Source organism: Lygodium microphyllum, chromosome 1 (genome assembly GCF_053477565.2).
Source record: "Lygodium microphyllum isolate KBCC chromosome 1, Lygodium_microphyllum_v1.1.10, whole genome shotgun sequence".
Classification (NCBI taxonomy): Eukaryota; Viridiplantae; Streptophyta; class Polypodiopsida; order Schizaeales; family Lygodiaceae; genus Lygodium; species Lygodium microphyllum.
The window spans coordinates 190937578-191205403 of NC_141135.1; the positions used below are offsets into that span (position 1 = coordinate 190937578).

The 267826-nt window shown below is 42.8% G+C and overlaps 1 protein-coding gene and 1 pseudogene across 6 annotated transcripts; both read left to right on the forward strand.

Moving 5' to 3' along the window:
- Positions 1-34079: 34079 nt before the first annotated feature.
- LOC148042102 (Glycosyl hydrolase family 47 protein) lies at positions 34080-204768 on the forward strand. Of its 6 annotated transcripts, none has more exons than XR_015691954.1 (19): positions 34080-34261; positions 97907-98026; positions 98097-98189; positions 114284-114370; positions 114467-114557; positions 114729-114784; positions 126457-126529; positions 126746-126855; positions 126957-127007; positions 127488-127576; positions 136847-136928; positions 150611-150724; positions 150833-150912; positions 151075-151210; positions 151323-151393; positions 151477-151732; positions 169410-169786; positions 203319-203529; positions 203779-204768. XR_015691954.1 is itself a non-coding variant. In XM_087685546.1 (18 exons), the coding sequence occupies exons 1-17, from the start codon at positions 34148-34150 to the stop codon at positions 169743-169745; spliced, it is 1959 nt and encodes a 652-aa protein (XP_087541672.1). In that variant the 5' UTR covers positions 34080-34147; the 3' UTR covers positions 169746-169786; positions 203319-203534. The 6 variants fall into 6 exon arrangements, 3 of the variants coding, with proteins under 3 accessions (XP_087541672.1, XP_087541681.1, XP_087541686.1); XR_015691953.1 differs by lacking the exon at positions 203779-204768 and adding an exon at positions 193881-194044 and having other exon boundaries at positions 203319-203534; XR_015691955.1 differs by lacking the exon at positions 203779-204768 and adding an exon at positions 201424-203103 and having other exon boundaries at positions 203319-203534.
- On the forward strand, positions 191751-193353 carry LOC148042103 (uncharacterized; annotated as a pseudogene).
- Positions 204769-267826: the final 63058 nt, after the last annotated feature.

Sequence of the window (267826 nt, forward strand, 5' to 3'; positions counted from 1 at the left end):
CACTTTTCCCAATAATTCACTAAAAATTTCACAAGCATTTACCACTCTAAGAGAATTAAAAGGGATAATTAAATATCTAGTACGTGTCACTAGCGTGGTCCCCTTGATTGCAGTCCTTATTTCCTTGCTTACGTGTTTCAGTGGCTTTTCTTCCTCCAGTGGTGGCTTGTTCCCTTCGTTGATAGCCAGCTGGCAGTTGTTCTTATTCTCCTTACAAGATTTGGAGGTGTGGGGGCCTTATGGGGTGAAAAAGAAAGGATATGGTGGTGGGTAAAAGGTGTGGGGGAGATGGGAAATCTATGGTTATGAAGGGAAAAGGGGAAGAGAAAGGGATGGTGGGGGAGTGGGTTGTAGGTGAGAAGGAAGGCATGGTTGGGGGGATAGTATGAAGACTTGGAGGCAGTACTTCTAGGGATGGGAGGGGGGTGATTCATGAGGGAACATGACGTTTGAAGCGCCATGGTGGCCCATGAAGTGAGCAACGACATTCGTCTTGATGGAAGTGGATTGGTGGGCGAGGTTGGTGGAAGGCCACTAGTGGATTGGGGGCGGCTTCACACAGCTCGAAGCGGGCAGCTGGTCGAGAGCCACAATGGGGGTGCCTTCACACAGCTACGATAGAAGAGCATGAGCCACTTGGTGGGTCGGCAACTTTGGTAGAGCTTGGGTGGCTGCGAGGAGGCCGGGTGGCTACGAGGATGGGATCTAACCTTAGCCCCAATTTTCTCAAAGCTAACACAATGTTTACATATAATAATAAATTAAGAACAATCTAGTTGCCCTCTAGAGACAATGAAAGAAAAAACAAGAAAGAGTCCAAGCACCCCCTTATTCCTGCACATAATTTCCTTTTCACTCTTCTAGTTGTACTCGAACGGTGGTCATGCATGGGCGTGTTTTAACCCTATCATCTTCTCTCTTAGTGTGCTTGTGGACACTTCTTATTCTATGTGTTACAATGCTTTTCACTCTTCCTTTGTACACTGCTCCTGAAAAAATGTTTTTCTCGCTCTTAAATCCATGCCCCCATTCACATGCTCAAATGGGTACTTCGCTTCCTCTTCCTCCTAAAGTCTCGTGACATCGCATTCCTAATTCACATGCAAGGTGGCACACTTGAAATGTTCTTGTATCTCCCAACTTCAATGTAAAGAGAAGCAAAGTTTGCTATCATACTTTTCCTTCTTCCCTCTCCTTTCTTGCAGTACGTGCCCCATATACATATGTGTATGCATGTGTGCGTGTGCGTGTGCGCATGTGCGTAATCCAATTCAATTCACTATCCATGAAATCCTTGCATTTACAACAATTAATGAAAATAAAAAATGAAGCATTCACACATGTTTCAGAGTTGGCAAGTATGCTCTTCTCCTATTCCGCAATGTGAGACATGTAAGTGACAACCACATGGTTGACATTGCTCTATCCCAACAATGGAACCAAAAATGTGTTGTGCTCTCTAGCCTAACATCGAGATCATAGACATGCCCTTATTATTTCAAGGGTTTAGCCACACTTAGTCACGACTATCTCTCACGTAGCCTACTCATACATACACACAAAAGCAAACTTACCAATATCTACCATGTTGTCATAGTTTGGATTGGCAAGTCATGCTCCATGATCCATGTATACACTTACTTGCTTGCCTCCTTACTTCCATTCTTGCCACATACAAGAGGGGTTGCCAATGATCAGATTGAAGAGAAGAAGAGAAGGGAAAGCTTCATGTACTATTCCTCATTCTCTCAACTTCACTCACCCTCACTTGCACTCACACTCAAGATAGAATGGAGGAAAAAAGAAGGGATATAGATGCTTCTCAATTATGCCCATCATCCTCGTACTCACTCTCTCCTTCACCTTCACTCTTGATTGGATGAAAAGATAAGCAAAAGCAAGAACACCACAAGTTTCCACACTCATGAATAGCTTCTTCCTTTATCTTTCATCCTTTTTATAAAATTGTTCTAGGGTTTTTGCACTTTTTAGGCATCCAATCCACACTCATGGCCCTTCCATTGGCCTTATGCTGCATGCACTTGGGAATTTAAAAGTGAGTCACTCAATTTCAACAAAATAGTTACGATTTCCATGAGAGTTACCTAGCCATTAATTTTACATTAGCAATTTTCTTTGGAAAATAATTACATGTTAAAAAATTGAATGCTTATTACCTTTATTGTGCTTGTTCATTGAGAGGATTAACACTACACCACCATAGTTGAGATTACAGCACTTTGCATACTGTAGTATCTATATTGAAGTGTCTTCTAGAAATTCCACCATGCACTCCAATAAGTACATCATGCATCTCATGCTCACACATGCATCTTTGCAATAGCCCATCCTGTCCTAGCCTATAGAGTTGGTCAACCATTAAATTTGATAGGGTTGAATCTTGAGGATAAGGCACTTAGCTTAGCATTTTCTATAGGTCTTTTAGGCAATCCATGCTCTAGGATTTGGACTATGTCATCTACCCAAATACAACGTTAAATCGATACTAAACAAGTCATATTCACTCGACATGCTGAAAAGGTACGCATCAGGTAAGTCATCTATGATGCCCTATTCAGCAACTTCTCCTATGGGTATATAAGACATATGGTCTAGCATGTAATGTTGCTTACCCTTGCATACAACCACAGAGAAGTCAAATTCTAGAAGTAGAAGTAACCATCTAGCTATGCATCCTATAGCACAAGGTTTATTCACCGAATAAAGCAAAGCTTGATGGTCAACCAAGAAGGTAAAGGGCATAAACAGATAATGGTAGAACTTCTTTACATCAAACACCATAGCTAGGCCTTCCCTTTTCATTGTGGAGTAATTCATCTTTGTATCCGTGAGTTATCTGCTAGCAAAGCTCACAGGGAAAAATGGATTATGGATAGATATCTTACCAAAAAAGATTGTAGACTCAAAAGTCAATGAAACTTGTTCACCAGGTTGCCACAAAATAGCTCCCATGGCAAACTTTGATGCATCAATGTAAACGTGGAATGTTATATTCTCATATGGGGCTTGTGAGAGCCTTCTTTAGTTCCTGACTCGGTCCACTCAAATACAATCAGTAATTTGAAATGGTTCTAGCAATTAATGCATAGTTTAGAACGAATCATGCATATATAGTACCATGTGTGTCCTAGGAAGCATGAACTCCCTTATGGTTCATGGGTCGTGGTAAATCAACAATGACTCTAACTTTGGAGAAGTCTGTGGAAATGCCTTTCTTAAACACTATATGCCCTAGGATACATTCGTGTTTTGCTTAGAATTGGCACTTTAAGGGATTCAAAGAGAGATTATACAATCTACACCACTCAAAGAATACGTGAAGTTTATCTAGTTGTTTCCTTCAACTGGAGTGGACACATTGATCATCAACAAACACCTCCAATTCTCGCCTAAGCATGTCTTTGAAGATGGCACATATAAGGTATTGAAAGGTAGTTGTTGGTGCATTCATCAGCCCAAATGGCATGACTATGTAGGCAAATACACCCCATTCGATCGCAAATAACTATCTTATGTCTATCGTCAAGATGCCCCTACACTTGATTATAGGCTAAGAAGCCATCCAAAAAACTATAGGCTTATTTTCCCACTACCCTTTCAAGCATGTGCTTTGTGTAGAGTAGTGGATCGTTATCTTCCTTAGTCACAACATTGAACTTTTTATAATTCACACACATAATCGAATCTTTCAAGTCTTCTTCAGGAAAATCACTATAGGTGACACCTAGTCCATATGCTCAATTTTATAGATGAGCCTTCAATAGCTTATCTATCTCCTCCTTAACAATGTGTGCATCCTTTGGATTCATCAGGTATGGTCATTCCTTAACTAGGGTCACATGGGGAGTCATAGGGATGTTATGAGTCACAACCCTTGAATCTACTCCTTTTGGTTCATCTAAGGACCAAGCGAACACATCCATGTACTCTCGCAGGAGAGTGATGAGATTAGCCTTCTCCTTCTTCTCAGTCAAGTCATCCACTATGAACACAAGTCAAGGCTTTTCCCCTTCCCCTACTAAGTTAACTTCCTTGACCTTAGCAAGTCCTCCTATTGGTTCACTTGCATGTCCTTGTCTTTGAGCTCCCAGCAAGATGACTATGGTGTTACCCTTTTTGAACTTCATGAAGCACTTCAATAGATCCTGGGACTCCCCTTGCTCTTTAGCTTTTGACCCCTTTGACTACCTCCTCTTTTCCTCCTTCAACCGTCTACACCTTAGGTGGACTGGCAAGTCCCCTTTGGTGTGTTTGGTCTTAGGTAGTTGGGGTATTTCCGGATTGCTTTTGGAGATCACTTCTAACTCAGAGTTAAACTCACAACATTTTCTAGAAGGAGATTCCCCTGGTGGTCACATTCTGAGACCAATTCAATTCTAAAGAGTGATGCGGTACTAGGTTGAACAAATCTAGCTTGCTCATAGTCTATTACACCTAGGTGGTCCATAGTCGCATTGCATCCTAAAGACATTGGCTTTTCGTGGCTTGGAGTCTACTCATATATGTTCAATCACTTGGCCATCTATATCATCCTCTATTGTCTCGACCTCTTCCTCACTTTCCTCATTTGTAGAGTAACAATCTTTGTACTCTTCGTCCAAATCATCATATTCAAGCTACTTGTCATTTCCTAGGCTTCCACTCTCAGCCTTCTTCTTGTTCGTGATTAGTGCCCAATTGTACAATAGGTTCAAGTCATACACTTTGGTCCACCGCCACTTTGACTCCTCCATGAGGTCCTTGAGGAGTTTGAGATTGGCTGGGTTACCAACTAGATTTCTTGTCAAATGTTTAAGAATCCCCTGGAGTTTGAATTTGTTAGATGGAATATGGGAAGGGATAGGTATTGGTCGATTGCTAGACCTCCTACCCATCATGCAGAGAGTGGTATCGATGGTGTGGTCCTACTCTTTGGTAGCTGAGATGGTGTGGCTTTGTGGGACTCATTGGTTGTCCTTGCAGCATGCTTATAATCCTCCTCATCATTTGAGAATGCCAAATTGATGGTGGCTAGCACATGCATCCAATCCTACTCATCCTTAGGGCAAGAGATATACTTTGTTTATAACCTGTAGGAATTCCTAACTTTTGAGTCTCATTTCAAGATGGCAAACATGGCATCTAATTCAACCAATATGGTCTTCCAAGTGTCCATCTTGACCCTCATAGCTTCCAATCTATTGCCTATGAATATTAGACCATTATCCCAATCTTCTATCACTCATGTGTTTCATATCCAAGGTCAACCTAGTAGGATATCGTAGTTCACTCTCTTTATGACTATGAAGTTCACTAAGAATTAAACTCATGCTATCTTCAAGGGCCAATCTTTCAATACTCCAAATGGTCTAGCCTTCATTCTATTAGCCAGTATGACATTAAACCTTGTAATCTCCACAAGTAGGTTACCCCAAGCTTGGAAGAAAGTAAAACCGCATGCATTTTTGTGCCTTCCCAAAAAATATTCACGTGCAAGGACTTTGGCATTGAGTTTAGGGTTAAGCTCGGTAATTGCATTGTTGTGTCGTGGTCAAGAAAGCCGATCAATCCAAGCTCATTAGGTCCTTCTATCTCCATTGCTTCAACACTTGCCATAGCATTGGGTTCTACCTAAGTGCAACTCTTCTAGAGAGGTAGTCACAAGGGTTGATATCAATGCCGTGAGCAGATAACCAACCTCTTACTTTTCATCATGCTCTATGCTCTTTTGCTAGTGACTTTGGTCAATTTGCCTACTTTTGGTATTGAGGCTTTTTCTATATGGTGCTACATGGGGTATGGATGCATCTCTCAATCTTATCTGCATAAGCAAGACTAGTGTACTCACACTAGAGAGCTCTTCAATCTCGTCTTTGATGATGGGTTTAGCAGCCTTTAGGTACTCTTGGGTTTCTCTCACCCACTCCTTGACCTTATCTACTACTTCCAACTGGTGCCTCGGGTTAGGATACACCCCAATCTTGGCACTCCCCTTTTTTATTGTCTTAGGAGCAGATGTTTTTACTTTTGCATCTGTGACTTACTTCCCCTTGGGTAATGTGCTGGTACTAAGTGTAACCTTCGCCTCAATCTCTTTCTTCTTCTCGTATGGCTCTCCTTCCTTATTAAAGCTACATCGAGCTAGGTCCATGTAATAAAACATGGGCCTATTTAGTTTGTGCTCATGTTGTGACATTCAATGGAATCAATGTGGCCTCACCATCAAGTGTCTCAATTCCAAACAACCCCAATGGTATGAATGTCACGATTGCCAAACTAGTGGAGGTTTTTTGCCTAGGGCATTTGGTGTACAGTTTTGTGATCCCGCACTTTGGACATCTCAAGTTAACCTTGTCTCAATTGGACTTCTCGCTTTTTCAAAGCAAGGAGATGAGATATGCCCTGGGTGACACCACAAGTCCAACAGGCAAGGGTTCGTGGTTCTGTCCTCCTAGATCTCTACCTCTTCCCATGCCTAAAACCATCATTGGCACTGATTTGAAATCCATCAAGTTAGGATTACCCTCTTTGTCATATGAGATGTAAGGGTTTACGTACACTTCTTCCTCATTTGGCTCCTCTATGTAATGTGTGGAGTGTCGCTTTTAGTGGATGGGTCACAATGGGTCCAGGTGGTGTGGGTATCCCTATAGGATTGACATGCATCCTAGGGACAGTTGGCTTTGAGTCAATGGGTGCTGGAAGAGCTAATGGAGCTCCCCTTCCAAAATTCGATAGCCTATTCCCTAGATACTACAATTGATTGTATGGTTGCATGCGTGGAAATCATCTCGGCAATCTGCAATGCATTTCATCGTGGCCAAACCACTACGATTAGCACATGGTCACGATCTAGAATTCAGGCACTCGGTTGGAATGAAATTTCCTCCGCAACACATGCATTGCACATGAGGTCATGTGGGCCTTCTCATCATCTCTGGAAGCTTAGCCAACTCTAGCTTCATGTCCGCTAACTCCTAGCTCATGTCAACATTGTTTCCCTTGTTTTATGTGCTCTCGCTCGATCTTTCGCTAATGGTCATAGCTCTCTCTAAGGATCTAGAGGCAGTGCTATCTCAACTTGTGGTTCTTGAGCTTCTCTCCTTCAGCAAGTCATCTACACATATGGCTTATTTAATGACCCTAGCTAGCATGTCCCTCTACAGGTTTGAGTTGTTCACCAAGGCCTTGTAAAGCTCTTCGCTTCGAATTTCGTTAAAGAATACAATGGAGGCTGCTCATTCATTAGGTGGTTCTGCCATTGGGATTCTCTTAAAGAGGTTCTCCATGCGTGTGGCGTAGTCTTAGATATCCTCCTTGTCCCTTTGGCTAACATTCTTCAACTTGACAATGAGGTTATCAGAATATCTCACCTCAGATAATCTCTTGATGAATAGATCCTTGGGTCATTAAAATTATCATGTTCATCATTATCTAGGCTAGCATACCACATTTGTCCTTTGTCTCCTAAGCAAAGTCCAAAAGCTTGTGCACATTGATCAAGTTCCATGAGGCTCTTCGCCTTACATACTTGCTCAAATTGCTCTACAAAGCTACGCGAGTCATTGTCAAGCTTATACTTGTTGAGTTGCTTAGTAACCACATGTATCTTGGTTTGGCTCTTAGAGTTTGGGATGATTCCTAGCCTTGATAGAGCAACATAGTTGCTAGGGCTGCTCCGCTCTGCTCTGCAATTGTATTATTTAAGAGTCAGTTTGTAAGAAGCTCATTCAACATAAGATCTACCTCTAGCACTGCCTCCCTCTCAGTATTTGGTCCTACCCTAGTTTGTTTGGCCAAGATGCATTGGATCTCATGCATTTCTATGTCTTGTCTTAGCTTCCAAGCTTGCTGCTCTTAGTTGTAGGCGGCTATGCTTTGCAACACTTTTCTTGCCAATTTTCTATCTTCCTTGAGATTGGCTACAATCTCCTTGACCAATCTACCATGATGCACCATTTTGTTTTGCACGTCATACTGGTTTACAAGCTGCTGGGCATCGGTTGGGAATTTCCCCAAGTCGAGCTCATTGTCTCCAAGGTTGGTGCTAGTTCCTAACATGTCGGAAATTTCTTGAGCAACTAGGGTATTGATCAAGTTCATCAGATCAGGTAAAGCTATGTCCCTAATCATGACAGTCTTTGTTGCTCCCTAAGTGGCTTGATGACTCAAGCCTCTCGCTCTTCAATGATTGGTTTTCTTGGTCACTCATCTAGCATCTAGGGATCTCCTCCTACTGGTGGGTTCATTGCCTTATGTTATCTTGTGTGAGTTCTTTGTTATTCAAAACAATCCTCAATGTTACATGCACTTACCCGCTTAAGTGGTGCTTATCGATGTGCATTGTGCAAAATTAGGATTTTGGCTTTTCTAGTGTACTCCAAGTGTTTAAGTAATGCAGTGTGCGAGTTCAATGGAAGCAATGCAAATCACACTCTTTTCAATTAGTTTTAGTTAATTACAACTTCTTCGTACGGGTGACGTCCACTTTTGATGGTCCCATTTGGTCTCTACTACGTTCTAAATGTGTGGTCTGAGAGATAGCAAGTTTGGTTAGCTAATTTGGATCTCTAATAGGATAAGCAACTAATGGTCAGTGACCACAGTCATTTTTGGACCATCCAATTGTGATTCTTGAGTATGTCGGCTCTATGAGCCATTCTATGCATCTGGAGGCACGTCTGGAGGCCTATAGGGGTGTTAGCTAGCTTGGACTTAGGATCTACCAGCCCTGGGTTTGATGTGCCAAAAATGTTATTCTATACACTTATCCAAGTTGGAGTGTCCTAGTTACAAACTCAGATATCCGAGTTTGAGTCACATGCCCATCCGAGCATGATGCCTCAGTCATCTGAGGCCGAATGCGTGGCCATCTAAGACCAAACAAGTTTCAAGGTACAAGTCCAAGTCTCAGACTCGAATGATTTTGTTTTTGTGCAAATGGACTATGACTCGAACTATCCGAGTTAGTCAAGGTCATCTGAGTATGTAGACATTATTCGAGTGAAATGACAGGGATCTAGAACAATGAAAATTTAATTAAATATTTCAAGTACCTCCTCTAATATTGCAACCAAGGTCTTGATTGTTATCAACAAGCATCAAATGACACCTAGAGCATACCTATAGGGCTCAGGGATGCAAGAGCACAAATCGGTGAGCAAATATTTGCTCCTACCCTGCAGCTCTCTCTGTCTCTAAAACTCTCTCTCTCTCTCTCTCTCTCTCTCTCTCTCTCTCTCTCTCTCTCTCTCTCTCTCTCTCTCTCTCTCTCTCTCTCTCTCTCTCTCTCTCTCTCTCTCTCTCTCTCAAAACTGAATACACACAAATGAGCTCTCTCCCCCCTTCTCAGCCTCTTAAACCCCTTCTCTCTTTCATGTTTACTTCCCCCCTTCTCTCTCTACTCCCGTAATGCATTTAAGCCTTTTTTCTCCCCATTTTACCATGTTTCAATAGTAGTAACCCTAATATTTGTTTCCCTTATTTTCCTTGTTTCTTCCTATCTTAATGCATCCAAACCACAAAGCAAACACCTACACTACTCCAACCTACTCACCTAAATCTTAAAAAACCAAAAACCTTACTTGCAAAAGAGATCCAATGCCCTCTGACTCCCTCGCTTCCTACATATCTCAAGCACTCGTTTGGCGATTTGGGGTAAACCCTATTTCAATGCTCAATTCAAAGCACACAAGCACTCAAAGCTTGAATCTGTTGGTCCTGGCAATGGAACCAAAATATGGGAGCTCATGCTCGCCCGCCAAGACCTATGGATTGCTTATTGTTTCAAGCATTTTAAGCCAAGTGCAATGGCTATCTCTCACATAGCCATGCACACTCTAACACCTACGAGTGTAGTGAGCTTACCTTCATGCCCAATAGAGTTGCCTCCTCCCATGAGCTCTGCCCGATAGCTCCATGATCCAAGGTACAAGCTCAAGCAAGATCAATCCTCAAGCTCCAAGCTCCATTGCCACACACAAGAGACAAGAGAAGAGGAGAGAAGGGTAGAAGAGGACAGGAGAAGATAAAGAGCTTCTCTACCATGATCCCTCACCCTCACACTCCCTCTCTCAAGCACAAGCACAAGTAAGAACCAAAAGAAGAAAAAGAATAAAAGAGCTAGTTTTATCCATACACAAGAATTATCTTATTCATTTACTTTTTACCTTTTATACATGCCCTACCTCTACCTTGGGCACCCATCCCTTTTTTACATGACTGGCCATTTTAGCCTAGGTCCTCTTTCCCTATTCCCTTCCTGTTTGCATGGTTCCTTCAACCTTGCTCGTCTACATTTACAAGTTACACAGGAGGGAACTTGGAACTCTTTTACAAAAAAATTAGCGTGGGCTTTTATATTTAAAATGTGTCTTTTTCTTTTTACACTCGCCCTAGACTTTTAAAGTTGTCCTTGTGCTTTTGGTCTTTTTCCTCCTATTTTTCTATTGGACCGCTTTTTTTGGCTTTGCCTTGTGTCTTTTGATTTTCTTTTCTTTCTTTTTTGATTTCTTTGCACCGGGGTTAATAGGCCTTGTACTTTGATGTACTCGAGTTTCATTATAATAGCTCAATCCACTCCACAACAGACTACAAACCCTTTGAGTTAGCCACGGGCAAAGAAATCATCACACCCCTCGCCTTAGTCTTAGGAGCTGCCAAAGCTGAAGATCAAGATGTAGAAGAATTCTTGAAGAAATGGAGAGACTGCAAAATGAAGCAACTAGCAAAGTTTGAAAAATAGCAAAATCACCATGACTGAATAGGCCAACAAGAAACGTAAGGCAATTCTCTTTACCAAAGGTGACATAGTCCTCGTTAACTTCAAGCATATGTCTCTCCCAAAGAATATGAGCCCCAAATTCAATCACCGTTACTATGGACTCTACCACATCACTCAAGTCCCGAATGAAGTGACATACAAGCTCAACCTGCCAGAAAGCATTTGCATCCATAATGCATTCCATGCCCACCTTCTGCGCAAGTCTATCTCAACAACAACCAATGGGGGCGACATGTTCCACTGCTTCACTCCAATGGCCCCTTCAAAGTAGAAGCATTCCTTCGATACCAGGAACACAAAGGGTACCCAGAGTATCTCACCAAGTGGAAAGCATATCCTCTCAAAGACCCCACTTAGATTTTGGAAGTAGACGCTCATGAACATGGCAATGAGGCCTTCTCCACCTGGCTCAAGGAGAATTCCAACAATTCTTCCCGTGCACCTTGAGTCCTTACTTGACTTATCATAGGTCTAGTAACACCTCCACTCCTCAAATGTAATTGAGTCAATGGCAAATCAGCATGGTAGTAAGAATAAATCAAGTAAAAAGCAGTCTAGATAGGTAGACATTGACTAGCTTGATAGGAAAAGTTGTGTTAAGACCCCCAAGCTATAGTGCAGCAGACACTAACTAGTCATCTGATAGTGAAGATTGTGTTAAAATACCTCTAATGTATCAAGTCCTAGACCAACAAACCACTAGCTAGATTATTGGACAAGCTATGCTATGACCTCAGAATGAGTCAACTTAGATTGTTGAGGATAGCAATCCAATAAGCAGAGGTGAGTGTAAGGGCTTTGTAGCTATATCGTGGCATTGCTACTGGAAACACCTATATAGGGAGTAGTAGTGAATTTGAGCACTACTTGGTTTCCACTCTACGTGTGATTCCCTATACCCAATGGTGAACCCTCACATGTGCGGCATCACGAGGGTGTAGTCCTAGGATGTGCCTATGTTATACAGTTTCTTTCATTGAATAATACAAAAGTGTACCTTGCTCTCACATATCCTATTACCTTTCTATGCCATTTTGAGTGAGTGAATGAGTACAAGTGCATCACAACAGGGGAGGGGGGCGGGCGGGTGAGCAAGGTGGGGGGGAGGAGGGGGGGGTTTATGGACAAGTGATCAATGACAGAGCACATATACATTATATATGGTAGCTTTTGTTGTTAAAACAAAGCATTGAACTCGCATGTTTTAAGCTTTAGATATGCTCATTAGGATTCTATCACATCAAATAATTGAAATTTCAAGCTTGTTGTGACTATGAAAATGCTTTATATCCACAATTAATATGTGGTGTTTAACTATGATCATCAATTTTAAATTTTCTATTTGATTGAAAAAATGATGATGGATTTTTCAATTTTGAGAAGAGTTTATGCATTGATTTTACTTAGCTTTCTACACACCACCTTGAAGGTTTGGCTACATTTCATAAGAGCTTTCAAGAGTAACAGCATGCTTGCTTTCAAATCATCAACCACCTACTTCTAAAAATACATTTTTCCAAAAATCCTATTATTCATCCAATTGCAACTCCTTTGAGTATAGTATTCCAACTTCTTGAGGACTCTTCATTAAGTTGAGCCTCTTTTCCAAATAATACTTAGTTTTACACAATAAATCACTGATGTACACTCCATGACTGAAGCTTATTTAGTCACTTTATACTTTGCCTATTGGTCACGGGTGCTCCTCAAGTGTTTCATATGACTATTGGGATGCAAATGAAGGTTGAAAAATGCTTTGGATAGTTTTGGAATGTATTTTGAGCCTTGTTTGAGCTTTGTATTGGTTGGCACTTACTTGACATTGGTCTACACTAGCATGCTTTGTGAAAGAGGTTATACCTATGGTCTATGTATGACCCATTGGTACATGCTTGATGCTTACACATGCTAGTAATATTGTTTGGACTTGAATGCTATTGGAGCTTCGTTTGAGCTTGACTTTGGGTATTCTAGAGCTTATTTTGGTCTTGCTTTGGCTTGTCGTCAGATATTGATTGGGATTATCTTCATGACATTGGATGCTATCATTGGATGCTTGACTGCTTATATGCTCTAGATGTCTTACTAATGTATTATCTTGGATACTTCATCAGTGATGCTCTTACATGCTTTGTTTGAGCTTATTTGCTTGACACTTATGGCTTTTGTGCCAATGGGAGCATCTTTGTGCGCTTATCATACGTTGAGCAGTGTGGGTTATGCATATTGAACTTTTGGATACTTGAGATTGGGATCTCCTTATGAATTATGTATGATTGATATACCTTGGTCCATATAGATGTATTTGGGCTGATTTGGCTTTGTATTCACTCAGCAGACACCAACTTATGTAAGGTCTTAGCAGCAGTATGTACATTTTTCCATGTTTATTGGGGGTGTACTAACTTTACTAACGGACTTTGTTTGACATGCTTGGGTGTTGGCTCATGTCAGTTTGACTGTTATGTGCTTGTTGATGTTGGTTTTGCATTGACAGTCAGTGGTGGTTGACTTGGAATATTGTTTTTTCCTACAGTCAACTCTCATTATACACTGATGTAAATTATTACAAGCATATATCTCCAGACTGTGATGTATTTTTCATGCTAAATCATGTACTTTTGATAGTACTTGGTGGGCACCATCATTAAATACTTGTTTCTCGTCATTTTGCCTTGTTTTTTTGTGATTTTTTGGTCATTTTTGTAGTTTACAGCAAGCAGTTTTGAACTATCTACACTGTTTCAGCTCTTGCAGCACAAAAAACATTTTCGATAGTAGATACAAAAATCTTTCACTCAAAATTTTCAAGGGATTTTGAAACCAAAGTACATGCATTTGCTATTTTCAAATTAACGATTTTGTAAAAGCTAAGGTTTTTAAACCTTCTTGTTTAGATAGGGAAGAGGAGGAGAAGGGTTGAAGGAATGGACCAAAGCCCGGACAAAAAAGGGGAGGATCGCCCAAAGGGGATTAGGGCAAATTGTTGAATTGCCTTTTGAGATGCCACTTTATTGGTCCTCCATTATCATTCAAAAATGTCAAATATTTGGGTGCCATTACTTTATTGGCTCCTATACACTAGGTGGTCTCGATTAACATATCATTGCAAATATATATTGTTTTAGATCACTGAGATAGCATATATATTTTTTTACATGATCAAAATTTTGTGTCCATATCAAAATTTACATCTTTTTTATTTTAATACTTAATCTTGTAGCTTTGTTTTTCATTATCAAATCCATATCGATTGTGAGATTTAGTGAGCTCATATTTGAGTTGCTTTGACATGCTAAATGAAACACATTTTTATGAATGAAGTAGCTCGTATTTGGCAATCTATTTAAGGTTTTATTATTATGCATTCTTTTAGTTCTACTTCTACCATACAACAAAGAAGGAATGAGAGCTATTCTATGAAAGTGTCAATGAATATAACTAAAGTTTATTGTTCTACCATTGCATTTATGATATACGTTTGGTTTAGCATTTGTAGTGCATAAGATTAATGTTCAAGGTTGTAAAATTAAAAGCAGTATTAGAAAGAGATATCTCTATATCATCAATTTTTCCTATGAGCTTTTGGTCATTTGGGTTCTTAAGTGATATTGTCCTAAGTTTTCAATAAGTTCTTCCTCATATAACATGTTTTATTGCTATTCAATTATCCACTTAGAGTTAATTTGTATGTTTTGATCTTCTTGCTTGCATAGAGCTTGGAATGTGAAGATGATCTTGTTTGGGTTGACGAGGCCAACTTTATGCATGCTTTTGTATTCTAATTTTCTACGCAAACTAACATAGATGAGCATTGCATCATTATTTGTTAGTGGCAAAGCTCCTTGTATTTGCATCATGTACTAGATTATATTTACAAGTGTTCCATAAAGCACACTAGATGCTTTATGTATATATTCTCTTATCATTATATAATAATTGATAATGTGTGTGTGGTATAACATAACTCATGTATTAACTTTAAAAATAAAGATATATATTGTTACAAACATATATGATTATGCATATATATTAAATCATATATAATTATAATTCATAAGTATAAGTATAATTATAAAGTAGAACAATGATTCACAATTAAATTTATCAATGCAAGTTGCATAAAGGAAGAAAATGACCCATTTTTAAAAGAAAAGTAAGCACTAGTTATTAATATAACTATAAATTAAAATATTATAAATATATGTTAAAAATCTAACACATAATATTAACTACATAAATATACATTAAATATTTAACTATATAATATTTCACTATAGTCTCAATTTCATTCTTAATGTAAAAAGTAAAAGTAGGATTTGCCATGATAGTGTTCTTAGCCATTCCTTATATTATATCTAACTATTTAATAAAAATTTAAGATATAATGCTATAATATTAGCTATATTAACATTATATATGATATATGCAATGTTACCAACAAAGTTATGACAAATGAGGGAAAATCGATTAGAAAATATAACACCATTAAATAGGTGACAGTAGAGAGAGCACGTACTTGACTTGAGAGGGCAAGAATAGGTGGTCCAAGTTGAGGCAAGTGGGTAGACGTATAGAGTTCCACATTCCTATCTCGACACATCGCACACACACAAGCAGTCCCTGTTCACGCTTCTCTTTGAACTCTCTTTGTTCAAAAGGCATGACGATAAAATAGAAAATAGAAAAAAGACATAACTAATTGGAGTATACATCCAAATGGATTACATTGTGCAATAGTCAACTAATTATTATTTTAGTTTTTTTTTGTTAGATCAAATTTATTTTATAGATTCATCTATTACATATATTAAGCAAATCTTATGTTTTCAGATTTTTCTTAGCGCGCCTTCATCTTTCGTTTCACTTTTGCCTTGGCCTTGTCTTGTGCTTTAGATTTTTCAGATTTTCCACCTTGTTTGTTTGAGGGTTAACAAAGGGAGAAAGAGGGAAAGAATGGAGAGAAGGGAAACAAAACGGGAGGGGGAGAGGAGAGTGAGTGAGAGAAATAATGAGGGAGAGAGGGGGCGAGGGAGAAACAAAGAGAGGAAAAAAAGAAAGGGAAAGAGAGAGAGAAATGGGGTGGGAAGATAAATAAAGAGGAAGGAGAGATAAAAATAGAGAGGGAGACAGAGGAAAGGGAGAAATAGAGAGGGAGGAGAGAAAAAAATAGAGAGGAGGGAGGAGATAGAAAAGAAGGGAAAGGTAAAGATGAGGAGAGTGAAAAGAAGAGAGAGAAAGGGAGAGACAAATAAAGACATGGTGAGAAAGAGAAGAAAAAAGAGAGATGGAAAGATATAGAATTAGAGAGATGGAGAAAAAAATAAAAATAGAGAGCGAGAGAGAAGGAGATAGAAATAAGGAAACTGTGGGAGCTTTCACTCAATCGCCAAGACCCACGGACCGCTTATTGTTCAAGCGTTCCAAGCCGAGCACTAATGGCTACCTCTCACATAGCCGATGCGCCATCCATATCTACGGGTGTAGTGAGCTTACCTCCATGCCGATCAAGTTACCTCCTCTCCCGCGCACTCTGATAGCTCCACGATTCAAGTGCAAGCTTCAAGCAAGCTCCATCCTCAAGCTCCACGCTCCAAGCTCCATTGCCGTGAGCAAGACAAGACAAGTAAAGAGAAGAGAAGAAGAGAGGAGAAGATGGAGAGCTTCTCCTCTCCGGTCCCTCACCCTCACACACTCACTCCCTCACACTCCCTCTCTCAAGCACAAGTTCAAGCAAGCAAGAACAAGAAGAAGAAGAAGAAGAGGAGAGCCACTTTTGGCCACACACAAGAATGAGCTTCTCATTCACTTTTCAACTTTATATACAAAACCCTAAATCCCTTTTGGGCAATCATCCCCTTATCCCCTTTTTTACATGGCCGAAAGTGGCCTAGGCCCTTTTTCCCATTGTCCTTCTATCTTCCTAGCTTCCTTTCCACCGCCCGTCTACATTTACAAATTGCACGGGTGAGAGCCCGGCGCTCCTTTGAATTAAACCATGATGCGCTTGCGCTCTTTTACTAAAGTATTGACTTGCGCTTTTCCTTGCACGCCTTTCTCCCTTATTTAGGACTTTTCTCCTTGTGCGTCTTTGTCTTCTGTTTCTCTTTGCCTTAGCCTTTGTCTTCTGCTTTAGCTTTTCCGGATTTTCCACCTTCGTTCATTTGAGGGTTAACATTACCCCCCTCCTAGACAAGTGCCAGTCCCATGGCACTGACTGTCGTAGGTAGCAGGCTTTAGCATGCACCGAAGACGTGGGTGGCAAGCACAGGTTGTTGGGGACACGTTGGTGGCCTAGGTGGCTGGTGGTAGGGCTATGGAGTTCATGGTAGGGTTGTTCTTTGTTGGGGATTGCATTGATGGCCAACATAAGTGTTGGTTTGTTGGGGATTCTGTACATGATAATTCTTGGTAGGCTTGCAGGGTGATAAGGATAGGAATTCATAGTTGAGTGTCGATGAAGAGCGAACGACACCTTCGTTGGAGTCTTCAATACCTGCAATTGAAAACCTCTCATAGGTGGTCTCTCCCTAGGGGTAGTGCTAGTCTTCTCTATCGTGCACAAGACATAGTTTAATTAGTTTGGGAGATAGGTTGAATTCTAAGCAAGCTGAGAGTATTGTCCAGCACTTGAGGACCCAAACTGTGTACATACTTTGGTGTAGTTATTATATGAGTGCTCGTGCATACTTAGGTATTACATAGGTAGAAGACCGCGGGCTGGTTCCTCATAACGATGTGTGGATGAAGCAAAGCTGTCCATGTTGAGAAGAAGTACATGTGAAGGTGTCTGCGAAATCCTTTGCAATGTGACTGCACAACGTAACATCATTGAACATAGGGACACTGCACGATCGGTAGCTGGTAGCTATTGAACCTGCGTGATGAGGACAGTGTACTTCTCAATGTGGCCATTCGTGCGGTGCTTACCACAATTGATTGCAATGGTATTAAGGCAGAGTGCAAGAGGGAATCGTGTGAATGGGTCAGGGTGACATGTCTAATCATAGGCGAGACAAGCTTCTTAGGTATGTCATGCCTTGGTGTGCCCTGAACAATTGTGGGTGATGCTAAGGGGCTAGGGGACTAGGAATGGAGCCAGCCGACCAAGGTCACTGGACGCACCTAATTTGAGGACCCCTACGTATTGTGCTGTGATCGTGGGTGCTTGTTATCTTTTCGTTCTCTTTCTTTCTTTCTTTCTTTCTTTCTTTCTTTCTTTCTTTTCTTTTCTTTTTTCCTTTTCTATTTTCTTTTTTTGTTTCTTTTTCTTATGCTTTTTTTTTTTACTTGCCTGAGTACAACCATTGCAATATGTTGAGGCTATCAACCTTTCAATGGGTTGGGAAATGTCAAGCTTCGAAGGCTCAGGAAATGGATATTACAGTGATGATTGCGCCCTAGCCTCGTTGTTAGAGAAGCAGTTGTTGAGATGGGGAGATACACTTGAGATATTGCAAACCTCTTTGTGACATGCGATGTCGGTACAATTGAGGTAACAAATGTCATGAGCCAACTGTAGAGCTTGACCCAAAAAGAGAGCGTAGCCCATGACTATGCTTTGGATCATGCGATGTGGACACTCGTAAGGGTGATTCTTCACGTTCGGCAGAGTGGTTTTGTCGCGGTGCTTTGTGAGGTTGGTGGTCTTGCGGTGACTTGGGCATTGAACACGTTCACACGAAAACCTATATCATCCTGCATCCACTTGTCACTTCATTGGAGTATATACAAGTCGCATGCGTCAAGTACAACGAACAAATGCAATCATGTCAAGATATTACTTTTTCAAAATCCTATGATGTTGATTGTGATGCCTATTCCAGTGCTTGTTAAAGACTTGGCATATATTAGCAATAGGTGAGGAAAGTGTGTACAAGTGGGGAGCTTGTCCCTTTAACCCTCATAAGACAAAAACTTATGGCAAGATGGCCTTTGTTAAGTTGCTTGCATATCATAGAAGCTACTCTATTTGCACAAGGCGGGGTGAGTCCGAGTGGTCAGGCGACTGAGGCTCTGCTGGTGAGGGGCTCCTATGAGGTTGCACAGGGAAGATGTCGGCCGGGACCTGAATGGTGTAGTCTCTGGCCGCCACCGTTTCCAAAATGCTTTTGAACAATGCATCGAATTCTTCCTTGTCTCAAGCTGCCCGTTCTGCCTTCGAGCACCTGGTGCCCGAGCATCTGTTGGGGACTCACGCAACCAGTGTTGCCACACCTTGTGTGCTTCTTTGAGCTTCTATTCCCCTGGCCTCACCTCGGCCTATGTCTGAGGTGGTGTCGCTTGGGACCTCGTTTCTTTGCATAGCTTTTCAGGCTATGCATGTAGCGCACCGGCGGAGGAGCTTGTGCTACATGTTCCCTTCGACAGGCAAAGAGCGACTTTGCAAGCCAGCTGCCCTGGGTGCTCCATGTCTTCCACGTAGGGGGACCTGCAAAATGTGAACCAAGGATTAGGCCTTGATACACGATAAAACCATTCGCATGGAAGGGATTATACAATGGTTTATCAAGCGCATATAACGAGGAGGGGAGAGGTGAGTCGTGAAATGGTTGTAGTAGAGGGATGGCCCCTGTGATGATGTTCTATTGGCCTCCAGCCATTAGCAGATCTTGGCTTATGCTAATTTGCATGGACAGGTTGTCAAGGAGCGGGGCAGGGCTCATCCTCGAAAGGATAGACCATAAGGGAAAAGGTGCATAGGAAGGGATGGTACCCTGTCCCCACCCTCAGAGATGTTGGTTAGAGCTTCCTATGGTGGTGATGAGGGTTGCATCCCCTCCACCTGGAGGTGGGAATGGTCACACAACTTTTAAATGTGTGGTGAGAGAAAGACCTGAGGAGCATAGCCTGTTGAACCCAACTCTTCTCCCTGCGCTTAACTATCATTGCTTGTGTGTGTTGACATTGTCTATACAAGGTCACAAAATTCATTGTTTATTTATATACATATTTACGAATCCATGTCACTTCATGAGGATAAAAGCCAATTGTAGAACTCTGGATTGTACTAGAGTGTGGCACATGCATCTAGCACTCATGGCAGCTTACTCAATATCGATAGATATTTTGCAACATCGAGTATCATGGAACCTTGTCCGAGTCTACTGGCAACATGTAACTCCTCCTCAGTAAGAACCTTATTAAACAGAGAGTTCTCTTGGCTAGTTTTAGCTAAGTCCATACCCCGAATGGCAGTCAGCACCACTCGAAGGGAAGTTGCAATTGTCATAGAATTGTTCATGTGCTGTACCATAAACAAATGCTCATTTCTGTCATCACCCTGTCTACTAGAAGATGCATAATTCCCTTGTTGCAATTTTCCATTCATGATGTCATTCTGCTTTTTATAGCAGTCTTTAGCCATATGACCCATTTTACCACAGTAACAGCATTCAACATTACTGTTTGCATTTTGACCTCTTTGCCATCCACCACGACCTCTTTGGCTCCCCCTGCCTCTAGAGTTACCACGTCCTCCTCCATAGGACTGGTTTTCTTGATCAAGAAAGCTTAGTTGCAACATCAAGATCAAGAACTATATGTGTTCTATCCCCAATAGGATCAATGACCCAACAATTGAAGAAGAAATGTTGATTGTGTCCCACCAAGAGAAAGGGCATATTCCTAGAAGAGTTAGAGGAAATAGATTATAAGAAATATGTCAAAGAATGTTAATAGCATTAACATCTAGGGAGGCTACTCAAAGGAAACAAAGCACTATGAAAACTTTCAAGCTTCAACATAGCTGGGGGCTCAGGCCTAGACGAGCAAGTTTGGCCAACACTAGGATTTCTTATGCTCTTGGAGTTTCCATGTTTCTCCTGAGGCTTCGTTATTGCGTCATGGTTCTCCTTGGATGTGATTGGTATAAATTTGTCACCATGTTGTGACAGCGTTGTATCCACTCTTGATTGGTCAATGAGAGTTCTATTGTCGGTGGATTGAGTGTTGCAAGCAACCGTTGATGGTAACGACTGCTTTGATTTTTCAGAGCACATGGATGTGTCTGAGGTTTCACCACTATTAGGAGAGGCATCAATGGGGTCATTGGTGGATGAACTCGATGCTTTATTCCTCAGCTCTCCAGCGCTCTTGATGTCAATGTTCTTGGGATCCACAACCACCTGTGACTGATGTTGTCTTCGTTGTTTTCTCCTCTTTTTCTTGGTAAGTGAAGGTGCATCTCTCAACGACTCAAGGCCCTGGACTAGGTCAACCATTGATGTGCTTGGTTGGGCCTCAACATTTTCTTTCTCTAGTGTGTCCTTATGGAACATAGCCACAGCCTGCTGAATAGCCTTGCTAGGTTGTGAGGGTACAATTGCCTCTCTTTTTGGAGATTTTGGCTCTTCAGCCAATTCCCTTGTGTTTAACTCCTCCAGCCTAGGCTTTAGGCACTTTGGAAGTGCTGGAGTTGTCAAGGAAGTTGGTTGCGACACCTCCTCCACATGTAAACTACTCAGGACACGTTCCGCAAGGGGCATTGTCACGGCCAAGGGCTGTGACTGCTATGATCCCTGATTGGAAGTAGTAGCAGCTAGTCTAATGGGCTGACTTCTCTTGGTGGATTGTGGTGTCAGGTCCCTAGGGCGATCGAAAGTGGTCGTGTCTTTTGTTGCCCTTTGAGCATTCATTTGCGTAGATGGAGTATGAGTTGATCTAGTCACATTAGGTTGCACAGGCATATCCTTGGGCCGAGAGCTATGACTAGTGTCATGTCCCACCTCTTGGACATTTGGAAGCTTAGATAGAGATAGAGATTCGGAGTGAGAAGCTGCCCTTAACGACTGCTATTGTACTTCCTATGTCCGTTTGGAAAAAGAGGGTGTAGGAGATCTAGGACTCTTAGGTGGACTTGGCACTGGCTGAATGATTTGCTCAAGGCTATTAGACGATTGTGCCATTTGCTTTGTTGAGCAATCAGCCTTCTCACGAGCAGCGCTGTGCCTCTAGTGCTCTTTATCTTCTTGGGAAGTCAAAAGCTTCTTGAGCAGTAGTGGTCTTTGTGCATGCTCAATAGTTACATATGACATCTGCTTATTAAGCATGTTAGGCTGAAGCTCTTTCTTTGGAACACTCATGTTTAGTTTCTTGCCTCGAGACTTGGAGTTTCTCTTAGATTTCCTCCTGTGCTTCATTGCTTTTGATGCAATCTAGTCTTCAGCTGATAGAGGTGGTTTAGCAAGTGGTTTTGGTACCCAAATCCATCGATTACCTACATAATACCCTTGAGCACATAGCAACACTTTGGATATCCATCTCGGCGTTGTATTGACCCTCCATCGATGCCTTTTTCTATAAGGCTTGGGCTTCTTTTGGGGTCTTCTAAGATATTTGTAAGTCCAAAGCCCGGGTCCAAAGCCCATCCTTGGCTTTGTCTCTTGACCTTCTTATTTCAGGAATGGCTTCACTCACTGGTTCTCATTGTTTGACATGTGCTTGTATCAACTCTTCCAACAAGTCCTTGCTCTCATTAGCAGGCTTGACTGTTATCTCAGCACCCTCTTTGCCTTTCCCTCGAGGTTCGATGAGGTCACCCTTACTAAAGGTTGTGACTATCCTCACACGCGGTAGTGTCAGGTGTATCCTCTGTGCTACCTAGTCAACCTCACACTTGGTTACCCTTTTGAAGGGTTTTCCAAGGAGGGTTTCCTTCCCCTAATTAGCACTATTTGGAAGAACATGAAATAGGATAGGCAAGCTTTTAGTTTCAATTGTCGCAAGGATTTTGCACTTCCCTATGAGTGCTTGTGGGTGTCCCCCGTAAGGGCTAAGAGTTGCATTAGTCGGTGTGAGCTCTGGTTGGCCTAGTAGGGTCCATGATTCATAGGTCAAGATATTAAGATCTGCTCCTTCATCAAGCAGAGCATCGATAGTATGCTCTCTTTTTGCGGTGAGTTTGACTCTAAGATAACCAAGTGGTACTATGTCTTCATCTTTCGGGTCTTGACTTGTAAATTTAAGCCTTCTGACAAATGCCCTTGAGTCCCCAATTACACAACTAGATGTGGATTCTCCACCGATGTCTTGTGTCGTATATGCAGTGCTACTCAAGGTACATCTCTCGTCAAAAGTATCATGTCTAGTCATCTTTGCATTTGTAACTTGCTGATGTTGCATTTTGCTCTGACTAGACACGGTCTGAACATAATGTCTTTGTGTTCTCATGGTGTGGCCTTTTTGCCCTTGATGGCTAGTTTGGCCCATTGATGTTCTAGGGTCTTTGTTTCTCTCTATTCGGGTATGGGCTTTTGGTTGCTCTTTTACAAGTGAGGATCCACGCTCGTGTAGAGCCATTACTACACTAGGGTCTAATTTGGAGGTCCTATCATGGCGCGCATTTTCTCTCTAACCTACTTGGGGGAGGTGCGGAGGGGGCAAAGCCCTCTGTGGGGGTCCAAGGAGGGCAGTCCCCCCCCCCCCGCAGGGCCGTTAAGGTAAACACCATGCGCAATTTGGAGGACCGTTTTGAGCCAAATTTTGAACTTCTTGCTCTAAGTTTTAGCCTAATGATGGGTCTATGATGCGCCTTTAGCTCTACGTCGCCTTTGGGGTCAATTTCGGGGTTTAGATGCGTCAAAATTTGTGTTCTGGACACCTGTCCGATTTTGAAAGTTTTCTATTCGATTATCAGAATCGAACGTTCGATTTTGGGTTGGTCCGATCGGCCCAGTGGTTCGATTTTGGTCACATTCAATTTCTAGAATCTGATGTCCGATTCTGGCAGGCGTCCGATTCCTTGTGTCGGATTTCCAAGGTCCGAGTGTCCGATCCGACAGACAAAGGTGGTCCGATTCTGGGACTGGTCCAATTCTAGGACTGGTCCGATTCTGAGACTGGTTCGATTTTGGGAATTGGATCGGAAGGGTGGTCGGATTTTCGGAGTCGGACGGTCCGATTCCAGAGATAGGGCAATCCTATTATGGGACTCGGACGAACTGGTCCGACTGCGTGGCCGACGGCCTGCGAGTTGCATGCGACGCCTCTAGGCTGACGTCTACTTCACTGAATTGTGTCGTGCCGGCTAATTAGATGCAAAGCCACAGAGGGAAATGCCTGGCGTACCTAAAAATGGTGTGGCGCTCGAATCGATCAGCACGTTGACGATCTCCCCGTAGCTCTCTCTCTCTTCTCTCTCTCCCTGGCTCTCTAGCACACTCTCTTCTCAGAGGGAAGGATGTCAAACGTGGCCTTTCCTGGTTCCCTGGGCCTATTATTGCCCCATCCCGTTTTGTTGTGACCTCAGAGGTTAGTCCCTCATACTCTTCCAGCCAGAAATCTGAATCTGTGCCCCTATTTTGCTGTTTCAGCCTGTTATGCAGCAACAGAAAACCCTACTGTTTTCCTTCTTTTTTTCTATCCTAACCTTAACCTAATGCAACAAGAATCAAAACCAGAGAGGGAGTGGATGGTCCTACTCTAATATTCAACAACAAATCAAAAACCTACTTGCTAAGGAGATAGAATACCTCTTCAAACTCCCTTGCTTCCTACCTATCTATCTCAAGCACTGGTTCGGGGAAAACCCTACTTCAATGCTCAATTCGAAGTGCGCAAGCGCTCAAGGCTTGAATCCGCTGGTCCCGGCAACGGAACCAAAATGTGGGAGCTTTCGCTCAACCGCCAAGACCCACGGACCGCTTATTGTTCAAGCGTTCCAAGCCGAGCACTAATGGCTACCTCTCACATAGCCGACGCACCATCCATATCTACGGGTGTAGTGAGCTTACCTCCATGCCGATCGAGTTACCTCCTCTCTTGCGCACTCCGGTAGCTCCACAATCCAAGTGCAAGCTTCAAGCAAGCTCCATCCTCAAGCTCCACACTCTAAGCTCCAGTGCCGCGAGCAAGACAAGAGAAGAGAAGAGAAGAGAATAAGAGAGGAGAAGATGGAGAGCTTCTCCTCTCCGGTCCCTCACCCTCACACACTCACTCCCTCACACTCCCTCTCTCAAGCACAAGTTCAAGCAAGAAACAAGAAGAAGAAGAAGAAGAAGAAGAAGAGGAGAGCCACTTTTGGCCACACACAAGAATGAGCTTCTCATTCACTTTTCAACTTTATATACAAAACCCTAAATTCCTTTTGGGCGGTCATCCCCTTATCCCCGTTTTTACATGGCCGGCCGTGGCCTAGGCCCTTTTTCCCATTGTCCTTCTATCTTCCTAGCTTCCTTTCCACCACCTGTCTACATTTACAAATTGCTCGGGTGAGAGCCCGACGCTCCTTGAATTAAACCATGATGTGCTTGTGCTCTTTTACTAAAGTATTGACTTGTGCTTTTCCTTGCACGCCTTTCTCCCTTATTTAGGACTTTTCTCCTTGTGCGTCTTTGTCTTCTGTTTCTCTTTGCCTTGGCCTTTGTCTTCTGCTTTAGCTTTTCCGAATTTTCCACCTTTGTTTGTTTGAGGGTTAACATAAACAATGAGAGAATGAGAGAGAGGGGAAAGAGAAAAAACTAGAGAGAGAGGGGGGAGAAAAAACAAAGACAGGGAGAGAGATATTGCTTTCCGTTTCTTTATTTTTTAAGTTTCTTATTTTCTCTCTTTACTTTTATTTGTAGAGAGATGCGTTGAGTGAAAGGGGAAAGAGAAGGAGAGAGAGAAATAGAGAGACGAAGGGGGGAGGAAGAGAGAAATAAAAAAGGGAGGAGAGGGGCTTCATAAAAAATAGAAAGACGCAAAGTGGAAGAGAGAGAGGGATAGAGAGAGAGAAATAGAGAGATGGAGGGAGGGAGAGAAACAAAGAGAGATGGAGGGAGGGAAATAAAGAAAGGGAAAGAGAGAGGGAAATAGAGGTGGTGAGAGAAATAGAGAGGAATGAGAGATAGAAATAGAGAGGGGTTGAGAGAAGGAAGGGAGAGAAAGGAAGCTTCATAAAAATTAGAGAGAGAGAAATAGAGAAATGGAGGAAGAAAGAGAGAGAGAGGGTGACGAAGAGAAACAATGAGGGAGAGAGAGGGGTGAGAGATAAACAAAGAGAAAAAGAGAGGGAAATGAAGGGGGAGAGAAAGGAAGAGAGAGAATGAAGGGAGAGATAGACAAAGAGAGAGAAAGAAAAGTGTTGAGATTCAAGCTCGTAGTCTTTGGTCTGTGGTCTACCTTAGTTGAATAAGGTTAAGTCATACTGACTTAACCATGATTAGATTATAGTTGACTTTACTATGTGGAAGATGATGGATTAAACAAGGAGCATGTCTACTACCCTTCTGTCATGTGCCTTTGTTCATCTCTCATTCTGATTTTGTACATGGTATCAGAGCCATAAGTCCACTGTGTCCAACTGTTGCATAAGGCTTTCCATACAAATCTAATTGAGGTTTTTGAAGATCTGCAAAACTACTATCCATAAGGCACTGATAATGTAACTTGTGCATCTACCGACTCTAAAAACTCCAGAGGACACCATCAACTACCCATTGCACATGAAGAATTTGAGCATAGGACTTTGGACTACAGACTATTTGTGGGTTGTCGAAGGGGATTCGACATCTGGTCCATCCCTAACATGCAGAGAGGATTGATTATGCAAGACTATAGTGCTCTTGGATTGATTGTGGCTCAAGAAATGGAGGCTTGCGGAGCTACAAGACGATGACGACGATGACAGGGAGCAATGCAGGCAGGCCGTGGCAAGGCCACAAAGGAGGCCAGACTGGCAACCATAGCTATGTTTCCTACTACTGGTCGATGAAGGAATGAAGCATCTAGAATCATTTGGATTTGCTGCAAGCTTGGAAATTGAGTAATAATCTTCTATAGACAATCAGACATTGACTGAAAGGCCGACTTTCATCTCAAGAACAATTTCAAATATACCAGCAATCTCACGTGTCCTCACAAAAAGGAACACCTTCACCTTGACTACATTTACAATTTTTTCCTGATGAGAACTAGATAATGCTTCGTCCTTCATTCCTTATCTTCTAGATGGGACCTATCGTCATGGAGAATTGAGCCAAAGCAAAGCGACAACAGCAACCATAAGGTTGAACCAACAAGCCACAATTTTGAGCCACAACTGTTAACAAATCTTCAGACAGGAAATTGCGACATTTGTTGTTGGGTAAATCAACAATAGCCATTCTAGTATGGGAGTGTTGGAGCTATGTGGGGCTTTTTGCATCCCTTCTCATGGAAGCTCTGGGTGGCACTTGCACTTTCCTTTGTCGCCACTCGTCTGGTACTGTACATCCTTGAGCACAAGAACCCTATTTTCTCGAATCATGCTCGTAGCACAAAACTGGGAAGAAGGTTACATGAGCACTGGTGAGCTACACAGAGGGAGAGGGATAGAGGCTCAGGAGACTCCTGTGTATATAAAGAAGCTGGTTTTTTTAATTAGAGAGATTTATCACTAGTAGCCATGATGCGGACGGCACAGAATAGGACGCAAGCAGGAGGGTGATAGGTTGTTTGCTATGCAACATGTGAAGAAAGGGTTGCTTACATAAGGCAAAGCAGATGATGTATGGTATATAGACTTAGGGGCATCTAACCACATGACTCCTCATGGAGAGTGGTTTGACATATTGATACAAGGTGTTCATGGATATGTTTGCACAAGGGATGATACGCAGCATGACATTATGCATGCAGGAACTGTTCTCTTGATGATGCATGGTGATAAAAAAAAGAGTCTCTTCAATGCGTTATATGTACCCTCCATAACCAAAAAACTTGCTTTCTGTGGGACAAATGATTGAACAAAATCTACAAGTTAGATTCAATAGAGATGGATGATACATTGAAGAGTATGGTCAAGGATGCAAACTCATTGCTAAAGGAGAAAGAAATGGCAGGATGTTTACATTAGATACAAAAATTCTAGCATTGAATGTTGCTATGTACTCACATGACAATGCTGCAATAAGGGACATTGAGATATGGCATAAAAGGATTGGTCATGTAAATGTTCAAAAGCTGAAGAATATGCAGCAAAAGCAAGTTTTACTTGGACTCCCTAAGTTCAAGCATGTGGAATTGGGACATGTATGCCAGTCGTGTCAATTTGGGAAGCAATTAAGGCTTCCATTTATGAGGCATGTAAGCACTACTACTCGACCATTACAGCTTGTACATTCTAATGTATGGGGACCTTCACGGAATGCATCTCTTGGGGGATGACGTTACTATGTATCATTCATAGATGACTATAGCAGGTACACATGGTTGTATGTGCTGAAGCACAACAGGGAATCTCATGGATGTTTTTCAGGACTTCAAGAGACATGTGGAGAAAGAATTGGCTTGATACATCTTATGCTTGAGATCTGATAGTGGTGGAGAATATGTCTCTAAAGACTTTGATAACTTCTTGGTAGTCTATGGGATAAAAAGGCAATTGACAAACAGGCACATACCACAACAAAATGGTGTGGCAAAAAGGAAAAATAGGGTGATCATGGAATCGGCTAGAGCGGCTAGAGCCATGTTGAATAAGAAGAGCCTACCAAATGCATATTGAATAGAGACCGTAATGACTACTGTGTATGTCATGAATTGTACACCAACAGCAGGGATACATGAGGTGACTCCACATGAGAGGCTTTATGGGATAAAGCCAGACATTAGCCATCTTAAGGTTATTGGATGCTTGGCATATGTATATGTTCCAGATGAAAAGAGGAAGAAGCTTGATCCAAAGGTAGAAAAGGCCATCTTTATTGGGTATGCACAAGATAGGAAAGTGTACAAATGCTACAATCCTTCTATTCACTTGTGGTTATGATTCACCTAGCACTAACAGCTTGGATAGTGAGTTTGGTATTCCATCAGTTGTGGCTCCTGGTGTGAGACACAGATATGTACCACCTCATGAGAGAGGAGAGTCTCATACTGCACCTCAGTTGAGGAGATCAGAAAGAGTCAGAAAGCCTATGGATAGGCTTACATATAGTGGCTACACATTAAGGCACTATGCATATATGGCAAAAGTCACTAGCTTCAAGGAACCCACAAAGTTTTCTGAATCTATTTTGGATGATCATTGGTGTAAGGCAATGGATGAGGAATATTCAACATTGACTGAAAATGACACTTGGGATTTGGTTAGTTTCCCTAAAGGCAAAATGGCTATTGGTTGCAAATGGGCATACAAAGTGAAGTGCAAATCAGATGGCACATTGGAAAGATACAAGGTAAGACTTGTGGCAAAAGGGTATGCACAACAATATGGACTTGATTATGAGGAAACATTTAGCCCCCTTACTAAAATGGCAACCGTGAGGACAGTGATTGCTTTGGCAACATCTAGAGGATGGAGCATGTATCAAATGGATGTAAAGAATGCTTTTCTCAATGGTGATTTGGTTGAGGAAGCATACATGAATCAAGCTCGAGGGCTATGTACATCCAGATTTTCCTACACATGTGTGTAGATTAAAGAAAGAATTATATGGGCTGAAGCCATCTAGAGCTTGGAATGCTAAGATAATTGCATGCTTACAGAAACTTGGTTTCACTATGGGCAAGGCTGATCATAACCTATTCACAAAGAAGACAAGGGCTGGTTATGTGATATTAGTCATCTATGTGGATGACTTGATCATTACATGTGATGATGTCATGAGGAGAATTGGAGAGATCAAGGAAATGTTACATGCTAAATTTCAGGTCAAAGATGTGGGTGAACTAAAATATTTCCTTGGGATTGAGGTTGTCTCTACACCTCATGGTACTTGGTTGTTGTAGAAGCAATATGCACAAGACATGTTAACCAAGTATGATATGTTGGATTGCAAGTCTTTGAGCACTCCATTGGAACAAAATATTAAGCTACTTGTAGATGTTGGACATGAGATTGAGAATGTCACTATGTATAGACAAATGGTGGGTAGCCCGATTTATCTTACCATTACTAGACTGGATCTTAGCTATTCAGTTGGATTGATTAGCCAATTCATGCAGAAGCCTATGAAGCCTCACTCGGATGCAGTGAGGAGAATCTTGAGATGTGTGAAGGCTACATCAGATTATGGTCTATTCTATGAGCATGGTAAACCTTTGGAGCTTACAGGATATACAGATGTTGACTGGGCAGGAAGTGCCTATGACAGGAGATCTACTAGTGGGTATGCTTTTTCCCTTGGTAGTAGTATGGTCAACTGGAGCAGTAAGAAGCAACCTACAGTTGCACTCTCTAGTACTGAGGCAGAGTATAGAGGTGTTGCACTAGCTAAATGCGAGGCAGCATAGCTCATGAAGCTTCTTGATTATTTGGGCATCTAGAAAGTCAAGCCTATCACACTCTATTGTGACAACATGAGTAGTGTGCTCCTAGCCAGTAATCATGTCTATCATGCTAGGACTAAGCACATTGAGGTACACTATCATGCTAGGACTAAGCACATTGAGGTACACTATCACTTTATCAGAGAAAAAGCGATTGCAAGTGACATTGATTTGGTCCATGTGAGGACAGAAGACCAAGTTGCAGATATCTTTATCAAGTCATTGGGTAAAGATAAGTTTGTGCAATTCAGAGAGCTACTTGGAGTGAAGTACCCCACTTGAGCTTGAGGGGGAGTGTTCAGATTCAAGCTCGTAGTTGGTCAGTGTTCTACCTTAGTTGAATAAGGTTAAGTCATACTAACTTAACCATGATTAGATCTAGGTTACTTGGTTTTGTATGAGTGTGTTATATACAGTTGACTTTATTGTGCGGAAGGTGATGGATTGAACAGGGAGCATGTCTGCTACCCTTCTATCTTGTGCCTTTGTCCATCTCTCATTCTAGTTTCGTACAAAAAGGAAGGGAGAGGGAGGAAGAGACAAATGGAGAGATGGAAGAAAAGAGAAAAATAGAGAGACTGGGGGGGGGGGGAGAGAGAGTTATAGAGAGATGGAGGAAAAAAAGAAAAATAACAAGAGACAAAGGAAGGGAGAGGGAAAGAGAGCTGGGGGGAAAAAGCGAGATAAAGAGAGGGAGGGAGTCCTTGCTTCCCATCTTTTTGTTTTTTAAGTTTTTTGTTTTCTCTATTTACTTTTGTTTGTGGAGAGATGAATGGGAAAGAAATAGAGAGGGAAGGGGACACAAATAAAGAGATGGAGAGAAATATAAGAATAGAGAGAGAAAAAAAAGTAGAGACTAAAATGGGGAAAAAGAAACAATGAGGAAAATAAAAGCATATTGTCTACTGTAGCATAGACAAAATAGACAACAATGATGGTCGTGACATCTAAGATTGTGAGGCATATCTCAATCAGTGTATCTCACGTCCTTGCACTTAGTGCAAGCTGGCAATTCGATGAAAGCGTCACTTATCTATAGACTATGTGTGATGCTTGGGCAAGTTTCAATAAGAGATAATTAACTAGGCAATCCCTAACATTGAGCTACTGATAAGAAAAGTGTGTACCAATTATGCTTTACATTTAAATTGTAATTGAAAATCACACGTAATAACATTAGATGTGACCTAGAAATATCTACAAAGAGGTGCGTCCTAAGGAATCCACCTATTGCGTCTTGTAAGAAGAGTTTGTGGGTATACAATGGATGGAGTGCCTGAGTCGATAAACCTATTGGAGGGCACACCACTAACGACATCCTTGCTACCAAAAGAGATGGTGGGCCTTTTGGGCCTCCCTTCAATTTTGGAGCCCAAGAGATGGAGGCAATGATTGATGCATTACTACCCATGGATGTCGAGTCATCTAATCCACTAAGAGAGGAGGCATCCATATCATTATACGATGGGTGCTTGATATCTCGATTAAAGATGTTATTGCACTCCTAAATGTATATGCAAAGTACAAATGGAGTGAGTGTGACCAAGTTGTTTAAATACATACTGTGCTCCTTTGTCTTTGAATCCATAATAAAAATGGTTTTTATGCTTTTCAAATGTACTTGGGTTTTTTTTTTAGGCTGCTAAAATATCACATATTGTCACCTAAAAACACAATGTTTGAGTCTTGTGATGATGCACGACTGGTGTTACAAAAGCTTGGCATGGACTACAACAATATCCATGCATAAGTCAACAATCGTGTATTGTTTTGAGGAGATTACGAGACTACGGAGACATGTCCAAAGTGTGGTGCTCATAGGTATTGACATGACTTGCAAGGACAAACCGTCCCTTAGAAGATTATCAGACACTTTCCACTTATACGGTGTATACGTCACATGTTTCATACATCAAGCATGGCAAGCTTGACAACATGGCATGCACAAAATAGATCTAGAGATAGAGTCCAATGAATATTAGTAGATTCACATGCATGGAGCCACATTGACTCCACCTTTCCAAGCTTTACATGAGAGTCAAGGAATCTTTGGCTCAGTTTTGCTATGGATTCGAGGAGTGCTCAAGTAAGTGGGCTTTTGTTCTCGTTGTTAATATCTAACATGGCTTGTTCATGTTTGTGTTTACTAGATAGGGATATTGTGATAGGTTTGGTTACCTGAGGTTATCATGCATATCAACTGTGTGGACCAGACTCTCGAAGGTCATGGACCATGAGGAAGATGGGATATTAAGGATATGCCACTTTCTTGTCAGAGGGCCATGAATTAATAGTTCTCAATTTTCTATGAGTTGCCATATTGGATCCACTTACAAATTAACCAGTTTTTGGCTCTTACATATATTTTCAGGAACGTAGACAGCTTATTATGGGACCATATCATAGAAAAGAGAGACACTGTAGGGGCAAGATGGATTTGAAGGAAGTAGGCATGATGGAGACACTTTGGCCCATAGTCAAGATTCCACTCATCATTTCACTACTTTTTAGGCTGTTCACCTTGAGTAGCAAATCAACAACATATTGCTATGACTCGTCTTTTTCTTTGCAAAGTAGAATAACATATTATGTGTGGCCTTCCAAAAGTAATTTTTAGGATTTCATTTCATTTTGGAAGGTGTCATGCTTCTCATGTGTCATTGTAATGGGCACTGTGCTCTTTAGTACCTAGATTCTTTCTAAGAACCTTCGCACTAGCTCTTCCTAAGCCAATTCTTGCATCATTGGCACATTTCTCTACCTATTTCACCTTTCTTTTTTATATATCATGCACATGGATTTGCTATGCTAGATATAAAGGCAATTGCTTAGTATTTGGCACTGCCTTTTTCAACTTCTACAAAGTGTTTAAGAAGAACTTTTGCCAAATCTATTTGTTGGCAATCCAAAAACTTTAGCGGTGCCATGCCTTTACAATTGCCGGCGGATTTGTGGAATAGTTCTTCTCTTAAGAAATGCTCAGGGCACAACTATCTAAATGATAACATTGGCCTATACCAATAGCAACCATTGACACCAAATGACTTCATTATCAGAAAACATGCAACAACAAGACTTAATAGCAATAGTAATTAACATTTCACATAAAAAACAAAATGTTTCCAAATGCTATTGCCATATAATATTCGAATTTGAATACAATATAATATCATTAAAAAAGCTTATATTAGATGTGTAACGCAATTCCTAAGCAACTCATGATATTTAATGTCTATAGGAAATACAAGCAACAAAACCCTACAATTTTATATCATTACACAAATTTATTTATTCAATTACACCATGAGTTGTTGGGATTCCTATAGTATTCCAAAACATATAATATTAAAAAGATTAGAAAAAACATAACAAGAAAATAGAAGCAATCTCTTGAATAATCATCATAGGAAAAAAATTTTGCAATAAAAAGAAATCAATATACAACCACCCAACATTTACGATTTGACCTCATTGATTTTCTTTAACAAGAAATTCAACAAAAAATACACACAATATTATTAGGTAATTTCAACTCGAAGACATTATGTAAAGACTCCATAGGCAATCATCTAAAAACATCGCTTCTATAGTACAAATTGTAGCTAAACCTCATACACACAAATATGAAGCATGACAATTTTATTTGTGGCATATCCACTACCCAACATACATCGCCATATACAACCTTTAAACAAAAACATTGAGAGGACCAACACCATAAGTGGCCCTTGTTCAGCATCACTTTGGAATTTGCACAAAATCGAGGATATAGACATTCATATTTTTTGAGATAATATAAGGGTATTGAATATTTATCTAATGTTCACAAAAAATGTAAAAACTTTTAACTCAAAATTTCAAAAGAATTGAAGAAAAGGTTCATACATTTGAAAGATTTGAACCTTATTTTTCCAATTGTAAAAGCGTTTTTGAAAATTTTACAATTCATTTTATTTTTTTGGTGAAGAAGTTTGAATTAATGCGCCTTTATTTTATTTTATTTTGAAATATCGAATCTCGGTTTTTCGTCTGCGAGTTTCCCTTTTCGTTGAGTTCAAGGGGAGGAAATTTTACGCCTGCCTCTCTCTCTCTCTCTCTCTCTCTCTGTCTGTCTGTGCGTGCGTGTGTGTCATGCCGTCGCCGCCAGCTTCTCCCGTTGTTGTTGTTCTTCTTTTCATCACCACCTTGACTGCTGCATCGGCCGCCAGCGTCACTCGCGACGAGGCCGCACAGCTGCGTGATGAGGTAGCTCCAGTAAATAGTTAACATTCTTCTCTGTCTTCTTACTGCAGAAATTAAGTAATCGAGAGTGAGCAACTCGACTGCTTTTCCTCGAGCTAAATGTCAGAAATCAGTGTCTCGGATCATTCCGTGTTCTAATTAATGCTTGGATGGCCAAAATGCTTGCATGCGGGATTGAATTTCCCCTTTGAGCGTGAGTATGTAGTACAGATCCCACTACTGCACCAGTGCTCACAGAAAATCGAGGTCTAAATTAGAATGAAATGCCAAAGGCTCAAAAAACCCTTCAGCATTTGAAGAAAAAGGTATAAAACCTTGGATCTTTGCAAAAATCTTAGCTATAAGAACGGCAAATACATGTAAGCTGATTCCAAGATTGAATTCCCTCATTTCAGTTTGAATTTGTAGTACAGATCCTGCTCCTGCACTCCAAACCTCTACCGACCAGTGTTCACAAAGAGCCGAGATTTGTTCTAAAATGAATTGCCATCTTCTGAAAAAGGCCTTCAATTGCCAAAGGAGAAGGTTATGAACCTTAGGTTTTATGAAATTTTTAGTTCTAGGCCCAAATAACATTAATAGGATAGTTAGCAAGTAGTACCTTAGATGTATTTAGTGAAGGTTATGAACCTTAGATTTTATGAATTTTTTAGTTCTAGACCCAAATAACATTAATAGAATAGTCAGCAAATAGTACCTTGGATGCATACTAAATACATATGAGATTGGCTATACACCATAATTGTCTATCATTGGAGAAGAGAAAGTGCTATCTCTCCCTTGAGCATCGGGCAATGCTCTAGGCCCTTGCTTTGTTGAATCTAACTAAGCCTGGTTGGCTCTAATTGAAAAGCTTTGAGGTAAAGCTACAACAATTAAGGATGTTTGCCAAGTCACCCTTTTCCATCCATTTAGCATCCATTGGTGAATCATCAAGTATCTCTTGGAAACTTTACCTTTGATCTTTCTCTCTTTACGTGCTAATATCTACTTGGGTACTAATATCTCATCTGGCTTCTCAGTCTTTGGTTGAATTTTAGCAAATATATCCTTTGGCGGATCACCATGAAAAGGCCTCAACAAACAAACATGAAGGCACTATGTATCTAGTAGTATGGAGGTGATTTTAGTCTATATGCAATGTCATTGATATTCTCCAATACTTAAAAGGATCCATAAGCTTTGGATACCATCTTTCTCTACCTTTAATATTTTTCAGCCTTGTCTTTTCGAAATGCAACAACACATAATCGCCCTTTGTAAATTGTGAAGCACCTCTATGGCGACAATTGCCCTCTTTTGCTTTTCTTGCAATCTCTGAAGTACATACTTAGCCTCCTCATAAGCTCCATTCATGTTCCCAACATAGCAATCAACCTCATAGTATAGTGATATTTTCTTTAGTGTACAAAATAGGAGACACTTTCTTGCCACTCTCCACAACTTCAAATGAGGCCTTATCAATGGAACTATAAAGTGTATTATTATATGCAATGTCAACCAAAGGTAAGTATTGCTCCTACTATATCTTATGCTCTGATACATAGCATCTCAATAGATGTAAAAGTATAGAGTTTGCTTGTTTAAGCTACCAATCTATTTGCGGATGGAAGGACCAAGAAAGTTTTAGTGTGGTACCCATATTCTCAAATATTTCATTGCAAAACAAACAGGTTATTGGCGGATCTCAGTCAACTAATGATCGACTTTGGCAAATGCCATGATACTTAAACATGTGTTGCATAAATAATTATGCCATATGATTAGGTTAATCTTGTTCCTCATTGGAGTGAAATGGGCCTTCTTACTAAATCCGCAAATAGTAGACCATATCCCATCAATCCTTGTAGGTTTTCTTGGAAGATGAAAGATAAAGTTCATAGCAATGCTTTACCAAGGTCTATCATGTCTAGGCAAGGGTTGCAATAAGCCTGGTACCTTTTGTCTATCATACTTAACCTTCTAACACACAATGCATATACAGATAAATTGCTCTACATCGTGTCTCAAAGCTGGCTAATAGAAAATGTGCTCCACTGCCTTAACTATGATATCAATATCTCTATGCCTTGCATAAGGAGAGTGACTCTCAATCATCACCTTTGACCTCAATTGCTTTGTGATACATAGTAGCCCATGCATAATCAAAAGCCATCTTTTAATATGTAATGCTCACGTCTTTGGCCATTGCTAAGTTGATCATAAATATTTACAAAATCAGAATCAATAGTATATTGATCCTTCATGGCATCCTATGTAGTATGATAAATTAGACTAATAGCTGAAATTTGAGGCTTATAAGACTATGCGTTAGCCACTACATTCTTTTTGCTATATATATGCACAATTCAAAAATGAAACATAGAGAAGAGGTTAGTCCATCTCATATGCTTCTTAGACAACTTAGTGTGAGTCAAAAAATAGTGCAATGTTTGATGATTGTCTGTATGGTGAAATCAATCCTTAGGAGAGAGTGTTTCCTTGTTGAAAGTGCATAAGCTACAGTCAACAGTTCTTTTTCATACACCTGCAAATTCTTATTTGTACCATGGAGAATATGATTCTCGTAGGCACTACATGGCCATCCTGCATTAAAACAATCCCAGTGCTATTTCCATATGCATTATACTGAACAAAGAATGACTTCTTGAGATCCAACAAGCATTGGATCTGAAGTAATCTTTTCTTGTAACTTATACAAACCTGAAATTTCAAATCTATCTACTTAAATGGTACACCTTTTTTTACAAAGCATACAATGGAGATGCTATTTTAGTAAAGTTACACATGTACTTTCTATAACAGGAACATAGATCTATGAAATTGTGAATCTTGTACATATTTCTTAAATGTGGCCATCGATGTATTGCATCAACTTTTGTAGAATCCATGCGTACCCCATCAACAAATACTATATGGCCCAAACAGTGGATCTCATGTGAAACTAACTGATGCTTATGTAACTCATTGAACATTATAGCCAAGTGCTTTCTATGCTTTGTCTCATTCTTTTGAAAAGATAATCGTGCCATTAAAGAATGTTTTCACAAAAGCTCTATGTGGTCTGAAGATACGATTCATCATTTGATTAAATGTGGCAGAAGCTTTCTTGAGCCAAATGGCATGGCAAGAAACTCATATAACCCAAAAGATGTTGTGAAAGATGTCTTCGATACATCCTTTGGTCTAATGTGTATTTGATGATATCCACTTTTTGAATCAATGTAATTGAATATGACCGTCCCCTATAATCTATCGATAATATCATCTATCTGTGGATTAGAAATGGATTCTTGGTTGTGATTTTCTCAAAAGCACGATAGTCAATGCACATATGCCGTGAGCCATTCTTCTTGTGTACCAAAAGTACAGGTGAGCAAACAGGGGATGAGTTGGGTTGAATTAGTTTTTTTTCTAATGGCTCAGTAACGTGGCTCATTATTTTTTGTTGCTAGGCTGCACCAACTCTATATGGTGGCTTATTAGGAGGGCTACTATCAGAGATCAAATCTATGACATGATCCTCTAGCCTTTTGGGGGTAGCTACCTAGAAGTGATTGAGAAAAGCAATCGGCATACATTTTTAGAAATGACATGTGATCCTTGTCCAAGTTAAATGCATTTTAACAATTTTAATTATCATCTTTATCTATGACAAAAACTAGGTACGCTAGGCTTTTGACTTATCATTAAGTGCCTCGAGCCCACCAATTCAAAGGATTTCATGGTATCATGGCAATGGAACCATGAAACTAGCCTTCCTTCCATGGGATGGAGCTTGGAGGGTTGGTAATAACTTGATTATAACTTAATTACAACAAGCAATAATTAATGAAATGTTGAAACACAAATATTTACTAATCAATCTTTGACATTGAACACCCCCTTGGCCCCTGAATTGACATCCCTTTTGGTATTTCTTTATCTTCAATTGCATTCGAATACAATGGAATGCCTTCAATCCCCTTCGCAATCCAAAAGCCCTTTGCTATCAACAATGACCAGCAAGTCATCAAATCAATTTGCTCCTTGATTTGCTCGTGCAATTGGTCTTTATGCATTCCTTGGGAAATGAAATTTGCCCCAAATTCGAAGGTTGGCTGGTCTCTCATTTGAGTCTTGCTGAGAATTAATTCTCAGCCGCCTTGAAATGTCAAGTCTTGAGGCTTCAATCTTTTGACACACTTCTCGAGGTTGTTGCCAAACCCTAATTTTTGTTGTAAATTAAGGTTTACAGTAGAGAAAAATACAATTTCTTAGCCTCTAGGGATTAGAATGTCGAGATCTTTGGAGCAAGACTAGAAAATGGCTGGAGAATATGAGAGAATGTTCAGACTTCCATTGTGAGAAAATGGAAAAAATTAGCTGTTGCCCTTCTTGACAGCCATAAAAGCTGTCTCCATTAATGGAACACACCAAATATGATGCTTGTTTGGTTGAAACAACTCTTAAACTGCTGTCACCTATTGTTGTAGTCTCTTTGGGGCATGTCACTAGCTCCCTAAGGTATAGTAGTAGGGGAACACCGTTCCACCCCTTGGGGACGTGGAAACATGTTCAACACTAAAAAAATGTCAAAGGAATGGGGGAATGCTGTGGGGGAACACCTATGAAGGGGAAACATGGGGGAATGTGGATGCGGTCGTTCCCCAAAGGGAAATATTGAAAAAGTGACGGGTGTTCTTGGGATTGCCGAAAGTGAGCCACGAGGTGTCCGGATTGTGGCGAGTGGCGTGCAAATTTTCGGATTGAGGGCATCGTGTGTTGCAACTTGCGTGCAATCATTTTGGCCTCTAGATAAGAGAAAACTGTCCAACGGACTGTAGTCTCATCTCTCTCTCTCTCTCTTCTCCCTTCCCCCCATACAAAATAATAGGTATGCTTTGATACCATGTAAAAATTAACAGGTATGCTCTGATACCATGCCAAAATAGGCGACAGTGCAGAGAGAGAGTAGGTTTTGTGGGGAGTAACACAGTGTGTACAATAAACACTGAGAGTAAAGAGAAACTTAGAAACACAAGAAGAACATGGTGATGACGCTCTATATCATGCTATGAGAAGAAAAGTTGATACAACGGAGCTGAAGCTCAAAAGATAATTGCACTGTTTTGTTTGAATCAGGTGGTAGCACTTGTGGAAATTTACACAGTGAAGGTAGTGAAACATAGTTCTCCGGATAGTGGCCTATCAAAGTAATTACTGGAAGGTGAAAGATAGCTGTTGAGGGAGCGAACCGTAGTCCTCTAATACCGTTAGAGATACGAAAGATGATCACCAACACTTGAGGGAGCGAAGTGCAATCCTCTGATGCCTGGGAGTGACCTAGGCAACAAAACACAAATCCCATATTTTCGGAGTTGTCACATGTAGGGAGAGTAGTCTGGATGCTGACGCCAGGTGGAATGATGACTCCAAATGATGGAGGATGAGCTAGGTACAAAAACGTAGGTCCCAGCAGCCTTCGTGATAGATGAGTAACGCCAGGTGATGGAGGAGAAGCCATGGTGCAAAAATGCAAGTCGCAATAGCCCTTGTGATAGATGGATGATGCCAGGCGATGGAGAAGGAGCCAAGCTGCAAAAAGTAGGTCCCAATAGCCCCTATGATAGATGAGTTATGAAATCACTGACACTCGGTGATGTAGATTGTTGCCAGAGGCTAGGGTGTTGATGCCAAGTTGGAGATGATGACGCCAGGCAAGGAGGTCTCCACATTGAAAAACGCAGGTGAAGGTGGAGCATGATGGAAAAGGGTGCTAGTGCCAGGTAGATGATAGTGATGCTAGGTGGAAGATACTCCAAATGCAAAGCTTGATGCTAAAACAAGATGCTTGAAGAAGAAGAGAAAGGGTGAAGGCAGCCACGAGCCACGAGCCATGAGCCACAAGCCATGAATTGCAATGTCCTGAAGGGGTGTGAGGATAGTGGAAGGGACTGGTGAGGAGGGAAGTGATGGTGAAGAATGACTGAAGAGAGATTGGTTAGAATGAATGAAGTGACTACCTATTTATAGGCATAAACTTTGTAGGGTGGCATACCATTGTTTGGGCGGCTACCAAAAAAGTGGCCAAAATATGGACACCTGTCCTTTTTAGGTTTGTCAGTGCGAAACCCTAAATGATGTGTGTGAATGTAAGAAGTGGGTTTCTAAAAAAACCCCCCCCCCCCCCCCCCCCCCCCCCCCCTTCCCCCCAATTCAAAATAGGTTGTAGCATTGAGCATAAATTTGAAACTCTTTTCTCTCTCTCTCTTTGTTTGGCTACAACTTGTAATATAGCCGGTTCTCTCTCTTTCTAGACTCTCACACTGCCACAGTCCACACACAGACAAGGAGTACTGATTGATCGAGCTGTTCAGCTTAGCCAATCCAGACGTCCTAGGCCTCGACACAGACATCGACGACATCTTCATAGTCGGATACAGGGGATTATTGCTCGGCCCTCCATACCCACATGAGATTGTACCATTTGGAGCTCATTGTTACTAGATAGAGCTCTATGTTTTACACATAGCCATAGTTAATTTCCTTTCTTATTTTGCTTTGTGCTACATATTTTACCCAGACAGTTGTACCATCATACATATGATTGTAACTCATGGTCTCATAGGTCATTTTGGCCTTTTGTAGACGTTAATATATCATTTCATTTCATTTCATTTCACACAGTATCTCTCTCTAAAACATCTTTCACTGCTTAACTAATCTCTCTCTCTCTCTCTCTCTCTCTCTCTATCTTAGCTTTGTTTTTACAACACACTCACACACACACACACACACACACACACACTCTCTCTCTCTCTCTCTCTCTCTCTCAAAACAAGTCTTGAGTCTCAGATTTTACTACTTACAGCTATACACCTTTTCTTTTACTAATTACATCGCTCTCTCTCTCTCTCTCTCTCTCTCTCTCTCTCTCTCTCTCAAAACAAGCTTAGAGTCTTAGATTTTATTGCTATAAGCCTTTTCTTTTACTAATTACAGCTCTCTCTCTCTCTCTCTCTCTCTCTCAAAACAAGCTTAGAGTCTCAGATTTTACTGCTTACAGCTATAAGCCTTTTCTTTTACTAATTACAACTCTCTCTCTCTCTCTCTCTCTCTCTCTCTCTCTCTCTCAAACTGCTCTATTTTCATAGCAGTCTCTTTCTCTCTCTCCCAAAATAGGCCGAGTCTCATGGAGGGTCAACTAATGCTTTTGATTCTTGAATTTGTAGAAGTCATGGTTTCCTTGGGATCAAAGCGTTTGAGCAATAAGCGATCTTAGCCTAGTTGATGGGACGAGGTTAAGAAAGTGGACCATTATGCATCAAAGGGAGGTACAAAGAAATGGAAATGCAAAAGGTGTGAGCAATCGAAAATAGGAGGATCCAATCGTGTGAAGCAACACTTATGCCATGTTGACATTGGAGTCCAAATTAATTTCTGCCCAGATACCACACCTGAAATGTGAAGGCAGCTCTTGGCAAAGTACCCAAGTGAAGAAGATAAAGCATAAGCAAGGAAAAGACAAGCATTTGATGCCTCTTCTTTTAGTGGACAAGCTGATGATATAGTCATGGGTGATGGAGTCATGCTCGGGGGACTTGGAACTTTTGTATCCTCGCAATCCATCATGGAAAATGCAGCAAGCAACAAACCTTGGGAATAGCTTGGGATCCTCGTAGAAAGGACAGGGTGGATGCAACTGTGGCGAGGTTTTTCTACCATGATCATGTTGCATTCAATGTTATAAGATCTCCCTACTTCCTTGAGATGGTCCAAGAGATTGCAAAGTATGGTCCAACCTATAAGCCTCCCATCATATGAGACTGCGTACCACTTTGTTGCACAAGGAAAAGGATACAGTTGAATGTGCTTTGGCAAATTGTGCAAGAAAGTTGGGTGAAGAATGGCGTCTCTTTAATAGCGGATGGGTGGAGTGATACTTGAAAATGGTCCATCCATGGGATGGTTGCTTATTCTTGAGGAAAGATGCAATTCATTTCCTCACATGATGCCTCAAGTACAGGAAAAAGTGCAAATCAGCTTGTGGAGGAATGGGCGGAAGGTGTTGAAAAAGTTGGGGCTGAAAATGTAATCTAGTTTATGGGTGGAGTGATACTCGAAAATGGTCTCTCCATGGGATGGTTGCTTATTCCTGAGGAAAGATGCAATTCATTTCCTCACATGATGCCTCAAGTATAGAAAAAAGTGCAGATCAGCTTGTGGAGGAATGGGCGGAAGGTGTTGAAACTGTAGCAGCTATAGCAACCTCTCTTTGTCTTTCTCAGCTTGCACAAGGTTGGAATGATCCTTTGTCTCTTTGCTCCAGCCTAAAACGTTGTTCCCACTTGCATGGGCAAGTTTTGCCAAGTGGTAGCCTCCTAATCCCATTTTCTAGCATTATTAAATTAATTTCAGCTTTAACATTTTGAAAATTAATTTAATAATTATTTTAGTGTCTAGAAAATTAGTTTGACTAGCCAACAATTAAATTGGCTATATCAATTAATCTCTCAAGTGTTCCCGAGTCTTCTTTAATCCCCAGATTGGTAGTAAGCACCATTAAAAGGATTTCATGGTATCATGGTATCATGGCAGTGGAACTATGAAACCAACCTTCCTTCCGTGGAGCAAGTAATAATTAATGAAATACTGAAACACAAATATTTACCAATCAATCTTTGACATTGGACACCCTATTGGCCCCAAAATCGGCGTTCCTTTCGGTATTTTTTTAATTTTTGCAATTGAATGTGAATACAATGGGATTCCTTAAATCCCCTTCACAATCCAAAAGCCCTTTGCTGTCAACAATGACTAGCAAGTCTTCAAATTGATTTGCCCCTCGATTTGCTTGTGCAATTGGCCTTTATGCACTCCTTGGGAAATGAAATTTGCCCCAAATTTGAAGATTGGCTGGTCCCTCACTTGAGTCTTGCTGAGAATTAATTCTCACCCCTGAAAAGTCAAGTCTTGAGGCCTCAATCTTTTGGCACTTTTCCTGAGGTTGTTGTCAAACCCCAATTTACAACAATATAGGATTTACAGTAGAGAAAAATACGATTTCTTAGCCTCTAGGGATTAGAATGCTGAGATCTTCGAAGCAAGGTTGGGAAATGGCGAGAGAATGTTGAATGGAGAGAAAATTTAGACTTCTATCATGAGAAAGTGGAAGAAATCAGCTATTGCCCTATCTTGACAGCCATGAAAGCTGTCTCCATTGATGGAACACACAGAATATGATTTTTGTTTGGCTGAAACAACTCTCAAATTGATGTTACCAATTGTTATAGTCTCTTCGGGGCAAGTCACCAGCTCTCGGAGGGCCTTTTGTTGGTTGAAAATGGCGTCTCAACTGTTGTAGCAGCTATGGCAAGGTTTTTTTTGTCTCTCTCAACTTGCCTCAAAAACGTTGTTTTTACTTGCATGGGCAAGTTTTGCCAAGTGGCAGCCTTCTAATTTCTTTTTCTACCATTATTTGCATTATTAAATTAATTTTCAGCTTTAAAATTTTGTAAGTTAACTTGATAATTATTTTAGTGCCTCGAAAATTAGTGTGACTAGCCAACAATTAAATTGGCTACACCAATTAATCTCTCGAGTGTTCTTAAATCTCCTTTAACCCCTGGATTGGCATTAAGTACCATTAAATGCCAAATCCCTAGTGTCACCCAACTGACACTTATAGCTAATAAAATGGCATGCTAGATATTGGGACATGAGTTTTGGTAGTCTCATGACTCTTTAGAGGTGCCAGATGGTTGATGATGTGCTTATTTTGGATGCTTCATCTCCCTATGTTTGTGAGGGTTACATTCTCGATAAAATGTCTTGGTTTGCCTTTAAGAAGGATGGTGCAGTGTGTGCTGTCTAGAAATTACAGTCTATACATAGTAAAGTATGTGGTGCTATGTAGACTTGTGCCTTTGGGATCCATCTTTATTTTGCTACATTTATCAATGACTACTCTAGTATACTTGGATGTAGGCTTTGTTGGAGCTCAGTTGTAGAGGTGCAGAAGTTTGAGGAGTGAGTGTGAGAGTGTGATGACTGGTGTGAGAGAGAAAGAGTGAAAGTACGATTGGATATGAGTGTACCAACCATATGTTGGTACATAAAGAATAAAATGTATTTATACTTAGGGCACGTAAGGGTGCATTCACATGTACAGCTAAATAATGTGCGTATGCTTTACATGGAGGTCAAATGGGCCTTTATCCCAACAACCTCCCACTTAAAGGTCCGAAGTGAACCTCTAACCAACTCCCTCTAGTCGTATGCAATGCTCATGCTGAGCTTTGCTCAGACTTCTAGTGAGAACATCTACAAGGTTGTCCTATGTTTTGACCTTGGTCAATGTGATTAGACCATCTTTTAGACTCTTTCTGATAAAGTGATATTGCACATCTATATGCTTTGTGCATGAATGATACATGTCATTCTTAGCCAAATACACAGCACTGTGGCTATCACATCCCAAAACTGCAGTAACCATAGACATGCCGAGATCCTCTGCAAGGCTGCTCAACCATATAGCTTCCTTAGAAGCTTCAGTAGCTGATATGTATTCAACTTTTGTAGTACTGAGTGTGACGATGTGCTGCAACCTGGAACACCAAGAAATAGCCCCATTAGCAATTGTAAAGACATATCCGTTGGTAGACCTATAAGTGTCCGAGTTACCTACCATGTCTGCATCACAATAACCTTGTAAACTAAGTGCATCCTGCCCATAGCAAATACACTTTCTTTGTCTACCCTTGAGGTATCGAAGAATACACTTGACAGCCTTCCAATGTGTTTTGCCAGGATTTCACATAAACCTACTAACAACTCCCACTGCATGAGCAATGTCTGGATGAGTAGCAACCATAGCATACATAAGAGAGCCACAAGCTGATGCATAAGGGACTCCCTTCAAAGCATTTTCTTCCACATCATCTTTTGGGCTGTTGGCTTTACTAAGCTTAAGATAGGGAGATAAGGATACCCCAAAAGGCTTAGCTTCAGCCATATTAAATTTGTCCAGTACCTTTTCAATGTACTTTTCTTGAGATAAACACAACAATTTCTGCATTCTATCTCTAAGAATCCTCATGCCCAAAATATGCTTTGCATTCTCCAAATATTTCATCGAAAAGGCTGATTTTAGCTGATTTTTGAGAGCATCCAAGCGAGTCTTTCTTTTCCCAGCTAGCAACATATCATCCACATACAAAACAAGTATGATGGGGCTGCCATCTCTATCCTTTTTCATGTACAAACAATGATCTGCATGGCTGTGTGTAAACCCATGAGATAGCATAAAAGTGTCAAACTTTTTGTACCACTGCCGTGGTGCTTGCTTCAGCCCATACAAGCTGCATTTTAGTTTACACACCATTTGTTCTTTTCCAAGAACTACAAAGCCCTCGGGCTGTTTCATGTAAATTTCCTCATCAATGTCACCATGCAAGAAAGTTGTTTTTACATCCATTTGGTATAGCTCTAAGTTCAATACAACAGTAAGAGCAAAAAGCACACGTAGAGTGGTCATCTTCACAACAGGTGAGAAGACCTCCTGGAAGTCAATCCCTTCCTTCTGTACATACCCTTTGGCAACCAGTCTTGCCTTTTACTTGGGTTTTCCATCAACTGTCTTTACTTTGTACACCCATTTGTTTGGAAGAGGCTTCCTTCCTTTGGGCAATGATACAAGATCCCAAGTATCATTTGCATATAAAGATTTAATCTCTTCCTGCGCATAGCTAGCTGCCACTTACTGCTGAATTCGCATGACTTGGCCTCTTTGTATGTAAGAGGCTCACCCTCATCTATAAGCATCACATAATGCAAGGAGGGGTCAAACCTATGTGGTTGCCTTCTTACGCGTATAGACTTGCGTACCCAATGATTAACATTTTCAGCAATTGGGTCTACACATGGAGGTATATTATTTTCAGCATTTATTGGCTGTTGCAAGCCATTTTCAGCATGCTGTTCATGCTGTACAGCACCTTTATTTTCATTACCAGCACCTGCATTTTTATAATCAGCAAGTCTATCTTGCTGTCCATGACCTCCTTGTGCTCCTATTTGCTGTCCATCATCATGTGGCTCAAAAATAACTGGCTGATTATCATTTTCAGCTTGTGGTACAGCACCATGAGGCTTATTTTTTGAAGTAATAGGTGGCTGCAAACTCCGAAATTTGACATTTTTCATATCTTCATTAGAGTCTAAAGTACCTTTCAGCAAATTTGCCTCATTGAACATAACATTACAGCTGTGAATAATTTTCTTGGACGAAGGTAATCACACTCTGTAGCCAAATTCACCCTCATCACCATAGCCCATGAAAATGCCTTTGGTGGATTTTGGGTCAAGTTTGTTCTCAACTCATCTCTAACATGCACAAAAGCATCACAGTCAAATGTGCGTAAATGGTCATATGAGGCTGATTTGCCAGACCAAACCTCCTCATGGATGCCATTATTTAAGGACCTGTTTGGAGAGCGGTTGCAAATGTAAACCGTAGTATTGAGTGCCTCTCTCCAAAATTCATGAGGGAGATTAGCAGTGAACAGCATGCACCGCACTCTTTCATATAAAGTCCTATTATATCTTTTAGCCACTCCATTTGAAAAAGGGTTGTAAGGGGTTGTAAGCTCCCTCTTAATTCCATGCAAGTCACAAAAGGACTTGAATTCAGTAGATGTGAACTCACCTCCATTATTAGTTCTCAAGCATTCTAGCTTTCTACTTGTCTGAGTGGTCACAAATGCATGAAAAGTTTTAAAAATAGCAAACACTTCACTTTTCTTTTTCAACAGGTATATCCAAATCTTTTTGGAACAATCATCAATAAAGGAGAGAAAATATACAACACCACCCAACGATTTCACGGGCATACTACATACATCAGAATGCACTAAGTCCAAGACATTGGACTTATGAGAGACACCAGAGTAAAATGAATTTTTTATTTGCTTTCCAAACTGACACTCATTACAAAAGTCAAGTTTAGAGCCTTTTCCATCAACCCTCTTTAGAGAGGTAAGGACATCAAGTTCTTTTTGGCTCATATGGCCTAATCTCTTATGCCATAACTCCAAGTGACTGCAAATTTCAGCAATTGCAAGAAACTTGCCATTCAAGGCTTTACAGTGCAAACAATACAAAGTGCCCTTTTTGGTTCCTTTTGCAATCAGCATGGAACTCTTTTTCACTTTCCACAAGCCACCACCAAACAATGTAGTGTAGCTATGCAAGTCAAGCTGACCAATAGATAGTAAACTCTTTTTAATGCCAGACACATATTTGACATCTTTCAACACAATCTCTTGTCCATTGTCTAAAGACAAGTATATAGTGCCAATCCCATCAATGCTTCAAGCATGGTTATTTTCAAGATACACCTTTCCATAATTGCCTGCATTGAACATATCAAAACACTCGAAGCAAGGAGTTACTTGGAAAGAGGCAACCGAGTCTACAATCCAAGTCTGAGTGACACCATCATCAATTGACAAAAGTGCATCAATCACATCAGCCTTGGTAATTTGCATATCGTGCATGTGACATACAAGGGCATCATAATCAACTGCACATAATACATTAGTGTGTGTATTTGAAAGCTTTTCTATGACCACACTAGAGGCCACATTGGTCTTTTCCTTGCCTTTGGCTGCCTTAGATGCATCTGTCTTATCCTCTTTCTTCTTTTTATCTCGTGCATCTTCTTTCTCTCTTGTTCCTTCTTGTAATACTTGCAATCAGGTTTCTTGTGGCCCTTTCGACCATAGTGATAGCAAGTAATGTCACTCTTCTCCTTTCTTTGCTCTTGCTCTTGTTTCTCTGTCCTGCATTTGCATTTTTCTTTTCAGCCGTGCCTCTTACATTATAAGCTGAGTTGCTGCCTTCTCCACTAGACATACGTCTAAATTTTCATTAAAGATTGAACCCCTCACCCCATCATATGAGAGATTGCGGTTATTGCTGAGAGAAACCACCAAGGTCTCCCAAGAATTAGGTAGTGTCATGATAAAAAAGATCACCCTCAACTTATCATCAAAGTCCAAATTTGCATCCTTGAGCTGATTTAAAATGCCTGTAAATGCAGTCAAGTGCTCAGCTGCAAGCTTTGACTCATCCAGTCGCATATTCACCAACTTGTGCATTGAATGCACCGGATTAATAGGTGTGGTGATCTCATAGGTAGTTTTCAGCTTCTCCCATATTGCATAACCTATATCTAAACCCTTAATGTCTATCAAGATGTCATCACTGACACCCATCTTAATGTAAGCCACAACCTTTTTGTTTAATCTGCATCAGACATTTGTGCGGGTCTATCTTCCTGCAAAGTATCCTCACAATCCTTTAGGAACAATATGCCCTGTATACGGTCTTTCCAAAGGTCAAAGCCATGACCATCAAACCGTTTGATTTCCATCAAACTCTTGATGTTTGAACCGGAAGAAGTTGCGGCCATTTTATCACGAATACAAGAGTAAATGCCCCTGAAATGCAAAAGCACAAGCTGAATCAACAAAACACTGTTGTTCTTCCTCAATCAGAAATAAATCTCTGCTGTTTGTACATGAACCAACCACCACACGGGCAAAAAATGCAGAAATTTACCAAATTCTGCACAAACCACCAAAATTTCAGGTCCAAAAGTGCATAAATGTCAGCAATCTGACTGAGCTGAGTAAAATTTCATCAATACATTAAAACCCCAATTTTTTAGGATCCAATGTTAAGAAATTTTACTCAAAAGAGCAAAATCCTGAAAAATTTGGTAAAATTCCCAATTTAATTGAGGTCGCCATACGCAAAATCTGTAAATTTTGACCTGAATGTCACTGCCAATCATGGACAAGATCAAATCCGAGAAAAGCCCCAAATTTGCGGGCTTGAATTTGCACAAATGTGAGATCTGTGCCTCTAGTGCGTGACCCTCGGTTAGAGGGAGGAATTTCAAAAAGGATTTTGAAGAAAATAATGGTTTTTGATAAAAAGGAAAAACGGGATGATGAGTCAGTTGACCCGTCTGTCAGGCGCGTTTGACGGCCGTGTGAGCTTTGCATTGCGTTAGGTTGAAACTTGTCGACGCCTGTCACCCGTCACGACCAGTCTGCCTGCTGACTTCGACGGTTTGACACCCGATCTGCCTAGGACAATTGCCACATTTCGGACTTGGTCACGTGTCGTCGTGCAGTCGCACTTTGGTCAGTCGTATTGCTTGGTAGCTTTGCTTGTCACCAAGTTGTTACTTGTCTCACGTTGCAGTCAAATGTCTGCAAGAAATGTCTGCTTGCTCTTCAACAGCCCGCCAGACTGTTACACCTGCAATAGGCGTTACCCCAGCTGTCGCCGTCTTGTCGAGCTTGCAATTGGCAACTACTTGTGGCTTGCGTAAACCATTGTGGCTCTGATGCTAGTTGTTGGAGCTCACTTGTGGATGTGCAGAAGTTCGAGTGAGCGTGAGAGTGTGACGACTGGTGAGAGAGAGGAAGAGTGAAAGTACGACTGGATATGAGTGTACCAACCATATGTTGGCACACAAAGAATAAAATGTATTTATACTTGGGGCATGTAAGGGTGCATTCACATGTACAGCTAAATAATGTGCATATACTTTACACGGGGGTCAAACGGGCCTTTATCCCAATAGGCTTGAAGGCCAAATCGCATGTATTTCAAACACTTGGCTGTAGAATGGGAAATTGAAACTGTTTTGAAGGTGTAGACTCTTTGTAGAGAGAGATGGGGAGTACATGTCTAAAGCCTTTGAGGCTTATTTATTGGACTATGGCATCACGCATCAATCTATAGTGAGGATGACTCCCCAACAAAATGGAGTAGCGGAACGCAAGGATCGCACTCTTATGGAAATGACTAGATGCATGTTGAAGAGCAAAGGGCTATCTCCTGATAGATTTTGGTTTGAACGCCCTGTGTGTGTAAATCATGTTTTAAATCGTCCTCCTACAAAAGCATTGGAGACAATTACACCATATGAGGCATGGTATGGCAAGAAGCCTAGTGTGGATTACTTTTGCCACTCATGTTTTTTGTTGTGTTGCATATGCATATGTATCCAAAGAGCTTCATGCAAAGCTTGATGACAAGGTTGTAAAATGCATTTTTGTTGGGTGTAGCATGGATAGCAAAGTGTATAGGTTGCATAACCCTTCCACACACAAGATTTTTGTGAGTAGAGATGTTACATTCTGTGAAAAGTTAGCATATATGTATGCTGAATTTGAAATATCAGCCACATTAAACTGTTTGGATGTATTTGAGGGTCTTCTTCCGTATGCCATTGGTTTGAGGGCTGATTATGATGCAGAAAATCAGCCATTATAGCATGCTGAACCTGCCCCACCCCCCCAAATCAGCCTCTAGCTGATCCCATTTCTCCCAGGGCAATGAATGATGCAACTATGCAAGAAAGGGCTGCTATAGATACAGCCAAAATAGTCCCTAGATGGCTATTGGAGACTCTTAAAGAGAGTGATATTGATGCTTCTTTATCTTAGCGCACACGCTTAGGTGCTAGAAATGCAAGAGGGACACATTTTGTTGATATGTCATCTTATTGATGATGAGGAAGCATATGCTTTTGGTAGTCCTTTTTTGGATGAGGACAAGTCTTCATGTTTTGAGAATGCATGATAGGATGTGCATTGGGTACAAGCCATGAGTGATGAGATGTGCTCTATTGAGTAGAATAATACTTGGAGTCTTGTTGACTTACCTCTTGGCAAAATGACCATTGGTACACGTTGGGTTTATAAGCTGAAAAGGAAATTTGATGGGCCTATTGATTGATACAAGGCAAGGTTGGTAGTGAAGGGATATGCCAAGAAAAAGAGCATTGACTATGAGGAAACATTTGCTTCTATGTCTAAGATGACCGCCATTAGATGTGTGATTACTATGGCTGCACATTTCAATTGGGATGTAGTAATGTAAATTAATTGGATATAAAGAGCACATGGTACGCAAGCCAAATAAAGCCTTCTATGAATTAAAATAGGCATGCAAGCCAAATAAAGCCTTCTATGAATTAAAATAGGCATGCAAGCTGAATAAAGCCTAGTAGGGCTTAAACCAGGCTCCACATGCTTGGTACTAGATGCATTTTGGACCGCATAGGGGTTTCAAAACGGGCCAATTGAACCACCCTCTACGTCAAGAAGAAAGGAGGGGATTTGATAATCATCTTCTTTATGTAGATGATTTGTTGCTCATTAGACCAAATGAGAGAAAAATTGCGGATTTCATGGTTGAATTGTAATCTACTTTTGATATTTCAGATATGGGGTTGCTTCACTACTTTTTGGGGATTCACTTCACCCAAAATCAGCATGGTATTGCTATGTTTTAGTCACAGTACGTTTAGAAGTTGCTAGTTAGGTTTAATATAGAAGATTGTAAACCTATGTGCACACCTATGGAAATAGGGGTGAAAATTTCAATTTATGATGGTGGTGATCTATCAGATGTTGCTATTTACAGCTAGGCTGTTAGTTGCCTCATCTATTTGTGCAACACTTTGACCTTCAATGCATGATGGCGATGATCTATCAGATGTTGCTATTTATAGCAAGGTTGTTAGTTGCCTCATCTACTTGTGCAACACTTGACTTGAGATATAGTATGTAATATCATAGGTGAGTAGATACATGCATAGTCCAAGGACACTATATTGGCAAGTTGTTAAGTGCATAGTTTCGATATTTACAAGAAACACAATCATATGGTTTGCTATTTTCCAAAGGGATAGACTTGCAAATGTGTGCTTATAGTGATTCAAATTGGGTTGGTGATCACGATACAAGGTAGTCTACTAATGGACATTGTGTGAAGAAATGCTCTAAACACAAAAAGCACAAGATCAATTGTACGACAAATCACACATTGATAAACTTGGAACACAGTTAGGGTTAGGGTTAAGATAACTCAGAGACAGTGAACACAATGACTAATAAAGTGAATGAATAATGAATATACAGTGCTTATGCAGCAAACACACTATGCAGTGAATATTGAATCTCAAACTCTCATATCTTTGAGATCAAGGCAGATATTATGAGTTGTAGAGTGTGCTGTACTCCAAATGGATCCCGAATTGTAGCCAAAGGCAGCCTCTGTGTGTCGAACACCAACAAACGTAGACAAGGAAGGTTGGATTTGATGGAGACGGTAGTGTAGGAGAGAGAAAGACTAAAAACGCAGGTACTCGAGGAGAAAGTTTGAATGACAGCTGTTAGGTGTAAACGCAGTAGATAGAGGTCAGAGAATGTTAGGGCGCCAACCAAAAACTAAAAACGCAGCATTTAGAGGATAGAGAAGATCAGGGCAATAGTTTAAGGTTGATGGGGTGATAGTACCGGATGCTGATGTTAGCATCAAATGTAGCAGCAAACTGTAGGTAATAGCTCCTAGGAACCTGGCGAAGGCTGCAGATAGGTGATGAAGGCTAGAATTAGGCACTAGATGGTTGGGGGAAGCACTGCGATGTCCTTCGCGAACGGGGTGTGGGTAGTAGAGATACAACTTTTGAAACTTGCAAAAACGAGATTAAGGGAGAGTGGTGAGTTGCATGCCTATTTATAGAAAGTTTAGAGTACCCAAATTGGGGTTTTGCATGTGGGACACAGTAACTCTTTAGGATCGCATTTCTTTTTAAAATAAGAGGTTTTCTTCATCAATTAAGCGTGTTTTGGGACTGTTGAAGTCAGGCTAATGTATTTTCAGCTCGACATTCACTCTCAGGCAAAAAAATGAGCCATGAGAATAAGCCCTCAAGATATATTTTCTTTCCCAAGGCATCCCATCCCAAAGGAGCCAAGGCATCAGGCAAAGGATGTATGTGGGCTGCCTAGTGACCTACCAAGACTACAGAGTTGATGATTATCTTATCAAGAGAACCCTGCACCTCAGAGAGGCCAAGGCATCGGACAAAGGGTGCTCCTTGGCTGCCAGGGGCGTACTAAGTCGTGCAAAGGTGGATGGAAATCAACAATGGACTTTTTGTTTTTTGTTTTTTTGAAAAGGACTGTTGGTGTAATTTGAATAAAAGATTTAGCAGTGATGGTTTTAAATCAGTTTTCGTCCCATTGAGCCACTGTGCTCCGAAGTACGGGAAAATAAGGATGGATAGCCCCACTACCTTCATACAATAAGCAAAACAATCCCACACAGTACTAGGATAAGTGCTTAGGGAGTCCAAAGAGGATGTGTGTGCGTACCAATCTTATGGAGAATATATGGAGAGAAAGGCAAGACGGGTAAGCAAGCAAGACAAGCAAAGGGAAAAAGTGCCTTTGGAGATCGCCATGTGCAATGCCATGAGTATGGTGGATCCAGAGTCAACCACTCCAAGGGTGCTTGAAAAGGGAGAAATGCGCACGGATATATGTTTACATGAACAGAATGCCAATGCGTGGGGCAATGGAAAGGAAGATGCAAGTATTCATGTTCATGTAGAATGTGATGCAATGGTGTCACTTGGGCCCTCGTAGGGAAATTGTTTACTTGCCCAAGTGCCCTTTTATAATCATGTCATCTTGATAGTGCGGATGTGTCTATAAGAGATAATACATAATAAATAAATGCCTGAAAGTGAAAAGCTATAAACATCATCATTGTCACTATCAAGAGAAGGAAATTGCCCCCTCTCAAACTAAAAGGAGAAGTAAGAGCGAAGCATCCTTGCCTTGTCAATTGGAAGAAGTAGAGAAGGGTGTCCGTGGTAGAAGATATTGTAGAATCGGCTAGTTAACTGCCTTGGTCAAAATATTTGTAAAATTGTCACTTGACAACACAAACTCTAGGTGAATGGTATTTAGCTCAACCTGCTGTCTTGTGAAGTGGTAATGAACCGCCATATGCTGTGTTCGAGGGGTGATGATAGGTTGCCCGCAAGGGCAATGGTACTTTGCTTGTCACAGTAGACAACTGTAGGCGAGAGTGCTGCTAGTAAGTTTCTCAGATAGGTGGCCTCCATTGTACCATCCAAGAGAGCCCGATACTCTGCCTCGGCCTAGGAAGTTGCCACTTTCTCTTACGGTTGGCCCAAGAGATGGGTGCCGTGCCCAAGGTATAGAGGTAGTCTCCATGGGAATGTCGGGCGTCTGGATGTCCTGCCCAGTTAGAATCAATGTGCCCTTGCAAGCATAAACTATGACCATAAGTTAGTCCATAATTATAGGTACACAGTAAATATCTTCATACACAAAGATAAGCAATCCAATGAGACATTCTAGGCGCATTAAAATACTGACTAAGAAGTAAACTAACCGAGAATGCAAGATATGGCCTAGTATGAATCAACTAGAGTAATTTCCCTACTACAGAACGATAGGTATGAGCATCAAAAGGCTTACCCGAGATATCCATGTGCAGATGGACAGTGGGATCTAGAGGCATGGCCACTGGCCGTGTTTGATTAGTGCAGTACTGGTCCATCAGTTATCGGATGTACTTCTGCCGTGATAGAAAGATATTTCCTCGGATCTAACAATCTCCATCTCCAAGAAATAGACAACAATTCTAAGTTTGTCATCTCGAATGTAGAGCAAAGCTTCTGCGAGAGCCACAGAATCGGAGCCAATGAGTAATATGTCATCAACATACAATAGGATATAGTTGACCCCCACGCTAGTGGTGCACATGTATAGGTATATATTTGGATCATAAGGGGTAGAATGATATCGAGAAGCCCGTAAGACTCATCCATCTTGTGGTACCAAGACCTCAGCGCTTGCTTTAGCCCATAAAGAGCTTTTCGTGAGTGAAATACCTTCTCAGTTTGGTTAGCGGAAGAAAAGTTGGGAGGCTACTCCATATAGACTTCCTTCTCCAAATAACCATTTAGAAAGGCACTTTTGACGTCCATTTGATAGATTGGCCAACTGTGGTGAGCAGCGATCGTAACCAATAGATGAAATGATGCTAACCAAGGTAGATGCGAAGGTTTCTTCATAGTCAATGTTGTGATTTTGCCTGAAACCTTGCACTATAAGGCAAGCCTTGTATTTGTCTAAAGTACAATCAATCTTTAGCTTGGTCTTAAAAATCCACTTTGTCCCGATAAATGGGTTGTGACGAGGATGATCCCCCAAATGTCCAAATGCCATTGTGATCAATGCTATTCAGTTCCTTCTCCATGGGCTCACGCCACAAAGGGTTTGGAGAGCCTCATGCCAAGTGTCTAGCTAAGAATGTGCAATGTAATCAACTATAAACAATGATGTATATGAAGCTTGAGAGGTGAGCCGAGCAGACCTTCTAGGGCCCTCCGGAGTGAAATCCGGTTGAAGGATCCCCAAATTCCTCATGGTCTATTGGTACCAAACAACAAGGTAATAGGTCTCATGAAGGAGGCCTGTGGGCTGAAGTATCTGTAGGAAGGTCAAGAGTGGGTAGTAGATCCGACTCAGTAGGCATGATCTTAAATGATGTGTGCAAAGGTGAGGACAAAGAGTCTAGTGCAGAGGATTGCACTATGTTCCTCTCATCAAAGATAACATCCCTCCTAATGATCACCTTGTTTGTTCGAGGATCAAACAAATGATAGACTTTCGCTTCGGAAGAATAGCCTACAAAAATCAAGAGATCAGCTTGAGCGGTGAGCTTTTCTATCTTGTCATCAAGAGTGTGTGTATAAGTACGACTACTAAAAACTTTGAAGTGAGAAATAATAGGCCGAGAGACAAATAATGCCTTTTATGGAGGTTTTTTAGGAACCCCCACAATGGTGTATCAGTTGAGGATGTACACTGTTGTGTTAACAGCCTTGATCCAAAGGTGGTTAGAGAGCTCTGTTGTGAACAACATAGAGCGTCCCATATTTAGGACAGTTCGGTTTCTACACTCTACAACTTCATTTTGTGCAGGGGAGTTGATAGAGGTGAGTTGGTGTGCAATGGCCTACTTCTGCAGAAACTCAAAAAAGTTGTGGGAGGTAAACTCACCACCAGAATCACTCCTCATAGTATCCACACGATGACCGGTTTGGTTATGAACCAGTAGCACCTGAGCATTGAAATAAGTAAAAGCATTGGACTTGTGCTTGAGGAAGTATACCCACATGTATCTAGAGAAATCATCCACTATAAAAAAGTACAGTGTGCCATTTAAGGCGGCAATGGATGTGGGACCACAAAGATCTACATGAATGAGCCTAAGGTTCCATAGCACGGGTGATAGACTATTGAGGAAAGGGTGTACGATGTTACTTACCTAGTTGACATGCTTTATACACCTCTCAAGATAGTTTTAGATGTGGAAGGACCTCAACCATCCCCTGACGTGACAACTCATAAAGAGAGTCATAGCTAAGATGTCCTAAGCGAAAATGCCAAAGATGCTCAGAGTCCATGGGCTCCTGTGTGGTGGCCAAAGCTTGGAAGTGATGGAACTCCGAATCATCAATAGTTGTCTCGGTAAGAAAATGTGTCATGTGGTACAGGCCATTAGGTTTTGTCTTGTTGCGAGCAATCACTAAACCAGTCTGAGAGTCTAGGGCCTCGATTGTGGTCGCAGTGAAGAAAATTGCTCACTTCAATTGGCAAAGTTATTGAATGGACAAGTTCACCCCAAGCTAGGAGACATGGTAGACATTATCTAGCGAAGCAAGACCTAGACAGTGGGAAAACTAACGCAACCTTGGGCCTCAATCTTGATTGAGGAGTTGTTTTCTACGTAGACACTCCCAGTTGCATGGGCTTAAGAAATGAAAATGTCCACTCTAGGAGTTACGTGATGGGTAGCTCCACTGTCCACAAACCAAACAAGGATTGACGTTCTTGGCTGTGACGAGTGGGCCTTTGCAGGCACCTCATCAAGAGGCAACTTGCAGATGTGAACGAGACTCGCATTCGATGTCTCTAAAGAGACGATGTGGGCCTTTGTAGACCAGTCAAACAAACCCTTTGGAGTTGGAGTAGTTCGCCGACTGTGATGACTAATTGGTGGGAGTGTGGGTTTGGCCTTGCCACTACCCCTGTTGAGGGTTGCCACCACCCTACTTTCTCTGCGAGGGTCTAATTTTTAGATTTTGGCTGTGTGTCTCTTGCCTTACATCGATAGTTGTCGTCATAATGGCTAGCCTTTTGACAATGTTGACAATACCTATTCTTTTTAGGTACATTTTGCCATCCAGGTTTAAGTGTAGATTGATTGGTTCCTTGGGATTCACTAGTCCTGTTGTGATTGTGATTTTGATTTTGATTCGAGTTTTGTGTGATCTTGCCATGTTTCCCCCTTTGAGAAGATGCAACTAGAGCCCTCTCTATTGAGGACGTGTTATGAAATTGATTGAACAACTGTCAGTAACACAATTGACACTCAAACTCATTCTTTTTAGGTACATTTTGCCATCCAGGTTTAAGTGTAGATTGATTGGTTCCTTGGGATTCACTAGTCCTGTTGTGACTGTGATTTTGATTTTGATTCGAGTTTTGTGTGCTCTTGCCATGTTTCCCCCTTTGAGAAGATGCAACTAGAGCCCCCTCTATTGAGGACGTGCTATGAAATTGATTGAACAATTGTCAGTAACACAACTGACACTCAAACTCATTAAATATGGGTATCGGAGGTTGTGAAATCACCTACTGCACAAAATGGAAATATTTTCGTGGCAACTTATTAACGAATAGGGTAACTTGATTGTTAGAGGACTTAGGAGCCTCTGTGGTTGAGAAATCAGCAAGGAGACATCGATACTCAGCCAACTTGACTTTTAAGTTATCCTTGTCAATGATTTTAAAATATTGAAGCTCATGATTCAAATTGATGCGATAGGTCCTATCCTGAGCCGCATAGTGGTCAGTCAAGTGTTCCCAATGCACGGATGCTAAGTTGAAATGCTAAAGTTGAGAGTGAAACTCAGGCAACAAGTCTTGTATAAGCTTGACAATAGTGGAGTGTTACGAGTCTTCCATGAGCGGATGACCTCGTATGGAACAAGGGCAGGATCAGGTTGGGGTTCCAATCCCTACACTAAATCCCATAGGTTTTGAGAGCCTAAGACATGCCTCATCAAATTTGACCAAGTGGTGTAATTTGACCCATTGAAACGAGTCTTGTCATTACATGCATGCTTGGCGGATGAGGAGCTAGAACCATGAGGTGTTTGTGAAGATGGATAGATGGAATAAGATGGTGGTGGATAAGAAGTAGGAGGGGGTAATGGTGGATGTCCAATGAGTGCCGATTGTTGTAGAGGAACCGAAACGGAAATAGGTCCATATAATACTGTAGGTATAGGTGGAGGTGCTGGGACATGATAGCCTTGTTGAAATGTTGGTTGGGGCATAACATAATGATTAGATGGTCCACTAGGTAATGCCATAGAGGCAAACTGCGATACCAAATGATCCACACTTGAGTATGTTTGGGATGCACTCCTAGAGGGATAATCGAAAGTGTGTGTGTGGGAGGTCGGAGCCTCCGTCATAGGTATACCACCTTGAAACAGGTATGTAGAGGTCCCAAAGGCTATGTCTAAATATGCAGAACCCCCGGTATGGTGTGTGATGGATAATGTGGTGCACTTAATGGAAGTGGAAAGGAAGGTGCAATGGAAGATGAGGGAGGGATGGGTGGGAGCCCAAATGTATTTGTGATGGATGTTGTTGTGGAAAACATAGTTGTTTCCTTTTGTCCATTAAATGCACTAGATGAAGATGCACCTACTCTATATTGACCATGAGAAATAAAATCATTTGAAGGAAAAGAAAGGGTAGGAATACTTACAAGTTCTTCTTTTAGCTTCTTACCTAGTTTTGAGTTCATGTGAAGAAATACTTGTCTTCCTCATTACTCACAAACCAAAGCTTGTTTTGAAGAGTCCCTTCTTGATGAGCATCTCCCTATCCAATAGAAAGTATAGAATCAGTTGGCATATGTGGAAGTGATGTGTAATTCGAGCCAGGTTCCACTTGCAGATGGCTGATGTAGTGGAGATTTCGAAGGTCCTGCAAGATCATTAGTTCTGTGCACCAAATCTAAAGGAGAAAATTGAGGCTTACCTTCAATCTCCTGCTAAGCCCTATACATAAGGATGAGATCATACTTAGCAGTAGGAATTTGATATGGTCTATGGACTCCATGGTAGTCCGATGGTTCTCTGCCCATGTCAAATTGGGCAATACCAAGCTAGGAGACCCACTCTTGATTGTTTCTATCTATGTTTGGTTGTGGAGACAGGAGTGGTGTTATGAATGTGTTCGAAGTCATCTGAACCTTGTGTTCTTGCATTCGGGAATGAGCTTTCCAATCAAAGGCCAAGGTTTCTTAGAGAGTACCTAGCTTTGATACCATGTGAAGAAATGCTCTAAACACAAAAAGCACAAAACCAATTGTATGACAAAGCATATATTGATAAATTGAGAACATAGATAGGGTAACTCAGGAGACAATGAACACAATGACTAATAAAGTGAATGAATAGTGAATATATAGTGCTCATGTAGCAAACATACTACACGGTGAATACTGTGTCAAAGTGAAGCAATGCAGAAGCGAATGACCGTGACAAAGAGTGAATAGAGAGAGAAGAGAGAGAGAGAGAGAGAGAGAGAGAGAGAGAGAGAGAGAGAGAGAGAGAGAGAGAGAGAGTATATTAACGTCTCTAAAAGGCCAATGTGGCCTATGAGACCAAAACAGTACATACAATGATGATGGTGTGTTTCTCATCTAGAACGAGAAGAAAGATGAAGAACATGCCTATAAAACTGAAAAGGAAATGAAATGAAATGAAATAGTGTCCCATAAAGGGAAACATGTCAGTGATCTGAAAGTGAGAGTAGAGAAAGGAAAACTCTCCATCAATGATATGTCTGTTCTCTAGGGAAGTGTATCTCTGCATAGCTAAGGCGTCTTGGCATCTGTCTCCTGTGGCGCTCAATGATGGCTTTAATTTGTCTGTAATGTGGATGTCTAGGCCTTCGTCCGGGTGGACGTGGGCGCCTAGACCGGCTAAGTGCCACTGCTCTATCCAAAGGGACACCTACAGAAGATGAGGTCCAATGATGATGTATTCCTGTAGGCTGTGTGGCAGTAGTAGTGGTATCTGCCATATTCTGTCGTGTATCCATGAAAAAGTCAGTGACTGCTCTCTGTCTATGTGAGCCGAGCTGTGGGGGCCTCCTACTCCGTAGAATTGTTGCTCTGCGCCTCTGGAGCTCCAAGAGGAAAAATCCCAAGCATCTCTGATCCTCATACTGCATGATCCGTCTCAGGGGTCCAAAACCCTCTCGAAACAGACAGTGGTATCTACCTCGTATGTCGTAATATACAGTGCATCGGCAGATGTAGTGTTCCTCTGTCTCTGGCTCTCTGTCGCATAGTGGGCATATGCGTTCTTCTGTCTGTATACCCTCCCATCTGCCTGTCTCAATCCTCAGGTGGTGGGATGAGGTGCGGATCTGACCAATAGCTGTGCGTAGTCCATGAGGCAGCTGTGTGTCCATGTAATTGGGTCGGGTGATGAAACCATCCTCAGATACCTGGAGGAAGTGGGTCTGGTAGTGTGCCATCCTCGTGCCATGGGGCGAGGGGGGTCGGATCCAGGTCTTCTCCGTATCTAACTTCAGTATGTCTGCTCTGATCACATGGTTTAGCTCTGATCGGCTTAGGTCAAGTGTAGGGCAATCCAGGGTATAGTCAAAGGGGGGTAGTCTGTCAATCTGCAGACCATGTAGACGCATCCATGTGCTCATCTGAGCATACCAACAGTGTCTGTCACCGTCTGCTGCTAGTTGTCTAGAAGAGGCCAGGGCTAGCCGTGGGTATCTATCTTGGGGGAGCTCCCATAGTCTATGTATGAAAGTCACTGCCTGAACCAAGGCCTCAGCCACCATGGGTGATGCCCCCAACTCAGCTCTGATAATCTCATGTGGGGTCGAGCTCTTCGCTCGTATCATGCGTGAGATCATCATGACCAGTGGTCTTTCCATATGCTCCCATCCATCATAGTATTCCTTCTCTGGTCCATCCTGGTCTCCCAAAGGCTGTCTCCTCGTGTGAAACAGACTCGGACCCCAAATAGCTGCCCCATATAGGAGTGTGGGTGTAACCAAGGTGTCAAAAAGCCACAGTTTGGTGCGTGGCTCATGAAATTGTATGTGAGCACATTGCCTCTCCAATGCCCCTAAGGCTGCATATGCTTTTGCCAAACGAGCCTCTGATGTCTCTCTCCAAGAGAACTGTGGTCCCTTCAATGTGACCCCCAAATAAACATACTGCCTAACCATCTCCACTGGCTCTCCGTCAAAAGTAAACTGGTGCTCAGCTCTTGTCACCCAAGCAGCTGAAGTGTTAAATACCATAACTTTAGTTTTCCCAAGGTTCACCTTAAGATCTCTATCTCTGCAAAAAGCTGATAATGCATCCAAGTGTCTATTTAGTCCCTCAGGTGAGTCAGATATAAGTACAATATCATCGGCATAAAGCAGTAATGGTATCAGCACTCCAGCTAGGCTGGCTCCGGCCCCCCCTGTCCTATCCACATATTCTGAAATTTCATCTATATACAGCCCAAAAAGTGTCGGTGAAAGTGGACAGCCTTGTTTCACCCCAATGGTGCTATTGACTGTATCTGAGATGCCCTCAGGTGTTCGTACTCTGCCTGTCACTGTCTCATATAGGGCATAGATACTCCACTGTATCTCTACGGGCACATCAATGTTTTGCATTCTTTTCATGAGTCTTAGCACGTGGCACTGTGTCAAAGGCCTTGCGAAAGTCCACAAAACAGCAATAGATCTTTTTCTTGAATGCCTTGCCTTCTTCAATGATTGCCCTCAACGTAAAGATATGGTCTAGAGTTGTATGTCCCCTCCTGAAGCCAGCCTGGCCTTTTGACCTCAGGCCATGCATCTCGGCCCATTCACTCAACGCTTGTTCCACGATAGAGCCATATATCTTGGCCAGCATGTGTCCAATCATGATAGTTCGGTAGTTACTAGGTAGCGCGGGGTCTCCACTCTTAAAGAGCGGCACAATAATATGGTCTGACCAACAGGTTGGAAATCCCTCACAAACTGCCCTATTAAAGATGTGAGCCAGCGTTGGTGCCAGAATATCACAGGCATGCGTGAAGTGTTCAGCCACTAAACCCTCATGGTCTTGGGCTCTTCCATTTTTCAGCTTCCATATGGCATTCCTCACTTTTTTTTCTGTGAAAAATCTGCAATTTGCTGGTCTTGAGGTTGAGGGGAGTGGCATAGGCTCTTGGCCAGGGATATCATAGAGTGTGCAAGCATATCCATGCCAATCATCCGGTCTAGTAATTTGTAGGGGTGGCTGGCTCTCATGCATCTTTTTCCACGCTCTCTTGCTGTCCTGCCCCAAGAACATGGAATACATTTCTGTTTCTAGTCTGCTCAGGTATTCCTGCTTCTTTTTGCGTACCAACCGTCTGAAGAGTGTTCGAGCATGCTTATGGGTGCATATACCAAGTGCCAGCTCTCGCTGAAAACGTGCTCGTGTCTCTCTGCACTCATCATCATACCAGCCATTCTGTGGAGCATTACCTCGTGGAGGTTTATCTGACGGTGTAGTGTGTGGGAAAGCGTATGCTGCTGAAGTGTGTATTATCTCGGCCAACTGTCCTGTAAACTCATCCAGAGAGGCCTGTGTGTCTAGCTCCCTCAATGCATCTCGCACAGTAATGCTGTATATGTGTGAGGTCGCTTCCACAAAATCATAGCGTGGTAATTTTGGTATATGTGACTGTGCTTCATGTATATGCCCATATTGCATTGTGAAAGCTAGAATAGCATGGTCTGCTACTAATCCAATTGGTCTGTCCGAGATTTCAAAACTTTTTATGTCAGGTAGCAAGTTGGGTGATCCAATCAAATAGTCCACTGTGCTTGACCCCTTCTTGTTATTCCAACATGTGAAGCCATTAGATCTTGGCCACTGTGGTAGCCCGTTAAGGATGGCCAAACCATGTGCACTTCCTAGTGCCAGTAGGTGTGTTCCATATTCTGTTATCTCTCTATCTTGGGCTGAGCTAACTAATCCCACTTCATCTAATGCAATATCTCTGAACATCTCATCACTAGTGTCAAAGAAAGCAGATTGGTTGTTTCCTGTGCGTGCATTAAAGTCTCCTGCTAGTAGAACATCCCCAATTCTCATGTATCCCATTATGTCCTCATATAGTGGTGTATACGGGGATGCCTCTTTAGGGGCAAACTTAGAGTATGCAGGGGGAAAATAGCATATGGCAATATACATGTCGCGAGTTCTGCTTGTACGTAACCTGATCCACATGTATCTTGCCTCTACATCTCTATGTACCACTTGGACTGTATCTCGGAGCTCTTCTCTAAATAGAATTGCCACACCTCCTGATCCCCTCGTCCCTCCAGGCCGTCTAGGCTGAGGGCGATATACACTTTCCCATCTGTATCCATATACATCAGGTAAACGGCTGTCTTTACATTGATGTGTCTCAGTATACATAGCAATGTCTATACCTTTGAAAGTATCCTCAAAATAACCTACATCTGTCTTAAGGGAGCCATTGCAATTCCACAGTGTGAACTTCAGGGTCTCATAGGCCGCGCACCGTCATGCCGTCCTTTTCTCTGTGATGATGACTCTTCCATCTCTGTATACAGCCCATTTACCTGCTTTCCGTGCCTCTAGAACACGTGGCATATTTTCCCTCCTGTGGGCTAACTGGGCTGGGGTGAGGTCTTCATCTAGGTAGATCTTTTCTCCTTTGAGAGCGATCCTCTTAGAGAGGAAGGCTCTCTTCTTTTCCAGGTCTCCAAACTTCAAGATGAGGACTTTTGTTTTTGTGTCAGCCTTCCCGACTCGCCAAGCCCCAACGATGGGTACATTTGTAGCTCCAATTTTGGTGGCAAGAGCTGTAGCATCTTCAGTTGGGGAGCTTTTCTCGTCTAGTCCAACCACTCTTACGTGGAGTGCGCGTACCCGCCTTTTTGCCTCTTCTTCCAAGGTGGCATTCATGACTTCCACTTTGTTGCCATGCATTCCTTTGTTCTTTTTTGCCACATCTATCCATTCTGCATTTTCTTTGACGGTATTCTCAACATTCTCCATTTTCTTTTGGGTGCCTTCCACCACACTTGCATAGGTGTGCATGTCCTTTTTTAAAACATCCATTTCTTTTTGTAGTTCCGGTGTGGTTTGTGGTTCCTTTTGTGTGTCCAGTTTCTTTTTGCATTCGTCTAGTTCTTCTTGTAGATTAGAGATCAATGAGTCTTTCTCTGCCATGCGTGCATCCAAAGTTTGCATCTCCTTTTTTAGTTCTTCCATCATTTCAGCTCGAACCTGCTCTTGTATGTCCTTTTCCATTTCCTTCCTCATGGTACGTATTTCAGCACGGAGTATGGTCAACATCTCCTCATATGGTGTTTCATTAATTTTGCGGGATGTCTTCCCATATCTACTCGACCTTGGAGAGACATTCCAATCTCGGGTTTTACGCCCATAGGTTTTGTATCTCGTGTTCTTTGGCGGTGTATGAAACATTGTCTCCATGGCTGGTTTTGTGATTCCTTCATTGTCAGTTTCTTCCATCGTAATTATAGTATGCGCTATAGCATAAACTGTTTACAGTCTGGGTAGAGTAGTAAGCCAGTGACATAAACTATCACTCTAGCATGAACTAGAGACAGTATATCATAGACTGTCAATGTGACTGCATCATAAGGTATGACTGTAACATGAAATGTTAATGTGCGTCAGTCTGAGATCCCGTAGGTTTCCAGTCCACACAGCATGCAAGGTTCACATCAGTCTGAGTATATCTGCAATCTCAGTGTATTCACAGCGTCTGCATTCATATCAGTCTAAGAGAGTGTCTGCAATCTGGGAGAGTGTATGCATACGTCACTGCTGCCACGATACATTCACAGTGTCTGCATTCATGTCAGTTTGCATCCATGTCAGTCTGAGAGAGTGTCTGCAATCTGAGAGAGTGTCTGCATTCGTCACTGCTGCCACAGTACATTCACGGTGCCTGCATTTGTGTCAGTCTGAGAGAGTAAGTGCAATCTGAGAGTGTCTGCATTCGTCACTGCTGCCACAGAACATTCACCCAGGACACAGCAGACAAGCCAGCATTCATGTCATTCTAAGTACATTCGTGTCCTGCAGGACAGTGGCTGTCTCCCTGTGCAGAGACGTGACCTTGCAGAGCAGCTCCCTGGTGGCGGCACTCACGACAGTCCCGCCCGTCAGACGCCCGTCAGACGCTCGTCCACGCCCGTCAGACGCCCGTCAGCACGCCCGTCAGCCCGCCCGTCATTCGCCTGTGGGACACTCACCCGTCAGATGCTCGCCCGTCAGACACATTCGCCCGTCAGACACGCTCGCCCGTCAGACCCAGAAAATCTGTAGTGAAGAATATTGTATAAGGATGCAGAATTAAACATGGGTGCAGAGAAAATATCTGCGTATGTCTCCACCTCGAGGATCTTGATCTCCGTCAACCTCGAGAGAAATCTCCGCAATCAGTAGGCTGAAATCTGTTAGAGACAATGCACAAAGACTGCTCGAAACTCAGCCTATTTATAGGCTGAAAGTAATGCCCATAATGCAGCCGACTGATGCAGTCGACTGCTGTTGTAGTTCAACTGCTGCCACATGGCAGCCTGCCGTGTGGCATTGCTGATGTGGCCGTGTCCAAGAAATGAATCTTAACACCCCCTCTCAGATCTTGGACAAGGCAAGAGACGGAGGGATTTGTAGTAGCAGTGAAGTAAAGCCTGGGGAAGTGCCTTCTTAAACAAATCTGCAAGATTGTCTTCGGTCTTACAATATTCCACATCGATGGTCTCATCCAGAAGCTTCTCCCTGATGAAGTGATATTGGAGGAGTCTGGGGGCAGCCAAGCTCCTCCAACAAGCCACATAGTCTCACATGTGGTAGAAGCTTGGCTGCACATCGATGGTCTCATCAAGTAGAAACTCTCATTGTCGCACTGCAAAATAGTAGGATGAGTCTGGGGGCAGCCAAGCTCCTCCAACAAGCCACATAGTCTCACATGTGGTAGAAGATGCAACTCGATACTCTGCCTCAGTTGAAGATAGGACTACTGCAGGCTGCTTCTTGCTACTCCAAGAGATAGCACCAGCACCCAAGGTAAAACAATAACTTGTAGTAGACCGCCTTTGATCCACGTCGGCAGCCCAATCCGAATCCCTCCAACTTGCAAGAACAAGATCAGAAGCACCTATTCCTATTGGATAGGAAATCCTGAGGTTAGAGGTCCCCCTAAAAAATTGAAGTATCCTTCGAGCAGGCTACCAATGCACCTGCTGAGGTGCACTCATGAACCTAGCCAAGAGACCTACAGCAAAACATAGATCAACCCGCGTGTTGAGGAGCCAAATCAATGATCCAATTAGCTGATGGTAGCAGGTAGCATCTGCGAAAGGAGAATCTGCGTGCGAAGTGGCCTTCTAGTTCGGATACATAGAAGTAGAAATGGACCAACAATCCTCCATCTCAAAAGTCACCAGGAGCTCCTTTACATATCTTTGTTGAGAGATGAAAATCCCCCTCTAAGTTTGATAAATCTCATGGCCCAAAAAGAAATGGAGAAGTCCTAAATCCATTATCTCGAACTTTTGATGTAGGGTTGCCTTTGTCTCTTCGACCTTTTGGGCATGATCGCCTGTAACACTGTAACAATCAAGTCATCAATATACAAAACAAACAACACATGACCACCCTCGAAAGTGTGCACATAAAGCTGCAGATCGGCCCTAAAGCACCGATATCCCAACGTGGCTTGGAGAAACGAATCAATCTTCTTGTTTCAAGCACATGGAGCCTGCTTCAGGCCGTACAAGGCCTTCTTCAACCTGTAAACCTTCCCATTTGAGGAACCAAAGCCAGGAGGCTGCTCTACATAGATCTCCTCCTTCAAATCACCATTCAAGAATGCCGACTTCATATCGAACTGAAAGACATGCCATCTCTATGACCAACCAAGGCAAGAATAGCACGAATAGTCACCATGCGAGCGGTAGGGGCAAAAGTATCACGGAACACTTGGGCACTTTGCGAAACCTTTAGCAACAAGGCAAGCCTTGTGCTTGTCCAAAGAGCCATCACTATGGTACTTGGTCTTGAAGACTGATTTGACACTAATCACCTTCTTATGAGAGGGACGAGGCACAAGGTATCAAGTGCCATTATGCTCAATAGCCTCCAACTCGGCTTCCATCGCTTTCCGCCAATGATTAGACTGTAAAGCCTCCTTCATTGATGTAGGCACTCTATCCTGCATAACATGGGACATCAAATAGTAGTTAAAGCAAAGAAACTCCATAGTATGTGCCTGGTGCCTCCGTGACTGCCATAGTCCATCGTGCGGTTGCCACTCGTCAGGGATTCCCTCGATCCCTGAATCTCGGAGCGTGTCACGGGTCCAACGAGAAGGAGGCCGGATCTGCGTTCACCATTTGTTGAAGTTTCTGGAAGGTCCACCGTCAACGAAGAAACAATTGGTAAATCCGGTGGTTGGCAAGTAGGCTCCTCATCCGAAGAGGAGTCCTTAAGAGACATAGGCTCGAGAGGAACAGTCGTTGGGGCCCAACTATCATCGAGATCTCTGAGTACAGGGTGATTCTCACCCCCCTTTGGGGTTGGAACCTCCACGAACCGAACATCACGGCACGTGTAGATATATCGCTTAACAGGATCATACAATCGGTAGCTTTGAGATTGCGAGCTATAGCCCACAAACACCTGTCTTTTGGAAGCCGCTTCGAATTTGTCACGCTGTGTCTTCAGGATGTGAACATAAGCATCACACCCAAAAATCCTGAAATAAGAAACATTGGGCTTTGATCCAAAGTACACCTCAAAAGGAGTCATACCAACAACGGCGGAAGTAGGGGAATGATTAAGGATGTGAACTGAAGTAGCCATAGCCTCAACCCATAGACACTGAGGTGTCTGACGATGCTCCATCATAGTATGAGCCATCTCGATCAGACTGCGATTTTTCCGCTCCAAAATGCCATTCTCCTGAGGGGTGTTTGTATTGGTAAACTCCTAGTTATGCCACGATCTGCACAAAACCGAGCAAACTCATTAGAAACAAATTCTCTGCCCTTATCCGATCGTAAGGTTTTTAGCTTATGCCCTGATCGGTTCTCCTCAAAGAGCAACCAATCCTTGAAGTTGGAGAAAGCCTCCGACTTCAACTTCAACTTCAAGAAATAGGCCCATGCCATCCTGCTGTAATCATCTACAATGAGCATGAAATACAAACTCCGTCGAAGGGATTCCGTCCTCATCGGTCCACAAAGATCGGTGGAAACAAGCTCCAAGGGTGTTGAAGATCGCCTCGAAGCCTTGCTGGGAACAACATCACGAGTTTGCTTCCCACGGATGTAGGATACACAAGGTTGCTGACTCACCACAATATTTGGCGAACCTTGAACAAACTGGTTCGTAGACGCCTTCCGAAGGTATTTATAATTGAGGTGACTAAACCGAGCATGCCAAAGCTCGGACTGAGTTTGGGAGATAAGAAGAAGAGAAGTCAAGGCAAAAGAAGACCGCAACTTGTAGACTCCATTCTCCTCATAATGTGAAGAAAAAACTACTCTCGATCCTTGATCAAGAATCCAAAAAGAATCCACATCAAGTTCGACCAAGAGACTGAGGGCACAAATCTTGTGCACCGAGAGAAGATTATACCCCAAAGCCGGCAGATAAAGTACCTTAGATGCATGGACACAACCACCACACCCATCTGGAATAAGATACATGTTGCCTCGTCCCTGAATAGGAATAGACGAACTATCTTCACTGACCATGAGAAGGCTGCAAATGAGTAACACCTATTGAAGGAGGAGTCATGTGCCTAGAGGCACCACTGTCAACAATCCATTCTTGAGTAAATGGGGCGGTCAACATAGCATTAGAAGCTAGCAGGGTCGAATCCTCAACCACCTCCAAATGGAGGAAAGTAGCTGATGAGGGAGTAGCCACCGCTCCGGAATCCTTTGAAGATTTCTCCTTCTTCTCCTTGTCAGGGCAATGCTTCTTCCAGTGACCTGTTTTGCCACAAACGTGACAAGTAGACTCCTTGTCTTGTCCTTCTTAGATTTGTCTTCCTTCTTCTTCTTTTGGTGCTTCCCTTCTTTTGAGAGGATTGACCAACCAAAGCCTCAGATTTAGAAGCATTGGTCCCTTTCAATTGCTCCTCTTGGTCTAAGACCATAGGAACCAACTCTTCCCACCGAAGAGTCTTAGGCCGCCCTGAAGCAATCAAGGCGGAATAAAAACCACTGGAATGAGGCAATAATTGTGAAAGAAGAGTTATCGCCATATCTTCAAGAGTGATCACCTTCCTTGCGTTTTGAACCTGCATCTGAAGCTGCCTTAGCTTGTTGATATGCTCCCGCATGGATAATGAGTTGTTGACACTCATAGTCCTCATTTGCACTTCTAGAGAAACTCGCTTCATGACGGTCATCCAATTGTACATTTGATCCAACTCCAACCATATCTCCCTAGCCACCGTTAAATGCTCTATATGAGAGAGAACAGTTGTAGTACATGAGAAAATTAAAAACGAGCGAATGCGAGCATTGAGTTTATCCCAATGTGCCTGAGCCTTTGCCAGCTTTGCCTTCTCACTAGAAGAGAGTCTCGACTCGTCTCGCGAAGAAGGACGATTGATAGCCTTTGTAACTAGCTCCGCCAAATCATGGGACTCCAATATGGCAAGTATCATGACCCGCTAGATGCGATAGTTCTCATCAGCGAGCTTTTGATCTGAAGGAAGAGCCGGTAGGACGGGCACCTTCGGGTCCATGATCGCCTAAAACTCTGTCTCGGCCTCAGAAGACATCTTCACCTACAATGCTTGCACAAAACACAAAAAGCAGCCCTCTCTAACTGTGAAAATACAGCCTGCTAGGGCTGAGGTTCGCTTGTCTCGTTCCTTCTTCACCTGCCGGAGGCGATGAAAATGTAAAATCTGCACTTGAAGACCAAAAACATAGCCTTCTTCCTTCTCTAACAGCAAAAATAGCAGCAACTTCAGCAAATCTTCTCTTTTCTCTCACGTCCACGCTCGCCTCAACCTTTTTTTGATGCGCAGCCCACTTGCTGGCACTTGAACACTGAAAACGCAGCCTTGTGTCACACTGAAAACTCCTCTTTAGATAGGTCCACCCTAGGTCAGTCAGTCCTTCAATGCTCTGATACCATGTCAGAGTGAAGCAATGTAGAAGCAAATGACTGTGACAAAGAGTGAACGGAGAGAGAAGAGAGAGAGAGAAAGACAGAGTGAAACACAGAAAATCTGCGGCGAAGAATGCTGAATAAGGATGTAGAATTATGCACGGGTGCAGGGAAAATATGTGCATATGTCTCCACCTCAAGGATCTCGATCTCCGTCAGCCCTCAGAGCAATCTCCGCGATTAGCAGGCTGAAATCTATCAGAGACAATGCACAAAGGCTGCTGGAAACTCGGCCTATTTATAGGCTGAAAGTAATGTCCATAAATGATCAGGTCGGCTGCATTAAATGGAGCCGACTGATATAGTCTAAGTACTGCCACGTGGCATTGCTGACATAGCCGCGCTCGGAAATGACTCGTAACATACTAAACCTTGAACTCGTATCTTTGGGATCAAGGCAGAGGTTCTGAGTTGTAGAGTGTGTCGTACTTCGAATGGATCTCGAATCGCAACCAAAGGCAGCCTTTGTGTATCAAACACTAGCAAACGCAACCAAGGAAGGCTGGATTTGATGCAAACGGCAGTGCAAGAGAGAGAAAGACTAAAAACGTAGGTACCTAAGGAGAGAGAAAGTTTGAATGATAGCTGTTAGATGCAAATGTAGTAGACAGAGGTCAGACAATGTTAGGGCGGTAGCCAAAAATTGAAAACGCAACATTCAGAGGGAGAGAGGATCACAATGATAGTTCCAAGTTGATGGTGACAACACTAGATGTTGACTTCAGCATCAAATGCAACAGTAAATTGTAGGCGACAGCTCTTGGGAATGTGGCGAAGGCTGCAGATAGGTGGTGAAGGCTAGAATTGTTGGAGTTGGACAGCTGGACATCCCCTAGATAGGCAAGAGCAGGTAACTTGTGGCAGGCACAGTAGTAGGGGCAGTAGGAGCAGGTGACACGTGGCAGGCACAACTGATGTGGCAGTTGGACAGGTTGCTAATGAGTCGGCTGCATTTAATGGAGCCAACATGCAGTCCTACACAGTTGTGCTCCCAGATTTCAAGTTGCAGACCGTGGAGACTGCCCTTGGGGCTAATGGAGACTAAGATCTTCGAGGTGGAGACATATGCAGACATTCTCTTTGCACTTGTGCATATTTTTGCATCCTTGTACAACATTTTTCGTTGTAGATTTTTTGTGTTTCACTTTCTCTCTCTCTCTCTCTCTTCTCTCTCTGTTAACTCTTTGTCTTGGTCATTCGCTTCCGTATAGCTTCACTCTAACATGGTATCGGAGCATTGAAGGACTTTGGACCCATCTGAAGAGGAGATTTCAACGCAATACAAGGCTGCGTTTTCAGAGTTCTAGGTGAGCAAGAGGGCTGCGCATCAACAAAGGTTGAGGCAAGCATGGGCGTGTGAGAGAGGAAAAGATTTGCTAAAGCTGTTGCTAGTTTTTGCTGTTAGCGAAGGAAAAAGGTTGCATTTTGGGCCTTCAAGTGCAGATTTTACCTTTTCGTTGCCTTTGGCAAGTGATTAACGAGCAGGTTGAGCGGTCAAGAGCCCCTAGCAGGCTTTATTCTCATAGTCAGAGGGGGACTACTTTTTGTGTTTCGTGCAGGCATTGTAGGTGAAGATGTCTTCTAAGGCCGAGACAGAGTTTCAAGTGATCATGGACCGGAAGGTGCTCGTCTTACGAGCTCTTCCATCAGATCAAAAGCTTGATGGTGAGAATTATTGCATCTGGTGGGTCATGATGCTTGCCATTTTGGAGTCCTATGATTTGGTAGAGCTTGTTATGTAGGCTATTCATCGTCCTTCTTTGTGAGATGAGTCTAGACTCTCTTCGAGTGATAAGGTGGAGTTGGCAAAGGCTCAAGCATACACATTTGCTTATTTTTATTTCTCTCTAATGAGTATGAGTGGAAGCAAAGAGAGCACACATGTCAATCTAGGTGCAGTAAGAGTTTAGTGAACAGTGAGTGAGTGTGAGAGTGAGAGTCGACAGATAGGTGTGCTCCCCGTTTTAGGGTTTTTACTCTAAAAGAGCATTTTTTAGTGTGTTTTGGGGTTGTTTAAGAGGCTAATCAGTAAGTAATGCATATTTTAGCTCAACAGTACATAGCTAATATCATGAAGGATAGATTCTTGACCATTTTCAAGGGCCGGGTGTATGGTGCCCATTCCTTCAATATCACACGCATGGTTGTTGCCCAGGTAGACTTTTTCAAGATTACCTTTCACATAAGAAGAAAAACACTCCAAATATGAAGCACCGCTGTCAAACATCCACGATTGTGACAAACCATCATGAGCTGACAACAAAGCATCTATCACATTTGTTTTAACTTTTAGTGATATACATGTCCTTCACTGTCATAGCATGTGGATCTGAAGATGCAACCAACAAATCAACATCTTTATCCTCTTCTATTTCCTCAATAACAACAGTAGATGCCGCATTTACTTTTTCTATTTCTTTAGGGGTAGAGCTGCCATCCTTTTCATTCTTTTTGCCTTTTACATTAGCTTGCTTCTTGTGTTCTTGTTTCCTTTTAAAGTACCTGCAATCGGGCTTTTTATGCCCTTTGCAACCACATTGATAACAAGTTACAATCTTGCTGTTTTTCCTTGCTTTTGCAGCGATTTTTGTTCTTATTTGCAGCATTTGATCTTTTTTCAATTCTTCCTTTTACATTTTAGGCTGATCCATAGTTTTCCCCACTTGCCTTGCGTCTAATCTCTTCATTGAGAATAGAACCACGCACACCATTAAATGTCAAGTTGGGGTTGTTGCTTAATGACACAACCAATGCTTCCCATGAATTGGGCAAAGTCATGAGCAAGAAGACAACCCTCAATTTAGGATTAAAAGTTGGCAAGCTTGCATCCTGTTAACTGACTCAAGGTATTAGTGAAAGCATTCAAATGCTCTGAGGCATGCTTAGACTCATCAAGCTTCAAGTTGACCAACTTTCGCATGAGATGTACTTGATTGACAGGAGTTGTATTCTCATAAGTAGCCTTGAGTTTCTCGCAAACTGCATAGGCTGTAGCAAGTTTCTTTATATCAACCAAGATATCATTTGTGACAGCCATTTTAATGTAAGTAATGGCTTTTTTATTCATTTTAGCCCAATCCTCATTTGGCAAAGCAACAGGCTTATGCTCTGCCAAGGCATCATCACAATCCTTTAGAAAGAGTATACCTTGCATACAATCTTTCCAAAGATCAAAGCCATTGCCATCAAATTTACGAATCTCAAAGAGATTCTTTGTGTTAGATGTAGATGCATTGCCAGCCATCTTCAGTAATTAAAAAAATAGCAATAAAATGCTGAATGCTTTCAGCCAATAGCAAAGTTGCTGAATGCAACAACAAGTACACACACTCATACTTCCGGGATGTCCAACAAGCAGATGTTTTGTTGCAATGTCAGTCTCAAATATTGATTATAGCAAGAGCTGGAGTCAATCAAGAGGAATGGCACTTTGTATCTTGTGGCAAAGCCTCCTCATGAGAAGTTCATTGGAGTGAAATGGGTCGTCAAGACTAAGTACCGTAGCGATGGCATGTTGGATAAGCACAAGGTTTGCCTTGTTGCTAAAGTTTTTGTATAATGCCCAGGCATTGATTTCCATGATACTTTTTCCGCTACCGCTCGGATGACTACTATTTGGGTAGTTCTTGCCTTGGCTAGCCATAGGAGACGACCGGTCTATCAACTGGATGTGAAGTTTTCCTTCTTGGATGGGGAGTTGAAGGAGGAGATCTATGTTGAGCTCCGTCTAGGGTTCAATTCTTTTGATGGTAAGGTGGTTGAGGAAGGCTCTCTATGGCCTTAAGCAAGCTCCCCGTGCCTGGAATGAGAAGATTGACTCGTTCCTCTGGGATAAATTGGAGTATTGGTGTTCCAAAGCCGACCCCTAGATATATATATACACCTCAGGTGGAGGTCGTGTGTTGTTTGTCCTTTATGTGGACGATTTGATTGTGACAGGTGAGCATACTCAGATGGTCGAGCAAACGAAGGCAGCCCTTCATGAGAAGTTTGGGATGACGGATATGGGACCTCTTCACTTCTTTCTTGGTCATGAGATCTATCAGACTCCAAAGGGATCTTTATTTCCTAGCAGCGGTATGTACAGGAGCTTTTGACTAGGTGTGTGATGGAGGGATGTAAGTCTCTTATGACTCCTATGGACCCGAATCGGAAGGCTACCGCTCATTCCGATTCTCCTTTGGCAGATGCTACTCGTTATAGGCAGTTGGTTGGCTCCTTGATCTAGCTTCTTAATACTCGTGTTGAGTTATGTTATGTTGTAGGTGTGCTGGCCAGGTTCATGAGTGAACCCAAGATGGTGCATTGGTAGGCTGCTCAAAGGATTTTGCGGTTCCTACGGGGGACTCCTGATCTTGGGATCTATTATCCCGCTGGTACAAGTGCTACAGCCGTGGTACTTACAGGATGATGGAGTGATTTAGATTGGCCTAGTGATGTGGATCATTGGAGGTCCACGATAGGTTCTTGCTTTACCTTGGGTGCTGGTGCTGTTTCATGGAGCAACAAGAAGCAACCCACGGTGGCTCTCTCTTTGATTGAGGTGGAGTATCGGGCAGCATCTTCTACTACCTGTGAGATAGTGTGGCTTCGCAGGCTCCTGGAGGAGCTTGGCTGCCCGCAGATAGGTCCTATTGTTTTATAGTGCAACAATGAGAGTTGCATTGCCTTGGCCAAGAATCTCGTATTTCATGCTCGAACGAAGCATATTGAGATCAAGTACCATTTTATTCGGGAGAAGATTTTGGATGAGACCATTTCCCTAGTCTATTGCAAGACAGAGGACAATCTTGCTGACTTGTTTACCGGAGCACTTCCCTAGGCTTTACTTTGATAGCACTCCAGATCCCTTAGCCTTCTGCCGTGTCTAGAATCTGAGAGGAGGTGTTAGAGCTGGAGAGCTGGTCATTCCTTGGATAGGTAGGAGTAGGTGACATGTGGTAGGTGCAGCAAGGGCAGCAGGAGCAGGTGATACATGGTAGGCGGCAGGTGACATGGCAGTCGGACAGGCTGGTCGGATTGGCTGTTGACCAGTCGGCTGCATTTTATGTAGTTGACCTGGTATTTTTTACCATTTCTTGCTGCCTATTTATTGGCCCTGATTTTTGTACTCCTACACAATTGTGCTCCCAGATTTCAAATTGCAAACCATGGAGACTGCCCTCAGGGTTGACAGAGATTGAGATCTTCGAGGTGGAGACATATGCAGACATTCTCTTTGTGACCGTGTATATTTTTGTACCCTTATACAACATTCCTCACTGCTGATTTTCTGTGTTTCACTCTCTCTCTCTCTCTCTCTCTCTCTCTCTCTCTCTTTTCTCTCTTTGATCACATTTTGTCTTCGTCATTCGCTTCCACATTGCTTCACTTTGATAGGAATCAGGCACCAGATGGTAGTAGATGGCTGTGGGAAGCTTTGACCGCGATGTCCTCCGCGAATGGGGTGTGGGCAGTAGAGATACAACTCTTGAAACTTGCAAAAACGAGATTGAGGGAGAGTGGTGGGCTGCATGCTTATTTATAGAAAGTTTGGGGCACCCAAATCAGGGTTTTGCATGTGGGACACGATAACTCTCTAGGATTGTGTTTCTTTTTAAAATAAGAGGTTTTCTTCATTAATTAAGCGTGGTTTTGGGCTGTTTAAGTCAGACTAATGCATTTTTAACTCAACACATTGTTTATTTTTAGACCATTCATGGCCAGTCATGCATTACTTGGCTACGCATGAAGCAACCTACTATGGCTATCTCATCTTGTGAAGTTGAGTATAGGACAACTTTCATAATGATAGTCAAATGTGTTTGGTCACATTGTGTATCGGTTGATTGCCATGTTCATTTGGAGAGACTCACTCCTATTCTTTTTGACTTTTTTTGATAGTCAGAGTGTTATTGCAGTAACATGGACTGATCCATAGTCAGAGGGGATGTAGGGGACATAGGCCCGAAACACGGAATTCATTCCCAAAGCATTCTCAAAAAGGTGCGTTTCTGTGCAGAGTCCCATCAGCAGGGGACACATCTTGAAATGGGCGGAATGGAGGAGGGGGGGGACTGGGTTTATGGGGCACTCATCATGGGACACCACTTGTCATTGGGACCCAAATGAGGCAACGTGTCCTCGTTTCTGGCCCATACCTTTGTTTAGCTATGAGAGCAATATCCTTGATCTCAAAGAGCACTTGCCTTACTCATAACCGTTTGGCAAGACTAAAGGGCTTGTAGCCCATGACTCCTATTTATATTATAGCCTAGGGAGGTTAAGGGGGCCACATTCAGTACTGACTTCAGTGATGATGCAAACATCTCTAGAATGTTCTAGAATATTCTAGAATCTTGTAGAAACTTCATGGAACCAAGAGCTTTACCAGCTTGCATATGAACCAAGGGCTGTCCTTGCTTTAGTGTCCAGCACATGAAAATGATTATTTGCTTGTGATGTGATGACTCCCTATTTGTATAACGTGATGAGACTGTAGCTGCCACTTGCCACGACTGCCATGACTGTGCTTGGACCCTGTACTGTTGCTTGTACATGCAGACTGCAGTAGCAGACTGTGCCTAAACTTACAACCCAGTGCCATGGTCCACCAGTTCCTACAGACTGCAGTCTACACTTCTTCTTGGGACCTGTCCTGCCATGACTGCCCCTATCCTACCACCAACAGATCTACAGACTGCACTAGCAAACGTACAGTGCTGAGTGCTTAGTGCACACTGTTTTTCCAAACTTATTCTTGAATCCTCAGACTTCCAAACCTGCAGGCTGCAGGTTGCAACAAAAGAATATTGTTCTTCAGACTTCCAGACCTGTTCTAACTTTTTCCATACCTGTTCGCCATGTCATCATCTTCTTGGGTGCCCTTGGCAACATCTTCTCAAGCTCCTACCTCTCGTACAGTAGCAGGGGTAGGTGATTTGATGATTGGTCATTGGGGTTCGAGGTTGAGGCTGAAAGGCCAACATGGGGGGGGGGGGGGTCATGACACTGGAAATGCACCTTTTGTGGCTATGAAAGAACAGGTTGGGCAAACAAAGTAAGAGCCCATTTCTTGAGAGAGCTAGGCTATCAGATGCTCTTTTGTGAGAATCTCAGCCAACAGAAAAATCAATTTCTTCAAGAATATGTGTACTTTAAGAATACGTGTAAAAATATTGTCAAAGTAGGACCTCCACCATTCTCGAGTCTTTGCACACCACTATTTTAGAGTTGTAGTGGAGATTATAGCTGAAAACACCAAGGGTTTATGGAAAACAAATGGATTAGCTTTGATTTCAGATGAGTAGTTTGACACTTGAAGGCGATCCATTCATGGTGGGGTTGCAGATTCACGTGGTGAGATGTATTTTGTAAACTCTCATGATGCCACTAAAATTGGTAAGTCAACCAATTTACTTGTGACTGAATGGATCAGCAGCATTGAGATGGTTGGCCTTGATTTGGTCATTGGACTTGTTATGGATGGAGAGTCTATAAATGGGGCTATAGGTGATATTGTTCAGCATGAATATTTGTAATGGACGCTTAAGGACATCCCTTGGGTTCATATGCAAGTTGGGAGTCTTTGATTCTATGAAGTTTTTAGAAGATTCTAGAACATTCTAGAAAATATTTGCATCATCTCTTATGTCATCATTGATATCAGTGTGCCATCTGTTCGCATGCATGTTATGCCATGTGTTGATGTGCATGTCATGCCATGTGGCCCTCTTGTAACGACATGTGTTGATGTGCATGTCATGCCACCAACAAGGAAAGCCAAATGCTTTATCTTGAAGATTCTACTTGGCATCAAAAGAAGGCAATGAAGCCCATGACCAATAGAATTCAGTAATCTTGAAACTTGAGCAATTGGAGTTAAGTGTAGTTATCGGCAAAGCTCCAAAGACTTTGGAGTTGGATTAGAGTAGACTCTGATGGGCTATTAATGAACCCTTGGCTGAGTAAGAAGGCATTAATTTTGGCATACCAAGCTCGTGGAGCTTGTTTCAAACTACACAAAGTGTTTTTTAGCTTGTATACTAACAGAGTAAGCAAAATCTGTTGGAGTGTGAATCAATCAAAGAAGCTTCCCTATTGCAGACCTATAGGTGTGCTTGTTGAAGGGATGACCAAGGGTATCCTTAAAAAGATGGACATTGGAATCAAGAGAGTAGCCAGAGGCCATGTTTGATCCGTGCAATGTTGGACCACTAATTGAAGAGCGTACTTTTCCTTGGAAACAAATATACTATCCTTAGATCAAACTATCTTCATTCTTAAAAAATAAGACAACAAGGTCTGTCATTTCAAAAGGAGAGCAAAGCTGGGTCTTTATCTTTACTATGACCATAGAGTCAGAGCCGGTGATAAGTAAATCATTTATATACAGTAGGATGTAGTTGACCCCCTTGAAGTAGTATGGACGTATTGTCAGAGTAAAGCAATGCGGAAGTGAATGACTAAGACAAAGAGTGAATAGCGAGAGAGAGAAAGAGACAGTGAAACACATAAAATCTGTAGTGAAGAATGCTATATAAGGATGCTAATATACATAGGTGCAAAGAGAATGTCAGTGTATGTCTCCACCTCGAAGATCTCAGTCTCTGTCAACCCTGAGCTAGTCTCCGTGGTCTGGAGCTTGAAATCTGGGAGAGCAATTGTGTAAGATTTGTTAGAATAATATCAAGCTCTCGCTACTCTTCAGTCAGTCTATCTTTATGTGTGTGACCGACATTAGCTAGATACAGCTGTACATGTGTGTGACATTCAATAAGTCAGTGTAGTAAGTGACTTAACCACAGTTAGTCTTGGTTAGTCATACCTATGTGTGTAAGTCTCTTTCGGTGTGGATGATGGAAAAATAATGGAAGAAGAACAACAATGAGCTGAGGCTCATCTTCTGCTCCACTCTGTCTCTCTCCCTCTCTTCCAACATGGTATTAGAGCATGAACGCTTGAAGCTTGGAGGCTTGGCAGTGGCCATTTGACATCAAGGCATTAGATCTGAAGAAAACGTCAACAAAGGAGACTGTGCCTGCAGCCCGTTTTTTTGCAGAAGCTATATCTTGCTACAGAAACGGTTTTTGGAGAAACGGCCTTCAATTTTGGACCGTTTCAACGTGGTCTACAACTTTGCAAAAGAAACTTTTTTCAAATTCCTCACAAATTTTGAGATATTCAGCACAGACCTGTGCAGATTGGCTGTTTATTGCAATAAACAGCAGGTGATAGCATCATTGCTTGAGTGAGAGCTCATCTGGGAGCTGAAGAACTGATTACAGATCTGAAATAACAGTGGTTTGCTGTATACAGACAACCTACAGCATGTATGCACCTCTGACACGAGCTTAGAGCTCTCAAACTTGTTTACGAGTACCATTGAAGCATAGATATATGCTGGGAAGTCATATGGACTTGATGTCATGCATTGGAGCTGGGATTTTATGCTGAAAAATATTCAGATATGGAATTTTTAAATGGCTGGAAGCTGTCACTGAATGTAAGCAACAAGCATCGTCTCTTACTGAAGCATTACATGTCATTTTGGAGTTTCTGTCAGTTGTATGACTTGACATATGTATGTTGAATGCTCGGAAGACTAAAGAGAGCATTGGATGCAACTGATGAGATTGAAATCTGGAGATGAAACAAATGCCTTGACATCTACTTGGCTGGTCATTTACAGTAAATGCAGTATATGACATTGCCTCTCTAACTCTTGAAGAAAATAGCATCATTTATTTCTCAGGATCTCAAAGGAGTTGATTTCCTGAATGTCAGGAAGGTACCTGAATGTCAGGTTGCAGGTTTTAGACTGCATATTCTCTTCACTACAGTAAGAATACATGAGACAGAGATACAATACTTGCAGAGTCTATGTACTGACTAAAATACCTACGGGTTATCCCACATGCTTGTGGATGTTTCTGAGGTTGTAAAGGGCTGAAATACCCTGTTTTTTTTGTGCAGAAAATTATTTCAGGAAACTGTCATGATCTGTAGAAAAGTGTCCTGAATTGCAGAAAACTATCTTGAATAGCAGGAAATTGGTCCTGAACTGTAGGAAAAGGAGTCAGATACTTACAGGTTGTATACATCATTGAATACCTAAGTTGCAACTATGGCAAATGCTCAAGGTACTGACAATATCACTCAAATTGTGGGAGAAAAGCTGGACAACAAAAATTTTACTTAATGGAACTTCCGTATGAAGAATTTTTTGGTTGGCAGAGGTTATTGGGACTTATGTACAGGTGATGAGGCTGAACCTGAAATGCTTGAAAGGAATCCGACAAATGATCAGAAAAGGGCTCATAAGCTATGGATTGAGAGAGCATGTAAGGTGTTACATTGGTTTTCCTTATGTATATCAGATGCTATGGTTATACAAATTATTGGATGCAGTTCTCCAAAGGATACATGGAACATACTCATGAAGAATTATCGAAATGTAACACATGCAAAAAAGATTTAGTTGAAGCAATAGTTCAATAACATGTCTAGGAATGACTGAAGCATTCAAGCCTACACTACAGAGATCAAGAACATAGCGGATCAGCTTGCCACCATTGGATCTCTAGTGTCTGAGGATGATATGATTGTAGTGATATTGAATGGACTTGGCAAAGAGTATAAAGCATTTGATACGTCTATTTCTGTGAGAGCTGAATCCCTTGATTGGGATGAGCTGATTGCTTTGCTACTGCATGAGGAAGTTAAGCTTGGGCTGAATATAGGCTCTAGTACATCTCAAAGTAGAGACACTGTTTTTTACTCTAGCCAGCGTGGCAGAGGCGGCAGAGGCCGTGGCTCTTTTCGAGGTCAAGGAGACACTTGAAACACTTATGGACAGCAGCAGTAGAATGCCTGGTATGACACGAATACATAGGGCCTGGCAGTTTTCGAGGCAGGGGGAGATTCCCTAGAGGCAGAGGAGGATCCTGACAGTCAAATGATCAGTCCAACAGGGACAAGGATTGTTATTATTGCGGTAGATATGGGCATATAGCCAAAGATTGTCATAAGAAGCATGCTGACATAAAAGCCAAGGGTAGACAGCATGGAAATTATGCTTCATCTAGCGGAGTTCCTGATGATCAGGGTGATAGGTTGTTTGCCATGTAGCATGTGTCTGAGAATGCATCTAGGCAGAACAAAGATGAGAGATGGTACATTGATTCAGGGGCTTCAAATCATGACGCCCCATGGAGAATGGTTTGATGAGATGGTTACAGGTTCGCATGGACATGTTTGTACTGGGGATGACACCCAACATACTATTTAGCATAAAGGAGTTGTACATTTGTTGCCTGATGGCAAGAAAAAGAGCTTGCATGATGTACTACATGTATCTACAATAACCAAGAATCTTTTGTCAGTTGGACAAATAGCAGAACAAAATATGCAAGTGAGATTTAATAGAGATGGATACTTTGTTGAAGAATATGGTAATGGCTGCAAATTGATTGCTAGAGGTGGAAGAGATGGCAGAATGTTTACTCTTGATGCGTCAATTCAATGTTATGTACCGTCTACACATGAGACATTGATTAGCAGAGATGTTTTTGATGAGCTGACATCGTGGTATGGTAATCCGGTTGCAGTGGTTACTGATGCCAGCACTAGTGTTGAAAATACACCTACAGTAAGTACATCTATGAGTGGTTCTACAGGTGATGGGTCACCTACAGTAAGTTCTTGGTCAGGATGCTTGCGGAGTCGTACTCCTACGTCCACTAACACGGATATGTCAGTGAGGGGGAGATTGGATAAGGGAAAAGAAAAGATGCTTGAGGATGTGATAGGTCCACTTATAGCAGGTTATGAGTCATCCAACAGCGACAGTTTGGATAGTGAGTTGGGCATTCCGTCTGTTATGACGCCTGGAGTAAGGCAGAGTTGTTATGTACCGCCTCATGAGAAGCAAGCTCAGAGTGAGCCACAATTACGGAGATTTGAGAGAGTCAGAAAACCAGTTGATAGGTTTACATACATTGGTTATTCAACCCGCCATTATGCATATATGGCTAGTGTGACAGGTTACAAAGAACCTACAAAGTTTGATGATGCAGTTACAGATGATAACTGGGTGCTGCCATGGATGAGGAGTATGCAGCCTTGGCTCAAAATGAGACATGGATATTGGTTGAGTTGCTTGAAGGCAAAGTTCCCATTGGCCGCAAATGAGTATACAAGGTTAAGTGCAAGTTAGATGGTTCGTCAGAACGCTATAAGGCCAAACCGGTTGCAAAAGGGTATGCGCATCAGTATGGCCTTGATTATGAGGAGACTTTCAGTCTGGTGGCTAAAATGGCAACAGTCAGAACTATCATTGCTTTGGCAGCATGCAAAGGCTGGAAATTATGGCAAATGGACGTCAAGAATGCTTTCTTGAACGGTGATTTGGTTGAGGAAGTATATATGGAGCAGCCTGAAGGCTATGTTTACCCGGACTTTCCTACACATGTATGTAAGCTGAAAAAGGCTTTATATAGGCTGAAACAGGCACCTAGAGCATGGAATGCTCGGATCAGCAGTTATTTACAGCAACATGGATTTAGATTGGGTGATGCAGATCACAGTTTGTTCACGAAGAAGATAGATCATGGATATGTGTTTCTAGTGGTTTATGTAGATAATCTTATCATCACTGGAGATGATGAAGAGGGCATTGCTGAAATTAAATCATGTTTACAGGTTGAATTCAGAGTCAAAGACCTTGGTGAGCTGAAGTATTTTCTTGGAATTGAGATAGTCTCTATGCCTCAAGGTATATGGCTGCTACAGAAGCAGTATGCTCATGACATGTTACAGAAGTATGGTATGGCTGTATGCAAGCCTATGGAGACACGTCTTGATCAAAATGTCAAGTTGTAAATTGCTGTTGGGAATGACATAGAGAATGTGGCCATGTATCGACAGATGGTGGGCAGCTTGATATACTTGACTATTACCCATCCTAACTTATGTTATGCATTGGGGCTGATTAGTCAGTTTATGCAAAAGCCTCGCAAACCACATTTAGATGTAGTTAGGAGGATCATGAGATATGTAAAGGGTACTATAGATTATGGGCTGTTTTATGCATATGGAAAATCCCTTGACTTAATGCGGTTTACTAATGTTGATTAGGCTGGTTGTGCCTATGACAGGAGGTCAACTAGTGGTTATGCATTTGGATTGGGCAGCAGTATGATCAGTTAGCAGAGTAAGAAACAGTCTACTGTTGCATTGTCTAGTACAGAAGTTGAGTACAGAGGAGCTGCCTTAGCAGATTACAAAGCAATTTGGTTGATGAAACTACTGAAAGACTTGGGAATATAGCTGGAAAGCAGAGTGAGATTGCATTGTGATAACCTCAGCAGTGTTATGTTGGCTAGTAATCCTGTCTACCATGCTAGGTCCAAACATATTGAGGTTCACTACCATTTCATCAGAGAAATGGTTATTACAGGAGAGATTGACTTGATTCATGTGAAGACTGAAGACCAGGTAGCAGATATATTTACGAAGTCTCTTGGTAAAGAAAAGTTCATATACTTCAGACAGCTACTTGGAGTTTATCAGATGGTTTGAGTTTAAGGGGGAGTGTTAGAATAATATCAAGCTCCCGCTACTCTTCAGTTAGTCTATCTTTATGTGTGTGACCGACATTAGCTAGATACAACTGTACATGTATATGACATTCAATAAGTCGGTGTAGTAAGTGACTTAACCACAGTTAGTCTTGGTTAGTCATACCTATGTGTGTAAGTCTCTTTCAGTGTGGATGATAGATGAATAATGGAAGAAGAACAACAATGAGCTAAGGCTCATCTTCTGCTCCACTTTATCTCTCTCCCTCTCTTCCAATAAGATTGCTGAAATCAAGGCCAATAGGAAATCATAAAAAAGACCAAGATAGCTGCATAAAATGCAGTTGACTGACAGCAGTGCTGTTCGACCAGCCTATTGGACTTGTTACCATGTGTAGCTTGCTTTTGTCTGACCTGCCACCTCGGGGAGGTCGGTCATAAATATATATATATATATATATATATATATATATATATCACGTGGATTTGACATAAGGGAATTTTAAAATAGTATTTTTATGCATTTTTTACATACAAAAGGGTCTCATATAAAGGGGATACTTACATATTGAATAGAAAAGGTTATGTTTTATTCAAGGAAAAATCACAAATAAGGATATTTATAAATAGGCCTTGAACGCACATGATATAGAGGACATACATATTGTGAATTACCTGGGCCTGCCACGTGTCGTCTGCATTGACTGCTCTTGTTGGTGCTTCTACCTGTCCAAGGAACGACCAACATTCCAGCTCTAACATTCCCTCTCAGATCCTAGACACGGCAGAAGGCTAAGGAATATGGAGTGTTGTCGTCGAAGTAAAGCCTGGGGAAGTGCCTTGGTAAACAAGTTTGTAAGATTGTTCTCTGTCTTGAAATAGACTAGGGAAATGGTCTCATCCAGAATCTTTTTCCGAATGAAATGGTATTGGATCTCAATATGCTTCGTTCGAGCATGAAATACAAGATTCCTGGCCAAGGCAATGCAACTCTCATTGTTGCACTATAGAAAAATAGGACCTGTTTGTGGGCAACCAAGCTCCTCCAAAGTTTGCAAAGTCACACTATCTCAGAGGTAGTAGAAGATGCAGCCCGATACTCCGCCTCAATCAAAGAGAGGGCAACCATGGGTTGTTTCTTGCCGCTCCATGAAACAACACTAGCACCCAAGGTAAAGCAATAACTTGTCACGGACCTCCGATGGCCCACATCACTAGCCCAATCTGAATCACTCCATCCTGTAAGTACCAAGGCTGTAGCACCTGTCTGTATCAATGGGATTATAGATCCCAAGATTAGGAGTCCCCCGTAGGAACTGGAAAATCCTCTGAGCAGCTTGCCAATATATCATCTTGGGTTCACTCATGAACCCGGCCAGCACACCTACAGCATAACATAAGTCAACTCGAGTATTAAGAAGCTAGATCAAGGAGCCAACCAACTATCTATAGCAGGTAGCATCTGCCAAAGGAGAATCGGAATGAGCGGTAGCCTTCCAATTCGGGTCCATAGGAATCGTAAGAGACTTGCATCCCTCCATTGCACACGTAGTCAAGAGCTCCTTTACATACTGTTGCTAGGAAATAAAGATCCCCCTCGGAGTTTGATAGATCTCATGACTGAGAAAGAAGTGAAAAAGTCCCATATTTGTCATCTCAAACTTCTCATGAAGGGCTACATTCGTCTGCTCGACCATTTGAGTATGGTCACTTGTCACATTCAAATCGTCCACATAGAGGACACACAACACACGACTTCCACCTGAGGTGTGTACATACAATTGGGGGTCGGCTTTGGAATGCCGACACCCCAATTTTCCCTAAAGGAATGAGTCAATCTTCCCATTTCAAGTACGGGGAGCTTGCTTAAGGCCATAGAAAGCCTTCCTCAACCTGTATACCTTACCATCAGAAGAATCAAACCTTGGACGTTGCTCAACATAGATCTCCTCCTTCAACTCCCCATTCAAGAAGGTAGGCTTCACATCTAGCTGATAGACCGGCCATCTCCTATGGCTAGCCAAGGCAAGAACTATGCAAATATTAGCCATTTGAGCGATAGGGAAAAAAATATCATGGAAATCAATGTTTGGGCATTGTGCAAAACCTTTAGTAACAAGGAGGGCCTTATGCTTGTCCAACGTGCGATCACTACAATACTTGGTCTTGAAGACCCATTTGACTTTAATGATTTTCTCATGAGGAGTTTTGGCACAAGATACCAAGTGTCATTTCTCTCAATTGACTCCAACTCCTGCTCCACTTTCCGCCAATGATCATGCTGTAAAGCCTCCTTTACGGAGGTGGGCTTCTTATCGTGGATGACATGAGTCATCGAATAGTAATTAGTATAAACAAGCTCGGTGTGGTGTGTGTGGTTCCTCCGAGGACGTTGCAGGCCATCCTGTTGGTTGCCACTCCTGAGGGACCCCCTCAATCCCTGCATATCACAAAGAGTGTCATGAGCCCAACAAGGAGGAGGGCGGATCTCGCCTCGTGGGTCTCCATTTGTTGAAGTTTCTGGAAGGTCCATTGACGGCGGGGGAGAAATCATTGAATCCAGGGGCTGAGAACTAAGCTCCTTGTACGAAGAAGAGTCCTCAGGCTCCAAGGAAATAGTCGCTGGCGCCTAACTATCACTGGGATCTCCAAGAACAGGGTGTTTCTCACCCCCCTCTAAGATTGAAACTTTCATGAACCTAACATTACGGCTTGTGTGGACATCCCGCTTAATGGGATCATACAATCGGTAGCCTTGAGAGTGCGAGCTATAGCTCCACAAACTCATATTTTGGAAGCCGCTTCAAATTTGTCACGTTGTGTCGTCAGGATGTGAACATATGTATCACACCCAAAAACCTTGAAATAAGAAACATCTGGCTTAGACCCTAAGTATGCCTCATATGGAGTCATACCAACAATAGCGGAAGTAGGGAAACAATTAAGGATGTGAATTGTGGTAGCCATAGCCTCAATCCATAGACATTGAGGTGTCTGATGATGCCTTATCATGGTATGGGCCATCTCAATCACACTGTGATCTTTCCGCTCGAAGATACCATTCTCCTGAGGGATGTATGTATTAGTAAACTTCTAGCAAATACCACGATTTACACAAAAATGAGCAAGCTCATTAGAAAAAAATTCTCCGCCCTTATCCGATTGTAAGGTCTTCAACTTCTATCCCAATCAGTTCTCCTCAAAGAGCAACCGATCCGTAGAGTTGGAGAAAGCCTTGGACTTCAGCTTCAAGAAATAAGCACATATCATTCTGCTGTAATCATCCACAGTTAGCATGAAATACAAGCTTCCTCTAAGGGAGTCCGTCCTCATCGGTCCACAAAGATCGGTAGAAACAAGCTCGAAGGATGTTGAAGACTACCTTGCTAGGAACAACATCAGGAGTTTACTTCCCAGGGATGTAGGATACACAAGGCTGATGGCTCACCACTGTTGGGAAATAGACAAATGATGTATGCTCCAGGAAGAGATGTCCAGAATCCCATATGCACAGTGAGGAGAGTGGAATAACCTAACTTCCATATTGTACTTGACTATTACTTTCATAATGATGAATACAATATCATGATGCTTTTCTCTTTCAGTTAGTGGCATTGTCAGTCCAATACACAAGATTGTCTTTATGAGTCCAAGCTTCCATCTTGGAACCTAATTCACTTGTGTAACAGTTGTCTACTCATTGTCCATGTCAACATGAATTTAGTCTTCATCTTCCAACCTCCATAGCTCTTGCCATACTCTACATCCAACATTTTAACAACCACAATATCTGGCAAACCTCGAACTAGCTGCCCCTTTGAAGCCTTCCGAAGGTAGTCATAATTAAGGTGGCAAACCAAGCATGTCAAAGCTCGGACAAAGTTTGTGAGGTAAGAAGAAGAGAAGCTAAAGGCAGAAGAAGACCACAACTTGTAGACTCCATTATCCTCATAACATGAAGAAAGAACATGTCTTGATCCACCATCAAGAATCTGAAAAGAATTCACATTAAATTCGACCAAAAGGCCGAGGGTACAAATCTTATGTACCGAAAGAAGATGGTACCCCAAGGCCGACACATAAAGCACCTCGGATGTATGGGCACCAACTCGTCTATTTGGAATAAGATGCATGTCTCCCCATCCTTGTATAGGAACAGATGAATTGTCACCAATGAGAATTTGGCCATCCAAAGGCCGCAAATGAGCAACACTTGTTGAAGAAGGATTCATGTGCTATGAGGCAAGAGTGCCAACAATCCACTCTTGAGTATATGGGGCCATCAATACATCATAAGAAGCTGTTAGTGTCGAATCCTCAACCACCTCCAAGTGGAGGAAAGCAAGTGAGGAGGGAGCAGCCATTGCTTCGATATCCTTTGAAGATTTATCCTTCTTCTTCTTGTCGGGGCAATCCTTTTTCCAATGACCTGTTTTCCCATAGATGTGACAAGTAGACTCCTTTTCTTTGTCCTTCTTGGATTTGTCCTCCTTCTTTTGGTCCTTCCCCTTCTTCTAAGAGGAGTGACCAACCAAGGCCTTAGATTTGAAAGTATTGGTCCCTTTCAATCACTCCCCTTGGTCCAAGACCATAGGAACCAACTCTTCCCATCGAAGAGACTCAGACCCCCCTAAAAGCAATCAAGGCGGAATAAAAACCATTGAATGGGGGCAGTAAGTGTGAAAGAAGAGTTATCGCCATGACTTCAGAAGTGATCACCTTCCTTGCATTTTGGACCTGCATCTGAAGCTACCTCAGGTTGTTGATATGCTCCGACATAGAAGATGACTTGTTGACACTCATGGTCCACATCTACACTTCCAAAGAGACTCTCTTCATGACGCTCATCCTATTGTACATCTAATCAAGCTCCAACCATATCTCCCGGGCCACCGTCAAATGCTCAATATGAGAGATAACAGTTTTAGTACATGAGAGAAATAAAAGTGGGTGAATGCGAGCATTGAGTTTATCCCAATGTGCCTGAGCCTTGGCCAACTCCACCTTATCACTGGAAGAGAGTTTGGACTCTTGTTGCGAAGAGGGACGATGAATAGCCTCCGTAACATGCTCCACCAAATCATAGGACTTTAAAATGGCAAGCATCATGACCCACCGGATGCGGTAATTCTTGCCATCGAGCTTTTGATTTGATGGAAGAGTGGGTAAGATGGGCATCTTCCAATCTACGATCACTTGAAACTCTGTCTCGTCTTCAAAAGACATCTTTATCTACAATGCTTGCACAAAACACAAAAAGCAGCCCCCTTTGATTGTGAGAATACAGCTTGCTAGGGCTCTTGTCCGCTCGTCCCGCTCCTTCACCTATCGGAGGCAATGAAAGGTAAAATCTAGACTTGAAGGCCCAGAATGCAGCCTTCTTCCTTGTCTATCAGCAAAAACCAACAGCAGCTTCAGCAAATCTTCTCTTTTCTCGCATGCCCACACTCGCCCCAGCCTTGTTTTGATGCACAACCCTTCTGCTCGCACTTGAACAGTGAAAACGCAGTGTTGTGTCATGCTGAAATATCCTCTTTAGATGGGTCGTCGGTCCTTCAATGCTTTGATACCATGTTAGAGTGAAGCAATGTGGAAGCGAATGACCAAGACAAAGTGTAAACAGAGAGAGATGGAATGCAGAAAATGTGTAGTGAAGAATGTTGTATAAGGATGCAGAAATATACACGGGTGCAGAGAGAATGTTTGCATATGTCTCCACCTCGAAGATCCCAGACTCTGTTAGACCTGAGGGCAATCTCCACAGTCTGCAGCCTGAAATTTGGGAGAGCAAGTGTGTAATACCGCTGAAATCATGGCCAATAAATAGGTGAGGAGGAAATCATAAAAAAGACCAGGTTGGCTGCATTAAATGCAGCCGACTAACAACAATGTTGTTTGACCAGCTTGTCCGACCTTCAAACATGTGTAACCTGCTCCTGTCCGACCTGCCATGTGTCATCTGCACTGACTACTCTTGGTGCTCTTGCCTGTACAGGAAATGACTAGCTATCTAGTCCTAATACATATAAGTTTGGGTCATAAGGTGTAGAATGGTATCCGTGACTCCTAAGGAACTTATCCATCCTTTGGACCAAGACCATAGTGGTTGCTTCAGCCCATAAAGAGCTTTTTGCAAGTGAAAGACCTTATCCTTTTACCTAGCAGAAGAAAATCTAGGAGGTTGCTCCATATAGACTCCCTCCTCGAAATAATTGTTTAGAAAGGCACTTTTGATATCCATCTGATAGATTGGCCAACTATGGTGAGTGGTGAGCGCAACCAGTAGATGAAATGAAGTTAACCGTGTTGTAGGAATAAAGGTTTCTTCAAAGTCAATGCCTTGCTTCTATCGAAACCCTTGCATCACAAGGCGAACCTTGTATTTGTCCAAATTCCCATCAACTTTTAGCTTAGTTCTAAAATTCCACTTTGTCTTGATGACTTTCTTGTGGCTCGGACGATCCACCACAAGATGAGCCTATTTGTTCAAATTCCCATAAGCTTTTAGCTTTGTCCTAAAAATCCACTTTGTGTGGATGACTCTCTTATGGCTTGGATGATCCATCAAGGTCGAAGTCTCATTTTGGTCAATGCTCTCAAGCTCTTTTCCATGGTCATTGGGGGTGCTGAAGAGCCTCTTGCCAACTGTCTAGCTCAGAATACGCTATATAATCAGCTGTAAACAATGATGCAAATGAGGCCTGAGGAGCAAGCTAGATAGATCTCCTAGGGCCCTCTAGAGTGGAATCTGGTGGAAGGATCCCCGAATCCCGCATGGTCTGCGTGTACTAGGGAGGTAACAAGTCTCGTGGAGCGGGCTTGGGGGGTGAAGAATTTGGGGGTGGGTCAGGAGTAGGTAGTAGACCTGGGTTTGAAGGCACTATCTGTAAAGAAAAATACCCTAACACAGAAACATAAACAGAAACCGTACGACAAAGCATAGACTGATAAAAAGAACACAGTTAGGGTTAGGGTTAGAGTAACTCAGAGACAATGAACACAGTGAATAAATGAAATGATATGACTACTAATAATACGATGCTCATGCAGCAAACACACTATGCAGTGAATGAATACTGAATCTCGAACTCCTGTATCTCTAGGATTAGGGCAGGGGTAATGAGCTGGAGAGTGTGTCGTACTCCGAACGGATCCCGAATTGCAGCAAGGCAGCCTCTGGATGTCGAACATCAGCAAACGCAGCAGTGAGAAGCTAGATCTAATGCAAACAGTAATGAGGAGACACAAAGACTAAAAACGGAGCTTGCAGGAGAGAGAAAGACTAAAAACGGAGCCTGCATGAGAGAGAAAGACTAAAAACGGAGTCTACAGGAGAGAGAAAGACTGAAAACGTAGGTAGGACAGCCTGCAGGAGAGAGAAAGACTAAAAACGCAGGAAGGATAGCCTGTAGGAGAGAGAAGACTATAGCGACTGCAGACAGGAGAGAAAAAACTGTCAGGGCGGCAGCTGGAGCTTGCAAATGCAGTAGTTTGCTGGTGTGGCAGGCTGTTAGTTGCCAAGCAGAAACAACAGCAATCAGCGTGTGGAGGGCTGGAAACAGGCGCTAGACTGTAGGGAACAGTGATGGATAGCAAGGGCTGAGATGTCCTCCGTGACCGGGGTGTGGGCAGCAAGCTGGTAACACTTGAAACCTGCAAAAACGAGATTGTGAAAGAGTGGAGGGCTAGCTACCAATCTATAGAAAATTGGGGTTCTAGATCCTCTCCCACTTAACTTTCTCGATCTGCTCCCCGTTTTAGGGTTTTGGCTAAAATAAGCCTAAAATAAGCATGTTTTGGGGCTGTTTAAGTGGCTAAGTGCATTTCTTAGCACAATACTATCTTAGTAGGAACAATATGAGAAAAGGGCACAATATGAGGTATAGAAGGCTGCACAATGTCCCTTTCATTAAACACTACATTTGCCTAAGGATCACCTTGTTTGTTTGAGGATTAAATAGACGATAGACTTTTGCTTAAAAGGAGTATTCTACAAAAATCAAGAGATCAACTAGGGAAGTGAGCTTGTCTATTTTGTCATTAGGGGTGTACATGTAAGCACGGCTTCCAAAGACTCTAAAGTAGAAAACTTCAAGCTGAGAGTGAAAGAATGTCTCATACGGAGTCCTTTGTGCAACAACCGCAATTAGGCATGTTGAGGATGTACACCAAAGTGTTTATAGCCTCAACCTAAAGGTGCTCGGGAAGCTTTGTTGCAAACAACATAGAGCGTGCCATGTTCACTATGGTTTCACGACAACTCATAAAGAGAGTCGTATCCGAGATGCCCTAAGTGAAAATGCCAAAGACGCTCAGTGCTGGTAGGCTTATGTGTAGCAGCTAAAGCCTAGAAGCATTGAAACTCAAAGCCTTCGATTGTTGTCTTGGAAATAAAATGTGTCATGTGGTATAGGCCACTAGGCTATGGCTCATCATGAGCAATCACTAAACTAGTATGACAGTCAATGACCTTGACGGTGGTCGCTGTGAAGAAGACTACTTTACCCAATTGGCAAAGTTGCTAAACAAATAACAAGTTCATCATAAGCTGGGAGGCATATTATACATTATCTAGTGTAGCTCCATTTGGGCCCTGGTCAGTCACAAAACTAACGTGACCGTGAGTGTGAATCGTGACCGAGGAGTTATTCCCAACTCAGATATGTATGACTGCAAGGACTTTGGGAATGAAGATGTCTGCGATGGGGTCATGTGATGGGTAGCTCCATTGTCCACAATCCAAGGGGTAGTTGAAGTACTTGGTTGTGATGAGTGGGCCTTTGCAGTCATCTCATCAGGAGGCAACTCGCAGATGTGGACAAGATGTGCATCCTCAAATGTCTGTATGGAGATGATGTGGGCCTCTGCAGATGAGTTAGACAAGCCCTTTGGCATTGAGAATGTTGTCGACTTTGATAGTTGACCAGTGGCCATGTGGATCTAGTCTTGCCACTGCCCCTGCTGAGGATTGCCACCACCTTGCCTCCTAGTTGGGGTTTGCTTGATTGAGGGTCGAGGGTTTGATTCTTAGCTTTTGGTGCAACACCTCTTATCTTTGATCGACACTCATCGTCAAAACAGCTTGCCTTCTAACAATGTTGACATACCAACTTTTCTTCGGTACATTGTACTACGTGGGTTTTGGAGATGGCTTGGAGCTTCCTTGGATCTCACTAGTTTGGTTTTGCTTTTGATTGGGATTTTGATTTTGTTTACCCTTTTCTTGTTGCCCCTTCTAAGAAGCAATGAGAGCCCCCTATGTAGAAGTTAAACTATGGAATTGATCGAAAGTGGAGCGTAATGTAGTAGTTGACACTCAAATTCACAGAATCTGGGCATGGTGGATTGTGAGATCACTTAAAATGGAAGTATTTCCTTGGTAGCTTGTTTAGAAACGATGTGACGTGATTGTTGTCCGAGGACTTAGGAGCCCCCGTAGTAGAGAACTTGGCAAGAAGGTGCTGATACTTAGTGAAAGTCATCCCGATTAGTGGTTTTAAAGTTTTGGAGCTCATGATCCAAATTGATGCGATGCAGGTCCAATCTCGAGCTGCATAGTGGTCAGTCAAGTGTGCCTAACACTTAGATGCTAAGTCAAAATGTTGAAGCTGTGAATGAAATTCTAGTAATAGACCTTGCATTAGCTCGACAATAGTGAAGGCATTTCTAGCCTTCCATGAGTGGACAACCTCGTATGGAACGTGTGGGATTAGGTTGGGGTTCCAACCCTAGCGCAAGATCCATAGGTTTTGGGAGTCAAGGACATGTCTCATTAGGTTTGATCAAGTAGTGAAGTTTGAACCGTTAAAAGGAGTCTCATCATTAAAAGCATGTTTGGTTGATGAGAGGATTAAGGACCATAAGGTGTTGGATAAGTGGAATAAGGAGGAGGTAGTGGAGGGGGTAAGTAGGAGGGAGAGGTGGATAGACAGAACTAGGCGGATAGTGTTCAATGGATGCCAATTGATGCGGAGGCACTGGGATATGAATGTTTCCATAAAGTGTCGGTGAAGGTGGAGGCATTGGGACACGTAAGCCCTATCTAGTAAAGACAGCTAGGGCACAACAAAATGACCAGAAGGTCCACTAGGTAATGCCATAGAGGCAAACTATGGTACCAATTGATCCACACTCGGTGGTGGCTAGGTGGCATTTGCAAGCCATGAAAAACCTGAAAGTGCGGGGATGGAAGAATGAACCTGCATCATGGGGATACCACCCGGGGGAGGAAAAGACGAGGTCTTACAAGGTGTGCCTATGTGTGAAGCACCCCTTGGTGTGATGTGAGAAGATGTGTGGTGCACTTAATGGAGGCTGAAAGGAAGGTGCAGTGGAACTAATGGGTGGGAGATTAAATGGATATATCGTTTAAGTTGTTGGAAAAGTATTACATTCCTTTTGTCCATTAAATGCAAATGAAGAAATAGATGCATCACCAAAATCATATTGACCATGAGCTGGAAAAATAGAAGGAAAAGATAAAGAAGAAGCACTCACCATAGATTCTTGCAATTGTTGTTTACCTTTTCTTGAGTGCAATTTGAAATACCTATCCTCTTCAAGGCTAATGTACTAGTGCTTGGTGTAGATAGTTTCTTCATCATGAGCATCTCCAATATCTTGCCGAAAAGAGGGAGTAAAATCAAAAGATTGAGAAGTATCATGCATACCTAAGATGGGAGTGAATGAAGGTGGAGCAGAAAATGGCTTGTACTCATGTGAGTTTCCATGTAAGGGTGATCAGTCCTTTGTGGAACTTCCATCCTTCTTATAAAACCATTAGACGGGTGCAATGAATCTAAAGGGAAAAACTCAGATTTACCTTCAATCTATTGTTTAGCTCGATACATGAGAATGATGTCATATTTGGCTCATGACATCTCATATGGTCTATGGACTCCATGGTAGTCCGAGGACTCTTCGACCATGTCGGATGGAGGAGCAAGCTATGAAGTCCACTTTGTTGCATGTCTCAACATGCTAGGCTCGGGAGTATCATGATGATGTGGTGAATTTGTGTTCGAAGTCATGTTGCCCTCTTGTTGTTCTTGCTTCTTATGAAGGGCTTTCCGATCAAAGGCCGAGGTTCATGGAAGAGAACCTTGCTTTGGTACCATGTGAAGAAATACCCTAATGGAGAAACATAAACAAAAGTGTATGACAAAGCATAAACTTAGAAGAACACAATTAGGTTAGGGTAACATAGAGACAATGAACACAGTGAATTTGAATGAAGGAATGACTAATGAATATACAATACTCATGTAGCAAACAAACTGCGTAGGATTGAAAATTGTGCCCGGAACTCTCATGTTTTGATGGCCGAGGCAGAGGTGTTGAGCGGGAGAGAGTGTTGTACTCTTTACGGATCCCAAAATGTAGCAAAGGCAGCCTTTGAGAGGCGAACACCAGCAAACATAACCATAGAAGGCTGGATCTGATGTAGACATGCAGTGAGGAGAGAGAAAGACAAAAAACACAAGTACTTGAGGAGAGAGAAAAAGTGGGTGACAGTAGATGCATGCAAACGCAGCCACCAAGAGCTAGGCGGTAGGCAAAAGAGAGAGAACACCAAATGCAAATGCTAGATGACTTGGCGATAGTTGGAGAGTGATGGGACAACTCCAATAGGTGGTGACAATAGTAAATGCAGCTCTAGAGGACTAGGTGACAGCTCAAGAGTAATGGTGACATCCAATAGGTAGAGACTGAGGTTGGAATCAGGCGCCAGATGGTAGCATACAACAAGGGGAAGGTTTGACTGCAATGTCCTTCGTGAACGGGGGATATAGCTCTTAAAACTTGCAAAAACGAGATTGACCTTGAATGGAGACCAACAACTGGCCTATTTATAGAAAGTTTCGGAACCTTTTACGGTGCACCCATTTAAAACTCTCTCCAACGGTGCACCAAATTAGGGATTTAATTAATTAAGCATTTTTGGGATTGTTTAAGAGTCTAATTGAGCATGTAATGCTTATTTTAGCTCAACAGCCCACCGTGTTGGGGACTCATGATATTAATACTCGCCATGCAAATGCTCTATATAGTGTTGGTCATGAGGAAAAATATAGCTAGTAATATATGCAAGGTTTGGGAATATGTATCTTGGTATTGCTTGTAGCATGCAAGTTTCCATGCACAGTCACATTGCAATGGTCCAAACTATGCAAATAAGAACGTTTCCTACTACATGTAGTGCTTCTAGCATGTCAGGTACACATGAGGGGCTAGTCAACTAGATGCAATGTTGCATATTAATTAAGTTGGAATTGCAGCAATATGAAAATACAAAGGATCTCCATGTTTGAGAGAGATAAAGGCCAAGAACCTAGTGGATAATGGATGGAGGAGGGTGACGTAGCAAATCATCGTCAGTGATGCACTTTACCTTGATGTGCCTCAATTAGAGCCAATTTCGGATTGGGCTCTTTTAGGCTCAGCAAAACATAGGTCTAGAGTATTGCCTGATGCTCAATGCGGAGGTTGTATCTCCACTCCCCTAGTGATGGACAACTTGGTTATATGGTGGATCTTAGATGTACTTAAAAAGGTAAACTGAGGCCACAATTGGTATACAAACTTGCCAAGCCAAAATGTGGGCACCCAGATTAGCTTGCTGAACTGACCAAAATAGTCACTGTACCCAAAATGAAATGCACTAGTACCACCTCCATGAGAAGTGTTTAAAACACATAAGATGATGGACAATCACAATGTTAGAGCTCCTAATGTCCTTGTCTAACTCAGACTGAGGCTCATAGATAGGAGATGATTGTACATGACACATCTCTACTGAAAAAATGGTGACAGCAGTTGGAACCAAACATAGGTGTGGGCAGCCTTCAAATGGTCACAACAGCATCTAGTAATAATGGATGTATTGGATGAGAAAAGGGATGCAAGAGGATAGGGATGCAGTAATGTGGCAATTGAAGTTTTGCCACTCCATCGAAACAGCAATCAAACTGCACGATTGCTGTCGTTTTGCACATGTGACTTGTTCTCGACTGAACATGCAACTTGTTCACATGACCTGCTGCCTGTCATGCCATTGCCTGCCTTGTGGCACTCCAATCACATCATCCCATCACATTCCCCGTGCAACATATGAGCACTTGGGTATGGGCAGCCAGAGTTTATTGATGACAACATCACTATTTTCAGATGGAGGAGGGAACTTTAGGGCCTTTGTCACAGCCAAGAGATGCTTCATATGGCTTTAGGAGCACTCATCAATTGGCTAAGTCCTCTGGATTTGGGTGTGTGATACCATGTAACCTTAGTGGACTCCTTATGAGCTTCTTGCTTGGTTCCATCAACTTTGATAAGGTAATTGGGTTGCCATATGGGGATTGATGTTTTCTTGGGGTAGTAGTTGAAACACTTGTTTTTTAGTGTTAGATATCAATTACAATATTTGAGAAGAATCTAGTTGGGACTCCTCATGAGCACCTCGCTTGGTTCCATCAACTTTGATGAGGTACTTGGGTTGCCATGTGGCAATTGATGTTTTCTCTGAGAAGTAGTTGAAACACTTGGTTTCTAGCGTTAATTAGTATATTTGTGGAGAATCTATGTGAAAAGATTGGTGGCAACTAACCAAATGCTATTGGCAATGATGTGATAATGACATGGGCACATTCTAACATGAGTTCTTTGCAAACCTTTCACATAACATAGTTTAAGTTGTTGGGTTTGAACTACCAATATTTTATGACTTTCCATTTTTTGCATGTTCTATGTTGTTAATTTACAATTGATTTATCTGCCTAAACATACCTTGCGATGAGTAGGCTGATTTGTAGCACACTTTGTGATCAAAGTCTTATTTGTTTATTGGTGGCAGGTTCGTGACATGTTCTATCATGCTTTTGAAGGCTATATGCAGTTTGCGTTTCCACTTGATGAGCTGAGGCCTTTGAGCTGTGTTGGGGAAGATTCTCTTGGAGGATATGCTTTGACTCTTGTATGCTCAATTTTTGTCTCACATTTTGTCTCTTTGGATTCAGCATTCTATGATGAGTATTGTTGTTCAGGTTGATTCCTTGGATATGCTTGCACTCCTTGGAGATCGGGCTCGATTCAGCTCAGCTGTTGAGTGGTTGGGAAGACATTTGCGATTTGACAAGGTAAATATTGTCTGCAGTATATGTTTTTCTTTGATGGAAAGGGATAATAATATCATTTTAGGAACTAAGCTAGAAAGTGATTATCATATTTTTTACTATGCTAGATAGAATGCTTGTTGCCTAGCCGTACTTGCTACAAATTTGGATAAAGTATGAAGAGGGAATATTTACACTAGGAGGAGGGAAAATTAATAAGGTAGAGGGGTGAATGTGCTTGTGTAGAGAAAAGTAGATATTGCTATAGACTACTGTTCTATACGTGAAATCAAGAAAAGAAAGTGCACTTTAGAGGTGGCAGTTGTTGTTGTGGAAAGAAAAGTAAAAGCCATTCTTTACCAGGAGAGTTAACTTTTGACTAATTGCTGTAAGGTTGAATTAGTTTTGACTCTTGTACACCATGCTTTTCATTGATGTGTTGAAAAGGTAGCCTAGATGGTTTAAATAGACTCACTAAGTTCCATGTACAGTCTACATAGGAGAAACTCCATTTGGTTCAAGACAAAGCCTTTTCCCATTGAAGGTGCTTCATTCCTAAGAGACAAAATATTGGGGAAGCAGCATTATACATTACGACTTACAAAATCACATGCAATTGACTAATATCCACTTTCTAGAGATGAAATTCCATGCATTTAACTTTTTAAGATAGTGACTTTATCCATTGCAAGATGTTTGATTTTTTTCAAGTAGCCAATCCTTTGGAGAAGAGGTACGGAAAATAAAGAAAGAAATAGTAAAATCTTTTCTAAAAGTCAACTTGGCCTAGGAGACACATCTATATATAGAAAGTCCATGTCTTGAGCATCATGGAAAAACATTTGGTCTTGTTGTGAGCTAAATTGCAAAAGTGCAAAGAGTGGAATAAGGAAAGGAAGGATACCGAAAACGCTCCCCGCCATCACGTCGCAAAGCTGCCCCCCCGTCGCGAAGCGCCACCAACCCCCCCCCTTCGCTCCCTCTCAACAATCCTTTCCCCCCGGTAGCACAACAACGTGATAGGTAGGTTCCTAGCAGGGACACGCAATGGAAACCTCTAGTTAGATGCCGGTGCATTCTGCAAGTGTCCCCCCAGTCAAACACCTTGCGCATCATCCTCTTTGAGGAACATATCTTAGCCGTCCATGCCACAGAGCTGGAGTTGAAAGAAACAACGATTTTTGGTTAGGTCGTTGGACACTCCCCATCAAGGGCCCAGCTGCGGGATTGGCTCCACTCGACGTTGCGCATTGGCACAACACAGATCGTGGAGGCAATCCTCATGGGCTGAGGGATCTTCATGGTTCGACTCACCTCCGCGGATGCAGCTCGTGAGTTAGTGGAGAGCTCGCCTATGCCTCCACGAAGGGGGTCATTTACATGGTTCCCTGATATAGTGGCTTCACAATGGAGACATTTGCGCTCCACAACAGATTTCTCAGACACCCAGTCACCTTACTTTTTCTCGGACTAGCGATAGAGTACCGCCAGTTAGTGGAGGACTCTGGATGGCTCTTCGACACAGTTTTTCTTGCCTCCTTCGTGGATGCAATGACAGCTGGCTGCAGGAGTCTCAAATGTACGAGTGGCCGTGAAAGACACAAAGAGTAACCAAAGTTCCTGGAGATTGAGGCAGCAGGTCACTCCTTTAGGTAGCGGGTCACTGTGACTAGGCAACTAGGGCAGTGCTTGCGTTGCCATGACTTTGGGCATCAGCCATGAGATTGTATGTGTTTCGGAGCCAAGGCGGCTCCACCGACAGGCCTGCAGGTGGACGCTGACGGCTTCACATGGGTCCAGAGATGACAGAGAGGTTGGAGGACCAGTAGAGCAGAGGCAGAAACTACCAAGGCATGGCAGGGGAGGAGTAGGAGGCATGGGAGATCTTTCTACTGGCAGTAGGAGCAAGCGATGCTTGGAGAGACCCTGCCTTCCACAGGAGGAAGAGGTCGCTGGACTTTTCTTGGGGATACAGACGGCTAGGTGGAGTCCTTGGATAGGTTTTATGTGGGAGATTCGATCTATAAGAGGGAGGAGGTGAAGAGACAGACAGAGCAGATTTGGACCAGGGAGTGTGGCAGGAGGGACCGGATTGTAGAGTAGGTTGCAGAGATCCTAGCCGAGTCGAGCAGAATCTGCCAAGAGGCAGCCAAACAGGCCAAGCAGTAGAGCTGGGAGGAGGAGAGAGCACTCCGGCGAGACCTTGTAGCCATGCAGAGATTATTACAGGAGGCATTAGGGGATCCCACCCTCCAGGCATAAGAGGTGCGCGCGCGAGCAGCCATTGTTTGCCTAGAGGACAGGCGCTCGAAATTCTCTTTCCGTACCTTAGCAGCTTTCTGGGCACGAAAGGGGGACACGATGTGTAGGGAGTTTTTCCAAGTGCACCAGCCTTGCACCTCAGGAGAGCAGATACGCAGCCTTCGAGATCAGTATGGGAGGACTCATTCTAGCCCTGACGAGGTGATGGAGATTGCCATCGACTACTACAAATGCCTTTTCCAGCAGGAGATAGCCTCAGCTAGAGGATAGCGATGTAGACAGCAGGTTTGGGATCACATCCCGTCCCTTGTCAGAGAGGAGATGGGATGCTCCCTCCTAGCCCTCTTCATAGAGAAGGAACTAGAGGAGGCTTTCCATACATAGGACGGGCAGAAATGCCCGGGAGAGGATGGCCTCTCTAAGGCCTTCTTCACTACCTACTGGGAAGTGGTGAAGGACCCCCTACTGATGGCCTTCCAGGAGATTTTCACTTCAGGACAGATACCAGGGGGTCTTTCGGCAGGCCTTATTAGTCTTCTCCCCAAAGGGGGAGACCGGTTGGAGCTTTCCCAGTGGAGACTAATCACCTTATTGTTAGTGGTCTATAAGGCACTGGCAAAGATGATTGGTAGGCGACTAAAGCCCGTGCTTCCAGACATCATCCATGACACACAGACAGGCTTTGCCCAGGATAGGAGCATCCTAGACAATGTATTCACCTTCTTTGAGGCGACAGAGTGGGCTTAGCACAGTGGGCAGAGACTGGCCGTACTACTCTTGGATTTTGAGAAAGCTTATGACAGGGTGGATTGGGATTTCCTAGAGGGCACCATGGTGAGGTTGGGTTTCCCCCAGACTTGGATTCGCGGGGTCTCCGCACTTTATAGATCGGCCACCAACAGGGTTCTCATAGGTGGTAAGCGAGAGGAGGAGTTTCAGCTGGAGCGGTCCGGCAGGGTTGCCCCTTGGCCCCGTACCTATTCCTACTCTTTGCAGAGGCGATGTCTCACTTACTCAGGTCACGTGTGAGTGGATTACGCGGCCTCCGACTTCCAGTGAGATAGGAGAGACTTAGAGTATGCAAATGATACCACACTCTACATAGAGGACAATGAGTTGATGCTGGAGAGAGTGAGACTGGCTCTTGAGGTGTTTTGTTTTGCAGCGGGAGCGAAAATCAACTGGCGAAAGTCGGTTGGTTTTCTCACAGACCCGGACCCTAGCATGGAGTGGGGCGTCCACCTGGGATTTAGATGGGTGAGCAGAGGGCAGACCGTCTGGTACCTAGGGTTCCAGGTGGGACTCGACATTACTCCCGCCTAGCAGTTTCTTCCAGTCCTCGATTCTATTCAGAGAAAGATGACCTATTGGAGCACGGCTTGCCTCTCACTGGCTGGCCAAGCCGTGGTGGTTAATCAGGTCCTCCTAGTGACGGCATGGTACATAGCCTCGTGTTGGTGCTTCTCATCCTACGTATTGCAGTTTTGCTGTCTAGTACGGAATTTTCTTTAGTCTGGGTCAGATGGCTCTAGGGATTCGAGGGCCAAGGTAGTGTGGCAACCATCATACAGCATCGGTCAGAGGGAGGGCTTGGGATCATAGACCCAGAGTATCAGAGTATGGCCCTCTTGGGGAAGCTAGTTGTTCGCAGCCTCACATCGGGATGCCAGACCTGGAAGGTCCTATTGCAGGAGGGTCTTCAGGATTGTAGATTGAGGCTTGGCGGTGAGTGGAGGCCGTCCCTGAGATGGATTTTCACGTTAGCCCATATCACCCCCCCTAGATTACCTTTCCTATGCAGCTTGCTCCACGTGTGGCAGGGCCTCCGTAAGGCCCTAATCCAGAGCCCTCGAGGCTGCCAGGAGGAGATAGACTGTCAGCCATTGATTTGGAACCCCTAGGTTGGAGATCGGGAAGGGGAATAGATTGGCGAGCGCCCCCACATCCAGTGGGCTGGTTGGGAGGTTGGCCCGGTTGGTACCATCAGGACATGGTAGGAGGTGTATAGAATGGTGGACAAGGGGGTGCTGTAGCGAGTATCAGGCTGCCAGAGAGGAGTGGAGTTGAGGAGAAGAGAGATAGATGCAGCAATATCTCAGGAGTGGCTTGCTTCCTTGATACGAGAGCCAATAGAGCTCGGGGAGATATGAGCCGCTAGATTTTCACCAGTAGGCATCCCTCTACAGGTGGCAAATAGAGTGGGCGGCACTCCACCTGGGACCTTCTTCACTGTACAGGACGGGGGCCGTCTGGCTCTTGACAGAGGGCAGCAGGATGAGGGGATAGCTGTCCTTTCATGGAAGAGTGTGGGAGCTTTTGCTCAACCGCCAAGACCCATGGACCGCCTATTGCTTTCCAAGCGAGCTCTCATGGCTATCTCTTACCTAGCCGACGCGCCGTTGATTCTCTCGGGGTGTAGTGAGCTTACCTTGATGCTGAAATGAGTTGCCTCCTCCCTCATGCAAGCTGGTAGCTTCACGATCCTAGATACTAAATCAAGCATCCTCAAGCCTCCTCCATCTCCAAACTCCATCCACCATAGCCGTGCGTGAGACAAGAGAAGAGAAGAGAGAAGAAGAGAGAAGAGGAGATGGTGAAGAGCTTTACTCTCTTGATCCCTCACTCCCACACACTCACTCACTCCCTCACACTCTCACACTCCCTCCCTCAAGAGTACACACACAAGCAAGATGAAAAGAAGAAGAGAAGAAGAGAGGACTCTTGTTAGCCTTACACCAAAGAATGAGCTTCCATTCACTTTTTGAACTTTATATATGCGAACCCTAAAACCCCCATGGGCGCCCATCCCTTTTTACATGATCGGCCATTGTGGCAAGGTCCCTTTTTCTACTTTCCTCTTCTTGCTTCATGCCCTAAGTCTATACCCGTCTATTCTTTTACAAGTGGCACAGGAGGGAGCCTGGCACTCTTTTTTAAGAGTTTTTAGAGTTTTTGAGGCTCCTTTCCTTTAAAATTGCTCTTTTTGCCTCAGTTTAGCTTTAGAGGCTGCCTCTACGCCTTTACTCTTTTTCCACTTTTTCCTTCATTTTTCCTCCATTTTGATTTGAGGTTAACATTACCCCCCGCCGAGACAGGTGCCAGTCCCATGGCACGTCGAGTTGTTTGTCGGGGAAGGGTAGGCAGTTGGCAAGTTGTTGATCAGGCGATGGTAGGGCCATATGTGGGCTGGGCTGTCTTGGAAGTACGGGCAATGATGTCAAGTGGATGATGGGGCCTTTGAAGTTGATGGTTTGGCACATCTTACAGTATCTGAAAGGAGAAAGTGCGGTGCTCTACCTAAGGGGAGTGTCTGCTTTACTGTGGGATGCCTTGTGCTCGTGCTGGTGGAACGGGGAGCTGGGTCTAACCACAGGTTGGCCTAGGTGATGTCTCACACTTGAGGACCCCGTGCGTGTGGTAGGGAGATGCGGTAAGTAAAGCGTAGGGTGACAGGTCTAACCATAGGCGAGTGTTACCTCCCTAGGTGTGTCCTGCCCTTGGGGTGCCCTAAGCGTGAAGTGGGGGCAAAAAAGGACTAGGAGATTAGCAACAGGGCTAGCCGACCGAGGTCACCAGATGCGCTTAACTTAAGGATCTCTAGGTGGAGGGATTGTGAGCCATGTGCCGCGACCTGCGTGCGGATCCTTTTTTTTTTTTTTGGGTTTAGTAGTAAGGAATTGTTAGTCCTTGTCCTCAGGAGGGGGTGGTGAAGGAGATCTAATGGAATGGCTTAAAAATCTCCAGCTCTGCATGAAATTCTTAAGGTTCAAGCGAACCTGGAGAGGAGTGGTGGAGAGGAAAGGATGGCTGCAGCGAGTGAACTGGCTGTCGCTCATGTCTTCAAGAACAGCGAGGCAGAAAGAAGGGAGGAGGCTGGCTCACATCATCAGGCGGGACATCACGCAGCTATCGATTGCGTTAGGATAAAAAAAGAGCGGGGGAAGGCCGCGTTCGGCTGGGGTGGGGTCTTGCCTAAGTAGGATTTTTAGGAGCCTAAGATAGTTGTGGTGATGAAGGTGGGATCTGGGCAGGAGGAGAAATTAGTGATAAAGCGTGTCATGGTGGCATCTAAGCTGTCAGAGGTGAAGGTGAGGGTCTGGGCTAAAGTGGTGGTACAGGGGTTGTATATTACAGGGAAGTCATAACGGCCATGGGAGTTTGCATCGAAGTCTACTCCTATTCGTCGAGGGTATGCCATGTAGGTAGGGTCGTTCCTCTCCGAAGGGAGAATGTTATAGAAGGCTATCCATGCGAATACGTTGTCGTCGCAGATGCACCTTCGCCACAGTGGTTGGCACTCGTATCTGGGCACGGACTGAGGCACTTCAAAAACTTTATTCTGCCAGTATTCCGCATTCTCCGTGCCCCAGAGGGTGGGATTCTTCTCTCTTTCCTTCAGCCATTGTTGGCTTAGTCGGCTTCCGACGTCGATCACCTCGCCCACTATTTTAGTGGGAAGGACTCTGCGCAGGGCATTGGGGATGAGAAAGCTAAAGGTGAAGGGCTGCTTTTCTTGTTCCTGTCTCTCCCAGAGTATGAGCTCCGCATGAAAACTGGGAGGCATGTCATTTGGGCATGGCGGGAGGGGTACAGAGGGCTGGGCCATAGGGTTAGCTCTTAATCTTTGTCTGGCTTCTTCCACCAGTTTCTTTCTCTTCTCCCTCAGGGTGGTTTTCCTCTCCGCAGACATGTTTGCTGGCTGCCCTTGCCCTTCAAGATGGGGTGAAGGGGGTTGTGGAACCACTTCTTCTTCGAATCCGCCTAGGTCGATGTGCAGTTCTGTCTCTCCTTGGGCGCTCTTGCTGTTGCATCCCTTTTACGAACCCTAGGGCATCAATTTCTTGGGAGTTTAGACCGGCCGATAGCAGATACCTACGTTGTTCCCTCGGGCTTAGCCTCACTGTAATGGGTTGGGAGGGCATGTGTAGCCCTGCTCATAGGGCTCTGCGCGCTATGCTTAGTTTTTTTTTTACTACCTCCAAGGACTCCCCTTCCTCCTCATGAGTGGCATCCATCAAGGTGTTCAGGAAGATTCGTTGTTGAGTGTGGAAGGCCACTTGGGGTGCCTCTGCTTTGCCTTCTGCTAGGATTTTCTCTTTCTCCACCAGAGCAAGGCGATGCGCCAAGGTCTTCACTCTTTGCTCATTTTGACAATGCGGATCTTTTAATAACGGCTGGTACAATAACCATGAGAATGGCCCTGTCTTTGGTTAGATTGTATGAGCAGATGCTGGGATTCTTTATCAGGCTATGAGGAAAATTAGGTGAGAGACAAATAGAAATCCATTGTCTGTTCTACGACCAGCCGTACGTGAGGTGACTCCTGATGTTGTAACGGAATCCAAACGTGTGGGTGGATCGACTTATTGGATTCCCGTTGAAGTCGTACCTGCACCACTCTCGAGCCCTCTTTTTCATTTCTTCCATGCCTTCTCCCTGTCTTTGCACCAAGGCTGTGAGCCTCCACTGCTGATCTTCGAACTCTTTGCTCATTCGCTCCTGCTCTTCTCTTTCGAGGCTCAGCCTTTCGATCAGTGTTTCCATTTCTCGGTGGTGGTGCTCCTCTTCTCCCTTTCTCCTTTCCTCCCTTGCGGTAAACTCCTTCATGCCCTGTTCGATCTGCCCTATTTTTGCTGCTAGATCCTCGTGCTGCATGATCGGCAGGTTATATTCTTTTTGCATCTTCTCGAGCTCTTGATTTTCATCTATGAGTTGTCGCCGCCAGCTTTGCTCTTTTTCTTCTTTGGTCTTTAGTTCCCTCTTTAGATCGAGAATTTCCTTTTGTTGCGTAGCCATTTGCTTTGTCTTTTCGAGTTGGAAGGCTGCTACCGCTTCCCTTTTTGCCTCCAACTCGCCACTGCGATCCTCCTTTCCTCCCTTGCCCTTTCTAATTGCGAGAGCAATTCATCGACGTATTCGTCACGATTTACGTGTGGCGTCATAGTGGCGGGGATTGGGGTGGTCGAGGCTTCCATTTTTTGGCGTTTTGGCTCTTGTTTGGATTCAACATTTGTACTTGGCCTTTTGTGCCCGATGGCTGTGGCCTCCCCATTCCTTCCTGGTGGCAATGGTGGCTTCGCTGGTGGGTACCAAGGGGGCCGGAATGGGACGGATGGGGGCCTTACCCTTGCCCTCGATGACCATGGATGGCATGGCTTCAGGTACTTGTGCGCTTGAGCCGGGTCTATCTTCCCTAGGCGGACTTAAGGTCCCTAGGCCATCGAGTTGGCTTTGTTGTTCTATAGACCGGTGAATTGCTTCGGCCATGTCTTACTCCTCCTGTCTTCTTAACTCTATCTCCTCTTCCATAACTCTTCTTTCTCTCTCTTCTTCTATTTTCCTTGCTTCCTCGGCCAACCTTTTAGCTTCTTCCTTCTCTTTCTTTTTCCACTTCGTCACCTCTCTCAAGGATTTCTTTTTTGCTCTTTCCAGATCTTCTTCTTCCGTTTTCTTGCCCGCCTTTTGTTTCTTCTTTTAAGTTGCCTTCCCAACGAACTCCTTTGTTTTTCTTTGTCCGGATTGAGCCTCCTGCTCCTCCTTCTCTGTCTCGGTTTCTGTTCGGTCGCTCGATTGCTCCTCCTTTTGATGGATCAACGATCTGTTTGGGGTCTCCTCTGCTCCTTTGCTTCCCTGTTGGGCCTCTTTCACAGTCTCTTGGATGATGGCCGTCAGTATGCTTCCATACCCGATGAAGGAGGCTTTCGAGAAAGGCTTCTTCCTCTCTATATTCTTAGATGCGAGAGATTCTCCACCTGCCTGTTTGTTGCCCAGGGCTAGTGCTTTGGCCACTTGGTCTATTGTTTTGCGCACATAGCCATTCCAATCCACCTCGTCCAGGGTGTGGGCTGCCACATTCTCCGGCACAGGTACACTGATCCGGCGCATGAGGGAATTGTAGCGTTGGCTGGAGAAAAGGGCATGCACCAACTTTGCCTGTATGCGAATCTCAGCATTGGGGATGTCTTGTAAGCTGATGTTGTCGTTTGTCAAGACTTCTTCCCTATTCATCTTTAGCAAGGCATACACATTCCTCTTACGTTTTTCTCCACCCTAGGTTCCAGCCCCGGTGCTTTCTCCACCAAGGCCTGGTTTAGTGGTACCTGCACTTGTCGGGCATTGTCCCCCCTTCCCACCGTCATCATTCCGCATTCTCGGTCGGAGTTGTACATTCTCAAGAACTCTACATACTTCGTGTGGTCAGATTCCTGTGCAAACTTCTCTAGGTACTTATGGAGGTTGCACTGTTCCACTATTCTCCTTGCCGCCTGCTCCTTGGCCACCATCTTCTCAAGGTTGTGAATGCTGTGGAATTTTAGCTGACTGTAAGCTCGATTTTCCAAGCTGATGCCGTACTGCGCTCTCTCTTCCTCCGTGAAGGGGAGTTGGTGGGCACGGTCTTGTTGCGACATCTCTCATTCCTGTCATGAGCCATACCTCTCATTAGTGCTATCATTAATATATATACAATAATTTACTGAAAAGAAAGATTTTATGTTTGTTGAATGAAAGCATTAAGATCCGATACAGATTCTTTCCTTCAGACTTTTTGTTTTAAGAAAAAAAGTTTTTGCGACATTTCTCCTACATCACCAGTTTCTTATGTGTTTATTGCATTTACTTGATCTTGATTGGTTTTAATTTGATTCACCTTCACCCTACCCTCGTAACCTCTCCCCTTCCAGATTGAGAAGAATCCTTTCTAGGATCGAAGGTTAGGAGATCAAGGGCATTCAGCGTTTGGATATAAGGGTTACTTGCGCATGAGCCAAGTATAGAATTTTGGGCTATATTCCAACTGAGCCTTGGGGTCCAGAGCGAAGGATCGGGTACTTACGTGTGTGATGTAAGTGAGGACATCTGTTAGGAAATTGCCGGAATTGATGCGGCTAGCGATGTGGAGCTCTTCCTCGGTCAAGAGATGATCGAGATATGGGTGTCCCTTGACGTGCTCTTCCATGGGTCGGCCACAAAGAGTGGTTTACTCTATATGAGGTGGGTGCGACATAGGTTGTGTCATACTCCGATGTCTTGACTATGCAACGCTGCTCAACGTTGGTCATGATTTGACATACTTCGAGTTCCCACTGCAATCGCAGAGTGTACCAGCTTTGTAAAAATGGGGAGTCGGTATCAGCTAACTCTTTCAACTCCTTGACTTCTTTGTCAGTGATGGAAGAAGTCACACGCTTATCGTAAGACGCAATGAGGTGTTGTTTGATGGCTTGTTCTCTTGATATCTTAGTGCGTAGCAACTTGGCAACTGAGTGGGGTGTTTTGACAAATGCGAATTCGAATGTTTCCCAAGAATAAGGCATCGTGCGAACTTCCGTCGCCAAAGGCTCTTGCAGCAGGCCTAAGTCCAAGCGGTCATAACTTAGAGCCAGTGACATGAATGTGGCATCTAAGCGTCGAAGACAAGCAATAACGTCATCCCTTGTGTCTTCGGTTAGGTTTGCGGCTAGAGTTAAGAATGATTTCCGCTCGCAAGATGGTTTAAGGCTCGCAGGTGGTTGGGGTTTGATGGGGCTAGTAAGCTCGACGGGTAGATGGTGGTAGTTGCCCATGAAGTGGTGGTTGAGTCTCGTGGATAAGCGTCAAAGTAGTGGTTGCTACGGATGGGATGCTACACTCGGATTGGATTGGGCAAGTCTTATTGGCATTAGCAGGGGTTAAAGGGGATAACGTTGTTTGGGGTTTGGGCCGATAGTCTTGCTCAACTCCTCTAAGCTTATGCGTGGGTGAGCTGGTAGGAGGCGGGTTTGGGGATCGCTACGGCTTTTGGTTCCGAGGTTCTACGGGGATTGGGGTGATTAAGCGCGAGGGTGGCGTTTGAGTGATGCCGTGGGCCGTTTTGGCCTCAGGGATCCATAGCTAGGCATTTTCCTCATAGTAGCCTTGTGCGTGTAAGAGGGCTTTAGGAACCCATCTTGGCTTGAACATGCTTTGATTTCTGTAACTGCGTCTTGGTCTCTTGGGTTTAGAGTTTCTTGTGTTACGAAGACATGGGGGTCTACTCCTAGGCGGCGGTTGCGGTTGTTTAGACCTCCATTGAAACTCGGGTTGTTGGGCCTTAGCTTTTGCCGTTGTGAGCGGCGGCCCGTGAGACTTGGTGGATGAGGTTGAGCACTACCCCCCTTTGTAGACTTGGTTGCGAGTATTTCTACTGGTGGCCTTGCGGACTTTAATGGGGTCGCGTAGCCCTTGCTGAAGGCTGTATCAATACGGACGTTGCCTATGGCGAGATGGATGCGCTGTGACTCATAATCGACACTGTGGTAAGTTTACTTCTTAAAGGTTCGTCCTAGCAGCGTCTCTGTGCCTGCGTCTTTAGTGTTTAGTAACACGTAAAAGATCATTGGTACAGTCTCAGACTCGATAGCAACAACAGTCTTGCACTTGTCGAGAAGTGCGTATGAGCGGCCCCCATATGGGTTTAATTGGACATTAGTGGAGTGTAGTGGTGGTTTACCAAGTTGGGTCCCATGATCGTGAGTTAAGACATTGAAGTCAGCTCCCTCGTCGATCAAGGCATTGAAAGTGCATGTTTGCTTGGTAGTGACCGTGATGTGGAGGTATGCGGGTTCTACGGCTTCCTCGTCCTCATTATCAATTTCCATGATTGTGGCGACTCGTACCGTGACAGGGGGTTCCAACATTGGTGGCTCATGCAATGGATGCGTGGGAGGGTAGTACTTGTTTTGACAGCCGCCTTGGCATGTATGCTTAGAATTGAGGTCCTAGGACTTGAATTCCAGTAGCTGAAATTGAGGGATTTCAGGGAGATTCAAGAGGCCAGCCAACCAATTTCAAATTAGGGGCTAAATTTGTTTTTCAAGGAGCAGGGTAAAGGCGAATCCCCAAGCAAACCAAGGGACAAATTGGTTCGGAGGCTTGCTAGTCAGTTTTGATAGCAAGAGGCACTTGGATTAGCGGAGGAGATCACAGGATCTTAGTTGTACTCCTTCCATTTGCAATATAAGATAAAGAAATATAGCAAGGGACACCAGTTTTGGGGCCAAGAGGGTATCTGGTGTCCAAGATTAAAGTGGTAAAGTGTGCACTTTGAGTTTTTATGAATTTTATGGTTGCTGTAATTAGTGCTAAATTAGGTTATTTACCACTCTATTTGAGGAGGAAGACTGGTTTCATTGGGTTGAGGAGGGCTCTAATATTTGCTTGCCTAATGTTAGGCTTTGTAGTTCCTCCACAACTCCATGATGTCATACTAGATCAAGGCAATTCATGCCTATATGAATGTTGTGGTTTGCATCCAAGTAGTCTTGGTCTAGTGCAATTGTTGATGAAAACATAGATGCAAAGGAGTGCACAACAAGAAGATCAACAAGATGGTGGATGCGAAAAGAGACTAAAACAATGAAAATGAGAATTGAATGTACATGTGATGGTATTGACCATAAGTAGGGGTCAATTAATAAAACTATTTGATTTGGAGTGAATATGGTCAACTTGGTCATAAATATGGTCGATTGGCTAATAAGAACAAGTGCCCAATTGAAAGACCAAAAAAGGATCTAGGGGCCATAGTTTGCCAAATAGTTGTAACAGGGAGCTAGACATCTCTAAACTCAACACCTCTTCTTAGTGACATATCAAAGAGCAAGAACTTAAATGAGCCAAGGGGCTACAAAATTGTATTCGATGGAGGAGGAGTAAAGTGACATTCCCCTCTTAGTTGAAGAAAATTAAAGTCATGGTCGTCCAACTCCAAATCTATATAGAAGATCTCCAAGGTTGTCGAGATTGAGAGGTAATGCGTGAGTGAAGACATTTGTGCAATTGTCCTACCAAGGGACGTACTTTCATTTGAGTGTTGCTAGCTTGATAAGGTTACAAATATCGATGGTTTGATTGTGGGAATGGCATTGGTACCCTCGCTGTTGGTAGAATGGTGATGGTTGGGTCTTGGGATCGCCAAAAATCTTGAAGAAGTTGGTGAAGGTACAAAAGCTCTAGGGTTGCATCATAACAAGCATGGAGTCTTGCCTTCTTTGATGAGCTTGGAATGTGCAAAAGCTCTAGGGTTGCAATGTATAAGCATGATACCTTGCCTTTATTGATGATCTTACTATTGCAGGCTGCTTTTGGTTGGATCAATGAATGGATCTTGAGCTGAGGATGGAGGATACTTGAAGTACTATCCTTCATGAGAACACTTGTGATTGATGTTGCAGGCTAGATTTGAATTCAAGTAGCCCTATATAGTAGTGTCTCTATGGTGTTGAATGCCAAGAGATGTGCTACTTGTGACATAGTGAAGCACTTGCATGTTGGCCTGCTAGTGAGTCTAGTGGGGAGAGATAGCAAACTGACTCACATCTTGGGTGAAAAGGAATTGTTGGTTGGGGTGGTGGGTGGGTATAGAAGGGACGAACTCAAATTTTAGTATCGAGTAGCATAAGTCAACTTTGAATCATTGTGAAGTGTAAGCTTGTGAGCTTAGCCAACAAGGCTTTCCTCTAGCTATTTGGGTCTATGATCTCCAATCTCCTCTAGGTCTAGGCTGCATGATGACATCCCAGCAAGCCACCTTTGCTCTAGCTCGGTTCCCATCTCCTCTTGATCAAATAAAGTTCGTGATAAGGCACTTCACATGCCCAATGCATGATGCGGAGAATGCCCAACATGGAGTGAGCTAGAAGAAGTTGGTTGGCTACCACTACTCTCCCTGCCAAAATGGTCAAGCTCTATTTTGGGCATGCAAATGTTTTACCATTGGTATCTCATTATTTTTCACACTTATGCACATTGACTCACATGGGGTCCAATCATTGACTGCATATCACTCAATTGTATCACATAAACGATTAACACTTCATTGTGCATATTCATTTGTCTTTTCTACTTTGCGTTCTAGGTTCTAAGTTGAGTGTGAAATTTGAATGTGAGTATTCCTATTTTCATTTCTTTCAGTGATTCACCATGTCATCTCCGATGGTATTCTATAGGGTGAGCTCTGTAACCAACAACTTAATCACAACAACAAACAATAAATGCAAATTTGAAAATACAAATTTACCTACTAATCTTGGACAATGCATACCGGATTGGCCCCTAAATTGGCGCCCCTTTCGGTATTTCTTTAGCTTTATTGAAGAAAAAGTTGATTTACAATGGGATTCTCTCAATCTCTTTTGGTATTTCAACTCCCCTTGCTGTCCAAAGTGACCAGCAAGTCTTCAATTTATTTTGCCCCTTGGTTCGGCACTCAATTGGCCTTCACCCACTTCATAGACGATGGAAATGCCCCAAATTCAATGGCTGGCTAGTCCTCCACCTGAATTCAGCTGAAATTCACCTTCAGCCTTGTTGAATCCAAGTCTTGGAGCTTCCAATTTTTGGCACGCTTCCCAAGGCTGCTGCTAAACCCTAATTTCTACTGTAAATTAGGGTTTACAGCAGAGAAATTTGTAATTTCTCAGCCTCCAAGGGTCCAAATGTTAAGATCTTCGAAGCAAGGCTATGAAACGGCTGGGAGATGAGAGGGAAAGCTGTAGAGAGAGAAAATTCAGAGTTTTGTTGTCGCGAAGAATGATTGAAAATCAGTCAAGTGCAGCTGTTGCCCTGCCACAACAGCATGTAGATGCGGAGAATTGAAGAAAATTAGTCATTTATTGCTGCTGCCCCGCCTCAACAGCTTGTAGATGTTATCTCCTGCTGTTGATTGGTCCTCTTTTGCCCCTGGCTGCCTGAGAAGGTCCTCCAATGGCTGCAAATCAAACCAGCAACCTCCCCTCTCTCTCTCTTGCAGGCTGAATTTATAAAAATGCCTCTTCCCAACCTCTAAAGACGTTTTTTAGTCTTGCATGGGCATTTTTGACAAGTGGCAGCCTTCCCAAATGGTTTTTCCAGCATTTTTTATAATTAAATATTAATTTTCAGCCTATAAATACTGAAAATTAATCTAAAAATTATTTCAGTGCCTTGAAAAATAATCTAACTGGCCAATAATTAAATTGGCTAGGCAACTTCCATTCGTGAGTGTCTTTGTGCCATCTTTGACCATCAGATTCGCGTTAGGTACCATTAAACGCCACTTCTCTAGTGTCACCAACTGACACTTATGGCCAAATGGATGACCTAGGCCAACAACTGACACTAGATACCACCAAGTACTTGTGCGGCATAACTTAGTTGTTCTAGGCCTACTTAGTGAAATTAATCTCCCTAGTCTAATTGTATATCAAAAAAGGAATATATAAGCCTTTTCTTGGAGTGAATCTCTTCACACTCGCTCTCCTAGGGGCCTAGGGTTCAACCAAGTCTTTATAAGGAGATCCCTCCTTGGGTGCCTATGCATTTATGGTGCGCGTGGGCCTAGGAGGATTCCATTCACAACCCTTCCCAAGGGTAACTTGCTTTCATTGTGTGTGTGGTTCTTGGAACCGTAGGTCCTAAACTAGTCCAGTTTGGATTTTACTCAAGGAATAAGGGCCTGATGTATGTGCATATCAGGCCCCGAGCCATTGTGAAAAGAGATATACTGCACCTATTTTGCATCAGTTTTGAACTCATTGTGTGTGTGTTGCAGACATTTTTAATTTCCATGACATATCTGAAAATGGTTATCTTAGATTTCTGTTTTTAACGGCTCTAGTTTGTGCTTATAAGCACATTTCAAGTGGATCGGAATGGAACTGATGTAACTTTGTCTTGTCCCCATATGTGATCAAGAGATCCAGTAGATGTTGAAATGACTTCTTTCTTTCTTCTTTTGAAAGTGCTCATCAGTCTTTTTGAGCAAAACTGTGTTGAATTTAAAGAAAGTTGTGGTTACCTTTTTGTTTTTGGATGTTTGAACTAGAAGTTGTAACTGATCATTTGTTTGCTCTTTGCAGAATAAAACAGTTTCTGTTTTTGAAACAAACATCCGAATACTTGGGGGACTTTTATCTGCCCATTTGATTGCAAAAGATTCTGCAATGGTAAATGGATTTTCCATGGTTTCCAAGTTGTCCAGTTTGATTCTCTATCCATGTACACATACTTGCATATTTATAAGTACTGCACATGTCTTTCAGGGACTGCAGGTTGATTCATACAATGACAAGCTCCTGCACCTTGCAAAGGATTTGGGGCAGAGGCTGTTACCTGCCTTTGAGACTCCAACAGGTCTTACATATTTTATTCAGTTCATCCTACAGTTTGAGTGTCTCAACTTGTTACAGTAGACTTGCTTGCATGAAAGATTGCTCGATGAGAGGAATCATGCTTCTATTGATCAGCTGACATGCAAATTTGTGTTTTCTTTTTGGTTTTCATATGTCATGCTACTGGCTGCAGGTATACCTTATGGCTCTGTGAACCTTTTATACGGTGTGAATGAGGATGAAAGCAAGGCAAGCACCACTTTTCCTAGTTCTTAAAAAAAAGAAAAGAAAAGAAAGGGCACTACAGTTTACAATCTTATGCTTCACACAGCACCCAGAGTAAAGCTGAAATCCAAGAACAAAGGATTGCCTTAATGGACCCACATGATTGCCTTCTTTTCGATATAATGGTGTTCTGGCCATTCTTTCTTTTAGAATGTACGTTATCTGCTTGCCTTTCATAATGTAAGAGTTGCAGAGTATGCAGGTGCAATTGGCCAAAACACAGAAATAGTTTGGACAGGTTCTCTTGTACCTTTTGTGGTCATTGTGAGCTGACTGGTTCTTGCCCACCTAAAATATGCTCATATCTTCAGAGGGGAGTCTCTGTAGCTCTTTGGCATTTATTAATTATCAGAAGCATCTTTTAGAGGGAAAAATAGATCTTGCAGCTCTCTCTCAAGGTTGAAATGACCCTCAAACTTGATGTATGTACTGTACAAAATGTTGCACAGGCCATGGGACTCGGAAACACCACCAATCCTGTGATTTGAGTACAATCCTGATCTCGATCACTGTCAATAAGGCCGGTAGTCATCACTGTTGTCCTGTCCCACCTTCTATGCTTCAACCCTCATTTTCCAAGGATGTGGCTGACTCACAGCCTTGGTTCTGAGATGTATGGCTACACAATGGATCTGCTGTAATAATCTTGTAGCTAAGGTAAAGGTGAAGCTTTGTTCACTGTCCCACATTAGGGGGCCCCTTTGTTGGGTGTTGCTTGATGGAAAGCAAAAGTGCACATGATCTGCTTCGCTCCGAACACAGAGCTAGCACTTAGGGACAGATTGACGGTACTAGAAACATCATCGTTGGCCTGTAGAATGGTTGGAGATTGTGCCCGCCTGCTCACAGTCTTAAGGACTCCATCCAATAAGCTCTTATTGGCACCCCAGCTAGGATCGTGCGAGTAGTGCCCTTGGGAAAGGGGTGCTTCAAAGTCCAATTCAATTCACTTGAGCAGATGGAGGCAGTGCTTGCTACCACTGCACTTGATGTTAGGACCGTAGTGGCATACTTTTGTTAGAAGTGGTGCAACAATGGAAGCATAAACAAGTACTGAAATAAACTACTGAATACAAGATAGAAGAGAAGAAAGAGAGAACAATGCGAAGAAGAGAACTCAAAAGGATGCTCGGGAAATGGAATCCATATACCAAACATGAGACAATTGCATACAATAGTGAGTCATTGGCACCGGCTCCTCTCTCCAATGGGAAGTCCACTTGAAGATTTATGATGATTGAGGAGGAGGAGGGGAGCACCACAATAAATAGGCACAAAATAGGCCATAAACAACAGCTGATTAGCCAACATTAAATGCTGGATGACTAGCATAAAAGGTTACAAATGCCACAAATAAATCACTACAATAATGCCTAAAATAATGATAATATACCTAGCCGTGACATGCATGCATAGACTCACACATGAGCTAACAATCTTGCTAACACCCTCTCTTAGATCATGGGTGATCTGATACAATACAATGATACAATGAGAAGGACTCATCATAGTCCATACAACATAGAACCACGAGAGTAAAACCATGGATATCCAAGCAGTGGGTGATCAAGCCACCACCAAGGTGCCTCAGAGAGAACCTGATGTCGATGTTGATCGTACTAGCTCTTGAAAATAGAGAAGAACCATAGCATGTCTCTATGTCCATCATCAATGTCTCGCAGTAGCATACAAGATCATCCTTAAAAAATGCCTTTGAACATATGTGACTATGGATTCCCTGCTACCAAAGTGTCCCCTTATGTGGGTATAAGACTAGGAGCCAAGCTTGCCCTTTGTCAAATAACAACCTATCATAAACTTGGATATCAATCCCAGCTCCAGGGTTTGAACCTGCCAGACATCAATTGATGCATCAAGGACGTCCCTCTTTGGAACTTGTGCACTTGTATACTTGTATAGATGAGGCTGGACTGCCCCATCTCACTGCCCTCTTATGCTGCTTGTTGGCACTAGAGAGTCGTGAGGGATGACGACATTACGTGGACTAGAAAGTAGTAGAGGAAGGGGCAATCAAGCCCTTCCCTTGGTTTGAAGAAGTGGATCCGTTCTGTGCCTTGGACTTCTCCTTGGGTTGAAGGATTGGACTCAAAGTTTAAGAAAGAGGATGGCTCATCGGAGGAGTTGACATTTCACTTGTTCTTCTTTCGTGAGGCTACTCACTCCTTGCAGTCCTTCTATAAGTGTCCCATCTTACCATAGTGATAACATTGGCCTTCAACTTCTTCTTGTCACCCCTCTCTGAAGTAGTAAAAGTCTCACTAGAACCTCCATAATGAGATGGAGATGGAAGCCTCCCCTGTAAATGCAAAGATTCCTTATGCTCAAGTAGCATTGAGGATATATGCGTGAAGCTTACAAGGGTAGATGATGTCTGTGCCCTCAAAGCATTTGCCACTCTATCAAACGCGAGGAGGGGGGGAGGGAAGCTTGTAGAATACCATTCCCGCTAGATGTACCTTTGGAAGGGCAAATTGCATGTGTCGAAGATGGTCTTGTATATATGTAATACAGAGCAAAAATGATTGAATAGTGTCCTTAGGATTGAACTTCATGTGTTGAAGCTGGCCATAGAGAGTCACTACACCCATGGTGGAAGGTGTCTCATACAACAAATGAAGCTTCAACCATACTTTGGGAGATGTCCTGTAAGAGGTAACCGCCGGTAGAACTACTTTAAAGATACATCGAAGAAGAGTAGAATAGGAACGTGCATCATTTAAATCCCATATAAGCACAACTTCCTCACGGTTGTCCTCATCAAAATCTTTGGGAAGTGGAATACGACGCTGAGGATGGGGAATAGCTGCACAAAAACAATGTATCGGATTTGCTTCTACACAAACCAGACTTTCATCACAACATTCCATGTAAGATAGTCAGCAGGTCCATGTAACTTGTCATCTATAGAAGTGCACGGAGGAACCATATAGAGAGGTTAAGAAGAGAAGATAGAAGGTGGACAAAGAGAGAAGACAACCAACCAAAACAACAAAGATTGCTTAGTAAGAGAGCCCATATGCAGTATTCACAGGCTGATCAAAAAAACACAATGCTGCCAGTTCCAAAACCTGCAAGAGAAAATTAGAAGATGGTGCCTAGCAATTGAGAGGTGTCAAATGTCGAAAACGCAGAAAATCTGGGTAAAAAATACAGACAACAACATAGGTCCTATTAGGGCTGATGTTAGCTGATGCTGCATTAAATGCAGCAAATGCAAAAGGGAAGGCAGCAAACAAATCGTCTCTTGATCAGCAAAGAAGGTGAAGGCTTGAAATCAGCAGAAAAATCACCAACAAAAATCTAGATTCTACAATTTGATACCATGTCAGAAGTGGTGTAGCAATGGAAATATAGACAAGTGCGGAAATAAACTGCTAAATACAAGACAGAAAAGAAGAAAGAGAGAACACTGCAAAGAAGAGAACTCAAAACGATGCTCGGGAAATGGAATCCATTTACCAAACACGAGACAACTGCATACAACAGTGAGTCATTGGCTATGTGGGCACTAGCACCAGCTCATCTCTCCAACGGGGAGTGCACTTGAAGAATAATGATGACTGAGGAGGAGGAGCCCCACAATAAATAGGCAGAAAATAGGTCATAAACAACTGCTGGTCGACCAGCATTTATTGTTGGCTGACTGGCATAAAATGCCATAGATGCTACAAATGCCACAAATAAATCATTATCGTAATGCCTAAAATAATGATAATGTGCCTAGCCTTGATAGGCATGCATAGATTCTCACACAAGCTAACAATCTTGCTAAAAACTTTGATAGTTGGATAGAGGATCGGGACTACTCATCATTTGGAGATGGCACAACCATCAACCCCCTCTTTTTCTGGCCTTGATGAGTATTTCATGCCATACCTTTCCGAGATTGGCCGTGCTTTCAGCCACATCATATAGAGGGATAGGACTTTTGCCAATGCAAACTTGGAAGGCCCATGCAGATACCCATCATTCCGAGTGAGAGTGCCTACAAAGTCTCTACACTCCCTTCCTCGGACTATAAGGACTCCCTCCATTCTAAGGGGCTTTCGCATTCAACCTGTCTCTTATATTGGCCTCCCTAAGTCCTTGGTCAATGCTTTGCTCGTAGTATGATTGGACATCTTGCAGTGGAATGCCCTAGGACATACTGATGTCCATAGTTTCATAGGTTTCATACAAGTTTCTTAAAATATTAGAAATGAGTTTCATTCGAGATGAAAGAAAACTATCTTGAGACTTTATATGTATACACTATGACTCATATAATATAATTTGTCATAATTCATGATCCTATACAATGCAAATGAAGATTCAACATAGCATCAATATATACATGCATCATGGTTCATTATCCATGGCAATATTAGCTTTAATTATAGAAGAAGCATCAATATATACATGCATCATAGACAACAAAAACTTAAGAAAAATTCTTGCAATCAATGTCAATGTCCTTGTCAGTGTTTCACATGAATCAATGTTGATTTCAAAAGGTCAAATACATTTTTTAGGGTAGGGTTTTTTTGGAAATTTAAAATCCGTGTTTCACAGGTTTCTAAAACGCCCAAGATGAAATGAGTTTTCTAACCTTATGAAATGAGTTTCTTGGCAACTATGCTGATGTGAGACCTTCTCCAGGGATGAGGGGGGTGGTAGACCTCAATTGCGGAGGAGGATTGAGGTAGAGCACCAGACACGACACAAGACTAGATAGAGGAGGAGACAATGTTAGCAAGAGCACGTTGACAAGTGGTAGGGGCAAGATGGCCTAGATCCGAAGCAACGAACGAAGGGACAGTGGAGAGTGATCAGGGACCTAGAATGTTAGCCCGTATGGAGCTACTGCAACACTCTATTGCTCCCATAGACACTCCCATGGATGCCTTGGAGCTAGAGGTCCCACACCCCGAGACTGTGGCAGCACCGCAAATTGATGTGGTATAGCCCATAGAGGTAGTGACACCAGCAACCTCTTGAGAGAAACAAGAGGCTACAAATACACCACAATCTCCTAGACCATTGCCTCACCAGGTTGAGCTTCTAGAGTTCAGCCCATCACAAGTATCTGACACTCAATAGGCAAGGGAGGCGATGATGGCCCAGGAGAGGCAGTAGGAGCTAGAAGACTCATATGCCTACTTTGAGGACTTTCCCCCATTATACCCCACAACAGAGATAGCGGAGAGGACACATGATAGGGTATATGCCAGGAGGCAGCAAAGGCAAGCATGGGGTGCAAAACCATACCAGTCCAAGAGGTTGAAACACACTCCATGAGGATACTGTCATGGAATGTATCAGGCTTTGGAAGATGACACTTTAGTTAGGGCCAAAGCCTCATGTGATAGGATTTATACAGATATCCGGGAGGAGGGTTGATTGATTTTCTCATGTTATAGGAGCACCGTCTGTTGGCAGATAGGATATCTCGATGTTGCAAGAAGCTACTACCAGGTCAGAGTCACACTTGTTGGGCAACAATTGTGAGTGCCACTTAGATATAGGCTAGAGTATGTATATGCATTGGGGAGTAGTGGACTTAGTCAGTATAGGGATGGGGTATTTCGGTTGCTGCAGGGAGAGCCATGTGGATCTTCATGAGAGTGGAGGAGATGCTAATTGGTTTGTTGGTCATTTACGCTCCAAATGGTGAGTGAGACAGGAGATAGTTCTAGATTACCCTTAGCCAGTCTCTCGCACAAACTAATCATCGGATGGTAGGGGGTGATTTTAAGATGGTGGAGGCCCTTGAGGACAGGAGAGGCAGATGCACAAAAATAATTGGGAGAGGAGTGCAAGATTCTTGGGAGGAGTTTTTATTTAAGATTAGAGACTAGGACTAGTGGTTCATAGCAGAGTTTAGCAGGACCACAAGCTCACTTTAGGAGAGACAGGGCGGTAGGAGCCAAGACTTTCTCTAGGATCGATAGATTTTATGTGGATAATTGGGCTTGCGACAGAGATGGCCTTATAGGTTTCATACCTAGCACGACCCTCTCGGACCACTCATCGATTCAAATACTTCTTCTTGAGATAGTAGGGGGACTGCCACTCTAGTGTCAGGATTCCATAGCACTTATTCTGTGAGGATGATCTTAGAGAGAGAGTCACACAAATTTAGAGATCTAGACCCTTATTAGTTGGATGGGAAGCTAATGACTTGGATGAGAGCCTATAGGAGATTAGTTCTTTCTTCAAAGAGAAGGCCACAAGGAGGAAACATAGCCTTCTAGAGAAAGAAAGAGTTGCCAGAGTATTATTGCTAGCCTTACAGATGAAGGAGGAGAGATGGCCATGATGCGGACGGCCAATTGAAAGGATACATATTGCCAGAGTAGAGATTGATGCCATGTGAAGAAAGCTAGATCGGAGTACATATTCCATGTGAGAGCTTCCTTCTAGACTCAGTTTGGTGATAGGGTTGATAGGGTTTTTTTCCATAGAAAAGGGCCAAAGAAAACTTCTCGTCCCAATCGACAAACCTACTGAATGCTTATTTAATATAAAAATTCTAAAACGGGGAGTGGTTTGAGAGAGTTCAAAAGGGGAGAGATTCTAGGCTGTTGAGGACTTGAAACTTTCTATAAATAGGCTTTTGCCCTCCATTCAGTCTCAATCTCGTTTTTGCAGGTTTTAGGTGATCTAGCTTTGGTGCCCACACCCTGTTTGTGGAGGATATCTCAGCCAAAGCTGTTTGACATTGTCTCCATCCATCTGGCACTTGTTTCTAGCCTCCATTGCACAGTCTACATTGATTTCTACTATGTTTTTTGATAAGCCACATCGTCTACAACTAGGGATCTATTGAACTGCTACGTTTATGATCTGTTGCTGCTGTACGGACTGCCACATCATCATACCTGTGTTTTTACTACTGTCAGCCTGCATTTATGATCTGTTGCTGTTGTACGGACTGCCACATCATCATACCTGCGTTTTACTACCATCAACCTGCCCACGTCATGAAACCTCCATTTTGCTGCCATTAGCTTGTCATATCATCATCAATGCTTGTGTTTGCTGGTTTTCTCTCTCCTTTGACTGTCCAACACTGATCTATCATCATCCATAGTTTCGTTTGTTGCTGTTTGACATCTTGGATGCTGCCTTGTGATTCGGGAAATGTTAGGGGTATGACACATTCTCTAGCTCATTACCTCTACCTCTATCCTCTAGACACAAGAGTTCAAGGTTCAATATTCATTCCCTACATGGTTTTTTTGCTGCATAAGCATTGTATATTTAGTGCTCATTCACTTTTTCATTTTGTCTATTCATTGTTTATGAGCTACCCTAAACCTAATTGTGTTCTATGTTGAGTTTATGCTTTGTCGTATGCTTTTATTTGTGTTTCTGTGTTAGGGTATTTCTTTACATAGGAAACAAAGCCATCTAGAGAAGGAAAGAGCTGCTACAGTATCATTGGGAACCTTATAGATGGAGGAGTAGAGATGACCAAGATGTAAATGGATGGTTGAAAGGATACATATTACTAGAGCAAAGATTGATGCTGTGAAGGAAGCTAGATTGGAGTACACATTCCATGCGAGAGTTGCTTTCTAGACCTAGTTTGATGACATGGTTGATAGGGTTTTTTTCTACAGAACAGGACCTAATAAGAAAATTGCTCATCCCAATTGACAAAGTTGTTGAATGGACATAAGGTTCACACCAAACTAGCGGACACAATATACATCGTCTAGTGAAGCAAGATCTTGGTCCTCATTAGTGTCAAGCTTGATGTGACCTAGACTATGGATCTTGGACGAGGAGTTGTTCCCATGCCAGACATTCCCGACTGCAGGGACTTTGGAGAAAAAAATGTCCTAGATAGGGGTCATGATGGGTGGCTCCACTTTTCACAATCTAAACAAGAGAAGATATGCTTGGTTGGAAAAAGTCGCGGCCTTTGCGCTCACCTTGTTTGAAGGTAACTGGTGAATGTGGTCTAAGTTTGTAACCTCTCATGTGTCCATGTAGACAATGTGATGATTATGTCTCGTAGACCGGTCAAACATGACTTGTTAAGTTGAGAACAATACTGGTTGTGATTGTTGATCGGTGGCAGCGTGGGTTTGACCTCACCATTGCTTGTGATTTTGATTGCCACCACCCTATCTCCCATACTAGGGGTTACCCGACTAAGGGGTAGGGGTCTAAGTCTTTTGTTTGGATTGTGTGCCTCTTGTCTTTCACAGACACTCCTCGTCAAAATAACCATCCTTTTGACAGTGTTGGCAACATCTATTTTTCTTGAAACATTTTGCCATTTGGGTTTTAAGGACGACTCACAGTTTCCTTGTGACTCATCAGCTTGATTTTAATTTTGATTTTGATCTTGATTTTTCTTGTCTTTCCCTTGTTTTTCCTTTTGAGAAGAGACAATGAAAGCCCCCCTACGGAGGACGTGCTATGAAATTGGTTGAATAGCTGAGTGTAATGCGGTAGCTGGCACTTAAATTCATAGAATATAGGTATGGTAGGCTAAGAGATCATTTGCTATATAAAACAACAGTACTTTCTAGGCGGCTTGCTTAGGAACAAGCTAATCTGCTTGACCTTAAGGTCATCTTGCTCAATGATTTTGTAATTTTGAAGCTCATGCTCGAGGTTTATATAATGGGTTCTATCTTGTACGGCATAGTGGTCAGTTACGTATTCCCAGTGCTTTGATGCTAGGTCAAAGTGTTGTAACTGTGAGTGAAATTTAGGTAGGAGACCTTGCATCAACTTGACTATAGTGGAAGCATTTTCTATGTACCAAGATAAGACCATCTCTAGTGGAACAAGATGTGGGTCTAGTAGGGGTTCTAGCCCTTGGACAAGGTCCCACAAGTTCTAAGAATCAAGTACAAGTCTCATGAAGTTTGACCAAGTGGTATAGCTAGACTTGTTATTCAAACGAGTCTTATGAGTAAAAGCATGCTTAGTTGATGAGGATGAAGAATTGTGAGGTGTTTAGATAGAAGGATAAGGAGGATAGTAGGGACAAGAAAGGGAACAGGATCAGTAGGCAGTAGGAATAGAACGAGAGGGATCCACAGGTGTCTGTGAAGAATGCATGGTGACTCTCAAACCTTGCTAATTGTCAGTGGAGGCACAATGGTGTAATGATATGGTCTACTAGGAATTGCTATGGTGGCAAACTATGGTATCAACTGCTCCACACTTGGGTAAGTAGAGGAAGGTACCCATGCTGTGAATATTCCAAAGGTGCGTAAGGTGGAAGCTTAGCCTCCTCCAAAGATGCATGACCACCACACAGAAAAGGCGTAGAGATTTTAAAGGTTGTGTCTATATTTGAAGAAACCCCCAATGTGCTATGTAGTGCGTGAAAGGAAAAAGTAAATGGTGTGAATGGTAATGGTAATGTAGAAGAAGAAGTGGATGGGAGGTGTGGGCTTTGAAATTGGGGTGTAAATGATGTGGATGTAGATGCATTAAATTGATTTTGTTGATTTAATGATGAAAATTGAAATGAAGATGAAGCGGAATGCATCAAAGATGAAACACCAAACTCATTTTGACTTTGAGAAGCATAAATCAAAGAAAAAAAAGTAGAAGAAGAGTTACAAGACTTTTTCTTATAATCCCCTCCATGTGTGTTAATATACAAAAATTGATCTTCAAAAGGACCTTTTCCATGATCAATATATTGAACTCTATCTTTTTCATGATCTTTGCCAAAGTGTTGTAAAGAAGAAGTAAAAAAGGAAGAAGGGACAAAAGAAGAACTTGTGTATCTTGCACCAGAGTAGATGGAAGAGTTTGAAAGAAAGGGACATACTTCAGATCTCTTTCTCCAGCAGGGAACCTATACTTGATGGAAGTCTCGACGGCCTTACAACATCATTAGATTTATGTGCAACATGTGACAAGAAAGAATCATACATACCTTCATCGAGTAGTATGGAGGCTGGTCAACAACTGCAGACTGGAAAATGCAGCAAATTTGATGACATGGAGGCTGCTCAACAGCTGCAGACTGCAAAACACAGATCTGGTTGTCACATGGTAGGCTGGTGACAATTGTGCAGGTCCAAACACAGGCTGTAGAAGGCAGATCAGCAGTAAAGGCAGCAGTCTTGGTGATGGCAGCCTCCACGAATGGGGTGTGGACAGTAGAGACAAAGGACCTGCAAGCTGAAAACGAGTTAGGGCTGAGTGGTGGGCAGCTCGTATATTTATAGATGGCTGGATTCTCCCAAACTAATGTTTGGCTTATGGGACATGGACACTCTAGGAACTCATTTCTTTTAATGAAAGTTTGATAATTTAATTAATTAAGCGTGTTTTGGGACTATTTAAAACGGCTGATCAGCATGAAGTGGATAATGCATTTTTAGCTTGAGACATACACGTTGGCTCATATTTCATGGCTGAAAACCTGCAATTTTTGTAGCGTAGAAGTGAAGAATGACTCTCTTCAAATTTCGGGACTGCTCAAGTAAGAGAGAAAGACTCTCTCAATAGCCAATCAACTTTTTCAATGAATCACTATTGCTCCTTAATTAAAATTCAATTTTGATCAAGGGCTAATTAATGTTGGGGTGATTAATCATAAGTGACTTGCTTGCTGGACAAAACTTAAGCACCAAGCCTACTTCACAACTTAATTGAGCTTCTTATTGGGCAAAACTGTCAAATGATCATTAATTCTAAGTTGCAAACTTTCTTTTTAATGGAAGTTTTACATTGCACCTTGTTTGCCGAATCCTTGTACCACATAAGAGCTAGGGGTACTAAAATTAGTGTTCATTTTAATTAAATTATGAAGTTCATTTCTCAGACTGGTAACGAGTAATAAACATTTTCAAATGATAATGAGACTTGGAACTTAAAACCCTAACTCTTGAGCCTATACAAGCCTCAAGAGTCAAGCTTCATCAGAATTCAGATCCTCATCCATATCCATCTCCTCATCTATAGACTCAATGTCATCAGTCTCATCCTTACTGCTAGAGCCCCTCCCAAATTCTACCATCTCCTTTTTCTTTTACCTCTCACTCATAGCTTATTTCATCATCTCTTACCTACTTCCCCACCATTGCTTTCTTCCCAGCATTTCCCTTCCCTTATCCGCTGAGTGCAGCTTTTATAGATAATTTCCTTCTGCTTTGCAAATGCTTGTTTTCAGGGCATTCTTGATGCATACTACAAGATGGCATATGCCCATTAGTGGCAAGAAATACCTGGTCCAGGACTACTCTTCTTTAAAAAACCAACCCGTTCTTATATTCTGTTGAAGAAACTTCTTTGTGACATTTATATTCCTGCATGGCAATCTGGGCGTCTCGTTATATTCTCTCCAAGACATTACTTTGACAAGAGTTGACTGTTGACCAATGCACCTTATGCCAAGATGCATAATGCTGTTGATCTCAACCTGCTGCTTGTCAGATAACTGCTCATAGCATCTGCCAACGAGAGATGCAAAGGTGCAGCCCTATCTCACACTTTAGGTGATATGTTTCATCTTTGATACACACTTCAGGCTGCTGCATGGTTGCGTGTAAAAGACTGGTTTGTGCTGTCAAAAACTACAAGAGGTTTGTTCAACTGGTTACAACTGCAGCAGATTGACTTATGGTTTATCCAAATTTTGTTTCTTACAGGTGACGTCAACAGCAGGTGGGGGAACCCTCATCCTAGAATTTGGAGTATTGAGCCGTTTAACTAAAGATCCAGGTAGACTGGTCCTTCCCCAGATCATCCAAGCTGATTCTTTTTGTAAATGGGTCTCAGTGACTGTTTTCCAGGTGTTGAAACACATGCTTAAAGACTAAAGATGTTACACATCGATAGCCTGATTGCTTGCTTTTATTGGAGTGGTATGATTTTCTGGCAGTACTGTTGTTTTGCACATGTATCAGTCTGATATGCTTATGGTTGGTGCTATGTCAGTGTTTGAGATAGCTGCCAGAAATGCTATTAGAGGTCTTTGGGCACAACGCTCACAACTGGGTTTAGTAGGGGCACACATCAATGTTTTTTCTGGAGAATGGACTCATAAGGTTGCAAAAATGACATCTTATGCAGAGCTTGTCTTTTGTTCAATGCATGCATTTCCTACTCTTAAAGATATCTCAGATTTACCTTTGTAATTCTTTGACAGGATGCTGGCATTGGTACAAGCATTGACTCCTTTTATGAGTATCTTTTAAAGGTGAGTTACTATCTTATCTCTTTTTCTTCACTGTATGTCCTGACTACGTTCTTAGAACAACTCTGTATTTGTATGTCCTTGGAAAGACAATATTTGTTAATTTCAAATGAGTCACTTCAAAATCAATCATGATTTCTGCAATGAATTGACTGACCAGTGGTCATGAACGTCGAAAAGTAAATGCTGTTGAAAAAGTAATGTGACCAACACGGATTTAGATATCCAGATAGATGTGACCAACACAGATTTATGTATCCAGATAGATGCCAAGGTAGCTTTAAAGTAATCAGCTAGGTTTTGTTGATGTTTTGAGATTGTAAGTTGTGGACTGAGCCTTGCAGATGTGAATGATGTAACTCTGCACTTGCAAGATTGAAATTGCGAATGTGCCCTCAAAACTTCGAAACAGAATGTAGATTTAGATCTACCTCTTCACCATAAATGTTCTGTTACATTTTCTTGTTATTTGTGACTTTCTAGGCTTATCTGCTCTTGGGAGATGAGGAGTATCTTTACATCTTCAATGAAGCATATAAGTCTGTCATGCAATACCTTCACAATGACCCCTGGTAGGTTTTCCTTACCTTCAATTTTTTAATCTTTGTGCAAGAACTGCATGACTGTATGGGGAGACAAAATCCTTACTGGACATTCTCATCCATCTTCTTAATGGTAAGGATTAGAAAGAATGCTTTCTGCAGTACTTCAGATGATTTTACCACTCATCATTATGTGTTTTAGCATTCAATGTTGATTTCAAATGATCTTTCTGTTTCTCATATATATTGTCTGAGATACTTGTGTTCTGAGCTCAGGGTTCCGCATAGCATGCCTTCGACTGTTCAGGATGGGTAGGATAAGTTTTTTCCTGATTCCAAGTTCTTGCAGCAGTTAGAAGAAATTTGATCTGTTGGACTTGCGCGATGGTTTTCTATCAACCAGAGATGTGTAATTTGGGCTGATAGTTCAGACATTAGACATCCTGTAGTTAGCTATTGAGGTTGTGAACTGTGAAACTTGTACGAATCTGAGAACATCTGGAGCTTTGCAGCTCAACTGTTAAGGGTTATATTGCATTGTTGACAATAATGGACTTTAAACTCATTCTGGATAGGAGGCTGGTGTCTCAGTTCCAGTCATACCTAGAAGTTTGTTTTCTCCCCATCAAGTCCGAAACAGTAAGGGATGGTGCACCCACACTGATCTTGGGTAGCAAGAACTGCAGAACTGGTCGGTTGATCACCTTAGTTAAAATGTTTGCAAAATTGTTAGATGAAGGCACAAACTCTAGGCATATGGTGCCTAACTCAACCTATTCTTTGGTGAAGCGGAAGTGGACTTCAACATGCTGCATCCGTGGTGTGATGATTGGATTACTAGCAAGTGCTATGGCACTTTGATTGTTGTAATAGATGATGGTGGGAGAGTTGCACAAGAAATAAAGAAGAACCAATAGTCCCCTCAAGTAGATAGCCTCGGTGGTACCATGAAAGAGGGCTCGATCCTCTACCTCAGCTGTGGAAGAAGCCATTGTCTCTATCTTATGGCTTGATCAAGGAATGGGAGCCTTGCCCAAGGAGAACATGTAGTCACCATGAGATCATTGGGTGTTGGGATCTCCAGCCTAGTCCCAATCAGTGTATCTCCCCACCACCACCCCTCCCCCGCCACCACCATCCCCGTTGAGAAACCCTTCACCCTTCACTCGCAGTTTGCGTTTTGTGTTTAGGGTTTGCAGCCCCAAAAAGCGGCACCATCCTAGACTGATTGTGCCTATTTATAGGCCACTCTCTCATTCATTCCTTACGGCTGATTCATTCAGTTTGTCACCTCTTCTCTCCAGCCTCTCCACTACCCTCACACCCCTTCAGGAGAACATTGCGGTTCGTGGTTCGTGGTTGTCTTCATCATCTTCCTTGTGCTATGGCACCCTTGTTCCCTTGTATCACATTCACTCCACGATTCAGAACTTCATCATTCCATTCATCAGAGTTTCTTCTCTCTTCTCTTCTCTTCTCCATGTTTGCTGAGTTCACTCCGTGTTCCTTCCCGCAAACCCTACTGTCTCGCTGGTACGTCATCTTTTGACAAACCCCCCCCCCCCCCCCCTCTTCCCCCCTTCCTCGGTAAAAGCAAACCATGACTATAAGTCAGACCATAGGGAAAAGTACATTGAACATATCTCAATACATACATACAAACAATTCAATGTGACCTTTTAGGTGCATTGAAATACTCACTAAGTAAAGAAACATAGTATGCAAGATCAAGCCTAGTATTAATCAACTAGAAGAGTTTTCCTATAGCACATCTATAGGTCCTCATTGAAGGGTCGACCTAGGGAATCCTTAGGTAAGTGGATAGCTTGGTCAAGTGGCATGGCCACAAGATAAGTTTGATTAGTAGAATATTGTTCCACTAACTGAAGATCATACTTTTGCAGTGACACAAAAATACTGTTCCCAGGTCAAATTACCTCTATTCCCAAGAAATAGGATAAGTGACCACCGTTAATCATCTTGAAAGTAAAACAAAGCTAGGCCTTATAATCTACGATGATAACAAAAATTGAGCCTGTAATAAGTAAATCATCCATATACAAGAGAATGTAGTTGATCCCTTGTGAAGTGGTTTTTATATACAAGTTCGGGTCATAAGGGATAGAATTAAATCCATGAGTTTCAATTAACTCATTCATCCTATGGCTAATAAGTAAATCATCTATATACAAGAGAATGTAGTTGATCCCTTGTGAAGTGGTTTTTATATACAAGTTCAGGTCATAAGGGGTAGAATGAATTCCATGAGTTTTAATTAACTCATTCATCCTATGGAATCAAGAATGCGGTGCTTGCTTTAGCCCATAAAAAGCTTTTCGCAAATGAAAGACTTTATCTTTACTCAGTAGAAGGAAATCCGGGAGGCTACTATTCATAGATTTCTCCTTCAAATAACCATTCAAAAAGGCACTTTTGACATCCATCTGATAGATTGGTCAACCGTGATGAGTGACGAGCGCAACCAATAAACAGAATGATGACGATTGTGCAATGGATGCAAAGATTTTCTTATAATTGATCCCATGTTTTTGGCGAAAACCTTGCACTACAAGGCGAGCCTTGTACTTATTCAAAGTTCCATTAAGTTTTAATTTAGTCCTAAAGATCTAGTTGGTCTGAATAACTTTGTTGTGGCTTGGATGATCCATCAAGGTCCAAGTCTCATTTTAGTTAATGCTCCCAAGGTTCTTTTCCATGGTCTCTTGCCATTGACGATACTTTAGAGTCTCTTGCCAACTCTCTGGTTCATAATGCACTATGTAATGTGCTGTAAAGATAGACATAAATGAGACACTAGGAACAAGCTAGCAAATCTTCTAGGGCCCTCCAGAGTGGAATCCGCTGGAAGGATTCCTGAATCTTGTATGGTGTGTTGGTATTAGTAGGGTAACGGGTCTCATGGAGGAGGCCTAGGTGCCGAAGACTTTGCAAGTGGATCAAGAGCAGGTAGGAGACTAGGCTCTCTGATGAGGAAGGAGTAGGGATCGGCTTAGAGGCTGGTGTTGTGCTATATACGATATCCCTCTCATAAAAAACCACCTCTCTTTGAACAATCACCTTGTTTTTTCGAGTATCAAATTATAAAGTTACTATCGAAATCACTTCTCATACGTCCTACTCAACGACTAGTCTAAGTATGTACAAGTAATATCCATGAAGAAAAGTAGGTGAATGCGTCAGATTTATGCTTTAGAAAATATACCCACATGTATCTAGAGAAATTGTCCACAACAATGGATATTGACCCATAAAGATTAACATGGATTACTCTAAGAGGCACCTTAGCTCTATGTGTGGTTTGCTAAGGTGCAGTATGCTTCTCGAGTTGATATGTTGGATAGACATCTTAAGTTAGTTTTAGATGTGGAAGGCCCTCAACCATCTTACGATGTGACACTTGATAGGGCAAATCATATCCAAGGTGTCCTAACCGATAGTGCCAAAGGTGCTCATTGTTCGCAGGCTCCCATGTGGTGGCTGAAGCATGGAATGGTGAAACTCAGAGTTCATGGCGATCAGTTGTAAGTCATCTTGTAGAGGCTACTAGGCTACTAGGCTATGCCTCATTGCAAGCAATCACAAAACCAGCCTAAGAGTCTATGACCTCGATTGTGGTCGTTGTAAAGAAGATTGCTCGCTCCAATCGGCAAAGCTACTAAACGGATAATAAGTTCACCCCAAGCTGAAGGACATAGTATACCTTGTCCATTGAAGTGAGGTTCTGGCCTTCATCTCAATAAGTTCACCCCAAGCTGAGGGACATAGTTTATGTTGTCCAACAAAGCAAGGTCCCAACCCTCATCAATATCAAACTTGATGCGGCCTAGACCATGGATCTTGATCAAGAAGTTGTTCCCACAATTGACATTTGTGGTTGTAGGGGCTTGGGAAACAAAAATGTCCTAAATAAGGGTCATGTGATGGGTGGTTGCCCTATCCATGATCCAAATAGGAGAGATGCTTGGTTGTGTAGCGTGGGCCTTTGTAATTGCCTCATTGGGAGCTAACTCGTGAATGTGGACCAAGCTTGAAGCCTTTGATGTCTCCACATAGACGAGTTGAGCCTCATCAAGGAAACCAATGAGACATGTACTCTAGAGTTGAGAACGATACTAATTGTGATGGATGATTGGTGGTAGTGTGGATTTGGCTTTCTGTTTGCTGCGTATTCTCTCTCCTACTGCGTGTCCATACTAGTTCTGCCTCTTTGGTTGCGTTTGCTGGTGTTCAACTTTTGGAGGCTACCTTTGTTGCGTCTTGGGATCCGTTAGGAGTACGACTTGCTCTCTTAGCACCTTTGCATCGGTCCTCGAGACACCTGAGTTTAGGGTACAATTTTCATTCCTGCATAGTTTGTTTACTACATGAGCATTATATATTCAGTATTCAGTTATCCATTCAGATTCTCTTTCTGTTCATTGTCTCTGAGGCTGAAAGTAAGGAACGTACTTTGGATCTCTCTATCCAAGGAGACCTATACCTAATAGAGGTCTTGAGAGCCTTGCAACATCATCAGATTTGTACACAGCATCTGATGAGAAAGAATCAAGTGTATCTTCTTCACATAGCTTTTGTTCAAAGGCTTGTTGACATAGCTCTTTGGGCTTCCTTGCTTTGTGAGCCAACATCAATTGCAGCTCCTCATCTGTGATAGAATAATGATGAGTGTCTCTAGCATAGTCAACGATTGTGTCAGAACCTTATAAAGCTGTCAGTGGATGCAACTCCTGCCTAGTTCTCAGCATAGGTTCCTTGGAGACTGAGTAGGTGTGAAACTGTTCGATGTTATCTTTCCTTTTGAATTTCCTGCTTTTGAGGCGAGCTTTCTAATCAAGGGCCTAAGGTTCTTTAGTGGAGTACCTAGCTCTAATATCATGGAAAGAAATGCTCTACCACAAAAAACACAAAAAAAATTGTACGACAAATCCTACTATCAATAAAGAACATTGTTAGGGTTAGGGTAACTTAGAGACAATAAACACTATGAATAATGAAGAATGAATATTGAATAGAATACAATGCTTAATGCAGCAAACATATTATGCAGTGAAGAATAGAGATCCCCAACTCCCATACTCTGCAAAGAGAAGGAACAGGGTACGGGGCCAGGGGGCAGCCCTGTTGGACCGATCTCTCCAGCCGAAACTCCTCCCCTCGCCTCCCTCCTATGAGAACCCTGCTGGTGGCCGATCTGTAAAGTGCGGAGACCCCGAAAATCCAAGCGTGGGGGAAACCCAACCTCACCATGGTGCCCTCTAGGAAATCCCAGTCCACCCTATCATAGGCTTTCTCAAAATCCAAGAGTAGTATGGCCAGTCTCTGCCCACTGTACTAGGCCTACTCTCTCGCCTCAAAGAAGGTGAATACATTGTCCAAGATGCTCCTATCTTGGACAAAGCCTGTCTGTGTGTCATGGATGATGTCTGGAAGCAAGGGGCGTAGTCGCCTACCAATCATCTTTGCCAGCGCCTTATAGGCCACTGACAATAAGGTGATCGGTCTCCACTAGGAAAGCTCCAACCGGTCTCCCCCTTTGGGGAGAAGACTGATAAGGCTTGCCGATAGAGTCTCTGGCATTTGTCCTGAAGTGAAAATCTCCTGAAAGGCCAACAGTAGGGGGTCCTTCACCACTTCCCAGAAGGTAGTGAAGAAAGCCTTAGAGAGGCCATTCTCTCCCAGGCATTTCTGCCCGTCCTGTGTATGGAAAGCCTCCTCTAATTCCTTCTCTGTGAAGAGGGCTAGGAGGGAGCGTCCCATCTCCTCTGTGACGAGGGACAGGATATTATCCTAGACATGCTGTCTACATCGTTGTCCTCTAGCTGAGGCTGTCTCCTGCTGGAAGAGGTGACTATAGTAGTCGGTGGCAATCTCCATCACCTCGTCTGGGCTAGAATGGGTTCTCCCATATTGATCTTGGAGGCTACGTATCTGCTCTCCAAAGGTGCGAGGTTGGTGCACCTGAAAAAACTCCCTGCACATCCTGTCCCCCTTCCGCACCCAGAAAGTTGCTGAGGTGCGGAACTCAGAGCGCCTGTCCTCTAGGCCAGCAATGGCTGCTTGCGCAGGCACCTCCTGTGCGTGGAGAGTGGGAGCCCCTGGTGCCACCTGTAATAATCTCTGCGTGGCTGCAAGGTCCTGCCGGAGTGCTCTCTGCTCCTCCCAGCTCTGTTGCTTGGCTTGTATGGCTACCTCTTGGCAGATTCTGCTCGACTCAGCTGGGGCCTCTGCAACCTCCTCTGCGATCTGGTCCCTCTGCCCCACTCTCTGGTCCAAATATGCTCTATCTGTCTCGTCACCTCCTCCCTCCTGTAGATCGAGTCAGGGATCCGACAAGATCGTGAGTCTAGGGCAGATGCTAGGGGATCTAGTGTTCCTAGAACCACATGCCCCATTGTAGTGGAGGCTATTCACATTCCAGGATGCAAGATGTAAGCTCATGGGGAAACCTGTGACTGCCCAAACAGGCATCTGTTCGGTGTGGAGGCTGCTGATGAGGAGGAGGAGTTATGAGGCATGCAGGTACGCTTTGCCGTCAGTCTTGATGGCGAGCTCCATTCCCCCATGGTGGGCCTCGGCCAGACCAACAGGGTGATAGAAGTTCTAAGTGGTACTATCAATGCATCTATCAACCATGCTGAGAGTTGAGGCTCTGTGCAATGGTAGAAACGGGCCGCCTGTGCCAGGGGCCACTTAATCACATCCCTCGAAGCTCTCCACTGTGGAGGGGCTCGAAAGATAACGCTCAGGTAAGGGATCTCGGCACCAGCCCACCAGTTAATGTCTATCATGCAACCAGGCCACTACTGTGCAAACAATGCTAGTCCTTCTTCTCCCATCCATTGGGAGGTGTGGTCCGCCACCTGACTTTTCAACTCTTTCTCTATTTGGGTCGTCGTCCACTTCCTTGAGTGAGAGGACTGAAGAAAAAAGGCATAGTTTGGTCCATCCGGTGGTGCTACTAGATGGACCTTGCCCCTCCTTGACTTACGAACCACGAAGATCCCCACCTCTAGAGGTAGTGGGAACTCTCTGCGCTCCGCAACTCTCAAGTAGGACCATGGGCCACTGCGGAAGAACTCCTGGCAACAGATGTGCCTGTCTCGGGAAGGTGTGACAGGCGGCAAGGTTGGATGAGCTGGTGGTTGTATGGGAGGGGGAGGATTGTTGGTGCGAAGAGAATGTAGGGTGTGGCTCATCACCTCATGTGGGAGGCGGGGGGTGGGTTTGGGGGGGATCGCCTGAACCAGGTGCGGATCAGGGGAGGTGCTCAATATGGGAGGTGGTGGGAGGGAGGATGATCGAGGGATGGTGGGGTGGACGGAAGTACATGGCGGGTGTTGGGGGGGCTGGTGGTCCTGGAAGTGGGGGGCTGTGGGCCAGGGTCAGTGGTTGGGGGGGGGGGGGGGGGGCCTGGGATGTGGAGGGAGGTGGGTGTGGGGGCTGTGGGGGCTGTGGGGACTTAAGAGAGGTAGTCTGTGGCACGGGTGGTGGAAGTGGGGGCTATGGTCCTGCCGGGTGGGGGGGGGGGGGCAGGAGGGGGCTGTGGAGTGCTCTGCCGAGGGGGCATCGCATGCCCACCTGCTCCTTGCTGCCGGGGTTGGGTCTAAGACGCAGGCTGCGTCCCCCCTTGTCGTCTCCCTCTCTATCATCTCTGGATCCGTGTAAAGCCATCAGCATCCACCTGTGGGCTTATCAGCGGAGCCACCTTGGCTCCGAAACACGTGCAACCTACTGCCTAATGCCCAAAGTCATGACAGCGCAGGCACTGCCGTGGCTGCCCCGTCACAATGACCTGTTGCCTAAAGGAGTGCCCCCTCGCCTCAATCTCTAGGAACTGTGGGATATTCTTGACCTCTTTCACTGCCACCCGTACCTTTGGGACTCCTGCAGCTGTCATTGCATCCACGAAGGACACGGGAAGGATAGTGCCGAAAAGCCTTCCAAAGTCTTCTACCAACTAGCGATACTCAATCGCCAGGCCGAGGAAAAGAAGAGTGACCGGGTGCTGAAGAAACCTATTGTGGATTGCAAATGCCTCCACAATAAAGCCCCTGTACCAAGGGACCATTTGTTTGACCCCCTTTGTGGACGCATATGGTGAACTGGCAAGTAACTCGCGAACTGGGTTCGTCAAGCTGAGCCGAACCATGAAGATCCCTTGGCCCAATAGGACCGCCTCCTCGATCTGCATTATCCCGATGCGCAGCGTGGAGTGTAGCCAATCCCGAAGCTGGGCCCTGGCTGGGGAATGTCCTACTACCTGACCATAAATCGTTGTTTCCATTAGCTCCAACTCCTTAGCTCGGACGGCTAAGAGCTGTTCCTCAGAGAGGACTACGCACAAGGTGTTTGACTGGGGGGCACTCGTTGAGTGTGGCAGCATCTGACCAGGGGTTTCCATTGCACGTCTCTACTGAGAGGACTAACAATCACATCACGGTGCTACCTGAGGGGGTAGGATGATGGCCAAGGCGGGGCGACGGGTAGGGCGGGGCGGGGCAACAGGCAGGGCGGGGGGACGTGCAGGGCGGGGGCGACGTGCAGGGCAGGGCAGGACCATGGATAGAATGGGCGACGGGGCGGGGCAACGGGCAAGGCGGGACAGAGCGGAAGACTGGCGGGGCAACGGGCAAGGCAAGGCAAGGGCCCAGGCGGGGAAGGAGGGCACCAGCGCAAGCGACGATCAGGGCGGGCTTGAGCGTGAGGGAGTTCTCGGGAGGCGGGGGTAGCAGGCGACGCGACGGCAGAGCAACTATCTGTTGAGGATCACTTACATGGAGGGCAGCACTTTACACCTCTTGTACAAGTAAATTGACAAGACAGAAGAGGTTTTGGACAGAAACATCTACTTCTTTGGTGGAAGGTAAGTTTAGCTTAAGGGAAACTATGACACTACATCAAACATGAAGTTAGGGAGTGTGCACAAGAGGTGAGTAGATGCTCCTGAATGGCCGGCTGAGGGGCAGCAAAGAAGGGAAGTACTGGCTACTGAGAAGTGAATAGAGGGAAAGGATGAAGGAGAGGGGGAGCTGACAGTATGAAGGTAATATGCGAAGAATTATGAGTGCAAAACAGGCTGATAACAATCACTTGACTTGAGATCATACCATAGAGGCTGTTTTTCCCCAACAAATTTTTCCGAGTTTGCAAAGTGAAGTTCTGTTTCTATAATGAATGAAAGTACATGAATCTTTGCAAGCTTATTCAGTTAGGGGTGACTTACTTTTATGTAAAAATCAGAGTAGCATAGTGTGTGAAAGAGTTAATAATTGATGGCAGGTATTTAGAGGTGAATATGAACTCTGCAGTGGTGGTTTGGCCTTTGTTCAACAGCTTACAAGCTTTCTGGCCAGGTTTGCAGGTGTCATTTTACATCCTTTCCTTTTTACTTTTGATATCTGCAGCTACTGTTTGTTGGTTGGATCTGCAGTTCTGAGAAAATTGTCTTTCTCTCATTTTGTGGCAAGGCAGAAACAGAATCTGCAACCTTAGCAATTTGTTCATACTATAGAACATGTTTGCAGTTTCTCTTAAAATTCTGAATTCAACCAACTTAATCAGTACTCAGCATAAAGTTTAACTGAGCCGGATGCTTACCTTGTGAGGTATCATTGATTTCTCTCTGCTTTATAAGTCATCTTTTCTGTTCTCCTAGTTTTTGGACTTTTTGCTTGGGTAAATTCTTGAAAGAAAACAATTCATGACCTATTTTTAACATAATGGATGACCCTTTGATGCCCTCTAGATCTCAAAACAAAATCCACTTGAAATTTATGTGAGTCATGAACCATAGAGAGTTGTTAAAAGAGCAAAATGAGCAGTGGAGGCAGATAAAGATAAGAAACAGGGAGCAAGAACCCACTATGAGGATCGAGAGCACAATGTTTTGAACCACCAATTCTCAGTGCGCATTGCGAATTAGCAAGTACAAAATTGAATGACTATGGCCACACTCCCCCCTTTTATAGGCAAGAAAAGAGTTAGTTGTTCTTCTAGTAGGATATCCAATAACCAAATAAACAATAACAAGCCGCTCACAATGAAGGGCTTGGATGCTCATGACCCTACTATGTAATGGCCACTTTCAAGACCCTCTCAAAGGAGAGGTGAACAAGCAAAGAACAAGAACACATGCACTCCGCTAGATATGCCTCGGTAAGAAAGCACTTTGAAGAATAAGTCCAAAGCAAGCATCCTTCTAGTCAAGCTAACCATTGTCCTCCTCTTGTAGCCACACAAGCTTCATGTGACTAGAATGAGAAATGAACTCTAATGATCTAATTAAACTTCACCCAAGTTTTTAAATTAAAATGAACTCAAATTCTAGTCTCCTTAGCTCTTGGCATGGCGACCACCCAGTTTACAGTAAAGGATTTGACACTAGGCCTGTAGTGGATAGGTGTATGGGCTATGTGATATAAGGATAGAGCAAAATAAACTTGGGAAATGTCCAATATCCAAAGGAACCTATAAAATGTGCAAATTTTCCAAGGTTAACGATTATTTAAAAGTTCACCAAGTAAACAACTCATTCTAGTATCCCTAGCCCTTGGCATGGTGACCACTGAGCTTTCAGTAAAGGATTTAACATTGGGCATGTATTGGACAAGTGTACGGGCTTTGTGCTATAAGAGTAGGGTAAAATTAACTTGGGAAATACGCAATATCCAAAGGAACCTAGATAATATGCAAATTTTCCAAAGTTAGATCATTTGAAAGTTTGCCAAGTAAACAGCTCACTTAAGTTGTAAGGCAAGCCTAGTACACTTAACTTGGTGGCTTTGTGCTATAAGAGTAGGGTAAAATTAACTTGAGAAATATGCAATATCCAAAGGAACCTAGATAATATGCAAATTTTCCAAAGTTAGATCATTTGAAAGTTTGCCGAGTAAACAACTCACTTAAGTTGTAAGGCAAGCCGAGTACACTTAACTTAGTCCAATGAGAGGCTCACTTACGATTAATTAGCCCTTAATTAAATTCAAATTTTGATTGAGGGAGGAGCTGAGGCTTTAAATTATTATACCTATATTTGGAGGACCATGACAGTCCATTCATTGAATCTTCCAAGAGATCTGGACTAGAGTCTTAGGGAGGAGGTTAGATATCAGCATAGCATAAAGATTAATTTCATTTGGCCTCCATTAGCTACCATTGGCTTTAGTTGAAGAGAATAGGAGGCAGCATTCAATCAGTACTTGAAATCAGAGTTGAACCATAGTCTTGACCAAAGGACGATACTTGAAATTGGAGTTGAAACATAGTCTTGACTTATTATGGGGGAGGTCCTTCATACATGTCAGTGGGAGACTGATATACATTCTAAGAGTTACCACAAGAGATTCAAAGGTAGAGACTATAGGGTCTCACAGGCTCTAGAGCCATGATTGAGGCCATTATAGAGGGTGTATGTCCTAACTAGAAGATAGGCATAAACACTTCACAGGCTTGAATAGGTCTCTTCTTTAGAGGGGACATTCTCCTTGCGGTCATTTTGTCTAGCGGAGACCAAGTATTTACAGCAATGGTTGAAGAGAATGATTGCATTCAGCACAAGGACTTGGACCAGATAGAGTTAATAGGATTCTCTAGACATGGACCCAACTACTTGCTTGTTAGGTGGATGGAGATAGTGGTGACTGTGCGTACCTCTTCAAAGATTGGAGTGGTTGTGGAGGGACCCATTCTTGCATAGGCTAGGCAATGCGGCTTTCTTTGGTTACACTACATGGCTGGGGAGGAGGATTTGAATGAGTGAGTCACTAGGGTTTTCAGAAATGGGAGGTATAAAACAGGTTGCCAAAGTTTCATACGAGTTCCTAAAATGTATTAATTACCAAAACATAATCTCAAAAATACGACATGACCACTGGTACAAACAAACAACACGACCAAAAGTACAAAGGAACTAGATAGGCTGCAGAGGGGTGAAGAAACTGTTGTGTGCCAAGGAAGAAAATCCTCTCTCTCTCTCTCTCTCTCTCTCTCTCTCTCTCTCTCTCTCTTTTCATAATAGGTAATTCTATTAATTATGAAAAAAGTACAAGATGGCATGATTACAGATGCAGGATGGCTCTAGGACATCCTGCATAAACTTGCTTTACAAAAGATCAAATAACTAAAAGAGTACAAAAGTCACAGCAAAGAAGTAGCAGAGATTGCCGTATGCCAAGGGACCAAGTCCTCCTTGGAAAGGAGATGAGTGTGTTGAATAAGGTCAAGCTGCCAATGTAGAACACCTTTCAACCTAGCGAGGTGAGTTTGCACCCCGTATGTGGAATAAAAAACAAAAGCATTCCGAGTTGCCAATTGTGCCAACAACCCTAGAAACGAAGGAATGGAAACATAATCTTCATATGTGATGTGTTAGAGAAGGGTATTTGGGCTGAGAGGCCAATCAAAGGGACGTAATGACATGCCAACCATGTGGCGAAATAGCAAATAATAGTGACCGGATTTTCCTTGCCAAAGGGTAGGAAAGAAAATTGTGGTGAGAAGTTCCCATACTAGTGAGGCACTAAAAACAAGCACCATTTGAGATGGGGCATTTTGCAAGTACTGCGGCGAGAGGCACCCCGCCAACCATGACATGCCAAAGGAAGACTTTACTTTTGTACGGTGTCTTATTGAACCAACCCTCCATGATAGTTATTTTCCACCAATGCTGAGAGTTGTGCATGCTCCGCACAATATTGGCTTAGTGGCCAGCCAATGGTGGTCCTCAATCATAAGACGGTATACTTGATTAGCCGAAGCCTTTTCCAATTGGAGTTGACTTGCAGGGTCCCAATCCTACTAGGGTCAATCAAGAACGAGAGCAGGGAAGGACTCTCTAGGTTGCAATGTTTTCGAAAGGTGGTGCTATAAGTTGTAACCTCGAGGGATGCGAAAAAGCCTCTTGGCGGTGCCAAAAGACATCAACCCTTGGCGAGTCACCAATGTGGCATCAAAAATTGAAGATAAGCCTAGTCGTGCCATGTGATTAAATTTGGGGCAAGCCTCTTGCTTCCCATCCCACAAAATCATATTGGGCACTACTAGCAATTCCATTTCAAAAGAGTTGGTGGCCAAACAATAGTCTACAGGGTGCCACTCAGCCTTTTGAAGAACCAACTTCCATGAGCTGATGAGGTGGGCGAGCAAGAAGGAAAAGGATAAGGAAAAGGGGGTGCCAACATTAAGAACTTACCACAAAGAACCACGAATGGTTGTGTTACCATGAACCACACTAGGCTATTCCAAAAAGAACCAAGCAACAAAGACCCAAGGGTATTGATGTCTCTAGTTCCGCTTTGAGAATCATGAACATTTCATGTGCTAGCAATTGGCCCAGAAAATATTTGCCAAAGGGAAGAGAGAGATCAACCACCTATCTCGTGGTCACCAAGTGAGATAGCATGGAAAGCACCGGATGGGTCACCAAGGCAAAGAACAAGGGGCTTAAAGGGCAACCTTGTTTGACCAATGAGGCAAGAGTGAAGAACTCAGTGACCCCACCAATCAGCATGACCTACGAAGAGGAATTCATGTTGACTATGTGTATCAAATAGGACATGCGTGGACGAAAACCCATAACATGCATGAACTCTGCTAGAAAAGATCAATTGAGATAATCAAAAACCTTTTCGAGATCCAATTGAATCAGTACGATTTCTTGCTTTGAGTGCTTGCATAGTCAATGGCAAGTTAAACACTCACTACATGGTGCAAGATATTCAGGCCCTTGATAAATCCATATTGGTGAGGGTGCACAAGGGCAAGGAGGTGCTTGTGGAGATGATTAGCCATGACTTTAGTGAAAATTTTGTACATCAATCCCATCAAAGAAATTGGCCACTAGTGTTTCAGCATCGAGGGTGACAACACTTTCGGAATCAGCTTAATGACCCCCACCTTCCACAGGGCATGCATAATTCTAGTCTTCTAGATCTGTTGGCACATGGTTGCCAAAGGTTTTTGCAAGAGTGGTAGCATAGGCTTTAAAAAATTTAGTCAAGTAATCCCATTCTGGACTTTTGTCCTTGGGTAGATGTAACAAAACATCCAGGACCTCTCCCTCTAAGATATCTCTGCCCAAATCATCATGCATATCTAGAGGCACTTGATCCCTAACCAAGACATAGAAAGCCGAATGGGCCTAGGTGGTCTGCTGAGGAGGAGAGGAAGTACCAAGAAGGTCAAGGAAATATTCTCTACACATATGCACAATGGACTGCGGGTTCATATAACCATCGAGCCATATGCTTGTTGGAGGTGCATCATATTTTCTGGAGTAGGAGAGGCATGCAAGCCTCAAAAAATTTTATGCGACTAACATGAAGCATGTTGTAGATTCTTAGTCAAGCTCTATAGCTGGGGCTTGAAGATCTCAACTGGAATTGCTGAATGAGATTTATCAGCCATGTGGCCAGTTGTAGCAAGAACGGATCATTTGGGGAATCAACTAGCAAGGAGCGGACCAATGCCAGCATTGCTTCAGCAGTGTGCTGATGCCGCTTGCAAAGAGAAGCATGATGAATACCATAATGCATGGGAACCCTCTACATGTTATGGAGCAGTTGCTCAAAAGAATCATTGCCCCCTAGCACCATGCTCATATTGTGGAGGGGCTTGAGAATCACCAAACGTCATCAGGGGTATGCTCATTGCATTCCATCACTATATCAGAGACATGTTTACTGCATTTACCGGGGTTTTGCACATCAGTGCCGGGCTGGACATCCGAACAGGGGGCAGCCATCTCAGTACAAGGAACCATTTCTTCCCACTCTTCATCATCTGAATCAGGCCCCAAGGCATCCACCATCTCATCTATGAAAATCATACTGAGCTCTAGCATGGTGCGAGACCTCAATATTCAGCTACTGTCCACTGTATCTCTTCCACCTGCTCGAACTCTCTGTTTATCTCTCTCTCTACTGCAGGTTGCTTCTTTGGGTTGCAGGCCCTAGGTCAGCACAACCTCAGGGTCAGCATGTCAGATGGGGGGCGGCAAACAGAAGTGCGCACAGAGCAGCACTTCTTCTCTTTTCTTCTGTTCTCCTCCTCTCTCTCTCTCTCTCTCTCTCTCTCTCTCTCTCTCTCTGCCGACATGAGGTCTGCAATGAAAGACCAGTCCACATAATCAAACGCCTTTTCCAAGTCCAATTGGATCAATACCACTTCCTGACCGGAGTGCCGTGCATAGTCAATAGCCATTTGCACATTTAAGATATTATGCAGAATGTTGCGGCCCTTAATGAAACCATATTGGAGAGGATGCACAATAGCTGGAAGGTGCTTGTGGAGCCGATTCGCAAGCACTTTGGAGTAGATTTTATACATGGAGCCCATCAAAGAGATTGGTCTCCAGTGTTGCAACTTTGACGGCGAAGGGACCTTTGGAATTAGTTTGATAAGGCCCTCTTTCCATGAGGAGGGCATGACCCCCGTTTCCCATACCTGCTGAAACATGGCCACCAATGGCTTCACCAACTGCGTGGCCGAGGTCTGAAAGAATTCATTAGTGAGACCATCCCAGCCAGGACTTTTATCGTTCGGCAGGTGCAACAAAACGTCCATAACCTCTTCCTCGCAAATATCCGTCTCCAAAGCGGCTTGCATATCAACTGGAACCTGCTGGCGGACCAGATGATAGAAGACCGAGCGGGCATGCGTAACCTGGCTAGAAGGCGAGGAAGAGGAACCAAGAAGTTCCATAAAATAGTTTGTGCACATATTGACAATGGTCTGTGGATCCGTGACCATGCGACCTTCCGAATCCTGGAGTCTGGTCATATTTTCGCGAGCCGGAGACGCATGCAAGGCGCGAAAGAACTTATGAGACTGGCAGGCGCTATCTTGCATTGTGTCCATCAAGTTGTGCAGCTTGGCCTGTTGATAAGATTTCAACTGAAACACTTGAATAAGATGGGCCAACCGCCTCTCCAGAGACAGCAGAAAATCATCATCAGGGGAATCCAGGAGCAAGGAACGGGCCAAAGCCAGTAAGTCTTCTGCTGCATGTCGACGTCGGCGGCAAAGCAAGGCATGATGGATCCCATACTGGCGAGCAACCCGCTGCACATTAGAGAGCAGCCGTGCAAATGAAGGCCAGCCCTCAGAGGCGAAGTCCAATAAGAACCTCTCAATCAGCTGCTGCATATAGCCCTGGAAAATTGAATGCTTCAAATAAGAGGAGTTGAAACGTAAAGGGAGCCTATCCAGGAATTGCACAAAAGGTGCAATAGAGTGTGCCCGCATCTCAAGCTGGAGGGGGAAATGGTCCGACAACGCATATTGCCGCAAGACCTTCATTTCAAGCATCTCGGGAAGAAAATCATCGCCCTGCATGATATACATTCTGTCCAGTCGCGACCAGGTAGTTGCATATTGTGCGGAATGAAAAGTAAACCCTGAAAAAGAAGGGTGAAGCCACGACCAAAGATCTTGCTTGAGCACGTGCAAAGCAAAGGAACTCCACACTCGGCTTTCCGGCGTATCCATTACCGAATGCCCTGAAGTGGACTGAGAAGAGTCAACACACATATTGAAATCTCCCATCAAGAACCCCCTTCGGCCGAGTGACATGGAACCCTGCAAAGTGGACCAAAGATCCCGTCGGGATGCGGGATCATTCGGAGCATAGAGGCCCAGCAGCCATAAAATCTCTCCTTCAAATAAGACTTCGATCACCAGAAAGCGGCCCTGCACATCATTTTTAACAAGGACAGGCTGATATTTCTCATGGACAATCATCAGCACGCCCGAATAGTGCGTAGCATGGGTCCCTGCATAAAACAGACGGAATCCATGACAATCCATCACTTTTCCTGCTTCACCGTGACTTTTGTGCTCAACTGCACACAATACATCCCACTGGTTCTCGTGCAAGACGGTCCACATGGCATGTTGCTTATGGCGAGAGCAAATGCCTCGCACATTCCACGTGGCTATCTTCATGTATCCTCAAAGAAGGAAGTCAGGAACGAGGCACCTGCTGCCTCGATTTCACCTTTTCCGCGAGAGCATCCAGGACACCCTCATCCAGAAAATCAGCCAATACTGCAAAAGAATTCTGGCGACCTGCTTTGGAGGTAGAAGGGAAATCCACTGGCTTGGGAGAGGGGCGGGGATAACGCCGATCCCAGGGTGTAATAACATTTCCTTTGGCATCGAACGCCAGCTTGGCAGGTGGGCCTCTGGGGCCGTCGGTATAGGCTCTCCTTGGAGACTGGTTGCGGGGGCCCGACGGGGCCATAGGACGCGCAGCCTGCTGTGAAGTGGCCATTTCTTTCCGGCGCGTATACGTGCGCACGGAATCCTGGGAAGCGGGAGGCCCAGGATCCGCCAGGCCTGCATCCAACTTTTTACCTTTTTTAGGACGTGCCTCAATCCAGTCAGTGTGACGGGAATCCACACTCAGGACCTGTTGTTTGCCTTTATCCATGACATGAGGAGACTGAAGGGCTTCCTGGGGCATGGCATCCAGCACCATGTCGTCCTTGGGCAGCACAACCTGCGCATCCTTCGAAGACGATTTCTTTTCAGGGCATTCGGCCATGAAATGCCCCAATTTACCACATGAAAAGCAGTGGCCCGCAAAGTTACCCCATTTTAGGCGAAAATACAAAGGATGCATGCCCGAACAATTGAGGCGAAGCCACGCGGGCCTTTTCCTGGCCATGTCCCATAGCATGCATAAACGGTTGCGGTTCATCGCCCTGAGGCTTGGGGGAACCAGCACTGTTCCCACAACTGCCATCGCATCCTTCAACATGGGCCAATAGACCGCCGGACAGTTTTCCACCTCTACCCACACCGGGCATTCGCGTTGAAGCAGACGCTGGAAGTCGGCCATGGGGCGCCATGGCACAACATGAACCAAGCGGCGATCAAAGAATAGCGGCAACTTGGACAGGAGCTCAGCGCGATGCGTTTCCGATTTCAGCAGGACCTCATAAAACCCGCGAGGTCCAAGGAAGATCTCCTCAACAGACTCCCCTTGCAATAGATGGTGCAGCCATTGGCGAATATGCGAAAGCACTGGGATCCTGCCAGTGAAGAAAAGTATAACTGCACGGTCATAGAACACCGAGAAGGAACGCAAGACTGATTTGGGGTCCACTGTGGCTTCCAGCACATCATCCGTTCCCGCAACAGAAAAAGATTCGGTATTATGCTGGACATTATCGCCAAGCAGAGTATTGGCGAAGTCCAGCAAATGCTCCCAGTCGATTTCCTGCGAATCCACAGGATCAGAAGCCACTTGCGCATAGGAGCGTTCCGGAGGACTCATTGGCTCATCAGGCGTATGCTTGGAGCGTTTGCCGGCAGGCGGCTGTTCAGAACTCGGCGGCAACTCCTCCGTGCATGGCACCATATCTTCCGGCTCCTCTGCATCGGAATCAGGGCCAAGGGCTGCCACCGTCCGGTCAAGAAAATCCAAATCCAGGCCAGCCATACTGCTGTCTTCACACAGAGGGCGAGCTCTCTCTCTCTCTCTCTCTCTCTCTCTCTCTCTCTCTCTCTCTCTCTCTCTCTCTCTCTCTCTCTCTCTCTCTCTCTCTCTCTCTCTCACTCGCTCTGCAGGTCCCGCAGACCTGCGACAGGCGTAGCAACGGCAGGTACAGACGGGCGCAGCAACGGCAGGTACAGACAGGTTCAGCGGAGCTGCTGAGTGTGTGGCCGTCGGACGACAAGCTGGCTGTTGAGTGTGTAGCCGTCGGGCGACAGGCTGACACAGGCAATCGACAAGACTTCTAGGTGACAGGCAACAACCCACAAGCGGAAGGCAGGATCACGACAAGTCCAACGTGGACCACAGCAGGTCCACCGTGGACCACAGCAACAGTCGGGCAGCACCAGCAACGACCAGCGGCAAGTGACATCTGCAAGGAGTCGAGGCGTGACAGGCGAGACGGAGCCGCGACCACCGCACGACCCACGTGTGACGGACAGGCGACGCGCGTCAAACGGCAGCCGGCATCATCCCGTCGCGTTCTTTTTTTTCGTAAATCCCGTCGCCTCTCTCTCTCTCTCTCTCTCTCTCTCTCAAGGTCTCTCTCTCTCTCTCTCTCTCTCTGCGTTCATCTCTGTTCCTCTACATGTGCATCTGTTTCCACAATGCTACACTTTGCATGGTACCAGAGTAGTGTGAAGGGCTGATCCAAGGTAGACAGATTTGAAGATAAATATTCAATGTAACATTAACTTGTTTTCAATGTATGAATGCAAGCCTTTGGATTGGATTTTGTTGTTTTATCGTCTCTGTTGTTAAACTAATCTCAAAGTTTGGGTAGAGGAAGTTCTAGCCGGCTGCATTTTTGGAATGAGGGGGGACCGCACAAGAAGTGTCATCAATTCAAGGTGGGAGAAGGATGTCTAACAACTTAGACACGGATTTCCAAGCCATCAAAAGACAGGGAGTAGCATGGATTCTATTCCAACAAAGCATCTTGATAGGACAAAGCCTTCTTGGAGCTAGGCTTTACCAATTTATGTGGCCTAATGAGACAGGAATCCCTAAAGGGGAGTAAGTGTCTCATGCTTATTATTGACGATTTTAGCAAGGTGACTTGGACCTAGCTTTTGCAAGTCTTCTTGCACCTTTGAGGTTGGCTTATTTTTTAATAGAATCAATTTGGGTGAAAGCTCAATGCCTGTCAGAGCTCATAAAGTCGGGAAGTTTATCTCGAAGGAAATGACCTAGGTGACTAGGTGATTCCTGTCCACTCCGTGAGTCCTTCAAACGAGGGGACTCAACAACACAACAAGGGGTTTCATGTGTTTGAATATGCAAGGAGGGTGGTACAGGGTGCTGAAGGGGGATTCCCCACACAACATGACTAGAGGAAAGAGAGAGACACTTGCGGATATGGGGAAGGTGCATAGTGTGTGGGTGGCATTCCTGGCAACAAAGCACAAGGGTGCAAAGTGGTACACCTCTAAGTATCTAGTGATGGCCTAAAACCTAAATGTGCATCAAAGACAATGTGAGCTAAGATAGGATAACCTATTGTAGGTCTAAAGTAAGGGTCTAGATTGAATGTAGATGAATCTAATTGTGAAGTGAAAATGGGAGGGAAGAGTGGAATGTGAAGGTGAATGAGAAGCACCAAACTCATGCTCAAATGAAACAATGGATGAAGGGTTACCTTGTGGAACCTCTTTGAACATAGAGTTTCCCTCTAATCCACACTGATAGTGAATTGGGTCTCCTAGGTGGCTTACATTTGGTCCTTGCTTAACTAAAGGCGTAGTGTAGATGTAATCAGACTCATACAAAAATGGATTGCATGAACTTGCCATTGGGCTTGATTGTAAAGAGTTTGAACTTTTAGTTGTCTTCAATGGATAGTCTTTTCTCAACTGAGGGGTGATCAATCTTGTCAACAAAGCCTCCATTGAAGGCGTAGGTTGAGAAACCATCAAAGGATTTGAAGGTGGAGTGGTTTGAGCGATTGTGAATCAGCACATCACGTATAGTGTAATCAAGAACAAACCAAGCAATCCACAATAGCATTAGGTAACTCTTTAGAATATTATGAGCTTTGATACCATGTGGAGATATGCTAGGGTTTGGAAAAGAAAACACCAAGTGTATGATCACAATTGAAACACAAAGAACTCGAATATAAAAGACAAAACACAAAAAGAGAAGAAAGAGAACTCTAAAGTGAATGAATGAATGTTGTAAATGAAGGAAAGCATGTAAAGATGCTCAAGGATAGGGCTGTCCAACAGTTGGTGGCTCTTGTGCAAGTGGGCTAAGGGAGTAGTCAGAGTGGGATGCCCACCGGAGATGGATTTTGAGTGCTGTGACCACTAGTCGGAGCTGAGATGATGCTGAAATTCAAAGGGCAGCATGCTTGAAACCAAAACACTATTGTCTTTGGGGCTGGAACTGGTAAATGTAGCAGTGTAACTGCTTGAAGATGCCTAGTAGCAATGGGATTTTGTGCAATAGCTGTGGGAAGAAGATCTAAAACATGGCAGTCTGCTAATTCAGGAAACGCAGACTGTAGGGGCAGCAACAAGGTGACAACTGATGATATCAGTAATGTGCCGCAAACACAGCTTGGAAGAGGGCGTTAGGTGGCTGGTGACAGTGGTACTAGGCACCAAGTGCTGGACAGGATAGGGCAGCAAGAGAGCTGGTGGTGTGGACCTGGAAAACAAGGAATGAGGTTGTGGTGGGCAGCCTGTCTATTTATAGACGATTGGATCCTCCCAAATTAGGGTTTGGCTTATGTAACATAGACACTCTCTACCGCACACTGTGTGATATGAACTTTAGGTTATTTACACGTTTAAAGAGCTAATCAGTTTATAATGTATTTTTTTAGCTCAACACGTTTCTCTCACCAATAGCATCCCATACCACCCTATAGGAGATAAAGGCGTACTTGTCAAGTGTAGGCCATCACAGTGTCATGAGCGAACAGTGCTTTTATGCACGTCATCATATCCTGTGTCATAGCAAGTTGACGCTCTAATACCAATGAAATGTTCCCTTGGAATCCAAGTGCACACAAGACAACATAGTATCTTTCTTCTGTTCTAGATGTGGTGCCAGGCAACATCATTTCCTGTTCACCTTCACATGTATAACCACCATTCCACCACAACTTGATGGAAGCAAAGACGTTTCCAAATGCTGGAATAATCCACCACCCTCTGTGAAAAAGCCTTGGCAAGCACCATAGAACTTCACCAAAGCTCCATGAGATATGCCAAATCTATGAATCTCACAATCACAAGGGTACCAATAAAATCATAATGAAGTGAAATAATAATGGAAATTAATTAGCATGCTACCTCGACTAGGAGAGAGTAGCAAAGGGAGTGTGATTTGTGTAGAAAACTTCAAGGCAATAAGCACATGCAACAAATGTATGGGTAAAACAAATCAAGCAATCATAATGCATGAACCACAACCAAAAGAAACCCCACATGAGCACGTCAAAAGGGTCTCAAGGAACTAGGTCAATGCAAGCTCAACAAGTGTCAGAGCATGTAAGCTCAACATATGGACTGCCACCTCATGATCCACGTTATCATGTTAGAAATAGATTACATCAACAACAAAGCATTGTGTATATTGCCAATGCGAGAAGAAAGCCACCAACATCAGTGTCAACAATGCAAGAAGATAGTAGCCAAGTGATACATTAGTCACATTAGTCAATTAAAACCAGACCTGCATGATGCCAGCACCAAGGAACCTCACATAGGCAACATTTGTTGCAGAGCCAAAGTGCCAAGAAGCGACACTTTGCTAGCTATATACAATTGAAGTGGGGTCAATGTAGCATCAACATTATGCATGAAACATGTGCAATCGTGTGAAAGACATGCAAGACTTGTCACTCCACGCGATAGAAAAGTGCAAAATGTCAGCAATCAATAGTGAGAGAAGGCACACTTAACTCCTTCAATCAACCTTAACATTGGGTAGCTGAGTGCCAACTCACACATTCCATAGGCTTCCTCTCTACACATCCCGAATCAACAAGTAGAAGAGTGAATGTGGCCAGAGTCTCTCCTTGTTTAGACAACAAAAAGTGCAATTCGCCTACCAAAAGTAGGTTTATCAATAATCAAATAAACGATAAGAAGCTCTCATAAACTAAAGCTTTGGTGCCTGTGAACTTGTGAAATGACCACCTCCAACAGATGTATCACTCTATCACAGTAAAAAGGAAATCTATTTGAACTGAAAAACCATCTAATTATTCCATGTCTGTACAATCGAATTGGGATACGTTTGAAATCATATGCTTTACAACAATTAAGGCTTAATAATAAGGCTAATTGACATACGTATTGTTTGGGCTCGAAGTTTCTGCTTGGGGGCTTTTGCCACAGTCATATTGGGACACATTGGAATTCATATGCTTTACCTCAATTAAGGCTAATTGGCATACACATTGTTTGGACATCAAGTGTCTTCTTGGGGACCTTTTGGCACAGTTGTTACTGAATACATAGACAATGATAAATGTATGAGTTTAGATCTTTTTTTGTTGTTCTTTTGAGCTTCCCTCTAAAATACTGAAGCAGGTTCTTGCTGGGGATGTGGAACCTGCTATACGTACCCACAGAGCTTTTTTCAGTGTATGGAAACGTTATGGATTTACACCTGAAGGGTTCAACCTGGCAACATCGAGTGTGCAGGTTATCAGACAATTCTCCTTGTTCTCTTGTGACCTATGCTTAGCTTTTGAATAAGTTTTTGCATGACGTACATTAAAAATTAGGGTGAACTTTCATACTTATGTGCAGCCAGGCCAACGAAGCTATCCATTACGACCTGAATTGATCGAAAGCACTTACTGGCTATATAAAGCAACCAAAGATCCTATGTGGGTCTTTTTTCTTTATGCTCTCAGGGAGATTGTGTGAGAACAACATTGATATGTGAAGTATAAAGATTGACAGGCTAGGGCTCCAACAGCTTCTGCACCTAGCGTGAACCATAAGCCATATATGATTAATACCTTTTGCTGCTCCTTATTGCTTTGCAGATATTTGGATGTTGGTCGTGATATTGTAACAAGTATACAGTATGGTGCTCGTTGTCCCTGTGGATATTGCCACATAGCGGATGTTGAGACACACACAAAAGATGATCATATGGAGAGCTTCTTTCTCTCTGAAACTGTACGTTGCAAATAAATTTCTGTTTGTTATTTTACAGTTGTGTTGAAACATTACGAAAATGAATGCAGGCAATTTTTAACCCAACTTGCTTTTTGGGTGGTTTCTTCATTAGGTGAAATATTTGTGGCTTCTTTTCGATCTTGCATCAGGGGGAGAAAATCTGGTTGAAAAGGGGCCTTATCCGTGGGTTCTTGTATTCAAAAGTTGATTTGCATGGTTCTTTTGTTGCCTTTGAAGAAGCTATATATATGAGTGATGTTTTGCAGGTTTGTATTCAGCACAGAGGGACATCTGTTTCCTATGACCCCAGAAATATCGTTAACTGGTGAGCATTGTACATATCTTGGAAGCTTCTGTGAGGGATCTTCAGGAACTGGGCTAGCAGCAATGGCTTCAAATTCAACTGCAAAAAACAAATCTAGTCAAGACAAACACAGCTCCAATGAAACTTGGTCTTCACATTGGTCATTAGAAGAACTTTCGGGGATAGATGTACCTGGAAGATCAACAGCAGCTATAAAGGTTACACCCTACTGAACTTTCTTAACTGCTTAAAGCCTTAGCTGTGTAATGTTTAGTCAGATAGTTCCTAAACTGTCAGAAGTCAATTTTGTGGGCTGGTTAAAGCAGGATCCAATGTAAGTAGGTAGCCCGTCTACTGCTAACTATTTTTCTATTGTCATTGAATATGTCCAGTACAGTGACTATAAGATGAGCCTTAAAGTGATTTGTTGCTTATGTCAAAGCATAGAACAGTGGCATAACCTGACATTGACAGTGCCGAAATCTAACTCAGCTGACACCTGGACTGAAGCCTGATGTTGACAATGCCAAAATCTGGTGCACCTGACACCTGATGTTGACAGCGCGAAGACTAGTGCGAATCTGTGTGAACTGTCACGTGTTCACGTAATGCCTTGGACAGCCTCCCAAGTCTGGCACCTGGCTCTGATGATGTGCTGACCTGGTTTGACCTCTCCTCTGCCTGCCTGCCCATCACCTACCTGCCTGCCACACCCTGCCCCTCACCATCCTGGTGGCCATATGCTCAGCCACCTCCATTTCGACATCTGGCTTGGCAGCACATCACCACCCTGCCTATCAGCCTGCCATCGTTGCCCTGCCCATCATCATCCAGCCCCTTGCCCACCATCTGTCCTCCTCCTGGTCAGGCTGATTTTCTTTGCCCCCTCCCATGCCCCCACATCCATGTTACACATGGATGCAGCTTCACCCTAGCAGCTCTCATCTTGTTCCTTCCCCAAGTGGTGTCCATCTCCCTTGGCTCGGCACAACCTCCCAAGCCCTGAAATCACCACAGTAGAGCTCAGCACCAGTCATCTAGACAGCACCCGCACTATAGGCACATGGAGCTATCAAGTCGCAGGAGATTGCACCTGGTATCAGCACTAGGCTCCAATGCAGCCCCTTGCACTTCCACAAATGATGCCTTCTTGTGGATCCATTTCACTCCGGACGTAGATCTTGCACTTAGGGAAACAATGACGGCCATGGGGCATATTCTTATGCCTGCAGTAGATTGGTTGGAGATTGCTCTCCCTTACGCATCTTGTAGGACTCTATCCAAGCAACGCTCACTGGCATGCAAGCCAAGGTCACATGAGTGGTAACCTTTGGAAAGGGATGCTTTATACTTTAGTTGAACTCACCTATGGATTAAGGGCCAATATTACTCGTGACTCTAGGATGTCATGAGATCAGTAGGCCTCCTTCAAGGATGAGGGAGGCGGCATACCTAGACCATGGAGAAGTGATTTAAAATGCCAGATGTGGTGTAATGCCAGATAGAGGAGGATACAATGTTAGCAATAACGAGCGCACGCATGCGAGATAGGAATGAGGAGAGAGGCCTAGAGCCACAAAGAAAGGCACAGTAATAGTGGAGAGTGGTCAAAGACCTTAGACCAGCAGCCCATGCAGTGCTACCTAACCTTCTATAGCTTTTACAGGCATTTATTTTGCCACCTAGGAGCTAGTGATTCCATAGCCCAAGATAGAGACAGTTCCTCAGATAGTGGGTGACGTAGCCCAACAAAGAGGCAGTGATACTGGCAGCCTCCTCGGAGGTACCACCAGCCATGGATGCACCACCATCTCCAGCACACGTAGATCACTAGGGGACAAGTCCCCAAAGTGGATCCCATCAATCACAAGAGGTTAGAAAAGTTGAGGAGAGTAAGGAGAGCAAGTAGGAGGTGAAGGACTCAGATGCATACTCTAAGGACTTACCTCTTCTACATGCGGTCACAAAGATAGTGGAGAGGAGACATGACAGGTGTACGCTGGGGTAGACAAACTTGGACTATAGAGCCCTGTCAGTTCAGGACTCAGATGCACCCCATGAGGTTCCTCTCATGGAATGTATGAGGCTTTGGGGGGTCAACACTTTAGGCAGCGCCATAGCGTCATGAGATCCCACTTGCACAGAGCATTAGTGGGAGGATCAGTAGATTCTCTTATGTTGCAAGAGCATCACCTCTTGGCAAGGAAGTTACCTCAATGCTGTGGGAAGTTACTGAAAGGATAGAGCCACACTTACTCGGCAGAAACTATGGAAGTCATAGAGATTCAAGCTGGTGTATGCATGTGTGTTGAGGAACAGTGGACCCAATTGCTACAGGGCTGGGGCATCGTGGTTCGAGGGAGAGCTATGTGGGTTTTTGTGAGAGTAAAGGACACTCTTATGGTCATTTATGCCACACATGACCAGAGGGATAGGAGAGAGTTTTGGACTACTCTCAACAAGTCCCTACCATAGGTTGATCTGGGATACTAGGGAGCGACTTTAACGTGGTGTTCTTGGGCGATAGGAGAGAGAAACTCATAGAGACCATTAAAGAAGAAGAGCATGCTTCTTGGGAAGAGTTCTTATTTCAGATTAGAGGACATGACCCATGGTTCACAGCAGAGTTTGACAGGTCTATAGGCTCACTTCAGTTCTCTAGGAGAGACAAGGTAGTAAGAGCTTGGACCTTCTCTAGAATTGATTGATTTTATTGTTGACTTAGCGTGGGACAGGGGCGGTCTGGTAGGCATCATACCCAGCATGATCCTCTTGGATCACTTACTGATTCAGGTACTTCTCTTTGAGGGAGTCAAAGGACCTCACTCTAGTGTCAAGATTCCAAAGTACCTATTCCATGATGGCAATCTTAGAGAGTTAATCTCACAAATTTGGAGATCTAGACCCTTGTCGTCCGGATGAACAACTAGAGATTTGGATTGAGAGACTACAAGAGATCAATTCTTTATTAGATAAGGAGGTCATGAGGAGGTAGATCCTTCTAGATAAGGAGAGAACTGCTAGAGCATCATTGGTTGCACTATAGAGGGAGGAGGAGAGATGTTCAAGGTACAACTAGGTGTGGTTGAGAGCATGCATGTTGCTAGAGCAAACATTGATGCCATGAAGGAAGCACTTCTATTACTTCCTTCAAGCAAGTGTGGGAGGAGAGATGTTCAAGGTACAACTAGGTGTGGTTGAGAGCATGCATGTTGCTAGAGCAAACATTGATGCCATGAAGGAAGCACTTCTATTACTTCCTTCAAGCAAGTGTCTCGGAGAAGAACGCTTTAGTCTTGTTGAGTTTTCTTACGTTGTGGGTCACGAACACTCCTACCATCGCGCGCTGCTCCATCTCACCCGACATCGCCAGTCGCCCCCCCGCTGACCCGTGGCGTGCGCCACCTGCTCCCCGCCATCCCCCCCTGCCTCCTGTGCTGCCTGCCCCCCGTCTCCCCTCCAGCGTGACCCCCCACCGTCTTCCCCCCAGCGTGTAGAGCAACTCCCCCTCTGTCCTTCTCTCAGCGCCCCCTCGTCAGTCCCTGCCCGACACCAAGCCGTTTGCCCCTCCCCCCCCCCCCCCCCCCCCCCCCCGCACGCCTCGGCTCCCCCACTGCAGACACTATTCTGCCGCCCCATTCAAAAACCTGTCCACCTATCAGAACCCGCAATGTGCCCTTCCGCCTGAGGATCTATTTCACCACCCCCCGCCCCCCTTTGCACTGCCCCCCCCGGCGGCCTCGATATGAGCTGGATTACAGCAGGGTCCAACACTTCCCCCACCGTGCAAACAAGCTTCTTCCCCCCCCCCCCCCCCCCCTCCTTGCCATCATTTCTCCTCCCCTCAAGTTGCTCCCTTCCTCTGCAGCAACATACCCCCCCCCCTTCTCCGACAGCACAGCAGCGTGAGTGGTAGGTCCTCAGTTGGGACGCGCAATGGAAACCTCTGACCAGACGCCGGTGCATTCTACGAGTGCCCCCCAGTCAAACACCTTGTGCATCATCCTCTCTGAGGAACAGCTCTTGGCCGTCCGAGCCACAGAGTTGGAGCTGAAAGAGATAGCGATCTTTGGTCAGGTCGTTGGACACTCCCCACGAGAGCCCAGCTACGGGATTGGCTCCACTCTACGCTGCGCATTGGCATAGCGCAGATCTTGGAGGCAGTGCTAATGGGCCGAGGGATCTTCATGGCTCGACTCACCTCTACGGACACAGCCCGTGAGTTGGTGGAGAGCTCGCCCTATGCCTCCACGAAGGGGTCATCTACATGGTTCCTTGGTATAGCGGCTTCACAGTGGAGTCATTTGCACTCCACAACAGTTTTCTCAGACATCCAGTCACCCTACTGTTTCCTGGACTGGCGGTAGAATACCGCCAGTTAGTGGAGGACTTTGGATGGCTTTTTGGCACAGTTCTCCCTGCTTCCTTCGCAGATGCCGTGATAGCTACAGGAGTCCCAAAGGTACGAGTGGCCGTGAAAGACACAAAAAGTATACCAAAGCTCCTAGAGATTGAGATTGAAGGTCACTCCTTTAGGCAGCAGGTCATTGTGACTAGGTAACCAGGGCAGTGCCTACGCTACAATGACTTTGGACATCACGCAGCAGACTGTACGCGTTTCGGGGCCAAGGTGGCTCCGGCGACGGGCCCACAAGTGGACGCCAACGGATTCACACGGGTCCAGAGACGACAGAGAGGGAGACGGTAGGAGGGGCCGCAACCAACACCTCAGCTGCAGCCTCAACAACAGGGCGCAGGAGGGCAAGCGACGCCCCCTCGGCAGAGCACTCCGCAAACCCCCCCTGCCCGTCCCACCCAACAGGATCGCAATCCCCCATAGCCACCACTCGCGCCATAGACTACCCCACCTGAGATTCCACAACCCCCACACCCACCCTCCACCACCTCCCAGGCTCCCCCCACTGACCTTGGCCCACAGTCCCCCCCTTCTAGGGCCACCAGTTCCCCCCTCCCACACCCGCCACACATTTCCGACTATCCCACCATCCCTCAACCCTCTTCCCCCCACCATCTCCCCTGCCGAGCACCCCCCCTGATCCGCACCCGTTGTAGGTGGTCCCCCCCAGACCCACGCCCGCTCATCCCACAGGAGGAGATGAGCCACACATGCCTACATCCTCCTCGCACCAGCAGTCTTTCCCCTCCCACACAGGCACTAGCTCATCTGCCCCTGTCGCCTGTCACACCTTCCCAAGACAAGCACAGTTGTTGCCACGAGTTTTTCTGTAGTGGCCCGTGGTCCTACTTGAGAGTTGCGGAGCGAGGAGTATTCCCACTACCTCTAGAGTTGGGGATCTTTGTGGTTCGCAAGTCAAGGAGGGCAAGGTCCATCTACTAGCACCACCGGATGGACCAAACTACTTCTTCTTTCAGTTCTCTCACTCAGGGGATTGGACGACGACACAGATAGAGGAGGAGTTGAAGAGTCAAGTGGCGGACCACATCTCCTAGTGGACGGGGGAAGAAGGACAAGCACTGTTTGCACAGCAATGGCTTGGTAGCATGATGGACATTAATTGGTGGGCTGGTGCCGAGGTCCCACACTTGAGCATTATCTTTCAAGCCCCTCCACAGTGGAGGGCTCCGAGGGATGCGATCGAGTGGCCCCTGGCACAGGCGGCCCGTTTCTACCAGTGCACGGAATCACGACTCTCAGCGTGGCTGATAGATGCACTGATTGTACCACCTGGAGCATCTATCACCCCTATGGTCCAGTCGAGGGCCACCATAGGGGACTGGAGTTCACCGTCCAGACCTGTGGCAAAGCGTACCTGCATGCCCCATAGTTTCTCATCCTCGTCAGCAGCTTCCACACCCAACAAATGTCTGTTCGGTCAGTCACAGGTTTCCCCATGAGCTTACACCTTGCATCCTGGAATGTGAATAGCCTCCACTACAGTGGAGCACATGGATCTAGGAAGTTGATTGTTCGGCAGGAGTTGCAGTCTGCCCTTGCCAAACGGATTGACATTTTACTTTTACAGGAGCACAAGCTCACCCCGTCCCAAGCCCAGTGGGTAGGGAAGGTACTCTGGAGCAGCTAACACACTTACTGGGAGTACGCCATAGACGCCCACGACAAGAGTAGAGGCGTATGCACCTCTATTGGCCCGAGTCTCACCGCCTACGTACGAGACCACGGGACAATAGTGGCAGGGAGGGTTCTATGGATCAGCAGACTAGATATTGGGGACTCGTGCCTGGGAATCCTTGACGTCTATGCCCCTACGGAGGTTAGGGCATGCAGCAGGTTCTAGGTGGAGATCGCGGATGGACTCCCAGAGGTGGACTCCTGGGTCGTTGGAGGAGACTTCAACGACCTGCAGGCTTTGGAGGACCAGCAGGGCAGAGGCAGAAACCATGAGGGCATGATCGGGGAGGAGCAGGAGGCATGGGAGGTATTTCTATTGGCAGTAGGTGCACAGGATGCCTAGAGAGACCCTGCCTTCCACAGGAGGGAGAGGTCGCTGGACTTCTCTTGGGGATACAGGCGGCTAGGTGGAGTCCTGCTAGAGCAGTTGGATAGGTTTTATGTGGGAGAGGGGAGGCTCTCGTGGGGGCCAGATTGGGCAGTTGGCGTGCACCACGTTGTCTAATCACTGCCCGGTTCTCCTGACACTAGATCCCCCAGCATTTGCCCTAGACACTTGATCCTATCGGATCTCTGACTCGATCTATAGGAGGGAGGAGGTGACGAGGCAGATAGAGCAGCTCTGGACTAGGGAGTGGGGCAGGAGGGACCGGATCGCAGAGGAGGTTGCAAAGGTCCTAGCCGAGTCAAGCAGAATCTGCCAAGAGGCAGCCATACAGGCCAGGCAGCAGAGCTGGGAGGAGGAGAGAGCCATACAGGCCAGGCAGACATGCAGAGATTACTGCAGGAGGCACTGGGGCACCCCATCCTCCACACACAAGAGGTGAGAGCGCGAGCAGCCATTCCTGGCCTAAAGGACAAGCGCTCTGAGTTCTCTTTCCGCACCTCAGCAGCATTTTGGGCGTGGAAGGGGGACACGATGTACAGGGAGTTTTTCCAGGTGCACCAGCCTCCCACCTCAGGAGTGCAGATACGCAACCTTCGAGATCAGTATGGGAGGACTCATTCAAGCCCAAACGAGGTGATGGAGATTGTCACTGATTACTACAGGCATCTTTTCTAGCAGGAGACAGCCTCAGCTAGAGGACAGCAATGTAGGCAGCAAATCTGGGATAACATCCCGTCCCTTGTCACAAAGGAGATGGAACGCCCCCTCCTAGTCCCCCTTCACAAAGAAGGAACTAGAGGAGGCTTTCCATACACAGGACGAGCAGAAAAGCCCAAGAGAGGATGGCCTCTCTAAGGCCTTCTTTACTACCTACCGGGAAGTGGTGAAGGACCCCCTACTAATGGCCTTCCAAGAGATCTTCACTTCTGGACAGATGCCAAGGACCCTTTCGGCAGGCCTCATCAGTCTTCTCCCAAAAGGGGGAGACCGATTGGAGCTTTCCCAGTGGAGAGACCGATCTCCTTATTGTCAGTGGCCTATAAGGCACTGGCAAAGATGATTGGTAGGCGACTACGCCCCGTGCTGCCAGACATCATCCATGATACACAGACAGGCTTTGTCTAGAATAGAAGTATCCTAGACAATTAATTCACCTTCTTTGAGGCGACAAAGTGGGCTCAGCACAGTGGGCAGAGACTGGCCATACTACTCTTGGATTTCGAGAAAGCTTATGATATGGTGGATTGGGATTTCCTAGAGGGAACCATGGTAAGGTTGGGTTTCCCCTAGGCTTGGATTCGCAGGGTCGCCGAACTTTACAGATCGGCCACCAGCAGGGTTCTCATAGGTGGTAGGCGAGGGGAGGAGTTTCGGCTAGAGAGATCGGTCCGACAGGGTTGCTAGTCTCGTACTTATTCCTACTCTTTGCAGAGGCGATGTCTCACTTCCTCAGGTCCCGTGTGAGCGGATTACGCAGCCTCCGACTTCCCGTGAGAGAGGAGACTGAGTTGCTAGACTCAGAGTATGCAGATGATATAGCACTCTACATAGAAGACGATGAGTTGATGTTGGAGAGAGTGAGGCTGGCTCTTGAGGTGTTCTGTGCCACAACGGGAGCGAAAATCAACTGGCAAAAGTCGGTTGGTTTCCTCACAGACCCTGACTCTAGCACGGAGTGGGGCGTCCACCTAGGATTTAGATGGGTGAGCAGAGGGCAAACCATCCGGTGCCTAGGGTTCCAGGTGGGACTCGACATCACTCCCGCCCAACAATTTCTTCCAGTCCTCGATTCTATTCGGAGGAAGCTGACTTACTGGAGCACGGCTCGCCTCTTACTAGCCGGCCAAGCCTTGGTGGTTAACCAGGCCCTCCTAGCAACGGCCTGGTACATTGCCTCGTGTTGGTGGTTTTCCTCATCCTGCATAGTGCAGCTTCGCCGCTTGGTGTGGAACTTCCTTTGGTCCGGGTCAGACGGCTCTAGGGATTCCCAGGCCAAGGTAGCGTAGGCAACCATCATACGGCATCGGTCAGAGGGAGGGCTTGGGATCATAGACCCAAAGTTTCAGAGCAAGGCCCTCTTGGGCAAGCTAGTTGTCCGCGGCCTCACACCGGGAGGGCAAACCTAGAAGGTCCTATTGCAGGAGGGTCTTCAGGATTGTAGACCGAGGCTTGGCGGTGAGTGGAGGCCGTCCCTGAGATGGATCTTCACTTCAGCCCAAATCACCCCCCCCCCCCCCCCAGATCACCTTCCTACGCAGCTTACTTTGCATGTGGCAGGGCCTCCGCAAGGCCCTAATCCAGAGCCCCCCAGGCTGCCAAGAGGAGATAGACCGTCAGCTGGTGATCTGGAACCCCCAGGTCAAAGATCGGGAAGGGGCACAGATTGGTGAGTGCCCTCACATCCAGTGGGCTGGTTAGGAGGCCGGCCGGGCTCTTACCATCAGGATATGGCGAGAGGTGTACAAGATGGCAGACGTCGCGAAGAACTAATCAAAATCAGCTGCTGCCCTGCTGTACCAGCCCCAAACAGATGCACCAACAACAATAGGAGCATCAAAGAATGTGATCTTCAGAAAGTGCATCGGCAGCAGTTGCCAGCTTTCCAAGGTCAAGAATATGCAATCTCCATCACCAAAACGGTCTCCAATGGCTGGGAAATGGCCCCAAAAGCTGGCAGCCACAGTCCAACACCTCTTTCCAACAGCTTCAAAATTAAAAAACGAGATTTCCCTCTCCCTTCAGCCCTATTTAGCCTTTCCCCCACTTGCATGGGAAAGTTTTGCTAAGTGGCAGCTTTCTTAATCCATTTTCAGCAATTTCCAGCCATTTAATTAATTTTCAGAATTAATTAATTCTGAAATTTTATTCAGCCTTTAATCCATGCCCAGAAATTTGACCTTGCCCATCCAAAAATTAATTGGCTAGGCCATTTGCAACCCAAAGTGGTCCCATGCATTAATTAATGCCTAGTTCCTAGTGTCACCACTGACACTAGTGGCCAATTAATGGTCCTAGGGACAAACTGACACCAAAATTCACCTAGAATCTAACAAGTGTAACTTGTTACAACTTTTGCCTTTGACACCCATCTTTTCCACAGGGTCCTTCGGCTTTCAACTGTGAAAAAGTAGCTTGCACCTCACATGTGCAACACATGTGCATCTTTTAATTGCACATTTAATTAATCCTTTAATTAAATGTCAATTAAACATAATCAAAGCATCAAATTTTCACGTCCTCGTGAAAGAGAGACTGAAAAGGGATAAATGAATACAAATGCATGTTTACAAAATAAAATGTCAATGCGTTGGAGCTATGCAAGAGGCAATGCAAGTGTGATCATTCTCATGCAAAATGCTATGTCACAGTGCCATTTGGACAGTGCATTCACTTGCCCAAGTGTCCTTATACAATCATGGCATCCTAACAGTGTGGACAAAGATATAATAAATGTTTAATAAATGCAATGACTGAATCAAGAATTGTAAGCATCATCATTGTCATTGTCAAGAGAAGAAAGCCACCCCATCTCAAACTAGAAGGGAAAGCTAGAGGGAAGTACCCTCTCCCCATCAATCTAAAGAAGTAGAGGAGAGTGTATCTAAATGGATCTTGGGTAACAAATACTACAACAACAGCCAATTGACCACCTTGGTCAATGTGTCTACAAAGTTGTCGAAAGAAGGCACAAACTCTTGTGAATGGCGCCTAGATCAACTTGCTATCTAGTGAAGTGGAAGTGGACCCCCATACTGCCACATCCGTGATGTAATGATTGGATTGTCCACAAGGGTAGTGGCACTCTGGTTATCATAGTAGATAACAGTGGAGAGTCTCGTGGAAGGTGTAGCACCACCAATAAGCTTCTCAAATAGATGGCCCTTGTGGTACCATCAAAAAGAGCTCGATACTCGGCCTTGGCCGTTGAAGCTACCACAGTCTCTTGCTTACGGTTGGCCCAAGAGATAGGTGCCATGTCCAAGGTAAAGAGGTAGCTACTGTGGAAACTCCGCATGTGAGAATCTCTTGCCCAATCAAAGTTAATGAACCCTTGCAAACATAAACTAGATCCATAAGTTAGGCCATAAGAATAGGTACACCCTACAAATATCTCAAAACACGCAAGCAATCAATCCAATGTGACAAGGGCTGACCTAGGGTATCGCTAGAAAGATGAATAATGGGATCAAGAGACACGACCACAAGCCGTGTTTGATCCCTGCAATGTTGGTCTACTAATTGAATAGCGTACTTCTACTGGGAAACAAAAATGCTACCCTCAGATCAAACTACCTCCTTCCCCAAAAAATAAGATAACAAACCAAGGTCTGTTATCTCAAAAGTCAAGCAAAGTTGGGCCTTTATCTAGTAGAATCAAAGCTTGTGATAAGTAAATCATCTACATATAGCAGGATGTACTGATCCACTCTGAAGTAGTACAGATATGTAAGTTCAGGTCATATGGGATAGAATGGTATTCGCAAGTCCAAAGGAACCCATCCATCCTTTGGAGCCAAGACTGCTGTGCTTGCTTCAACCTGTAGAGAGCTTTCCACAAGCGAAAGACCTTATAGTTTTTGTCAGCATAAGAAAATTCGAGAGGTTGTTGAACATAGACTTCCTTCTTCAAATAACCATTCTAATTTGAATTTAGTATCTAGATTTTTTTTAAAAAAAAAACTAAAATGTATCTAGATTTAGTATTTTATACTAAATTGAGTAATGAAGCTAGAAGCTTAATGAAAACTAGAATTCCATTGTTTCAATAGCTTTAGTCTACTAGCAAGGCATCCAATAATAAAGACACAAAGTTGATTTGCCAAAACGTATTCAGATTCTCATTCCAATCATTTGAGTCTAGACACAATTTAAGCACTGATGGCTGCAACTTACAAGTGAAAGAATTCCAAAAAAGGATATATAGGTCAAAACAAACTGCCATAAAAGTCAAAGGGTTGCATAACAATAGAGTTTAGACTCTAGAGTCTAAGCTACATTAGAAGGCTGAAGCATGCTATAATGGAAAAAGAGTAGAAATATTGATCATGGACAAGATGCACCTTGCTCATCCTCCTCCTCAATGTCCTCATCATCATCGTTGTCATCCTTCTCCTTATTTTCCTTATCATCACACTTGAAATTTTCAAGTATTTTAGCCTTGCGAAAATGTCAATTTCAGCTGTGAAATCAGAAATTTCAGATATTTTAAAGCCAATACTAAAGGGGAAAACATTGTCTCAAGAATTTGAAAGTTTATGGCTGAATTCGAGAGTAAAATGGCTGTTAATGTTTGAAATTTACAAAGATGTCAGACTTCAATCTAAGAAATTTGCAACATAATTAGCCACTCAAACGTTGAGAGTCAAGACACATGAGGAGGAGAGAGAAAGAGGGAGGGAGGGAGAGAGAGAGAGATGCAGTCTGAAATTTCAGACAGACAAAAACAACACATGTAAAAAAGATGAGAAAGAGGGTAAAAACAATAAGAAAAAGCTTACTCTTCAACTTTGGGGCAGATAATATTGGGGCTGAAGGTTGAATCAACCTGTTGAGCAGCCCATGAGTAGGTTTCCATGTTTTTGGGCAGGGAGAAGGCAGGTGACAGCAAGGTGACACCTTCCTGGTGAAAATCATATAGTGTTTGTATGCTTTTTGCAAGGCCATAGCCTTTCTGGCAAAATTGTGACATTATTTGCCATTTCCAGCCCGTTTTTTAAAAAAAGCATGTCAGGTCTCGTTTTCATATGTTTTTCAGACGTCTGCATGGCGAATCAGACGTGTCTAATAAAAACTATGAGCGCAACCAACAAACAAAATGAAGTCAACCATGCTGTGAAGCAAAGGTCTCTTCATAGTCAATACCTTGCTTTTGTCAAAACCCTTGCACAACAAGGCGAGCCTTATATTTGTCCAAAGTCCCATTGTCATTTAGCTTAGTCCTAAAAATCCACTTTGTTTTGATGACTTTTTTGTGGCTCGGACAATTCACCAAGGTGTACGATGCTATTTCCCTAGTTGACAAGTTTTACAGACACGTCGGGATAGCTTCAAGCAGAGAAGGTCATCAACCATATCGACGTGATAACTCATAAAGACAATTGTGTCCGAGATACCCTAAGCAAAAATGCCAAAGACACTCAGTGCTCGTAGGCTCTCATGTAGTGGCTAAGGCTTGAAAGCCGTGGAACTCAGAGCCCTCAGTAGTTGGCTTGAAAATAAATTGTGTCATGGGGTACAGGCCACTAGGCTATGCCTCATTGCTAGCAATCACTAAACTAATCTAGGAGTCAAGCTTGGGTCAATGGAAAAACTGACACAACCATGAGCTTGAATTGTGACCGAGGAGTTGTTCCCAACTTGGACGTGCCTAGCTACAAGGGCTCAGGAAATGAAAATGTCCTGGATGGGGGTCATATGATGAGTAGCTCTACTGTTCACAATCCAAGGAGTAGCTAAAGTACTCAATTGTGACGAGTAGGCCTCTGTAGTTACCTCATTAGGAGGCAACACACAAATGTAGATGAGACTTGCATCCTCAAATGTCTCGACGGAGACAATGTGGGTCTTTGTTGACCAATCAAATAAGCCCTCTGGAGTTGAGAACGTTGTTGATTGTGATGGCTGATCAGTGGCAATGTGGGTTTGGCCATGCCCCTGCCCCCTACTGAGGGTTGCCACCACTTTGCCTCCCCTATTGGGGATTACCCGACTGAGGGGCAAGCGGCTAATTCTTAGCTTTCGGTGTTGTGCCTCTTGCTTTTGATCAACACTCGTCAAAATGGTGAGCCTTCTGACAATGTTGACAATACTAATTTTTCTTCAATACATTCTAGCACCCGAGATTTAGAGATGACTAGGAGTTTCGTTGGATCTCACTAGTTTGGTTTTGATTTTTATTGAAATTTTGATTTGTTTATCTTTCCCTTGTTGCCTCTTTTGAGAAGAAGCAACGAGATCCTCCTCTTTAGAGATCAAACTATGAAATTGAGCGAATAGCCGAGTGTAATGCAGTAGCTAACACTCAAATTCATAGATTGTGGGCATGGTGTGCTATGAGATCACCTGCTACACAAAATGGAAGTATTTTATTGGTAGCTTATTTAGAAAGAATGTGACTTGATCATCCGAGGACTTAGAAGCCCCCATGGTAGAGAACTTGGTTAGAAGGTGCTAATACTTGACCAACTTGACTTTCAAGTCATCCTAGTCAGGTATTTTAAAGTTTTGAAGCTCATGATCCAAATTGATGCAACAAGTCTTATCCCGAGCCGCATAGCGATCAAGTGGGCCCAATATTCGGATGTTAAGTCAAAATGTTGAAGTTGTGAACGAAATTCAGGTACTAGACCTTGCATCGGCTCGACAATGGCAAAGGCATTTCTAGCCTTCCACGAGTGGATAACCTTGTATGGAACAAGTGCGGGATGAGGTTGGGATTCCAACCCCTGCATAAGGTCCCAAAAGTTTTGGGAGTCAAGGACATGTCTCATCAAGTTTGACCAACTAGTGAAGTTCAACCCATTAAAATGAGTCTAATCATTAAAGGCATGTTTGGCTGATGAGAACAAAGAATCATTAAGTATCGAACAAGTGGATTAGGAAGGAGGTGGTGGAGGGAGATAAGTAGGAGGGGGAGGTGGGTAGGCAGAACTAGGCTAATAGTGCCTTATGGGTGCCAATTGATGTTGAGGCAATGGAACATGAATGTTTACATAAAGTGTCAATGAAGGTGGAGACACTGGTACATGTAAGCCCTGTCCAATAGACAGTTGGGGCACAACAAAATAACCAGAAGACCCCACTAGGTAATGCCATGGAGACAAACTGTGGCACCAATTGATCCATACTCTGTGGTGGTTGGGTGGCATTCCCAAGTCTTGAAAAACCCAAAAGTGTGGGGATGGCTTCATCATGGAGGTAGCTTACCCAAGGCACTCACCTTCGACATTGGGTATAAAGTGACATGCCAAGCATCCAGTGCTTGGCAACACTGTTACAAGCGTTCAACATTGATCACAAAGTCCTCAATATCAACATTAAGAGGGGATTTTAATCCCATTAAATTTTATTTATTTTTTTAAAACTAAGAAAACTATGAAATTAAGAATTGTAAATAAATCAATAAATAATGTGTTTTGGAATTAGACACTGACTATGCCTATGAATATGTTAATACCTTTCCAAACACATCTATTTACTGTGTGGGATACTCTACCCGGATTTTTCGAAAAAGATTTGTACTTTCCTTTTATGATTCTATTAGGAGTTCTATTTTTAGGGGGGGGTTTGTAACCACTTTTATGCATGACCTCTGAGTTGATCCCAAAAGCTATAACTGTGTTTTTTCCCTTTTGTCATGTGCCTGGTGCCTTTGAGGCTTGAGCCACACTGGCTTTTGATCAACCTCTGAGCCATGCACTTGCACCTCTAAACCATGTCTTACATCAAGTCCTTGAGCTTATCGGTAGACCATTTATTTATTATTGTATGTGAACACACAGTATTGTGTATAAACGTGCATGTTTAGTGTGAACACCTTTTACACCACTTAGCATTAATAAGGGTCAGAGGGTTAGCTACACGTGTCAGGCTATATATTCAAGCCCTATCACTTGTACTTGCATCTCACTTTTTGTTATCAATCTTTCTTTTAGTTTGTGTGTACTTGCAAGAGTTATCTCTCTTTTTTTTGTTAGCTACACTTGTTAGGCTATATATTCAAGCCCTATCACTTGTACTTACATCTCACTTTTTGTTATCAATCTTTCTTTCAGTTTGTGTGTACTTGCAAGAGTTATCTCTCTCTTTTTTTTCGTAAAAGAAAATTTCTCTCTCTTTCTCCCTCTCTTTCTTTCAGTTTGTGTGTACTCGCAAGAATCACCTTGGATAGAGCTACAAAGAGAGGCAGAGCTCGCCACCCACACCCAATAGGCCCACGTCCCCACAGGAGACATCACCCAAGATACAGCAGGTACTCCAACGCCACGGGGGAGCCATACCCTGCCGCTTCAGCCTCTCCATGCTAGATAGGCCCATGCGGAACATCTTAGGATGACCACGCTCCATGAGCAGTTCCACACTGCACTTGAAGTGCATCTAGATTGTATCGAGTCTATACACCATTTTGTACCTACTCACCTAGTTTACAATAACACTAGATAGTAGCTTTACTGGTACTTGGAAAACTTCCCAGACATTTTGTATGTAACCTTTTGGTCTCATAGGCCAACTTGGCCTTTTGTAGACGTTAATATAACTTTCTTTCTCTCTCTCTCTCCATGGAGTTGCATCCGTCATAGCCTATTGGTCATGCATGAGAGCTCCATACCCAACATGTATCTTACTAAACATACAAACCACCCTACTCTAGAGGCACTGCACAATACTACTACAAGATAGGAGACTAGCTCGCCTAGAGAGACCTAGGCAGAGAGGAGTGATGGATTTCTTCCATAGACCAGATTCTAGAGGCACTACTAGTTCAGCAAACACAAGAGTCGTTCCACAAGATCACACCTACCCCATGCCACAAGATCACACTAGATAGGGACATTGCACTTTGCCAAGCATGATCTCAACCATCTAGTCAACAACTAAGAGGCCCATACTATAGTTAGATTAGAGCCATCATTGTTGCAAGGCACAGGAACTCACCCCTCAACACATCAATAGAGCAACAATGGACCACACCACAATTGGGATCATGTGCTAACCTTGAGACTTAAAGGAGCTATTGTATCTCGATATCTTGTGCACACAATTTTTGGACTCAAAGATCTTTGGATATTAGCCTCATACTAGGATGCATTTTTTCAACTTTCATGATGAGATGACATTATACATAGATGTACTTTGGTTTTGTCTTATAGGCCAAAGTAGAGAATAAGAGCCCTCCATTAAATTGTAAATTACAAGGATAACTCTACACAATCCTCCAATGCATTTCTTAGGTTTTGGACTGTCACCATGCCACAAAAGTAACTTGCACTTCACATGTGCACCTCACATCAACTTAATAATGCCAAAGCTAAGCATTAAAAATATATGTCCCCATGATAGGCTAAGTGGTCCTTTCCCTTCGTCATGGCAGCCTGTTACCTCATTGAGGTTTCATGAGGGACAAAGAAAATGCTCACGAGGTCTGCAGTGAAGCTGCTGGTATGTATTGTATACCAGATGGTGGAAATCCATAAGAATTGTGCCGATCAATGAAGGCACTTGAGGCTAAACAAAAGATGTATATGGTTGCGGAAAAAGACTTGAAAATTCCCTAATCATGACTGATAAACAGTGGCACTTTCTGAAAACTCCTCATGGATTAGCTGATCATGATCAGGGATGGGGCAACCTTATCCCTGTAATACCATTATACCTGTTTGCCTGTTTCTCGAGAAGGCACTTCTGGCCTTCCACCACAAGAAAAATAGACTAATATACAACCCGTTACCCTTCCAACTGATGTATACATGCTCATTGCTGAGTCTCTCCTCAGGTACCACCAAGCATCTAGCTATGTGCTGAAGAACAAAGAGTGTAACAAACTTGAAACCAATGCTCTAGGAAGCAATCCACAACATGGTGCCCTCTAGGAACTTCCAATCAACTCTATCATAGGCCTCCTCAAATGGAGAAGGAAGATAATAATAAGATCTTATTTCTTGGATGTGGGTAGGGTTTTAGTCTTTGAACAAGTGACAATCATGGAAACATCGCACCTAAGAAGGATGGACAATGATCTCCAATCTATCCCCACTATAGTTCTGAATGACAAGAATCAATTTCTTGATAGTCTCTTTGCTCAACTCCAAGCACATCCTCTTCTGAAATTTTGTGACCAAGGAACATGACAAAGGATTGACCTTGGGCATCTAGCTAGCACGAAGATAGCTCCTTTTACCATGCAAAGTCTTGAAGAGATTTTACTGGACTGTCATGTGGGACAAGGTTTGTCCAAGAGCTCTTAGAATGCACTGCTTTACAGGTAGATGGAGCAGAGACCTCTTTTGGGGTGCAGCTGCACAATGGCAGTGTGGTTAGAACTTTCCTGGCACTCAGAACCTTTCCGCATGGTCTGCTTCTTGGGAGCATAAATTTGCCCTCCTTTTGTCTTCCTTTGTATTCTTTTGTGTTTTTGGGGTCAGAGGGGTGGTAGCCATTGGGAGGATCTCTTTCTTTGAACAGGGGGAGGTAAAGTGTATTACAGAAATATTCATTCATTGTGTAGTCTAGCAACATAACCATTACAGATTCACATGCACAACCATATAAATTTGCTATAGTTTGCAAGCATGATCAGAGACATTGATAGGGTTCTTGAAATTATCTGTATTGAGAAGTGGTGGTTCAACAATGTGTGTTCTTTTCTAATGTAGTTAACAAGTTTCTTGTTCTGCAGGGCCTATGTCCAGGTATTAGCTATTGGCAGCAGCGTGGTATTCATGCTGGTAGATTTGGCCTTCCTGATCATCCTCTAAAAAAAGTTAAGCACAAGAAAAAAACAAAGAATTTACAGGATAAGATTTTAGAAATTTTGCAAAACTCTTTGGAGTCTCAGGCAGTTTGGCATAAAGAGAGAAGTAAACCAGAAAGTCTTGTAGTTGATCATGGAACAGAGCCAAGTTCAAGAAATAGTATGAGTGTTGGATTGGGAGATCATCAAGATAGCCACAAAGACGAGGTGGCGGATCTTAATTCTGAGTCTGGTGATGGCTCTGGCATCAGTGCCTTGTAAGATACATTTAGAACCAACTGTACCACTGCCATCTGTTCCAGGTATGGCTCCGCTTGCGATGAGTGGTATTACTGCATGGAGGTAGGCAATTACATGCTTGCTTAGATCATGGTTGCATCCTTGAGTGCGGTTGACATATGCAAAAGTCCAGCTGCAAATTTGACCTTATATACTGAAGGTCATATTATCTAATTTCCTACAGGCATTTTCACAGATCCCTTATGTTGTAATAGTTGTGTTTATGAGTTCATCTTCTCATTCCACTGCAATGTGGGTTATGTTATCTTATGTGATCAGGCTATCTGTGGCAGGAAGGACATGGAACTGAACCTAAGACATGTTGCATGCCATATGCTTTTAATGTCATAGCTTTGAAATGATTGACAAGAATTTGGAAAAGCTAGCTTCTTGGCTGGTAAACTATGCAAAGTAAATATTTTGCCAGATGCTAAAAAGTTTTGCATGATAGCCTTCTATGCCTATTTTCCTAACAAGATTCCTACAGGCTCATCGTGTCAGTATCTGGCTCTAAAGTCAACTGGGTGGAGAAACTGTTGAAAGAATCCATATGCAGCTGAGAGTTTTGATGAACCGATTTTGGAAGATCCAAAGTAAAGAATGACTGTTTCAGAAAGCTCATTTGTTTTATGGCTGTTTGCGAGAAGTTCAAATAAACTTGAGTTGGCTCCTCACTAGCTCAACTGAAATTACACACCCATGCCAACATGATGGTGTCGAGTCCCCTCCTGTACATATACTATCCCACTAGTTTCACCAATGTATGAGTCCGTATTGGATATGCATGAAAGGGTTGGAGTGAGAAATCGGCTTGGGATTTTTCCTTAGGGCTGCTATTTGTATCCACCATTCTCCATATTTTCTAAGTTGACTTCATTGATGGTGCTGCATGTATTTTCATTGGGTATGAAGCTCATGAAGATGGACCAGCAGGCCATGGAGAGTGAAGCTCCATGATTTGGGGAGAGAGAGAGAGAGAGAGAGAGAGAGAGAGAGAGAGTATTAACATCTCTAAAAGGCCAATGTGGCCTATGAGACCAAAGCAATACATACAACGATGGTGTGTTTCTCATCTAGAACGAGAAAAAGATGAAAAACATGCCTATAAGACTGAAAAAAAATGAAATAGTGTCCTATAAAAGGGAAACATGTCAGTGATCTGAAAGTGAGAGTGGAGAAAGGAAAACTCTCCATCAATGATATGTTTGTTCTCTAAGGAGGTGTATCTCTGCATGGCTGAGGCGTCTCGGCATCTGTCTCCTGTGGCGCTCAATGATGGCTTTAATTTGTCTGTGGTGTGGATGTCTAGGCCTTTGTCCGGGTGGACGTGGGCGCCTAGACCGGCTAAGTGCCACTGCTCTATCCAAAGAGACACCTACAGAAGATGAGGTCCAATGATGATGTACTCCTGTAGGCTGTGTGGCAGTAGTAGTGGTATCTGCCATACTCTGTCGTGTATCAGTGAAAAAGTCAGTGACTGCTCTCTGTCTATGTGAGCCGAGCTGTGGGGGCCTCCTATTCCGTAGAATTGTTGCTCTGCGCCTCTGGAGCTCCAAGAGGAAGAATCCCAAGCATCTCTGATCCTCAAACTGCATGATCCGTCTCAGGGGTCCAAAACCCTCTCGAAACAGACAGTGGTATCTACCTCGTATGTCATAATATACAGTGCATCGGCAGATGTAGTGTTCCTCTGTCTCTGGCTCTCTGTTGCATAGTGGGCATATGTGTTCTTCTGTCTGTATACCCTTCCATCTGCCTGTCTCAATCTTCAGGTGGTGGGATGAGGTGCGGATCTGACCAATAACTGTGCGTAGTCCATGAGGCACCTATGTGTCCATGTAATTGGGTCGGGTGATGAAACCATCCTTAGATACCTGAAGGAAGTGGGTCTGGTAGTGTGCCATCCTCGTGCCATGGGGGAAGCGGGGTCGGATCCAGGTCTTCTGCGTATCTAACTTCAGTATGTCTGCTCTGATCACATGGTTTAGCTCTGATCGGCTTAGGTCAAGTGTAGGGCAATCCAGGCTATAGTCAAAGGGGGGTAGTCTGTCAATCTGCAGCCCATGTAGACTCATCCATGTATTCATGTGAGCATACCAACAGTGTCTGTCACCATCTGCTGCTAGTTGTCTAGAAGAGGCCAGGGCTAGCTGTGGATATCTATCTTGGGGGAGCTCCCATAGTCTATGTATGAAAGTCACTGCCTGGACCAAGGCCTCAGCCACCATGGGTGATGCTCCCAACTCAGCTCTGATAATCTCATGTGGGGTCGAGCTCTTCGCTCATATCATACGTGAGATCATCATGACCAGTGGCCTTTCCATATGCTCCCATCCGTCATAGTATTCCTTCTCTGGTCCATCCTGGTCTCCCAAAGGCTGTCTCCTCGTGTGAAAGAGACTCGGACCCCAAATAGCTGCCCCATATAGGAGTGTGGGTGTAAGCAGGGTGTCAAAAAGCCACAGTTTGGTGCGCGGCTCATGAAATTGTATGTGAGCACATTGCCTCTCCAATGCACCTAAGGCTGCATATGCTTTTGCCAAACGAGCCTCTGATGTCTCTCTCCAAGAGAACTGTGGTCCCTTCAGTGTGATCCCCAAATAGACATACTGCCTAATCATCTCCACTGGCTCTCCATCAAAAGTAAACTGGTGCTCAGCTCGTCACCCAAGCAGCTGAAGTGTCAAATACCATAACTTTGGTTTTCCCAAGGTTCACCTTAAGATCTCTATCTCTGCAAAAAGCTGATAATGCATCCAAGTGTTTATTTAGTCCCTCATGTGAGTCAGATATAAGTACAATATCATCGGCATAAAGCAGTAATGGTATCAGCACTCCAGCTAGGCTAGCTCCGGCCCCACCAGTCCTATCCACATATTCTGAAATTTCATCTATATACAGCCCAAATAGTGTCGGTGAAAGTGGACAGCCTTGTTTCACCCCAATGGTGCTATTGACTGTATCTGAGATGCCCTCAGGTGTTCGTACTCTGCTCGTCACTGTCTCATACGAGGCATAGATACTCCATTGTATCTCTACAGGCACATCAATGTTTTGCATTCTTCTCATGAGTCTAGCACGTGGCACTGTGTCAAAGGCCTTGCGAAAGTCCACAAAACAGCAATAGATCTTTTTCTTGAATGCCTTGCCTTCTTCAATGATTGCCCTCAATGTAAAGATATGGTCTAGAGTTGTATATCCCCTCTTGAAGCCAGCGTGGCCTTTTGATCTCAGGCCATGCATCTCGGCCCATTCACTCAATGCTTGTTCCACGATAGAGCCATATATCTTGGCCAGCATGTGTCCAATCATGATAGTTCGGTAGTTACTAGGTAGCGCGGGGTCTCCACTCTTAAAGAGCGGCACAATAATATGGTCTGACCAACAGGTTGGAAATCCCTCACAAACTGCCCTATTAAAGATGTGAGCCAGCATTGGTGCCAAAATATCACAGGCATGAGTGAAGTGTTCAGGCACTAAACCATCATGATCTTTGGCTCTTCCATTTTTCAGTTTCCATATGGCATTCCTCACTTTTTTTTCTGTGAAAAATCTGCAATTTGCTGGTCTTGAGGTTGAGGGGAGTGGCATAGGCTCTTGGCCAGGAACATCATAGAGTATGCAAGCATATCCATGCCAATCATCCGGTCTAGTAATTTGTAGGGGTGGCTGGTTCTCATGCATCTTTTTCCATACTCTCTTGCTGTCCTGCCCCAAGAACATGGAATACATTTCTGTTTCTAGTCTGCTCAGGTATTCCCACTTCTTTTTGCGTACCAACCGTCTGAAGAGTGTTCGAGCATGCTTATGTGTACATATGCCAAGTGCCATCTCTCGCTGAAAACGTGCTCGTGTCTCTCTGCACTCATCATCATACCAGCCATTCTGTGGGGCATTAGCTCGTGGAGGTTTATCTAACGGTGTAGTGTGTGGGAAAGCGTATGCTGCTGAAGTGTGTATTATCTCAGCCAACTGTCCTGTAAACTCATCCAGAGAGGCATGTGTCTAGCTCCCTCAATGCATCTCGCATAGTAGTGTTGTATATGTGTGAGGTCGCTTCCACAAAATCATAGCGTGGTAATTTTGGTATGTGTGGCTGTGCTTCGTGTATATGCCCATATTGCATTGTGAAAGCTAGATTAGCATGGTCTGCTGCTAATTCAATTGGTCTATCTGAGATTTCAAAGTTTTTTATGTCAGGTAGCAAGTTGGGTGATCCAATCAAATAGTCCATTGTGCTTGACCCTTTCTTGTTATTCCAACATGTGAAGCCATTAGATCTTGGCCATTGTGGCAGTCCGTTAAGGATGGCCAAACCATGTGCACTTCCCAATGCCAGTAGGTGTGTTCCATAAGGCCAATGTGGCCTATGAGACAAAATCCAGAGAGAGAGAGAGAAGAAAGAAAGAAAGAAAGATATACTAACGTCTACATAAGGCCAGTGTGGCCTATGAGACAAAATCCAGAGTACATCCATGTCTAATGTCATCTCATCAGTAAGGTAAAGATAACATTACAAATAAGTGGTTAGCCTATAAAACAATACTGAAAATAACTATACGATGGGACTATACTAGGGTTGAACCATGTGTAGTGTTGTTCTATCGATAGAAAAGAAAAGGAAAGAAAAGAAGAACCAAATCTGAGAGAGAGAGAGAGAGAGAGAGAGAGAGAGAAAGAGAGAGAGAAAGAGAGAGAAAATGCAATCTTTTAGGGCTATATGCAGCAATTGATTGACAGATTTCTCTTGGACTTCTCTTCTCAGGGCACTGCGTCATTTGAAAGGTTGCTCTCTAATGTCCAGAGGGTTGCTCGGCAGTATGGGATCTATCATGCCTCTCTTTGTCGGCAGCATCGCAAGGCAGCCGAGGATATGCTGGCTTTGGTTCGTTCTCTGCTGGTGGACACTCCGGATGATGCATTTCTGCTCGCACTGGCCATGCGAGTGGCTGATCTTATTAAAGAATTCCACTTGAAATCATATCAACAAGCCAAACTGCAACATCTGACAGAGACTCTGCAAGATAGTGCATGTCAGACCCATAAGTTCTTTCGAGCTCTCCATGCCTCTCCTGCTCGGGAGAATATGACCAGACTCGAGGATGTAGAAGGCCACCTTATCCTGGATCCGCAGACTATTGTGCATATGTGCAGAAATTATTTCCGTGACCTTCTTGGCTCTACTTCTCCACCTTCAGACCAAATCACTCAGGCCCGTTCCGGTTTTTTTGACCTGGTCCGCAATCAGCTTCCGCAGGACATGCAAGCTACTATGGAGTCCGATATTTGTGAGGCAGAGGTTATGGACATCTTGTTACACTTGCCCAAGGATAAAAGTCCGGGTTGGGATGGTCTCACCAATGAGTTCTTTGAAGCTTTTGCTACCCAACTGGCGAAGCCATTGCAGGCGTTGTTTCAGCAGGTGTGGCAAACAGGGATTATGCCTTCCTCATGGAAAGAAGGCCTTATTAAACTGCTTCCCAAAGTTCCTTCGCCATCTAAGTTGTCACAGTGGCGCCCCATTTCTTTGATGGGTTCAATGTACAAAATCTTTTCCAAAGTAATGGTGAATCGGCTTCATAAGCATCTCCCGGCCATTGTGCACCCTCTACAGTATGGTTTCATCAAGGGCCGCAATATTCTGCACAATGTATTGAATGCTCAACTGGCTATTGATCATGCAAGGCATTCTAATCAGGAGGTAGTACTGATTCAACTGGACCTGGAAAAGGCTTTTGACTATCTGGATTGGTCTTTCGTGGCTGAACTTATGTCTGCTATGGGCTTTGGTCCCCGGATGTCGCGTCTAATCTACACCATCAGCGCTGCACCGTCTTCGCGAGTCATGCTGAACGGAGGTGTTACTGAGCCATTTGTACTTGCCCGCTCTGTCAGACAAGGATGCCCTTTGAGCCCTCTATTCTTTGCCCTTGCGACACATCCAGTTATTTCAATGTTATCCCATATGGCAGCCTCTTCTCAGTTGGCCGGTCTGTCGCTTCCTACAGGACAGCACTTCATTAGCCAATCCCTGGCGGATGATACTTTTATGATTTTGCGTGTGGACAAGGACAACCTTCGACGAGCATTGGATGTTTGGGGCATCTTTGGTCAGGCGTCCGGCCTTCGTATCAATGCGCTCAAATCAGCCATTCTCAGCTGCACGGAGTCGGACTTGCAGTCCTTGGACTGGCAGGGTCTGGTTGTTCCTCGTGGCTCCATTGTCAGGCACCTTGGGTACCCTTTGGGTGTTGACGTTCCACCAAAGCAGCTTCTGCAGTGGATTTCCCAGAAAATGGTGGCTAAGTTTATGTATTGGAAATCTCAAGCCTGGCCCTTCCATATTCGCCTCAAAGTAGCCCAGACAATTATGTTGCCAATGCTCACATATTTCTTGCCATTGTTGCCCTGGACTACTACGACTCTGAATGCTCTTACTCAGTCTATTTGCTTCATGCTATGGAAGAAGGACTCATTGCATGCAGGTATTTCCTGGATCTCTTGGTCGCATGCGTGCACCCCCAAACGCATGGGTGGCGGAGCTATTTTGGATGCCCAAACTCACATGCAGGCACTCCGTTGGTCTCTTTTCCGCGCCATGTGCTCGGATCATCATCCATGGGTCGATATAGCCCGTTATTTCCTTGAGAGCCATGAGCTTCTACATGGCAATACCCAAATCAGGAGTTCTTGGTGGCATGTTCTTAATGTTGATTCGCGGTTCTCCAGTTCTTCTTCGTCGCTACTTACTCATTTGGTATGCTCCTGGAAACGGGTCCTCCAGAAGGCCCAGTGGCATCCAGCGGAGGATCGCTTGGCTACTAACTCTTTTCAATTGGAATTGCTGGCAGTCTCGCGTTTACTTGCATGGGAAGGTAAACATGAGCTTAGACCACAATTCAACCAGATGGCCCGTTTGGGCTTGTCTTCGGTTGCGGATGCCACCCTTGCCAGTCGCAATGTGCTTATATCTTTTCGTACAGCTAGGAGGCTTTTCAGGATCCCTCGGGGATATAGGCCTTTATGGGACCAGCTTTTGCGGATGCTCCAGAGCAGACAACTCTTTCCTGCCCTTGCTTCAGATCATCCCTGGTAGAATTGGGACCTACAAGGCCGGCTGACTTTAAGCAAAGCTTCTGCTAACCAAGTTTATCATATTCTGATTAAAGATCATCAATGGCTAGTTACCAAAGCGAATGCTTTATGGGGATTACATAAATCCCGGTCATGGTGGAGGGCAACAGTGATGGAGGGCTGGTTGAACAAGACACCCTTCAAATGTAAAGTCTTTCTTTGGAGAGTGATGATTGGTGGTCTTCCGCTTGCGTCGGCTCTTTCCAAGCGACGAATCTCCAATGGCAAATGTTTCTTTTGCACCACTGCTGTGGAATCAGCCCGCCACCGATTTATTTCTTGCCCTATCGCAAAGAAAGTCTGGTTATTTTTGTCGGCTGTTTGGCAAGGAGTGGTTGGATTCACCCTGCGCCCCTTTGATTGGCTTTTCGGGCAGCCCAAATACCCCTCTCCTGCACAGCCACATATGAAGCTCGTGTATCATTTTCTTCGATATTGGGGCTGTTGGCATAACTGGACCATTAGGAATGCTTTTCTTTTTGACTCCGCCTATAATGTTCAGCGGCATATTGCGAGGCTTAAGGGCCTCTTGTATTGGCAGTTGGATCTTCTCCAGCATTCTGATTTGCTCTCTAGGGAGGACTTACGTCCCTGGCATATGGCAATTTCATCTGCATCCTTGCCATAACATTGTAACTTGTAGTACTTAGAACCTTTTCACATGATGGCTTAGATTGTCGTCATCTATCTTGTAATCAAGTCATCTTGTACTTTTTTTCGTAATTAATACAATTACCTTTTACGAAAAAAAAAAAAAGAAAGAGAGAGAGAGAGAGAGAGCGCTCTTGCAAGTACACAACAAGCTGAATAGATTGATGTGATAGTTTGTGATGAAAGTACAAGTGATAGGACCTGAATATATAGGCTGAGGTATCCACTTACACCTTTGATCCTTATTAAATGCTGAGTGGTAAAGGTGTTCACACTGAACACCTTAACACACACTTTACACACAATAATGTTTGTGCACACACAGAGAGAAATAAATCTAACAAATTCCCCCTTTAGGTCATGGGTGGTTGAACCCGTGATATGAAACATATGGAAAAAGGAAAAGGGATGTTTTTACCTCTAAGAGAGAGTGTCTAATTGTGTACAACGATTCTAGAAAGCAGACATATTAGTGAGAGAGTGCAATGTGAGAAAGATCATGATATACTCTACTGAAAAGTTCAAGGACCTCAAGTAAGACATGGTTCAAAGGTGCGTGTGCATGGCTTAGAGGTTGATCAAAAGCCAATGTGGTTAAGAGGCACTGGACACATGAGGAGGGTTGTCTTCGTACGTAGTACAGACTGATCCATACAGTACAATCCATACAATAATGTATGGTACGTATCGGTATGATGTAGTACGAAAAAATATACACTTTTTACCCACTCTCCTTCAAGCCTACAACTTTCTTTTTTTCTTTCTTTTTTTTCCTCCTTTTTTTCTTATTTCTCTCTCCCCTAAGCCTCTCTCTCTCTCTCTCTCTCTCTCTCTCTCTCTCTCTCTCAAGCTTCTCACACCTTTTTCTCTCTAGCTTCTCTCTCTCTCTCTCCCCCCCTGGCAGATGCCCAATAGATATGTGAAAAGTTGGGAGTAGAGGACCCTCAAATAGTGGAGAATGCATGGTGTGTAGGGAAAGACCTCACCAAGGGAAGGCCTCTTATCCTCAAATTTGCCAACCTAGAATCCAGACGAGCCTTCCTCTCTAAAAGGACAGCTCTAAAAGGGGAAAAAGTCTACCTGGAGGATGACCTCACACCCGCACAGGTGGCACACCGTAAAGAATGCATGCCATAGATCCTGGAGGCTCGCAAAATGGGAAAATGGGCAGTATACAGAGATGGTCGGGTCATCATCACAAATAAGCGCCAATGACGGGGCACGGCCTATGAGACCCACCTGAGTTTTGCAATGTGGAACTGCAACGGAGCTATGAATACAGATGCAGGATTATTCCAAGAGACCTTCACCGGCAAGGACATCGTCCTCTACACAGAAACCCACCAAATCCCAAGCACCTACTTACCAGAAGTGAGGGGATATAGATGGGAGATGGCATGCGCCCTAGAGCCCGAACAAAAGGAGGAACCCGAGGGTCCGGAGGGGTGGCTATGTTGTACAGGGAGGAGCTACAGCCCATGGTGCAAGTCATGCAGAAAGATGAGGAAGCCCGGTTCATGTGGATCCGGATACACACAGATCGCCCCCGAGACATATACATGGCGGTGTGCTATTTCCCACCAGCACACTCCCCATACGCACCACAGAAGGGCGAGTCACCATACCTACCACTGTACGAAGATATCATGCACTACTCCAGCTTGGGGGATGTCATGTTGGTTGGAGACTTCAACGCACGCACAGCACAAAGGCAGACCCCCTTCTTCGAGAGCGAAGACCACATGTACAAAGAGATTGCACCGGAGGAGATAGGACTCAACCAGGCGTCACAGGACACAGCTGAGTGCACCGAATATGGCGAACACCTACTGGCGTTAGGGTGGGCACACGGACTGGCCATCCTCAACGGTCTCGACAGATGGCCCGGGTCGGATGCCCTCACATGCTTCCCACACAAGCACGCGGCCAATTGCATCGGACGGGGGGCACATGGAGCACACACACAGAAACTGGGAGCAAGCACAGTGGACTATATCCTCGGCCCTCTATCACTTATCCCCGACATCCAGTCCTTTAAAATATCACCTCGCCCACTCGCAGTGGCTGCCGACCATGCATACCTGCAATTTGACATAACCTGCAGGTATGACCTAACCCCCCCAGCAAGCAACCCCCCAAGATTCCCCAGGTACCACTTTACCAGGCTAACTGCGAGCGCATACTCCGACCATCTCTATTGGAGCTTGCAAGAAATGAACCCCCACGCACCCCTGGAGGAGGTCACAGCACAGTTGGCGGGCACACTACACACCTCAGCTGCCGAATACTTCCCCCACACATCCCCCTCCCCCCACCCCACCCCACCCGAACAAGAATGTCCCACAGAATAGCTGGTACGACGCAGAATGCAAGGAAACCCGGATCCGTCTTCAACAGGACGAAGCACGGGGAGTACATACGCATAAACAGGCACGCTTGATCTTCCGTCGCCTAGTGCGACGGAAGAAACGAGCCTACCTCTCCAAAGTGGAACACGAATTCTACCAGCTATTGATGAAACCATCCTCAGATACCTGGGAAGTGGGTCTGGTAGTGTGCCATCCTCGTGCGATGGGGGGAGGGGGGTCGGATCCAGGTCTTCTGCGTATCTAACTTCAGTATGTCTGCTCTGATCACATGGTTTAGCTCTGATCGGCTTAGGTCAAGTGTAGGGCAATCCAGGCTATAGTCAAAGGGGGGTAGTCTGTCAATCTGCAGCCCATGTAGACTCATCCATGTACTCATCTAAGCATACCAACAGTGTCTGTCACCGTCTGCTACTAGTTGTCTAGAAGAGGCCAGGGCTAGCCGTGGGTATCTATCTTGGGGGAGCTCCCATAGTCTATGTATGAAAGTCACTGCCTGGACCAAGGCCTCAGCCACCATGGGTGATGCTCCCAAACTCAGCTCTGATAATCTCATGTGGGGTCGAGCTCTTCGCTCGTATCATGTGTGAGATCATCATGACCAGTGGTCTTTCCATATGCTCCCATCCGTCATAGTATTCCTTCTCTGGTCCATCATGGTCTCCCAAAGGCTGTCTCCTCGTGTGAAAGAGACTCGGACCCCAAATAGCTGCCTCATACAGGAGTGTGGGTATAACTAGGGTGTCAAAAAGCCACAGTTTGGTGCGCGGCTCATGAAATTGTATGTGAGCACATTGCCTCTCCAATGCACCTAAGGCTGCATATGCTTTTGCCAAACGAGCCTCTGATGTCTCTCTCCAAGAGAACTGTGGTTCTTTCAATGTGACCCCCAAATAGACATACTGCCGAACCATCTCCACTGGCTCTCCATCAAAAGTAAACTGATGCTCAGCTCTTGTCAAAAGTGTTAAATACCATAACTTTAGTTTTCCCAAGGTTCACCTTAAGATCTCTATCTCTGCAAAAAGCTGATAATGTATCCAAGTGTCTATTTAGTCCCTCAGGTGAGTCAGATATAAGTACAATATCATCGGCATAAAGCAATAATGGTAGCCAGGCTGGCTCCGGCCCCACCAGTCCTATCCACATATTCTGAAATTTCATCTATATACAACCCAAAAAGTGTCGATGAAAGTGGACAGCCTTGTTCCAAAGAGTCGGGCTGTGCCCAAATACAATGTCCAATAACAAATATTTAAATCGTGCGCCCATGCGCATACAAAATAATAAATATATGTCAAGCACTTTAATAAATAATTGTATCACAATAAATATTGGCGCCACACCTAAGATGCGCGCCCATCAAAAATGATAATTTTTTCTAAATAACTTGAACACACGCTATCGCCGAGAGCCTCCCAACACCACCGTTGCCTGCTCTACACATCAACTGAAGCATTCACAATTGTTAGAAAATAATAAAATTAAACCGACAAAAGTGAATACCTAGCAGTCTTCAGCTACAAAAAAAAAAAAGGCTAGAACTCAGTCTCAACCTTAATTTATTACGAGTGCGCACGCTAAACTTATAAACGTCCATTAATTTAAATATGTATTTTGCAGAATCACCCACTATGAAATCACCCACTTCCACATTAAATTAACGAGACGCCCAAAAAGGGCACACGTCCCTATCGACTTTTCGCACAATGAATCCACCCTGTGTATGAGCCCCGGCAATAAATATGATTTTACGGAATCCACCGTGAAATATGCCTCCTGGCATCATTCAGTCCTAACCTTAATTTATTACGAGTGCGCACTCTAAACGCATAAACGTCCATTAATTTAAATATGTATTTTGCAGAATCACCCGCTATGGAATCACCCCCTTGCACATTAAATTAATGAGACGCTGGTGTGCAAATCGGATGCTATATGTATTTCTGAACATCTCATCACTAGTGTCAAAGAAAGCAGATTGGTTGTTTCCTGTGCGTGCATTAAAGTCTCCCGCTAGTAGAACATCCCCAATTCTCATGTATTCCATTATGTCCTCATATAGTGGTGTATACGGGGATGCCTCTTTAGGGGCAAACTTAGAGTATGCAAGGGGAAAATAGCATATGGCAATATACATGTCTCGAGTTCTGCTTGTACATAACCTGATCCACATGTATCTTGCCTCCACATCTCTATGTACCACTTGGACTGTATCTCGGAGCTCTTCTCTAAATAGAATTGCAGCGCCTCCTGATCCCCTCGTCCCTCCAGGCCGTCTAGGCTGAGGGCGATATACACTTTCCCATCTATATCCATATACATCAGGTAAACGGCTGTCTTTACATTGATGTGTCTCTGTATACATAGCAATGTCTATCCCTTTGAAAGTATCCTCAAAATAACCTACATCTGTCTTAAGGGAGCCATTGCAATTCCACAGTGTGAACTTCAGGGTCTCATAGGCCGCGCACCGTCATGCCGTCCTTTAGAGAGAGAGAGAGAGAGAGAGGCTTGAGAAAGAAAGAAAGAAAGAAATATTAAATATTATGAAAAAAAAAAGAATTTCTTGAAGCAAACTATAGTCTAACATCCCCAATGCCAATGATATCCAATGTAATGTCATTTCCTAGTCTCATAGAACCTATAATGCTACAATAGGTATGAGACCAATCATGATGTGGAGCAACATGAAAAGAAGCCCTTGAATCAAGTAGCCAACACTGAGAGTGAGTAGATGAAGCATCGGCCAACTAAGTAGCATCAAGAGACAAAGCAATTAAGATATAATCATCATCAGACTTAGTCTGCACTACATTTATCTCTTTAGTCTTCATGTTGGACTTACTAGGGACAATGCTATGATCATCAGACTTTGCATTATCCTATGCTTTCCACTTTCCTTTCTCATTATGCTTATCATTGTGGATTTTATGGCACTGCAACTAAATAACATCTACATAAGGCCAATGTGGCCGATGAGACAAAATCGAGAGTACATCCATGTCTAATGTCATCTCATTAGTAAAGTAAAGATAACATTAAAAATAAGTGGGTGGCCTATGAAACCATGCTGAGAATAACTATAAATGGGACTGTACTAGGATTGAACCATGTGTAGTATTGTCCCATCATCGAAAGAAAAGGAGAACTAGATTTGATAGAACCATGTACAAAAATGCAGTGGAGATTATAGTCTATAGTTGATCTCAAGATCCGCACATGATCTCAGCTATGATGCAGTCCCTAGTTGCTTCACAAATAGCTTGGTAGTGAGTCTCAGTATCTGGTGATAATGGCTCTAATCCAATTGTGGTGGAGCCTCCTTGAACATGGTCCCGGTAGATGGGGTCGTCATGCTCGACAAAGGAAAATGGCTCTATCCAATTTGACTCCATGGCGTGGCATGTAAGGTGTTTGGCGGGATGGCTTTGTCTTCGCTAGGCTAGTAGTGTCAGTAGGGTCGGGTCTACGGAAAAAGTCTGTCTCTGCTCTTTGTGTGGGTCCCTCTAGATGAGCTAGCCTCCTGTCTCGCAATAGTGTTGTGTGGCACCTCTAGAGCTCTAGGAGAAAAAGACCTAGGCATCTCTAGTCCTCATACTCCATGATGTGACGAAGGGATCCAAAAACCATCATGAAAGAGGCAATGGTATTGTCCTTGTATGTCACAATATATTTTACGTCTGCATATGTAGTGCTCCTCCATCTCAAGCTCTCGACCACAAAGTTGGCAAGTCTTATCCTTTACTAGGGTATCTGTCCATTTGCCTGTCTCCATCTAAAGCCTATGTGAGGAGGTGCGAATCGGTCCGATAGCCACCTGTATGCTATTGGAGAGATGGGTGTCCATATATGCTAGCCAAATAGTGAGACTATCATTAGAGAGAGACAAGAAATGACTCCTATAGAACTCCTTTCTCAATCCTAGAGGGAGTGGTGGGCGGATCCATGCCCTTGCTATTGAGGACTCTATCTCTACAGAAGATATGCAAAGCATTTAGGTGGCACTGCAATCTCTCTTGTGAATCTAAAATGAGAACAATATCATCTGCATAGAATAATATCGATATTAGCACCCTTTCTAGGTTGGCTCCGGCTCCTCTCCCTCAGTCAATGTAATCAAACACTTCATCCATGTATAGACCAAACAATGTGAGCAAAAGCGGATATCCTTGTTTCACTCTTATGGTATTGTCAATCCTCTTTAATAGCCCCCTAGGTGCCCATACATGACCTATCACTATCTCATATAATGCATAGATACCCCATCGTATACCCTCTAGTACTCCAATATCCTGCAATCTCTACATGATGCATGTATGAGGCACTGTATCAAGAGCTTTACAAAAGTCTACAAAGCAGCAATAGATCCTCTTGGCTCGGGCTTGACCCTCCTCAATGGCTCTTAAGTGTGAGAATATGGTCCAGCGTGGTATATCCTCGGGGCGTCTGAAACTAGCATGTCCTTGTGCTCTCTTGCCTTGCATTTCAGCCCTCTCACTGAGTTCATACTCCAATATAGATCCATATATCTTGGCCAAAGTATGACCAATCGTGATAGTCGTGTAGTTGCTAGGGATCAGGTGATCCCCACTCTATAATAGTGGAATTATAGTATTGTTTGACCAACTCATAGGGAAGCCTTCATATACTGCTCTATTGAGTATATGTGTTGGGTGCTAGTATGTCACAAGTATGTGAGAAATGTTATGCCACTAGTCCATCCTCATCTTATGCCTGCCCATTTTGTAATCTATAAATGGCATCCCTAATCATTTTCCAGGTAAAGAAAGACCATAGTGTTGGCCTATAGGCCTGTGGGGGCTGCATAGGTGGCTGTCCTTACAAGTCATACAGCTGTCTCCCATAGTCTAGCCAAGCATCTGGTGATGTAATCTATATGGGGGGCCGTCTTTCATGAAACATCTTCTATGAACTCTTGCTATCCCATCCCAAAAATAGCTTATATATCTCTTCTTCTACTTTCGTTAAGTAGGCTCGTTTCTTCTTCTGCACAAGGCATTTGAAGGACGTCTTTGCTTGACAATGTGTCTGAGTGCCTAGCTCTACTTCTCTCTATAAGCGAGCTCGGGTGACTCTACACTCATCATCATACCAGCTATTTTGGGGAGCAGTAGAGTGTGTGGATCTACATCAAGGCAAGGTGTGTGGGAATGCATACATGGCTAATCCATGTATGGCCTCTGCTAAATCTCTTGTACATTCTTTCAATGATTTGCTCAAGTCCAATGTATGTAAACTAGTCTATAGAGAACCACTATAGATGTGTGAGATATCTTCTATAAAGTAGTATTTGGGATGTTTAGGGAGGCATGGTATTTCATGTTTTATACGTCCATAAGAGAGCATGAATGTCAGAATAGCATGATCTACTGCTATGCCAATTGGTCTCTTAGATACCTTAAAGTTTTGGATGTTTGGTATCAATGCTGGTGAGCCTATCAAGTAGTCAAGAGTACTTGCCCCTCCTTTGTGATTCCAACTTGTCAAATTGTCAAATCTTGACCATTGTGGTAGACCATTAAAGATGGCTAGTCTATGTGCACTTCCCAAAGCCAAGAGGTATGTCCGATAGGTACTCACTTCTTTATCCTGGGCTCTCTTGCATAGGCCTATTTCATCTATGTCGATTTCCTTGAACATGGCATTATCATGCATATAAAAGTCACTCTATCTATCTCTAGTGCGTGTATTGAATCTCCTACTAATAATATGTCCCTAATGCTAGAATATCTCATGATATCCTTGTAAAGTATATCAAAGGGAGATCCATCTCGTATAGCATAGGTAGAGTTTGCAAGAGGAAAGTAGCATATTGCAATGAATATATCCCATGATCTTCTTGCATGTATCCTAATTCATAAGTACCATGCATCATCATCTCTCTTCATTACTTACACTATCCCTTTGAGGTCTTCCCGATATAGTATGGCCACACCTCCAAAACCCCTAGTGCTTTCTGGTTTTCTAGCTATTGGACGAAATGCACTTTCCCACTTGTATCCATGCATGTCTGGTAATTGGCTACCTTTACATTGGTGTGTTTCTATGTACATTGCTATATTTGTGTCTCAGAAGCTAGCTTCAAAGTAACCAACATCCAAGCGTAGGGCTCCATTATAATTCCATATTGACATCCGAAGTGTCTCATAGGCCTCGTACCATCATGAAGTCCTTTTGTCAATGATGATGACTTGTCGATTCTATAAACAGCCTGTTTTCCTTCTTTGTGAGCCTCCAATACCTTGGGCATGTGTTCTCTGTGATGTGCTATCTATGCTGGGGTAAGGTCCTCATCCAAATAAATCTTCTCACCTTTGAGGGCTCTCCTTTTAGAGAGGAAGGCTTTTTTTTTCTTTATGTCCCCAAACAAAGAATTAAACCCTTGGACTTAGAGTCCTCTTTTTCCACTCTCCAAGCACTGACTAGAGGTACATCTGAAGCCCCAATTTTGCCAGCAAGTGTCTTAGCATCTTCATGTGGGTTGCTCTACTTCTCCCATCCTACTACCTACACATGCAAACCCTAGCCCCCGTCTCCTAGCATCTTCCTCCAAAGTAGCATTATTACTTCAGTCTTGTATACTAATGTTCCCTAATTCTTTTCTACTACCTCAATCCATGGGCTGGCTTCTTCTATCTGCTTCTGTGTTGTCTTTGCCACTTTTGCCCATGAGTGAGCCTCCCTTTCACATGCCTTTAGTGCCTCTTTCTCTTTTTGTAGTTCTACTTGCATGTTTATTTCTTTTTTCTTAAATGAATTTGTCCAAATTTGTCTCCCAGATATTCATTTTCCATGGTTTGATGCTTACATGTGTCTGCAGTATCCATCTCTCATACACAGTGTGCAAAGCCACTCAGCTTGTACTTTGTACCGTCAAATCAGAGCAATGTTTGTGATTCCTGCAAATTTTCAGGGTTTCCCTAACTCCCTCACTAAATTTTTGCAAGCCCAGTAATCTTTTACAAGCCCAAATGCCTTCACACTGTTTACAGTCACCGCAGAAATGCAAGCTGCAGCTCCAGTCATTGCATTACAGCATACTCGAGGACATGATCAAAATCAAAGTCAACGCATCATTGCATAGTCCACGAGTCAGTGCATCAATACATTCACTCAGGTCTGCATTCATATCATTCTGAGTGCATTCATGTCATATCAATCTGAGTACATCCGCAATCTCACTACATTGGCATCTGCAATCACAGTACATTACTCAGGTTTGCATTCATGTCAGTTGACACAGCACGTTAGGCTTTTGAGCACACTCACGTCAGTATGCACAGCACAACAGTCATTTCTGTGTGTTTCAATCAGTACCACTGTGTTAGTACATTCATCGCGTCCACTATAGAGAAAGCATGCAACACTTCTATATCAATTCGTTACTATGTCAGTGCATTACTCCAAATAGGGAACCAAAGCAAGAACCGTACGAAGAGTGGTCATCTTGACTATTGGTAAAAAGATCTCATCAAAATCAATTCCCTTCTCGTGCCCAATCTTACCATGTACTTAGACAATGCATCAAATGGAGATACCTTCAACTTATAAACCACTTGCATAGCAATGTATATTTATCGCTAGGCAAATGAACTAATTTCCAAGTAACATTCTTTTCCAAAGAATCCATGACTGCATAGCTTTCTTCCTTTTATGATTGTCATCCCTAGTCATAGCATCTACATAACAAGAAGGCTCACCACAATCCGTGACCATGACATATTCTAGAGACGGAGTTGTGTGTGTGTGTGTGTGAGAGAGAGAGAGAGGATCAAAACTCAGTTGAGAGTGCAGTAGATAGTGTAGAGAGTGAAGCACGATACCCAATGCAATAGACTGAAAGAGTGTAACTCGAAAGTACAAAGTACAACCCTTAGACCTTAGGGTTGTAGGGGGTGTTCACAACCGAACACGGTAAGTGTCCATAAGTGTCACATAAGCACATACAAAAGAAGACAATAAGTCTAGGGGAAGAAACCTCTCATACTAAGAGTAAAAAGTGCCCCAGTGTTCTACTGACTACGGACACTCCTCTGTGAGCGTAGGCGTGAGTGAAACCCAACAAAACCCCCCTAGAGTGATCAAAAGCACAAGGATTATCCGCCACCAAAGGAGATCAAATTTAAAGCATTGCGAAATGCTTTCAAATTTGTCACAAGGAAGAGCTTTGGTGAAGATGTCTGCCACATTATTGGTGGTAGGACAATAGACAAGGCTAATATCACCTACATGTAGCCTCTCTCTAACAAAGTGATAATGTATCTCAATGTGTTTCGTGCATGCATGAAACACTGGGTTCCATGCCACTACAATGGCTTTGACTGTCAATGAACAAAGGAGTAGGCTTCATAACAAAATTCATCCAAATCAGCTAGCAAGTGTCTAATCCATGCACATTCAACTGTGGTTGTGAAAGCTGCCTTGTATTTAGCTTCACATAACAATGTGGCAACAGTGGATTGTTTCTTGCTAAGCCAAGATATGTAAGATGAGCCAAGAAAGAAACAATTGCCACCAGTGGAGTGACGTGAATCATAATCACCAGCCCAATTAGAATCACTATAAGCATGTAACTGCAGTGGTCCCCTCTTGGCATAAAGAAATCCAAGAGATCTAGTACCTTGCAAGTAACAAAAGATACACTTAATATCTTGCTAATGTGACATGCGTGGCTGATGCATATATCTGCTCAGGGCTCAAACTGCAAACTGTATGTGCGGCCTAGTGTTGCATAGGTAAATAAGACATCCAACTGCTGGAGCATATGTGTGTATATCAAACAAATCATTGTCATCATGTAATAATAGCTTTAGTCCATGTTCCATTGGCATACAAACTGGCTTCCAATCCTGTGACCCAAACTTCTCAAGAAGTTTACCAATGTATCTTGACTGTGATAAACCAATACCTCTAGCATCATGTATGAATTGAATGCCCAAGTAATAATGCAAAGACCCCAAGTCTGACATTTCAAAAGTTTACTGCAAATTTTGTTTAAATGCTAAAATCTGATCAACAAGTGTCCCTGTAAGCAAAAGATCATCAACATATAGACAAATAATCAGCATGGATCCCCTCTCTGTGCATATGTAAAGGGTAGACTCAGATAAGCTGTTTATAAACCCTTGGCTGAGTAAAAAGGCATCAATCTTTGCATACCAAGCTCTAGGAGCTTGTTTCAAACCATATAAAGCCTTTTTCAACTTGCAAACCAAGTGTTCGGATCCCTCAATTGCAAAACCAATGGGTTGCTGTACATAAACTTCCTCATGAAGTTCCCCATGTAAAAATGCAGTTTTAATATCTAACTGATGTACAGTCCATCCATAATGGGCAGCCAAAGCAACCATAGACCTGATGGTAGTCATGCGGGAGGTAAGAGCAAATGTCTCCTCATAGTCAATTCCTTTCTTCTGTGCATAGCCCTTGGCTACAAGTCTAGCTTTATATTTGTCAATGGATCCATCTACATTCCTTTTCAACTTGTAGACCCATTTTGTTCCAATGGCTTTTTTTCCAATAGGCAAAGCACAAAATCCCTTGTTTGATTCTTAATGATGGAATCAAACTTAGCTTGCATTGCTACCATCCAATACACACTATGTTGTGCATCCTCAAAACATTCAGACTCCTCATCGTCAACTGTACTTGTTGACGTAACAAACTCCATGGTATGTACCGTATCGTGTATATGAGCTTTCCTTCTAGTACAACCAGCCATGGGAGCATCCAAATGACTATCTTTCATAGTCTGTACATACCATCTAGGCATTTGTCTTGCCTCCAAACTGTGCACAAGCTCTTACTGAATTTCAGTTTCGGCACTTTGCTGAATATTCAGATCAGCCAATGGCTGATTTCCTGCATTTTAAAATGGAGCAGCTGGCTGAGCATTAAGTTCACTTGCTGAAACTCCAGCTGAATCACCAAATGAAATGGGCAGTAGCCCTTCAAATACATCACGGGCAGCTTGATGTGTCAAAACCAGCAAGGGACAATTCTGATTTTTCATCAAATAGTACATCCCTATTGTCAAACACCTTTTTAGAGGCAGGATCATAGAGTTTGTAGCCTTTGCTCTCACTACTATATCCCACAAAAATGCATTTGACAACCTTGTTATCCAACTTTTTTCTAAGTACCTAGGGAATGTGTGCATATGCAAGACACCCAAAGGTACAAAAGTGCCCAACAAAAGGTTTCCGGCTATTCCATGCCTCAAAAGGCGTAATATTCTTTAATGCTTTGGTGGGGCATTTGTTTAAAACATAGCAAACACACATTACGGCTTTCATCCAAAAACTGTGTGGCAGGCTCTTTGCTTTCAACATACATCTAGCCATCTCCATGAGTGACCAATTATTCCTCTCTACAACCCCATTCTACTGTGGAGTATAAGCAGTAGTGAGCTGATGAACAATGCCCTTGTGCTTCAAAAAATATTTCAGCATAGAGGACATATATTCCCCCCCTTGGTCCGAATGGAGAATCTCCACCCTACAGTTAGATTGGTTTTCAACAAGTGCTAGGAAAGCCAAAAATGCATCATACACTTTTAACTTTTTCACTAAAGAATAGACCCAATAGAAGTGAGTAAAGTCGTCAATAAAAGTCACAAAATAGTAGCATCCACCCAATGACTTTATCTGCATAGGCCCACATACATCTGAGTGCACTAACTGTAACCTGGCTATGGCTCTAAAAGTAACATCACGGAGAAGCAAAAACCAATGCATTTTTCCCAAAATACATCCCTCGCATAAGTGCTCAGGAGGTCTCTCCAAGAGAGGTAATCCATCAAGGATCTGTGTACGCTGTAAAAGCATCAAGCTATCATAGTTTACATGCCCCATGCGAGCATGCCATAACTCTGTCTGTAACAAACTAGGAGTAAAAGTGGACACTAAATATGCCGATTGATCAACTAAAAGAGCATCCAACTCATATAACCCATGGCATAGAGTGCCAATCAAGACCAAAGTCATGTGTTCCTTATCTCGCACCATGCATCTGTCATCATCAAAGGTGACTTGCAAACCACACTGTGCCCAAGGTTGTCCACGTCCGACGGACGGGTCAACCCGTCCTGTCCCGTCCGCTGCGTTCGGTCCCATCCGGACCCGTCCGGTCCATTCCCTGCGACCTGTCCGACTGCGCTCCCGACTACGCCCCGTCGTTACCCGTCTGGTCCGTTCCCTACGGCCCGTCTGACTACGCCCCATCACCAATGACCGTTACGCGGCATGCGGGTCCCGACTCCCATACGCCTGGGCCTTGTGGCCAATAAAGTTGTAAATGGTCACTTTTTTTACCGTTTTTAGGCAGCCATACCCATTTTTCTTTTCTTTCTTACCTTTCTTTTCTTCTTTCTTTCTTACATTTCTTTTCTTTCTTACCTTTCTTTTTCTTTTCTTTCTTATGTTTCTTTTCTTTCTTTCTTTCTCACAAAGACTCAAGAGAAAAGATTAAAGATTCCTCTCTCTCTCTCCCCCCCAAGGGTCAACCCTAAACCCCAAAGCACTCTCCCTTTCTATAAAATCTCCCCTCCCCCACCATCTCATTCATCCTTTCAAGTTCTCCACCCCTCCTACTCCTTTCAAGCTCTCCATCCTTCCTACTCTCTCAAGCTCTCTCCTTGAGTCCTCCCTTAACCTCTCAACCCTTCCAAGTTTCAACCTCCTCCTTCGTCAAGCTATAGCCTCTCTCTACTCCCTCAAGCTCTCTACTCCTTCAAGCTCTCTACTCTTTCCGCTCCTTTCTTCAATCATCTCACCCTCCACCCGTGACCCTCTAGGCTCTCTATACATCATCAATGGCACCCCCTCTCCATGAAGCTTTTCGCTTGCATTGTACCTACTTCGAACGGGTGAAGGAGAAATCCAACACTTGCAAGTGGCAATGCAAGTATTGCCCAAAGCTCCAAATCTCATCCGTCAGTCACCTTCTCATCCACGTTTGCAAATTAGGAGGGGAAGCCACACCATACCCCGGTATTCCCGACAATGTCTATAAAGATTGTCGTCGGAAATACTTGCCATTAAAGCAATGCAAAGGCCTTTCAAGGGCAAGTGAGGAGGTGATCTCTCCCGATCATGAGGTCTCGGATGCGGAAGACGATCCCTCTCCAACTGTCTCGATTTCCTCCATTGGAGGGGCCTCTTCTATCCCATCTAGAAAAAGCCATTCGAGTGGTGCACCTATGCCTAAGAGACAAGCCACTCTTGCCGAAGCAACAGGGCAAGTTTCCGGTCCTCTCGTCTTTCTCAAGTAGAGGCAAAGGCAAGCGGAAATAGAGATTGCACACACCATAATTGAGTGCAATCTCTCTTTCCATATTCTTAAAGTGGATCGATGGAAGCGTATGGTGAAAGCCATTGCCGCCATTGGTCCATGCGAGGGATGGTATGGTGTCACGTGCAATGACATGTGTACCAAGAAACTTGATGAGAAGAGAGAGAGGATTGATAAGTCCCTTAAGCCCGTGCATGCCGGTTGGGCGAAGTATGGATGCTCTATCCTATCCAATAGATGGAGTGACCGCAAATAAAGGGGGATCATCAACATCCTCGTCTCTTGCCCACTTGGCACATACTTCCTACGAGCGGTGGATGTAGGTACAAGGGGAGAGAGAACCACGGGCTCGTTCATGTATCGGCACATACGCCAAGCCATCATTGAGGTAATGCTTCTATATCCATTATTTTGTAATCTCTTCTTTTAACCTCCCAAATTTATTCTAATTTCATCATGTATAATCTCGTAGGTTAGGCCGCAAAATGTGGTGCAAGTTATCACAGACAACGCCTCGAATTGTGCATCTATGCTGTCCATGGTATGGACACCATGCGCTACACATTGTCTAGATCTTCTTATGGAAGATATAGGCAAGTTGGAGTGGGTGGCGAGGATTGTCAACGATGCTTGCACAATTGTTGACTTTGTCAACTCCAAGGTCTGAGTTCTTGCGATATATCGCTTATACTCGGACTTGGAGTTGAAAAAGCCCTCGAAGACTCGATTTGCGGCCATATGGCTTCTCCTCAAGCGTCTCTATGACGTTCGCAACAAGCGACAAAAAACAGTTGTGTTAGACGAGTTTAAGGAATTGGCTTGAAGGGGAGTCCACATCAAGCCAAGTGGAAGCAAAGGCCGTTCAAAGGCTTTGCTTAAAGGAGGAATTTTGGATGGATGTCAAGGGCATTATCATTGTCGTCACTCCCATATACAAGGTGCTTCGCATGACGGACATGGAGGGGGCTACCATTGGCCTCCTCTATCATCTTATGGCGGATGCGATGGAGGAGATACAATCATCGACCATCTTGGATGGGGAGGCCTCTTCTTCATAGTATTGTTTTTATTTTTATTTATTTTTAATGATTCATGCTTCTTTTTCATTTTAGAATCTATATTTCATATTGTCTCATACTTTCTTTTCAAATTTCACCTCTAAATCTCTATCATTTTACACCTACTGTATTGATATCTTGGATACCACCCCTAAAAGAGATGACATTCTCTTTTTTACAAAGAAAAGATGGGAGTGGATGAAGCGACCCATACATGGGTTTGCGGCACTCTTGCATCCCGCCTTTAAAAAACTCTCTCTTCATGGATGCCAATGTCCTTGCCGATCATGATACCTTTCTTCCAAAGAATTTGGCAGAAGAGCACCATGGTGCCTTCCTCCAAAAGCTCATTAATTATAGGGATCAAAGGGGTACCACTTTCGCATCTACCATTTGTTGGAAGCGAGAATCGTTGGTGAAGCCTCTTTTTTTATAGGAGTCATTTGGCTATCAATTGCCTCACCTCCAAAGAGTGGCCTTATATATTCTTGCATAGGTTTGAAAATCTCGTCTCTTTTTTCATTTAATTCTAGTTATAACTTAAAACTTGCAAACTTAAAGTTTAAACTTATTTTTTTCTTCATATGGTTTAGGATTGTTCGTCGGGTGCATGTGAGAGGAATTGGTCCCCGCCTATTTCCTGGTGCACACCAAAATTCGTAACAAGCTTAGCACACGACAATTGGAGTAACTAATTTATTGTCACTCCAATTTACGCATGCTACGCAATATGCATGAAATGTCTATGGCAAGACAGGTATCGTATATCTAATTTTTATACTTTTTAGTTCATAACTTTATTCATAGATTATGAAATATATTTAAATAAGTTTCACTTGTTTAATCTAAGGTCTTCATTCTTTAAATGTATAGATAAATGTGGATTCACTCAAGCTCTCCGCTAGTACACTTAAAAGTGTGACTTGCGAGAGACCGGCGGGTTTTACTTGGAGCTCGAGGAGATAGACCGGCGGGTCTCTCGCACTCGTGTATGGCGTGCCCGTGTTGTTATGCACCCTCACGCCGGTAGCAATGGAACTTCTACTTCGGCATCCACATCGGCTGCCCGTGATGCTTGTAGGGCCCTTAGATGTTACACGAGGCGTGGAAGTGGCTCAAGAAGTACTTCTAGTTCGGCCCAAGAGGACATACCTATCACTGCCTCTCACCTAGAGCTTAGAGAGCCCGAGTATGATGACAAGAGCAAAGTCATTAGTGAGGGTGATTTTGTTGAGGAGGGTGATGGCTCCTCAAGCGGTGACGAGAATGCTTCCACCTTCGATGACGAGAGTGATATGAGCACCTACAGTAATCATGTATCTTGATTCCGATTGAGCCATGGATGATGGCTTTTATCTCGATCCATTTTTGTACACTTTTTGTATGAGATTACACATCTGGCTCATAATAAAGTTGTTGGTTTCATTATTCATGCTACATAGTACACTCTCGAATCTTGTTTCAACTCTCTTGTGCACTTTTGTCTTGAATCTCTAAGTTTATGTTTTAACCTTGTAAGTCCAAATATTAAGCATAGACTTAAAATTATATGTATTTTTTATTTCATCGGACGTAGGTCCAAGATTTATTAGTCCGATTAGTACCGTACTACCATCGAACTGTACTAATCGAACGCCATCGGACGTGACAACCATAACCGTGCCAAAGAAGAAATAGATAATAAATTCTTCTTTATACCTGGCACAATCAAAGCATCCTATAGGTGGAGAATAGAGCCATCAATGGCTATGAGCACAATCTCCCCAATACCTCTAACAAGGTATAATGCATTGTTGGCACATTGTATGACTTGCCAACTGGAGTTGCACCAACAAAAGCAAATAAATATCTACAAGATGTAATGTGCTAGGAAGCACCACTGTCAAAAAACCATGTGCCAGCATCCTCAGTAGAGCTAAATGCTCTATCAGCCCAAGAAGAGTCATAACTGCATGTATAAAAACAATAGTCCTCCTTGTCTGCAACAAAGGATGCTAACTCGATAGCAGTGGAAGGAGCATCAGAAACAGACATTCCTGACTCCTTTTTCTTCTCCTTGGCTATGCGCTTTCTACACTCATTGATGTAGTGGTGTGGCTTCTTGCAATAATGGCATCCCTTCTTGGCTTGCGTGCCCCCTTGTTTCTTATTACCCTGTGAAGTGTCTGAAGGCCCAAAGCTTTGCGGAGCATTCTTTGCTTGGCTGCCCTTGCCCTTCTGTCGTGCCATAAAAGTCTACTCAGAGGCTATAACATCCACGCCACTCTTTCTTCTTGTCTGCTCCTCTAAGAGCAAACTAACCAACTGAAGAAAAGTAAGTGACTATGGGAAAATCCTCATGGTGAGGTTCAAGGCCGTATGAAAGGCCAAGTACAAGGGCGGCAATGAATTCAATGTAGTAGATATCATCTGTGCATCTGAGTGTTACTCATCAACATTCATAAGCTGCTCATGCAAGTCCTGAATTTTGTTTAGGTGCTCCTGCATAGAATCACCCTTATCTGTCTTCAATATCTCAAGCTCTTTCTTCAAGAAAGAGATACAGGTCTCATTCTTACCAGCAAGCATTTGCTCCAAGGTCAGCGAAGTTTCTCATGAAGAAGCTGCAAACTGAATGTGACGATAATAGACCGTTGAACTGCCAATGCAATCAGCAACAAAGCCTATGCATCCCCTGTATCCCATGCCTTTTGTGCTGCTCATCTTTGGGGAAGTGGCTGAAGTGGAGTAGGCTGAACAGGTTGAGTTTCCCGTTGTCCACGACCTCCTGGAGGAGGAGTAGCAGGAGCCACAACTCTAGGCCTAACTTCTTCTCCGCTTGCATAGTCCCAAAGATTCTTCACAATCAGTACATTTTTCATCATGAGGACCAGAGTGAATAGTTGTTACCATCCAACCTATCCTCCTTGGATAAATAGATAAATACATCACCTCCCTGATTTGCCATGATAAACAATGCCAAAAAAAAAGAGCAAAAGAGCAATGTCCTAGCTGCACCAACCTGGAAATCTCAAACTTTCCAGAAATTACAGCAAATAACTTGCTGCAATTAGCAAACTGAAGTACACTCTGTCAAAACTGTCTGTAATGCACGCAGTCCAAGGTGCATTCAATGCTCAGCAACACTGTAGAAGCAAAATCCCCAAAATTTATTGCCCCAAAATGCTCAAAAACAGTCTATTTTAGACTGAAACTGCTCCGCATGCACCAATGTCTTCACAAAACCCAAAAGGCCCAAAATTCTTGACTTATTTGCCAAGAAATTTCTATATAAATTGTGTCCCAGACACGTATCGGCTGTTGTGCCTGCCCGAGCAAAGGCCCCTTTCCTAGAGATGAATCTAGAATAAAAAAGTAATTTTAACTTGAAAAAAATTTTACCTGGCACAAGAACCAATAGAGCTGGTGGCGGGCAGCCTGAGCAGGCGGCAGACTAGTGGTCTGGGCATTGAAGCTGCAAGGGCAATGCTGTGGAGTGCAGACGGGTGGCGCAAGGCATAGGCAGAGGCGGAGCGCTGGCGGGCTGCAGGCGGGCATAGCACAGGGCTTAGGTGGGTGCAGCGTTGGGCACAGGCAGAGCACTCGCGGGCTGTAGGCGGAGCGCAAAGGGGCGCCAATACAAGGCGGAGGCAGCGCAACAAGAGCACAAACGGCTGCAGGGGAGTTGCAGGGGAGCTGCTCAGGTTGGCGTAGCGCAAGGCAGAGGCAGCTCACGCATAGGGAAGTTGTGCAGGTGGACTTCTCAGGTAGCAGCTTTGGCTAGCTGGGTAGCACAGTTTGCAAGATATGGACTGGTGCAAACGGGAGCTAACTGTTCCAGTTGAACTGAGTTGTACTCAACTCTGATACCAAATGTGAGAGATGGAATGGATCGAAGCTCAACTGAGAGTGGAGTAGATAGTGTGTAGAGTGGAAGTACGACACCCAATGCAATAGACTAAAAGTGTAAGGTGAAAGTACAAGGTACAACCCTTAAACCTTAGGGTTGTAAGAGAGTGTTCACACCCAAAGTGTGTGCAACATGATAAGTGCCTGAAAATGTATAACATAGGCACATAAAATAAAGGGAATAAATCTGGGGGGAAAAACCTCTCGTACGGAGAGTAAAAGGTGCCCCAGTGTTCTACGGAGATCACCGACACTCCTCTGTGAGCATAGACGTGAGTGAAAACCAACAATAATTCCTTGGGTATCTTGCCATCCAATGGCTTGCTAGAAGATGTGCTGATCAAATGCATTGCTAACTTTACAGCTTCAACTCAAAATCCATTAGTGAGACCAACATTAGAGAGCATACTACGGACTCTTTCTTGAATGGTTATATTTTTCTTAAGCACACCATTTTGAGCAAGATTCTCAGGGACTTTTAACTCTCTCTTGATACCACTGCTTGCAGAAAAGTTCATAAAGGCATGCAAGATATACTCTCCACCATTATTAGTCTTGAAGAACTTAAGCTTCTTGCTTGACCAATTCTCTACAAATACCTATAACTTTTGAAATGCATCCAATACATCACTATTCTTGTGAAGAGAATAAGTCCAAATCTTCCTTGTGGCATCATATATAAAAGTGACAAATTACAAATCTCTATCCAATGAAATCGTGGGATTGGCCCACATAGATTACTATAAACCAAATCAAGACATTTTGATCTTCTACTCCCACTACCTCTCTTATCCGATATTTTAGTTAACTTTCTAAAGAGAGAATGCTCTTAAAAGCCAAAATCAAAAAATTTTGTACAAGGAAGATAGTTTAAATGGCACAAAGCTTTCGTTCGAGTGACTGACATATACCCTAAAGAGCAATGCCATAAAGAGACAGATAGCTGTTCAATGACAACTACAACATGGTTTTTAACACCAAAAACATGCAAAGCATACAAAGTACCAAATTTTGGACCTTTGGCCACAACAAGAGATCCCTTGCAAATCTTCCATACATGATCACGAAAGATCACTCTATAACCACAATCATCAAGCTGCTATAGCTCGAATTCTCGATCTTCGTGTGATGGCAAAGCTTTACTTATCGCGCTCCTTACTCCAAGCACATGAACACCAAACGCTCCTTACTCCAAGCACACGAACACCAAATGTTGCTCTGATACCAGTTGAGAGGGAAGCAATGGTGGGATGTGAGATAGAAGCTATGAAGTGTAAGAGGATTGAGAGAGAGAATAACACAAGAGAGTTATGTGGGTACAAAATGAATGGTACCCTTATCCTTTATTATCTTCACTTATATATGACTATACATTGTGTACATATACAAGGGGTGCCCGCCCAACTATTGGCCATTGACCTTTACCCCAACAATTTTCTATTTCATAGGTTGAACTCCCTTCATTTCTTGTATCCAACATGGTTAGAGGCCGTGGTTTCACATATTAATGTTGCTAATAGGAGAGCTACACACCCCTCTTCTTGAGGAATTTTTGATGGGCCTAAAGGGTTCTTCGGGGTCCTCTTTCGCACCTCGGAAGCTTGTGCCCAAATCATGTAGATATTACTTTGTTCTTGGATGACAACTAGTTTATGTTGTTCCATGGTAGCCCCTGGAGGAATCGCAAGATGTTCTTGGGCATACTTCTCCCATTCTTGATGTATGGGATATGTTATTGGACAAGTTGGTAGCTCTATTTAATGCTCCTCTTAACTAGACACTGACATTGGTGTGAGTTTCAATGGGCAATTGGATGTACCATTTGAAGGTTAGCTTGAGTATTGATTTGTGTTGCTTGAGCATAAAAGTTATCGAGAGGGTATCTCTAGTGGGACTTGGTGCTCCATGACTCCCTGTGTCTACATTGATTCAAAAGAAAATGGGGCCAGTGTTAGTGCATGGTGGTGGGTTGGTTAAATAAGAAAAGGAAACTTCCATTTACATCCTCTCAAATGCTGAAGGGCATGTGGAACAAAAAGAAGATACATCAAGAATTTAGTATAATATTCTACTTTAGGTGTGCCTAGCAAGTAAACGATGTAACCTACATCCAAGGGCATTGTGTTCTCATTTTGTTTTTTATGTAGGGTGAGGGAGAAGAGAGGGAGGGTCGGGGGTATATTGATGTCCCAAATGACATGTAAGACCTGAACTAACTTGGTATAAATAATAGATAAGACAGAATCTATTTACTTTGAGCATGAGGCTATTGTATAGACCTATAACGTCACGGATGGGTTTTTCCAGCATGGCCCTCAGGGTGATGAAGCTGAACAAGTAAGCTCCTCCAATGACATGGGTGTATGCAAGGTCCATGGCCATCGAGCCAAGGATGCCTAGCTTGCCAAATGTTTCTCTTCTATGGACTGTATAGGATGAGTAAAAGGCCAAGTGAGAGCAACTTGCAGATATCTTCGGTGATAAAAAAGATGCAGGTTCTTGCTTGCAATGCTCACGTAGAAAATGGTCCTGGTATGGTTGTCTTGATCTAGAACAAGCTGTGCCACACCATGGTCATTTGCACTTTTGGTTTGTTTTGAGGATTGTAGAGTCTCTCCACTATGGGCCATGTGTGATTACTATGGAAGGCCAGTGAGAGCAATTTGCAGATGTCATAGGCCAGTGAGACAAATTCTACATGCTTGCAAATCTTGCATAGAAAAGGATCCGTGTACAATGCATAGAAAAGGGTCTGCATGCAATGATCTTATCTGGGAATAATTTGAGATGATTTGTATGTCAGCTCTTTAAACTTTGTCTAGTATGATAAAGTATCTTTAAAATTCACACATTTCGTTTGCGTTGGTGGAATGCATATATACTGCATATCCTGAGGCTTCACCTACAAAACAAGAAAATGGTGAAGAGTCCCCCTCATCTACGGAGGTCATTGAAGAGTGAGGGGCTTCCAGCATCTATGAGGAATGTGTCCTTCTAATGTATGAGGGTGGCAACTTTTACTTGTCCCAACACTCATCATCAATTGCTTTGATTTAATGCCCCTCTAAAGGTTTTTTTTTTTTTTAAGCAAAAAGGTGACAAATTAGTTTTCTTAGAAGAATACAAATTAAATCAAATATATATAAGGCCTCTTAGGGCAGTTTGGGGGGCATGGGAGAAAGAAGCAAGGTGGAGAAGTGTAACATCATTGGGTTTTACCATACCCTAAAGTGAAAAGCAGGCTATGGCATCCCCAAGTGTGAAGGAATTGCTACAGAAGCTCCGTCTGATGTTGAGACCTTCCCTGAAGCTGTTCCCAATGGCTTATGAGGGATGTAGAGGAGAAGTGTGACATCATTAGGCTTTACCATACCCTAAAGTGAAAAGCAGGCTATGGCATCCCCAAGTGTGAAGGAATTGCTATGGAAGCTCTGTTTGATGTTGAGACTTTCCCTGAAGCTGCTCCCAATGGCTTACGAGGGATGTAGAGTTGCACATCACAATCTGAGCAAAGGAGCTATGGTGGATGCAGCTCATTGGGGAGAGAGAGAGAGAGAAGGAAGATACATTTATGTCTCTAAAAAGCCAGGATAACTCATGAGACAAAGGCAAGAGTACATGTGACCATCATGTCTCGGCTTGAGAATATCAGTGAAAATGAGATGAAAACAACAAATTATAGTGTTGTTCATATTCCCATAGGCTACTATCATGTACCAAATTGATTAATAGGCCTCTCTAAAAATGCCTCTTCTTGGGGTGAGAATATCTGTCATGGGGTGATCCAAGACAGTGAGTCCACTAAGAGGAGGTACTCGTCTCTGATGGTGAGTGATGATGGCTTGGATTTGCTGAAGATAAGGATGCTGAACATGGTGGTAGGGTGGTGGGAGTTGTGCTCTGCGAAGTGTGATTGCCTGATTTGTTGTGAGCCCTCTAACTCGTGGATGGTACATTTGGCAAGCTAGCTTTCGAGCTAGTACTAAAGAAATCTGTAAGAACCAGTCTCACTGAATTTTTCTTGTAAGAGATTGTTGAGTACAACCTTCTTGTCGTCATCATCTAGACAATTGTTAAGAGTGGTGAATTGTTGAAAGAGGCTGAGGTGATCAAGGAGATGTTTCAGAGATTTGGAGGGATTTTAACAAATATTGAAAATTGCATTTTCAAGAATAATTTTGAGTTATTGATGTCACCGCCAAATATTGTATGAAGACTTTCTCACACCTCCTTCGTTGTTTTGGAAAGGTTGGAGTGATGGAGCAGATAAGTGGAGAGACCCAAGCCAATGATGCCTAGAGTCCTGTCATTCTTTTCAAACCAGGCTCGATGAAGCTGGGGATTCCCTCAAACATTATTTGGTTCTTCAATTGACATGACCTTCCATGCGCCTTCCCACATGAGGACAAGCTGGATCTTTTTCTTCCATATCAAGAACCCGACATTGGAGAACTTCTCGATGATGATGCTGTATCTTGACATGCCAATGGTGGACGCCATTGTTGACTGGTCAATGACAGCATTTTGAGTAGTATGCTGAACTGAGGCAGCAGCATGTTAGTGATGGTGTTGGTAAGCAGTGTTGTAGACAGTGGCTGAAGAAAATACATTGCTAACTGAGAGAGTGGAAGCTGATTGTGACAGCTGGCAAGGTGGCACATGCTGATGACAAGGCAGTTGACTCAGTGACTAGCAACACAATAGGCTAAGTCAAGTTCGCATCTGAAGATGGTAACCAATGGTACATTGGTGGATAAGGCAGCAAGGTGGCAAAGGTTACAGGTCGCACAGTTGTGACAGTCAGATTAGTGGTGCAGATGGGACCTTCAGGGTGGCGCTGTGCAGCAGCACGCAAGGTTGAAAATGGAGTCAGGTGGGTGGAGTAGACAGAGGAAGGTCCAGTGAAGAAAGTGTTTGGGGGGTGCTTCTTAACTGTCTGCTACTACGCAAGGATACCGAGTGGTAAAAATCGGGCTTCCCAACCAAAGCCTCCTTTTGAGTGGTATCTAATGATGGGTCTATAAAGTCGCTTTGACTTGGGGATCCTTGAACCCATCCAGTGCCGACACAGGAAGTTCTGACTAAGTGGCACAATTGAGAAACACATGATGAAGAGAAATAGCAGCAAGATTTAATATACCAGGCCACTCGCCAATAGGACCTGCTTGACCTCTAGAGCTCAACTCCACTATGGACGAGTAGTGCTCCAATAGGTGAGCTTCTGCTGGATAGAATCTGACATAGGTGCAAACTGCTGGGTTGCCGTGATGTGGAATCCCACCTAGAACCTTAGGTATCTGAGTATCCACCCCTTGCTCACCCATCTGAAACCCAAGTGAACTCCCAAGTGAATCTTTGGAGTCTGGATCTGTAAGGAAACCAACCAACTTACACCAGTTGATTTTCGCACCTGTTGCTGTGCAGAATACCTCTGGTTCCATTCTCACTCTCTCCAGCATCAACTCATCATCCTCAACAGAAAGGGCTGTGTCATCTACATATTCCATCTTAAAAGTATGGCAGAGACCTGACAAGATGATCATCTTAGGACTGGAAAAGGCACTTTGGGAGTGTTTGCATGGTTCACTAGCATAGGTGTCAGGCCCAGATTTCAGATATGATATAATCTTCCAGGCAGCATGGCTATGAAAGCTACTAGACCCTTGGACTCTTGTCACCACTCTTTGACTTCTTGTAGATAGACTAGAGGCTTGTCAACAGCTCAGCATGTCTATAATGTAAGATGTAAGCATGTGATCCAGTCAGGACAGCAGGGCCTCAGCCAAAATGATTACAGCATGCAGATAGAGATAATCCACCCAATGAGAGAGGTCATGGGGTGGACAACTACATGGAGATATAGAGATGATGAGGACTCATCATAAGACCTTTCTCTACATTTGAGTATACTGGTTTATGTGAATAGAGGTATGTCAGAATTTAAACATACAAGTTCCGTGCCAAGTAAAAGTCATATGTATGCAGGTATATTTGCTTTTTGCGAAGTGTAGTTGCCTTGTGAGCACTGAATATATTCAGCTGAATCTATACATTCCTAGACGGTGCAATGCTTTTGTTTTTTATGGTGGTATTGGTAAGTTAGTTTCTCTTGTTGATGGCTTTATCTGGATTTTGTATTGCAGAAAATTGTTTGCAAGGGCAGCAGCTGTGATTGCTTTATTCTTTTGCTTTGACTGCAAAGAGCTGTTGAAGTTAAGGGCGACTGAAGGGCCCTTTCCGTGGTTGTCTCCTCCAACTCAATCATCTTCATAACAAACATTCTGGGAAATTGGCTGCTCTATACAAATCTTGAAGCTGAGAGAACCTTCACAAGTGCCCTTGAAATGATGCAAGGTCAGCATTTAGCCTTGGAGAATGGATGGGTGACTCTTTTTCTTGGAGTCATCAAGGAGGGCATGATTTTTGCTTAAAACGTCTTTTGGTTGGATTTGTAGTGCAATGTCCTACGCTGCAGTGTCAAGTCTATGCAGGATTTGCTATTTGCTTTCCAGAAACTGTGTACAAGTATCAAATCATTGTAGCTAAAAACAATGCACCATGAGAAGAGCAGCTGAGAACATTCTCATTGTGCCTTTGTCACAGATTTGTGGCAATTTTCCTGTCCTTCAGCTGTCCGGATAGCGGTGTCGAGGCACACGAAACATCTTAATATCCTTCGAATTGCACCAGATTTGTGGCCTTCAGAACTAACCATACTAGGTAGATACGATGTGCTTGGAAGTGCACAAGTTTGGGAACCTGTGGCTTGTGTGTGTTGTACTACTACCCACTGAAGGAAAAGACTTGGCAGGAAAAGTGAACCTGCCAATGTTCACTTCTTTCTGATGTCAGTATTTTGGGGAAGGAGATCTTTTTGTGAATTAGATTTTCTGCTGCTTGATACAAGGCACTGGTAGACAACGAATGCTGACAATCAGAAGCTCTCATTCTCTTCTGCATCGCGAGTCAAAGCTGCTAATCAACAGTTTAGCACATTAAAGGCATAGATTCACTCCCCATAAATCCACACTAAGAAGCACACTCTGCAAAGAATTGAACGAATTGGGTCGCACCTGCATATCCTAGAGGCTCGAATACCATTGTGAATAATTTCTGGTAATCTTTCACTATTGACTACCATGACATCGTGTGAATGGTGTTATTAGCACTTGTAAATGCTAGGGGGACCACCTATAGAGTAGCAACATTTTACAAAGGTATTTCATTTCTTCTACGTGCTAAATAACACTTACTGCAAGGAGAGAGGAGTAATTAGCATCCATGCAAACTAAAGGAGCACATGCAAGCTGATATTGTAAGTAGACATCAGCCTTTTAGGGTTTTTGGACTATGTATAAGGTGGCCATATGTCACTTTCAATTAGCTCTCACTATACAATACATGAGGTCATAGGATTGCACTTCACCAGCACCTCATTAGGATGCAATGGTGGTGAATATAAGGTCTTAAGATTGCACCTCACCAACACCTCATTAGGATGCAATGGTGGGGAATAATTGATACCTTGATACTCTAGAAATCCAGGTTTTGTGATGTCTTAATCTTTGAAGTGATGAAGTGGCCATATATTCTTGACATGTTTATAGGGTAGTTCATGGCCATATATAGTATTAAGCTAGCGAAAGGATTAATTAGGGAAGTAATTTGGTCAACATCTTGGCTAGTCATTGGAAGTCAGCCCACATCAACTCCAATTTCAAAGAGCATATCACCAAGTTCCTTAAATTTGGAGGAATAAGAATTGAGGACTCATTGTTTTTGCAAATATAAGGAAGCTAAAGCTCTCTCAAAAGCAAGAAATAGATCAAGGATGCAAGAAACATTAAACAACTTGAAAAATTCTTTTGGGTGAATCTATGAGCATGGACAAAGAAACATTGAAGGTGTGGGACATAGTGAGAGTTGTCTTAATCACTACATTTGATAGTTTTGGAACCTTTTGCCGTTCAAGAAAGTCTCAATCACTAAGTCGTTAATCAAGTCCTTTGATGATTGTAAGGTAGCAATGATAAGTGCCTTTCAAGGTGCATGTAAGCATGATGAAGTCTTTATAGTTTTTGCTAAAATTGTAGCAACCATCTATCTATCAATCAAATAAAACTAGTGATGCCACCAAAGAACAGGGTGACCCTCTTTATATAGGTTAACCACCATCAATATTGATAAGCATAATCACCATGGAAGAAGCATGACACCATCCCCTCTATATAGCTTGGGTGGAACATCTTAGCCATTGAAAATATGTCAAGATTGTGGGAGAGAAGGAAGGAGTCTCGCTTGAAGCTTTCTTGCTTGCACAATGGGGGAAGACACACAAGGGTGGAGGCTGAAAACAGTTTTCCTCTTCTTAGTTGTGTAAGCCAAAAGAACTCAAGTACAAAGAAATAGAAGAACCCTATATATGGGTCTCAAACCAAACTCAACTAACTAAGGTGGCATACTAACTGAGCCACGAACTAGAGTAGATAAGGATAGCTATCATGTAGCTATTATTCATGGGCGGTGTACCAACCGCGTCTGCAGCTGACAAGTCGGTGACATAAATATACAACGGTCACCCTGGCGTATCACGAGTGGAGCTCGATATCTCAACACTCCCCCTCGAGCTCAATCCCAATTCCTGCACACCAAGCAGGTCTCTGAACTTGCGCAGCTTCTCTGCGCCCAATGCCTTCGTGAATATGTCAGCTACCTGATCCTCTGTGCTGACATAAACTAGATCAATAAGACCTAGTAAAACCCTCTCTCGCACATAGTGATAATGCACCTCAATGTGCTTTGTTCTAGCATGATAGACTGGGTTATTTGCCAAGTGTATACTACTCATGTTGTCACAATAAATGACAACTGGCCCATCTGTAGACTGATGCATATCATAAAGTAGCTTATGCAACCAAGCTACCTCACATGCAGCCATTGCTGCACCCCTGTACTCAGCCTCTGTGCTCGACAAGGCAACTGTAGGCTGTTTCTTGCTGCTCCAAGTGACTGCAGCACTCCCAAAAGAGAATACATATCCACTGGTAGATCGTCTATCAGAAATACTACCAGCCCAATCAGCATCAGTGTATCCATGCAACTGTATCTGAACCCCAGTCTCATAAAATAGTCCATACTGCAATGTGGACTTCACATACCTAAGTATGCGTCTAGCCGCATCCAAATGTGGTTTCCTTGGAGCCTGCATAAACTGACTTACCAATCCAACAGCATAGCTCAAATCTGGCCTGGTAATAGTCATATAAATCAAACTTCCTACTATGCGTCTGTACATAGTAGGGTCTTCTAGAAGCTCACCTGCATCTGTGCTCAGCTTCACATTTTGCTCCAAAGGAACTGAAATAGGCTTACAGCCTGTCATCCCATATTTGGACAGCATGTCCAATCCATACTGCCTCTGCAAGAGCTGTATCCCACTTGGTGATCTAATCACCTCAATGCCCAAGAAATAACGCAGCTCTCCCAAATCCTTCATCTCAAACTTCTGCTTCAATAGCATTTTCACATGAAGGATATCTTCATCACTGTCACCTGTCATAATCAAATCATCAACATAAATGACAAGCAGCATAATACCTTTCTCTGTTTTTCTCACATAAAGTGAGAAATCTGCCTTGGAAATCTGAAAGCCAATAGTGACAAGATACTGTCCTATCTTGTCAGACCATGCTCTAGGTGCTTGCTTCAAGCCATACAAGGCTTTCTTCAACCTGCAAACAAACTCAGGATGAACAGCATGCACATAACCTGGTGGCTGCTCCATATAGACCTCTTCTTGCAAATCACCATGCAAGAAGGCATTCTTTACATCCATCTGATGTAAAGACCATCCCTTTGATGCAGCCATAGCAATGACTGCTCTTACGGTTGCCATCCTTGCAACCGGACTAAATGTTTCTTCATAGTCAATGCCATATGTTTGTGCATACCCCTTGACTACTAGTCTTGCCTTGTATCTGTTCACAGAACCATCAGCATTGTGCTTCACCTTATAAACCCACTTACAGCCAATTGCATTCTTACCTTTAGGCAAAGGTACTAACTCCCATGTAGCATTTGCTTCCAAGGCATCCATTTCTTCATCCATGGCTTTCTCCCATTTTTCTTTTCCCATGGCTTGCTCAAAAGATGTGGGTTCTGGTTCCTGTATCACTTTGACCATATATGCATAGTGAATGGCTGTAAATCCATCATATTTCAGCCTATCCACAGGATACCTAGCTCTTGTAGACCTGCGCAAAGTAGGTTCACTCCCAGGTGCTCTCAAAACATCCCTGGTTTTCCTTACTCCAGGTGTAACAATAGAAGGAATACCCAACTCATCATCAATGCTCTGTTCTGAGCCACTGGATTCACCATCCACATAAGAGTGACCTGCATTCACATCAAACATGGGCTGATCAACCTTCTCTTTTCCTTTTCGTGATACCTGCATACCACTATCTGCATTGCTTTGAGAATATTCTCCTGATCTCAATTTGCCTGTCCATGGCGAAGAATGTGAACCACTGCTAGAGGACGCTCCAGGTCCACTAATATTTTGTGACTGCTGCTGTGAATTCTGTGTAGCATTACCATTTTGTGCATCTTCATCATCAATCACATTTACTGGTTTATACCAGCTACTCATCTCATCAAAAACAACATCTCTGCTCACTGTAAACTTACGAGTAGAAGGGTTATAGCATCTATACCCTTTTTGCTGCAGAGAGTAACCAATAAAGATGCACTTCTCAGCTTTTGGATCCAACTTGGATCTCAGCTCATCTGGCACATGTACATAGGCAATGCAACCAAAAATTTTCAAATGAGAAATATCTGGTTTCCTACCAGTATACCTCTCCTCTGGAGTCATTCCATGTATTGCTGCAGTGGGAGTCCTGTTCATTATGTAGACTGCTGTAGCAACTGCTTCAGCCCAATAAAAATCTGGCAAGTCTTTTTCATTGAGCATGGCACGAGATACCTCTCCAATATGCCTGTTTTTCCTTTCTGCAATTCCATTTTGTTGTGGGGTATAACTGCATGAATATTGCTGCTTTATGCCATGCTCCTGCAAGAACTTTGCAAACTCATTTGAGAGGTACTCTCCCCCTCCATCTGACCTTAGGCATTTTATCTGCAAGCCTGTTTCTTTTTCAACCATAGCTTTAAGAGTTTTGAAATGCCCAAAAACTTCACTTTTCTTTTTCATAAAATACACCCAAACTTTTATGCTATAGTCATCAATAAAACTGACAAAATAATGACAGCCTCCAAGAGATGCAGCTTTAGTTGTCCACACATCAGAGTGAATTAATTCCAATGGCTTCTCACTCTCTTGAACATGTCTAGGAAATGGTTTCCTTGCCTGTTTTCCAAACTGACAGGCTTCACATACCTTATGCATTTCTGCAACCTTGAATTTGGGCAATCCTGCAACAATATTTTGGGCCTGCATTGATTTAAGTCGCTGTACATTAACATGACCAATGCGTTTATGCCAGATATCAATATCTGCAACTACACCGGTCCCATGTGCAAACATTGCTGCACTCAATTCAGACATGTCTGCATCCAATGTAAACATTCTGTCCTTCTTCTTTCCTTTTGCTATCAAGCGACCTTTATTTTTCATATCCTCAACAAAGCATCCATGAGGATTAAATCTGACCTGCAAGCCCTGTTCAACCATTTGACCAACTGAAACCAGATTCTTGGTGATATTTGGGACATGAAATACATCGGACAGGTATTTCTTTTTCCCACCCTGCATAGACAAGGGAATTTTTCCAATCTGCACAATAGGATGTGCAGTATCATCACCAGTCTCCACAAATCCTGGTTTTTCCATTTTCCTTGCATCCTCCATCCATTCTGCATGACCTGTCATGTGGTTTGATGCACCTGAGTCAACATACCATACATCATTGCTTTCTTCTGCACTTGTCATAGAATTGTTCATGTGCTGCACCATGAACAAATGCTCATTTCTGTCATCACCCTGTCTACTAGAAGATGCATAATTCCCTTGTTGCAGTTTTTCATTCATGATGTCATTCTGCTTTTTATAGCAGTCTTTAGCCATATGACCCATTTTACCACAGTAGTAGCATTCAACATTACTGTTTGCATTTTGGCCTCTTTGCCATCCACCACGACCTCTTTGGCTCCCCCTGCCTCTAGAGTTACCACGTCCTCCTCCATAGGACTGGTTTTCTTGAGTTTGCTGCATATTCTGATTTCTGCCACGGCCTCCAAATCGGCCTCCTCTACCTCTGCCTCTACCTCTTCCAGCATTTGAGTAGAAGACAGCTTCTTTTGAAGTTCCTCCTGAAGAAGATGCACCACCATTTCTCTGTTCCTCAGAAATTAGAAGAGCAATCAACTCCTCAAAATCAGGAAATCTTTCACGAACTGAAATGGATGTCCGAAACTGTGCATAATCCTTTCCTAGACCATTCAAGGTCACGGAAACTAAATCATCATCTTCCACTGGCGACCCAATGGAAGCAAGTGCATCTGCAATCTTCTTCACCTTCATGTGGTAGTCGTTGATGCTCATACTTTCTCTTTGCACATTATGCAACTCTTGCTTGAGCTGCATTTTCCTGGCTTGCGTATTTGTGCTATACATTTTTGACAAAGTATCCCATGCCTCCTTTGGCGTACTTGCATCCTGAATATGCACAATCATAGAGTCTGAAATACTGATAGACAGCCAATACATAACTTTCCTGGCTCTCTCATGCCATGTTTTAAATGCCTGCATTTGTTGTTGATTGGGAACATCAGGAAGAACTGGTTCTTCTTCATTTCCTGCAACAAATTCCCAATATCCTTTTCCCATAAGGAAATTCGTCATTCTAAACTTCCATGCCTGGAAGTTGTTCTTGTCAAGCTTTTCAGTGACAATCTGTGAAAGAGAATCAGACGCCATTATAGAATACTGCAAGAAATTCTGTCACTGCAAAAAACACAGCTTCACCCTCACAAGGGCAAATCTGCAAAACTGGCGAAAGTGGTATTTGACCACACAGTCACTTCCTAGTGACGATTTTGCATAAACAGGAACCAAGGATGATCTGAAACTCCCAATGTCTCTGCGCACAAGCATACGATGCAATTTCTACAGTAACTTTTCACCGACCTGTAGAACAGTGGTCGCACAGCATAAAACTGAGCCTTTTCTTGAGTGCGTGCAGAAAACTTCCGTCTGCAAAACAGGCCCCGAAATGGCCTCAAATCAAAAAAACAAGGTCGCCGAGGGCTAAAGCCCTTGCCCGCAGCATATATTGCCCTCTTGCTTCACCGCGAAGGGCGTCTCAACCTGAGACAATGCACTCCTGCAATTTCTGGCTGTGCTACCTGCAGAGATCTGCTCCCAAAACAGGAAATGAAAGCAACACTGCTCCTCTTACCAGACCACCGCGAGCTTGGCTTGCTTTCTTGAGCTCCTTACCACGAACAAGGCTCTGATACCATGTCAAGATTGTGGGAGAGAAGGAAGGAGTCTCGCTTGAAGCTTTCTTGCTTGCACAATGGGGGAAGACACACAAGGGTGGAGGCTGAAAACAGTTTTCCTCTTCTTAGTTGTGTAAGCCAAAAGAACTCAAGTACAAAGAAATAGAAGAACCCTATATATGGGTCTCAAACCAAACTCAACTAACTAAGGTGGCATACTAACTGAGCCACGAACTAGAGTAGATAAGGATAGCTATCATGTAGCTATTATTCATGGGCGGTGTACCAACCGCGTCTGCAGCTGACAAGTCGGTGACATAAATATACAACGGTCACCCTGGCGTATCACGAGTGGAGCTCGATATCTCAACAAAATAGGCACCAAGAGAGCTTGATGAAGCATGTTAGAAACCAAATTCCTCCAAACAAATCAATGTTGAGAGTCTTTGCATAGCCCGAATGCCCTGAGAAAGGGGAATCATGGGCTTCCCAAATTATCTTTTTCTTGAGATCTTGACTCCTTGGGATGCACAATCTTGTATTGAAGTAGATAAGTCCTCCTCCTATAGAGAAGTTCAGATACTTAAACTTGAACTTAGGGTTTATCTCCTTGGATAGGACCTCCTTTATCATTTGTTGGTACTTTAGATCCTTACCTACTTCGTCCTTAGCCATTTCTATGATTGGATTACTAGGTATTGACACCATTGCTCCTAGAGATCTTGCCTTAGAGGGTTCCTCTGAGATAAGGGTGTTGAGAAATGGTTTGCGGCTTAGGGCATCCGCAATGACATTCTCCTTACCCAACTTGTACTTGATCTCAAACAAGAACTAGAGAGACCAAGTGAATTCACAAACTTTAGAGCATTATCGAAACAAAAGATCAAGAGCCTACAAGTATGAACCAAGCATCCTCTAAGGGTTTTTTTTTTTTACCTCAAAGGTGAAGCAAAAAAGGATCCCCTAAAACCAAACAGAACAAAATTATCCTATTTAAGCAAAGAACATCCCAAGTAGATTATTTAAATCGAGAAATTTTAAAGTTGGTGGCATTGGTGAATAACCTATGCCAAGGATATCCAAGGTAGAAAGAAAAACCCTAAAAGGGTAGAAAATAGTTATCATGATCATTGTCTTGATATTCAAGATCTCACTAATACTCTAAAGTTGATGATAACTAGGAAACTATCTCAACCAACTAGGCACTAGCCATGATGTGCATCTCCAAAGGCAAAGTTTGATAGCTAGAACCTTGAGAGAATTTGGCAAATATGTCTACAATATATAATTTCCAAACTAATCACAAGGTGAGACCTAGAGGAGCATGCATTGGAATGCATACTTGGGTATCTAACTTTGTTAAAAAGGCCTTATTAGCACTAATAATATTTGGGATTGCCTTTCATCTTCACCCCAAGAACAAAATGGCATTGCAATTAAACAACTATTAGAGAAATCTTTATGCCTATCTTTGGTCCCTCTTGTCTAGACATAAAGACTCCTTCTATTCTTACAAATGACCATAATATAATAGATGGCATGAATAAGAACTTCAATTGTAAGGAAGTATTATTGCTAATAAGGAAGTGATAAGTAGCTTAGTGCAAATTGCAAGGGTTGGTGTATGTAGGAAATAAGTATGGTTTCACTTATTGAACCTGAAAGAAGGGCAAATATGCATGATCAAGGAACTACTTTTTTTAAGATCTAGGAACTCCATTAGAGTCCCCTAGTGTGTAGCTCCCAAGTATGCAGCTTCTCAGCTATCCATATACATCATATTCTAGTTCTTTTACACCTTAATTCCAACACATGCATTTTTAATTGTATCTAGTAAAGCATTGTTGCTCAAATTTCTTACATAGCCTACCACATTGAAGCTACATAGCCCTAGACAGTTCATTGGGCACGTTGACATAAGAAGTGATAGAAGGGTTGTCAAAGTATTCTGAATGCATCTATCTAGAAAGTCAAATAGAACAAAGGAATGGGAATCTTCACTATCTCAAATAGCAATTTACTATCAATTGGTTTCTTCTTATGTATGAACCATTTTTGGTAATGGATTGATTTGTTCTAAAAATGACAAATTGAAAGAAAATTAAAGTTTAAATTGAGGGACATTAGCTTAGCAAAGGTAAAAGTTTCCATAGACTAAATGGAAAACGGTTGGATCCATGGTCTTCATTGCCTTCCATATTTATTCATTCATGAGTTGGAGTTCTTCATCTATCCTTTTCATGATATTTAGGGCTCTCCCTACCAACCTCATTAAATATTACATTAAGATTTTTCATAAATGGAAGACATGTCTAATGGAATACCCATTACCTACCTTATGTCTACTTATAAGTGTTTTCCAAACCCACAACTAAAAGACCCTCCTCCAATCTTGAATTATGAATCTACAAAGGAAAAAACATAGATCTTGTGAGAGGTTTTTAATGTAATCAACTAGACATTCAACTCACGTATTGCAAGCTTGAATCACCCCTTCGCTCATTTCTACCACTCTAAATCTTTCACTTTAGCCTTCCAAATAGTCATTGTCTTCCAAGTAGTTTCAGAGTCATGGAGTTTCATGTTGATCTTTTTGCTATGTAAAGTATCCATCTTGGACCTTGTCCTCTCAGTAATTTGCAAGTAGTCATCCAATGCCTTATTACCACCATCCATCGTTGATCTATATCCAATCTCTTAATCAATTGAAAGACAAGTTTATCAACTTCTCTTTTGAGAGACTCAACACTTAGTCATTCAAATCTTTTTGCGATGATAAGGTCCCACGCAATAGTGTGCCACCAATGTTCTTCCCCTTAATGCCACAAAAAGGTTCTAAAAGACTTCAACTCTCTTCAGCATGTTATGCAAAAGGCAAAAATAACCACTACAAACACCAAAATTGTAATTAACATTGAATTCAATATAACCATCTTTTTCCCAAAGGAGTAAAGCATTCCATCATGAGCTTTGGTGATGACCTGTTCTTTATTTTTGTTGGAGTTATTTCACCTAGGAGATTCCCAATCCAAGGGGACAACCAAGTTAATAAAAGACCTCAACCTTCTTGATCACCCAGCAAGCATAGCCACTCAACTAATCAAGGGGGTCATCTAGCCCCAAGTACAAGATCTCAATCTTGCTACAATTGATTACCAATCTTGATGGCTCTAAAATTCCTAAAAGACATCGATAAGGATTTAAAAATCCCCATTTCAACATGTTTAGACTTGTCATCTTTAAAAACTTACGAAATGAAATGTTCCTTTGCAGGGAGGTTGAATCCATGAATGGAGCCCCTTCAAACTAATTAGTTTAACTTCCCAAAAAATGAATCTATGATGATTTTAAATAGCTAGGTTGCTAATGGGCACCCCTATCAGCTCCTCAAAGAAAAGGATTTGGATAAGCCTCCATTAATACAAACATGTGCTAAAGCATTAACAAACATGGTATTCACAAAGGGTCTACCAAAGCCAATTGCCTCCAATCTCCAAATAGTGAAATTCCACCTTACACAATCATATGCCTTATTAAATCCATATCTACCAAGATTGATATTTGGCCACTCGCGAATGCCTAACTAATGGACATCACTAGCTTCAAGATGGCATCATGAGTCCTTCTTTCATAGACAAAATCATACTGATACAAGTGAAGAACTTGAGGCAGCAAAAAGTTGACCCTCAATTCTATTATTTTTGGCCTAAATACATAATGGTAAGGACATTGGTTGGACTTCTATTGTTTTAGAAGCTTCAACTTCCTTGGCTAGCTATCTCTCACATAGTTGTCCCAACACTCCAAAATCTAACCAACAATGTATCCTTTCTATCCAAGAAAGTAAAAGACACAAGACTAGCTTCAAAGGTGTAGTAAGTTCACCAACTTGTTGTCTTGTGTGTAGTCCAATAGCTTTAAAGCTCAAAAATTATCTCCAAAATTTGAGTATAGAGCTTCCAATTCTAGCTCACAATCTAAAGCCACACTCAACCGTGGTAAGAGAATACCCTCATTCAATGAGAATCTTTAACAGTGCATCTTCAAAATCAACCAGCAATGTCCAAACAAAGAATATGATGCAAAATTGCATACCCATTATAAATGGGGATAGTTGTGGTAACACCCTCACTACAATTGGACACACTACTGATTGTTCTCCTAGTGTGTACAAAGAAAAAACTACATGAATACCACCAAGTATACCTACGTCAAGATAAGAAGATAGAGAAGAAAAAGGAAAAGAGCTTCACCTTGCTAGATCCCTCACTCTTTCACAAACTCAATTCTCTTACCAAGATGGGAAGAAGTAGAAGAAAAGCAAGAGATGGAGAAGAGCTTCATTATCTCAAGTCCTCATTTAAACACACACACACACACACACACACACACTCTCTCTCTCTCTCTCTCTCTCTCTCTCTCTCTCTCTCTCTCTCTCTCTCTCTCTCTCTCTCTCTCTCTCTCTCTCTCTCTCTCTCTCTCTCTCTCTCTCTCTCTCTCTAAGTAATGGTGACACAAGATGAAGAATAAAAACAAATAATATTTGCTCAAAGATTACACTAGCATAGCTTTGTCACCATGGAGGCATCGCCATGGATACGACAACATGGATGATTACAACTATGGCCTCCTGTTTTTTATAGACTAAAATTAGGGTTAGGGTTAGGGTTAGGCCCCTATAAATTATGAAAATAGACAAGAGGGAAGAGAGATGAAGAGACCAAGAGCACACACAAAATGAATGGAGACTTGAGCACATAGAGAGATAGGGCTGAATTCTTCTTCTTCTTCTTCTTCTTCTTCTTCTTCTTCTTCTTCTTCCACACAAAAGAACTAAGTCTACAACATGATAAAATACTAATATGAAAGTGCACAATGTATATACACGTAGTCACTTGTGTAAACTTGCTAAGAAAGGAAGAGGTGGCACAATGAATGTGTCATAACCAAGGATGTACTACATGGGTGTAGTCTAGCTATAGAATCACTAGCGTGTCCTCGTGTTGGTTACCTAGCACACCTATGAATAATGTCATGCCACATCACCAAGGCACGTAGTGGATGCCAGCTCATGTAGGGCTCGACATCTCAATACTCCCCCTCAAGCTCAACATGAGCTTGTGAACTCCAAGCATAGTCCTAAAGTGTCGAAGCTTCTCAACTCCCAAGACCTTGGTAAAAATATCAGTAGCTTGATCCTCTATGCTGGCATAAACCAAGTCAATATCATCTGCTAAAACCTGCTCCTGAATGAAATGGTAATGGATCTCTATGTGTTTGGTCCACACATGATACATTGGGTTCCTAGCCAATTGAATGTTGCTAAGATTATCACAGTATATGATAACCTTCTTATCCACTTGCATCCCCAAATCACAAAGTAGCGTGTGTAATCGAGCTACCTCGCATGCTACAATTGCAACACCTCTATACTCTTCCTATGTACTAGATAAGGCAACCATCGTTTGTTTCTTGTTGCTCCAAGTAATAGCACCATTGCCAAAGAAAAACACAAAACCACTAGTAGATTTCATGTATGAAATACTACCAACCCAATCTACATATATGTAACCATGTAAGTGCAATGGTACAACTATACCATAGAATAAGGCATAGTCCAATGTGGACTTGACATAGCACAATATGCGCCGCATTGCATCTAAATATGGCTTCTGTGAAAGCTGCATAAACTGACTCTCCAAACCAATTGTGTAGTTTAGCTTTGTTGGCCTAGTGCTTGTCAAGTAGATAATGCTATCCACAATCTTTCGATATATAGTGATATCATCAATCAAGTCACCCTCATGTGCACTAAGCTTAGTATTAACATCCAAAGGTATAGAAATAAGCTTGCAATCAACCATACCACACTTCTTCAACATATGCAATGCATAATGTCTCTGTGACAACTGTATATCCTCTGGAGTCCTAATTATCTCTATGCCAAGAAAATAGTGTAGCTCTCCTAAATCCTTCATCTCAAATTCAACCTTGAGAAGACCCTTTACATTGTCAATCTTCGTCTCAATATCACCCACAATGATCAAATCATCCACATATATAGTAATGACCACAATACTTGCATCACTCTCACATACATAGAGTGAGTAATCAGCCTGCGCTCTGTGAAATCCAATGTTGACAAGGTATTCTACAATCTTGTCATACCATGCCCTAGATGCTTGCTTCAGTCCTCCATACAAGGCCTTACAAAGACTGCATACATAATCTTGATGATTCTCATTCACATAACCAGGTGGATCCTACACATAAACTTCCTCTTGCAACTCCCCTTGCAAGAAAGCATTCTTAATATCCATTCGATGCATGATTCAATCTTTTGATACATCCACTACTATGATAGCCCTTATAGTGGCTATTTTAGCCACTCGAGCAAAGGTCTCCTCATAATCAATACCATGAGTTTGCACATACCCGTTGGCAACTATCCATGCTTTATAGTGCTTAATAGATCCATCTGATTTATGCTTAACCTTGTAAACCCATTTGCAACAAATAGCTTTCTTTCCTTCAAGTAAGGGCACTAACTCCCATGTGTCATTATTCATAAGTGCAACCATTTCTTCATTCATAGCATGATCCCAATACTCATTACCCACCACTGCATCCTCAAAACAAGTGGATTCCACATCCTACACAATCTTAGCCATGTATACATAGTGATGAGCTACATAGCTATCATATGTCAATTGTTGGATTGGCTTTCTTACTCTACTTCACTTGTGTGGACCTGAATCGCTACTAGATGCTTTAGCATCCTCTTGTGCTTTCTGCACACTAGGTGTTTTAATAGATGGAATCCCAAACTCCTCATTCAAGCTCTGCTCAAAGCCATCTGAATCAACATCAACATGAGAGAAACCTAATGAAACATATGTCACAATAGGTGATTTCCCAACTTTCTCTTTACCTTTTATTGACATATGTTATGTACTTGGTGGAGTAACTTGTGACCTCAATCTACCACACTAAGGTCTATCAATAGAACCATGTCTAGGAGACTCTTGTGGTCCACTCAATGTCTGTGACTATTGACCTATTTTTTGCACATCCACACTCTCATGCCACACTAAGGTCTATCAATAGAATAATGACTAGGAGACTCTTGTGGTCCACTCAATGTCTATGACTATTGACCTATTTTCTGCACATCCACACTCTCATGCTCATCAACCCCAATTACATTCTACACATTACTATACCAACTACTCATTTCATCAAAAGCAACATCCCTGCTAACTCTCAACTCACGTCTAACAGGGTTATAACATCTATATCCCTTCTACTCAAGAGAATATCCAACAAATACACGTTTTTCTGCTTTGGGATATAATTTGTTGCATAACTCATCAGGAATATGCACAAGCAATACATCCAAATACTTTCAAATGGGACAGATTTGGTTTTCTACCTATAAACTTCTCTTCATGTATTATACCATGCATAGCAATAGTGGGTGTCATGTTCATAATGTATACAACAATAGCAACTGGTTCAGCCCAATAGTAATGAGACAAGTTTCTTTCTGACATCAATGCACAAGCCACCTCTGCAATATATTTGTTTTTCTACTCAACAACTCCATTTTACTTCAAAGTGTATCTACATGTATACTGCCTCTGTATACCATTTTTTTGCAAAAAAATCACAAAACCCATTGGAAAGATATTCACCCCCTCCATTCGGCATTTAATATGTCTCCTTCTCAACCAAAGCCTTAAAGCTTTTAAAGTGAGTAAACACCTCACTTTTCTCACATTTGAAGTAAACCCATACTTTGCAAATATGATCATCAATGAAAGAAACATAATACTTGCAACCACTCAAAGTTGCAGTCTTTGTAGGACCCCATCCATCAAAATGTAGCAATTCAAGTGGCTTCCTGCATACATACTTTTCATGTGGAAATGCATGCCTTGCTTGCTTTCTAAGTTGACATGCTTCATATACTTTGTGCATCCCATCAACTCTAAATTTAGGCAAGCCATCCACAATCTATTTTGATTACATGTCTTTCAGCCACTACATATTCACATGGCCAATTCTCTTATGTCAAATTTCAATATCACTCACAACACATGAACCTTATGCAAACATGGCAGTATCCATTTCCGGCATATTTACATCAAGAGTAAACAATCTACCAACACATTTCCCTTTTGCAATCAACCTACAATCATTTTTTAGATCTTCTATATAACAACCATCAAATGTGAACCAAACCTACCAATCCGTGTTAAACCATCCAACATGAACCAAATTTTTTGTAATATTTGGTACATACAGCACATCAACCAAGTACTTAGTTTTGCCATCTGGCATACTCAAATGAATATTTTCAATGTGAGTAATGGGGTGAGACGTATCATCCCTATCTCCACATAGCCTGGAGACTCTAGACTACACATCTCTCTAAACCACTCTCCATGAGAAGTCATGTGGTTAGAGAAACCTGAATCTACATAACATACATCATTCTTTAATGAACCATCAACAGTCATAGTATTCATTAAGTGCCTTATGACAAAGAACTATTCACTTCTATCATCATGTTTCTACTACTCGATGCATAATTACCTTGCTAGTTTTTTTCATTTCTAATTTCAACCTTATTTTTGAAATAGTCTTTGGAAATATGGCATTTTTTACTACAATGCCAACATTATCTATTATCACTAGAATTCTATAGCCTATTAGAATCTACAACTTGTTCTCTTTGACTCCCCCTTCCTCGGGACTATCATCCTCTATTTTTTTGTGCATTATAACCTTGACCGCTACCACCACCTTGGCCTCTACCACAACCTCTACCTCTGCTAGTAGAGTAAAAACACATGTTCAGACTTATTTTGCTTTGATAAGAAGAGGAATCCAACTCAAGGTTCTTCTTCTCATGGATCAACATAGAAATCACATTTGCAAAATCAAGGATAGCATCCCTCGTATTCACAGATGACCTAAAGGTCCTGTATTCATCTCCAAGTCCATCTAAGCATGCACACATCATCAACTACCACATTGATAGATCCAAGAGCTTCCACGATACTCTTGATCTTCAAGGCATAATCATTAATGGACAGGTCCCCTCTTTTCACTTGGTGAGCTACAACTTTCTAGCCTTTGTATTTACTTTGAACAGCCTTGCCAAATTCCTCTATGCAATACCAAGGGTTTGAGATTCTTGCAACTAGTCCATCATGCTATCTATGACACTTTAGACAACCAATACATGACTTTACCCTATGTCCACTCCCAATTTTTCTTAGCCTTTAACTATTCTGCAATAGCATGTCATGCAAGAACTTCATGTGTGATTGTCATGTCTCCTTCAATGTAATTTCAAACACCTTTGCCCTTCAAGAAATTTTTCATCCTAAACTTCCATGCAAGCTAATTGTTCTTATTAAGTTTCTCACTAAGAATATGGTTGAAGTTGTCAGATATTTTGACAAAATAGAAAACCTTGCAAAAAACTGCAATTTGCAAGCAAGTTGAAACCAAGTGCACCACAACTAAATACGCATCCTTTTCCACTGATTGCACAATAGTCATTACAATTTACAATCTATATGCAAATGTCTTTTGTGTTTGCAACCCAGCAAATATCTAAAACCTTACAAATTCAAAATCTATAACCTTTGTACCTATAAACGGCAAACATAGCCAAAATTACAATATATCCCAAAACTACTATTAGGACTACTTGTAGGTCTAGAGTAGAGGCCAAAGTGACCTCAGATGCCCAAAATCACCATTCTTCCTACGCACCAACTTTCACTACAATCAGAGAATGCAGCCCTATCAACCTTATGAGCCTCCTGCAACTATAGCATGAGGCTAATCGAGCAAGGTGAAAGAGCTTATTACACATTGCTTGATTGCTTGCTTTTGGGCTCCAACGCCTTCATCTCAACCTTCAATTGAGCTCAGTGCATCCGTGGGACAACTCTGATACCATGAAAATAGACAAAAGGGGAGAGAGGTGTTACCATTATTGAGAGTGATGGAGAGAGTGTATGTGAAAGTTTGAGTTGAGTGAGGAACTTGGGATAGAGAAGCTCTACACCTTCTTCTTAATTTTCTTTTTCTTATTTTCATTCATGTTAAGAGATTGAGTTTGAGGTTGTATATGAGGTTATGAGTTTGGGAGTTAGCAAGGAATCTTGTGAGGTGAAGCTCTTCTCCATCTTCTTTCTCTCATTCTTCTCTATTTTATTCTCTGTATGTAGGCATATTTGGTGGTGGTTGCAAAGGAGCGATGACATTGGATTATGTTGCTTGGATCATGGAACCATCTTTAACCTTCCACTAAATGGATAGCCTCTTGCACTAAGAACCAAGATGCACACAACTATTCATAGACTCTTGTACACATAGAGACTCTCGTGCACATATCTTGTACACATAGGATCTTGTGCAGACTATCACTCTCATGCATGATAACTTGCACTCTCATTCTCTAGTGCACAATAAACAAAAACCCTCGTGCACCAACCCTATGCATAGAGACTAGTGCACACATGCACACTCATGCACCCCGTGTGCAATGCATGTGCATGTGCAAGTTGAACCCCCATGCACACAAACACCCACACCCCCATGCAGAGTCCCTACAGTCTTGTACATCCTTGCACCAAATGAAGAACCCCAATGTAGACACACCAGTGCACACACCCTAATGCACATAGACTCATGCTGCATACAACCATGTGCATATAGCCCCATGCACACAAAGTCTCATCCATAGCAACACTCTTGCACTAGGCCTTGTGCACTAGGTTAGGACCCCTTGTACACATTGAATACAAACATTCCAAAAAGACACTAAACCCTACTATATGCACCACCCCTTTTACACAGTCCCATGCATAGAAAGTATCGTGCACATACCTTTCTGCATGTGCACTTACACTAGTACACAAAAATCCCTTGTACACACACATGCATTCTTGGAAGTTGATATCTATGTACACCGACTCTCTACATAATCAATCCTTGTGTGCACACACCCCTCTGTACACCCCTTGTGCACGCCCCTATGCACATAGCCCAATACACACACCCCATGCACAACCCTGTGCATGTAAGACCCATGCACATGCCAAACAACTTTTCAACTCACATTCTTTCAATGGTACAAGGTGCACTCAAACTAGGTGTACAAAGCCTTAAATCTCACATAATTTGAAAGGTAAATGCAGATTAACTAGAGAAGATAGTAAGATCACACAAAGAACTAATCAAAACAATTGAATGATGAACAAAACAACATTGATTATTATGCTATATGAAATGTTTTGCGAATAGGAAAGGTTGTTTGAATTGTAATAATATCATTATTAGAAAGAAGAAATACCTATTTGTGCATAGCTCACTTCAAAGCACCTTGAACACAACTTGATATTGCAAAAAAAAAACCATTATTTCTACATAAGAAGTGCATTTGCATGAAAAAGAGTATCAAGAAAATTAGCAGAAATCTAAGTGAAGAGTTGAGTGCGCAGTAATGTACTCAAAACTAATGTAAGGTAGTTCTGTGAAATACATAAAACTACCTTTAAGGGGATTCTGTGGAATATGAAAACTCTATTTAAGGTAGTTTTCATTTAAGGGGATTCTGTGAAAACTACATTTAAGGTAGTTCTAACAAATCTAGGGAGATTGTAACTATTTGTAATATAGTCTGAAGCTCATGTAAGGTAATTATGAACTATGGGGAACCATCTGATACAAAAATACACACATTGTTGAGAGTGTGAACTATATTCTACAAAAATACACATTGTTGAGAGTGTGAACTATATTCAACACCACTTTGTACTCTCTCTCTCTCTCTCTCTCTCTCTCTCTCTCTCTCTCTCTCTCTCTCTCTCTCTCTCTCTCTCTCTCTCTCTCTCTCTCTCTCTCTCTCTCTCTCTCTCTCTCTCTCTCTCTCTCTCTCTCTCTCTCTCTCTCTCTCTCTCTCTCTCTCTCTCTCTCTCTCTCTCTCTCTCTCTCTCTGTGACAATCTAGGACTATTATCTATTTTATTAGAACTATTAATATAACATTCTTGTTTGGGTGAATCTCAAGCAACCCTTTGGTGCCTGGATGCTTCATTAAGTGAGGAACAAGATTCATTCACATGTTATTATGAGATAATGGATATAGCTCTAGATATTCAGTTCCCTAGGTAGTTAGGTAGGTGCAGTTGAGAGTTTTAGCAACTAGGTGACTCGCCAACTTTGTGCCTATAGAAAATAATCTTATCAGATTTAGAAAATCCCAACTGTCAAAGTTGTAGTACATGAAAAGAAAAAGATTTTCTCTTGTTAGTACTCTAAAATTTGATAGTTGGATTGTGAGATATCAACTCTACAAATTGCTTCCAATAAAGGTGGTAGCTAGAATTTTCTTCTTGATAGAAGGAGACTTTTCCACATTTCAATGACATGTATTAGTCATATCAATAAGTACATTGATAGGTCAATTTTATGACCTTAGGCACATATTTTTACATTATTTTTCTATCCAAAAGCGTCATTTACACAATGCACCTTAATGAAGAGATGGTATGAGCTTGTATACTTTAATGCCTTCCCTTAAGTTCTGTAACATCTCTTACCATAATTTCAAAATTTAAAATAAAAAATAAATCCAAATATATGAGTAATGAAAGGAAGACTTTGAAGTCTTCCATGATATGCCTTCCCTTACTTCTCAAACTCCCTTCCCTTAAGGGAAGCTCCATCATGCCAAGTCCTACTCTATGTTTATAGAAGATCTCTTTCCCTAGAGATTTAGTAAAACTATTGGCAACATTCTCATTATTGCAATGTTGCAACACTATATCACCATTATTGACTTTTTCTTTGATAAAGTGATCTTTAACTTCAATATGTCAAGATTGTGGGAGAGAAGGAAGGAGTCTCACTTGTAGCTTTCTTGCTTGCACAATGGGGGAATACACACAAGGGTGGAGGCTGAAAACAGTTTTTCTCTTCTTAGTTGTGTAGGCCAAAAGAACACTCATACAAAGAAATAGAAGAACCCTATATATGGGTCTCAAACCAAACTCAACTAACTAAGGTGGCATACTAACTGAGCCACGAACTAGAATAGATAAGGATAGCTGTCATGTAGCTATTATTCATGGGCGGTGTACCAACCGCATCTGACTGACAAGTCGGTGACATAAATGCACAACGGTCACCCTGGCATATCACGAACGAGTGGAGCTCGATATCTCAACACTCCCCCTCGAGCTCAATCCCAATTCCTGCACACCAAGCAGGTCTCTGAACTTGCGCAGCTTCTCTGCGCCCAATGCCTTCGTGAATATGTCAGCTACCTGATCCTCTGTGCTGACATAAACTAGATCAATAAGACCTAGTAAAACCCTCTCCCGCACATAGTGATAATGCACCTCAATGTGCTTTGTTCTAGCATGATAGACTGGGTTATTTGCCAAGTGTATACTACTCATGTTGTCACAATAAATGACAACTGGCCCATCTGTAGACTGATGCATATCATAAAGTAGCTTATGCAACCAAGCTACCTCACATGCAGCCATTGCTGCACCCCTGTACTCAGCCTCTGTGCTCGACAAGGCAACTGTAGGCTGTTTCTTGCTGCTCCAAGTGACTGCAGCACTCCCAAAAGAGAACACATATCCACTGGTAGATCGTCTATCAGAAATGCTACCAGCCCAATCAGCATCAGTGTATCCATGCAACTGTATCTGAACCCCAGTCTCATAAAATAGTCCATACTGCAATGTGGACTTCACATACCTGATTATGCGTCTAGCCGCATCCAAATGCGATTTCCTTGGAGCCTGCATAAACTGACTTACCAATCCAACAGCATAGCTCAAATCTGGCCTGGTAATAGTCATATAAATCAAGCTTCCTACTATGCGTCTGTACATAGTAGGGTCTTCCAGAAGCTCACCTGCATCTGCGCTCAGCTTCACATTCTGCTCCAAAGGAATTGAAATAGGCTTACAGCCTGTCATCCCATATTTGGACAGCATGTCCAATCCATACTGTCTCTGCAAGAGCTGTATCCCACTTGGTGATCTAATCACCTCAATGCCCAAGAAATAACGCAGCTCTCCCAAATCCTTCATCTCAAACTTCTGCTTCAATAGCATTTTCACATGAAGGATATCTTCATCACTGTCACCTGTCATAATCAAATCATCAACATAAATGACAAGTAGCATGATACCTTTCTCTGTTTTTCTCACATAAAGTGAGAAATCTGTCCTGGAAATCTGAAAGCCAATAGTGACAAGATACTGTCCTATCTTGTCAGACCATGCTCTAGGTGCTTGCTTCAAGCCATACAAGGCTTTCTTCAACCTGCAAACAAACTCAGGATGAACAGCATGCACATAACCTGGTGGCTGCTCCATATAGACCTCTTCTTGCAAATCACCATGCAAGAAGGCATTCTTTACATCCATCTGATGTAAAGACCATCCCTTTGATGCAGCCATAGCAATGACTGCTCTTACGGTTGCCATCCTTGCAACCGGACTGAATGTTTCTTCATAGTCAATGCCATATGTTTGTGCATACCCCTTGACTACTAATCTTGCCTTGTATATGTTCACAGAACCATCTGTATTGTGCTTCACCTTATAAACCCACTTACAGCCAATTGTATTCTTACCTTTAGGCAAAGGTACTAACTCCCATGTAGCATTTGCTTCCAAGGCATCCATTTCTTCATCCATGGCTTTCTCCCATTTTTCTTTTCCCATGGCTTGCTCAAAAGAAGTGGGTTCTGGTTCCTGTATCACTTTGACCATATATGCATAGTGAATGGCTGTAAATCCATCATATTTCAGCCTATCCACAGGATACCTAGCTCTCGTAGACCTGCGCAAAGTAGGTTCACTCCCAGGTGCTCTCAAAACATCCCTGGTCTTCCTTACTCCAGGTGTAACAATAGAAGGAATACCCAACTCATCATCAATGCTCTGTTCTGAGCCACTGGATTCACCATCCACATAAGAGTGACCTGCATTCACATCAAACATGGGCTGATCTACCTTCTCTTTTCCTTTTCGTGATACCTGAATACCACTATCTGCATTGCTTTGAGAAGATTCTCCTGATCTCAATCTGCCTGTCCATGGCGAAGAATATGAACCGCTGCTAGAGGACACTCCAGGTCCACTAATATTTTGTGACTGCTGCTGTGAATTCTGTGCAGCATTACCATTTTGTGCATCTACATCATCAATCACATTTACTAGTTTATACCAGCTACTCATCTCATCAAAAACAACATCTCTGCTCACTGTAAACTTACGAGTAGAAGGGTTATAGCATCTATACCCTTTTTGCTGCAGAGAGTAACCAATAAAGATGCACTTCTCAGCTTTTGGATCCAACTTGGATCTCAGCTCATCTGGCACATGTACATAGGCAATGCAACCAAAAATTTTCAAATGAGAAATATCTGGTTTCCTACCAGTATACCTCTCCTCTGGAGTCATTCCATGTATTGCTGCAGTGGGAGTCCTGTTCATTATGTAGACTGCTGTAGCAACTGCTTCATCCCAATAAAAATCTTGCAAGTCTTTTTCATTGAGCATGGCACGAGATACCTCTCCAATATGCCTGTTTTTCCTTTCTGCAATTCCATTTTGTTGTGGGGTATAACTGCATGAATATTGCTGCTTTATCCCATGCTCCTGCAAGAACTTTGCAAACTCATTTGAGAGGTACTCTCCCCCTCCATCTGACCTTAGGCATTTTATTTGCAGACCTGTTTCTTTTTCAGCCATAGCTTTAAGGGTTTTGAAATGCCCAAAAACTTCACTTTTCTTTTTCATAAAATACACCCAAACTTTTATGCTATAGTCATCAATAAAAGTGACAAAATAATAACAGCCTCCAAGAGATGCAGCTTTAGTAGTCCACACATCAGAGTGGATTAATTCCAATGGCTTCTCACTCTCTTGAACATGTCTAGGAAATGGTTTCCTTGCCTGTTTTCCAAACTGACAGGCTTCACATACCTTATGCATTTCTGCAACCTTGAATTTGGGCAATCCTGCAACAATATTTTGGGCCTGCATTGATTTAAGTCGCTGTACATTAACATGACCAATGCGTTTATGCCAGATATCAATATCTGCAACTACACCGGTCCCATGTGCAAACATTGCTGCACTCAATTCAGACATGTCTGCATCCAATGTAAACATTCTGCCCTTCTTCTTTCCTTTTGCTATCAAGCGACCTTTATTTTTCATATCCTCAACAAAGCATCCATGAGGATTAAATCTGACCTGCAAGCCCTGTTCAACCATTTGACCAACAGAAACCAGATTCTTGGTGATATTCGGGACATGAAATACATCGGAGATGTATTTCTTTTTCCCATCCTGCATAGACAAAGGAATTTTTCCAATCTGCACAATAGGATGTGCAGTATCATCACCAGTCTCCACAAATCCTGGTTTTTCCATTTTCCTTGCATCCTCCATCCATTCTGCATGACCTGTCATGTGGTTTGATGCACCTGAGTCAACATACCATACATCATTGCTTTCTTCTGCACTTGTCACAGAATTGTTCATGTGCTGCACCATGAACAAATGCTCATTTCTGTCATCACCCTGTCTACTAGAAGATGCATAATTCTCTTGTTGCAGTTTTCCATTCATGATGTCATTCTGCTTTTTATAGCAGTCTTTAGCCATATGACCCATTTTACCACAATAGTAGCATTCAACGTTACTGTTTGCATTTTGGCCTCTTTGCCATCCACCACGACCTCTTTGGCTCCCCCTGCCTCTAGAGTTACCACGTCCTCCTCCATAGGACTGGTTTTCTTGAGTTTGCTGCATATTCTGATTTCTACCACGGCCTCCAAATCGGCCTCCTCTACCTCTGCCTCTACCTCTTCCAGCATTTGAGTAGAAGACAGCTTCTTTTGAAGTTCCTCCTGAAGAAGATGCACCACCATTTCTCTGCTCCTCAGAAATTAGAAGAGCAATCAACTCCTCAAAGTCAGGAAATCTTTCACGAACGGAAATGGATGTTCGAAACTGTGCATAATCCTTTCCTAGACCATTCAAGGTCACGGAAACTAAATCATCATCTTCCACTGGCGACCCAATGGAAGCAAGTGCATCTGCAATCTTCTTCACCTTCATGTGGTAGTCATTGATGCTCATGTTTTCTCTTTGCACATTATGCAACTCTTGCTTGAGCTGCATGTTCCTGGCTTGCGTATTTGTGCTATACATTTTTGACAAAGTATCCCATGCCTCCTTTGGCGTACTTGCATCCTGAATATGCACAATCATAGAGTCTGAAATACTGATAGACAGCCAGTACATAAATTTTCTGGCTCTCTCATGCCATGCTTTGAATGCCTGCATTTGCTGTTGATTGGGAACATCTGGAAGAACTGGTTCTTCTTCATTTCCTGCAACAAATTCCCAATATCCTTTTCCCATAAGGAAATTCGTCATTCTAAACTTCCATGCTTGGAAGTTGTTCTTGTCAAGCTTTTCAGTGACAATCTGTGAAAGAGAATCAGACACCATTACAGAACACTGCAAAAAATTCTGTCACTGCAAAAAACACAGCTTCACCCTCACAAGGGCAAATCTGCAAAACTGGCGAAAGTGGTATTTGACCACACAGTCACTTCCTAGTGACGATTTTGCATCAACAGGCAACAGGGATGATTCTGTAACTCCCAATGTCTCTGCGCACAAGCATATGATGCAATTTCTACAGAAACTTTTCACCGACCTGTAGAACAGTGGCTGCACAGCATAAAACTGGGCCTTTTCCTGAGTGCGTGCAGAAAACTTCCGCCTCCAAAACAGGCCCCGAAATGGCCTCAAATCAAAAAAACAGGGTCGCTAGAAGCTAAATCCCTCCCCCGCAGCATATATTGCCCTCTTGCTTCACCGCGAAGGGCGTCTCAACCTGAGACAATGCACTCCTGCAATTTCCGGCTGTGCTACCTGCAGAGATCTGCTCCCAAAACAGAAAATGAAAGCAACACTGCTCCTCTTACCAGACCACCGCGAGCTTGGCTTGCTTTCTTGAGCTCCTTACCACGAATAAGGCTCTGATACCATGTCAAGATTGTGGGAGAGAAGGAAGGAGTCTCACTTGTAGCTTTCTTGCTTGCACAATGGGGGAATACACACAAGGGTGGAGGCTGAAAACAGTTTTTCTCTTCTTAGTTGTGTAGGCCAAAAGAACTCATACAAAGAAATAGAAGAACCCTATATATGGGTCTCAAACCAAACTCAACTAACTAAGGTGGCATACTAACTGAGCCACGAACTAGAGTAGATAAGGATAGCTGTCATGTAGCTATTATTCATGGGCGGTGTACCAACCGCATCTGACTGACAAGTCGGTGACATAAATGCACAACGGTCACCCTGGCATATCACGAGTGGAGCTCGATATCTCAACACAATATGCTTGGTCCTTTGATTCATGACCAGATTCTTTGCTAAAGATTCAAGTGAGATGCTGTCCCAAAGGATAAGGGTGGGATCAAAGGATCCAAGTTCTTACAAGCATCTCTTCAATCAAATAGCTTTATAAGTTATTGTGATTAAGGGCTTATATTTATCCTCTGTATAGATGAGAGATTGGTTTTATTTTACTTCTTGGAATACCCAGAGATTGCTCCACTTTCAAGGAAGAAAGCATTGCCATTGATGCTATCACCTATATAATCAGAGTCACTGAATCCATCTAGATTCAACTTATCACCTATATATAAGATACCCCAATGCTAAATAGCTTTTAAGTGCCTCAATACCCTTTTGGCTACTACCCAATGAGACATTCTTTCACTCTACATGAACTAAGCAAGTGAACTGACTATTGAAACAATGGCTTTTCAACATATTTTACCCTATTATTTGGCTTTTTTTCAAAATTAGGTTAAAATCCTTTTCAATCGAAAACTTGCAAAATAAAAATAGTCTTGAAAATCTTTTCTCTCATCTCAAACACTTTTTGACTACCATCTCTACTTATTTCAAAAAGCTCTACACTCACAATACAAACAAAAGAGTTGTGTAGGTATAGAAATAGACTTGGAAAGCTTTTCTCTCATTTCAAATGCTTTTTGACTACCATCTCTACTTATTTCAAAAAGCTCTACACTCATAACTAAGGTCAGATAATGGGAATGAGTATGTCTCTAAAGACTTTGAGCAGTTTTGTGATGAGAGGGATCTAAAGTGTCAATTGACTGCCCCGTACACCACCCCACTCTAGAATAGTATATGGCCGAGCGCATGAATAGGATAATTCAAGAGTGAGTTTATAGTATGCTTAGCCAAGTAGGCTTATCACAAAATTTTTGGGCTGAGGCAGTTACTACTACCATACACTTAATAAATGGGTCCCCATGTACTACTCTAGAGTATCAAGTTACAAAGGAGGTGTGGTCTAGAAAACCTCCCTCATATGCTCATTTGTGTGTCTTTGGTTGTGAGGCTTTCTGACATGTACCCAAGGACAAATGTAATTTGTTGGATCCTAAGTCTAAGAAATGCATCTTTCTTGGTTATGGAGATGCATGTGAAATGGGCTATCGCCTATGGGATCCACAGGCTCAGAAGGTTATCCACAGCCATGATGTTGTTTTCCATGAGGAGAAAATGCATAAGTAGGCTAAGCATGCCATTGAGATACACAAGGTGATATTTCAAGAGGAGCCTCCTACTACTGTATAGCTAGCTAGATAGCCTACCGCAATGGCTGATACTCTAGTGGCCTAGGTCCCTAATGCTCCATAGGATGTCCAGGCTCCACAACCTATTTTGAGGTAGTCTACTAGAGATAGATGCCAGCCTCCATGGTTTGAGCCCTCTATGGAATATGTTATGGTGAGAGATGCCAATGAGCCTCTTACCTATGATAAGGCCATGCACAAAGGTGATAGTCATCTTAGGAGAGGGCCATGCAATCAAAGTATGACTCACTGCAAAAAAATCTTATGTGGGACTTGGTTCCTTTTCCTAGTGAAAAGCGTGCTATACAAGTTGAAAAGTTTCCCTAGACGCCCCAAGCTAACATACAAGGCCAGATTGGTTGCTAAGGGTTTTAGGAGGAGCATGGTGTGGACTTTGATGAAGTCTTTTCTCCTGTTGTGAATATGACTGCCCTATGTTTGGTACTAGCTTTGGTTGCTCAACTTTGACTTGGATCTTTATCAGATGGATGTCAAGATGGCTTTTCTTCATGGGGACTTGCATGATGAGATTTACATGGAGTAGTCTAAGGGCTTTGCAGGACCTTGCAGGTACCGCCTAGTGTGCAGATTGAGAAAGAGCCTTTATGGCCTTAAGCAGGCATCTAGGAAATGGTACCACAAGTTTGATGCTTTTATGTATTCACAGGGATATTCTCGAAGTGATATGGATCCGTGTTTATACAGAAGAAGGCTCATGATGGCAGTCTTATGATTTTGATCCTCTATGTGGATGATATGTTTCTTGCTGGGAGTGCTCATGATGAGCTGGATGCTTTGAAAGGTCAGGTCAAGAAGAGCTTTGAGATGAAGGACATGGTACAAGCCTCACATATCCTTGGACTGTGCATTACATGCAATCGCTCCAAGGGGCTCCTTTACTTGTCACAGAAGGAGTACACCTAGAAGGTCCTTGAGTAGTTTCATCTACAAGATGTTAAGCCTATTGGCTATCCTTTATCTTCTCATGTGAATGTTAATCAGGCCAATTTTCCACAATTTGATGAGCAAAAGGCTGAGATAGCCAAGATCCCTTATGCATTTGCAATGGACAGTTTAATGTATGCCATGATAGCTACTAGCCCTCACATAGTTTTGTAGTGGGAGTTGTGGCACGCTATATAGCTACACCTAGCCAATGACGTTGATATCCCGTTAAGGGTATCATGAGGTACCTAAAGGACATAGTAGCTACATGCATCTCCTATAGTGGCTAGGATATAGGAGTCATGGGATACACTAACTCTGATTATACAGAACGTGCTAATAGTAGGAAGTCCACCTCTAGTTATGTCTTCACCTTTGGTGGAGGTGTTGTTTCTTGGATGTCTAGGGTGCAAAAATGCACGGCCCTATGTACTACAAAGGAAGATTATGTTGCAACCAACACTAAGGCTTGCAAGGAGGCTCTCTAGTTAGACCCCTCGGGTGGCAAACCTTGGCATTACTCATATGGTCCCTACATTGTGTTTGGATTCTATAAGTGTTATTCAATTGGCCAATAATTAAATCTTCCATGCGAAGACAAACACATTCAAGTGCATTATCACTTTATTCAAGAGGTCATTGAGAACAAGTCCACTAATCTTTTCAAGATCTCAACTGACCAAAATCTTGCAGATTTTCTCACTACAAGTCTCTCTACATAGCATTTTGCCTTTCTTAGGAAGTTGATAGCCATTGGATGAGATGATATCTTTCCTCATCCTATTGTACTAATGTACATTTGTACTTTTACCTCTCTTTTTTCTTGTTCTCTTCTCAATATGGACACATTTTCCTTTAAGTAGGAGGTTGTTAGGGGTAAAGGCACATGCACCTAATCGTTCACGTATTAGTAACATTGATAGTACTCGCACCATGCATTAGTTGCCCGCACCATGTAATAGATACCCGCATACTTGTACACTACAAGTGGCCGGCACCCATCACTACCACTTTATTATTTATTCTTTCAATAACATTTGAACAAAGGGAAGGCCACTCACACATTATGGCTATTGGAGTTCCCATGTCTTGTGCCTCTCTCTCTTGCTCTTGCTCCTTCCACCATAGCTTTTGCTTTTGCTATGTGCTTCCACTTCACAGGGCCCACCTTCCTTCACTAGAGCATAAACTAAACAAATGTTTGTTATGCAAACTAGAATTATTTGGCTATGTTTTAAATAGAGAACTCAAAACTACACTCAATCAACTTTAAGAGTGCTTAGATTTGTAGCTCTTGTCATGCCCTTTGTTTATAGCTATAAAACACCTAAATTTGATTTTATCATATGCAAAAGTTATGGCCAAAATACAAAAGTGTTGTCAAGCTACCATAGTTATCCATGACTTCTACAACATACTCTATATCCACTCAAAATGGGTAGAAAAGGTCCTTTATAAGCTAGTTGGAACAGGTTGGGAGAAGGGAGGACTCAATGTATACCGTGGGAGGAAAAAATAATGGTTGCCATGAAACCTTGAGCTAAAGCTTTGAATCTAGGCTGAATCAAAGAATGAAGAAGCTTCTTGAATGCCCACTCTAATACCAATATACCAATTGGAAAGGTACAGCCTAAGTGGAAGCACACAAGCACAAGCAAGAGCTATGGTGGATGGAGAGAGAGAGAGAGAGAGAGAGAGAGAGGATGTGGGAACTCCAACAATCACAATGTGTGACGAGCCTTTCCTTATTCAATAGTCACTGAAAGAATAAAGAATAAAGTAATAGTGATGGGCTCCCACACTTACAATGTACAGGTGTGCAATCGCAGCAGGTGTATGTAGTAAATACAAGGTGGCATAAGTATAGGTACCTTTACCCCAAACATTCATGTTAGAACTCGATGCATCAAAAGTGCAAGGATGTATCACCACATGCAATAACAATTGAGACACTTTCAAGTGCATCTAAGTTTAGAAGATTGAAAAGAGTAAAGCATCCAATTGAAAAATTTGATATCCATTGGCTTTAAGAAAATGCATGCATACATGGTATCTTATGTGTAGTACATAGATCCTACTTGCTTTGAAGAAGCAATTGAAAGAAAAGATTGTAAGAAATCCATGGATAAGGAAAAAGATGCTTTAAATAAGAACAAGACTTGGGACCATTGGCTGCAAGTAGGTATATAAGGTCCTGATGGGTCATTTGAATGGTGCAAAGAAAGGTTGGTTACAAAGAGTTACACACAAACATATGGGTTAAACTATGAGGATACACTTTGCAATGTTACAAAGATTACTATAGTTAGATCAATGATTGCCTTGCCTTCAATTTATGGCTAGAATTTATATCAAATCGATCTCAAGAATACTTTCTTGAATGGAATTTCAAAAGATGAAGTATGTATAGAATAGCTTGAAGGGTATGTGAACCCTAAGTATTTGCATCATGTATGCAAGCTAAGGAAAGCACTATATGGGTTAAAGCAAGCACCTAGAGCTTGATGTGAAAGGATTAGCAAGTTTCTATATAACATGAGATTTTAACAAAGCATGGTTGATTACTCAATCTATGTTAGACACATAGAGAATGGAATGGTGGTGGTTGTTATTTATGTTGATTATCTCATCATAATATGTATACTTGAGAAAGAGATTTTTCAAGTGACACATGGTTTGCACAAGGAGTTTGACATCAAAAATCTTGGATTGTTGAGGTATTTTCTAGGCATTGAAGTAATTGACACACCACATGGATTTGGTTGTGCAAAGGCAATACTCCTTGGAAATGTTGGATAAGTGTGGAATAACAATATGTAAGCTAGTTGATGCACCATTGGATCAAAACATAGATATGGTTGATGATGGATAGTATGTTGAGGATATTACCATGTTCAAGAAGATGGTTGGTAGCTTAATCTACTTAACCATAACAAGACTGGAATTGAGCTATTCAATTGGAGTGATAAGCCCATTCATGCAAAGGCTATGCAAGTCACACTTGGATGTAGTAAGGACAGTGTTGAGGTATGTCAAGAAGACGGTTACTTATGGCTTGTTCTATGAGAAAGGGATTAAATCCTACATTGTTTCAATACAAAGATGCTAACTAGGCGGAAAGTCTTATGGATAGAAGATTCACTAGTGGACATGCTTTTTCATTTATTTCATCCATGGTAAGTTGGAGAAGTAAGAACCAACCCACAATAGCTTTGTCAAGCACGAAAATGGAGTGTAGAGGAATAGCATTGGTAGCATGTAAATAAACATGGTTGAGACTACTTCTATGTGACATGGGGATTGAAATAGATGGTGGATTTGTCATGTATTGTGATAGTATTTGTAGCATTATGCTTGCAAAGAACCTAGCCTATGATGTAAAAACAAAACACATTGAAGTAAACAATCATTTCATCAAAGAGAAAGTCATGGATGGAGAGATCGACTTGATACATGTCAAAATCAATGGCCAAGTTGCATATATCTTTACCAAAGCATCAGGTAAATATAAGTTTGAGTACCTTAGAAGTGCACTTGGAGCATTAACTCTACAAGCTCATTCTAAGCTTGAAAAGAAGTGTTAATAAATAAGTCCTAGGTTAAGTCATATCTTATGCTTGTAAGAAATGAAAAAGACGAAAAATGTCCTAGAGTCAAAGTATCTATCGCCTTTGGGAGATACCATTGTGTGTATGAGGAGAATGAAGATGGGAAAAAAATATGGATTGAGCCGCCATATCTTATGTCATCCTCCTTCCATTATGCATCCAAATTGATTCCTTTCAAGTAATATAGTGTTGGATCATTGTAATACTAGAGAGAATGTGGGTGACATCTAACTAAAGCTCTAGGCAAGGAGCTCTTTTACAAAGATCGAGTGGGTCTTGGCATGATGGAGCTTCCCTTAAGGGAAGGAATTTGACAGTAAGGGAAGGTTCATCATGGAAGACTCCAAAATCTTCCAATCATTACTTAGCTCTTTAGATTTCTTTCATCACCTTTTCATTTTCAAGTTACATTCAAAGATGTTGTTGAACTTGAGGAAAGGTGTTAAAGTATGTAGGCTCACATCATCTCTTTACTGAGATGTAAATAATGCTTTTGGGATAAAAAATGTCAAGGATGATATTACAATGGTGATATGATGTAAAAGAATGTACCTAAGGTCATAAATTTGACCTATGAAAGTACTTTCAGGTTAGTACCAACACGTGGGAATAGTGGAAAAGTCTCCTTCAATCAAAGGAAAAGTCATGGTTACCAACTTTTAGGAAACAATTTAGTTGGGTTGATATCTATCAATGTAGCCAATAATTTCTAGAGGTATAAAAGTATGAAATCTTCACCTTTATGAGTAATATAACATGATCATATGGATCTTCTAAATTTAATTTCCACTTTATTTAATAGAAATAGAGATGAGATTGATCAAAATTTGATGTTGGGGTGATGCATGGAGTAGGAGAGGATATCTTTTAGATAAGCTTGATATAGAGACAAGATTGATCAAAATTTTATGTTGGGGTGATACATGGTGTAGGAGAGGATATCTTTTAGATAATTTTGATATAGACTAGATATATTGAGTTAGAATTTGGGGTAGTCTAAGCAATGGATATGGGCTCTCTTAAATACTTTAGGGTAGTAGAGTTGTTACTTGAGATTCTCAATAGAATAGGGGGTGGAAGGTAGATGAAGATAGGAGTTAGTATTAGATTAGGCAATGAGCCTAATCTCATAAGTTAATAGGGAAATTGTTATGGCCTCTCAAGTCCACAATAGGAATACAAGATACATCAATCTACCTGAAAAGAGTCCTGCAGCAATAACTAACTTTCTAAATCCATCTACAACAATTATCATCATTATTTAATACTGAAGAACACTACATAGACAAGAAATACATATTATGATTATTCATGTGACACCATTCTCTTGAAAGATAAATGACAGTTTACAACCATCATGACTACTCCTGATCACATAACTCAAACTAGACAACATAGATATTCAGGAAACAGACATAGATAAGTAGGATCAACATCAACGATCATCTCATGGCGTTATCTTGAAGAATGTATCATTCTTGATCATATAGCATCTGATCAAATACAACTTCCTAACATTTTTGGACCTGCACATGACTTTTAGGTGAAACATCATATGAAAGCTAAAGTCACTTTACACATGCTAGTCCCAAATGCCTACATGCATACAAGTACTAAGGTATGAAATAGTACTAAATAGATGATGGAATTCATGCCCTTACACCTAGCACTGCCCAACTGGGATAGTCAGGATCCGAATCTACAAGCATGCAGCTAACTATCTGAAAACATGAAAACTAACTATGATGAAGAGTAACTCATAGAACACAGTTATGCCTTGCCAGAGGCCTTGCACCCCTTGACAAGCCACACTGACCAGTAGTGAGTAGAACCCCTCTAGGATACTCACAACTCTCTGGTGCAGTTGCATAATTGGCTCTAAGAGTCAATAAATTGCATTAAGATATGTCATGGAGAAAACAAAAAGTACATCAAGGATAAACCTAAGAGGCTCTAGAAACATAAAGGACAATGTCCATGCAAGTAGACATCTACAGATTGAATCATCAGCACCATGAACTACCACAAGGTCATTATCCATAGCACTAAACCCCTCATGAACTTCATGAATCGCTTCCTGAACCACATCACTGTCATTAACCTCATTAAAATGCTTCTACTGTAGCAAAGTAGCTACATAATCCTCATTGTGTCTCTTTGCCTCCAAATCATCCTATAATTTTGACTCCAAATCCCTACACTTAGTTTCCAACATAGATACCTACTAAGTCAATGCCTCTATTTTATGAATCTCAGCATCCTACACCACTAAAGCAAAAACATCCTTAAACATATTATAAGGCCTAGAGATCATGATATCCAAGTTTTGTGCAAAAGTCTACCATGCATTTTTCACCTCAAGCATCAAAAGGCATCATGAATATCTTGAAATTCAGATTTAAGAATCACAAAGGCATTCAACATCCACCTCTAAATTCTATAATACATGCTGCTCAACTACCTACAAGGGATGAAATCTTTCCAACAACAGTTTATGCTTAACATGTAATTTCCCATGCATGTCCGCAAATTTCTACAATTCATCCAAGCATTTGGACCTAAGCTCATCCATCCATTTCTGAAACAAAACCATAGAGATCTTATTATTGTATATAATATACTGCATCTCTACAATTTTAGCCTAATGTTGTGAAAGCAAAGAATCATAATCAATTTGTTTCTGTTGCAATTGCCAAGACAACACTTCAAACTTCATGTGCTCAACATGCAACTGATCCTGCAATTTTTGAGCCTTGGTTGCAATCCTTGAATTTGCCTCATCATATTGCTTAAAATACACCATAACTTTCTACATAATAGCCATAACATCTACAACATTAGTAATAGTAAACCCATCTGCCCCTAAATGCAGAGGAGTAGATGGAACCTCTACCACATGAGTAGCTCCATGAATTTTCAACAATGTATCCCTCATATGAACCTCAGCATCAACCAAAAAATTTTGCGACTTATCCTCTAATTGATCTCTATTATAAAGCCATAAATTCCCAATCTTTTGCTTCTTCTTTGCATAGATATCGCCTACAAATTTAGAGGCATCAACATTACCTTGTTTTCCAACCTCGAGTGCATCATCAAGACATGCATCCTTATTCTCCCCTTTGACAAATATTGAAGCAACCTGTTTTGCATATGCCTCAACATAGCCCACTTGCACCGAATCCCAATAAATTGATTGCTTATCTAGATCACCAACAAATAAAGCATCATCATCATTGGCATCTTTAACATGATGAAAATCATCAATTTTGGCATCTACCTCTCCTGCATTATCTAACAAAGAAGTGAGATCCAACTTAAGCAAATATTCAGCAATCAACTCAAGATAGATAGACCGAGCATATTCATACAATCTTGCCAAAAAACAATCCATCTTGGATTTCTAGAAAACTTTCTTAGATTTTCAGACCTTGATCTCAACCATTAACTTGTCATACATGAGACCATCCCAATTTGGCATCCCCAAATACTTAGCATAATGGATAATGCCATAAGTCTCCCTTGCAATACTGTCGGTCTTGATAAACATCATGAAACACTCCATAAACCATCTTAAATCCAATTTACAAACCCCATCAATGTGCTTTAGCACATAACCATTCCTCGATCCAATAGGGTCCCCAAATGCCTGCTGCATTTGTTCTTCCAAACACTGCCATGGGCTTATCACAGAGGTACCCACCACCAAAGAATTTTGCCTAGCATCTGTAAACTATTTCTTATCCATCTTGCCTAATCCTATTGCTTCTCCTCTATCACTCAACCTCGCAACCTATTGTTATTGTCTTGGAAGTGCTTCCCTTAATTCCCGAGATCTGCTTCTTGTTAAAATGGGATTTGACAAATGTTGATAATTGTATGACATTAATGCTACCCATAAAAGGCACCTTGTACATCTTCAATGCCATTAATAGCCATCCTTGTGATAATTGTTTCCTCACCTGATGCTTAAATCGTGAGAATTATTCCCATGAAACCTGCAAGATCACCAAAGTGTTATGACCTCTCAAGACCACAACAGGAACACAAGATACATCAATCTACCTAAAAATAGTCCTACGGCAATAACTAACTTTTTGAATCCATCTATTGCCATTATCATCATTTAATATTTAGGAACGCTACATAGACAAGAAATACATATTATGATTATTCATGTGATACCATTCTCCTAAAAGATAAATGACAATTTACAGCCATCACGACTACTCCTGATCACATAACTCAAACTAGACAACATATATATTCAGCAAACAAACACAGATAAGTAGAATCAACATCAGTGACCATCTCATGGTGCTGTCCTGAAGAATGTATCATTCTTAATCATACAACATCTGATCAAATACAACGTCCTTATGTTTTTGGACATGTGCCTGACTTTCGGGTGAAACATCATATGAAAGCTAAAGTCACTTTTTTACACATGTTGATCCCAAAAGCCTACATGCATACAAGTACACAGACGAGCATGCATGCCACAGATACTCCAAGCACGTAGAGAAGGCCGTAAGGCCTTCTATCGAGATGGCCGGATTTTTATAGATGGACGTCCCACCAAATAGGGGGACGTGGCCTATGAGACGGGGCAGAGGACTGTACAGGAGATCCCGATACGTGTGGCAGTTTGGAACTGCAACGGCTCCCTATGGTCACGATCGGACAAACTTAAGGAGATTTTACCCGACCATGATGTTATATGCCTCACAGAGACACATGAGAGCCCAGAGAGAGGGCTTCCACGCATTACAGGATTTGAGTGGGTATCTGTACCGGGCTACTACTAGGCAGAGTACATCTAGGGGCTCAGGAGGGGTGGCAGTTCTATTCCGTCAGGGGATACAGAGACATATCCAATTAGTGAGACGAGATGAGGAGGCCAGTTACATATGGATTAGAGTGCAAATATCAGATGAGAGATGGATCTATATGGCAGTATGCTACTTTTCACCGCGAGGGTCCAGATATGCTACTATGCAGGGTGATATTCAGGCCAGAGATTCCCCCTCCCCTTATTCACAGCTCTCAGAGGACATTATTCTGTATTCTAGTTTGGGTGAGGTCTTCCTTATGGGGGACTTCAACGGGCGCACACAGAGCCGACAGTGTGAGAGTTTTGATATGGAGCAGCCAAAGATCATGAGAGCATTAGACCCTGAGGAGTTGGGGATCAGTCGGGAGTCAGCAGATACTGGGGCAGACGCCACAAGGTATGGAGGGCATTTACTTGAGCTTGGTAGTAGACATCATCTCGCTATTTATAACGGGATGGCACGATGGCCATATTCTGGAGGTCTTAATGCTTCCCACATGGGGGGGCGAGAGTACTGTAGATTATCTACTCGAACCGATCGATGGGATGCGTACTATCGAGTCCTTCCGCCTTGGGAGACTTCCACTCGGTGCCGATCACACCTTTCTCAGTTTCTCACTCCTCACCTCATTACCATCACCACCTGCAGATATCATACCCCACATGCATACTACCACACACTTCACTCATGAGCTCTCACATGTTTACTCACAGCATCTGGAGGAGCACATCACGTCACTTGATCCATACGCACCCCTTGATACACTAACCACTGATATCACACGCATTCTGCATGATTCTGCTACACTCAGTTTTCCACATCACACATACACGCACCCCCTCGGACCGGTACCATGCCACAGAACAGGTGGTATGATGATGAGTGCAGAGATCTACGTCGACATCTACGCGATTTGGAGGCCAGAGGAGAGATCACACACAGACAGGCGCAGAGACGCATGCACCGCTTGACCCGCCGTAAAAAGCGGGAATGGGAGGAGGAGAGATATTGGGATATATACCACCTTCTTATGAGCAGAGATTGTGCAGAGACATGGAGGCAGATCAGAGAACCACCCTCACCCACACCGATACATGACCCTGTAGTATGGCATGGATACACACAGAGTTTATATCATGTACCCGCAGAGCCGCCGCTAATAACCCAACACTATCGATTTCATTTTAACCATGTACAAATTAGATTGTAGTTCGTTATTAATTAACCATTAATGCATAGTGAATCGATTCCGCAATCCCAACTCCTATTAGACTGACTTGACTGACTGGGGGTCTCTAAAAATGCAATTCATTGTTACAACTTATATTATATGTGGCGCAAAGCGCATGCATACGTGATGGCGGGGGTTCATTTTAATCACAAATAAATTGTGTCTGTAGCGCATGTGCGCGTGTATTGTGGATTTATTTTAGAAAATTATGTGGGTTATTGTGCCATGTGCTCATGCAACGGTGGGGTTCCTTTTACAATTAACAGTCAGGTTCCTTTTAAATTAAAAATTAATGAAGTGCATTATGTTTATTTGGTGGGTGCAACAGTCGGTTGATTTTATTACAATTACATGTGTGTTACGGTGCAACGTGAGAGAGGGAAAAAGAGAAAAAATTGGCAATGGGTGGGCTGTCTGCAAAGTCTGATACCACGTCCTCAAAAAAAAAAAGGAAAGGCGCAATCCACAAATATTCCACACAACGGACAAAATGTCGACTAAAACTAGTCATCCTGTCATACAGAAAAAACGAAAAAACAACTAACACATTGACCAAAAATAATAAAACAGATGATATGTATGACCAAAACAAAAAGATGGATATGTTGGGGTGTTAAATTGATTGGGACTTATGATTATGATTTTTATTTTTATTTTTTTAGTTTTTTTAATTTATTTTTTTAATAATAGGTTTAAGTTATTTTTTTTAAAAGGAGGTAAACATGAAATTTCAGCACAACCAATCATGAGCATCAAGTATCAAAAAGGTAATCAGATTTAATTCACAATTTTCAGCTCATTGTTGAGATTTAAAATAAATTTTATATGAATTTGGGCATCAAAATCAAGTTTTTGTCTTCAAATAATACTTTGGTCAATTAGAAAATCATTTTTAATTGAGAAATGATTGAAAAAAGGGACAATGAATTTTGTAGAATTTTCTAAAATATTTTTTAAATTATATCGGTATTTTTATCAAATTTTAATGAATTTTAGCTACTTTTTTAATGTTTTGGAAAAATTTTCAATTTTTGAATTTTTTGCAATTTTTTTCTGATATTTCTAGTTTGAAAAATATTTTAATAATTTGCAAAAATATTGGAGATTTTTCAGGAATTTTTTTGTAATTTTTTTAGATTGTAATTGAATTTTAATGAATATTTGATTTTTTAATGTGTTTTTAGAGATTTCAAGATTTAAAGTACCCGTGACTATATATGAATGGCTGCTGATGACTGTGACTGCATACGAATGGCTGCAAGACCCTCCCGCACGATCAACGCGGACACGCGTCCTCACGCGTGAACGCACACGAACAGCCACTCACACCAAAAGGCGAACACGGGGGGAGATGTTAAGAACGGAGGGAGGGGCTGGGACAGGGGGCTTAGGTGGGGGGGGGAACGTAAATGAAGAGAAGGGGAGGGGTAAATGTGGGGAGGGGACAAATTTAGGGGGAGGGGGGTTAAATTTAGGGGAAGGGGGTTAAAGTTTGAGGTAGGAGATTAGGGGGGGTCAGAAGGGGGGGGGGGGGGGGGGGGGGGGAGGGAGACAAGGAGGTTCAGTGGAGGAAGAGGTGGGAGGAGGACGACAAGCGGCGTGTGGGCGGAAGGGAAGAGAAGGAGGAGGAGGGAGAGAGAGGGAGGAGGAAGGGAGGAGAGAGAAGAATAAGAAGGGGAAGAAGAAGAAGCAAGGAAGGAGAGGAGGAAGGGAAGAGGAGGAGGAGGAGGAGGGGAGGATAGAGAAGAAGAAGAAGGGGAAGAAGAAGCAGGGAGAGAGGAGAGAGGAGAGAGAGAGAGAGGGAGGGGTCGGGCAGAGAGAAGAAAAAGAAGAGAGGGAGAAAGAAAAGGAGAGAGAGAGGAAGGGTGGGAAACCGTTGGGGAGGGGAGGTTTGAAAAAAAGTTAAATTAATTTATTAAAAATAAATAAATAAATAAAAGTAAAAGACATAAGTAAAAGAAACCCACTCCCTCGTCCCGTGCATAACCGTGGGGCGAGGGCAAAAAGTTTTGTAGTGGCGGGAAGCAACGGGGGCAGGATGGCGGCACGGGTGCGGGAGGATGCAACGGACGTGTCGTCATGATTAAAAATTGAAAAAACGGGTGATCACGCGCGACACGAGAGGCACGATAGGCGCAAATGAGCTGGAAATTTTATAAAACCCAAACCGTGCACCGGAACGAAGGCGAAAAAAAGGAAAAATGTACAAAAAGGCATGCTGTACATGTTTATCACGTTAGAACACAGTTTCGATAAAGATAAGATCCGCTCACATGGAAAAAACCCAAAAATCGTACCCAAAAATGGATTCGGAAATTAATATGGAATGATCCGTGCACCGGAATGAAGGACAATAAAAAGGAAAAATGTCCGGACACATATAATCTTCCGGGTTCCGACATCAAATCACAGTTCGGATGGGTTTAGGAGGCATTCACATGGAGAAAAAAATAAGAAAATAGAGCTTAGAAACACATGAAAATTAATAACAAAAAATCCAAAGGGCGAAACAGGGCAGAGAAAAAAGGAGAATTGTGCAAGAAGGGTGGCCAAACAAGGCTATCCAGTCAAAATGGAATGTTGAAGAGAAAAGGGCGGGTTCACATGGAAAAATGGCAAAATAACGCACAAAAAATACACAAAAACTGGCAAAATTTAATAACTGACAACCCGTACAGTGGAAGGATAGGGTGTAAAAAGGAAATATGTCCAAGGAAAGGCATAAGACAGGGTTGGTATGTTAGATTACTATTTTGAAGCGAGAAGGACACGTTCACATAAAAATATATCCAATTAGCGAAAATTGCTTTAAAATTTAATAACTCAAAAACAGTAAGCCGAAACAAGGGGATGTAAAAAGAAAAATGTGTCAGTCAAAGGGACAAACTGGGTTATGACTTCAGATAGCAGGTCCAGTGAACGTAGGATGCATTCACATAGAAAAACATAAAACTGTTCAAAATGGGATAGCAAATGAACCGTAAGTCAAAACAAGGGTATATAAAAAGAAACAACGGCCAATTCAAAGGGACGAACAAGACTATAAGGTTGGATGTGAGTCTCAGTGAACGTAGGGTGCGTTCACATGGAAAAATGGCAAAACATAGGATAAAGGCAAACAAACAAGGAACAACCCCGGGGACAGGGTGAAATAGAATAGAGGAGTGGGGAAGGGACCCATCAGAGCATAAAAAATGATTTTTTGCATTTGGAGGTGGATAGATGTATTTTCATGATGATATGCAGAACAGATGCGTAGGGACGCGTCCCCACACTTAAGACCTTACCGGGCATGGTTAGATGCAGCAAAATAACCTAGGACTTGTCAATCGACTGAACTCTGGTGTCCCCACACTTAAAACATAATGTACACTTGCAATCATAAGAATAGGGTTAGAAAGACTTGGCCCGATTCGCGTATGGTCGAAGGAACCGTCACTGCTCGCTCCAGCGTTCGGTTAGCATGGCAGAGACCATGCAGCAACACCCAGGGAGGTAGCTGGTTGATGAAGCCCGTCAGGGGAGGTGTCGTTGACAAAAGATAGTCACCCAACTCACGGGCACTCAAGAGGAATGAAAGAACACTCACTTGCCCCATAACTTACATCACTCGAGGTAATATTGATGGAAACCCAGATCTCACACCCGATTTAGGAATCAACAAGGGGGTGGTGCAGAGGGAGTATGCCAGGGTACACAATTGATTGTGCATTAGTGCGTCCAACCCGTCTGGCATAGGTGCAAGTAGGAAGGCCAGGGAGCCTTGCAGTGCAGTGTATAGAACAGAGTGACATGTCCTATACTGATGGCGGAGACCCATCACGTGGGTGAATAGGAAAACAGAAACATACATGGCTCCAATGGTCATAACGTCCTTCAATCCTTACCTCTCAATAATTGATTGAAGAACCATATGTCACACTCAGCCCACCCTCTGTCTCACGCTTTGTTGAAAGATACAGAGGGTAGCCCATTCTTGAAACCCATTGATATAATCCTCACTGTCACTTGTGTAGAGGTTGTATGCCTTGTGTGCATTTGATGGTGCAACAGTGCATCCCGCCATGTGCCAGCATAGAGTGCAAGGAATGCCAGAGAGCCTTATGGTGCAGTGCAGAGGAACAAATCGTGCATTGTGCATTGAGAGGCCCATCTCGTGCGTGCAACACTCTGTTCACACATCTCACCTCTCATTTGATTTGAAGGGAAAGACTGGTCACTCACCCCACCCTCTGTCTCACTTTTGCTGATAGATACAGAGGGCAGCTCATATGCACGTCCCCATCCTGTTAGGATGAAAGCTCACATCACTCAAGGGGTTGGTGATAAAGATTGTTTCGGTTGTTGTTGTCATCAGGATATTGAAGACAAGGCATACCCAAGGAGGCAGCCAACAAGTCTGATACTTCAATGATTTGTAAGAAAGGTCGTCTGTTAGAAGGGCAGACGGACTGATATTGCAGAGACGGCGCACCAAGAAAGATGGCTTCCAATTACTAGCCGAAAAGGTACTGCTGATGAATCAACTATCTTGAACTGCGGGGTGTTACCACCTTTTCCACAGTCAGCTTCCCGCTCAAGGGTGTTTCCACCTTTTCTTAGAACGAGGTCTGTTATGACAGGGAATTTCTTCCTTTTCTCCCATAACAGTTTGTTTGTTTTCTTTTTTTTTCTTTGCTTTTTTTTTCCTTTTTTTTTTGTTAATAAAGAGAATGGTAGAAATACCATGTGTCAAGACCAACCTCACCACCGTTACTGAATCAGACGAGAAGAGAACAAGGTGGGGTTGAGAGATATCTGTGAGGGGCTAGCAGAACGAGATAGTCTCATGAGGAGAATCATAAGGGCTATCAAAAGCACGAAGAGAAGGACAGTGCGACATCCAAAAGGGGGAGGATAGGTTGACTGTGATTGTCAAGATCCCCAAGGAGGGAAGTACTTCTTCAGACAATAGCTATTGATCAAGAAAGGATCACTAGAGGCATCAACGGTCTGCAAAACTGAACAGAGCCATTAGGATTGATAGCAAGTACCTTGTATGGGCCCATCCACCGCTGTTGAAGCTTGCCATGAAACTTGCCAAATCTCAAATTATAGATGAAGCTGTCATGATAGGCCTTGCGTCGCGCTTGAGTGGTTTCCATGCATTGTAGAGCCATCCTCAGAATCTCATCCAAACATTCTAAGTACAGGAGGCGGCATTGAAGTGACTCATCATCTCCCAAGCATTTTTTAACTGCCACTCGCAAAGAGGGCAATTCTAGTTCGACAAGGAAGACGACTTCTGTACCATACACTAACTGGAAAGGGGTCTGTCCTGTAGTTGCCTTATGGGAGGTTCTGTATGTCCAGAGGGCTTCTGTAAGTCGATCGTCCCAGTCGCGATGATGTGTGGCAATTGTTCTTGTCAAGATTGAGCAAAGGATGCGATTGGTGACTTCAACTTGGTCATTGGCTCTAGGGTAGTAAGGAGTGGACTTGCGATGGCAGATCTTATACAGCTCCCTTAGCTCCTCCATGATTTTGTTAAGGAAATGAGTACCTCTGTCACTTACCAGCTCGAGGGGACCGCCAAAACGGGTGATAATATTCTCGTACATGAACAGGGCTATGCTGTTACCATCGTCCCACTTCAGAGCTTTAGCTTCACACCACTTTGTGGCATAATCCGTACATACTAAGATGTATATGTTCTGCTTCCGTCTGGTGGGTGGATCAATGGGATCCACAAAATCAATCCCCCACTTCTCGAACGGCTTTAGGGGAAGAATAGGTTGTAGTGGCATGGCACTTGTGTTGGTGGGTTTTTCCATTCGCTGACAAGCATCACATCTTTTACAGTGGTCATGTGCATCCTTGTGGAGGGTCGGCCACCAATATCCTACTATAACAGAGCCTTCCTGGCTGTCGCTTCTCCTGCAAAGTGTCCACCACATGGTTCGTCATGGCATGCTTTCAATACTATGCCGATTTCATCTCATGCAATACATCTTCGCAAGACTTCATCTTTGCCTCTCTTGTACAGTGCACCGCCTAGCAAAGTGTAGGGGACTGATTCTAACAGAATCTTCTTCTTCTCATGGCTTAAGATGCCAGGAGGATATTGTTGAGTTGCCAGGAGGTTGGCTATGTCTGCATACCAGGGAGTAATTGTTTCAATTAGAAACAAGGAAGCATCAGGAGGATTTGGATCGTCCTGTTCCTCTCTTGCAGTTTGAGAAATTTGTGATAGATGATCTGCTAGGACATGGAACCGGCCAGCCTTAGTAACCACTTCAAAATCGAACTCCTGGAATAGGAGCAACCATCTCATCAATCATCCTTTAACATCTGCTTTGTTCATCAAGAAAGACATGGCTTCATGATCCACGTAGAACTTGAAATGCGTTGACAGTAGATAGTTTCTAAACTTCTCTAGTGCAAGTACCATTGCCAAGCACTCAAGCTCTGTCACTGTGTAGTTCCGTTCCCTATCAACGACCTTCTGGCTTGCATAATATATTGGTTGATCTAATTTAGAGGGGCCCTTTTGACATAGGATAGCACCTGGCCCTTCAACTGATGCATCTGTGTGCGTATGAAACTCCTTCGTCCAGTCAGGAGGTTGTAAGATAGGTGCTTTGATAAGGCATTGTTTTAGGGTATTAAAGGCTCCTTCACAATCGTCAATCCAAAGAAAATCCGCATCTCTTCTTAAGAGATTGTGCAGAGGGGCTGCCTTGGTTGCAAAATGTGCAATAAATCTTCTGTAGTAGCCCACATGGCCAAGAAATTGCAATCCCTTATACAGAGACAATATGGCTCCTGATGAGACGCCAAAAAACACATTTGTCAGGGTTGAGAGAAATCCCATACTCTCGGCATCTGTCAAAACATTGCTCTAGGTGTCCCTAGTGCTCACGGATCAAACTATAGACACAAAAGTCATCAAGATACACCTCAATGAAATCATGAAGATGATTCTGGAAGGCAGCCATCATTACTCATTGGAAGGTGGCAGGAGCATTACAGAGCCCAAATGGCACCACTCTATAGGCATAGGTCCTCCATTCTGTGGTGAAGGTTGTTTTGGATTGGTCCTCTTCTGCAATTTGGACTTGGTTATATCCGTTGAATCTATCCAAGAGGGAATAGAGCTCATGGCATGCCACTGTGTCCAACAGTTGGTCTGTAAAAGGGATAGGAAAATGATCCTTCTTCGTCTTCGAATTGAGCTTTTGAAAGTCCACACATATTCAAAGTTTCTCGTTCTTCTTGGGTACTACCACAATAGGCGAAACCCATTCACTGTTAGCCGCGGGATAAATGAACTCGGCTTTAAGAAGCTTCAATAATTCCACCTTCGCCAAAGTAGAATAATTAGGATTCATATGCCTTTGTCTTTGCCTTACAAGTTTGGCATCAGGCTCTAGGTCGATGTGATATTGGCATACTGTGGGATCAATCCCCTTTAGGTCTTTGTATGACCAAGTAAACACGTCTAAGTTCTCCTTTAATAGATCTCGCAGGACCACTCGTTCTTCTTCTGAAAGATTGAGACCCACTTTCAGGTGACGTTCAGTACCGTCAGTATCCAAGAATGTCACTTGCCTTTTACCTTCCACTTCACGGATAAATGTCCCACGGATTGCTTCTAGATAGAGGTCTGACTCTTTCAAGGGAGTAGTGTCATCGTCTAATGTTCCACTAGAACCAATGTCCTCCTTCTGAACAGATAACTCATTTGTTTGTTGAGATTGCTGGAAGGGTATCATAGCTTTGTTTGTTTCTGTATGAGTGGTGATTTCTTCTGGACTTAGGGATTCATCTTCAAAGGATGCATCTAGGAATGTTACATAGCACGGACCTTCTAGAAGCCATGGCTCTAATGGCTCTGGCTTCTATTGACAAGGGACATCATCATCATCTTTTCTCTGGAATGAATGGTCAGGGCGACAGGAGCCACTGGTGAACTTAATTCTTATGCCTTTGATCCATTGCTTATGCAGATTCTGCATACTTTGAGGTCCATTGGTCAACCCAAATGGAACCACGGTCATTCCCTCCAACACCCCGAGATCTTTGGCCTCTGAGGTCTCTGTAGGGGCATCAACAAGATCATCCGCTATTAGAGAAAATTCTTCATCTGCAGTTTCAAATTCTACTTCATTTTCTTCCTCATCATTTTCATCCTCTTTCTCTGGAGGCTCTGTCTCTGCTTCTGTAGAGGCTCTGTAGGAGAAAAACAGATCTTCTGTCTCTGGGTCTGCTTCTGCTTCTGCTTCTGTCTTTGGCTCTATATTGTCTCTGCGAGTGACATGTAACAAGGAGAACAGTACATCCATGCTTCTATCTCTCTATCAAAGGTGATTTCAGAAGTTAATTCTAGTTGAGGCAGGAGGTATTTTCCCATGGACAAAGACTTGGCTTCCTTTGATAGTTGGCTTATAGTGCCCACTGTTAGGGACTGTGCCTCTATTTTCTTGGAAAATATATGTTTAATAGCCACTTCATCTCCTAATGTACCATCTGTTACTTTGTTGGAGGAATCAATTATGACTTCGATGGATGTGGATCCATTGCCTTTTTGCGATCCATACAATTTCAACACCACTTTTTTGGGTCCTCTATCTAGGGTTAGGGTTCCTTTGAACCAGTCCGTCCTGGCTCTTGCTTCAAAAAGCCAAGGTCTTCCCAACATCAGAGGGTATGAGGTCCCATAAGAATTTGGTTTGACTACCAAATATGTTAGCCAATAGTCTCTTCCTGCAATGGTTGTTTTTACGTATGGGAGGATGCCCAATGGTTTAATTGTGCTTTGGTCTGCCAATCTGATAAGCCATTGTGTAGGTTGAATTCCTTGCAACTCTAAGTCCTTCATTGTTACATCTGTCATTATGTTTACTGATGAGCCTCCATCAATCAATGCATCTGAAATAAAGCATCCTTCTATCCATACACTAATCTCTGGGATTCTAGGATCTAGAAAGGTGTTAGCCACATCTGCTTCCTTTACAGGCTCCGGGGCCTTATTCGTTGTGGTTGCTATTGAAGGAGCAATCCTTAGTCCATGTCTTCTTGTCAAGATGCTTTTGAGTTTTTTTCGGAAGCTGGGAGACAGCATCAGCAACTATCAAAATGTTAGGTTTGGTTTAAAGGTGTCTGAGTCTTTAACCAAGTCATATTCTTTGATAGGATCCACGGGCTTTTCCAGCTTGCTCAGGAATGGGGCTACACCCATTTTCATCTTTCCTTTTTCTTCTAGCAATGGCAGCATCGGCACTTCCTCTACTTCTGGAGGTGCTTCTGCATCGTCTATCTCCTGGACCTCTCGTCCTGTTTTTAGGACTGTCTCTGTGACTCTTTGTGGCACTGCAGTGCTTTGTACTGCACTGTTCTGTTCTGTATTGCTCTATCCCTCTGTTGGCAAGTTGAACTTCACAATCTTGGCAAGGGAGTTGTTCTCTTCTTGGACAACTGGTTCCTTCTTCTTGGCGCGCATGACAGTGGCAACTTCCAACTCTACCAAATTGAAGACATGCTCTTGTACCTTCTATTAGCTATCAGTGCCATTGGCCTTGATAGGGGCTAGACTTGGACAGTCCTTTGCAGTGTGGCCTTCTCCTTTGCATCTACTGCATAAGGGCTTATAATCCACAGATCTTCTAGGGTTTGGACAATTTGATGAGATATGACCCTTTTCTCCACACCTGTAGTATTCCACCTTTGATCTCTGACCACCGCCAGACTGTCGTCCTCTATAACTTTGAGAGGGAAACCTCCTTGGACCGAAATTAGGACCAAACTCCCCAGGCTTTGGTCCAATGTCCTATGTTGTCATTTTGGATTATGGCAACTTGAATCTTGCATTTTCATCCTTCTGTCTTCATTCATGCATCTCTTTCAGAGAGCAAATATCCTCTGTATGGTTCTTCCTCAAACAGTAGGAACAAAAGGCTCCAGGAATGGTTGGGTTTCGGGTACATTCAGTGGCTAAATGTCCCGCTTGATGACACTTTCCACACCATGTATTAGAATGCATCACATCTCTTCCAGCTCCTACAGGAGTAGATATATTAGCGGTATTCACCTTCAGCGTATGTAGCTACTCTGTAATCACATCCATAAGCTCTTTCTTGATACTTGCAACTGAGTTGGATAAGTAGTCCTTCAGATTTTCACCTCTTGAAGTACTTATAGTAGGGTTTTGGGAAGCTTCTGTAATTACTGCATATACAAGTTGGGTTGATCCAGAGAGTCCTGTGTTCTAGTTCTGATTCAAAGCTCCTGTTGAGACTTGGGGTTGTTGATTCCAGTTGGTGGTTCCACTGTTGTTGAGTCGCCATTGGAGGAACTGTTTGAGGCCACTGTTGTTGTGGTTAAACCATTATTTGAGGCACTGTCGTCTGTGGCAACCACAATGGATTAGGTGCATTATACTGCGGCATTGTTTGCATTTGGGGATAGAGGTAGGGAACTGTCCCTGGGATTGCATTTGGTAGGTATACCATTCTTGGCATGGGAGGAGGTAAGACTCCTCTTCCTGGAGTCATTGACAACCTTGCTTCAACTTCGCCATACAATCTTGCACCTTCCAGTGCAGCTTGCAGATTGACTGGTCTTCTCAATTCCATAAACTTGCGAACTTCTGGTTGTAGGCCTCCAAGGAACACTCGTTTCTAAATGCCTTCGTCCAAATGATGGTTAGTCCATCTCTTCAAGATGGATTCCATTCGCGAGACATAAGCTTCTACTCTTTCTCCAAAGGACTGACTTAGGTTCATGAACACCTCTTGCATCCGCTCTTCAAAACCTTCACGCCTGAAATTAGTGAGGAATGCCAATTTCAGGTCGTCCCATGTGCCAAAAGTTCCTGCTGCTTGGCTCTCATACCACTAAAACGCCGCGCCTTTGAAAGTGGCGGGGAATATCGCTAACCAATGCTCAGGGGTTCTGGCATTGTTAGCCACACATGCTACCATAAACTCTGCTACATCAAGATCAGGGTCTTCATTCTTAAAAATTGGCAATGGGACTACATTTGCTGGCCTGTCATCAATATTTCTAGGATGAATCTGACTAGGAAGGGGACCTTGAGTCACCATGGGGACTTCTGTAAAGAGTGCTTTTAGGGCGTCAAAGAAGGCTTCTGCTGCAAGCTCGTTCTCGGCCTTGATTCTTGACTTCTCTCTTCTCACGTACCTCTGGACTCATTCTAATGCTTGCCTCTTGATTGCGTCATTCATCAAGGGCTTGGCTCTAACCAATTGTTCAGTACTCAACAGAATAGAATCAGAGAGGGCTTCAGTCTTTGGAGGATTCTCTAGCTAACATCTCCTCTACTTCCTTCTTTTCAACGTCTCTGAATTCAGCTTTCAAAACACTATAGAGGGGGAGATATTTCATTCTGAAAGTATCAAAACTCATTCTTCTTAGGATTGTTATTGTGCCATCATTATAATAATGCCAGCTTCTGATGGTTTCAACAGTGTATGTTGTGAAAAACACTCTGTCTACCAACTTCCAGTGGGTTGCTAATTGGACAAACAGAAGATTGTCAGAACACCAAGCATCCCACATATCTTGCTATTGAGCATCCATAAACAAATCCTAACTCTTTTCCTTCTTATTTTCATGAACTTCCACAGACCACGACTCCTGAAGCTTCTTCACGATCTCCCACTTAATGATGTCTGGAAACTTCTCAATGAATACCAAATCTTCCATGGATGGTCATTCTCTCTGCTTGTGCTCTTCAGTTTGTTTCCAAACAATTTGCCACCAATATGCAAGTTTCTATTGCTTCAATAAAAAGAGGAAACTATCCACTGCATAGAGCTTGCATAATGATGGTAATATGTTTCTGCCAATGTGGGATGAACTTCTTGTGGAAAGTGGCTTTGATAATAAGAATCTCCAACTCTTCAGTGGAAGAAGGAACTTTGCAAACATCCATTGAATTCTTCTCTTCTTGGCAATGCCATTTCTTTCATTTTCAGTCTCTTCTTATGCTTGTTGATGGCAAGTTTCCCCAGCTACGCACCAAAAACATGGAGCCCCAAGAGGAACACCAAGGAAAAGGGGATTCTACTGCAAGAAAATCTATCTTGTAACATCAACAAGTTTTTATTTCATTCTTTCGATGACCAAAACAAAGAAAACAGCAAATCTTCACACAGCATCATAGTAGATATCTCCCATGGATTTGATAGAATCAACCATAATCTTCAACATCTTCATAGAATCCATCAATAAAACAAGAAACATTAAAAAATACATCATTTTTTAATGGAAATCATTCACATAGTATTCATCTTCAATGTCTTCATAGTTTTCTCTCTCAATCTCTCATAGAAAGATACACCGTTTTTTGATAGAATTGGCTCTCTCTCTCTCTCTCTCTCTCTCTCTCTCTCTCTCTCTCTCTCTCTCTCTCTCTCTCTCTCTCTCTCTCTCTCTCTCTCTCAATAATACATCATCTCCTCCCTACAATACTCAATAATGACTCTCTATAATACTTCTTAGGTCATGGATACACATCCCAAGAGGTATGTCTGTGTCGAAGAGGCACCAGAGACACTACAGTAACCCTTCATATCTCGCTCCTATCTCTGTCACTCCAGTCTTCTCTTCAGTCTATCGCAGCTGCTTCTTCCATTTGTTTTAGCTATTTTGAACCTAGATTCATCCTTTTCAAAAGTTAAAAAAAACTTTTCCAAAGTCACACATACATTCCACAGGACACTTACAGAAGATCTACAGAACAGGAACAGAGCAAAGACAGAGGCTCTACAAAAGATTTACAGAGGGTTATAGAAGGTCATCAGAGAACAAAAAATCCTCATAACTCATACTAAAACCATTCCAAACTATCAAAAAATATTCAATAAACTTCCAAAAGATTCCAACCTTCATCAATCATCAATCCATGCTTCATACTGAAGAAAATCAAAACAAAACAGAAGCTATACAAAAGGTATCAGAACCAATCATAACCTCAACAGAACCTATCAGAACATCATAAAGCTTCATATTTCTACTAAAAATCATCATGAACTTCCAAAACATAATCAATATCATCCAAAACACTCTCAAACACTTCCATTAACAACCATACATCACTCTAAATCCATAAAAAATCAACCATGCAAACCTCAAAAACAACAAAAATCAATCAAAAATTCAATTTTTTTTCACTCTCAACACAAAGTTAGAAACATCAGATTCCATCTATGGCCAGTAAAAATCTTCAATTAATGTACTTAAAGTAGAAATAATACCTCTATGGCCTTGATATGGAGGACAATGAATTTTTTGCAACAAAATTTATCTAAATGGAACAGTTACATATGCTTTTCTCATAAAATATAAATCCATCATAATAAGACAATGAATTTATTGAAATCCAGTTATTAGCAACTAATTTATTCCAATCAGCTTGAAAACTGGGGTCTTGGTCATAGGTATCTTTCATAGAGATAAGGGAATCAAAAGATATAACGGAGATATTATGGATACTTGGTCTTCTACTTAAGGCATTGGCAACAACATTCTCTTTTCCGGGTTGATATTGGATAAGTAGATGAAAACTTTGAATAAAAGCAGGCCATTTGATATGACGGTCAGAGATTTGTGGCTGACTAAGGAGATGTTTGATACTTTGTTGGTCAGTTTTAATCATGAATTTAGATCCCATTAAATAGTGTTTCCATTGATGTAAGCTTGTACTACAGCTAGCAATTCCTTATCATAGGTAGAATACTTGAGTTCAAATGGTTTAAGTTTACAGCTATTGTAGGCTATGGGATGTGAATCTTGCATAAGGATAGCTCCTATTCCAGATCCACTAGCATTAGTGACTACTCGGAAGAATGGTCTATTAAAGTCAAGTAATTGCAATACAGGGGTATGTGTTAAGGCATGTTTCAGTAATTCAAAAGACTTTTGCTGATTATCAAACCAATGATATACAATACATTTCTTTAATAATTTTGTCAAAGGCAATGCAAGCAATGAAAAATTTCTCACAAATTTTTTGTAAAAGCTAGCAAGATCTAAGAAAGAACGTAATTCATGCACATTTTTAGGAATCGACCAATTCAAATTTTATTCTATCTTTTTAGGATCAACTTTAATACCATAAGAGGAAACAATATGTCCTAAGTATTCAATTTGGGTTTGAAAATTTTCACTCAGGGTTAGCATATAATTGATTCTCTTTCAACAATTTGAAAACCAAAGATAAAGGTTCATAATGCTCGTTCTCATTCTTACTGAAAACCAATATATCATCAAAGAAAACAATTACACAATGTTGATGCTTCAAAAATATGCGATTCATCATACGACTGAATGTGGCTGGTGCATTAGTTAAACCAAAAGGCATAATGAGGAATTCATAATGACCAAATTGAGTTCTAAATGCAGTTTTGAAAATATCAGGTGTATCCAGTCATACTTGATGAAATCCAAATTTAAGATCTATCTTGCTAGATATTGTGGCCCCTTGTTTATCCATGAGGTCGTCTACCCTAGGGATCGGATATCTATTCTTGACAGTAATCTTGTTTAGGGCATGATAATCAATGCACATCCTGTAAGTATTAATTTTCTTTTTAACTAATAGGACAGGTGCACCAAAAGGAGAACTACTGGGCCTAATGAGTCCGCGGGTTAACAATCCTTCAACTTGGGTTTGAATTTCTTTCTGTTCAATTTGATTATGTCTATAAGGTGCTTTACATGGTGGTTGTGATCTAGGAATTAAGTATATTTTATGATCTTCAAGATGTGTAGGTGGTAAGCCAGTGGTAAGTCAACAGCAAAACAATCTTTAAATTGTAAAAGAAATTGTGTGTGCCTAGGATGCATTTGATTTTCCTTAGCTTCAATTTCATTCACCCATACTAAGTATGATTTGCTACATTTTTTTAATACGTGTTTAGCCAGTGTATGACTAAGCAATGAAAAATTATCAAAAGTGTGTATACCATGTAATGTGATTTGTTTTCCGTTAGAATGAATCTTCATTGAATGCATGGAATAATCTATATCGGGATTATATTTATGACGCTAAGGCACTCCTAAAATAATGTCACTAGATTGCAAAGGCACAACCAAGAAATTTCTGCACTCAACATAATCGCTAATTTTAATTTCTAAGTCATGAACTTCTTGTGTACCATTGTATCTATTACCTAAGAATGCAGCCTTGATGCGATAATGAGTTGAAACAGTATATAAATTCAATTCTTTGACCAATTTTGCATAAATAAAATTATGTGTGCTCCCATCATCATGTAAAACAATATTTTATTTACCATGCACAAGACATTTCATCGTTAATAATGAATGAGAATTTGGCAAATCTGGTAAAGTATCTGAAGTAGTACCGATATCATCATCATCTTCTATAAAATCTGGCATTTCTTCATGGTCTTCATATTTAGTCGCTCAAAAGTAGTTGATGTGAATAGTTAGCTTTTTAGATTGACAATTCACCACTAGATGTCCAGGTTGATGGCACTTGTAGCAGACTATGGGTTTGGCTTTGGAAACATTATTGGTAATAGCTAGGATTTTAGGTATGTTGGGATTTGGCTGGAAAGATGGCTTAAGATTTGGATTTGTGTTTGATGGTAAAGCAGGGGGTCATGTGTCCAGGATTTACAAAAAAAAGATGGAACTAAGTGATTTTGATTGAATCTTCAAAATTTAGAATTGAATTGCTTTGTACCGAAATTGCCGTTAGTTGAGAATTGTTGTGATCACTTCTCTCGTCCTCGAATTTTGTCTTCAGCATCATGGGCCAAAGAAATCGCATCCTCGAGAGTCGTTCGCTTGAACATGTTCACCTCCGCATAGAAGTAATCAAGCAAACCAAACATAAACTTGCACTTGTGGATCGCCTCAGGTACATCTTCAAGCATTCAAAGTTGCAATAAGGCGTTCCAGAAACGCTCAGTGTATTGTGAAATAGGCTCACGATCTCTTTGTTGCAGAAGATCCCACTGTTTGATTGCTTTTTTGTGGAATTGAGGTGGAAGAAAATTTTGCAAAAAATTCTTTTGAAAAGCCTCCCAAGTAGTAGGACAATCAATACTTTTGTGGACAACAGTCCACCATAGCGATGCTCTGTCCACTAAATGGTTAGTGACACACTTGAGTTTGTCTTTTTCGACATATTGTTCTTCATGGAAATAATCATCAAACTGACTGATAAAAGCGAGAACAATCTTTCCGTCACGTAGCCCATTAAAAGTACAGAATTTGAAATTTATTTTACTTATCTTAGCTTCTTTCCTAGTAGATTGTGCTTCAAGTGTTGCATCGATCATGTGTCGTATAACATATTTGGGTTGCAGTCCATCTTGTTCAACAGTAGCTAGTTGAGCTTGCAAAGTTTGACGTGCTCTTCGTTCCTCTTGATGTTGCATCATAATTAGGCCCAATTTTTTCTCCATCATTGGTTTCAGTAAATCACCTTCAGCCATCAAATCTTCCATATTTTGATCAGACATCCTGAATTTCAAACAACCTCACACACTCGAAATCTTGTTAGCAGGATGAGCGTAGCTCAAGGTTGGATTTACAAGGCTTGCTTCTTTTTTTTTTTTAAGGGTTTTTGCAATCTTTCTTCTTTTTATGGATACAGAAATTGATGAAGTCCTTCGTCTAAGTGGGAAATAGACTGTGCATGTCAGTATGCTTGCTGGAAACAGTCTCTCTCAAAGTGCAGGTACAAACAGGGGCTTGCTGGAGTTGTAAAATTGATTTGGGGTTGTTTCAATGTGAACAACCACTATGGGAAAGATTGAGAACTGAGTTTTAAGCCTTAGTAAGACTTAAAGGCTTTAAGCTTTAAGTTTAAAAGCTTAAAATCAATTGTTTTTTCAATTACCAGGACGTCGGAATGTTGTCGCTTGAATTGGTACCGTCGAAGATATGCTGACGCTGCAATCATTGAAAATTAAGGCTTAAGATTAATTATAAATCTTATTAAGCTTTTAACTCCAAGCTTAATCTTCTCTATTCTCTGTTAACCAAAGAGACTTACAAAGGATCTTCAGAGGTGGTCCTCCTCTTCCTGGGAGAGGTCCTTCGTGATCTGATAGCACAACAGGGGATTCTTCACTGCTAGAAACATGCTGGTATTGACAGTTCATCACGAGATTAACTGTGGAGCCTGTTCGTTCTAGGATCTTCGCCTTTGCATGAGATGGTAAGCGATTGGAAGCCCTTGATCTCAGCTTCACTCTGATACCACTGCTACACAAATCGGATGTTGGGTGCATACGTAGTGAGCACCGGAAGGTCCCCAAGGACAAAGAACTCTACTTAAGCTCAAAAAGCAAGAAGATAAACTTGCACAAGATGAAGAGAAGAGACAAATTGGGTACAATCTCCCCCCACGCCTTATGTGAGAGCTTCACAAGGCATATATTTATAACTTTATTCATCTCAAAGCTAAAAAATAGACCAAAATTTACAATAAGCATGCTTTAGCTTTTGTCCAAATAAAGAATAAAGTGGTTGGGCAGCCCAAAAGTTAGGTTGTGCCCAAATACAATGTTCCATAATGAAATATTTAAACCATGCGTTCATGCACATACAAAATAATAAATATTTGTGCACTTCAATAAATAAGCGCATCTAAATAAATATTAACACCACGCCTTTAATAATAAGATGCGCACCCATCAAAAATGATAATTTCTTGTAGATAATTTGAATACACACTATCGCCCCGTGCTTCCCAATGCCACCGCCACCTGCTCTACACATCAACTGAAGCATTCACAATTGTTAGAAAATAATAAAATTAAACCAACAAAAGTGAATACCTAGCAGTCTTCAGCTACAAAATAAATAAATAGGTTGGAACTCTGTCCTGACCTTAATTTAATACAAGTGCACTCTAAACTCATAAATGTCCATTAATTTAAATATGTATTTTGTGGAATCACCCGCCTTGGAATCATCGACATGCACATTAAATTAACATGATGCCCGAAAAGGACAGGCGTCCCCATCAACTTCTCGCACAAGAAATCCACCTTGTGTACGAGCCCCGACAAATAAATATAGTTTTATGAAATCCACCACAAAACCTGACGGAATCCACCGTGGAATAAAAACTCATGGAATCCACCGTGGAATATGCCTCCTGGCATCGGGAACAAGAGCCAAGTATCAAGCAATCACTTGAGACAATGAGCCAAAAAGGAACTAAGAAAGGAAGATACCCCAAAGAGCACCACCTAGCCATCAAGGATTCACCAAATGATGTGCCACACAGGAAGGAAGCACTCCAAACGAAGGAGGCCATAGCCATATAGAATACCTATGAAGGCAACAGAAATGAAGCCTTGAACTCACATAGAATTGATGAAGAAATTGATAGGAGCATAGGAGTGGAGAAGACTCTAGAAGAACAATCAATGATTGGTCCAATATATTTTTAAATATTCATGACCACTCACCAGACCATGCAGCAAAAAATTAATCAATTGGAAAAGAGTATGCAAAAGGAGGATGTGATAGTCAATTTCAGTATAAAACAACAACAAACTATTGAGACTTCAACTAGCTCAAAAGAATGCATGAGAAGGACATTAGTGATTTTGGGTGGTATTGACACATTAGAGATTTTATGTGAGGAGCTGAAAGAGGATAAAGAGCACACCATCCAAGAGATGTTTGAGATGCAAAAGAAGTATGAGGAAGAGAGAATGAAACATCAAGAACTTTTGTGACGCTCAACCCCCAACAGTTACATGACTTACAAACCCAGATTGCAGAGAACAACAAGGAGATGGATGGGCTGAGAGGACACTTTGCAAAGAAGTTGAGATCATGAGGAAAAGGAAATAATTTACATGTACTTGGATCGCAGATCTTATGGTCTAGCTAGAGGAGGAAAAGGCAAGCTTAGAAGCTCTCACCAAAGAGTTAGCAAAGGCACATCAAACTCATGCATAAATGAAGATAGATGTCACAAGGCTGCCGAATACAATCAAAACAATTTTGACTACTACTATCACCCAAGTTGAGGAGAAAGCTAATAGGGCTTATGAAGAGATGATGCAATAGTTACTCACAGACTTGGCACATTTCCTTCATAAAGAAACACCAATTTAAGCTTCATGAAGCTACCTATAAACACGACATGTCATTATAGCAAGGGTTCTTTCACCAAACCATTTGCACTATATCACCGAGAAGCACATATGATGTGGAGGAACTCAAAGCTCAATTGGGAATTCCTGCATGTGCCTTGGCCACTTTTGACCAGGGAAAGGAGCTCACATTATTAACCTTGAACCCAACTCGAAACCTGACGATTAATCACTTGCAGCATGACATGGGCTATAATGATCAAGAAGTGAGAGATGTAGAAATGGTGCAACCAACACCCATTGAGCCGTGTGACATACAACACGAGTCGCTTGTTGAAGACCATATTGCAATAGAGCTTGTTGAGGACATGGTTCCTTCTTTTGATAACATGTACCCCTATGATTTTGCTAAATAGGAGGAGGGAGCTATGGAGGAAACTCAAGAACCACAACTAGTACTAGACATGGCACCTAAGGTCAAAGAGCACTTTAATAGGATGGTTCAGGTCATTTGGGCTACCCCTCAGGACGTGCCCGAGTATCCCATTGACATGCAAGGCATCAAGGCACAAAGAGAGGATCTAGATGAGCCCATTAAGACCTATCATGAGAAGTATAAGAAAGAGGAGACAATCCTTTTTTATTTCAATGGCTACAAACATACCAAATTCAGAACACCTTTACCACTCAGTATAGTGCAAAAGCTCATCAAAGTGGGAGATAACATAGCCAAAAAGTGGTTGAAGAAATAGGATAGATCAACTTTGAAAGAAACTTGTAAGATTCCCAAGGAGAAGAACAAGAGGGAGTATCTCATTGAGAAGTGTTGGAAGGTGTGGAAGCTCTAGCTAGAATGGAGATATCATATCCTCCAAAAAAAAGAAATGTCCCATTCTGCTTTTTGCTACTCCAATCAGAAGACATACGTGCTCTATTGCCCTTATCCAAGAAGGTATGTTTAGCTCCATGATTAGTTAGGTGCACTCCACTTCACTCCACCTAGGGGCCCTCAAGTTAGGTGTGTCCAATGGTTTCAATCTGGCTTGGTCTCTAACCCCCTAGCCCGTCCCTCACTATACAATCTAAGGGTACATCAAGGGTAGGACATCCTGGGCTTGCTTAGATGACCTATCACCCCGAGTTTTACACCGCACAATAATAGTTCACTAACTGAGTCCTTAAGTGTGGAACAACACTTTAGGCTTGCTTGGCATCTAGCATTCAACCCATCTTCCAATTGCACTTGCACACACACAAATCACCGCACAAGTAAGTTAGACACACCCCTTAGGGAGAGCACATATTGTCTTGAATGATTTTTTTATGAAGGTCTATTTGAAGAACTGAAGAACCATCAACATCATTGGTGGCCTCTACATCCCCACCAGCATTCCATGATTTCTTCTTCGGTGAAGCCATCATTTTCCATCATTAAGCCACATCTTCTGGACATTATCTACATCATCAACAAGAGCATCATTTTTTTTTGTATCAGGTCTTCATCATCAAGCACATTATTCTTCAGCAGCACAAGTTCTTCATCAACAATATCTATTTCTCCACCATAAAGAGACCACTACTTCTTCTAGGATTGTTCCTAGCATTCTACATCTTTGGTGCAAACTGTAGCATGCTATCTATAACATGAGTGCCATGGGACTAACATTGGTGTAGGGGGCAAATAATGTTAACGGTATTTTGAAAAGGTTGTTGAAACACAAGTGCAAACACTATTTTTTAGTGGATATTTATTTTTTGGAGCCTCATTATATTATTTTGGGCAATTGTGTATTATGGACATCATCGAATTATCATAGATGTATTATTTTGTTGGAATCGGGCTTACTCCCATGGGCTACTCCCATGCACATTGTATTTATCACCCATAGTTGTATTTGTCACACCTACAAGTGTTGTGTGGGTTGCGTACATGTATTGTCTTAGTACTATCTCTAGCTTCTATTTAGGCTAAGTTTTAAGCATGCAATAAGGATTAATTGACCTAGAGCCCATTAAGTGGGTAGAATGCCCAAAAAGAGGGTGTAAATCCTAATTCATAGTTGTCAAAACCCTAAATGCAAAAAGGGTGCAAACCTTATCCTTAAAGTGGGAGAGAGGCTTGAGAGTGTTGACCTAAACCTAACTCTAATTCTTGTTTTATATAAGGGGAGATGGTCTCAGTTGTACGAGTCCTTTTGGTGCATCCATGTTGCGGAAGCTCTATTGGGTTTTTTACTCTCGGCTTATGCTTCATGTATCTTGGATACTTGGATGTCATGTACTTGATGTTTTGAGCTTGTATTGCTCATTTGGCATAGATTTTGTTCAATGGGAGTTACTTGTGCTACTTTGGATATTCCATAGAGCTTCGGATTTATGTAGCTGAGCTTGAGCTTACTTTCGTCAAGATCGTGGGACATTTACTTCATTCATATGCTCTCTTGATATGTATTGAATGCAATTACCCTACAGTGGGCTTATTTGATCACTTACTTTGAACTTGGCACTTATGTCTATTAGTGTTTTGTTAGTGATATTTATATACTTCTAGGTTATGTATTGAGCTTTGCTCAGTGTGTTATGCATTTAGCAACTCTCTTCTTTTTTCCTTAAGATCTTCTATATGCATGATGTTTATGCCTACCACATAACTGGTTACTAACACATTGTAGTTATAACAACTTTTAGTGCCAGTTGTTCCTGGTCTTTCTTTCTTGGTCACTCGTAGTTGGTTGTTGGCATACTATTGCAATTTATTATAGCATTCTATCATTTTAGTTTTATGCATTCTATCTGAGGGAAGTCACTTGGATTTGACAATTACTTGATTATAGTTTGTGGTGGACAGCTCACTATTTTGGTAGTTTCTCTTGCTTAGTTGTTGATTTATTATGACTTTGGGACTATTTTACTATCATTTATAGCATCCTATTTTTTTTGGATTGTGCTTTAATCTCTTGAATTATGTTTGATGGGTCAAATGACACTGCTATCTTTAACATTGAGAAGTTGAATGGCACAAATTACAGCTATTAGAAGATACAAATATGATAGGTTCTAGTGCAAAAATTGCATATTAAGCCATTGAGACATGATGGTGTAACACCCAAATACTTTGATGTAGAGGATTGGGCTAAACTAGATGAGTTATGTAAATCTACAATCATTTTGCCTCTCTTTAAGCATGTCTACTATAATCTTGTATGTGACACGGGTAGGCCGCCTAGCAATTATGGGATAAGATTTGTAATATCTATGATAAGCAGAGCCTTGCCTCTCAGATATATCAGTTGAAGCATAGACCTTTGTAGAAAGGAGGAGTCTGTCCACTTAAATGAGTTTCATGCTATTTTCAATCACTTGTCTTCGCAGGGAATTGAAGTTAAGGACAAATTTCCTCCCTTGTTCTTGCTAGTTACATTGCATGAGTCATGGATACATTTTGTATTGCTATTTGTGCAAATATGCATGCTAATAGGCTGAAATTGCAAGATGTAGAGGGTGCTCTCTTGAATAAAAAGTTAACAGAAAGAATGTAGATGCTTTCTGCACTTCTCATGCTTTGATAGTTAGAGGCAATAATGGTAGGAGTGGTAATGACCGTCGTGGGAGAGACTCTTAGAAGTCTCATTCTCAGTACATGGACACTCTCGTAGTAAGTCTCATGGCTATAAGTCCACATTGACTTGTCACTAGTGTGGGAGGTAGGGTCATATTTGGCCATAGTGCCATAAAATGCCTGATGACAAGCACAAAAAAAGGGAAATGATAAAGTTAAGGAAAAGAATGATGATCACAACATTGCCCCTAGCAAGTCCAATGTCAAGATTGAAGAGATTAATGTCATGTAGACTGATTCTGATGATGATTACATACTTACAACTTCTCTTGATGCTTCATAGTTGATTGATACCTCGTCTACTTATACTTAATGTTGGCTACTTGATTCAGAGGCTTCATTTCATGTCACCCCTCTTTGAGAGTGGTTCCACTCCTATCGTAGCATGACAAGATATGTTAGATTGGGTAATGACTAGCCTTGGATATTGTTGGTATTGGAGATGTCCAGTTGCAATTCCTTCAGGCAATATGTTTACTTTGTATAACGTATGCCATATTTTAGCTTTGACCAAAAGCCTACTTTCGGCTAGTGACAATTGGATTATGCAAGTTATGATATCTCTTTTGGTAATTCTTCATGGAAGCTTACTTGTGAGAATCTTGTCCTAACGTGAGGTCCTAAGTCAGCACTATTTATCCCTTACTTGTATCTGGGTTTATCAACCATGTTTTGGCAATGATTGCAGTATCACATGTATTGTTATGGCATCGCCACCTTGGGCACATGTCATTAAAGGGAATGAGAATGCTTACCAGTTTGTAGTATCTTCCACCCCTTGACTGTAAGTGTTTTGATTCTTGTGATCATTGTCTTTATGGTAGGCAGACCCATAGTTCACATAATAAGTATAGCACTACACACATGGGTGAGCCTCTTGCTCTTGTTAAATTTGATGTTTGTGGACCTATGCCTTGCAAGTCTTTAGGGGGTGCAAATTATTTCATTACTTTCATTGATGATTACTCACATAAGGTATGGGCATACCCCATAAAGTAAAACTTAGAAGTCTTGACTAGATTTCAGTGTTGGCTTGCTTTTGTTGAGAACCAGTTTGGGTATAGGCTGACATGCCTATGATCTAATAATGGGGGAGAGTATGTATCTAAAGCCTTTGAGTAGTTTTGTGACAATAGGGGTATTAAGCATCAGTTGACTCCCTAGAACATCCCACCCCAGAATGGTTTGGCTGAGTGCATGAATAGAAAAATTTAGGAGAGTGAGTCTATAGTATGCTTAGCCAGGCACAGGCTTACTATAGCACTTTTGGGTAGAGGCAGTTACCACTGTTGTACATTTGATAATTTGATCCCCATGTACTGCTCTTGACTATCAAGTTACATAGAAGGTATGGTTTGAGCAACCTCCATCATATGCTCATTTGTGTGCCTTTGGTTGTGAGGGCTTTTGCCATGTTTCCAAGGCAAGCCCAAGAAGCTAGATTCTAAGTCCATGAAATGCATATTTCTTGGTTATGGGGATACAGGTAAGATGGGCTATTGCCTATGGGATTCACAAGCTCGAAAGGTCATTCATAACCATGAGATTTTTTTCCATGAAGAGAAAATGCATAAGTAGCCTGAGCAAGTCATTGAGGCATGCAATGTGATATTTCAAGAGGAGCCTCCCATTACTGTACAATTCACTAGATAGCCTACAACAATCGATGCTCTAGTGGCCCAAGACCATGATGTTAAACAAGAGGTATAGGCTTCATAGCTCATTTTGTGACAGTTTATTAGAGATAGATGCCAGCCTAATCAATTTGTGTCCTTTATGGATTATGCTATGGTGACAGATGTTGGTAAACCTCTTATCTATGATGGCGCCATGTGTAGAGATGATAGTCACTCTTGGAAGAGGGTCATGTAGTCAGAGTACGACTCACAACAAAAAAATCATATGTGAGATTTGGTTCCTTTGCCTAGTAAAAAACATAATTTTGCCATGCAAGTGAATGTATAAGTTGAAGAGTACCCCTAGATGATAGCCTATAAGGCCAGATTGATTGTTAAGTGTATTATGCATGAGCAAGGTGTTGACTTTGATGAAGTCTTCTCTCTTGTCATTAAGGTGACTACCCTATGCTTGGTTTTGCCTTTGGTTGTGCAGCTCGATTTGGACCTCTATCAGATGGATGTCAAGATGGCTTTCTTACATGGAGACTTGCATGATGAGATTTATATATAGTAGCCTAAGGGCTTTGAGGAAAAAGACAGGGAACACCTAGAGTGCAAGTTGAGAAAGAGCCTTTATGGCCTTAAGTAGCCACCTAGGGAATGGTACCACAAGTTTGATGCTTTCATGCATTCATTGCGATATACTCGTAGTGATATGGATCCGTGTTTGTACATGAAGAAGGCCTATGATGGCAACCTTATGATTTTGGTACTCTATATGGATGATATGCTAATTTTTGGGAGTACTCATGATGAGCTGGATACCTTAAAAGGTTAGCTCAATAAGAGCTTTGAGATGAAGGACATGGGATATGCCTCACATATTCTCAGGATGTGCATCACATGCAATTGCTCTAAGGGGCTCCTTTACTTGTCACAGAGAAGGAGTACATCTAGAGGGTTCTTGAGCGGTTCCATATGCAGAATGTTAAGCCTATTGTCTATCCTTTATCTTCTCGTGTGAAGGTTAGTTAAGCCGATTGTCCGCAGTTTGATGAGCACAAGGTTGAGATGGCCAAGATTCCTTATGCATTTGTAGTTCGGTAGTTTGATGCATGCCATGATAGCCACTCATTCTAATATAGCATTTGTAATGAGAATTGTGGCATGCTATATGGCTACACCTGGTAGGCAGTATCGGGATACCGTGAAGAGTATCATGACGTATCTTAAGGGCATTACAAATGCATGCACATGTTATGTCGTGGGGTACACTAACATTAACTTTGATTATACAAGACATGTAAATGGTAGGAAGTCCACCTTTGGCTATGTCTTCACCTTTACTAGAGGTGATGTTTCTTGAATGTCCAGGGTGCAAAAATGCATGGCCCTATCTATTACGACAGAGTATGTTGTAGCCACTCAGGTTTTCAAGGAGGCTCTCTAGTTAGGTCATCTGGTCAGGCCTTGATATTACTGATGTGGTCTCTATACTACATTTAGATTTTATGAGTGCTATTCAATTGGCTAAGAATCCGTTCTTCCATGTGAAAACAAAGCATATTGAGGTGCATTACCACTCAGTTGGAGAGGTCATTGAGGACAAGTGCATTGAGCTTGTCAAGATCTCAACTGACCAAAATCCTATAAATTTGCTCAAAGTCTATCAATGGAGTGTTTTGCCTTCTTTAGGAAGTCGATGGGACATTGGATGAGAAGACGTCTTCCATCATTCTATTGTACTTTATATATACAGTTGTTCATTGTCACTTTTTTCTTGTTCTCTCCTTACTAGGGACACATTCGTCTTTAAGTGAGAGGTTGTTGGGGGTAAAGGTGCCTGTGCCTAATCGTCCATGTATTCATTACACATTTGCCTTTCATCATTCTATAGTACTTTATATATAGTTGTTCATTGCCACTTTTTTATTGTTCTCTCCTCACTAGGGATACATTCGCCTTTAAGTGGGAGGTTGTTGGGGGTAAAGGCATATGTGGCCAACCACCTGTGTATTCATTACAATGATTGTACTTGCACACATGTATATTGCAAGTGGCGGGTGCTTATCACTATCATTTCATTCTTTATTATTTTAGTGACATTTGAATAAGGAAAGATTGGTTGGATATTGTGTTTGTTGGAGTCTCCACATACGGTCTCTCTCTCTCTCTCTCCATTTTCCATAGCTCTTGCTTCGGCTTGTGTGCTTCCACTCGAGCTCTACCTTTCAATAGATGGATTGGATAAATTAGATTTGTAATTTTATATAGAAATATTAGAATCAAAAGTGAGTATAAGAGCACCAAGCATGTCTTGCAACAAATATACGAAGCAATAAAAGCAATTAAAAAAGATTTCTCTTTCACAAATAAGCTTTGGCGGACAACAAGGGAGCATCCTTGACATTGTACAATGGCAAAGCATGGATATCTCTTTTGCACAAATCGTCACCACCATGAGTTTTCAAGAACTTTCTTTTA

Excerpts from the sequence above, each read along its gene's own strand:
- LOC148042102 (XM_087685546.1), top strand. The coding sequence starts at position 34,148 with ATGCCGTCGCCGCCAGCTTCTCCCGTTGTTGTTGTTCTTCTTTTCATC. Across the intron at positions 34,262-97,906 it reads CCGCACAGCTGCGTGATGAG|GTTCGTGACATGTTCTATCA; the intron begins GTAGCTCCAGTA and ends TATTGGTGGCAG. Across the intron at positions 127,577-136,846 it reads TACCTTCACAATGACCCCTG|GTATTTAGAGGTGAATATGA; the intron begins GTAGGTTTTCCT and ends AATTGATGGCAG.